Raw genomic sequence first — 261,827 nt, 5'->3', positions numbered from 1 at the left:
AGTACCATTAAATCAAAGCCAAGCCTGAAAACCTCCCTTCATCCTTGGTGTTATTTTTAAATCTCTACTGAAATGTAAGTTGACACGTTGATTGAAAATGCCCACTACTTTGGTTATCTTTGTGCATCAAAAAGGTCCAACTCAGCACATTCCCGAGGGGCTTGAATTGCGCTCAGAAGCCTCAGTCTAACCCCCCCCCCCTCCTTGTTACAGAAATGTACATTTCAGCCCTTCTCTCTACTCAGCCCTTATGCCAGCTGTCTGTTAGGCCTTTCTCCTTTCTCTTTGGCTGTTGGTAAATATATTAGCCAGACAGAGATTGCGTTGCCAATTAGTACTCCTTTGCATAATAGTTGTTGTGAAGGCATCTATTGTCTCATTTAAACTGACCGCAGTGTGTTTTGGTGGAGCCCACGAGGGTTGGCCTCTCCACAGCTCTAATTAGCATTCCTTTCAGATAAAACAATGATCACTTGAATACGGCTGAGCTGAGCTTGCAGGAAGTGATCTAAAGAGCTGATAGGAACCCGTGATTACCAAAGCCAGTAACTCCAATCCCCAACGCATAATGTTTTCATTCAACATGACCCCCCCATCACCTCATTTTGTCCCATCCACTAATCTTGTCTTAAGTTAGCTTCAAACTACCGCTTTGCCCCGTGGCTCCGGGCCTTATCATTTATTGATTATGTCTCTTAGATTAAAGGACCTCCTTTCATTTGCACAAGAATGCGCCCCACTCTTTGTGTCCATGTGGAAGCATTTGCTGGACAGATGGGTTATTTTCCCCCTCTCGATGAGGTCCCACCGGTCAGAAAGGGATTCGCAGGGACTTGGTAAGTAATGGTGCTGTTGATATCCAATTGTTGCAACCTGGCGATGAGTGTTTGACCATGAATGTTAAACAGGAAAGATTAAAAAATAAAAACAAATAAAAAAATAACAGCATGTAGAAAAACAACACCGCTAAACCTGAAAATCTCAACATTAATCACATGAGCCAGTTTGACAACAAGTCATCTTAATTCCTCCAGACAATTCAGGGCTGTCAAATGACTGCATAACACTACCTCAAACCCCCTCAAGCCTCCCAGACTTAATTCCATGTGCTGAGACGTCGAATTGCCTGAATGTGGGTTACACACAAATGACGGACATTTTGTCTTGGGGTAATTACTAATATGCCACTGTTGTTGCCCAGGCTGCCTGTATCTGGGTTTTGGTTTAAATGTTGGGTTTACTCTCCCTGGGCTGCGTGGTTTGCAACGGCTTAATCACAAAGCCACAAGCATCTCAGAAATTTTGATAGGAGCCAAACTGGGAAGGCTTCATATCTAACACTGTTCTTGCTGGTCCTACACATAGCTGCCGTTTCTGCAGAGTCAGCGGGGCAATTCAATTGAAAGAGTTTATGTTGACAAACTTCAAACATGCAAACAGATTAAAAAAAAAAAAAAATGAAGTTAAGGGTAGTTCTGGACTGTCAAATATTACAAGTAAATCTGCCAAGAAAGGGCTGGAGCTTTTGTGCGTAGGAACGGAAAGAAATCTTCAAAACTCAATATTAAATATTATCTCAACATCTCGAGAATGCCGACGCCTGCCACGTAATGCCGTTTTGCCGCTTTGTCACTGTTATTGGACAGTTTCTCTTGTTTTCATCGACAACAGCTGGGGCATCTGGAGACCGTTTCCAGACCGGTATTCAGGCTGGGAATAGAGGGACGCGCAAGAAACCAAAGCGCTGCGTAAAGATTGAAGAGAAATAAAACGAGAGGAGGTCTCCAAACGGACATCGAGGAAAAACCACAAGCTCCTGTGAGATAACACAGATCCCCCAGTCTGTGGACAAACACACGGGGCGGCATTGCACTTATCAGCCCCGGGACAGGCTCTTTCAGCGTCCCAAGAGGCCAGATGACATACAATAATTTCCGGCGCGCAGGTGTTTACGATCCTTTTCAAACAAGCTCGTTTACAAAAACAACAGCATTAAAAATAAATAAATAAATAAAAGGGAATCAAGAGTTACAAGCGACGAGGCAATTAACGCCCGTGCACCACGTAGGGCGCCTCGGCTCACTGCTAATGGTTCGGGGCCAAGTGCCGAGCCTGCGTTTTATTGAGCGCTCTGGTTGCGAGACGTCCAAAATGTTAGCGGGATCTTTTGAAACTTCGGCTCGTTGGAGACACGGAGGCGTTGTTGTCGGGCTGCCTGCGCGCGTGATTTACAGTCAAGCTGATAGACTTAAAACAAAAACAAAAAAAACTTGCTTCTGTTTGACTCCCGCCGTGCAATCAAATAAAGTTTCACTTTTTTTTTTTTTGTAACTTCGGAGGTTGTGCAGGAGCTGCGAGACGTTGCAGTCAGAGGCGGGTGCAAAGCTTGGGCCTCCGAGCTACAATTTTTTCCACAGAGGAGAATGGCTGACTCATCTGAAGAAACAATTAGCGGTTTATTTACGGTAAAGGTAAAGTCATTTCCTGTTGAAGTTAAGCCATATTAAGCTGCGTTTATATGAAAGGCGCAATAAAGTTTAAAATCCTTACTAATGTTATAAATCCAGTCGACTTAATTATATATTGCCATTATTATTTATTTATTTACTGATTTTATACACAGGAGATCATTCCTGCCCACGACAATCAGACTGTACAATAGCTCACCTCTGGCCAAATCTGTCCTTCATCGTTAACACTGTTGCACTGTTGTTTAATGTAATTCAATTTGATTTTATTTGTATATACGGTGCATTTTTAAATGTTTTGTACTTTTATTACCTCTTATTTTTATTTTGTAATTTTTGCTGCTTTTGCTGTATCTTCCATGCCGCTGTAACGAAAAAAAAAATGTCCCCGTATTGGGATCAATAAAGTATATATTTATCTGTCCATCTTATGACATTTCTTGCGTTTGCCTGTCAACAAGTGTCATGTCTTCCTCCCCTTTAAATACAATTTGTAGGAATGTTATGAGTGACAGGAAACATAGCACCAATATGTTTCACCTCTGTTTGGTTAGACTTACACACAAACACAACTTGGTTAGATTTAGGGAAAGATCAGGGTTTTCGGCAAAATAGAGAATATTCACAGTTGTGGTTATAATAATAAACATTGGGTTAGGTCTATGGAACCATGATGGTTAAAAGGAAATGTTGACTTTGAAAAGGGAAATGAAAAGTGATCGTTTGAAGCCATGGTGACAACAATAAACATGATTTTAGGGTTCCATGGATTTGTCATGACCGTCTGATTGAAATGGGAAAAGAAAGAGTCTCCCGTGTTAATGTCCAACGGTTTGTTGACCCATCCATCCACCCCTCCTCTGCACTTGACCTACTCTTCTTCTTTTGCACCTGTCATACTCACTGTAGCCAATAGAGGGAGCTGTCACAATTAAATCTAAGTATTGAACTGTAATGAGCTGCTTGCACGACAACCTAAGGGGTCATTGTCATATGGGAATATGGGAGGAAAGTATTTCGCCTTGTAAGTTTCTTTTATCGCACATGTTTTTCTCAGTTTAGTCCTTTTTTTTCTTTCTTTTTCTCTCAATTCAGTGCATCACTTTTCCTCTCATCTTCATCTCCTTCCTTCCCTTCTTCCCTCTGATCTGTAACAGGCAATGCAGGAACGCTAACCCCTGCTGTTCTGAGATCTGTGAGTACATTGTGAGGAATGTGTGTCCTTCCTGACATTACAACGCTCTTTATCAACTAACAAGTGGAGTAGGAGGGGAGCGGGCAGGAAGAGAGGAGGATGTTGAGATGTTAGGGAGTACTTTGGGAGTGAGGGGGGGAAAAAAAAAAAAAAGAGAGCTCTTTGTGGCCGCTTATCTGACAGGATATGAAGCGACTCAATGGCTTTGGCATTTGGCAAAATAGCTTCCTTCAATGGGCATTCACTAAGAGGCATCCCCTGACATGAGGCCACATATGTCTGAGCAGTTGACGGTGAGAGAGGGAGGGGAAAAAAGAAAAAGAGTATTTCAGGAAGAGAGAAGGCAGCCGGAGGGTGTTTTTAGAAGTTCCGTATTTTGTTAATTGCCCTTGATAAGATGCCGCAATTTGCCGGTAGTTGTGATGATTATCGACGGCAGCAATTTAACAGATGTTAGTGCACCGTTAGAGCTTTTAACAACATCAGTCTTTCCAGCGCTGCGTAACAGACCATTCCGACAAATGACCGAAACCAGGAACAGTTCGAGTGCGAGTAGAAGAGGCACATTTTTAGAGTTAAAGAACCAAACTTAACTCAACAAAAGGACACTCGAAGTTCTTCGCACACACACACACACACTCTACCGTTTGAGCATTATTTTTGTTAATGGGATCTAAGGGGACATCGTTTTCCTTATGTGGTGTAATTGAAGCTGCTGTATTAAAGGGTTGTGTTCCTCTCCTGCTGCTGAGACACCAAGTAATGCAAACCTCATCCCAGTTATTAACCCAGGAAGTCCCCACGGTGCACTGCACTCTAATGAGAGGCCGAAATTTATTTCATTTATTTATTTCCTTCAGATGTTGCCCCTTTGACCAATGTGAGGCTCATTTAGAAATACTCACTGGTCCATTTCTGTTCATGTGTCCAAACGCTCTCTCAGATGGTTCCTTTATCATGTGTTTTGATGTTTTTCTCTGATCAGCTGAATAAAAAGGAAAATTTTATTTCTTGAAGTTCCTCGGCCTATATTTCTATTCATTCATCCCTTGCTGGTTGATCTTATTTCTTCTTTTGGGAATGTAAATGAAGTATTTGAAATTGAAAGGAAAAGAGAAAAGAGAGATTTTAACCCGTCACCTGTCATGAGAAAGATACACAACATATTGTTCATTGGGATTACTCATATCATTCCCCCCCAAAAAAACACACACACACACACACACACACACACACACACACACACACACACACACACACACACACACACACACACACACACACACACACACACACACACACACACACCATCTCTTGGTGGTCGCTACACGATTTGTTTCACAAGCAGTTCTAATTCTGTCTGTTAGTTGCATTTTATTATCAATTAATGAAGCCACAAAGCGAACGCGCTTTTAATTAATTACATCTGTGGGTTCACCTTCTCAAAATCAGATGCACGCAGATATTTTTTTCATCTACCAGCATTTGTAGATAAATCTAATTGGCGTTGTCCACACCCCTCTCTCTGAACAATAGGCCTTTTTCCTCACAAAACAACAGCTCCTTGTCTTTAAACAAATTAACACTAATGCATCTTAATGGGGTTGAAATTACAACCCCATGTTGCCACAGGGCAATTTCTGACAGGGACTTGTTATTCTCGATCTAACCAAACATCTGGAGTTTCCCATAATGCACTTTTTATTGGTCCTCTGGCTCAATCTCCATTTTTTTCACCTGATTGGCTGTGTTTCTTACAGTGCACCCCCCGAGGAATGGCACCACTGTTGTGTATCCAAGGAAGAGATTAACTCTTCAGCACTCAAAACACTCAAAAACTGATTTTCTCACAGAGGGCAAAAAGCCGTCACAGTTGTATTGTTTCCTTTGCTTTGATGTCAGACTTGAGCCCTGACGGACGTATAATATCATTTACAGTCAAAATCAGGGGTGGTCTTTGCCGGTGTTAACAGCTCACCCTGCTTTTTGTCCCACTGATTCCAAAAGACCAGATTTTTCTCAGGCTGTTGAACATGAACCGAATGGTTTAATTGCAAGCAGACACAAAAGAGATGGATATTTGAATCATGCTGAGTAAAATATGCCTCCATCTGGATTTGATAAGCACATAAATGAATGCCATCTGATGCTTTACACTTCAAACAATTACATTAATTCCAGGGCACCTACTATACTTTGACTGTGGAGGGAAAAAAGGCACTAATCATAGAGCAGACACGTGGTTAGGAAATATGCAGTTTCGTGTTGTGAATACTTCATAGCTGTCGTGGCTGAAAAAAACACGAGAATAGAAAAATAAAGAAATAAAATTGGCCTCTTTATGAGTGAGAACGATTTGATTTTATCACATGGATACGCACTCTCATCCCCAAGAGAAACGGGATTGAAGGGTTTTCACCTTTTAATACCAAAACAGTTTTTAGCCAGTGTTTGGAAACAACAAAAACTTTTGCCAAAAGATCTCCTGCAATCCCCGACTCAATAACATTTACGCACCAATAGCTCTGATCACAAGAGTTCATGAAATATGTGTCAAAACAGGTTGCAGAGGAAGCATGAATCTATAATTATACAGATGGTATAATTATGAATCAAGCACATATACAATTCATGGTATAATTATGAATCTCGGCAGCTATAAGCCACTAATGGGAACTGGGAGTGTGGAGTTATTCAACATGCAGACAGCTAATTACTGTGTAGACCTCGTTAATTGGTTATGACCCTGTTTAAAAAAGGGAGCGTGATCAGGTTGGCAGATTTATGGAGCAGTAGCCCACGTTCACAACCCTGATGTTTTGAAGTGGCTTTTTTTTTTTTTTTTTTTTTTTTCTCTAAAGTATCTTTCACCTGTGTTTACCAGAATAGGTATGAGAAATGTGTGACGGAGGGATCGAGCAAAGAATATAGCTATCTCTGAGGACGTGTGGCGTTTTTTTATTTTTTTTAATTTTTTTATACAACAAATGAGAATGATTACATTTGCCGGTGTGTCTGATACTGAGACTTTTACACACGATTAGATGAAAAAAGCTGCCTTGCAGAAACATCCAAACGATTAGCTTTTGTGGTAGTAAAAAGAAGAAGAAGAAGAAGAAGAAGAAAAAAAAAAGAAGCTTTCGGATCACCAAAGCAGCTTGGTTTTGCATGGAAACAACTGCGGCTGCGTGTTTGGTTCTCATGGAAGCCACATGACAGGGAGGTCATGAGAAAGACAGCAGGCCCGGCGCTGTGTGCGATCTCACCACACTCATTCTCCACCACACTTTTGATGTTTCCCTCCTCAACTTTTATCATTGCCCGAGAGACCCCTACTCTCACTGTCAGGAAGGCAGACACACACAGACACTCACACACACACACACACACACACACACACACACACACACACACACACACACACACACACACACACACACACACACACACACACACACACACACACACACACACACACACACACCCCCCACCCTCCTCTGCTCCTTCTCCATCTATGCAGAAGCTTGGCTACTGCTACCCATTTCCAGCTTCACACAACTATTTTAACAAGCACAGAAATCATTTAGCGGACACTTTCCTGGATCATAAAACGCCAAATGATGGCTTTGGGATCCTGAGCTTTTATTGATCTGTGTTCTCCGATCAAATGTATACGTCCTGGGCCAAGCCTAGTCAGCTCTCTCGAAGGGAGGAAATGAGGGGGGTGGGGGTGGGGGGTGGGGGGTGCTCATGTGAGGCTGAAATGTGATATGGAGCCTGTGTCGCATTAGCCTTAACGGGGCGTGTGGCAGACGCACTGGCACCACCGAGGGAAGACGGGTGGAGGAGGAGGAGGAGGACTAGGAGGAAGATGAGGGAGGCAAATCGCCGGACGCCTTGACGCAGGATGAGTATGTGGAGCTTATGCAGCAGGAAGGAATGTCATCATCCCGGCTGGAAGGTTTTCTGACCCCCCCCCCCTCCCACACACACACACACACACACAAAACGAGACAACAGAGAGGGAGAACGACGCTTATCTCTGGATCTAAGTCACCTTTGTACCCACAGCACACACATCATCACACATCCCCTGTCAGCCTGTCATCCCGCAGGGTCACGGTCAAGCTGGCGCTCCCTCTCGCTGTGTGTCATGTTGTCTCTCTCCTGCTCTGTAATTTCCTTTTTCTTTTTTTCTTTTTTCCCCTCTCGTGTCTCCCGGAAAGAATGTGTCTCCTGTCGCTCCACCAGTCAGTGTCAGGGGGGGCAAAACAGACCATTTCGGTGTCTGACTCGGTTACGGAGTCACAGAGGTGCCAGAAGGATTCCAAGAATTCCAGCTTTTGCATCCGCAACCGTGACGCCACCTGAGGGAATGCCATAGGAGATCACACCAGACGCTTCCTGCACACCGCTCAGCGTTCACCCAGTCATGCCGTTTCATGTCCCAATGACGTTGAGATCAGGCTGGAAAGTAATTGCACGTGAACCTGAGTTGGAATACTGTGCAAAACATTCTTGCTGTGCTCGTGCACGACTGCAAATGGAAGGAAGAGTGAAGGAAGAGTGATGATGACAGAGAGGATGAAGGAGCAATAGAGGCAGCAACAAGGGAAGGAGAGACAGAGCCAGAGCGAGAAGAGTGGAGGGGTAATGACTAGGTCTGCTCAGGACAGAGGAGGCGACAGAGGGGGAAGCGTCTCCGATCGTCTCCTCGTGGCTCCTCTTTGGCGTCTGCGATCCTCGGACCCTTCACGCAATCTCCCTTATTACAAGGCTTCCCCTCTCCACACGGGCACCACTACAAAATGGAGCAATTACATTTAATTAGGCTGCAGAGGGTAGCAAGCCTGCCCCATCCCAAAACCTCAGAGAAGTGCAGACTTCAGGTAACACAACGGTCGGGGAGAACTTCAAAGAGATGCAAAATTACAGCGCCATTAGTGGAGCCACCGCAGAACTGCTGTGAAGCCAGGGAATCATTTGACCCAGAGAGGTAGATTCAAAGGAGTTAAACTGAAAAGCAGTGCAGTAGAGACAAAAACATCTCAACAGCAAAGATTAAGGGGGCAGACTGAGCTCTTCTCTAAACATTGTTTGTGTTGCATGGGAGACTTGAAAAATTAAGGAGTCTTTACAACGCCTATTAGTTATCCCATGCCCCTCTAGCCTCTCTGGAGGAATTCTCTTTTGGTCCCTGCGAAACCGTTTGTGGTTTTACTAAAATATAGACGAAGTTTGCTCCGAAACAAACAAACCAGGAGTAAGTGTCCACAAAGGTCAGTCAGGCTGTCCAGGATTATATCATATGCCAAGTAATCCCACTATATCTGCCTGCTGTTTGCAGTCTGTAGCTCACGGAGAGCATGATGACCGTAAACATTTTATTGATGCTGACTCACTTGGTCTCCAACCAGAGTGGAAAATTCTGATTTAAAATGCTGGTAGATCCGCTCCAGAGACAGAAGGACTCCTGTTTAAATGCACAACATCCACGCAGGTGAACCAACAAACATAAATGACTCAACCCGCATATTTCACATTTTTCTGGATGGTTGTAATGCAATTAAGGAGACCGAGTCAAGTGATAGGTCAGCGCTTTTTAAATTTTTTTTTTTATGTCTCACAGATTAAAGGATAAAACGTTGGTGTGTTATGTTCCTCCATAAATGAATGGAGGAACATTGGTTACCAAGGCGCCCAGACAACTTCTTGAAGCAATTATTAGTACAGCTTTAAACAGGAATCTCCTAATGAGGGCACATCTTTTAAAAGAAGGATATTCAACCCTGTAATAGAGTTAGACTTGTAGCATTTATGCAAAACAGTCACATCACCTAAGGACACTTAATGTGGCTGTTTCAATGAATCTGACCCATCTGTACACTATACCATTAGCACACAACAATTGGAGATTTCTCTTTACGTGGCTGCTCCAGTCTGACTCACTGCCACTGAAATGTTCTTTTGCACATGTTATGCGTGTCTTTTGTAGTTAACTGCGACTCCATAAAGAAATGGCGGGGTCTTTTTTTTTCCCCACCACAAATTAGTCTCATGCTGCGTCGTGATTTACTGTCTCCGTTATAGTAATCACAACCAGATCTGCTCTCACCGTAGACTTCGACCGACTGCTGGAAACTTTGACAGACAGCCAGTCGTACTGTTGTCGCCTGAGCCACCGGTGCTCTGAGTGTGCAAGAAACACAAGCCATATTTCAGTGACTGGGCTGATGGTTACCGCAGTTTTCAAATGTACCCAACCACTGGAATTAATATTTTGTTGCTTTTTTTCTCTCTTTTTTTTTTTTTCTTTCACATAGTCGACTATAGAATCCGTAATTATAGTAGCATTCCTTACAAAATACTGTACACGGTCATAAAATAAGTAAATGGATACTTTTACTGAAAGAAAAAAATGCTATCGGAAAACACCATGGTATGTAACAAGCGTATACGGACATTTAAATTACTGGGCCATGAGACTGAAGAGCACTTTGTACAACAAACTGAGCACCGGTGTAACAATGGACAGACATCACAGGAAAGTTGCCGCCTCACACCGCTTAAATCCAGTAAATTGCAGCAGATTTTCAACACCTGAGACAGATATACCCTTCAAACGTATATTCATACTGCACTGAGGACAATAACAGTGCCATAACATAGCCCCAAAATGGTCCGGCAGGAATCTACATCTAAACATGAAAAGTTGTTTTATGTGGGACGAGAAGGGAATGTTGATATATAGTGTAGCATGACTCAGCATCCGGCAAACTCTTCAAAAAGACATCGTGTCTCGCTCGAGCATCCTGAGATTGGTCTGCTGCGGCTGGATCTCGATGACAACACGATAAGACCAAAAGCATTCCAGCGTTCATCAGCTGCTATCTGAACGAGGCCTGCCTCCACTTTAGACAGCATGGCTCTCTTTAAAGACAACTTCAACTTAAATGCAGTGTCTGATGATCGGTGCAGCCAGTAGATACAGTGAGTGATATCAATCTTTCAGACTGCCCCCCCCAAAAAAAGAACCCACGGCTCTTTTGTGCAAGCAGCTTATTACGACCTGCAGATCCCTTTGAAAGTTCAGCGAAATATAGTGGCTGTATAAATAATGACAATCTGGTGTCGGATGGATGGTTTGATATTGCAGCAGATTTAGGTGCCAGGAGTCGTTTCCTGGTTCTTGGACTGGGTTTACTGTTGCCACGACGACAACAGTTGAATAATTTTGAGGAAGTAGCAACTTCCACGCACAGCACGGCTCAAGTAACCATTTTAACCCAAACCGTCACCTTTACCTCACCTCAACTAAGCGGTTTACCTGCCGAACCAGGGGGTCGTACGGGTCGGAAGACTCGTCGCAATCTTTGGATGAGAGAAAGTGACTCAAGAACAATCTGAATCACAAGTATTTGGAAACGTACACATTTTGGTTCATCGGGTTCTGTACTTCAGCAAATTCCAGTTTGAAATGATTTCAATAGATTGAAGTGTTGAATTTGAGTAGGTTTACTTAAATATAGATTTGGGTGACATGATGCAAAAATAAAGTCTTAGTTGTAGCGGCAGATGCTTTTTATCTATCAGGGTAGAAAGATACAAAGTGCAGCCTCAGGCCTTCACTGCCGCTGCTTTGTTGTCTGTTTTCCTTTGGTCTGGTCTTTAGCAAGCGAAATATGCAGCTGAATCGGAATGAGACACGGTGATTGACGGATATTTCATCTCTTCGCCCTGAGAAGCTCTTTGTATATGATCGTTGGGCCTCATTCACCAACCGTTCTTAAGAAGAAATGTCTTCTTAAACCCCACTTGCACAGTTTTAACGAAGATCCTGGAATTCAGCGGTGTTTTCTTATTTGAGATTTTTTTTCCCTTGGGTAAGAACAAAATCTACGCTCACTCAAGAGCACTCTTAAGCACCCCCGAGTGCTGAAATGTTTGTGTCAACTAAATGGTTAATACGTTTTCTTCAATTCAACAGTCGTATCATATTATACAATTTCATCTGCGGTGATATTTCTTTGTAATTCATTATTTTAAGAATTATTTTCTTTACAGTGTGATACTTAACATCTCAAGAAGGAAACACATCGCTAAATTTTTTTTTTTTTTTAAATCTAAGAGGTGTCTGTGTATTTTCTACCTTTTGTTTCTGGAATGGACAGAATTGGTTTTGTGCCGTTCTCCTGATTGAGCAATAACCGCGTGCATCTATTTTTGTTCAAAATTTGACATCCGGTACTTCGGCTACGTTCTTAAATATGACAACACTTTCTCTTGGAGTCCGCCGCTCCACCGGCATTATTTACGTTTCTCTCAACTTCTCCCTCGCTCCCTCTGTGTGCACACGGCACTGCAGTGGCATGCCCTTTTATGGGCATTGGCACGGTGTTTACTTATGGTAATTAGGAGCAACTGGCACACTCTTTCAACTTACGAGGACTGTGGGATTCATCAAGGGGAGAACACATGAGAACAAATCTGGGGTTTAAGAACACGTCGTGAATCTGACGTACTTAGAGCACTTAAGAACAAATTTAAGAACGATATCGGTGAATGAGACCCATTGTTCTCCTGAATGATGAAATGTCATCCAATTAGTTTTGACAAATTTGGCTGACTCCAAGCTCACTGAATGCTCCTGTATATTTCTGCCTTTATCCAAGTCTCTTAAGGAAAGGGAAAAAAAAAAAAAAAAAAAAAAATAAATCAATACATGCCATTGTGCCACTTGAAATGGCAGCAATACAAACCCAAGCCGAAGAGTGCTCTCACTATCTCTGACAGATGAGGTTGTTTTTCTTATCATGAGTTGTTCCTTTCTTTCCCACAGCTCCCTCCTCCCATCACTTCAATGGAGATCAATTTTTGTTCCATCAGCTTTATACAACTTTCTTCGACAACTCTACTGGGGCTTTTTTTTTTTTTTTTGTATGTTATGCTCCTCGGCATAGCAAATTGTTTGCCAATGTTTAGTTTTGCTTCGGGCCTCATTATTATCTCTTGACTCTCTCAAACTGAGAGCCAACTGCAGCTCAATATAAAGCTGCTTTTCCACCGCGTAGTGCGGCTCAACTCGACTTCTCTCTTTTGGTACCAGGTGCTTTCTGGATTTTCCTTTGCCACCTCGCGTAGTAGTGTAGCGGGTCATAACAATGGTGTGTGACACACCGTGATGTCATCTTGGATACACAATAGACACACTTGCCAGATCGACCAAACCCTATTACCAAACAGAGGAACATCTGCACCTCCTCGGCTGACTGTCGTGTGGTTTCGCGGGTGACCATGAATCACGTAGCCCAGCGAATAAAAAAAATACTGCGTTGACTATGTTTGCGCAGGTTGTGCATTGTCGTGGTATGATGACACCATGATGCAATGATGGCAATGAATATTTTAGTGATGATTCTCTCTTAACAATACGTTTTCTGCAGTGCTTACACGTCACCTTTTAGCATCGGCCCGGGTTGCTTCGATCCTCAGCGGAGGCGGTCCCATAAAAATACCAGGTATTATCAATAACTTTTGCCCGTTGGAAAACCATGAAATGTGAATTTAGTCAGCTCAAATGGCAATTCTCTGAGTCAAGTGTGATCTCTCTAACATGCTGCTGCCCAAGAAAAAAATAATGAGGTCCCAATAGCAATTACTTTTGAATTGCAATTTGGGTAGTTTGTGGTAAAAAGGCAATATCTCTCACACAGTTCTGCCCATATTGACATTTACCTACTCCAATCAAAGCTGAGACTTGGCCATTTATTGCAGTATCTATTATGCTGTTTTTAAATTGAATCTGCTGAAGCACAGAGCCTGAAGAACAAAATGTGAAAATGTAAAGAAAGAAAGAAAAAAAACAACGGTACAAATGTCCAAATACTTGCAGTTTGGCCTGTAGATAAAAAGGCAGAGAAGTGAAACAAAAGACCGGAGCAATATGTCGCCTCTGAATGGTTGACGGTACGGAAGATATGAGGCATGTGGTGCCCAGCTGCATTCAGTCTGAAGATATATTACTGCCATAAAGGTGTTTTTAAGCTGATCTATGCGGATAAAATCATAAATCGAAGTGTCAGGTCAAACATCTAAATCAGGGATCATCAAGATCAATGTGGTGGAGTCAGTTAGGAAAGAAAACTAAAAACGGGTGATCGAAGGTGAGTTGGAAAAAAAATTGCACACATCTCAAATTTAAAGAGAATATTTACTCCTTTGAGGGATTAGCTTTAAAATGTCAGGTACTGCTTTATGCCAAAACCCACAGCGACACATCCAAACAACGCTCTTGAAGGTCGGCAGACGTCTAGGGCTCAGACGGCACGCTTGCCCTCACACATCCATGGAAGCATGTCATTGGTCACATGTGCATGGCATTAACAAAGACACAAACAAGGCAGGGGTGTACCGCAACCCTGTGATTATTCTAATTTATGAAGATGTCAGAAAGCACTCCACGAAAATACGATCCGCTTTCCCTAAAAAGCTTAATGGATGAGCATTTCATCTCGCAGCCTTTCTGGGAGAATATTAAATTGCTCTGAATTATGGAGACCACAATGTTCTTTAACATGGTGGCAGAGTTTGAAAGGAAGCTTCAATTTGAGAGAAACTTAAGATTTTAAATATACATTTTTCAAACAACAAATCACAAAGGCCACAGAGGTCCTAAAACTTTAGAATTCCTCATCCCCGCTGAAGTGCCCGAACAATGACATCCTGCTCTGACAAAGAGGCCAGACTGCAGCTCTCCATCACAACTCCAATCAATGAAATCTAGACAGACACAAAATACACAGCGGGCAGCATCGCCAAAAGGCCGTACTGTATCATAAATCACCATAGAGACCACCGTGCTACCAAACCACACAGAGCTACTTTAAAAGGGGATCACTTATGCTCAAATCCCTGTAAATGATTAAGAGCTGAGGTCATGAGTGACATCTTACATGTCGACAGCCTCGCCTTAAACAGTTTCCCGGAGTTTCTAACGTAGCTTCGCTTTCACCGTCCAGAGTATGTCCTAGAGTTGTCCAACGTGGAAAACTGTCACCTCAGCCAGATTCGCAGATGTGCGCTTTGGTTTTGTATCAATATGCATCAGTTCAGGATCATATTAAATCCCGTGTCTCAACACCTTCAGGTAATTATGCCCAGAGAGGTAAAAAAACAAAAACAAACAAAAAAACTCGAGCCCCGGCAGGCCAAATTTGGCCGCCTCGCTCCATGGGAACCTGGACCAAACAGGTTGCATAACTCTCCCTCTCAAGAGGTCTCTGTCTATTTCTTTTTCACCCTTGTCCTCCTTTCAGTAAACACCTCTACTTTGACACGAGTGGCAATTTTCATCTCACTGATTGAAGAGTAAAGCTGCTGCTGGTCCGCCACACAGACTCCTGCCCTGCTCTGCCTTGCTCCCTCTCTCACTTTGTACTATCAGTCATTTAAAAGAACCTCCCCCATAATCTTAATCCTTCAAGTCTCAAGGCCCCTTCAGAACGGAGTCTGAGCCCTCTGTGTCTCCTCTGGCCTGTTTTTTGGTTGTTGTTTTTCTCGATTGCTCTTGAGATACTAAACAGCGTGACGTTAACTTGTTTTAGTCACAAAGCTGTTTTTCCAGCAGAGTGACTTTGTGCATGCATTTCCACACGCAAGCTAATAAATATATTAAGAACTCATAGGCAACAAACAAAAACTCACAACCTTTAATGAGTCCACTGCTTGCACTAACACAAAGAGTCACTTCATTGCGCCTCTCTTAATCTGCCAGTAGCCTGTCCCTTTAATAGCACTGCCTAATTGTAATGACTGTGTCTGTTTGTCTTGGGATGAATGAGGCTCTTGGATGGAAGGGAGGCAGCAGGCCTAGACCACATCAGCGAGGCTGGGCAGTGGTGATGACTAACAGCTCATCAGTATTGGAGACGGAGGGCACCTCATCAAAGACTAAATCAACTAAACTGCCCCCCCGCCCCCTCCCTCCTCTCCCCCAGATTAGAACCACGAGTGGCCAAAGCCTTGAAGCAATGATTTAGGATAATCTTAACCTCACCAAAGCCTTAACTAATATGAAGAGAAAACACAAAACTAACCGCAGATTGTGTCTAGACAGAGCTTTAATCTACTCTGATGACTTATTCTAAGAACTTGCAGATGAGCACATTGACATCACTGGTCTAGTTTAGGAGGGAATATTACACATGGGAGGCATAAGCTCCTTGATACTATACATTTAAAATATTAGACAACCTACCAAGTAAATAAACAAACAGAACACGGACAGAAAATGTAATATTAAGACATAAATTGTTGCAGAAAAGCGTGTCGACAAAATCAAGTCTTGAAAGGACGTCAGTTCCGCTGCGACCGACATGAATCCGCTTCGAGCTCCGCGAGCAGGTCATTTTAAAGACTTGTAGCTCCGGCAGCAAAAAGAGATTGCTTGTTGTTTTTAATCCAGACTCTGCATTGCCTATCAGAGGTGCGCCTCGGGACCCTGCGACATAGTTAATAGCAACAGAGACAACCGGGTCTCAAAGGTGATGAGTAAAATCAATTCTGAACTGAGCCGCAGCGACTTTCCACAAAGGTCAACTGGTAATTAATTCAACGCAACTGGTCGCATTTCAGTTCGTTTTGTCTTCCTTTGTTGTCTCAGTAAGTCGATGCGTTAGACAGACGGCGAAAAGTTAGTTAATGGGTTACATGAAGCGGTGTTGATCCAACTGGTAAATGCTGTAATAATATGCGATAATGTCCTACTATTACATTTTATAAAAAACTTAACCAGAACAAATTAATAAGACTCCCCATCTGATTAGCGGAATGTGATGCAAAAATTATTATTATTATTATTATTATTTTTTTTAAAGACCACACAAAAACCATAATAAGATGCTTACAAATATGAGTTCAAAACAGCTTCAAAGTTTGAGGGTTTGTAGTGATCTCAAGACACTAAAATCCCACAAAATTATATATCCAAAAATATGTAAATCTTTCATTAATGAGGCCTAAAATATGTGAGGAATTGCAGTTAAAAACGTGTCCATTTCAACCTGCTAATATCAAACTTTGCCTGGGGAGGAAAATATTACGACAATATTAGTCATTCCGTTGCCCCATTACTTTCAGCAGTGGGATGAGTTTACTTTAAATACTGTATTTGCTTAGATGGACAGGAGAGCAGCTACAAAATAATAATTAGCTCTAAGGATAACTCCCGACTGCAGCATTCATTATGGCATGTGATGATAACACTGTGTTTGATGAGAGGAGCAAAACAACATGCCTCCTTTGCATTTCCCTCACTGCTCAGTTGATGTTCCTGCATGATGAAAGCATCCCATAATCCCGCTGGAATGACAGTGGACAAAACATGGATAAGAGCGGGGAGGAAATTGCAGTACAAACAGCCTGATGAGTGCCAGAGACACGGCCCAATGAGTATGGTCTGATCTGTGTTTGCACAGGACCGAAGCATGCAGATTGAAACTCAAAAGCCTTTGTGCGAGTGTCTGTGTGTGTGTGTGTGTGTGTGTGTGTGTGTGTGTGTGTGTGTGTGTGTGTGTGTGTGTGTGTGTGTGTGTGTGTGTGTGTGTTTGCGTTTGCGTTGAGCAACAACCTGAGGTTGGTGTACCAACAGCGAACGAGGGCAACAGGTGATTCAGGGGAAGAAACTTCTGCAGAAATGGATTCCCATGGGATTTGTGGCCAACTCACACACACACACACACACACACCTCCCCCGCTTTCCCCCCCCCTCCCACCTCCTTCACCCTCTGCCTGTTTCCTCTCAGAGATCCCAGAGGTGTGATCACAATGACTTTAACTGAGATCAATTGTGGATTATTGACAGGCAGAATCTGACTCACAATAAACATCTCTTTTTTTCACATGAATTGAGCAAGGCACAAGGTTTTGGATGATAATCTTTTCTTCCTCTCAGAAAGCGTCTAATTGCATTGGCTGGTAAGCCCACACAGAATGGTATGCAGTTATGAATGGTGTGTTTACGCAGGTCGTTTTTAAGTGAAGTGTATGTTTGCTCTCATATTGCATATAATTTGCCCGGTAACACTCACATCTGCTATTAACTTACCACAGAGTTACTTCAGGCAAAAACAAAAGGTACTACATCTTTGTGTTATAATCTGGACGGCAATGCAACGAACAACAACAAGTAAAGACTGACGTTTTTTCTGCTCTAAAACTTCACATGTAGGTTTATAATTAAGAATTCGGCTCCTGTGGAGTGCAGACATCCCAAACATCATATTAAATTGCTCTTTTTCAAACTCTGCGTATAACCAGCCATCCAGTGGTCACAGATGCAGATATTAAAAAGACATTTACATCCAAAATCATTGTTAAAGTCGCTGTAATAAGGGGAAAGTGTCTATTCCCATGCTCGGCATTGTCCCTCCACACACAGTCATGGCTAAATCAGTGGCGCCACAGCCGCAGAAGCAGGTAGTAATAAGGCTCTGGATGGTGGCCCATAGATGTGTTAGCTGATGTGTTACTCAGAGGGCCCCTATGAAAAGACCCCAGGCGCCTATCCCAGTGCCTGTCTCCACAGCACTAAGCGACCATTAGGCTGGATTTAAAGGGCAAGACATTTAGGCTGCTGTCATCTTGTGTCAGTCCACCACAGGGACCGCGCCGTGGTTAAACGGGCTCGTAAATAAACACCACAGGCCTACAGGCAGGGAGCTGGGCTGTGGTGCTGCTGCTGCTGGTGGTGGGGGAGCTGACCGCAGGTTTGGACCGAGACTCTTTTCAACGCCCCTCTCCCCATCCGAGCCAGCAGCTCCACGGTTGCCAGACCTAACCTTCAGCTTCATAAGTCATCGACTAGACTGACAGCTCCCCACACAGTCGCTTTGTCCCGCTCTCGCTTTCTCTCCTCCCGTCTTTCTTTCTCCTCCTCTCCCACACACACTTTTGCATCTGTCTCGCGCTGTCCCCTGGCTCCGCTCGGAGGCAACGCCGCCACCGTGGTGGTGGCGACAGCAGTGATGGAAAAACTGAGGGCTTCTTTCTGAGCAGCCCTGGGGTCCCCCTCCCTCCCCCCCCACCTCTTCTCCCCAACCCCTCCCCATCCCCTCCCCCGTTGCTCACCCTCTGTCTCTCCCTTGTCTGTCTTCTCCTGGAGTGGAGACCACACAGATGTTCCAAACCACATCCAAGCAGTCTGGCTGTGATGAGCACATTTGCACACAGAGTGTAAGTTAACAATCTGCCAACAGCTAAAATGCGTCTGACTATGGCCTAGCACTAATCTTTGTCTAAGACAACGGCCACTGGAACTAAAATTGAAGCTGCTTACGTAACTCGGGTAGACTTGCTGGGAGAGACACACACACACACACACACACACACACACACACACACACACACACACACACACACACACACACACACACACACACACACACACACACACACACACACACACACACACACACACACACATAAAGGCAAATTATCACGTGAGGTACGGGATGAGCTGTTGCTTTGGAAACAGGGCGAACAACTTAATACCTCTGGGTTGCCTGTTGAAGACTCTCAACAGCAGTAATGTTTTGATCATCCAAAATAAGACCAAGTATAACACTGTTTGCTGAAAGGCTTGTTCCTGAAATCACTCAAGAAATAAATATACTGAGCAAGAAAGCCGTGGATTAAGAATGTATTACCGTCAGGAACTGCTTAAATGGTGTGATTCAGTCAAACTCCGACGAATAAAGAGGAATATAAGAGTTACTGAATGCCACGTCCTCTTTGAGTAATCAGCCATCTTTACCAGCCTTGCAGACATCAATGCAAGTATGTCTCAGCCCCTGTCATTTAAAACAGCTACTGTTTTAATGCACCAAAAACTAGTCAAACCCCTCAATTACTCTTCATGTGAATACTGTGTGTGTGTGTGTGTGTGTGTGTGTGTGTGTGTGTGCGTGCGTGCGTGCGTGTGTGTGTGTGTGTGTGTGTGAGTGTGTGAGTGTGTTTGTGTGTGCTGCGCATACTCATCTGAAGTCTGTGGTTTGGTATGGTTTGGCGGGTGTGGGAAAGTGTGGTTAGAGCTACACTCACACAAATAGCGGTTTTCTGTGTGAGCAGACAGTGAAATTCTCATTTTAAGACAACAACACAGTGTGTACCTCGAGGCTCGCCGATGGCCAAACCGCACAATGTTTAAATCATTTTGGCTTAATTGCTTTTTAACAAGGCTCCCTACTGCGTTGACATTATACATTAACACTGTGGGTGCTGAAAGCTCACAGTCTGACAGGTTTGCTCACGTACAACTGCTTCTGACTCACAATAACATAAGAGAGGCTTTTTGAGAAAAACTCCATTAAGCGCCGTTTATAAAATTAACAACAATGAGAGCAGAGAACGCTTCCAAGCAGCATTAAAATTCTATTTTTATGCCCCGAGATCTATCAAAATCCCATAAAAAAAACACAGTGGCTTCACATCCTGGAACAATGTTTCCACTGTGCCCAATAAACTGAGCTCTCACTTGCAGACTTGCACAGCTGGCAGATATAGGATGAGATATGATCTGACCTTGTATCCAGTGATATAGTGGTGCATGATACATGGTACAAACACAGGACTACCAGTCATAAACCCCTTCATTAGGAGAGCCAGACAGTGTGGAGCATGTATTTTACTACACACCCAACATTTCAGATAGAATATAACCTTTGGGCGGAATATTGTAGGACTGGGCTCTCTCTCTCTCTCTCTCTCTCTCTCTCTCTGTGTGTGTGTGTGTGTGTGTGTGTGTGTGTGTGTGTGTGTGTGTGTGTGTGTGTGTGTGTGTGTGTGTGCTTGTGCGTGCGTGCGTGCGTGACCTGTCTGTCAGTTAAACCTTACTTTGGGTTTTGAGTACATATCCAAAATAACAATGTGCAGCATAGAAATTATAAAGCACTCAAGATGTACAATATGTAGTTATGGAAACCTAAAAACATCTGAGATGACTTCTAAAATGGTATTAAGTCAGATGGCACACGCTTTGCACACACAACGGTCGACGAAGGTAGAGAAACGTCAAAACAAAACCTGCGGAGACATCCTAATATCCTCGAATTAGTTTGAAAGCAGGTCCCCAGATAGCTCTGACTGCGGTCATCGGGCGCCTATTTTGGAGACGCACAGTCTTAAATAGCTGCAGGAAATGAGGAGATGATGATGGACTTCTACTCTCTGCCTAAGCACCGCTCTCTGAAAATAGGAGCGACGTGTTGTTTTCTACATGCCAGACAGAAAGATGAAAATAATCCGATTAAAATAAAAGTTAACTAATGAGGCAGGCAGGAGCGCCAACAAGTCATTGATGTAAACATTATGGCCATATTTGTAATGGAGAAAAGGCATGAAGACTCGATCAATTAATGAGAAATATGGAATAGGCTGCCACAAAGACAAGGCAAAAACATTAGCAGCAAGAAAAGAGAACGTTTTGGTTCAGAAAGTGTCCAGAAATGTCGCTTATTCCAAATATTTGGCATTTCTATGTTCCTATTTTGGTCAAAAAGAATTATCAGCATCATCATTTACAGCACTTTGTGGAGAAGGAACCCACACAAGAAAAATAACCAGCCATGCTGCAGTGCCTCTAAAGTCCAAACATGTCAGCAGTCAATTATATTATCTTTAATATCTACTCCATCAGTACCACCTCTTTATGAACGATTGTCATCACTACATTTGCCTTCTCATCTCTCAGGCATAAGTCAAACCACAGCCATGAGTTTCAGGCGCCATCTTGTGGCCGTATGTGTTACTACATCCGTGTTCACGAGGCAGAAAAATGCATCATGAATTAATTAAATGCTTTCAGAGCACTCAGGGCAAGAAAAACTTCAAATGATGTTTTCTTTAGTTTTCCATGGTTTCACTTAGATTTTTTTTTTTTTGCTTGTATTTTGATACAAACAATAAAAATGAAATGCTACTGCTTACTACATAAATCTCTATATGACAAAATGTTCCGCTCTCAAATGCGTTGTAGGGAACAAAAGCAGCAAAAATGACAGCTGGGTAATGTAACAATGAATAATGGCACCACATTTACAAGTCATTGCAAAATTCAGCATCATCTCTGTTGTTTGCCTGTTTTATGATGTGAAAATCAAATGTCGCGCAGCTATTTTTCTGCGTGAATGACAGCAGGAAAACCCAGTGACTGGCAGATAATTAACATTTCATAACTGTGGCATTTAATAACATTCAATAACTTCACGAGCAGCAAAGGCAATGAAAATACTACTGAGCTCTTGGAAATGTTGCTGCTATCAACTCAAGCAGAGTAAAAACATATAAAATATGATTAAAAGCGTGAACAGGAATAACTTAGAAAGACTGATTACATGCAATTCTGCTGCAAATATTTGGTTCATTTGAAAATAGTTAATGAAGTTCTTGGTGGCCATGTGTCATTTCGTAGGCTGTCTCTGGGTGGGTTCAACAGTTTTGGATGCTACCATGGGGTCACGCAGGGATTCCCAAAGTTATTCTCAGCCGGCTTCTCCTGGTTTTTCTCCGATCAGGTCTGACTCCACTGCACTCCCGGGGAAATATAATTAGTAAGCAGTGATGTGCTGAAATGTGAAGAAGTCGGGTTAAGTGTAATCTTAACAGGTGGCTGAGCTGCAGGGCAAAACTGAAAATAAGTGAGAGCCAAATTGATCACCGGGAAAATGAGTGGCTTCTGGGTGCCCCGAAGAGAATTCACCGAATGTTTATGAATTGCTCTTAAGTGTGGTTAATCAAGTTATGGCCGATGGGGAAGCTTTGATAAATTTAGCATCGATCCGGAAAGGCCAGATCTCCAATGATACCGTCACTTGTCAGCAGGGGTAATGAACTATTGAGGGCTGCAACATCAGAACTCGATAAGTAGTTGGGCTGTGTCACCAACACAGAAAAGGGCACAAGAACAAAATCATAAACTATGTGACTTCATCTGGCACTGATAAAGCAAGAAGGACAAAACATGCTGCCGTCTCTGTTCTTCATTTTAAACATAGAGTAGGACAACTAATCAATCTTAATGTTGTGTACATCTTGTTTAAAGCATCCCTTCAAATGTAAAGACAGACCACCAGGAATCGTTGCCTCAGTTTTGCTCTTATGAGACATTTGTTGTCTGCGGTTGCTAAAGCGTAACATTAATGAAAGTCTTGAGTGGATATAGACGAAATCTGAATTTATTATTTTACAACAGTGAATGAATTTAGACCAGTGGGAGCAACTAAACATTTACAAGTTCAACAGTAATCACAGCATCCTGTGGTATAAACTACAAAACTCCAGAACCAGGAAAGTCACAGACATGCATCTTGTTAACGTTCTATAACAATCCTCAAAGCTAAAAAGAAAAAAAAAAAAAGCCCTTTGAATTTATAGTTTTGCTGTTTTTCAAAGAAATGACCCTGACACCAGATGGTGAATGTTTGGGACAAACACTACAGCACAGCACCCTCTAATGTGGCTCCGCTGTAATAACCAACCTGCAAACAGGCCCAATCTACCCTGCAGCACTAAACTATTCCCGTCCGCCCCTGTGCTGGCAGCAGGGAACACTTGATTTAGTTTAATGAGTAAAAAGCCAGAGTTCACTGAATAACAAAAATAATGACACGCTGGATGCTTCTCAGTGACGCTGCAATTTCACCAGTACCCATGCTGTGAGAAAAACAAAACACACGGCCTCTTATAAAATGTGTGGTAGCGCGGCTTCTTTTTCTTTCTTGTATCCACATCCTTCACTGATTTTTAACTGAAACACTTAAGTAGTGAAATGGATCACTTTATTTTGGAGGAAATGAAGACTACAAGTCCCCAGGTCTGAGCACGCAATAAGCAACGGTGACAGATAGGTATTACGAGGAGTTTCCTCTTGCCTCCGTTGGGGATTTGTGATAATCTCCTTTAGAATGAGTCATAGGTAGATTACCATATTGCCTGCTGTCGGCCAGGATATCCTATATAGGCTATGCTAATACGTGAAACTCAGGAGGCTCGCTGGTGGACTTGGAATGACTACAGTGCTTACATGTACCTGGGAAGCACATCCCTCAGCCACTATGAATGCATTAGCCACTGCTGCTATGCACACAGGAAATTAAATCTTCATGCTTATGTTATGGCTTCAGCCAACAAACATCTCTTTATACATTTATGACATGCGGTATTTACCCGTGGTATAAGCGCGGCTGCCGTATTTGCCTTTTCACACACTCAGGAGTAAAGATGTAAAGGCGTACAAGTAAGACAGTCATTTTAATACAGTTTCTATTCTGTGAAAAGACTGTGATTCTTTACGGGCACCCATGTTTCATTTTGGACATTTACAAATATATATAGCGTTTGCTAGATTTTCATGCCTTTTGAATCATCAGTTTCAAAATTAAAGCCTTATAATAACTGATGAACAGATTCTATTTTTTAACGCAGTTTGCTAAAGAAAATAAGATAAATATATCAGAAAATGATTCGCAACCCTGAGAGCGTCTTAATTCCTCTTGAGGATTACATTGCTGACCATAATAGCAGTAAGACACTTAACAATTAAAAAGAACATCAAAACATCAACGTAGCAACCGGGGCCTATAACAGCATAACTTGGGGATGGTTTAGCCATAAGTAAAAGCTTGATCAAAAAGGACCCTTTTAAATATAATCTTAAAATGCTTTTTGCAACAGAGGTATTATTAGGGCCTTGAAACATATGGGATTTGCACAGAAATCAGAATTTCCCGATTTTCAAGATATTTCAGAGTAAAATGAATATAATATGTGAAACACTCTGCTGTAACAGTTGCGTCGACTGGCTTTCAGAGCATGAAATCAAAATAAATAATACGAGTACACTAGTTCTCACTCGACTCAGTTTTATGTTCAGCAGCCGGAACAAAACCCGAAGAATAAATATGAGCCTTGACGTTGCAAATGTTTTGTTCAATTTTGAAAACTGACGAACCCCTGGCCTCAATGCTTCTGCATCTATAGTGTGACAAGAACTCCTTTTAAACTGTGACAAATTATGGTAAATGGAATTATGTGTTTACCTGATACCGTCCTCTTCCTCACCTCTTCGACAGCTCTTCTGGTGTCTCCGCTGTCTGTTGCACTCCTCCTCTGCTCTCTCCTGTCCTGGTCATAAAAAAAAAAGATGCAATCAGCATGCAGCAACAAAAATAAATGGAAAAACAAACCACATCTCTTTTTTTTTTTTGCTGCGATGTTTCGATCATAAATACTTCATTTATTTGAACATTTATTTGAACACACCAACTAATATCAGTTTAAACATAAACAAACCATCAATTCATTATTTTATCCCATACAAAGGGGATATGCCAAAATCAATAGTCATTATTTCATACAGGCTGTGAGTTTACACAACAATATGACAGTTACAGGCCACAATTGAATGCAGCTTAAACCTCTAAATATCAGCTTCTCTTTGGACCTTAAACATATATATGTCTTTGGGGGATGTTACACAAAACACTCAAATAATAGGTCATTTTTAATTTTTCTAAATACTGTAATTAAAAGTGACGCTGGCTGAGCAGACTCAGGTTTTTTTTTTTTTTTTTTTTTTCCTGTAGCATGATGGAGGAATTGGTTTTGTTCATAATTTGATTGATATCAATACCAATAGCAATAATAACAACAGGTGATAATAGGCTGCCTACCTTCCTGCTGGCACTTGAAGCATGTACTAACCTGTTGCCAGCTTGACTTTCTGCTTTCTATTGGGAGTGAACTATTGTATTCTGATCCGATCATCAATCAATCAGACTTTATTTTTGTAGCACTTTTCCATACAAACACAATCTAACACAAAGTGCTTTACACAATCCTCCCCTTCCCCCCCGCCCACACACACACACACACACACACACACACACACACACACACACACACACCCACACACACCCACCCTTTACATCCACGCTCAAAGCAGTAAATGTTAGTTTTATAAATGAAGGACTTAATAAAGATAGGAACAGAGGAAGTCAAGAATCCCTAGTGATAAATCACACTAATCCGCAACGAGGAAACACCAGACACAGGATCAAAGTTAAACATTAAATAAAATACCTAAGTAAAGTCCAAGGATATACTGTATACCACTTAATAAAACCAACTAAAATGTATAAACAGACAATTAGATAAATGCAATTCAGTTAAAGGCCAGACTAAAAAGATAGGTTTGAAGTTTGTTTAAAAAAAAAAACATGAACAGGTTTGCTGCCCATCTGTGAGCTGAACGTTGTCAAATCAGTTGCAGAGATGCATGTGCTTCACATATGTGCTTCAAGGGAAACAAATTATGGCTTGAAGGCTTATCAGCTAAATTCAAAGGGAAGTCATCCCACTTTCTTTCTATACTTAGTCCATATGCCACTTTAATATTAAAGTGAGTGCAGTCTAGCTATACAAGTGGTTCTCAAACCACGTAACATCTTACACTGGTGTGCTTTGGAACTAGTTTTGTATGTGGTGGTTTACATTCATATAATCATAAATAATTGAGTGCCATGGAAATATGCTTTCAGTGTGCTTTTTATGACAAACATGTTTGAGAACCACTGAGCTAGACAAGGTGGAAAGCTAAAGAGACCTATTGTTCACCGACCTTAGCTTGTAGATGAGGCGCCCTCTTCCTTTTCCTTCCACTTCCTGGCCTTTATCCTTTTTCTTTCTGAATAAGCTTCTTATATCCTTCTGAAGTCAGATTTTTTTTTTTTTTTTTTTTTTACCAACTCCAACGTCAAAGTCCAAGATGGCTGCTCAGTGCATCAACACTGGTGAAAGCCGTAGCGATACTGTTTATAGGTAGGTAGGTAGGTAGGTATTTACTTTATTAATCCCCGAGGGGAAATTTTTTAAATTCCATTTAATTATGAGCAAGTCTGTCTTATTTGTGAGTAACTAAAACATTCGTACACACAGTAGTGTCCAACTTCTGTCTCTGGACAGGTTGTTGCGGCGTTTGTATGCGCAGAAATACCGCGTAGTGTGTTACTATCAACTAGTATTCCAAACATTGGCTAAAAACGGCTAAGCGGGCTTTTCAGATTTGTTGCTCGGCGACGCCGCCAACGAGCATGACGTCATCCGCAGCTTCAGACTTCCGATGTAAGTTAAACGTAGCGCTCGCGCTCTCACAGAATGCGCATGCAGTGTAAAGTAGATCCTTGACTTAGATATAGAGGAGCCAAAACAATATTATTTTAAGGGCATTTACGCTGCATGATCAGAAGGACAGGTGCATAAATGATTTTTATTCTTTTTAATTGTGTATTAAATCCAACATACCTATTCACACCTATCTAACAATTCATTCATTTATTCATTCATTCATTTACTTTTGGGGCAATCTGGAACTATTCGTAAATCATTTATGGCTGTAGTCTTGGACACCCAGACCTAATGACACCATTACTCCAGAATATACAGCTGATTTTCTTACATCAAATGCAATGCAATGGGATGCGGAAATGCTTTATACAATGCCAGCAGGGAATCATCAGCCCACGGGGCTATTACATATCAGACTACTGACGCTTGTATTTGAAATATGAAAAATCTGAATCCCACTTCCTATTGAGCCTTTGCTCCTGTTTTACATTCACTCGGAATATTTGATTACAAGGTGATTTAATATTGATGTGTTCTTGTGAAGATGCTCCCACTTCTTCTTCCTGTCAAATTGAATGTTAACATATCAGGAGCTGTGTGGCTCTATCTGCTGCAGCGATACAACATCCCCAGCAAGCCAATGATTTTGTTCACTTGTTAAAGAGGCGTTAGGCATATCTGAACACGTGCATTAGCTCTCTGCACTGATTAAACTAAGGGCCGGAAACAAGGCCTCCAAAGGCCAATTAGAAAAAGTAAGCTGTCACAAGCTAGCATACAGACACAGCGTGACCCTGTACCTTTGTTTAGTGCAAACAACTCCTAACTTTGCAAAGTCCCTGGTGAATGAATAATCACCATCCATAAAACCTTTGGAGATTTATGAATCTCTGGGAAGTACAGTAGTATTCCTGTGTCATGATTTAAATCCCCAGGTCTATTACAGAATTACTGCTGCAGAAAATGACTTCACATAAACACAAACTGCAGCAGAACCTGTTTTGGGTGATGTATGGATACATCTAAATGAACCTAGGGGGCAAAGATTATATTATACAGGGAAATAACGACTCAGTTCATAAAACTGAATTTCTACATATCTTACTACGAAGCCCAGATCAATGCGACTTTTGATGTTAAATTGCATTTATCACGACCTTAGCTATTCTTGATAGGAAAACTAAAAATACAACTGCATATCTGCGTTCATGTGATGAAATCTTTTGAGTAAGGTCACAAGAACATTTTAAAATAAGCCTACAGCCATGTGAGTCACAGTGGAGATTTGAGCTGAGTGCTAACATCGGTTTAGCTTGTACAACCCAGTTCACCGTCTTTGTTCAGGTGAATGCGCTAAATTTCAGGGCAAACAATCATTTGTTTGCTGTTACCGAAGTCACAAGAATTCCTTTTCTGGTCATCATGATTGTTTGTACATAATTTTATCCAAATCCATCCAATAGTTGCCATCCACAAAGACATACTACCATCATGAATAAACATTTTATTGAAGAATGCATTGCAAAAATATCAGCCAAAATAGAGATTTTAAGAATTTTAAGATTAACAAATTTGCTTGTCTCTCTATTTTGGTCTTACTTGACTCAATTGTATCATACTGCTTTGAGATATATTTCAAATTCAGGCTGCAGGGCTCATCACTGTGCACTGGGTTGGATGGTCTTCACTTGCTATGTGCAGGCTGCCACACAATATATATCAGTATACAAGACTGTTCTCGGTAGATTACCCTTGTATATACAGTATGTTCTTAAATTGTTTCTGTTCTCACCGCCTTCCAATTTAATTAACTTTGTCAAACATTTTTTGGTATACATTTAACCTCTTGTGATGCGTGGACATTAGTAAGTTTGCACTACTTGTAATGCTTTGTTTTGTATTGTATGTATATAATCAATGTGCACTTGACAATTTTGTTATCTTCTAAGTCACGACTGAAAAGGAGATTTTATCTCAATTGGTTTTTTTTTAAGGTTAAACAATATAACATAAAAACTGCCGTGACCTCAACTCATCAGGACTAATATTTACAAATGTGCCTGCGTATCTCCCGTGATGGTTATAACCTAGAGCAAATAAACCATTTTAGAGGATCACACTGGGCATGGTCTTTGTTCCCCCCCCTCTCTCTCTCTATATATAAATATATATAAATAGAAGCCTCTCACTGTTTTGACAGTGAACACCAGTAAAACTTCAGGTCTGCTTAGAAATTTCTTGTAGGTGTGCAACATTTCATCACCTTCAGACTGTTTAGTTTCATAAATAATAATTGCAAATGACGAGTAAATCCCATTTGAGGAGACAGTGGATTGTAGGTTCTCTCAAGCATAACATTCATTGAAAGGGATATGTCCATTCTTAATGCTGTAATTTGATCTACTAAGTGAAATGATCAGGGTGAAGGGAAACAAAAGGCTTTGGACATAATCATGTGACAGACAGAAATGCTCATAAAAAAGCTTCCATTATTCATTGGGAGAATTTTAATCCAATTCATTACAAAAAGAGATTGATGACGTATGCATGTCCTTGTGTTTGAGAAGATGAGGGCACAGAGTGATTTCGTACCCTATTGCGATTGTTTTTTTTTCTGGTTAAGAATATAATTTAAGGCTATGCCAAATAGTACACACAACATACAGTAGGTTTTAAAGGACAGTTTGTAAAAATTAGCACATGATATTGTACCCACAAACAGCACGTTTATACAGTGCTGTTCTCCTGTCAGCAGTGGTAGTACCTTTAAATGTGCAAAGTGGCTTAAGATAGACAGTGAACACTGGAGGAGACACAAATGGCAATTAAAACAGGATGATTTTTATGCTTTTTTTTTTGGCAGGTCTTGCTTCCGTATTTTGTTTTCCTTTCCCATCAAGATAGTGCAGAGGTTTATTTTGATCCTTAAGGACACTGGGCTTGTTGTGGCCTATTTTCTGAGCATCTTTTCAAGCACTCTGGCATTCAGCTCCTGCTCCTCTCTGAACGTCACCCTATAAAAGAGCATTGTGAACTTGACTGGCATTCTCATGCTTTGATTGACTGCAGGACACTTTTTTTTTTAAATGTCATTCGGGATGTGTAATATGTTTCACTCTGAAAACCAAGAACCGAACGGAGAAGGTGATTACGATTTCCATTATCATTTCCATTTGGCCTTTTTGGTTATAAAAAAACATTTTTCTTTTTTGCAGTTTGTGTCGATAGGTAAGAAAGTAGGCTCAGCAGTGTCATTTTTTTTTTACACTTCTTGGCAGACTTCCCACAGCTTTTCAGAGACACAGGAGCTCTCCATATCCCTGTGTTTGTTGACCTGTCATCGCTCTGCCTTGAAGTGAAAGCCCCCTTCACAGAGAAGACCTCCTTCTGTCAGACCTCTCTCTGCCGATACTATATTGTTGTAGGATTACTGCAGAGGTCTACGACCCCATTCACAGCCCTATTACACAAGTCGAAGACTACAACCTCAAACATTCTTATCGTCTTCATAAAGACGGCAGTTGTGCAATTTAACATTTTCAAATTAATTAGCCACATTGCTAAAGCCCCCCTCACAGTGAGTACAGGACAAAGTTGCAGAAACAGTCGGTGTTTGTTTTGATTCTCACAACACAGCAAAAGAGGTTAGAGCTTTATTGTTGAATGTGATACATTTTTTTGGTATTCTTTCCATAAACATGATATGAACAGAGAGAACCTGCATCATGTAAAGGGATTGAAAATACCACATTCTGTAGGTACAAATGTCCATATAAAAACACTGTGATCATACTGTCTAATTTCACTGTGGAAATACAGCGATGACAGCCATGTGGATATAATGTCTGTAATGTCATGTGTTAGATTCCCCATCTCCATTAGATACAAAATAGACAAAAATAATTTCATATATTTTTCAGAAATTTTCAAAAACATTATCAAGTGATCACAACATAAAATAATCAATGACAATCCAGATTATTTGCAAGTAAAATGCTATTAGCAAAATAAGTTTCTTTTAACTTCGTCATAGACTATATCATCACAATTTTCTTCATGTTTCCACCATGATTTCTCTGTAAATATATCTAACAACATATTGAAATAAACGACAATCTCTGTGATCTGAGTAAAGCAAAGAAAAAAGAAACTGCGTAAAGAAAACTAAACAAAGAATTACTCAATAACAGGCCCATCTTCTGTGTTGAATTAAAAGATAAAATTACAGTCAAACACGGTTCACATAAAATTTCATATTTCTTTGAGGCACTCATCGCCTTTCAGCTCTATGTCCCCATCTCTAATAGCCCTGCTGCTGATAAACGCTTGGTACAAGTAAGCTTTAACATATGATTAAATAAAATTTTAATGCAAGTGCAATCACCTGTCATGGACAGTGATTGGAGCTTATCCAGCTGAGGCACACGTTTTATGATCATTTTCTAAACAAAAACATCATAATAAAGAGAGAAAAAGAACAAAAAGGAAACACATTTACTGCATGGCCAGTCAGAGTTTTGTCATTGGTATGTGCAGGCTGTTCCAGGGTCCCATCCACAGTTCGTCCTCATCTGATAGTGTGTGGTCACTGTGGGACTCCAGTGTCTCCCTACTGCTCTTGTGGCTGTCCACTGAAGTCTCTAGCTCCTCACTGACACATGGGCCACTGCTGTTTCTGTCAATCATGGTATTGGCAATATTGGTTTTGGACCCAAAACTTTTAAGATCTGTTATTGTAGACCCCACAGAGCCAGAAGAGGACCGAGGGTTGAGGTTGACGTCCATGTTTGAGGGAACACACGTACCTATTCCATTTTCTGTGTCGTTTCCTGAACCCTCAATGCTGATAACAGGAGGGGGTTCTTCATGAGTCACACCCAGCTTGTCTAGTTTTTTGAAATGCTTACCCAGCCGACACGGAGAGCCCATCTTTAGATTGTTTAGGTGGGGCGGGCGCCTAGTTCGGACAATGGTGCCATTCTGTGCGAGGTAGATGTTCCCGTTGATGTTGCTGTGGCTGTTGGGGAGTCTGTTCCTTTGGGTCTCTGTAGTGCTCTCCTCTCCAGTGGAGCTGGTCTCGTTCTCCCGATCTACTATCAGCTTAATCCGCTTCTTTCTTCCAGGCTGAGAAGGACATGGTGGAGAGATCAATATATCGTTTTTTTTTTTTTTTTTCAGAAGGTATAGTATACACGAGTCTCAGAAATGCAAACAAAACCCTGCAGACACCAGGCTTGTTCACCAGGTAGTAAGGTCATAGTATTCACAGTTCTCGCCAGAATTTCTGCCCTCGTTCAAGAAGAAAAAAAATTGGATTTCTGGTGGAATTCAAATTTGTGTATTTTTGATGACGATATGAAACAATAATTTCCTTCCTTAAACCTCATTAATGATACTAAACAAGACATACAACTATAAAAGGCTGCTAATGGGACTAGTTAAAAGGATTTTTTTTGTTCTACTAAAAATGTTCATATTGAAAGAAATGGGAAAAAATATATTAAGAAAATGAGAAAGAACCCTATTTCATGACTAAGTATATCCAGTTCTGGGCTCTATTTTATAGCCTGCAAAAAGTAGGCCAAACTACAACCTAATGTCTTTTGCTAGTTTCATACCAACGCAGTCGTCATTTTCCAGTGCAGCACCCATGCCAAAAATGGTCGTGTTGGTCTTAAAATGAGGTGTCTAATTTGAGACAGCAGAATGTGATTGCACCTTTGATCAACCAAAACCTGGTCTTTAGTCAACGGCACACTATATTAATGTTATTTTAAGGGCGCATTATGAAAATCTTAATTTGTGCCTACAAAGGTGGGTGCACAATGTGCTTAAAATCTGCTTATGACACACACAGCGACATGCAGCAGCTCACAAACATGCAAAGATTCAAATATAAAAAGATTACAATATGACAGATTATTACTGTTTACATCAATCTGTTCAATCTGCCCACAAGCAGATTTGTTTTCTCTACAGAGAAACAACAAGTTTTAATAGCATTCCATCAAGCTACAAGCACACCTGGCATTTTAAGGAAATGGGAGATAACACTGTTTATTTCATATTACAGCCAAACACACCTATACTATAATTACACCTTCATTGGCTCGGCTATAGCCCACGGAGACATTTATGTGGTGGTTATAGGCTTTATCAGCATTGTGCGAACTCATTTGGCAATTTCTTGAATGTAACAGGTATTCATGTATATGTTATAGTCCCACTCTATAGGTTTAAAAGACCAAATACGACCCCATTGAACCGTGTGCGTTATTTTGCACACAGATTATATACCGTTAAACAAAAAAAGCGGATTTGTCATGTCCTAAATGCACTTATGTTATGCTCTTTATAACATGCATTTAGAATATTAAAATACAGCCTTCTGTGCTAGAATGAAATTTATGGCGAGAAACCTTAGTTTTCTACGGAAAAGTTTCATATTGTTTAGGCCTCAAAAGTAATCATTTCGAGATCACATAAAAGATTGAGAAAAGAAGATAGTACTGCAATGTGCAAAATCTCAGTAGAAAAAGCCTAAAGAAAAAGGTATAAAACACACAGCAAACATCAGAGAGAACAATAGGTCAAAGATGTAAGAACAAAAGTCAGATTCAAATAGTTTGCAAGCAGGAAACCACCACGGATTCCTTGCGAAGGGGAAATGAGGAAGAAGTGGACGTCTGAAACACTCTGCAGAGGCAAGCAATATGTCTTCACTCCCATGCAAGGGTAATTGATTTTATTCACTCTTACTTCACAGTAGACAATATCTCTCTCTAGAAGGTAGTCGAGTTTCCTTTAGACTCTGAATCAGCATCTGACGTTTCTTCGGTTTCTTCAGAGCCATTTGACACGCTGCCGGTCGCTGATCCAGAGCCGCTGACTGAAGATTTGTCAGAGGAAATGGCGTCCTCATCGACCTCAGTGATAGGGGACAGTCCCCCGTATGTCTCTTCAGAGGTGTCACCCATGCTTCTGACCTCAGAGCTGTAAGGGGGACCGGTGTAGGGGGCAGAGGGCCCAGGGTCTCCAGACGCATCAATGGACCTCCCAGACCGTGCTTCATCGCTGACCTCGCTGGTGGACTCTTTACTCTCCTCTGCACTCTCAGATTCTTCCTCATCCTCTTCTTCACTCTCCTCTGTGATTGTGTCTTCAGATCCACGACTGGAGATGGACTGTTGGGAACGCCGGCTGCCACTGGCGGACCGGGAGCCAGCTGAGCTTTCCTCCTTGCTGCCTGAGGAACTCTTTTCTGTCATCTGACTGCCGGATGAGGCCCCTGAACCAGATGTTTTTTTCTGGCTGGACCCACGAGATGAAGAGCCTTCACTTCCTGATCCTGAGCCTGACTCTGCCTCACTGGCTGTTCCTGTCCCTGACTCGGTCTCACTGAGTTCTTCACTGGACTTCTCTGAGATGACTTCTGACGACTTGGTTCTTGAGTCAGATAAAGATGCATCAGTGCCAGCGCTACCACTGACACTCTCACTTGCACTCTCACTTCCTTTGCTACCACTGACACTCTCACTTGCACTCTCACTTCCTTTGCTACCACTGACACTCTCACTTGCACTTGCACTTCCTTTGCTCCTACTCCCACTCCCACTCCCACTTCCACTCCCACTCCCACTCCCACTTCCACTTCCACTTCCACTTCCACTTCCACTCCCACTTCCACTCCCCCCAGAAGCACTGCTGCCCTTGCTGGCCTCAGTAGCTGATGATTTCATTGAAGAGCGAGCTGAAGACCCACTTTCTCTAGTGCTACCTGAAGCCTCTTCCTCCTCTGACTCTTCATCAGAGTCTCGCTCTGTTCCTGAACTCTTTTCAGTGCTCGTCTCCTTCTCTGTTGCTGTGCCTGTTCCTGATTCTGTTTCTTTCTCAGATCTAGAATCTTCTTCAGAATCTTTCTCAGTTTCTGTCTCTTTCTCTGAAGCCGATGACTTCTCTGACTCAGATTCTTTCTGTGACTCTGATTCTCTTTCAGTCCCGGATTCTTTCTCACTGACAGATTCTTCTTCTTCAGATTTGGACTTGCTTTCTTCATCAGAATCCCCTGGCTCTTCATCAGGCTCTTCCTCTGAGTCTACAGTGCTTTCGTTAGCATCATCCCGGTCTAAATCGACTTTGAGATAATCTTTGTCAATGCTGCTCTTCTCTGAGGATTCCTCATCAGAGTCTTTCTCCTTACTGCTTCCACTTGCACCTGCCTCTGGCTCACTTTCTGTCACACTAATAGACACTTTAGACTTCTTGTCATCCTCACTGGCTGCTTGTGAGGCCTCCTCATCTCTCTCGCTGCCTGTGGCTGAGCCACGGCTCACACTACTCTGTGACTTCCTCCGGAGCAGCAACTTGTTACTTAAGTTGATTTTCTTCAAAACTTTGCTAAGCCGGCTGCGAGTATCAGACTTGCTATCTATTGGTCCTGTGAGTGCTGGTCCGTCAGTCAGACTCTCCTGGCTGTCAATACGGCGGGCTGACATCAGTTTGGCATAATCCTTGTCCTTCTTCCCGGCGCCAAACATCTTAAACATCTTGGCTTTTTTCCAAGGAGATGGGCCAGAAGGACCGGCACCCGATGGCCGTTCGCCTCCCTTGCTGGCCGCCAGGAGTTTGCTGAGTTTCATGACAGACTTCAGTTTCTTGGCAGCCTTAGAAGGCTCGCCCTCCTCTGCTGGCTCAGCTTGTTCGATTTCATCCTCTGGCGGCACGTCCCTGAATGCAACCCTCTTTGGTGGACCTCTACCCCGCATGCCACCGCGGCCTCTGCCTCTGCCTTCGCCCTAAGACAGTCATATTTTATTTAATAACCTTTGGTGATGATAAAGCCATAATGTTAGAATGTCACATAGGGATAACACTGCTGTTTTAATAGCACACTGGACATACAACCTATTAAGGCAATCGCTAATATTCTTGACATTATCACTGAACATATAAAATTTACATCCAAGGAAAGCTGATACCTCAGGGCCATGTGGACTGTAGTAATACCCATCATCCTCCATGATTACCTCTCCATATTCATCATACATGGGAGAGATCAGCCTCCGTCGACTGCCAAACTGAGGAAGGTCATACCTGAGGAACAGATTCAAACAAAATATATATATATATATATATATATAAAAAACATTGTTTAGAAATACTGTACACTACATTAACAATTGGATTATAGTTTCAATAATCCTTTAAGTGAATCAGATGGCGGTGATGAATTGATGATAACATGCTGCAAAATTAGGTCACAAACAAATGAATTAGCTTATAAAGAAAAACTGTGTATCATATTGGGCACAAATCCTATAATACAGGGAGGCTCAAAATGTCTCACTATGCATAGACCAGTGACCTTAATCATCTGCTATGGAGACAAGAATAATAGCAAAGTCAGTAGACTCCCAACTCCATGTGTAAATTAAAGGGTTTGTTAACCCATAAACATATCGCGTTTTAAAATGGTCATCTGCCGTATTGATTTTGGTGCGTATAGTATATTGTAACTTGTCCAATAGGTCATAAAAGGGCTTACTTTTTACTGTTTGTAATTATTCTCATTATTATTTCTAATTCCTTCTCCTAAATTTTCCCCTGTTTCATCTGGCTGGCTTTTTAGTTACTGCTTTTGGTACTTTTTTTTGTATATTCAGGAATATATTTGATTAGATAGGCAGTAACTGCTGTGGTGATTTGTTGCCCTTTTTAGAAATTACTTTTCAATTTAGGAACAATTTAATGGAGAGGGGAAAAAAAAAAACATGCAGTGGCTAAAAGAGCTTTTCCCCAAATAAATATATTGGAGGAGATTTGACCATGTTTGTCCAAATAGTCCAAAAAAATTAAAAGAATGGAAGCAAATACTGAGATAGGAACCTGTGTTGTAATAGGTAAGACCTAAAAGCCTATATAAACACTTGAATTAATACAGGTTGCATTAATCCTCTCAAATATGCTGATTTGCTGTTATTTTTTTGTTCCTGAATAAGTCCGGTTACACTTCATTGCCTTCGTCAGAGGAGTATTAAGTATCCAACAACACTACCTCCCAAACACTGTTTTGGCAGAATGCACACCGGCATCTTTCACCAACTGTCATCAAAATAAAACAACAACAACAAAAACAACTGTGAAACACTATTTCCGTGTTGATGGTCAAATATACAAAACGTTCCAGTGTAGATGAAAACAACTTGAGGATGACAAATATTCAATAATTATCCACCATTAGGTTATCTGTATTAGGAGGCTGGATTTAGCCTCACTTGGATAAGACGTGAATTACTGTTCTTACTCCACGAGTCTAGAATAGAGGTGCCTGAAGGAAAGAGGCCATTGGCAATTTGCGTCAGTGCCACCTTCTGAACATATGAGGTCCGCTATGAGGATCACACGGTCTGGTGATTGCTGGATTAAAAGCTTAACGGCTGGTAAAGTGTGCCCCTCATCGCAAACGGAAACAGATCAAAGGCGTCCGCTTGCAGTGACGGTACACTCTTTGGCAACAGCAGCTTTTTCCATGAAGTTTGTGACATATTCAAATAAAATTACAGCTCTTTGCAAATGAAGGCCAGTGTGATTCAGACACAGTAATCAGTTTGTAAAGGTGACTTGTAAGGTGGGCCGGTGAGTAACTACAGAGGCAATTATAGCACTTAATTTCACCAGTCAGTTTTTAACGTTTGTTCGATTTTCTTTCAGTGATTTAAGCTTGTAAAGTGTGAAAACCTTTCCCCGTTTTGATCAACTTGCGGTGTTAATTCCCCAGAGGGGTGCAAGTCACCTGCAACAGAGTGGGAGCGTTTAATGAATAACAATATCTCAGCAGCTGTTGCGGCTTCGAGTTCCATGTTTTACCTCTCTAGACCATATGGGCGTGTAACAGGCAAGCCAAAACACCCTCTGTCCATTCAGCTCTGGGAAAAACTTTCAGACTCTCAGGTGCCCGGCTCGAGGCAGAATAATTGATCTCATTTAGCGGGAGTAAAGAGGGTAAATTCCCGGATGATATGGAACGCAGAAGCGGCAGCATAAGTGATGCTCATCATTTTAGTCTGAACTTTTTTGAAGTGCTCTTCATCCCTCTCAGCACTGTGAGCTGGAAAGCAAGATCAAGATAAACAAGTCCTAATGATGTAATTTTTTTTTAAAAAAAAAAATTTCACTTTAAATGAACCGATGGAGATCAATTACATAGATCAGGGTGCGACTGGTGAGAGATGAGACAGTCAGTGAGCTGCATGCTCACCCTTGGTCATAATTATAGTAGTCCTGTGTGTAGTAGTCCTGGCCCGGGTCGATACCCGACTCCATGGAGAGTTCCTGCATTTCACAGAGGCAGACAGAGAAATTAGCCCTCCTTGGCGAGAGACAGCAAAAGAGCAGCAGCAGCAGCATGCGGGGTGACTACTGTATACAGCAGAACGACTACAATCCCTGTGAATTAAGAAAAGCAGGAGTGTTTCTACCTCAGGTCTCAGAAGAGATGGCCTCAGCAGTTGCTGTTGCTGCCAAAGATTAGTGCCGAAGAAGGATAAGGTAAGGGAAGGAAGGGATGGTCAGGAGAGACACACACATAAGGACGAGTTAAGATATAAAGCCAGAAAATGCTGGTCTCTTTAATGCTCACTGCGAGGTCTACTGTATGTTATCCACTATGGAGGAGCAAGGTGAAAAGACTGATGAAATAAGGATGGAAGTAAAGGAAGGAAGAAGAGGAAAGATGCTAACCAATCACTGGAGAAGGAAATGCAACAAAAATAAAACGTATTTCAGATATTGAAAGTGACAAAGAGATTTTGATGTCAAACACTGACAGAGTCACTTTGCTTTGTCCCTGATTGTTTTTTTTTTTCAACTGACGAGAAAAACTAATCCAAATGCTTATCTGCTTTTTGACAGAACATCGAAGAACACAACAGACTTTCGAATCAAACCTGAACTGTAATGTCAGTGTTAGAAGTTCTATCACCGGGATCTCATCTTAATCTCATTCAGTGTTTTCCATCAAGTGTATCTGAGATAAGAATAATGGGATATAACTGCCTCAAGCTGCCTTCAAAATGTCCCGGCACAACAATGAGATAAAAACACATCACAACAGGAATGCTTACCTGTCTGCCGTACCCTCGCCTCCTGTGTGTTGCAGAGAGGAGGAAATAAGACAAATAATGAATATGGATTGACAGAAACATTTCAAGTGCTTTTAGATAAGTGAAATTTAAAGTCTACGGGACAAATGTGTCTACATTCTGCTGACCAGTGAGGAAATACCAGCTTTACTTACTGTGCATTTTCATGTGTTAAATTACAGAGTTGCAGAAATTGTTCAGTTTTTAAAGACGGTGCCTAAGGCTGCAAAGTTATCACGCTGGAGTAGGCTGTTTTTTTTTTTTTTCCTCCCCATTATCTCATCCAGGCAGAGAGAGAAAAAAAAAAATACAATAAATGCAAATATGAAAAAGGCTGCTTAGATTGGAAAGCGAAAACTGTTTATACAGATGTATCTGGAGAATCTACGAGGAGATATAAAAAAAAGGACATTGTGATTAATGCAGAATTTCTGACACAAAGAAAGTTAATAAAATTGTCTTTGGTTATCACGTCATAATAATAACGTCATGAGTTTTATATATATATATATATATATATTGCTATATTGGAGTAAGTAAATCTTAGAAATTTCACTCTATTAAACACATAAAAAAAAAACCTCAGAGCTGCTCTTGCAGCGCCTTCAGTACAAGTCAATGAGGAACGGCGAGTAATGGAGCAGCTCGGCTGAAACCTCCAGGTTCACAAGCATACAACTGTAACCTGTCTGGGCCCATAAATAATGTTGACTTTCACACTCTCAGATATATGGCCAAGCAATGATGTGAGATTCCTCTGGAGAGTTGTAATCTGTTATTATGGCCAAGGACCAGGGGACAGCGCAGAGCCGTATGCCACACCTCCCAGGCAGAGTGGATGATGGGAGTGGGGCTCTGATGAATGACCTGTTGGCTTGGCTGCTGGCTACTGCTGCTTCATGCAACATCAAGAAAAAAATGGTCCAGTGGACAGTCGCCATAGAAAGTTTGCACAAGAGAAGACTTGGTGGAAGACGGGTGATGAAGAAATGCAGAAAAAGAGGTGAGAGAGGTGAGCTCAGAATTACAGCAAGACCTGAATACAGAGCAGCCAAGAGTATCATATCTACAACAGCAGGGTGATATTGCTCCTGTAAATAAGTTAGGTAATAAGGTAATATACGTTTTATCTGGTAAATGTAGGGTCTTTATGACTCTCAAAGTAAACTCATTACAGTGGGATTCTGTTCAAGACATAATAGTCAACAGTTTGGGGAATTCTTCTTATTGACATTAAAACAAGAAGATTAATACCACCCTCATTTCAGTGAGATCCGTACTTGTGTGTAGCTAAAGATAGCAGCTCAGCACGGCAAAGCACAAAGAAACAGGGAGACACAGTAGCTAACCCTGGCTCTGTCCGAAGGTAACACAACTGGTTACCAAAGCGCACTAATTAATAGCCTATGTTTTATCTCATTATTGTGAGTTGTGCACAAATTTCTGGGCTGGCGTATTTCTTGGTTGTAACCCTAATAGTAAACATTTCATTTCAGAGCCAATGGTGGGCGGTTTTGTTGGACAAAGTCAGGTGAAATACTTTCTTCTGTTTCTTTCTTTTATGCTCAGCTAACATTCTGCTGGCTTTAGTTTCCTATTTATTGTACGGGCCTGAGAGTGGTATCAATCCTCGGATCTAACTATCAGCAAGAAAGCTGCGCGTCACTAAATGTTGACCTACTCTTATAAAAAAAAACAAAAAAAAACTTGCATACTATAGTAGGCTATTTGATAAAGGAGCAATTGGATTTTTTTTGATTTTTTTTTTTTTAGGCAACCAAAGACCTCTATAATCACCATTTTGTGTGCACATGGATATTAATTATTTCCTAACTTTTTGTAGCCTCTGCCACGTGCTCGTTACTTTGTATTTCCTTTGACATACGATGCGGAGTTTTACTTTTTAACATGACGCTAACTTCAGCTTTAGTTTGTAAAAAAAAAAAAAAAAAAAAAATCCTGAATCCTGTAAATTGTCGTTAGAAAAGTTCCCCGGAAACAAACTTTTCTGCTTTCTTTGTATTAGTTGTTTTCCTGTTACTGCATACAATTTCATACATACAAAAGAGATTGATAAAACCAATTGTAAAAGTGTTATATAAAAAAAATAGCATCCATTAAGGATACTATTTGGGTTGAAAGAAACAGCATGTGAGTTGCTCGCGTCTTTACAAAAAAAGATTACCCCGTGCGGTGAACATGGAATATAGAATTAGCAGGCCTTCGATCTGCCCATCAGGAGAACATGTGATGAATTAAACATTCCATTGTTCTGAAAGTGAAATATGCTAAGACCACTTGCCTTAAGGCATGGAGGCTGAGACAAACGCATGAAGGGTGCGCGGGGGAAAGACAGAGGAGAGAGAAAGTGGGAAAACCTTAGCACAGAAAAAAAGCGAGAGGGGCGATAGGGGTTGCATTGCAATGAGGCTAAAGAAGGTAATATGATCTCCCGAGAAACTCGCGGAAAGATTAACCAGAAGAGGACAAGGATTGGAAAGTATTAGACCAAACCACAAGGAGAGAGGAATTTAGGACAGAGAAACACAGACAGGCAGAAGGTCAGAGGGACGGATAAGGAAAGGAGAAGGTAACAGAAGCTGACAGTCCCACAGGCAGCAACCCTGGTTAACGATTGATTGGTTCTCTAATTAGCCTTTTCCAGTGTGCAGACGAACATCACAGTGACTACTTTATCATGCCGAGAGGCTCTATGCAGATACGTGAAAAGAAGAGTCCCCCAGAGGTTGGCGGTCTTCATTCAACATGAGCCTGCCGGGAACCCAGCTGATGTTTTTTTTTTTTTTTTGTTAATGCTGTAGCGTTAACCTACAAGAGAAAACATAGATGCGCCTGTCGTTATTATATTCAAATGACAAATATTTCCTGTTGCCCGTCTTATTACTTCAAGTTTATATTTTATAAATACATTGTATTTTGATCATATGTTTTTTTCATTTCCTTGACTGTTTATTTCAGAATATGTATTTCTTGTTTATGTCTTCATAGTCCTGTTCTGTTGCTCAGTGGATGTTTTTTTTATGTCACTGCATACAACGTTTGTGCAGTTCATATCTCACTTTCATTCATCATTATATTTAGTTGAATACACCTGCAAATACATTTTTTTTAAAATGTGAAATTAAGAAATTGCAACAACTTTCTGACTATGTTTCATCAAAGAATATGCAATCACCCTTGCTAAAAATTCAGAATCCTTTTTCACAGATTTCCATACCTTTGGGAAATTAGGAAAAACAGTGATGGTCAGTTTATCTCATTTGAAAAAAGAACATATATACTATATAAACTATGTACTGTATAATGCGCGAAAAAAACTATATCATGTTTTTCTTTTACCTGATTTGGATTCTGCATGTATACAATGTCACTCCAAATTTGTCATGCTTTTATCGTGAAAAAATAAAAGAGCAAATTTGAAATTAATAATATGCAGCCAGCAAATGGTTGAGGAAACAGACCGCAGGGCTGTAGGATTTAAAAATATCATTGGATCAAAATAGCTTTTGCTGTGAAATGTTAATGTTCAGATTATGAACTGAAAGAACATGCATAAACACGATGATCTGACTAATCTGTGAACTCTGGGACACACTTTACACTATCATAGATCTCATAAGAGTTCTCTATAATTGCAAATAAAATGAGCCAGACTCGTACAGAATATTTAAGCCTTTTTTTTTTTTGTTCTAATGAAAGCCTGTAAGCATATTGTACAGTCAGTGCTGCAGACCTGAATACATTTATTGGCTGGTGGCTCTAAAATTTTGATTTCCACACAAAGCATCAAGTAAAAAAAGCATTTTTACCTTCAAAAAAACTCACTCAGTCCAAACATGTGACATGGCTAAAGCACATACAGTATAAAATACTCTCAAGTGTGCAAAAAACAAAAATGTAAAAACAACAGAAAAAACAGGCATGAAGATGTAGAAATGGAGATAATGAGAAAATGGAGACAAAAAAAAAGTCAGAACTCTGTGGACTGAGAAGAAACGTTTTCACTGGGCTCAGGTGAGTTTGGGCGGTTCGAGTTCAATTGGCTTGTCTGCTGAACCTCTGCTGCTTTGTTCACTTGGTTCTGTCCATTTTCAGCACAGTTCATACTTGTTGAGTTGATTTGGGCTGCAGAGCTGAAGTTGGGTTTTGGCGTGCTCTGCTCGTTGCTGGGTTCAGCGCTTTGCAGTTCGTCAGCAAACTCTGATTCCTCGGACACCTCCGGTTTCTTGTTCAACTTGGGCGCCTTGCAGTTTTTGTCTACTTGGCTGTACAGGTTGGCAACAGACCTCTCTATGTCGGCTAGATTCTGGATGTTTTTCAGGATCCCTTTGAGCTCCTTCCTCGTCCCAACGTCAGTTTGTGATGGGCTAAGAGGAGGTGGGTGTTTTCGTTTGGAGACAGGGCGAAGCGAGGACAAGGGCGGCAAAGAAGTGGGAACAAACTGGACGACTGGGCGTAAAGGATCGCCAGCGGGCGAGGGTGGGGGTTGGGGAGGAAGAGGCGGTGGAGGCAGGGGAGCAAGCTGTTTATTGTCAGGAGGAGGAGAGAAGTGAGGGGTATACTGAGGTTTATTAAGGTAGGAGGGTAAAGGAGGACAAGGAGGAGGTCTAGGGGGAGGAGAAGTGGGTGGGGAATGTGGACGTGGTTGCCGCGGAGGAGGAGGAGGTGCTGGATTTTCCGGTGGGTCTGGTATGATCTCCAGGGTGATCTGACAAGGCTGCCCCATCATGTAGCTGGAGATGCTGGAGCTGAACGTCCTGAGAACCGGCGAAGTTGGCCTCTGGCTAACCCGGGGCCACGACTCCTCTCCCTGAGTGATATTAATGCTGGGGGGCAAATCTCTGCGCACAGACATGGGGCTGTGGGGGTAATCCATGATTGAAAGCAGGGCTTCTGAGGTCAGCTCCAGGATATCCTCACTGTCTCCATCCCTCACAAGGATGGAAGAGAGGGAGTTTTGGGAGCCCCTGTTTTGCTTGAGGGTTTGTTCCTGGAGAGCCTGTTGCTCAAACTGCCTGGCCTGCTCACGGACTGACAACTTGGTCTCTGCGCGGCCATTCAGGCGAAGTGTGTCTGAACTCTCCGGCCGTTGCCCGCCTCTCATGGCTGCCTGGAGTATCTGCAGCTCCCAATCGGCTGGGTCCATAAGACCATGTCTCCTTGGCACCTCGTAGCCGTGCAGCCCCCCGTGGATGTGAGCAGGCACTGACCGGGCGCACCCTGACCCCGCTGAGTGGGAGGGAGAGAAGAACCTCAGTGCGTACGGATTTCCCCCCTCTGTGAAGCGATCAGGACTGCCGAGGGGACTGCTATCATCATAGACAGGGTTCTGCGTAGTGAGCGGGTTACGGTCAGAGCAGAAGGTCACGTTGCTCTCTGACTTGGGTAAGTTGAAGTGCAATGATCCGTTGCTGCGGGCTGCAATGGCACGACAGGCAAAGGTGCTAAGAATCCTCTGGTGGTCAGCCTCTTCAATGACAGACTTTTTAGCCCTGCCCCAGTGAAAGGTGGAGGTAAAGAAGAAAAGAGACTTGAAATGGGTGAAGATTGATGGTTTAGGGGTGAGCGAAGCAAAGAACAAAAGGGTGAGGTAAAAGCAACAGCGCTATAACACGTTAACTGATTGTGACCCTTAGTATTGTGACTGTAGTTTTACAGGTAAATTCAACAAATCAGTTGATTTATTGGTTTAAATGGACATACATATGGTGCAGTCTCTAATTGTTTTCACAGTACACACACAGATGTGTCTATTTTTTTTTAGGGAAACCAAAGGAAAAATACTTTTTAGAAACGTATTATCATGCCCACAGCTATATTGGGCTTTGTTTCAAAGTGTAATAAAAAGAACAAACATCAGCTCACATTGAGTGCATTAGTAAAATCAGTCACAACACTGAGAGGTGTGAAAATGAAGGCAACAGAACACAAAAGGAGATAATAGTCTAAAGAGAAGGGAGAGAGGAGACAGCTGGAGTGATATATTTTGACGTGCAGCACCTGCAGACTAAGGCAGCTTCCCTTTTTCTGACTGCACGGAATTGAAAGAGTCACACAACGTTTGAAAAACTAAAAAAAACTATCCTGTCCCTTCAAACTGCCACCACCAAGATCAACGAACAACACTGGCTCTTCCAGTTCAAATGTAGTTACACAAAGGGCTTTTGACGATAAAAGAAAAACTCTAGCATTTTAACGAAGGTTAATTACATACCACAACCACAACTACATATATAGCCTGTTTGTATGTTCAGCCAAAGCTATGAGGAAGAGGGGGAATAAGGGTGTCGCTCTTGTGCTATATTTACACAGAAATTGCTCACACGTAATTTGTCAGGATTACTTACTGCAGTCTGAATCCAGTGAGACAAGGGAAGAGAAATGATGGATAAGATAGAAACACAGACAGATGGTAAGAAGACTAAGAAAGAAATGTCAGAGGTGTTAATGAAAAATTAGGATGTGGATGAAGTGTAGACGCAAGCCAAGTTTCTGCATTCTGAGCTGAAGTACTGTCCTGATTCATTTTCTGTGTATTTGACAGCAAAATACACACACACACACACACACAATTTACCTTCCTGCATAGAAAACTTTGAACATTACACGTGGACTTTTATACTGTTTTCATGTGATTATTTATAGGACTAACTCCTCTTGTTGTGGTTGAAGGATTAAAAATGAAACCCAAATACACAATAATCAGTTACAATACGATGCCCATGAGAGCTTTTCTCATGCTATAGAGCCAAAAGCCTCTGCTTGTTGTTGACTGTTGGTCAACATCTGTTGTAAACACTGCAAAAGCTCTTTACAGCTTGCCATTACATTTCCTATTCCTTTTTCAAACATCAATTTTGATGTTAGTAGCTGTATGACTTAAACATGCTGTAAATCTAAATTGTTAGACCCTGCAGGGCGGCAGTTTTAATTCAACCTCGTTTAATCCTCAAGCATTAACATTTCATTGCACACTCAGGGCACTATTCAATATGAAGGGTGAAATTCGATTGAACTGATGGCAAAACACTTTGGACATATGGGCAGGCCTAGGAAGCTATTAATGTACTGCAGTTATTAATCAAACCAAGGTTTAAAGTAACTTATGACCATGATTAAGCACGGACCCGATTTTGTATTATTTTCAGTTTCCAGTAAACTATTTGGTATTTTATGAACTTAAGCACACTCTTACCTTGAGAGTAGGTCTTGCAAAAATGAATACGCAGTCAAATTAGAAATACATACATAAGCTAAAGACTAATCACCAGCTGTGCTGTTGAATACAGTGGGGTTTGCAGACATCAGAAGTGGATCACAGTTAGGAAGACAAAGAGCAGAGAGATCCATTGATGCAGCGACTAATATGCAGCAGGGAGATTTCTGAGGTCAACATGCAGAGCTGGCAGTTGGTATTTTTAGGGAGAGGATTGATAAGATTTTAAATCTTAAAGTGTTGGTGTACAAAGCAGGAAAATGCCCACTAGCATTAAAGCTGAAAGCATTTCCTCTGAGTTTTGATCTAAAACTCAAAGGTAAGAAACCTGTAGAGCCAGACGCGGAGATGTGGGATGTGTGAGGGTGACAGAAACTGAAGGGACAAGGTTGACTCACATGCTGCTGTCGCCCAGCTCTTCATAGAGATTAGCAGTGGGAGCACCCGCTGGAGCTGCTTTTCCTCCCGGTGGTAAAGCCATCTGAATCCGGGCAGTTTTGGCACACTCTGCCTGCCGCCTGTGAAAAGTGTTATTATTTACAGTCACTGTTATATGTGGTTTTACTCCACATGCAAGAAGACATGAAAGGAAAAAAGTAATGGGCAAGGAGAACCAACATTTAGTGTAGTTAAGAATAAACCAGACACATCACTTATACATGATGTCTCAAGCATGAATTAACCATGCATTTTCAGTCATTTATGCAAAAAAAGGAAAGCAAACATTAAAGTACGTGCAGATAATTGATGTGACAGATCAACTCTGGTTGAAGTGTTACGAGTCTTGTTGACTTTGGGTGGATTTTCCTTCTGAATTTCATCAGCTATTCCACATGAAGAGAAACTGTTCTGTCACGTCACACATTCACTCCGCAAACTATAAGATGAATCACTGTTGCTTCGTGTCATTGTGCTAGAGCCACATGGAAAGAGTGGCATTAACCATCACAAGCTCACAACATCCATCTTGAAATAACTAATGAATAATGAAGATGAAAGAAACTGCACTTCTTACACGCGCATCAAGCAATGAAAGAGCAATCACTTGTAAAACATGACGATTTACTTACTCTTTGAACCTGGTGATGGGTTTTGATGTAGAGAAAAGCAGATGAAACAAGAAGAGAGAGAGGGGAGACAAAAAACACGTTTAATCACATAATTTGGCATGACTCACACAATTTTGATGCTAGAAGGAAATTAATGTCTTTTTAAAGGAGCACACGTTAGGTGAAATATTGAGTCATTATTAGTTACATAAGACTTACTCAGATACAAGTGAATATACCTAACATACTGCATTCAAAACTAACCAAAAAAACATGTATGTTCTCTTCAATTTCTATCCATAGTGTGAAACCCTTAAGCCTCCAGCAGTGACTGCAGGGCTACATGCAAAAGTAGCATTTGCTTTTTTCTTAAGTGAATCTTGTATGCTTCATATCACCATAACTTATTCACAGCAAAATTCAATTATTCCACATGAATGAACAAATTGATGTTTTAAATATCACAGTCACTCCTAAATTTAGGCAACAGTGAATTATGTTGACAAATAGAAATGCGAAAATTATTTCCTAAATCGTTTAACTTTACCAAAGTAATGTCGGCAGCAACAAAGCGCCATCTGCTGCGACAGGCTGCGCGTTGTCGCCATCAACAGTTTTCTGCAGTGTGTTTGCTCTGTGCATTTGGATAAGAACTACCACTCTACCCATCTGCTGCGAATAAACATTCCCAAACATAACGGTGCAAGGAACACTCGCAGCATACCAACGATTAGAGGAGATAAGAACGCGTCTCCTGCCAAATAGGAGTTCAATTACCTCACCAGTGTGAATGACGCGTTAAACAAAAAAAGCATCATATTTTTGTGAACGGCGGTGTGTGCGTCAACAAGGGTGATAGAGCCAGAAAAACAGAAAGACCACTGTTATTATGTGTGTGTGACGGGCAGATAATCAGAGATGATTAAGGGGTGCGAAGACGCACTGTGACGGTCACAATTGGCTGTAGATGTTTGTCACAAATGAGTGTTAATTAATCTGCTTTCACAGAGCATGAGCAGGGAGATTAGCCCAGCAGAGTGCGCAGTCAGCATGTCTGATGAGCGAGAGAGAGAGAGAGAGAGAGAGATACAGAGGAGGAGGGAAAGAGACGCACACAAAACGACAGCAACCGAGCAAGCAGTGCTCTCGCTTTATCTTAAATACTTAACAATTTACATTTTTTAACAATGCTGTTTGTGGTTTTGCTGGCTCTGCTCTAATATGCCTCTGGGCACAGGATGTAAACAATGGCTTACCTTCCAATAATAAATATCTGATTTGTCTGTGCAGAGCAACCCTTTAGCTAAAACCATGAGTGTAATAATAATTTCCCAAGACAATGATCCGCTTAATAATAATAATGTATTTCCCTCTTAATTCCCTGACAACCAGTTAAGGATGATTAATCAATTGTAGAAGACGGCGATTATTACAAAGGACAGAATACTGACTGTTTGTAGGTGACCATGACGATGAGGATGGCAGGGATGCAGCAGAGGATGATAATGATGGCCAGGGCCAGGAGAGCTCCCTCTGTGTAGCCCACAGCCTGGGCTGCCTTCTTCACACTGGCCACAATGTCTGGCGAGCGGATCTCGAGGATGCGGCCGCCCTCACCCAGATGTGGCTGGAACTCCTTATTGATTTCTAGCACATTACCGTCAAGAAATCTGTGACAATGAGAACAGAAGAAAAAAAGAGTTTCCTAGCAGCCCAAAACCACTTAGTTTGCAATTTATCTTAATTTTGGCAAAATCTCGAATATCATATTTATCTTAATGGGGCTGTAATCAATATTTTTATAATAGCAATGTGTCAAATTACAATGTTAAAACAATGTGACGCTGCAGAGAATTAACACATTAAACTACAGCTCTCCTCCTCTTTAAGAAGCTTTATGGCTATGGTTCACAAGTCCACTGTTTTGGTTCACTTTCACTGATCTCACAGCATCATTTTGGCTACAGCAGGCAGGAAAAAGCTTTAAAAAACCCACTGTACAATACCTGCACAGCACCAGATAGCAGACAGACACAGTTAGACACTCGCTGGTGAACAAAGCGGATTATTTAGCAGCTAAAGACACAGACATTTAGCACAATAGTTGGTGGAGAACAAAAACAGAGCTAAAACAGAGCAAATATTGGAGTTGTAATTACCAGATGGCCAGAAACATGCCACCCATATAATGTGTTAATCCATAACAGCTGGATGTAATAAATAAGCAACTGGTTGATAACATAATGGCTTTACCAACTTGAGGTAATGATGCTGTATGTCAGCATGTATGTTTCTGCTGCCCTGAGGTGGCCAAAAATGTCAGTTATTGTAGGTTTGAGTAGCTTATTTGCTGAAAAAAATAAATATTTTAAGGTCAGTTGCACCTGCTAATTAAGATAATCACATTTAGGGCTGGATGATATGGACATCCTGTATCACAATGTATTTAACCAAATACCTCGAAATTTATATTGGACAATATTGTAAGGATGACTATTGGTGCTTTGACAAAATATTTACATTATGACATTTTTGATAAATAATCATCAGTAATTTGGATATAATGACCTAAGTGAGTAATGTCAAATAACAGAGCAGCTAGAACAGGTTGATAAGTTCAGAAAATTAAACCACTTTACTGTAATACAGACTTTAAAACCAGGAGAAGACGAAGCTAATATACAATATACAAAATCTAAGATAATAGCTAGTTTCATATCACAATATCAATATCATATCAATATATTGCCTAGCTGTAATCACATCACAAGTGATTAAACAGCAGCAGGGGATATATATCATACTGATCTGACAATGATGAAATATATTTTTAAACTTTGAGTGCAAATAAAAAAATAGATGAAAAACATTCTACCACATGGTCCTGATTCACACGTCTCCTGTTTCTAGTACTGAGCAATGGCATAATTTGCATGTACATGCATACAAATAATCCACCCACTGTTGTTCCAGCGTTATTTTGTAAATCTAACACTTGCTACAGAGTAGCTTTCAAACAATCTGCATCACTGCCATATCCAATTACTGTCAGTTTTGTTTTTCTATAGGTGAATAAATGACTGGAGATGAAGGTTATTAACTGGACTCCAGCGACCTATCCTCCCGAGAGCGCAAATAACGAGTGCTGCATTCAAGGTGAAACAAAGACACTCTGTAATGCAAGACTCCACTTTCACTGTTGTCCTTCTTTTATTCCTTCTGTGATCTGACAGCAGAGTCGCAGCTATATAACATACAATTACCCCACAACATTGTCAGACATGCACAGCATGCATAAAGGGCCTTTCTCCTCTAATCTAAAAGGTTTTGCCAACAGTATCTTTATCTAAGGGAGCGGACTCCTATTACAGCAGGGACATAACAAACCTTTTTAAAATTAGCTCGGCTCTCTCAAAAGCAGGCACAATGATTGCAATGAAGCTGTTTTTGTCATACAATTGCCACCCTACTTAATTCCCGACAAAGGATGTGGTGCTCCTCTGATGGTCAAGGACACAGTAGTAATAGTAATTATTTAACTCCGTACATAAACAAAGCACCTCTAAATGTCATTTGAGTGGAGGATTTCTATCTCACAATCTCACTCGGATGAAGGTGGTGTGGGGTTTAGGAGCGACACAGAGCAGAAATGACAGAAACAATTGATTAAGAGAAATAAAGACAGATGATGGTGTCAGGTTGCTAAATGTACGTTAAGCAGGAGCATATATTGGCAGAGAGTGAAGGGGACAACTCAGAAGAGGGTGTTTCCTATTGATTGAAACCTCTCATGCTCTGGTGGAGTCGCCGTTTTAAAATCGGTGTCTGATCGGTTTGACAGACGGAAAAAGAACCATGAGAATGGAGAGCGCAGGAGTGTTCTCGGGTGCCCGCCAAGGCCAAGGTCCTTTTTTCTTCTGATGGGATGACAGCGTCCTGTACGCACTTTTTCTGTGGTGTTTCGCCTCTCTTTGGTGTTTCAGGACACTGTCTCAGACAGACAGACTGACCCTGGGCACTCTTTAGCTCTATGTCCCGAAATAAAAGGAATAAAATGTATTGCTGGCATATCTCCCAGCTCTCAGTGCAGCCTTTGAGGCATTGGCATGATGGCCTGATGGACTGATTGAAATCCTCCCTGCCCCACTCTTACTTACGTCCCTCCATGACCTCACCCCCTTCCTTTTATCTCAGATATCTTCCCCTTTCCTATGAAAAATGACAGACACGTACAGTGCACCTGCAGGAAAATTAAAAACTTATAAAGAAAAAAAAAAAAAGAAGCAGCCATGGGTGGTGATACTGTAAAAGAGGAAGCCAAGAGGAGCCTGGATAAGTGATGAATTTGCTGATTCACTGTTTGAATGAAAGGTAAAGAGAGACTGCGTGAAAAACATGCAGCGCAGCAGGGACATCAGGACATCAATTTAAACCAGCCCGTGGACTGGTCTTCTTGTAATAAAATTCACCCACTCACTTGAAGAGCTCCTTTGGTGAAATGGCCCTGTTCGTGAGCGGGTCAATGGCATATACCATCAAGTCCGACTTGGAATAGTCCTCGAGCTCAAAGCCGTCGCCATGACGACGTGGGCCGATAGACTCCACAATGACCTTGGCACCTGGAATCTGGTCCTGGATGTGTTGCTCCATAATCCTGAGATGTACATAAAATCACAAGTCAAAGTTTAATGGAGGACACAATAAAGAACTTAAGACCCAACAGTAGTTGATGTTTAGACTTAAATAAGCCAAACTCCCAAGTTCAGATGGGTTCAAACCATTTCTGGCACCTTTACGCTCAAAGCAATATGACAGACATCAATCTTAAGTGCTCCACTCGGGCAATGATTGCCCCATTGGGCAGCAGTCTGCCGCTCCACATTGGGCTCTTGGCAAAGTGAGGCTCTGATAATCCTTTCGAGGTAGAAAGAAATCCACACCTCAAATCACAGCCAATAAAGGAAAGCCTTGCTGTCTGGCTTTGCCAAGGTGGATAAACAGATTGAGGACTCGGGTGAAATGTTCCCAAATCAACAATTTACGCTGTGCAAAATCGCACACCACTCAAATGACATCACCGCTTAACATAACTAATGCGTGTGTTTTTCAGCCTAAAGAGCTGTGTCACTTGTGTGAGAGAGAGACAGGGAGCTCTTGAAAAACATCTATTAACACCCATTTGCCTTTCAGATTGACTAATTAGGCTAAACGTTGCGTCCCAAGAGCGGCAAAAAGATGCTTCATGAATCTCTACCAATTAATTTAGACCAGGAGAACAGACTTCAGAGAATACATTCAACCGTCTCATTGGCTCATCCATGATCTCATTGGATGGATCAATGGTAACTGAACAACAAAGGGCAACAAGTTAAAGTTTGACATATTCAATCTTTATTAGTCCTGATTAATAATTGTTTGGCACAACTGCAGTATACAAATCATTATGGCCCTTTGAAAAATATTAACATGTAAATTAAAGTGCCACCTTGAACCAAGTGCACCTGATATCACAGTGAGCAAAGAACTGACCAGAAAAGATGCTATTATTGTTCTTGTTCCAATTCTACAGGAAACTGATTAACAAAGAGAATAAACTAGAGGGCAAAGAAATGAGCTAGAAAATATGCTGCATGGATGAAAGGAGGAGAGATTTGGTAACGGGCATCTGATGAAAGAAGTCATTAACTTAATTTATTTATACAGTATTACATCCTCTTTTTAGAGAGGAGCTTGCTTAATATAAAATTTACAGAAAAAAATAATTTCTACATTCATGCAAACACTGATATTATTTTCCTTGGTTCAACTTTCATATTTCTTGAAACATGATTTATGGCTTACCTAATGAGTTCCTCCTTTTTCTCTTCCACTAAAGTGGGTGGAACAGTGGACACAACAACTTGCATGTCCAATGCATTGACCACAGAAACCTGAGAGAGGGAATCCGATAGAGACAAGGACAGAAAAATAAAGACCAAAATATTAAAGGCACAGCAGAAAATAGATGTACATTTTGATTGAGGCAGTTATTCACGTCCTACTGTGAGTGTGGTGGACTCATTCAAATGTTTTTTGGTGGACCAAATTAGATCCTCTAATTGCCTTCATGTATTGGTGCCATGCGACAAACTTAACAGGACCTAATTCTGATGCCACAGTTAAGTGCATAGGCAACAGTCTCTGTGCTCTGAAGCCAAATCTCCCATGTGGCTCCTGTGAAATTAGGTTTCCCCTTGAAAATTAACGAGCACCACAGTTAAGCACTCGCTGCTCTCTCGTATCCAGGCAATGTCCCAGACCCTCCTTCTGTCTCGTTAGAGGCTTGTTAGTCAGACATATTTCACTGAAATGAAAAATAAGCCTGCCCACAGTCAGGAAAGATAAGCATTGGATCGGAGGCAGAGCTGAACCCAAACACAGAGGGTGTGCGGGGAAATTATTGGGAAAAAGAGAAATGCACAGACAGCGAGCGAAACACAGGCACATATTGAGACGAACATACAGGCACACATAATATTTACAGAGCTAATACTCATGGCTGAAAGAAAAGACTTTAATAGAATCATCAGCTAGTGGCAGAGGCCACATGTGGAGCGTGTTGAACCTACTGTGAATAATTTAATAGACTGAAGCCTAAACATTTAGTGCTGAGTAAACAAAACATATAATAATCATTGAGGCTCATAATGACCAAAAAAAAAAAAAAGGAAAAACAGAGACAAAAACAGAAACCAAATTTACTTACAAATACAGTTTGTGGCTCTTCTTCATGACAGAATATTTTAATATATTGACAGAATGGTTGCGAAAAGACATATTTCATGCCAACAGTTCTATATGTAGGCATGGATAAAACATCACTCTTCAACAGTATGTTCCACATTAGTCTTTTTTTGTTTCATACATTGTAATGCAGATGTTATTACAACCAATATTTACTGATAATGACAACAATATGTATTGATAACATTAAAATTGTACAAACAAACTATTGCAAATTATCATGCAGAATGCAGTTTAAAAATATTTAATAGGTCACAATTAACTCAAAACAGAAATCTGAATATTTTGTATTTTAACAAGTGAACATGTACACTGTTTCTGCTTGTTTTTAATTTGAAGAGGTCAGTATTTTCTCCCAGAGCTGCCGTTTCAATGAATACTGTCCTGTCAGAGGTTGAGGGTGGCCTCATCATTATTATTATTTTTTCTCCTTTTATGCAGCCCTGTTAGTGATGGCTGCTGCCCTCTGCAGGATCCTGGATTGAGAGGTTCTTGGAACTAAAGCAACCCAAGAACTTCCCCTTTACCATTCATTTGTTTGACATCGACTTTCTGTAATAATGCTGTATCTGACAAAATTTGTCTGTAATCTGAATCAGCCATACTTCATATTTAGCATACAGAGAGGAGGGCGGTATCCATATTATCTCCTAACTCCACCGGAGGACGAAAAACTGTCTTTCCCAAAATGTTAAAATTAAATGAAAATGTTTTGCCTTAAAAATCCCCAAATCCCAAGATGACTAAACTAATGTCAGTCGAGTAATTTTCTTGACAAAGCCCCTCCAGAGCCACGGAAGACATTATACAATAGTTTTCAGAGGCTGTGCAGCACTCAACAAGTCATCTGACCCATATAAGTGGTTTGTTCCTACCCTAAAAAAACGTACCACAGGAGTGTTTCATAAAATCCACGCTTCTGGTTAGGTTTAGGCACAAAAACTGCTTGGTTATGGAAAGAAATTGGTTTGGGTTAAACTGATCACTCAAACCCTGTTGTGCTTTAACTTTACTACAAAGTGATGAAACCTCTGCCGTCATTGCAACAGCAAACGTGGTTTTAAAAGACTGCCCTGAAACAGGAAGCAAAAACAGTCTCCAGTACCCGAGTCCACTCTTGTGACGACTAAACTAACTCTAAAATAGCAAACTAGCTGAAATGCCCTTTTAATAAAGTTCCCCTGTCTTCATGAATTGTAAACAGGTGACACTGAAAACCATTTACATTCAAAAGCACAGCTCTCTGCAGAGATACCCAACTGTCGAGACCACACACAGCATGCAATCAATATGCCTCTTATGCACCAGTGAAATACAAGTCAAGGACTAGCAGTGTATGTGCATCCTGTATATATTTATCTATCTCTACAAACACACATGCACATGATAAAAAGCATCAAACTGAAAACTCACCACCACTTCGGCACTGCTGCTGAGTCCTTTTCCATAGTCATCTGTGGCAATGACCTCAAACTTGAAGTAGGATCTGCGCATATTTCGAAACATCGTGGCCGACTTGATGATGCCCGTGTAGGTCTCGATGACAAAACTGTCCTGGCCCTCTGGTGTGGGTGGAATGATCAGGCGGTATGCCATGGCACTGTAATTCCCAGTGTCCTTATCATTGGCCTGTCACACACACACAGTACACAAAACCTAATTAGACAGGGAAACGACGACGCTCACAAGGACAAGAAAAAGAGAAAATACTTATCCAGACGTGTCTTTCAAAACATCTGAAACCATCATCCAGCAATCACTGCTTGAGCTCTTGACCATGATGTTACCTGTTTGGTTCCAAGCATATTGTTCTTCTGTCCACTTCCCAATCAGAGATATTAAGATTTTGATACCCGCAGTAACATCAGTAAAATGGGCTCGAAGAGCAATGCTCTTCCTTGTGTGACTCCATATACAAAAAAGTCCCCCATGGGTCATCAATCTTGCTTTTTTTTTTTTTTTTTAAACCACACAATGGTTCTGCAGCCTTGAGACAAATCAAAACGATTTAATTTCCTCATGACAAGAGACCAGAAGGGCTGTCTGATTATATAATTGGAGGTCAGCACTGTTTTGTGTTTTCTCTGAGGAGCAGAATTGTCTTTTCTGCATCTATTTTTGGTTCCCCTAATGTTATGTTACTTAATGATGGAGTCTACAAGATGAGACCTATTTCAGTCTTATGTTGAATTATAGCTGCCTATTGTCTACCCTGTAGTTTACTGTCAGTAGGAACCACTGGCACATTTGTTTTTAACAATTCATCGATCACAGATAACTAAAACGAGAGGTACAAAGTGGAGCTTTTAAGTGGTGTTCTCCTACTTGGGGAGACATTTGCTTATAGCTTTATTCCAAGCAGGTGCTTTGTAAAAAATAGCTGACAAGATGGAAAAGAGCCGCAGCTGGAGGCTCATAAGTTATCGCAACCTCAAGTGGTTTGTTTCAAGCTGCTGCACCTTTACCCATTGTTACACGCTGTAAAAGGCTAAAGAGGTGGCAAGGTTTTCTCACATAAAGATCTTTATTAGAATCATGTTTGTTTCTTAAAGCCTGCAGTGACTCAAGTTACGAACACAAACTCGACAAGTCATCATCTTTTAAGCTGATATGGAAAACTTATTAGCAAACAGCTGCTTAGTCACACTCCCAGCAGTTTACAGATCAATGTCATTATCCATATGTTGTAATGTTTCTGGCTCCCTGGCAAACATAAGCCCAATTTTTCCTGTCTCTGTTTTGGGTCTCCTGAGGGAAATATCTGTCTCTTTAGCTCTAAGTGCTAACTATGTTCACCAGCTTGTTGTGTCTCTGCCGTTTGGTGCTGGCCCGCTCGCGTACAGTGAGGTTTTTAGCTGAAAATAGCTGCCTGCTGCGCTCAAACAGAATTGTTGGAGAGTGGGGAGAGTGAACATAAAACAGTAAAGTTGTTGCCAGGCAGCTTAACAATGAGTTAAAACTCGCTATGAAGCTCCATAAAGCAAAGGGCAGCTGCAGAGTCAGGTGATAATTCTCTGTGGGTTCAGCACTATGAGCGACACTTAACATAAGACATTTGACTTTTTAATACATTGTTAGCATAAAAATGTTCATTATGCATATTCAAATTGGAAAATCCATAAAAATGTTTTCATGAACTTTAGATTTTTGGGTTATTTGGAGCCAGTGCTCATACCAGCTCTTCAACCAAATCCTCAAAAACAAGATAATTTATTAATATAATAGTTTGCAAGAAGCTTGTCAAAACACTTTATCTTGTAGTGGACAAAACCAAAAAATGTGTCCACCGACCTCTGAGGCAGAAGTTCTGATTGGCCACTGAGCTCATATGCTCGCAGGCATCAATTTTCAGAGTGCCTGTCTGTGGCGAGTGACACTGACAAATAGGAGCAATCTCTTTTTTTCTCCAGCTATTGGCACAGGAGGGGGTGTTGGGTGTGGGGGACAAGGTCCCAATGATAGGACTGCATAAATCAACAGAGTGAGATATCCTCAAAATTGACCAAATATAGGTGCCAGCATTTTATGTAGGGCAAACATTCAGAAGTGTTGTAGACACTGGGGTGAAAAACTGTCAATGAGCGAGACTTGTTTTTTTAAGCTGCCATAAGAACAGCAGGAGGACATTTTATGGTTTGTATTAAAAACCCTTCTAAACACCAAAGAATAAACTTTGAAAAATGCTTTGAGAGGTTTAAGTATCTTAAAAAAAAAAGCTACTCTGGTGTTTAAAACAAGGGGCCAGGCAGTCAGGGAAGGAGAAAAGTGACATTCACTTCACAGTCATTTGGCTACCTATCAATCAGGGGACAGTAATTAAGTGCCACACAAAGCAGCGTGTAATCATGTAATCATATTTTTCTTCAACACAGCACTCTTTTGCCCTCTTAATAAAATAATTTCCACTTATGTTTTACACACCAGAGGTAGTAGGTGTCGGCAAACCTTTGTGGTACTGTAAAGGTCATCTGCTTATAGAAAAACCTCTGCAAGCTACTGCTAGTGACAATATAATGTGTCTATCGCTATTTCTGGCAAAGAGTCAATATAATATAATAATAACAGCATGAAGTGAAAGTGTCAGAATCTTCCAAATGTTGATTTATAATGGGTATCTCAGAGAAAGAAGCGCTCAGGTTACTAATTGAGTTAGTCACAAATGCTTCACACCTTAGTTCAGTGTCCTCCGAGAAAATATACATGGCACTTAACCCATAATTCTACTCTTTTGTGTCTACGCCAAGTTAAACGACTGACAGAAAAGGGATTCCCGGTTGGTCAGGTGGTTTGAGCCTGTGAGCCCCCCCACGCTGTCCTTTCAGTGCTACATCTGAGCAAAATGGGCTATACATATTTAGATGACATGGGAATTTGACGTTGGTAAACAAGCCGTTATTTCCTTGAGTTCCTTATCTGACAGCTGCTGTAATTTCAATCCCTGTCTCAGGTTTCAGCTGGTACATATTTACTTTGTTGTTTCCTTTCCTGGAAACGTACTCCAACCCAACACCCAGGCATTACTTGCCCACCTCTAACCCTTAAACCAAGTTTTTACCCTAAAATTGAATAGGCCTTTTTCACAGCAGACATTTTGACTTATTGTAGGGAAAGCACAGGTGCATTAATGATGGCTACTGAGGGGAGGTCTTTCATCTGTGCATGTTGGCAAATGCACAAATTGAGACACTTAATGAAACTGAGCCATCATTCCCACACCTGTGCTTTCCATTATGTCTATTACACGTTTTGTTTTTGCCATCTAAGATCTCCTTTGGGCACAAAGTATGCCTGTTTTTGAGACAGCAGCAACAAATAAAAATATTTTATTGATTGAAATGTTGCTGGGGAATTGTCAATATAACATTCTGGGAGCAGAGCAATGTTTCTTGAATCCTTGAGAAAAGATTTCTCTATTTCAGCAGCTGTAAAAAAGGTTTCTTGGATGTGCACATAAGTACACACAAACACACATCTCACAAATCGGATTATAGATTGCTACTTATCAAACAACCAAGATATTTGTAGTTAAAAGAAGTAAGTACGAAGATATATTACAATGCCATCTGTGCCACCTGTAAATCTTACAATTTGCCTGTAAAAACAGCCAGGATAAGCAAGAACACAGATGTAACAGCACTAATATTGACTGCATCTCTTTTTTTGCAAGCTAGGCATTGCATGTGCTTGTTTTTGAGGCTTTCATACACAAACAGAAGCCTAATTGTGCGCAGACACCCACTCCTTTCACGCACACAGAAAATGGACATACAGTATATAACATAGCATGAAAAAAAGAAGCCGACTCTACAGGGCAGGCAGATAATCAGGCAGGATGGCCAGCCATGCTTCTGTGAACATACTGGGATTACCACCGCTCAGTTCACTCTGATCCCACCTGTTCGTGGACAAGGCAGACAGCAGGGAGAGCAAAACTGATGTTGAGATGTAGCGAGCGACAACGGAAGAGAGCAAACTGTGCTGCACAGAGCAGATCGGATGAATTCTCCCACCATGGCTGCAGGGTAAGTGTTGAAGAAGTGGGAGCACAATCAAGCGTTTCAGTTTCAGCCTTGTTTCAATGTATGCGGATACAAAAACCAGCAAAAACAAAGGAAAGAGCCGATGTTTTCTTACCACTATCTTTAGGACAGAACTGAAGATCTTGGTGTCTTCCGTCACGCCGCCTATGTAGAGCTTCCTAGTGAAGACGGGATGGTGGTCATTCTCATCCTGCACCTCAATGAACACCTTGGCTGTGTTAGCTGCAAAAAGCACATGGCACCAGAGGGTTAACCAAAATTACAGATCTCGTATGTACAGTATCTAGCATAGTAAATACGTAACCGACAAACATATGGCTTTTGACTGGCACTTTAATGTACCTATTCATGCATTTGATGAGCCTGGTTTGCTGGAGGCCCTCACAAATGTAGAACTGTGACATACAAGCTTAAAAACTTGATATCATCAACAGCCACTAGCTGTTGAATAAACACATCTCACTCTGTCATCTGAGCTGGTGATGATCAAATGTCGCACGGTTTGGCCTCAAAATTGTCCCATCAGAAGTCCACAACTTCAAAAGACAGCCTCAAATGATTTCCCGGAAAATTTGGAAAGTGATTCATTGCTGAAAACATCACGGTGTGTCAACAAAGCTTGCTCAAATAAGATTCCATTGGCTGGCCATCACCAGTTTTTAATATAGTAATAGTTGTATTTTTTTTCTCGTCTGAGAAAGGGTGCTTTGACCAATTTGAAATCAATTTTTTTTTAATTCTGAAATTCAGGAATCAGAGTCACCTAGTCTTTGAAATTTGATCCAACAATAGTTGCTACAGGAAAACCTTTTTTTTTTTCCTAGTTTTGTTTTGACCAAAAGTAAATAGTGACGTTTGGAAAAACCCCTCTTCATTTAGTAATAATTTTCAGCTGCATTGCAATAACTATTTGAAGTGGATTTGTAATTGCAGGCTGCAAAGATAAACATGTTTTCTTCCTCTGAACTCAATCCTATCAAATCAAACAGCGTGAGGAGCTATTTCGGTGAAGCTGACAACTTTGAGTAAATAATGAGGAGGTTAATTCTGTTTTGATTACAGCAAATATTCTGCAAAAAAAACTGAGTGAAGTCTGTTGATGACTTCTCTCTCATTGCCCCCACAAGTAGATCAGGAAAACAACTCAGCCAGTCTGCATTCTGCTTATCGACCAATCACAACACTCTCACTCTGAGTGGAATATGGCTCTGTTAAATCCTCATAAAACTGATGATGAAACCTCACCTTCGAAGCCATTATTTTTAAGTGAGGTCCACATTGAATCATTACTGTGGAGAAGTTTGCTTTCCCCTCAACTTGGTGCATGACAATGCCATCAATAAAAGGCTCTGAAAGTTTGACAGGCTTGCATTTTGCACATTATTGGGAATAATAATTTGAAGAGCATCCAGTAATCAAACTGCAATAGTTTCCCTGGAGTTAGGAGTTAGAGGAAACACCGTGAAAGGCAATGAGGCAGAATATGTGGCATTTAAACACTAAATCTGCTGGTTAACTCCTTTTTGTAAGGCTTCTGAAATAACCATTCCGTCCCTTTAAAAAGAACACACACAATACACTGAGTGTAAACATTCATCCCCTAATTTGTCACAGTTGCACCAATGCAATGTGCAGCATAAATATTTGCAGCCCCAAATCCTTCCAACGCTGCAGTTTAGGTAAAAAACATGCAGTGTCAAGGACCATTTTTCTTTTGCTGGGATACAAAAATATAAAGTCATGTGGCATTTGGAGCTAAGGATGCACCGGGGGAATGGGACAAACCAAACACAGCACATCAAATTACAGGCACAGAAGCTATAGTGTGAGGCACTGAGGGAGGACTCGAGGGGATGGGGAAGAGGTCTGCAGAGTGTCTCCCTCCTCGCTCTCTTTGAAGAAAGTGTCCACGTTCTATCCTCGGAGTATCACGACATAAAAACAGAAATACAGTCTCTCCCATTCTCCACTCTTGCTCTCACACATACTTCTCAGCATGCATGAAAGAATGAGGCCCATTAAGATGAGGGATGGTTTCTAATGCAGACTGGGTCTGAGTGTGTGCACTATCGTTTACAAATCATTTAATTAAATCTTGTCTTTTTCTGGACTATCATATGTGTGCACGTACATATTAATGTCTGTATGCATGCATGTGTGCATATTGATCATGTGCATACATATACAGTGTCTGACTGAGTGTCCTAAAAGGACTAAAATAATCTAGCAGACAAATCAGTCCAGTAATGCACTGATGATTAAAACTCAATAAAAATGCATTAATAAGAGGGAAGATGTTCTTCATCGTGGAGTCCTGATCTGCATTACAATAATACAAGTAAGAGAAGAAACAGTTTCTTTACACCCGGCCCACACAGGATCTGTGCCTATAGATGACAGGGAAGCTCTTTACTTTGAATGACCAAGAGTCCTCTACTTTATATTTAGCAAATAAATGGTGTGTGCTTTTGTGTGCCTGTCTACTTAGAATTACTGTCATCTGTATGTGTGCGTAAGTAGAGAAGATCATTGATTATTTATTGAACCCCATTTGTTGTTAGCACGTCATCCTTCATCATAAGGAGAACTTGTATGTCAGTAAACTGGCCATCAACAAGCCTAATGATACTCCAACGTGAGTGTGGCCATCAGAATGTGGCCTGAACAGATCAGAGCTCAATGCTTCCTGAGTATGTTTCCACCTGTACTTTTGCTGGCCACTTGTGGTCAGATCACGGCCAGTTCACATATGTCCGGATTGAAGTAGCCAAATGGAAACAGCCTTAAAGCGCTGTCCAAGATCACAGCATGCCTAAAACAAAGTGCTTTTAGAGTTGCTCACCCGTCACCGCAACCTGTGGAGGCAGATGGCCGCCAGCCTCTAAACCTGGTTCTGTCGGGGGTTTCTCATGCATGGCTAAAAAGACATTTTTTCCTTCCCACTGTCTTCCCACTCACTTGTGGGATTTGCTGGGTTTCTCTCCATAATACTATGTTAAGATCCCTGAGATTAGGTTGTGATTTGGTGCCCTATAAATAAATGTAATGGTCAATGACATGTGAAATCCCCTTCTCTCTCAAACTCAGTTCACCTACCTATGTCCCTGTCTTGTGTATAAAGCTATGAACGCCTTTGAGAAGAGACTCTCTGAAAGCAGGCAAAGTGATCCTGAAATACTCTTCTTCATGTGAGATCGATGAGGCAATGCGATGCAAAAGGAAAAAGCTGTGAAATCAGGTTTTTGTTCATGTTGTCAACCAGCACATCGTAGAGTCCAGTTTGTTTCAAGCATGCTGAGGCATTAAGAATGAGAACACACGGGAGTTCCATTAACCAAGAATTTGTCATGATTAATGCATTGTCACCCACCCTCGTTTTGGGGGCGGTCCGCCTAAATCAAAACAAATGGGCTATTTTTTCATCGTTAGACACTTGGGTCATATTGGGACTTAAAGTTTTTAACAATTCATGAAACTGTTGGACTGCCATGCTGCATTGAAGCTGGGATAAATAATATTATTTTAGTTATATTAATAATCACCATGACTGAAAGATCAGAGTCGAATATATCGATAGGTTGAATGGCATTTTAAACTGAATAACCAATCACATCCTGCAGCATCTACACAAATGGATCAGAGCAGTATAGAAAGCATAAAAGCATAGAAATAGAACTATACACATGATGGAAGAATGTTTTTTCTTGTTTTGATCCAAAATGGCAGCACTAAAAGTGTCGGTAGCACAAATGCATTTGAAAAACTGTACAATAATGGTGTAATAAACTGAACTTCTTTGGTACGCTGTATTGTTTGCTGCATTTAAAAGCACATCTGAAGCTATTGATGCATGCCTATGTCAGTCTAGCAAGAGAGCACGATTAATATTTCGTGACATTTTTCTTCAGTACATCCCTTGCAAGGCCGAATTGAGCATTTAATAATGCACACATACAAACGTGTAGTGCAAAATAGCTGTACTGCAGTAAATGTGAAAACATAAAGGACAAAAACAGGCTGTGATAGAATTTCTACAATTGTATTCAACAATAATCGGTCAGACTCAGGGTTTATGATTCAGTACGAATGCAATACCAGGAATCCTCTGAAACCTGAAAGCAACACAACAAAACATTCACCCACATATTGGCAGATATGTCTTACTTTTAGAAGGCACACGCAGGTTGGACATGACAACCAACATAGAGTCTGCCTGGACCCTGAGGACATAGCTGGTCACATTTTCATAATCCAGAGGTTGAGCTGTGAAGATGACGCCGGTCTTGTTGTTCACCTGGAAATGACCTGGAACAACACAAAAGTAGAGTGCATGAATATCTGGAAAAAAGACGAGGTTACAGAGTGAATGGAAACACTCGATAGTCCCCCTTGAGTTATTTTCTAATGGCGTAGTGTTACGATCAGAGCTACTGTGTACCACTTGGTTTTGTTTGCACTCATAGTACTTCACATGTCTTGCTGAATATTGTTTAAATGTCACGGCAGGTTTAACAATAGAATTAATTTGCACTCCTACCCTGGATCTCTTCTCTTCAAGGTCAATTGTTAACCAAGTGTAGAGATCAATAGACCTTTATTAAAATAGTATAGCACGATAACACAGAACCTGTAACAAGGTCAAGTTTAATTCTCAAGATACCGAAACAGCTTGAAGTCTTCACATTAACTAAAGAAAAAAAAAAAATCTATATAATACTCTGTGGTGACTGGCAGCGCTGGGGGAAAAGAGAGTCACTAGACAATAGGGAAATCTCACTATCAATACCAATAGAGCTGCTTAAATTATGAACTAAGCTTTTTTTTTTACACTTGAATCATTGTTGGATCACTGACAGGAAACATCAGAGAAAGACCTCCAGCTAATTGTATTATTCTTTCATTGGCATCCTTCAACTCTTTTCTTGAAGATATTACTGCCAGAGACCCGGGGATAAATGTCTTATTTTAGTGATTTCCGGACTGACTCTAGCTCCTGTTTTCCAGGGACACGCAAGCGGATCATTGCAGGAGCTCTTGACGTACACGTGGAGCAGGAGCGACTGACTGACAGCTTTCCTCTACACTCTGTCCAGCTTTTGGCTGAATAACTTGGGTCAACCTCATACCTGTCTGGTGTTCTCTCTCTCTCCGTGGTTGTAATTATGCTCTTCAGACTTTGCCAACAAGTGCGAAAAAACATCTACAGCTTGCAAGTAGGCCAAAACTGTCAGCTCCACTTCTACAGAAAGACAAGACTTCTAGACAAACAGTCCCTATGGCTAAAATGGGATTTTTGTTCAGTGTTTGAAAATCTGAATCTCATTTTCATGTTGGTAAAATTTTTGCAGCTGAAGAAGTTGACACACTGTTAGAAAAGCTTCTGTACTTAACAAAGATAAGAGAGCTTTGTTCTTCAAACACAAAGCCTTTATCATAATTTAAGAGAAAGTGTTTGGCAGGGAGTGTTTGGAAACAAAATATCTTGTATAATAATATATAAAAAAACAAAAAAAGGTTAATTGACTGCACGCTATATTATCTATAGCCCATACCGAGTTCATTTCCTGCAACGATGGAGTAGAAGATGGTTTGATTGATGGCAGCGGCTAGAATTGTGCCCACGGGAGTGCCGAATGGCGCCAGCTCACTTACTGGAGAAAACCTGGAAAGACATTCAACACAAATCATGAGCCAAACAGCATGACCTGACATAGTGGCCGATATTCCAGTATCACAGGAATACAAAGAGAGACAAATGATTTAAGACATTATGAGTAAAGTGCTATCAGACTACAGAGAAAGGCATTAATTACTGTGATTGTGTGATTGCTTTAAAACGATAACCTTTTGGAAATAATTCATATAATTGCTTTTGTCCACCGGTGAGTGTGAAGCCTCTGCCAGAATTTTCAAACAAACTATCTGCCAAATAATTTGTAAACCTGTTGGCAAGTGTACCGAAGAGAACTGGTGCTGTTTTAAAGTCAAAGTTTATCCTGGTTATTTAACTTTGTATGAAGTTAATGAATAAATACAACATATTCATGGTATTATTTTTGAAAGCATCTTCACTTTACTTTTAGTGCCTAAAATGTTTGCACTGCACTGTATATAGATTCCCCTCCCCCCCCACATTTCTATTTCATACTTATTTGCAATATTATTGTTCCTCCTGTCTTCTCTTATGAATTCACAGTTTGAATGACACATCTTTCTTTTTTGTCAAAGAACATAACTAACTGTTTTCTTTTTAAATCATCTTGGAAAAGAAAAGACAGAAAAATAATTTATAACATCTGAAACTGTTTAACAACAGTCACTCATTGTTCAAATTATTTTGTTTTGCTGTTACTGCTTTTGTGCGTTAACTTGAAATTCTATCAGTCTCCTGATAACAACACAACACATTATTTTTTTCCTCCCTGGTATATGAATAAGTAAATGATTTTTCTCTAAGGAAGCACAATGCAGTTTGGGAAAAAATATAACTTATACATAAATAATGCAGAACTGCTTGGAGGGTTGCCAAATCGCCCCACATATCCAATAATAACTTAGTAGTGAACATAAGAACACTCAGAAGACTGAATACGGGTTAAGTGCATGGGCAGCAGGGGCAGTGAAGAAGAGAGTGCAGCTATGAAGCAAAGCTCTCATTTTTTTGCTCAGTCTTTGCTTCAACTCTCAACTATGGTTGCAGACTTTGAGCAGTGTATCGACCCAGGGTTGTGACAGCAGTGACCACTAGAATGCCACTGAAGAGACAAGCGGAGAGTCAAGTGGAAGTTTCTCTGCTGTGTGGCTGGTCTGATTGAAGCATGTTTGAGCTGCTTAAACATAGAAAAGAAAGAAAAACTGGAAAAAAGCACAAACAAATAACAAACAAACAAAAATATTTCATGGTGAGTGTAACTTGTTATGTGAGCAGACTGAAATATGTTTTCCTTGGCAAGTTACAACTTGTAACAGCTAATATCTGCCCTTGACTATAGGGCACACACGTGTGCAATCACATCCAGAAGATACTGTATGATTGTCACCACTCTCCACAGAAATTACAAGCGGCCATAAACGGCAGGGAACCCATGTCTTGGTGCTGTGTCGGTGAGGGAAGATTTATGGTGATAATGTCAGCTCGCTGCGAAACCCTTTTGTGATGCTGTTACTGCCTTCTCGTTTGTTCTTCTCATCTCTGCGAATGAGGTGTGTGCATGCGTGGTGGTGTGCTTTCTATTGTGATTTTCAGTCAAAGTTGGTCTATTATTCACAGCAGTGCAAAGAAATGTGTGTCGGTGTTGTGGGAGTAATACTCACGCCGTAATCTGTGACTGTTGCAGTCTATTATACAGAGATGTCAAAGTTACAGGGGAGAGACTATCTTGGCAGTCTGAGTTATAAACATCGAGTGTTTAAGTCTGTTAATAGCATGCTGGTGAGGGCTTTCATTTCTCTCACCTTTGCTGACCTCTCAGCTTCTTCAACAACATAATAAAACTGTCCAAAGAACAAATAATTTAAGAGGAATAATCATTGTGTTGGCCAATGTTACACACACTAGGTTTTTGTTTTACACAGGAATTTGACATTGTCATTTAATCTGTGAGAAATTAACACACAGACACACAACCGGAGCAGTGGGCTACTGTAGCTGTACACAAGGAGGAGATTGGGGTTAGGCACCTTGCTCAAGGGTACTTCAGTCATGGTTGTCTTCCTTGTTGGCACGGGCCTGCGGTCCTCTGCTGCCCCATGCAATTTCTCTTTGGGGTTTACTTTTATTTTATAGAGCAACTTTCCTTTATAGGATAGCAATTGGGAGAGGTTCCACAAGGAAGATCGAAGCAATTTATCATGGTGAAGACAGAGAGCAAGAAGAAATTCAGTCACACAGAAACGGAGCAGTGTATCTGCTGAAAGGATACGCAGGTTTTGAGACAGTCAATGACACTGTCGTTGCTGCTCATTGGAGTAAAACAACACACCCAGAAACCTTTCAGACACTTTGCAGGTATAACAGCCACTATGGAATATGTGCTTACCTCTCTCAAAAGTTTTCTAGACGAACAAAGGTGCAAATAGCACATTCTTGAAGGACAAAGAGTAAAAAATGTCCGTCTATCCATCCGAGTGGCTACAGTTACTGTCTCTGGAGACAAACAATCTCCAAGGACATCTCAGATTGAGAATAAATCTGGAAAATGGGAGCCATTCTCTAGTACAGAGGATGATACAACATAACCATCTTCAGAGATAATAGTTTAGAATGTATGCTGCAACATAATGACTTACTTGCATGAGCTCACAAAGCCTTTTACAAAAACATGCAGTGCTGTTATTGACACATGAATAATTTGTTGTTTGGATAATACTATATGACTTCTGTTCAATTTCCCTCTGGGTGTACTACTGGGGTGTCATTGAATAATTGCTTCCTCTGCGGCATCCAGGAGCATGAAGCCACGCCATGATCCACAGTGATGGGAACCAATTTATTAATGTGGCCTTCGAATAAGTAGATTACCTGTTTGGCTCAGGAACAGGCTGACAAAAACATAGAGTCAAGCCCTTGAACAATGTGAGCACAATGAGGTGCAGCGCAGCCCAAAATGTGACTCTAAATCAGCCATGTACAGTAATTGTGCCATTCATTTGAATCGAGGCTACCAGGATGGTTGTTCTGAACGTACGTGCCTTCCCTTCTAATGCATTTTTCAGCAATCTATGTGTGTCGTGGAGATTATCAGGACAGAAATGAGGATGTCACTGGACAGATGAGACACTTTTCAGCAGCCACGACTGAGACTGATACAAGTCTCACACAGAAACTTTGTGTATTTTGCAGGTTACAGAGCACTTGCAACTGGCATATGTCTATTGATATCAGACTAAAGGTCAAAAGGTGAAGTGACTGTTGTACTGGCTGCTGCAGGGTCATTTCAATCAAGTTATTAGGGCCCGAGCACCGAAGGTGCGAAAACCCTATTGTTATTCAAGCAATTATTATTATTTTTCTCCTAAAAGATAAATTGACTATTTGGAGGCTTTATCAAATTCAAAAACTCATTAAAGTTTTTACACACATCTCTCCCGGCGAAAGATTTCGTATTCTAGTAGAGTCGCGAGTGGGCGTGGCCAAATGGCTCGCTAGCGCCCCCTAAAGAGATGCCCCGGCGGCCACATTTACCTACATGCACGAAATCCGGTGGACACATGTATCACACCTAGACGCACGAAAAAGTGACCTTGACCATTACGTCACCTCGACAGGAAGTCCGCCATTTTGAATTTAGTCGCCATTTTTGGCGATTCGCACGTTGTACTTTAATGAACTCCTCCTCGGGATTTTGTCGGGCCGACTTGAAATTGAGTCTGTGCCCTCTTAACATGTTTGGAATTAAAAGTTATCATAAGAATTTGTTTTCATCGATCGGTGTGCCCGTGGCATGTCGTCCAAAATATGACATAAAAGTCATACTATAGCATGTCATCCAAAATATGATATACAACTTTTTTTTCATAATTTGGATGAAATTTAAACATTTCATGATTTAAAAAAAAAAGTCATTAAAGAAGGGGAAATCGAACTCCCAAACCTTTTACTGAGGCAACAGTGCTAACCACTGCGCCACCAACGTTCCCGGGTGATGCTGCATTGTGACAAATCTTTAGCTCAGTGCAACCTTTTTTCTGGATGCCCCAAACAATCAGAAAGGGGATTCATCAGAGAAAATGACTTTACCCCAGTCCTCAGCAGTCCAATCCCTGTACCTTTTGCAGAATATCAGTCTGTCCCTCATGTTTTTCCTGGAGAGAAGTGGCTTCTTTGCAGCCCTTCTTGACACCAGGCCATCCTCCAAAAGTCTTCGCCTCACTGTGCATGCAGATGCACTCACACCTGCCTGCTGCCATTGATGAGCAAGCTCTGCACTGGTGGTGCCCCGATGCCGCAGCTGAATCAATTTTAGGAGACGGTCTTGGCGCTTGCTGGACTTTCTTGGGTGCCCTGAAGCCTTCATCACAACAATTGAACCTCTCTCTTTGAAGTTCTTGATGAGCCGATAAATGGTTGATTTAGGTGCAATCTTACTAGCAGCAATATCCTTGCCTGTGAAGCCCTTTTTGTGCAAAGCAATGATGACTGCATGTGTTTCCTTACAGGTAACCATGGTTAACAGAGGAAGAACAATGATTTCAAGCACCACCCTCCTTTTAAAGCTTCCAGTCTGTTATTCTAACTCAATCAGCATGACTGAGTGATCTTCCTCTTGTCCTCGTCGACACTCTCACCTGTGTTAACGTGAGAATCACTGACATGATGTCAGCTGATCCTTTTGTGGCAGGGCTGAAATGCAGTGGAAATGTTTTTTTGGGGATTAAGTTCATTTTCATGGCAAAGAGGGACTTTGTAATTCATCTGATCACTCTGCATAACATTCTGGAGTATATGCAAATTGCCATCATAAAAACTGAGGCAGCAGACTTTGTGTTCATCATTTTATGTGAAAGCCAGCAAGCATCAACCTCATATTTAGCATTCGTGAGGCCTAAAGCTGATTTTTCTACTAGACCTGTAAGAAAATAACAAATTTGGGTATTAGTGTGGAGTTGAACTGAAGTGGAGGCAAGCACCAATCACCTCAAGTGAGTTTTATGGCAGAGTAATCAAAGTAAGTGACACAATCACTTTCAAAATCCCCACCAGACCACACACAACTGCAGCCATTGAAATCCTAAATTTATCTGGCAAAAGGCAAAGGGCCTCCGGTAAGGATATTTTCATGTCATCATATCCTCTTTTACTTTTCATGTGTGATTTAGTTCCTCAGCGGTTCACCAAACTCATGGAAACTGCATCGGTGCCGTTTATTGGTACATTTCGTTCACCAAAAAACAAACAAACAATTGTCAGAAATCAAAACAAAACACAACACATAGTGCAAGCCACAATGCCCATCTCACTCAAACAGAATGTTTTTTTCCCTTTACATTCTATTTCACTTGTTTATTTAAGTCAATTTCTGTAATATTGAAATTTCAAATTTGTCCACATGCGGGCATTATAATTCTGAAGTCAAACAAGTGTTTTTCCCCGGTGGAGAAAGGTGGACTATCTGTGTGTGACAGGATTGTACCAGCCATACATTTCTGTTAAGCTTTGGTGGATGCAGCTTTGGCAAAACTCCGTTCTGGAGCAGGGCTGGATAACCTGTGCAGACCTATTCATAGGTTTTCCTCAGGTCTGCTGAATGTGACTGGGGTATGAAAGACTGCGTGGAGCTGCTGCACCGAGCTGCATGGTGTAATTGCCAGGGAAGAGGCAGAGCTGACATGTTATCACCTCCCTACAAAGTGGCTGTGCCTCAGGGTTGTAAGCTGGCGAGAAATGCCAACGGGGGTGTGAAGGTGTCTGAAGTGTGCAGATTAGTATAAAGGTGTACCTGCATGTAGACATACGAGTGTGACAGAAAGGTTAGTATATACAGTAGATCATGATGGGTAGATAGATGGAAGGACAGACTTAAGAAGAAACAAACTGAAATATTGAGTGTGGGCACATGAAAGGTCAGAGTGGAATGACTGACCAGCTACATGAGCAAAAAAACCCACTAATAATGTGATAATGAAAGTGGCGCGAGTTATCAGTTGACTGACACACTGACACTTTCAGGGACCAGAGAAGGTAAATAAATTGTATATTTAAGAGTCAAGGAGTAGGCAAAGTCAAAGAGTCAATTATGCATAATGAAATATCATGTACCGCTAAGCAGGGCCAAAGTCACTTTTTATTCCTTTCATATTCAGATGAGGAAAAATCCCACCCAGAGAGGGAGTGAGAGGGAGAGAGAGGGAGATAAAGAGAAGAGGAAGATGCTGACATGTCTACAGGCAGCAGCAGAGAGTCCCGGTGTCAACATGAGAGAGGGTGAATGACATGCCACTGAGAAGCGCGGGCGGCACACAGGTGTCAGCGAGCACTCTGCCCCAGGGCAATGGCAGAGTGATGCTTACGAGACAAGGCAGAGGCGTATAAACCTTGTTGTGCACCACAGGGGCCACTGTTACCGTGTTGCATATCTTGCTACCTCGCCTTCTCTCTCTCCTTTCATGCACTGCAACACGGAGAGAACAAGAGGCAATGGATGCGCCGAGAGATGCAAGGAGTGACCCCGCTGAGTCTCTGCTAAAGTCCGTGTTCTTCTGGTGGCTATGTAGATGCAGTGCTGCGTAAAGGTCCTGGACAACGAGTCCAGACATGAGTCATTTAAGTACAATGCCGAATGCCCGTAAATATACATTTTCAAAGGTGTTGCAGCACATTTCAGCCTGACTGTTCTGTTGGTGGTGGTATTATGCTGCACATTTTTGTTCAGCAATTGTGAATCAGTCTAATTTAATGACAGCTCAGGCGGCTAAATGTGCTTGAGAGTTTGTTAGTTAGCGGCTGTGTCACGCTGGTGTTAACTTGTTTGTTCTTGCCTGGAAGCAAATTCTGAGTGCAACAAACAGAGACTCCTAAGTTGAACTAAATTACACATAGGGGATGCGTTTCAGCTCTTCCTCGAACACAAGCTGACATAAAAGGAAAAACACTGCTGTGAATGCACCACTCATGTTTGTCATTAAAACCACAGTTCCAAGATATTCTGAAAGCCGAGGCAAAGTCAGCTCAGTGACAAAGCATGATTCCCACAAGAAATGGCCTTTTAAGTTGAATCTTATTGCAGGATGTTCGTTACATTAGCATCGTTTACATTTAAAAGGACTGTCAAAATACAAGTACTGCAGCATTGTAGTCACTGATGGCATCATAAATTCAGGTGTCCAAACCTGTATTGCACTCTAATGATCGAAGGCATCTGTAAATACTGTGACATGTTTTTTTTTTTTTAATATTCAGGGCTCAATGTGTTCGTTTTTTTAAACCTGGCAATCGTTTCGAGATAAAAAGGGCACTGCCATCCCTCATTTAAGGTAATGTTAGTTGGAGCTGCAGTGTGTTATTGACCAAAAGGCGAACTTTAAAGATTACAGGTTATGTTTGGCTAGAGCGAAGAGGGATGGTGGAGTGGAGAAAAGTAAACGAGAAACAGAGATAAAAAAAAAAGAGCTATTACGAGATCCTGAGACCACTCCAGATATGCCGAAGCTTTTGGAGCCAAGGAATTATAAAGCTGTGTCATTTAGCTCGAGTCTATTCTCTACCAGGGATAGACATTATTCTGTTCTACTGTCATTGTGAGGGGAAAAAAAGAAAACACAGCAAGAACACAGCATCCAGCTAGGCCACAATAGCACAGCAGCATAAAGGTTACTGCTGTAATGTTGGCTATCAGAAAGTCCACATTAAATAGCAAACAAAAAAACTGCGGTCTACCAATAAATAACAAAAACTGCTCTTCCAAATGCATTCCTCCATTCTGCAGTTATATATGGAAATCCCTATATATGATGCACGTGTCTGTTTTGAGCATGTACACTATCAGAATGCAATTTTGTATGTATTCGGCTATTTACAATCAGAAAAGACCTGTCTGCGGTGACGTCTGTGGATTATCCAGAGAAAGAAGGTTATTGTATCTGGAGAAACACAATAATGATGGCTTTCAAATGTATTGTTGCAGCAGAAGGTGGAGTCACTCAGAAATCACAAAAAGCCGAAGGGACCTGCACGGCCAGACAACACTAGAGATGTGTGAAAATATATTTTTTTTGTGCTTCAGGTGAACTCACCATTTAACTTCAACCCTTCAGAAGCAAAAACATGGCAGGCAGTGAACACAGCAGATACTATAGTGTACACAGTATGCATTTATGAAAAAGGAAGTCTGTATTTACATCAACAAGACAGTGGCAAAACAAAGTATAATCCTGTACTGACCAATTTCAGTAACCAAGATCACTTTTTCCTCTCCTGAATTATTGTTTGCCTTTTTGCATCATACCATTTACCATTGTGGTGACCGTCTGCTCAGTTTGGACTGGTTAAGCAAATATATATATATATATTTTTTAAATCACTGAATTAAAGCAACACAAAACAACTTCTGACTGCTGGAGGGCAGAATGTAGACTTCATTAAAACGTCACTCCACACCTCTGCAGGAATTCTTCAGGGAAATGTGGACTCTGTACGCATGTTTGCTGGATTTATTTAATGACAATTAACAATACAACAGTAAACGTAAATATTCACATCATGAGCCTAACCACATTTCCATTTATCTCATTAACAATGACTCTCTCAAATTGATATTGACAGAAAAACGATCTGCATAACTTGATCATTAAAGCAAAAGAAAGAACAGACCAATACTGCTCTTTTGAGAGAAAATCATTTTAAAGGTCACTGTCATGCTACAGATTGTATTCAGGACCAATCAGATGCCTCCCTGCTGGTACTGCATGATGGTTCAGAAGCTTAACATCTAAAGGGCCTCAAAACATATGCACAACTTCCATATTATGGCAATACCTTGTTTTATAACTGAATGTCATTTGGCAACATATTTCGGGATATTTCACAACTGTTGAGGCATCAAGGTGATGCAGTGGTCCTGTTAATAAGGGAGATAAAATATATAAATATATGAATACAAATTATTATTATGTTAATTTAAAGGTGGAATTTGTTGTTTTTCAATTGATGCATGAAGTGAAAATTTGTCCTTCCTGCTTCCCAGCATTGCACCACTTTTGCTAAATATGAAAACCCCACAGCTTCCAGACACAACATTATGATTAAAATAGTTCAATTCAAAATGATCACTATACATTTCTCTCATACCAATCGCGGCTGCCAAATACAAATGAACAATTTATTACCTTCAGCAAGTGCTCTCTCTGTTGTGAAGCAAATTCAACACTTGCAGATATTAGCGCACAATGTTTGTGAGCTGCTGACACATGCTAAGAGGATTGAGCAAGATAAATGCTCTGGTGCTAACAAACTGATGGAAAAAAAAGATTTGTCTCTTCCTCTTGATTGCATTTGTGGCTCCAGAAAGTCTTGTCAAGCAGGCTCTGAAAAGATTCTTCTGTTTTCTCTCTTATTTGCAAGTGATTCCTTTTTGTTTTACTTTCCGCATCTAATTGACGACTTCCTTATCTTGTGACCTACAACCAAGTCAGTATTGCCATACGAAAGCAGATACAAAGGGAATGGAAGTGACTGTCAACTGTTTGTCACACTGTATAAAAGCTGCCCTACGGAGGAGTGACGTAGAGCACTGCTGGACACCTCTCTTTGAGGGTGGCATGTATTTGCTCCTTCTTGCAAGAATAAATGTCCGATATGTTTGATTTTGAACGAAGCCTCGGTCATTTTTCCCAACACAAACATCTCAGAAATCCTCTCTGACATTGACCGTTGACATGATGTGATACTTAAGCAAGTGTTTGCATTAAATTTTCCTGTTTTGTAATGCAAGAGAAACAATTTTTTTTTACAGCCCCTCGTCTGATCATGTGCTACTCCACCGATCACTTATCTTGCCATGCCAGACTCAGAATTTCTTTTGTATTCACAGTATGCTCGGTTTTTTTTTGTTTGTTCTGTATTGCACAAGAAAGAAAGCAGGCTTCAATCAAAAAAAGTCTTCTGGAGGGCAAGATAGAAAACATTAGCAGTGCTCGAGAAGGAACATTTACTGTGCAGCAAGACACTGCGTGCCAGCTTAGCCATGTCAGCCCATAGGACATCACTTCACATATCATCCACTGGCTCATTTAGCACACAAGAGGTGACCTGGCCAGCGCGTGTCCGGATGCTGCCGGGCAAAAGTGTTGTTCACACGGAGCCAGCTACCGAGGCATGCAATGTGATATCACACGGCGCCATGTAGGTACTAATGCCATCCTGCATGTTTTACTGTCAAATTACTGCTCCTGTCCAAATTATCGGTTCTACCACACCAACACCTGGAGGCTGGTCCCACAGAAGGACTTTAGTGCCTCTCTAACTAGCAGAATGCAGCAGGAATGCAGCAGCAGAGACCTCTTTCTGAGTGATGTCAGTAAGAGTCCAATCACATACAGTATCTGTGGTGGATTGAAATACTTTTCTTTAACTATGTTCACCACATCTGTTCAGTCAAAGTGTATTTACACTGATCAGCAGGCTCCGACTGATGTAAAGCATGTATATTTGTTTTGTTTTCAGGGACATCCGCATTAGCAATTGCTTGATAAATTGGGAGCTTTCAGAGAAACTGTCCAATTGTAATCATGCATTGGATACTGATATGAATTGCTGCTTAAGTTGGAAACTCATAATAAGAGTAGCTGCATATGACATTAACATGGTGTCATCCTCTATATAGTTACGGATGCTTATCTGGAAAGTTGGTATGAGTCTTAATAGTCGAACATATTGCTTGCGTTCACTGGCTCTCAGCGCCGACCTTTATCTGATATTTGGGATGTGTGCAATGAATGTGACTTGGCATCTGTTAGACAGCCGAGTGATGTCTGCCTATTTAGCGGAGACAAGTGAAAGGTCAGTGCGCTGCTTGGTGTTTGAAGGTTTAAGGCTCAGGGCAACCGACTCAAACCAGCGGCTAAAAATCAATCATGCCCTTTAGAAGCATAGAGGAGCTTTCACACCTTACAGCTGTGATTCAGTGGAGGGAGGAAGGAAGGAAGGAAGGAATCAAGGAAGCATTCAAGGAAGGAAGGAAGGAAGGAAGGAAGGAAAGAAGGAAGCATAGCAGGGGAGATTTCTAGATGGCTATATAGAAATAGAGAAGGCGGAAGTCACTTTTTAAATGTAGGCTTGTAGCGAGGCTTGGTGCCAGTGAGTGGGAGACTACACTGTAGAGTTTACAGCTAACCCTTTGAATGTCTAGCAATGAGCATAGTTGAGTAGGCTGTGAGCACCTCTATCAAGTCTGGGAAAACAACAGCTTCAAGAAGGCTGCCAATAAAAGAGATGTATGCAGTGAAAGCATGTCATCTGTCTAAATATGTGAGGATTACAGCCTTGACTGAATCGATAAATACCTTTTAACTCTTGATGATAGGAACATTTGATGGAGGGCGAGGAGTTAAGTTACCTTACTTTTTGATTCCTTTAAAATGAACAGAATCTTTTTTTTTTTTTATTGTTATTATTTTTTTTATTAAAAGACATTATTGTTTAAGTTTGTGAGTAATTTATAATAGCTCCAGGGTGGGAGATATGTGGGTGGTATTTCAAGCTACAGGATATCCAGCTACTTCAGGTACTGTGTGGCCATTTGTGACTCAGACTGCTGTGAACATTAAATCAGCCACTGTGGCCAGTGGACAGCCACAGGAAATGTATGCAGGCAGCCTCTGTGGTCTATAAATATCAAGAAACTGCAGAAAAGAGACGTGCTCTATAATATCCCGCAGTTTGAGTTATTACCACTGACATTCACATTAAAAGTAACAATGTCTAATGGAGAAGCTATATCTCAAGGCTCAGAAAAGTAATATCTCTATTTCATACAAAAGGCACTCTTAAGAAATTGAGTGTATGCTGAAACCAAGAAAATGCTCATTTTAATGTGTGAGGCAACAAACAGGAAGCAATTTTAGTATACTGTCACTAATTGTGTAATTAGCGAGGAAGCAAGCATAAGTAGTGACACTGTGTTGTTGTCTGTCGTAATATTCAATGTTGACACTGTTTACTATGCTAACAGTATAACTAACAGCATCGCTGAATAATGGGCTGCAGTGCTCTCCTCAGGATTGCCAGACTGCATATTAACACGGCAGGTATGGCACAACATCTGTTGTCTGTGACTGCAGTGAACTGCTGTAAGAGGGAATAAATAATGTCATGACATTTTACTTTCAAACCACATTAGACACTATAAAAGTCAAGACTACTTGGCTACACAATAATTCAAACACTTCTACACTACTCTTACGATATAGTGTAGAAGGTATATAAAAATACACAATACCAAAATACACGTAAATATTTAAATATGGACAAGCACTTCCATTGACGTGTATTTAAAAGACATTTAAACTCGAACAATATACTGCATATTTGGGCTAAAAAGGGTTAATGTTCAGTAATACAGCACATAACTAATGGCCATTTTATTACAGTGAGCACACAGACAGGAGTTCACCCACTTACTGAGGAGAAAATGAAGGGATACTGACTGTAAAGTGCAGAGAGAAGCAAAGAGAAGACAAAGCGAGAGAGTAACTGACAGAGAGAAATATAAGCAGAGAGGAAAAACTCAGGGGGATGTGGTAGCTTGGCAGGGTGGTGGTGAGGGGAGGACGATGAGGAGGAGAGCAAAATGACACACTCAGAAGCGGTGAGGCAAAAGTCTCATGTGATTTGGAGTAGATTTAGAAGGGAAAGTGCTGAGGGGGAGATGGGCTGCACGGAAAACTGCTCAGATTGCATGTTTGTAACACTAGGCCGGAGAAGTAGCCTCAGTGTGAGAGGTGGGGATTCACATGGTGGGACTATGTTAGATAGCAACTTAGCCCCTCGTCTCCAAGCGCGCGCGCGCGCACACACACACACACACACACACACACACACACACACACACACACACACACACACACACACACACACACACACACACACACACACACACACACACACACACACACACACACACACACACACACACACACACGGGGAAATACAATTTTCCAAATTTTTCCTTCCTATGTGCCCGGAGCTAAAGATTTCCCCAAAGGGTCCTGTCCGTGAGATCCATGTAAAACAGGCAATCACTGGGGTTTCATGATAGAGCTAAAAACAATCTCTATCTCCCTGAAAACTTGACCAAAATTACTCTCCAAGCTCATGCACATTTTTTTTTTAAAGTAAAAAAAAAAAAGACCCCTGAACGAGCATGAAATAAATTCACCATTACCAGCTGGTATAATTTTTAGTTAATGTTCAGTAATACAGCACATAACTAATGGCCATTTTATTACAGTGAGCACACAGACAGGAGTTCACCCACTTACTGAGGAGAAAATGAAGGGATACTGACTGTAAAGTGCAGAGAGAAGCAAAGAGAAGACAAAGCGAGAGAGTAACTGACAGAGAGAAATATAAGCAGAGAGGAAAAACTCAGGGGGATGTGGTAGCTTGGCAGGGTGGTGGTGAGGGGAGGACGATGAGGAGGAGAGCAAAATGACACACTCAGAAGCGGTGAGGCAAAAGTCTCATGTGATTTGGAGTAGATTTAGAAGGGAAAGTGCTGAGGGGAGATGGGCTGCACGGAAAACTGCTCAGATTGCATGTTTGTAACACTAGGCCGGAGAAGTAGCCTCAGTGTGAGAGGTGGGGATTCACATGGTGGGACTATGTTAGATAGCAACTTAGCCCCTCGTCTCCAAGCGCGCGCGCGCACACACACACACACACACACACACACACACACACACACACACACACACACACACACACACACACACACACACACACACACACACACACACACACACACACACACACACACACGGGGAAATACAATTTTCCAAATTTTTCCTTCCTATGTGCCCGGAGCTAAAGATTTCCCCAAAGGGTCCTGTCCGTGAGATCCATGTAAAACAGGCAATCACTGGGGTTTCATGATAGAGCTAAAAACAATCTCTATCTCCCTGAAAACTTGACCAAAATTACTCTCCAAGCTCATGCACATTTTTTTTTTTAAAGTAAAAAAAAAAAAGACCCCTGAACGAGCATTAAATAAATTCACCATTACCAGCTGGTATAATTTTTCAAATTTAAATTGCAATTTTAGTTCACAGCTCTGTGCAGTGTCAACTACGCATGACAATGATGTTTGTTGAATTTAAAAAGTAGAATTTTGTTCATTATTGCATCAAATCAGTTGGTGGTAATTGTTTGGGCAAGGATCCATCAACAAATGACATCAGCTAAAAACGGATGAGAGCGGGGGAAGATATTGAAAAAAGAAAAAGTACTCTGGGTGACAGAGATGAAAGATTAACAAGGTGAAAGAAAAATCCATCCCAAAAAGCTATAGGCACAAGGGGCTTACAGAGCCAATCGCTCATCCCCTGCCTGAACATATATAGCTCCGATCAACAGAGTCGAGTGGAACAGACCAAAGTGGAGCTGCGCATACAACTCTGCATCAAAGCTGCAAAAAATGGTGGTAGAAAAAAATAACACACTAAAAACAGAAACAGCAGTGACAATGACAGAGTTTGTTGTGTTTCGATCAAAATAGACATGAAAAAGAGTGCAATAAATATTTATATGAAACTATTCTCAACAAATTGTGAGAGAAAACTGCAATATAAAGTAATTATGGAAACTGACTTTCAGCCAAACGGAACCACCAGCTTCTCAAGCTACATTAGTTTGCACATATACATCCAGTAGATAGCAGTTGGACGAAGTTTAATTTTTTCCTTGACCACCAGGATGAGAAAAATATCAGGATTTTTTTTCTTTTTAAATTGACCAACACGTATTACTACATAGATGAGGGCAGTTAGACACAATCACAAAGTGTACTTGTGAGCTAAGAGGCTTAAAGCTGGAAGATGGGTGATAATTCTTTGTAGGTTCAGCACAAAAAGCAATCCCATTAATACATTTATATACGATTAACTTTGGTACATAATATCGATGATATTATTTATTCCTGGGTTAAAAATAAGTTTGAAATGGTTAATGCAAACCATTATGAAGCCATATATGCGTTTCCAAGGACACAACAAGTGGTGTTTCGCTCAAAACCTCTGAAAAGCAAGTGGCAACACGCTTGCTACAGTAGCAACTACGGTATAAGCCATTTATTTTAGCCAACAATGACTGGGAGCCGCTCATTTCCCTCCGACAGATGGAGAGGACCCACCATAAAGCAGCAGAATAAATCATTAAGTCAACCAAAGCCCTGCAGAGTTGTTTTAATTGTGTGCTCTGGAGCTGTAGGCATAGCTTACCTGATTGCTGCTATAACTAACTGCCTTCACAGAGACAGGCGAGATGTTCTGTGGACGTTTAGGAAGTGATTTGTGCTCAGAAGGTTCCTCGGGGAGAGGACCATGTGGAGAGATAGAGAGGCGAGGAACGAGGAGACAGTTGATCGCGGAGCGAGCAGATTGGATACTCTCCACTGGAGAGAACCTTGTCCAGCAGGACAGGCTCGAGCACCTGGCTAATGCTTTCATGGCTCATAATTTACAGCAGGCCTGCCGCTGTGTATGGTTAGCATTGTCAATGTGACGCCCTCCAGAGGTCTGCGCCTGTGGTCCCGACCTTCTGCGTGTGTGTTTCAGACAGACAACTCATTCAAAGCCTTAATCAATGGCCTTTCAACTGTGATGCTGCTGCGCCCGTGTATCAATCATTGAACAAAGCTGAGCAACGGAAGAACGTGAGCACACAAACAAAGTGCTGGATTATACACCATCAGGAAATCATTTATTCGCCGCGCACTCTAATCCGTCTGAGGAAATACACACATAGACACACTCCAAAAAAAAAAAAGCAGGGAGATGGGCAGAAAGACAAACCTGTGCACAAAGAATGACACAACATCTCAAGTGATGTGTTGACAGGTTGGGCAGGACTTCCACTTCCTATCTTATACATAAAGGCATATCAAATTCTGCTACAGAAGACAGTCTGCCAAGACTCCCCGCTATGACTGACATAGAAGCTAGGAAATCAATCGACTTAAAACAAGCTTTACTGTAAGCTCCTAACGACTGCATTGTGCCAGGTTACTTTGCCATCAGACACAGTCTGCCGAGGATCTCGAAAACGCTGAAGACAAGGCACCTACTGCAGCACAACATAATAGGCAGCATCTGTAAATGTAACTTTTTCTACATCACAGAAGACTTCTCATTGCAGCTTCAATTTGCATGTTAATAAACCATGTTTTTTTTTTTTTCAATTATAAATGGGTTCTTGGCCTCCTCCCGAATTACAGTATCACCAGTAGAGACTCTCAGCTCTGGCCCAGTACAGCCCTATATTGCAAGAGCAGTATAGATTATGTTCCCTCATTCTGCATTTCTCTCTGCTGGTTTAACAGTCTGGACAGTAAATCGTGCCAAAGGAGACTCTTGATAAACTCAGAGGGAAGCCCTGTTTTTCCCTCAGAGAGAAACAAATGTGGTTTCGCAGCGGTGATGATATACACCATGTACCCTGAAGCGCTGATATATATTTATACATAAAACACATTGAGCCAGTCATGCGCAGAAAAGAGCGCATGACAAAGATGGAGACACAGAATCAGAACTGGAGTCTATTCACTGGGCGTTGACAGCGGGTACACAATAATGCACAGATGGCTATTGTTACCACAAAATAATAAATGCATGAGGAACAGTGACTTTACAGACATTCTCAGCAGTGGAAAGCAGAATAAAAAATTTACCAGGTGATTAAATATCAATCAACGTGTTAGAGGAACGCAATGAAAGATGCGACCACAGATGTGAACGTGTGTTCCACTCTCTGCAGCCTTTTCCACCTTCCCTCCCTGTCTGACACTCCAGTCTAAGCTGCTCTTTGGTGTGTGAAGTTACATGTGGAGGCAGCTGCATCAGCAGTGTGTCAAGGAGACTTACTTGTACTCCTCCTGGGTGAAGATAGGGATGCGGGATGGCTGGAGGACAGTGATCTCCACCAAAGTGCTGTTGGACTTCACTGGCTCCCCGTCATCGTAGGCTATCACAAACAACTACAGTGGGCGAGATAACACATGTAAACAACAAACGCATGCAAATGCAATCACAAAATTACTACTTGTAACTTTTTATCCATACTAACTACTCACTACACATTTAATTGAATTTTGGAGATAGCCAGCTATTTTTTTTTGTAGACATTTTCGGCACCCTAATAATGACACACTGGCAAAATAGGATCTGGCGAGCAGCCTGCAAAGCTTCCAGAGAGCGGGTATGAACGTATTGATCTACATTCATAGACTGTGAAGAATGGAGCTGGGGGGAAGCAACAGGAGAGGGGCAGCAGGGGGAGAGAAATAGGCAGAAAGAGAATAAACAGAAACATGTTTAAAGAAACAAGAGTGAAGAAAAAAGAGAGAGACTAGAGATAGACAACATCTGAGGTTAGCGACGGATTAATACCTAATATCCCACAGCACCTGCTGCGTTGTTCACAACCATAGATGTGCCTGTGCAAGGTCACCTTAAGTTGATAAAACATGCGAGTGCCCGGGAGGGCATTTGTTTAATCAATAAGAAAACTCAATATTACTGATCACAGAAACAAAAGACGCAACGATACGATCACTGAGATGAGTCTGGAAACACGGTGAGATTGCCCCAGAAAACTTTGATTTTAAAGAGTCAATATGTTCACATTTCTGACCCACTGACATTCACTGCAACTCCTTTCACAGTAAAACAAGAAAAGCAGAGCAGTTAATATCCAGGGATGTCACAAGAACCGATACTTTGATACCAAGTCAAAGTCAAACTTATTTATCTATGGTCCCAAAGATACTGGATATGCTGGCGGTACTGAGAATAATGGATGATAACAACGACATGTGTGATGGCAGCTGCAAAAGAAGGTGCAGCAACAGGTCTGCTGTGCCTTGTGGAAATAAAATACCAAAGTCACACAGGGAGACATTTGGTGTTTGAGTTGGATGATCAGAGACAAGATCAGACAAAGCCAGAATGCAAATAGTGTCACAGAGCCTTTGGAACAAAGGAGTCGCCGCCTCAAACTTATCCAAGTACCTCGATTTAAGTAGTTTCAGTTCTATATAAACAACATGTTGTCCTCATCTCTCGTGGCAATGCTCCTAACACAACACTCACATAGGCTAACTTCAGTTTGTTCAGGCTGACGTAGCCACACCTCATAACTGAGCTGAGTGCTGCTCATAGTCAGTAGGCGACAGTCAAACTGTTCAGTCTGCCAAAATGAAATATCGTGCAAGTGCAACGGATTTTATTTTCAATTAAAGAGTTAATTTAGAAATGCATTGACTTGATAGTTTTATTATTTTAGTATCCAATTTGGTATTGAGAATAGTGGAAATTCAAATCGCATGTCTGATATCATGACATCCCAAATAATCTCAACTATGAGATATAAACAGTGTTCATTTCATGTAAACAAATTTGGGGATTCTTGTATTTGACTTTTAGGATAATTAGAATTATTATCATTATCCCATTATCATCAATAATATTTATTAATGCTGTTATCGTGTTGACATCAATAACAACTAACATTTGCCTTGTATCAAAATCTTGTAATATGAAGGCCGACCAGATCAGGCAGAGTACAGAGGTTAAACTGTATCATTCATGATTTATGATCACTGACTCTTTACCTGCTCACTACTGTACCAATCAACTAATAATAATTATGCAAGTGTACAGTGCAGCCAATGTAACGTTGTATTTCTCACTATTACTCTGCTGCTAAATTTAAGTCGACGTTCTCAACTTTTCAGCTCCAGATGTGCTACATATTGTTGCTATAACTCAGACAGCTTAAATTCGTGCACAGATCTTTTCATGCTAAATGTAACAATTTACTAACTGAATAACAAACATCGACAAAGTGACACACTGACACCAGAAGCAGAAGTTAACTCACCAGTACTGTCAACATAATCACAGCCACTCACCTTAAAGGTGACGCTGGGCTCTTCATTGAGGTTGACCTTGGTGACGACTCTTCCAGTTACCTCTTCCACATCAAAGATGCTCCCACTGTACGGTGACCGGTCCAGGTCCACTCTGTAGCGGATAAAACTGGCTGGAGTGCCCTGCAGGAAGGAGAACATGGACCACCTCAATCCGATAACAATCTACTCATCTGGACACCACCTTTCACATATTCAAATGAAACCAAAGAAGATGGAGAGAGATTGTCTGAGAGTAATTACTGTAAAATACATTCAACACATGAGGCTAAAGCAATATTGGTTCCTGACGAATGTAATTTATATAATTGTTACATTTGAGTGTTTCAATAAGCAACAGAGTTGAAGTGGTTAATGTAAGAAAAGGTTGCTCTTCTTACCGTAAGCTGAATCCTAATGTCTCTTTCCATACTCGTATCCATTCTAACAACTCTTAACTTGTCATAGCCTCCATTAGTCTGCTCCTCATCAGACAGGCTAAAATAAACTCTCTATTATTCATTGATTCAGACCTGTCCCCTTCATTTGAAACAAAAACGTCTCCATTAAATTCATCCCTTTAGTCTCCAGAGTAACACAATTACATTCATTAGTGACAGCCTGGACTTGAACATGACCCTTTCATTAAGATTAATCGTGGTTCCTGATTACTAATCATCTCTATAGCTTATCTTATTTCAGTTTCATCCCTTTGGACCTTAAATTCAGTCTTATTCTTAATAAGCTTTTTGAAGCTTTGCTCCACTGCCTGAACTGCTTTGGCTCCCCGGGGACGTGGGTAAAAACTAGGGCTAAAGAGAGATAGAGAGAGGTAAATCCTGGAGTAGCAGTGGATCCCTCGGGAGGCTTATGAACACAAACGTGTCTCTAAGAGGTTACAAAACAATCTGACTGTATTCACTAAGGGGATTCTCACAAAAAAAAAAACAACAACAACAACAAAAAAAATTGAATCTCTAAAAGCTCTTTAAATTGTTTTCTAACATGTAATGGAAAAGATGTCAGATCAGGACCATTAATAAAAAAAAAGATTTCTCACAGAAGGATCTATTACAGTGACTTCTGTAGAAAGACCTTCGCAGCAATGGCAACAGATATGGTTATATAAGTGCATTTCTAAAGTAAGTAAAAGCAGCCAACCTTTAGCTTTTGTTCTTCCCGCTTATATCATCAGAATAACTTTAATCATGTACCTATCTTCACTCTTGAACATCTGGACCATACTGTACAAACAACATAAATATTTACTGGCAAATGTATCGTCTGCACCTTCTAATTTATTGAACGTACAGCACAATTTCACTGTGACAATATGTTCCCACACAGTGACATAGAAAGGATAAAAATGAGTCAAGTACTAGGTGTACTGCAGTTACAGACACATTTTACCTCGATTCTGTCCACAGACATTTTCAGCTGTACAACACGTTTTCTCTTTATGGCATTCTACTCACAGACGATGAATATTTTATGTGCACCTCTAGAGTGAACTCACTGTGTCATTACCACTGCGGACAAGCACCAAAAAGGTAGACATACAGTACCTCAAATGAAGTCATCAATAAAATTTCTACATTTCACGTTGCAAATTTTTTTTTTAAAGAAAGGTTACTTTCCAAACATATTCTTTGTTTTGTACTTTTTCTTCATACGAATCAAATTCTGTTCAATATAAAACTCCCCTTTCAGAAAATGAAAAAAGAATCTCCGAAGCACAGGGAAGCACTGAATGATGCCTTAGAGACACACAACGCAATAGCAAGGCTTGAGCTGAGACAGTAGCAAAGCCAACAAATCAATATGACGTATTTTGGTGGTGTTGTGAAATGATTAATGTTGGATTTGATTTGCAAGTGACTTTACTGAGGAAATGGGAATCACTAAAAGCAGGAGCAGTAAACTTCCTCTGCTGTGATGATCCAAACCTCACTAAAAAAAAGTCCTTCAATCTTGTGCTGAAGAATGAAGGTTCTTACTAGAACATTTGTCTCCATGGTGATCTCCTCTCGTATTCAGGTGATTAGTATTGACGTTATGGGGTTGAGTGGCACGCCAAAAATACACCCGTTTTTTTTTTTTTTTAAAGCCATTACTATCACTGCTCCCAAGGTACAGATGGACAGATAATATCCAAAATATATGAGCAGGAATTCAGGAGAAGCATGCATTGCTCACATACAGTACAGTGTGTTACATCATCACTGCAATTCTGCCTTTCGCTTTCTTCCTTTCTTGAGTGCAAGTATTTATGAGTTATAAGCTCTGTTCCACCAAACTGAGGTGTCTATGACAGCCACCCTGTCAATAAAAAGCTTTGAGCTGCCGTATCCAGGTCAATAAGAGACTGGGTTAGACGGCTCCTGTTAGGAGATCAAATCCCTCAGTCTGTCAAACCATTTTCCCGTGTCACTGTCATGATTTAAGCGGTGCCAGGGTAACATAATTATGATTTCTTATTTGTGCTTTAGCACTGCTGGATATTTTCTACTGTACAAAAAAAAAAAAAATCCTGTGTGAGATAATGAAAAAAAAGCCACAACTTTCACATTAACAAAAAGGATTTTAGAGTTGCAACAACAGTGAGGTGAAGGAGCAGTAGAAGCAGGAGCAGGAGGTATCTCCCTCTAAGTGAAAAAGTGAGATGTACAGCAGTCACTGTGACATTCTGGAGACGTTCAACCACCCACAGCTGGAAATGACAGGCAGCCATACCCCTCAGCGTGCATGTGCTGCAGAGGGGATGCAATCGTATCCGGCCCTATTGAGATCCCACCGGCGAGAGGGACACTCATGACAAACATTGAGTCCAGTCCTACAGGACTTTACAGAAATACACATTCAGAACTGGAAGCGATATTGTGGCACAGCAGGGAAATCATTATGCCCTTTTTTTCCTCGTGAATTTTACAAATATAAAAGGAAAAAAAATACTTAATGCTTCACGTGACTGCAGAAACCCTGTCGAGAAAAAAAAAAAACACAAAACCAAACCAAAAGGAAAGAAAGGTTCAAGACTGCTAACTCACTGAGTGCAATCAAACATCAAGGTGGGTGGGCCTGCTAATAAAATAAGTTAATTTGAGGTAAATGACATGGGTCCAGGGATTCTCAGAAACTGGACTAACTACATAATTTCTAACCTGAACAGGCTGTCACTTTCTCTCCAGTACCAGGACAATCTGCTTAGATATAGGGAGTTAGAGGACTGTGAGGAAACATGATGCTGTCTGAGGCAGCTGTAGATGACTCGCAGGTGATGAGGTGAAACAAGATCCCCTCACAGTGAGAACTAATGGAGAGGAATGAACGTACACACAGCACCGAAGCTCTAATGAGCATTGCAGTCTTGAAAACATCTTTAAAATGCAGTGCGTGAAATGCTGCGGTTGAAACTGGCTGATACTCTGACAGCAGCATGTCGGTAAAAATGATCAAGTAAGGCTTTTTCTCTCACCAATGTTGTACCCAGTGGATGTCTTAAAGAATACATGCATTTGAAGTGTGACACATCTATTTGTTCTGACTCACTGGTGGATCTTGGTCCTCAGCAAAAACAGTTGTGATGACTGTTCCTTTCTCTGCGTTGGGTGCCACCATGCCCTTATACAGGTCTTGTATGAAGATGGGGGAGAAATCATTCATGTCCTAAAATGAAAAACAGATAAACAATTATTGTACTGTTGATATTTGCATGTAACATTGCAGTTATATGACTTGTACGCGTCAGCACAAAATATTCAGTCACACTCCCATAAATGACAGCAGTGAAGAAGAGGCTGTGTAGATTACATTTGGTATTAAAAGGTTAAAATTAATGAATCAACACATTCTACTATGACTTTTGCTCATGCTGTCTGCATGCTGCACATGTAATATTGTAGCAGTTTAAATTTAGTAGTTTGTTTGACTTCAGTTAACATTTCCCAAATTTCTCCACCTTGTTAATTCATCAAGCCCGCGGCTGTGCACGAGTGCTTAAATAACCATGAGCTGAGTGTCTTCACACCTAAACATATTCATACACTGCAATTACACCTTCCCAGGGGAACATAATTCATCCATGTGTAAAATAATGAAGTATAAAAATAATATTGTGGCAGACTGAAAACCAAACATGTCATAATAATAACAATAATAATAATAATAATAATAATGTGTAAATTGAACTAATATGGTTTTCTTTATTTTGCTCACCTTTTTGTCAGTGTAGTGCTAACAAATCCGTATGTTTAATTAAATTGTGACAAAATTCTTTTGGTTTACTGATAAACATTCACGCTATAGTACCTGGTGATACGTAGATTAGCTTGTTGTCACGCGTCAGTGTTATGAATATGAAAGTTTTATATATAAGAGTTTGGATCAATAACAATGTGTTATCCTTTTAAGATATCTCAAGATATTGATATCTACATTTTAAGGACTATTATGGTACATATACATGAGAGTTTTCTGATCTACTTGAATGTACAGACTGACATTCTATAGAAACGTCGTGGGTGTATATTCAATATGACCAGATGTTTATATGTCTCATTCCTTGAACAAAGCAATAGCCATACAGACATGAAAACACATAAAAGCAACATCAAGAGTTGTTGACAAACTAGACAAGAAGGCTGACAGGTTACCATAAAGATAATATACTGTATGAAAAAGAAACGAGACTAATGAGATGAGGAGGTAGCGTTCACAACATTTCTCATCTTTTTCTCTACATGAAGCCCCCTTCAGGCGATGAAACTGCTCCCCGAACACATGTGAGAACTTCACAGCTTTTAATCACCTTCCAGTGAATAATACACAGCAGAGCTCCATCACAATGTGGCTCGGCAAAGAAACGAAATCTTGTTAACTGTGCAGCACTTGCTTTGCTGTGTGAGGATGGAAACTCAGTAAGCCATTCACATATCTCTCAGGGAATAGCTTAACTATAATATAACTGCTGGAGCCTGATCTTCCTTTCTCTTGAGTTTTCTCTTTACTTTTCATTGTTTTGGTTGAGCCATGGGCCACAGTATGGGTTCTATATACTCAGCGGTGGAGGGCAGCTTCCCTTTGATCTATACACAGGTTTAGTGTTTCCTAGCAGAAAATCTATGATCCAACTCTTACTTTGAACAACAAAGCCTGATCCTTGTGCTGCAAGTGCTGACGAGGAAGTTGTAAAGAAGACGCATGCACCGACACACTTGGGTTTGCTCAAAATATGCATCTGCCACATGTGCCACACATAACAGTACTTTATCTTTAGTCATTCGCGCACACACCGCTTTATGTTTCTGAAGGTAAAAATAAAAGAGAAAGTTTGGGATTCATTCAAAACAGAGAGACAAGCAGGACACTCAATCAATCAAGGTATACGATAAAAGAAACAATACCAAAATAGTGCAGGGGGGGAAATCAAACTCAAATTACTTCAAATAACCTTCTGGAGGTGATATACGAGGAAGGAAGTGAAAATCAGTGGAATCAACTCCATCTCTAGTCCCTTAGAAACCTTTGTGAATACATTATGCTCATTCTAAGTCATGTCTGCCATTGGTTTGATATCAGCTGCCGCCTCATGCTATCAAACACCGTGCCTAGGTGACAGCACAAAGAATGCAACAAAGCTCGTCTTTATCAGAGGACAAACTCACTCTACAGGTTGGCAGATCATGTGGCGACTATGTTTGAACAAGCTTAGGCCCTTCCTCCCGTTCCATGTAATATAGAGAGCTTAATTCTGAAGACTTTGAGACAGTCGCAAGGCGTGAACTGAATTCATACGCAGAGATAAATGTACACGCATTTTTGAAGAATCATAAAATACACAAGCATGAACATACACAAACACTCTTGCATACACACATGAATAGTATCACAACACGAGGCGTCTAATCCTTTCGTTGGGATTCAGCTGTTAATCTCTTGAAAAGGTTGGAAAAGGAACACAAGCTCAGGAAAAACCTGACATAATTGCTGTCACAAAGCTAATGAGTCATTCAGATCCGGAATAGCACTGTGTGCGACACAGAAACACCTATCCATCACTTCTCTTTTCCTGGTAATGATGTGAGGACAAGCAGGCTGGAAGGCCAAAATGTCTTTTACAAAGGAAATGCAATCAGCTTTTGCGGTGAATGGCATAAAACTGAATTCCATGTCACAACAGCAGCTCAGGTTCAATGCTGTAATATGTCTCCAATCCCCTTTTGAATTGGGGCTTATGCAAGCTATTACTACTGTAAAACTATGCTAATGACTCACTACATATTCACAGCCAGTGCTGCACCTCCAGAGGGACAATGAGGATAGATGAAACGAGAACTGAGAGGCTACGGTCGACTTGGCTATGTGGGGGCTCTTACCGTGATGCGGACCGTGACGGTAGCTTGCCCCGGGGGCATGACCCCATCTTGGTCGACAGCTTCCACCTGGAAAGTGTAAGAAGTCCCCATGCCCATAGCTGCCAGGTCCTCAAAGTCCAGAGCCTGCAGCACAGCTAACTCCCCAGTGACAGGGTTCAGAGAAAACAGCTGCCTGGCTGATTCCGTCTTGATCCGATATGTGACATTGGAGAAGAGGTCTGAGTCCACCGCCTGGGAGAAGGAAAAGTAAAGGCAGGTGGGGTTGGGTGGGGTGTGTATAAAGACAACAGATGACGTGTGGAAAAAGCTACAAATTCAATTTAAAAAAAACAAAAACCGGGACCCTACATTTGGACACTGCATAAGCTGGTGGGTATATAGGCTGTAGACAATGAATATTAATGTTTCTATTTTAATACTGCATTTTTATGCTGCAGGGGTTACTTACATCAATCATTAATCAGCCTCTGATTAAATTCAACCACTAAAGAACACTTAAGTTGCATTAAAGTTCCTCTTCTGGCATTGATTAAACCTCTAAAAACTCATCTCTGTTCATCAAAATTACATATTTAGAAACATTTTCCTTAAAGAAATCCCCTACTGACTAAAGTGGTTTGAGATGCAGCTACACCGTTGCCTTCGTATGCATTGATCCATGAGGGTTGTTTCCATTTGGCTATTTCAATCCAGACATCTGGCCTGGACGTGATCGGATCACAAGTGGCCAGCTTTAGGCCGAGTGTTTCCACCTTGCATCAACATGTGTCCTGGGTGACCACCTGTGATCAGATCTCACTTCCCCAGCCGTTTATGCAAATGGTCACATAGGCTATGTCACGAAAATATAAAAGCAAATCAGCAGAAGAACAGGAACCTGAACATCAGAACCCCAATGATTCGGGTCAGATGAATTCATTGTTCCAGCGCGTCTCCACCGCAGTGGATAAAAGCAGCTCTCACAGCTGTGGGTCTGATGCATGTCGTAAATCAAACCACAAAACAAACAGATGCATGAGAAGAGGAGTTCAAGCTACAGGTAGGATATTTAATGCGCTGTCTGTTACAAATATAGGGATATGATATATTTCACGTTTGTAATTGTCTGAACACTGGCGTTTGTAAGTATTCGCAGCCTGAAACGTTCGGCTCGTTAGATGAATTCGTTGTTATACATTATGTTATTATTATAATTATTGATCCACAGCATCTCCGCTGCGTCTCTCCCACAGCTGTGGGTCTGCGTGTTGGAAATTACGCGATATTAACTAAAAGAAAAATAGATAAACCCAGAGGAGGCTTTGGTGAGACAAGCATCGTGTGTGTTTTAATTCACTAATCAGCTGCTTCATAACGTAGCCTAAATTTGCAGTAAGTTTCTCCTGCTTTTAGTCGGCTACAGTTCAGCTGCACTCAGCAGAATCACACAGGAGATTGAATCTAAATAAAAGAAGAGCAGGCAGAGATCAGATCAGGTGAAAGACTGAATGGAGAAAAACAAATCCAAAACTAACAAACCTTCCTGTAACGTGACGGTAACACACCGGAGCGCCGGGTCAGATACCAACACTGGAATGTAGCGCTGCATTTATTTTTAACTGTTATTCAGAGGACGTCAGCCGAGTAGTCTTACAATGCCTCCTCCTTGCCTTTCCACTGCTAAACGAATGTGGCCACATGCGTGCCAGGTCACCTCCGAATGTGGCCTGAACAGATCAGAGCTCAATGCTCTCCGAGTGCGTTTCCACCTGTACGTTTGCTGGCCACTTGTGTGGTACAATCACAGCCAGGTCGCATATGTCCGAATTGATGTAGCCAAATGGAAACGGGGTGGAATGTGCTAGTCTCCACCTCTATATCCACCCATCCCTCTGCCAATCACCTGCACCTGGGTCTGGCAGCTCGATGGCACGAAAAGCCCCACCTCACCAGTAAATGGTGATTGCTTCTTTAGATATGTGACATTTCAAACCATTTTTTTTTATTTTTTAGATTTACATATAATTTACATGGGAAATATTTAAAATACATCTAATATATAATATAATTATAGAGTGTTGAGACGCAGAATGGATATTGTTGCGTTGTTGCAACCCCCTGCACACATGGCATTACTCTGATAAAAAACAAAAGGAGTTTCTACAGGCAAGAGGCTCAGTCTTATGTTATTTTAATGTGTCAGCATAACATGTTGCTAACATTTGCTAGGTAGCGCAAAACATAAAGTGCAAGTGAGGCTGTTTTATTAGGACCATGAAAGTCTGAGATATTTCAATACAAAAAAAAAAAAAAAAAAGTCAACCTCATGTTGGTGGTAGAGGGGATCACCGAAGTCAACAGAATAGACATTGTGCAGTATACCTGTCCAAAAATTGGAACTGAATAAGTCAAAACTTTGACCTGCTGGTAGCGCAAAATGGAAACTCAAAAGACCCAAAACTCTCTGTGGCAGTCAAGGAAGATTCAGTGGCTCACCAAAGTCAGTAGGTTTTTATCTTCTGGGCAAGAAAGGTGGATTGACTGAGCAACCGACGGCCAATGCAATCCTCATACCACTAGAATGACTAAATAGCTAAAATACATCCAGGTATGAGCAGCACGTTTTAATCTACGTATCTCAGCTACTTTCTTTTCTGTGTGAGATAGAACGACAGATGCTGGTATGCTCTTGCGGTGTCTTGCGTGCCACCCCCGTCCGTTTAGAGCCGAGGTGTGTTGTTGTCGAGCAGATTAATATTGTCACAGTGCCACTGTCACTCACACCCCTGACCCTCCCCTCCTGTTTTATCCGTCTCCGGGAGACGTCACTCACAGTATGCCAGCAATTACGCGCCTCTCTGCTCGTGTTTGCTCCGCATGCAAAGGGCTTCCCTACACTTCACTTACACAAATGCACTGACATTTGAGATGGTTAAGGCTTCACCAAAAGACACATTTCTATAATGTAAAAAAAAACAAAAAACAAAAACAAACTTAAAAAAATGTATTAGGAATTATATAAACGTTTGTCAGGAAAAGATGGGAGAGAAGAGAGAAAGAAGAAAAAAACAAAACGATACTGTATCGAAGCCTGGTTACGACTTGAGAAAAACAGCTGTAACTCTGCTGTGTAAAAATGCCCAGAGAGCTGTCATGGCAGGAGAAAATGTTTTGCTCTCTGCTGTGTATGAGGTTGTATATTTTGTCTGTCTGTGTAAATGTAAGCATTTGACATTTTTAACTATAAACTACCAGCTCTTGAAGTTAAACGATGCTAAAAGCCTGTTAGCGGAAGCACCTACATGATTTAAAGAGACAGGAGACGGGTAGAAATGGAGAAAAGGAGACAACAACTTTGGGAACAAACACAATAAACAAGTTCTTACACTTAGTTTCAGGACCAGAGTTCCCACGGGGCTGTTCTCAGGTACGTTCACCACATAGGATTGCTGGGAGAAGACTGGGCTGTTGTCATCGATATCCGTGACTAGGATCAAGAGGGTCAAAGTGGTCCGTCGCGGGTTCACTGCCCCATCTGAGGCCTCCACCACCAACTCATATTGGCTCTTCAACTCCCTGTCAAGTGGCACTCTCGTATAGATGCTTGCATTAGCGCTGATTGTAAACAAGTTGGGATGATTCACTATGCGGTATTGCACCTGTCCATTAGCTCCTGCATCTGGATCTGTGGCCTGGGGATAGAGAAAATGATCACAGGGCTCAGTTACGGGAAGATTAATGATCATCTTTGTGCAGTTGGTGTAGGAATACGCAGAATATTAACATCGGAGCAGCTCACCCTCGTAAATGAACTGCTTTTGTTTGTGTGAGTGATGTGATGTCTGACACTTACAGCTTTTGTTGTTTTCAAACAATCATGATTTAATGCTCCCAAAGAACTACTGTGGCCATGATTAATTTCACCAGCATATCTGCACATGTTTGAGTAGTCAACTAAACAGAGAGACAGTGTGAAATATAATTGATAATCAGACGGAAGCACAATAGTTGGCTAATATGTGAAAAGAAACATCAATAAAACGTCATCAATAATCCTCTTTTCATCGTTGAGGCTGCTCAAGTAGTATGACAACCTGTGGGAAAGACCATTTTGCATATACCAATAATAGAAGAGAGATAAATATTCACTAAGATACGGCAGATGAACAACCCAACACAGATATTTCGCTTTAGGTAAACAGCAGATGTTGTGAGTTTGATCCATTACATGATCCATTAGAGCTTGGCTTCATCTTAACAGCTTGCATATTTACAGAGGTTTCAAGTACAAAGCCACGTCAATCTACGGTGCAGCAGCTGAGCCAAAACAACTCCCAGACATTTGAGACTCATTTCTATGTTCTTTATGTTGATTCTGCCAAAAACTCATGAGCAATCATCTGGGGAAAAAAAACAGAACACAAAAGGAAATAATTGAAAGCTGAATTAAAAACTGTGAGAGCATGTCATTCTGTAAATAAAAATATTAAAATAAAAACAGAAAAAAATGAATTGTCAGAGAACGAAGAGCAAAAGAGAGGCACAGGTGATGCTGTGATTATTCAGCAGGGCTAAAATGAGTTTGTAGTGTTTTAATTCGTGTGTGGATATGATAAGTGAATTTTATAATGCCTGTGTATACATACACGTGTGTGCGTCTTCTAACAGTCTCCTGTGTGGTGGCAAGTCTGTATTGTAATTGAGAGGCAGAAGGAACAATGGGAGGAGAAAAAAAGAGCTGGACGTACATCAAGCTCCATTTCAACTGACTGATTGGAAAATATTTCTCACCCTCAGTGCAAGTAAAGACAAGGCAGCACAAAGGAGGGAAGAAAAAAAAAAAAAAGGAAACGGTGGAAAAGGAAGGAGGATACACATTTCTAAAAGCCGATTGTAATTTGTTTTACATGAAATGTTTGAAAAACATTCCAAACCAAGTCTAAAAAAAAAAAAATTAACTTGGCATTTTAAGGGTTTAGAAAACAACCAGATTATTTATTTATTATTTCATAATTTCTTTTGTCTCTTGTGTTGGGTTTTTTTCAGCAACAAGAAAGTAGCCCAAAAGCCACAAAATAAAAAACACCCACGTCCCAATCAATCAGTGTATTTTTTTTAGAGCAGCTGAAGTCAGACACACTGGCCGGGCAGAGAGGAACACATACTAACTTATGATAAAACATTAATTTGACCTTTTGAATAATTTCATCATTCATTGTAGCATCTGAAATTTGTATGATTTTTCAAGTCAATATGTGCATATGGATCACTACTTATCTGCAGTGATTACATGAAAACAGAAATGATCACTGCTCCTTGCCTTGTAAGAGATGTAATCTAATTAATTCACATCCAATGAAATCAAATATCAAATTAGCATATTTGTAGTCAGAAAACAGAAAAGACAACAGTGCTCTGCAGGAGACATGACAAACACGAGCAATCATGTTGTAAATTCAGGCCTTTGTCCACATGATATAGTCCTTTGATCGTGTACTGTAGCTTGTTATTTACTGTCTAAATCACTGTTCTGGTTTTCCTCGCACTGTTTGTTAGACTCTTTCACAGAGTTGTTCAGCCAGGAGCCAGGGGTTATTTAGTGATGTTAACTTGCACAGACGTCTGATTGTGAGGTGGTGGTTCGCGAGAAGGCCCGTGCGCCGATTGTCGGAGCAGCAGATGATCCCGTACGTGCAGGTCTTCGCCGCACAAAAAGCAGCTGAAATTGGTTGGAGCAGTTTAAAAAGTCAAGGCCCCGCACACCACTAATATATTATACTCCCACAAATGTGTCCACTATTTCTGCTTTTTTGCATTTTCAATAACAACATATTCATCTTTCTTTGGAAGATGAATGTGTAAACCCTAAACTTCAGTCTGAATCACTTATATTGATAATGATGTCTTGTTGTTGCCTGGTTTCAGCATTTTCAAACATAAATTTAAGCACTGATGTCTTCTTCTCCAAACCAAACAAAAGGAGTGTGTTCACCAGGTGAAATGCAGCATGACATAATTCTGCATATGTATATATACACCATTAAATACACGTTATCAGGGAATCTGCCTGGCAAAAATTAAATGGCATCATGTTCAACAGCCTGTCAATTAGCGACAATTTTACATGATGCTTTCTATGATGTGTCTGACACAAATGCTAATCGATTTGTCCTCCGGTCATCTGCACTCTCAGATCAAGGCTCCCTGCGATGAGCAAACAGAATGGATTTATGTGGTGTAGGATTTGTCAGTGACAGAATAAACACCTCTATTAGCACGGCCAGCAATGCTGTCACTTGTGATAACCCAGTAAATCGTCTCCAGTCGGTGTGAGTGTGTGTAAAATAAGAACAGGTGGGAACCAGTTCCAATTACTGCAACGATAATCCAAAATGCTTTAAGGCTAGCATTAAGCTACTTAATAGCATTATGCATTTGCACTGCAGTCGTCTTCACGTTGGCAACTGCTTGAAGCTTTGTGGTTTGCCGCATTATTACTCTCTCCCCGCAGGGGAATTTAAGGCAGTACATCTACTATAACACATCCGATTTAGATTTGAAATACTCGACACAAATAGTATCTTAATTCCAACAGTCTGCATCTCATTCATGCTCTCATCTGTCACTTGATTCTGTAGTAGCTGTAGGCCAATGTTTTGATAGGGATGACAACAAGACCAACTTTAAACAAGCCTGCACTTGCACAAAGCTCCGAGAAAAACCTCTACATCACAAGTTGTTATCCCGGCCCACGGAGAGAGACCTAACAGTTACTGAAGATTTGTCAGCCTATCACGACGGATGATGAAACACAGAGAAATACTCAAGTAAAGAACATTAAGTGACGATGTTCTGGCTGCCCAACTTTCTTATCTTCTCATTTTCTCTTTTCAGCTCTGGCACATGGACAAAGTTGTCAGTGTCAGGTGTGTAAAACAGTGTGCGAATGTGAAATATCAGTTAATTAGTTAAGAAGCCATTTAACATTTCTTCTGCCTTCTTTCTTGCAAACTCAGACTGTTGACTATGTAACATAATTAACATTCATCACAATATTTAGAAATCAAATGTATCCTCTCTTGCTTCTGCACTTTGCTGATGACTTAATGAGGCTGTAAGGAGTTAATGAAATGTTGAAAACAGGCATTTTATCAAATTCATTGTATGCACTAATTGGGAGTTGGAATCTCAATGTTACATGTTTTTCCCTTCCTGGCATTCAATTAAACCTCTAAAAACAAATCTCTGTTTATTAACATGACATATTTTGATGTTTTTTATTCCAAGAAAAAAAAAGAAATCCCCTGATGCCTTAAAATGACTTAGATGTAACTCGAAGCCAATTTCGCCACTTTCCTGCAGCCAGAGCTAGCAGGTCAAAGATATGGAAAGCTCCACCTCTAGGTAGACAGAACTGGTTCCTGAGGTGTGTGACGTATGAAATGCTGGGTGTCTAAATCTTTTTTTTTTTTTTTTTAGAAAACTAAATTTTTTAGTTCATCACTGCAACTCCAAAACACAAATCCTCAGCCACGGACGTGAATGCTTATTTCACCCATGATGTCTTCTAGCATATACAAAAAACACCACACAGACATGTTAACACTGCTATTATAAAATGTGTGCAGTCCATCTCGTTTGCACTTTGCCTTCAACTATAAAATACCAGCTTAAAGCATAATAACACTTCACAACAGAATACAAAAACACGTATGCTATGTGTTACGGGCAAAGTTTATTTAGAAGTCACATCCTGAAGGAAACGGGTGGCCTCAAATACTGTGCAATGAGCATGATATATTAAAATGATAAAAATGTGCTCCTCGCATGGAAAATGTCTCTTTGCCATGAAAGGATTAAGTCAAAGAGATAAACCAGAAAGAAGCAAAAGGATATCATAGAGTCAGGCTGCAGGTAGACATAAATAATAGGTAACAGAAGTTTAATGACAAACTGTGCTGAGTTTTCAAAATGTCAAGGTATTTAAAGTTTTCCAATTTTATTTGTATTTTTATTAATGAGGACATTTCCTTTTTTATTGCCTTTTCTCAAACAAAGTCAACTCAAAGCGCTTCACAAAAGGAATACAAATCTATTCAAATTTAACATGAGAATGAAAAGAAAAATAAATTAAGTAGAGTAAATTAAATTAAATTTCAACAGTCTGCATCTCTATTTAGTTATAAAACAGTGTAACAAGTAAATTAGTTAACATGAGGGAAACAATCCATGTCCTATTCATGGTATTTTTACCAAATCGAATCTATTAAAGGACCATCATATTCTCTTAATTGTGTTTACCCTACGTAATCCGTTTAAATAGTCTGCAGTTATTTACTGAAACACAGTGTTACATTGAATAAAAAGCCTCTGTACCTTCTTGATCATCTACAACAGGCTGTGGCCTCTCTGTGCTTGTGCATGGAGAGCAGGATTGTGTTGAGCTAAGTACTTTAATGTACTTTTCTTTTCAGGCGCAGCCTCAGCTCCTCCTGGCGTGGGACCAGCTGAGAAAATTGTCCAAAGCGGGACAGAGGGAGAGAGTCGGTGTGGTGGGCTGAGCCACAATCTAGCTGCTGGCTGCATTTCTAAGAAGCACTTGGAAGTGCGACAGAGGACGGTACATTTACCGCATGCAAACACCAAGCTTCCTTCATATGTCCTTTTGTCTTCTTTCACACTTCATGAACTCCTTACATTTAGGGGTAGCCCAATTTAACACCCCCTAAAAAATATATGCAATGGCATGCCTAATGTTAAAAGTTATGTATCCTGAAAGATGACAAATGTGAGAATTCCTATTTAGCCTTGGCAAAGACCCGAGGTTTTTGTTTGTGTGAGCAATTACAAAGACCTGACAAGGATCTGAAACGGCACAGAAATGTATACTCTCATCAAAATGTTCTTGATGATTCTCTAAAGTATTTGCTGTTTAAAGCTACAATTACTTTTATATAAATAAAGATGGAAATATTTTGGAGAAATCAACAACTACACAAAGATACAGGTTATGTTGAGAAATGATACATCTATTTAGTTAAGAATTGTTTATTTTTTTGAACATGTTCATTACACCTGGCAACGTACTGTCAATTACCAGTTACCATTTATTTTGCTATATTTTTCTGGTGCTGTGAACCTGCATCAAAGAGCAGAAAATACTCAGAAAAAATAATGTGTATATAAAATATCGTGTGATATTATAAGAGTGCTCCAAACACCCTGCAAATTGCCCTAAAATGTATTCTTGCTCACTATTTTGAAGCTAAACTCTGAACTGTATTGAGGTTTATATTGTGTTTCAAAACACTGAGTTGGGGGGAAATGTGGGGATTTAGGTGAGAGATTATATTCAAAATCAGGGAGTGAAGCCGTATGAAAAATATAAAAAAGGCAATAAAAAAAAAAATCAAGAACCAAGGATTGTACTGCCTCACTGTATGCCTGTGGTATGTGTGCACATTCATAGAGGGTGTCAGCTATCATTATTCCATGAATTACCCCGTGACAAGCATCAAGCCAATTAATCTACAACGGTAATTAGAAAAATCTGGCAGCTCCGTGGCGCTAAACCGAGGCAGCCATCAGGGAAGCAGCTTTGCCCAACAAGATTGACCACATTGAAAAATGACAGGTATTATTTAATGGGCAACAACAATGGAAATGGAGGTACAGTCAAGACTTAATGGTCGGTATAAAACAGGTGGACATGCAACAATGAAAAGAATAAATGGAATCTAGAGGGCAAAAAAGGAAGTTTAATAATGTCAGAAGAACAAAAAGATCACAGTTCCTATGAAACATTACACTTACCCTGACTTGTCCTACGAACAAATTGGCCTCTTCCTCTTGAACAGTAAAATTGGTGGGAATGGTGACATCAAACTTGGGGTCATTATCGTTGACATCAGTGACGACTATGTTCACCGTGGTTGTGGAAGTCTGAAGGAAAAAAAAAGAAAAAAGAGCACAATAAAACAACCCTTTCCACCCTTTCCTTTCATATTGAGTATAGAGCTTTCATGAGAAAGACCAAAAATACAGCTGAAAGATTATATAGAAACTTGGATCCTGTCTTTTGGGTAAATACTGAAATCAACTTTTAAATGAATAATTTATGGTGTGACTGTAAAAATGAGATTTATCATGCTCAAGTAAGAATTTCAAAAGGATTAAAATCAAATAAGGTTGACTATCAAAAATTTACAATGAATTACTTTTTGGAAGTACTTTTGACCTTGTGAATTCGAGGACAACCAAAGGCCATTTTAAGACAAAAACAAAAAATAGAACGAGAGTGCTGTGGAGAAACAACACAGGTTAGCAGCTATGGTTGGAAAAACAAGCTTTCATGATGTATAAAATGCAGGCTGGTTTTCTTTTACTGGTTGGCAAAAGACAAAAGTATAATAAGTCATTTGTTAGGAGACAATATTAATGAAAAAAAGGTTAAAAATAAGCAAGAACCAAATGCTAAACTGTTTTTTCAATCAGAATCTTCCTGGTCAGGAGAGTATTGGCATTTACAGTCTTAAGTAAATTTTCAAGAAGACAGCAACAATTCTAGTGTTGATATGCGATGAAAATATTCTCAACCATCCAGGAAATTCAAACACAAATACACTACTATGCCAAATTTTACTATATGGTTAAGCAAAGCAAGGACTTTAGAAGCCTTTGCCAGTTCAGCAGGGTTTCTTCCTGCTAAGCCGTTTGAAATGCTTTAATACGCTGCACCAAACCCTGCAAAAAGCCCTTTTAGACAATGTTAAAAGTCTTTCAATTGCTATCACTTAAAAAACAAATTGTCAACTTGTTAGTCATACTACTGTGATGCATCTTAGATGTTACAGACAGAGTAAATGGCTTAGATTTGGTGAAGCTTTCAAAATAAATTTATAAACATTGGAAAACCGATAACTCCCTAAGTGTACACTGTTTGTTGGTTTCTCATTAATACTTAGTACTGTATAAAACTACTGATATGCTGGCTGACACTGGTTCATGGTCGCTTTATTCAGATTTCCACGTGGTTATGATCGCAACAGTTTTTCCCTCCTGAGGTCAATAGGCAAAATAACTAATATGAATATTAATTCAATGAATACGCTTGCTTAAAATGTAAAGCCCTGTTTGCAAAGGGAAAGTCATAATGTTTTAACATTCACATCACAAGACGGTACACCTGTATATAATACTGATGTAAGAAGGAAGGGAGTGTATTCATCTTTTGTATTCTTGCAGGAAATTATGCTTGACAGTGGTTATTAGGAGAAAACTAAAGAAGGTTGAAAAGCATATCATATCTATCGTATCTTTCTTTGTCTTAGTATCAGCTTTTTCCTCTTAAAACAAAGGTTGACACATCAAGCATGCAGACTTCAGTTATTCAAGCAACTTATCACATCTGGCACTTTTTATTGCATTAAATAATTAACCACAATTTGCATGTTTATCTTTTTGATCTCCAAGTTCACTGGACAAATCAAATCCCCCGCAGCATTATTTTAGGTGTCCATGGATTTGTAAGGCTAGTGTGGACCACTGCACTGCTGTTAACCTTCAAACAATGACACAGTACACCCAGCTATAGCACTTCTATAAATCAACATTGAAAATGGCTGAATATGCACAATCTGTAATATCTCAGTGCCCTGGGACGATCCTGTATGCAAATAACGGTGTAAATGGCTTCCTTTGGGGGAGGAAAGATGGGTGGGTTATCGGTGGAGTTGGCCCTTCCAAGGAAAAACTACTCCCGAGAAGAAAGCTGTTTGAAGTTGCCCTGGCAGACATTGAGCACGCGTCGTGAAGAAAATGACCTACTTCGTGTCACCTTTATCTCACCGTCTGTTGGGAAATCCTTCCCCATTGTTGTTTCTTTGTTCTAAATTCTGAGACGCACGTAATCAGCCTTTACATGTGCATGTTGACATGGCAGGTAACCCATCCTGAAACACACCCATGCCTGTTACTTGAGGTGAAGGTAGAATGCAATAGGATGCAGCTCACTGTCAGCGTTGTGATGGGATCTCCTTATTTTTTCATTTCACAGAAGACCCGAAGCCAATTAGTGTCTACAGCTTTGCGTGGGTATTCTTATCAAAGCCAAAAATCCTACCTCCATGGACAGGAGTGTGATTAATGAGCTGCTATTATTTATTTAACATAAAAGAGATAGGAGCTCTGTGATGTGTCGTCTTCTGTCCTCACAGCCAGAAAGATGCAGAGGTGGCTGATGGTGTTCTGCTTTTAAGTGACAATCCTGACCAGAAGCTATATTGCAGGGACTGATATGATCAAGCTGTTAGGAGTCATGTACTCGCTCCTCCGAGGGAAAAATAACAATTTTATCCAGCATCCAAGGGTGAGTTTTGGGGATCTGAGTCTACTTCGCAGCTTTGATTGAAGCTTGCTCTGTTGAGAATACAAATTTTGAATTTGTCACACAAATGAGCACAATTTGTCTTAATGCACGAGTAGATCTGGGAGTTAATATCACGAAGAAAAAGTTTATGTATGCAGGCACGTGTCTGCAAATTTGACTGTACTCAAAGAGACGTAGCACCAGGGGGGGCAAGATGGCTTGCCTCGTTCCTTGTGTCAGGTTTCCATGGTGACCCAAGTTCTGTGCTAATTACACATCCAAATCCCCTGTGTGTCCCCCCTCCCCCCAACCCCCCCGTCCTTTTCTCTATCGCTCTCCATCTCCTTTTGGTCCCCTCCTCCTGTGCTTATTTCGATCCTTTTTCATTTTCCAGCCATCCTTGCAGAACTCTGTCGCACCGAATGAGCTCTGCACCTCCACACTCCCACAAACCTTTACCTGCTCTCCCCCATTCAGCTCACTTCCTGTTGTGACAGCATTTCTTCCTGGCTGTGACATTTAGCTCACACAAGTCAGCCCATAATTTACTCGGTGGACAAGATGTTTTCGCACACGCAGACACACACACACAATATGCAGGTAAAGGGTGTCGGTTTGCAGCCTGTCCATCAATATCCGGACAAAGAGCACCAGCTTGTGGCTACCTCATTCTGTGAGGTGAAGACCCATCTTACACGCTTTTTATTTATTTGCTCTTTTTTCTGTGACCCTGTCACTGTCCATCTCCTCTGCCGCCCTCACTCTAACTGTTACACTCTTTTCTTCCTGTGCACTCCCACAGTTCTGGGGCTCTCAGTGGGAAACACTAACACAGGCTTCTTCTGTGGCTCCACTTGTCCAACACGCTATATCTGCCCAACAGCTGAGAAGGAGCAGTGGATCTGAGTGTTTATGAGTGCGCAGGTGAGAGGGAGGGAGATGGGGGGGGGGGGGGGGCAATCAACATGACTCTTGTGACAGCTCATCAGCTAATGTTCATTACCTATCACACACGGCATCTTAAAAATGAAACCGCATTTCACCTCTGACTGGAACAGAGATAGCTGCAAAAACTGAGCCAACTGAGGTGAAGTCTAATTAAATTAAGTCGGTTTATATGATTATCAGCTCTCGGTGGGACACAGAGCAGCCAGCGTTCTCTTTTGGTTATAGTGTCGACTCTTTCTCAAGGCTAAGTTACAAAGCAGCTGTGAATGCAAACACTCAAAAGTATACTACTCAGATATTCGTGATAAAACTGAACAAGCAGTGACTTTTTTTTAAAGGGACTCAACTGATTCTACACTTGAATAGCAGTTTACTAGTCATGGTTAGTGCATCTGAGACTCTGAAAAGAACTGTATAATGTCAAGTATACGACAGTAACATGCTGATGATATGATGTCATGATGATGTCTTCATTGTAAATTCAGCGTGGGCTTGGAACTAAATTTATAACAGAAAGCCTCTGTTGAAATCTGGAAGTGTGAAGACTGAGAAATGTAGGGACTTGCTAAACAAAGGTGGGAAAGATGGGGGTCTAATTAAAATATGCTCTTGGTTGTATGATGGGAAATGCAGGATTCAAGTGAGAGGTTGAGAGGTGAAGCATCTTCAAGACCTTCATTAAAGTCCAGTTGCTTTTGGATAACACTTAGAAATACCCTGACCTGGATGACAGAGAATCTTCACAGGAAGCTTGATGATATTAGAAACTTAAAGTTGGGCTATTTTGGCTTCTGTTGCTTCAGTTTTGGACATTGTCTATCTCGCTATTTTTGATTTATTTATTTTTTTCTCAAGTCACTGAATTTTATGGCAGTAATTTTTTAAAAGGCTCATCTTTGCGCAAAGAGTGTGCTCATTATCATTGTCATTCTATCTTAACAAAATAAATATTATCCCAGTCATGCTGGGTACAATGCTACATTCCTGTAGCCAATAAAAAAAAGAACACACAACTATTAAAAAATACTGATTGCTCAAACTGGCTGTACGTAAAATACACCAACAAAATATACTATTGTCAGATGTAAAACAGCAGACGTAAACGCTATTTGAAATGCAGACAGCGAAGCTAGAAGTTGTATCATTCAAGCACCATATGAGTGACAGGGAATCTTAGTGAGTCTAATGCTGTGCAAAACACTTCGCAAGCTCAGTTCATTTGTCAGTGGAAAACATTAACATTAATGCAATGGTTATTGCCAGCTCCCTTTGTAATTGTAAAGACAAACATTTGGTGAGTGACAATCGCTCTAGTTTGAATAAAGGGAAGTTATAAATAGACTGACAGACTCTAAAAGTTTTTTTCAGATGAACACAACTGGTAATAAAAAAACTAACTCTTGAACAATAGAATTCACAGCAGTTATTTTTACTATGGCTTTCATTAATCAGTGAGGAACTCCCAATAAGGAACTTAACAGGTTACCAAAGTCTTAAATATAATTTCTAAATACGGTGTATGGAGAAATATGAACAGCCAGGACTTAATATTCTGGTCTCCCATCGATTTGGCATAAAAATAAATGGTGCTCCTCACTTCTAATGCCACCACAGATTTTCTGAATCCGTGACAAAATCACAGGGCATTAAACTCTGTGAGCTCAAACACCCTGTTAGACTTTCCAAGTTAATGAGGCGCCTGGGTTCAGCGAGCCAAATTTCCAAGCTAATAAGCTAATTTAAGATGATATTATTTGAGCTTAATGTGCTCTAAATGTTTGAAGATCATCAACCCTGAAGAATCCGGCCAATGGTTTAAGAAAAAGTGGTTGTGCCTCACCCCTCCAGGGTTGCCGTCAGACGCTGTGGCAATCAGACGGTACTGATCAGTGGTCTCTCTGTCCAGAGGCTTGCTCAGAAGTAGAAGGCCAATCCTGTAGAGAGGAGTCAGACAAGACAGTGGCATTACTGTTATAAAGAAGGACACAACAAACAGCTTGTAAGGAGCATTCATTTAAAGAAATGTATTCATAAACACTTCATCGCTCATGAGAGAGAGTTTATTTACTTCCAGATTTGACAGATTTATAAAATGTGGCCGCTAATCAAAGAGGATGAGTTTAGGGTGAAGAACAGGTGGGAGTTTAAATGCTCCCACTCTGTCTTCCTCTCCATTTAGCCAGTCTCTTGCTCCCAAAGCGCATGGACGACAGACAGAAAGATTCATGTTTTCCTTCAAATGACTGCAGCAGACACAGCGGCCCTCCTGCTCGTTCACAAGGTATAATTTGGCTCTCCGGCATTCCAAACACAAAGCATGGATGCATTCCCATGTAGAAAGGCAAATTATCTTTGTTTGCACACAGGCACACGAGACAAGCGAGAGCAAGTGCATCCACACACAAACAAACACACAGCATGCACAAAACAATTTCCCTGCCGCACTCCGGAGAGGCTCTGCCAGGACCACAAACGGAAGGAAAGACGAATGCATCTGAATGCACTGCTAGATTAATGCCCAAAATCGCAATTCCCTGCTGTCACCCCGTTCCTTCACATTTCTAATTTAAAGCTCCTGTGGCCAAACAGTTCAAGCAGAATCTGATCACCACTTTCCTCCTGCCTCTGCAACCCACAACAGTCAAACTATTCAGACTCTTTTTAAAATCTTACGGACAAATTACTGAAACTTTATTCAACGTCGTCTATTTCTCTAAGCACTTGTCTCAAGTTACAGTGAACACACTGGTTCGAAGCCACCACACCTGATGATCAGTGCTTAAAGAGGGCAAACACAGCTTTTTAAAACCTCCATTAAAGTGAGGCACACCATCCATCACTGGCTGCTGTGCTGTTGTTTAGTTCTACATAAGCAGGAGAGTAGAAAATAGCCCTCTCTGTACTCAGTGAAGCGGAAGTTACAGGAAGCTTTGATGTGAATATGATAATGATGATATACGTTGATAACTGTCATAATTATAGGGATAATGATGATGATCTTGATGGTGATAATGACAAAGATTAGAATGATTAATGCCGCTTAGCTGGCCTGGGGACTGTTTTTCCCCACTACAGCTGGAATGTTGAACTCCACTTGAGCGGCTGGGTCTGAGAGGTTCACTGATCATGTGTGATAGCGTCCCGCCTCCTTTCCCCAGCCACCGCAAATGAAAAGATGTTGTCAGACGGATGGACACTGTTAACAGCATCGTCTACCCTGCCAGCGGTGCGGGTTACAGGCTATTCATGCCAGTCACTCGTCACAGTTGATCTTTCATTCTGCTCCGCTCAGGTCTCTATATGGTCAATTGGCCTTGAGGCCCAGGGCGGGGTGAGTTCCAGGTGGCATGGATGTTTCACCTGAAGTCAAAACTGTCTCTGTGAGGTAAATAACTGAGCTGCAATTTCAATCTCACTAAATCTCAATTTTCACTAAAAGCAGACTTTTGTTACAGATTTAAAGTTCTTTAGACTTGGAAACAGAATTACCAACTCATTTAAGACACGGTAAACTTAATTGATTTCACAAAGCGAAATTAAAGATACATTTACGGCCTGGAAATGTTTGATAGCTCTTAGTGTATTTATTTATTCAAACTGACTGACCAATTGATCACTGTTTGGTTTCACTGCCCTGTAAAAGTGCAACTTTCTCTGACCTTCCTTCAATTTCTGTTTTAATTTCACTTTGAAGTAGAGCTGCAACGATTAGTTGATTAATGACAGAAAATGAATTCTTTTTTTAAATGAAAAAACACTAAAGTTCTCTGATTTCAGCTTCCTAAATGTGAATATTTTTTGGTTCCTTTAGTCCTTCATCATAATAACATGAATGTCTTTTAGTTGTGGACTGTTGGCCAGTAGAAAACAAGATATTTTAGGTTGCCCGTCGGGCTTTGGCAAAAATTGATTGAAGGTTGACAACTAATTGAATAACGGAGAAAATAATCGTTATTTATTAGTTGCAGCCCTACTTTTAAACAAGACGGTTGGCTGCCAACTGGAACACACGGCAAGGATAAACATTGGCATGGTTTCCACATTTTGAGAAGAAACAAAAAATAAAAAGCTTGGTTACCAGCATGATACTGTAATCAAACAAACGTTAGAATAACAGAAAGATCTGAAGACTGAAAATCTATAATAAACGTTATACACCTTCAAAAAGGTTAATGTTTGTAAATTTCAAATGGTAGCCTATCGGATTTGAGGCTAATCCGATACTGATACTTAAGATATTCTACATCTTATTGAAGAGTGTTACTCATTTCTTTAAAACGATTCCAAGATTCTTGACCAAACAGTTTGTACCGAGTTGACGTTTCATAGTTGAAATTAACTCAACATTTGTTTCTGGTGGACACGTGTAAGAAGAGACATAATGTTGAGTGAATATGAAGTACGTCCACCTCCTTCAGGGGAACCTGCCCTATTTATAAGGGGTTCTAGCCTGGAGAGCTCATTATTCATAGTAGCTGCAATGAATCAGCCCCATATGTCGCCACATGCAGAAATGCAAAAACCTCTTCATCAAATCACATCGGAGATCTGAGGGTTGAAAAACGAGACTGTGAAGTAGGGCTCTGTGTACTGCACACTCATCAAGTGTACCAGCTAATCATTTTTTTATTCATCATGTGCTATATCAGCACCTGCTTGAAGTTATTATATTGATAGGCTGCTGAGAGCTTGTGATGTGATTGTAATATTTCTGCCACACAGAGAATATCCAAAAGGAGAATGTATCTATTCATTTTAGCAAGATTTCGGTTATATTTGGTTTAGGAGATTACAGCGGCAATGGCAACAGTTGCGGGGATTTTAATTATAACACTACATTTTTGCTCACCATTACCACTATGAAACCATAAAGTAAAAATCCCTTCATAAAAAGAAATGATTTTAACACTGTGGATACGATTAAGACAAACAAAAAGCAGACATACACTGATGCAACACAGCTTTGTCAGTTCATAGCTGGGAGACTGAGGGTGGAGACAAAATAGGCTTTAATCAATTCGTGAGAAACGTGTCTGGCAGGGTCCTGCGTTCTCTTCTCTCCATATTTGCTTACTTATTTAATGGATGGAAAAAAAAGCCCTGACTACATCAATATTTCATGCCTTTCTTTTGCTCCATGCTTGCGGTTGAGTGAAGTGGCTTTTTCGAATGCTGATGTTGATTATGAGATTTAAGGATGCGATATTTGTGTGCCTTTTTCCTCCCCAGTAATATTAGCAGTGTAATGCTCTGTTTCATATCAGACTGTGAAGAGGACCGAACTGAGAAAGCAGAGGGAAAGATCTCCAGTCACCAAATAAAGTTGCATTTTGTGTGATCAGTTATTCTGAAGTCAGCTCTGCCTATCTGCTCCAGTTATCTCTGACCTCGCTGGTAAAGAAGACGTGTCTCTTAGTGCTTTATTTCAAATTACTAGGGCAGTATTCTAGTAATACTGTATGATGAAAGGAATTTGTCCTTTCCATCTTATACCACTGAGGAAAATACAGTATTGCAAATTGTAACCAATCACAAAAAAAAAGGAGCTTTGATCTAAGATATATTTACAGATGTCGAAACAAAGCTAATAATTGACAAGGCAGCATCTATTCCAAACCATTACAACTGCACATCTCTTTTCCTATCGTTCCTTTTTCCTTCCACCACTCACTCAGGTAGTCTACAGTTCATCACCAGAGAGAGCTAATGATGATAGACCCGGCCTGGTTTGTTCGAAGTGCCTCCTCCATGGTCATCATAGTAAAAGACAGAACAGCATTGTCAACATGTTATTACTGTTTGTTTAGCCTTTGTTTCATGACTGTCTCTCAAGTGCAAAGAAAAAGGTTATCTGAGATTAAGTGTTACGTAGCCCCTTTGATTGTTATTATTACCTCATAAATTCAATAAAGCTTTTGATAAACCCACTACTGTGAACAAGAACATTGTCTTGTTTGGTCAAAAACCTCAATAAACTGCCAAACTCATGTCTTCGTTTTTAGAGTTATCCCTATGACAGATTTCCAGGGGCCTGTTTTGTTAGTTGGACCATAGCCACTTATCCTGTTCAGCATGCATTGTGAGAAAGTTGGCGTAAGTGACATACCAACAAAAATAATCAGACATTTTTTTTAGATGCTACAGTTCACCAATAACCTGCGCAAGTTTGAGAGGAACCAAGAGAACCTGAAGAAAAATTGTGCACAACCTCATCTGGACTTACGTTTCAGTGAGGTTGAAGGTATTCTGAGAATCCCCACTCACGATGCGATATGTGATCGGATCATTTTCTCTGTCTGTCGCCTGGAGGAATAAAAAAAAAAAAAAAAAAAATCGAAGAGTATAAAAGTCAGACAATGTCATTAAAGCTGAAGGGTATAAGATTAGGAAGTTGTATCTCAACTGTCCTGATCTATATACATTATACAATATATCCCCACAAAGCACAACTGTAGCATTACACCAAATACATTATGTGAGGGTGTGTATTTGTGACTCACCTGCAGATTGAGCAGAATAGCTCCTATCCTCATGGCTTCGCTGACTTCCACGCTGTAGGTGAGCAGAGGGAAGCGTGGGGGGCTCTGGTTGTTGGGTGGCAAAACTTCAATGTAGACTGTAGTGATGGAGCTCCTGGCAGAAAGAAAAGCACCAGCCCACTGACAGCATCAGTTTCAGTTTGACAACCTGTTGAGCCGCACAACTGTACCTGCCTACAGCACAGAGAAAAATGTTCATAATATATCTCACATCGAAGTGGACTTGTGTGGAGTTTTGAGTTTTAAAGAAAGTTTTCTTTCCTGGTTCAGAATGGTATCACGAATGTTTCTTTGTGTACTCAAGTGTCAAACAGAAAAAGCCTCTTCTTCAACATTTGTTCACGAGTGCTTCAAATCAAGACTTTTGTTCTCAGTCGTTCAGAGCAACACGCATGAAAAAGGAACTAACTGCGTTGATTAATTAATAGTATGTTGTGTGACACATCTTTTGTGGAACTGTTGTAAAGGTACCTGCAGCCTGCTGCAGCTTGCTTTATTCCTGGGCTATTGAAATATTTCAATGTCTTTGTTTTACTTGAAATAAAAAAGGAAAAAATAGCCCACCCGCAGCTACAATGTACACTTGTCTAAAATGATTGGCTTTTAAACTGAAAAGAAGAGAAATTGCTTTGTATCACAAGATAAAGAGAAGAGTATGTATGAGAAATGTCAAACATTCACTCACAGCAACTGATCAGAACTGCTACTTTTCAATGACTCAGCCCAGAAATGATGCTTTGGGTCATTAACAAGCTAAATTGTGAATTAGTATGAGCACATCTTAAATCAAATAAGACTTGTAAAACATCATGTGCTGGGGTGCTCCAACCCCCTGCCACTTGAGAAGACATGCATAAATTAAACTGACTGCACACAAATACATAAATAAAAAACCCTGCTCTTTATGAAATAGTAATTAACTTAACATCACATTGATCCCAATAAAACAACACCACCCACATTCCACTCATGCAGAACTCCATTAATGTTCACAGAAATCATACACAAGAGTTTTAGAAGGGTGCAAGGCCACCATACCTTCTCTGGGTCTCTGGTGCATTGTCAAAGGCCCTGACAGTCAGTGCGTAAGATTGTCCAACAGTTAAAATGACACCCGGCGCCACAGTGATGCGTCCAGTGCGATTACTGATGATGAAATGTCCTTGGTCACCAGCCAGTATCTCATAGGTCACCAAACCGTTCAGTCCCTCATCAGCATCTGCGGCTGTTAACTGAGAGAATAGAGGGAGGTATGAAACAGATACACATTAAACACATGGTGTGTCTGCGTTTTCTTTTGTACTTTGTAGTTACAAGGAGGTTGTAACTGTCTGACTTCAGACAGTTGCTAAACATATCCATATACATATCCATTTGGTGCATTATTATTATCTGCTCTGAAAGATGGGATACCAACGTGGTTGGCATTTAGCTAAAGGTATACATGTCACTAAGGCTGCAATAAGACTACACTCAAAGTGATTTCAGTGTGGTGACCTTAATGATCAATAAAGCTGTAGTAGGAATTAGTTGCAGGTTGCCTTTGGAAAGACAGCTGTCATATATAGTTCTTTTGGGAAGTAAGATTAAAAAAGCATAATATATAAATATATAATTTCTTTCATACTTTCTTCTCAAATGAATTAAGCAACCACCATTTCCTTCGCGCTAATTATTTAGGGCATCCTGCTGCTTGTAATTATGAGCCCTCTTGGTGTAGTTGGCTTCATATCTTTAAGGCCTTGCAACTTTAATCCAAGCTACCCCGACCTCCTTTTTTATGCTCCTGTCGTTGGAGTAAAAGCTGCAGCATCAAATAAGCAGTAGCAACCTCAGGGGGCTTGTGGCTCATAAACGGCTTATAAAAATCGGTTAAGCGGTCATACCAGACACTCTGTGACCCCTGGCCTCATTTTGGGGAGGGTGAAACGGCTGTTTTTTAAAACCGATTAAACTTGACCTTTTCAGTGTCTGCCATTTTTTTTTTGAGAGGCAGTGCCGAGAGGACAGATGAACTGAAAGACAAAAAGATCACGCTGTGACTACCAAATGAGAGACAATGAAATGATGGACCTCCCCCCACATTTATAACACACTGGGGTTAGGGATTTACATTTCCAAGACAGTCTGCATGTAAATGTACCTGCACGTATCATTCCTCCTTTGTTTGTGCATAGAGGTTTGATTTAGTTGGTGTTAGCATGTGTGTGCGTGCATAGCACAACACAAAAAAATAAATAATGACCTTTAAAGCCAGTGCAGTCATAGAATCAACATTATATCATTCCTATTAATCCATAAAAATAATCACAACTGACTAAAATGTTAAAAAAAAATTAAATCCTGTTTTTAAGCGAAATCCTTTTACTGCAAAGGGAAGGATTTGATAAATGGGCATCACTGAGGCCTTGCAGTATGAATTACTCAGGCTTGTGCACTGAAGATGGAGATAAAAACAGCTTCTCTGACTTGTCTGTCATGGCTGCAGATCAGATGAAGGGAACAGTGCCTGTCAACACAATGCACTGGATTGTTGTGGTTATTTACTTTGAGCGTGAAAAAAACGTGTATGAGAGAGATTCTGTTTGATGGGGACAAAGACGGAGGCGTCGAGCTGAGTGCCAGAGCTGGAGACCAGAGGAGGGAGAGAGGTGAGACAATGATTGTTGGATTGATTACCTGTAGTATCGTCTCTCCTGGCTGCATGTCTGTGAAGACGTCAACGCTGTAAGAGAGCTTAGCGAATGTGGGCGTGTTGTCATTGGCATCAATGACCAGGATGTTGACAGTTACTGGGATACTCTGCTGTACGCCATCTGATGCCACCATCTGTACGCACAAGAAAAAGAAAACATATTGTAACTTGCTCAAATAAATCACAGACAACAGATTTCTTTCATTGAAGCATGAGCTTTTTGAATTTTTTTTGGCTTTGATAAGTGAATGTCAAACATCAACATGTTTTTATCAGCCCAGTAGCATCACTTGCAATTTGAATTTGTGTATTCTCATTGTTCCTTCCTTTAACATTTAAAAAGCCTTTGGAGATGAGACGACAGGGCTCGTATCAAGCTTGCCTAAAGGACAGTTTGCAAGCTGATCAAACTATATGTTTATTTGTCCCTGGCAGCTGTGATCTCCAGTACTTGGCAAGGGAGAAGGAAAGTGAGTAGAACAACAAATGAAGTGCAGGACAGAGGCGATCTAAACAACAGCTGTAGCAGCAACAAGAAATACATGTTTCTGTAAGGGGAAATTGCTTTTCTCCCAACAAAAAAAGTGCATTCTGCGCTGAAATGGAAATGACAAGTCTTGCTGGTTATACCATGCAGTCAGGAGGGAGCCTTTAGTAGCAGCTAAACATTCACAGTGAAAGTGTTGAACAGAAACACATGATTACATATATGACAGCCCTTTTTTCTTCTGTCAATCTGCACTTCTGTTCTCCTGCCAGTCCCAGGAGAGAGATGCCAGAATGTTGTGGGGAGCCAGAGGGGAAAGCAGATTTGGATTTCCTGATTCATCCTCACTGTATGTATAGGCCAACTGTACTTATAGACAGTTATACGTGTTGACTAATGTAAACAACATAATGCCTGCCTGCTTGCTCATCCCTCTCTCTCTCTCTCTCTCTCTCACACACACACACACACACACACACACACACACACACACACACACACACACACACACACACACAGTGAGAATACAAACAAAGCATGAACATAATAATCTTTGAGGGCTGGTTTTTATCTAAATTGGATCTGTGTACTCTCTCCTTCCAGTCTGGGGTACTTAGAGTAATTATTAAATTAATTTGATGCTAGCATTTGCGCAATGACAAGATTTCTCTCAATAACACTCTTTGAAATGAAATATTCTGCACAAAAGCAACAACAGCACAGCCTTCAAAGTCTCTGCAGTTATCTAGTAAATATTATGTTAGCAATCTTTTAGCAGGAACTCAGAAAGCCATGCATTCATTTAAAATGTCTGATAATATCACCAATTAGGATTATTTCTCCAAGACACCATGTTTCCTCATGTATATCACTTTATCTTGCTTCAGCTCCAGAAGTGAAGAAAAACATCTGACTGACACATTGACCTAATTGTAGGCTAGATTTGAACATAATGGTATGTTATGAAACAGCAGTGCAGATTTTGTACTTAAAAAGAATAGGATGCCATTAGTAACTCTATCCTGCTAATTTCATTTATGTAGGCTATGTGTCCCACATTAAAAGCAAGGTCACTCACGGCCTCATAGACCATCACTGTACTTACACATGTGAAACAGTATCACTGGACTCCCACACATGGTTACTCAATAAGGCATGAGTGAAACACAAGCTGTTACAAAGCCTGAGTGGACAGGTAGATAGATTCATATAGAAGCACTATTCTGGTCCTGCCAGATGTACAGTATATAGGATGGGTGAAAAATTCTACTGAAAACATCCTTTATGGACAACCTGTTTATGTTTTATATTCATGTAGCATGCACAGTGTAAGATTGATGGGTTAAGTATGAGAGGTGGATCAAATTGATTCAAGTATATAAGAGCTAGGATCATATTTTGTCAATTGGTGTTGCTAAAATATCAAGGTAAATGTTATTTACAACAATAACCATCACATTTTCCTGAAACACCAGTTTTAGTAATAAAATATGTTGGGGCCCGGTCAGACTCAGCCCGAAGAAACAACATGGGGCAGCCACCCTGTGGACCCACCACCCGCAGGGACAAGCATGGGGGTCTGGTGCGTTGCAGACCGGCTGCATAGACTTGCTGTAGGGACGTGGAACGTCACGTGGCTAGCGGATAAAGACCCGGAGCTGGTGTGGGAGGTGGCGTGGTACCAACTAGATATAGTTGGGCTCACCTCCACGCACATCACTGACTCTGGTCAGGACTTCGTCCTTTTCTGGAGTTCGCCAGAGTGAGAGGCACCGGGCGGGAGTGAGGATACTCACAAGCCCCTGGCTGAGCACTGCCGTGTTGGAGTTCTCCCCAGCGAACGAGGGGGTTGCCTCCATGCGCCGGCGGGTTGCAGGTGGGAAGGCTCAGAATTTGTAGTTGTATCAGCTGATCTGCAGCTGTATGTCTTGGACACTCGAGTGAAGAGAGGGGCAGAGCTGTTAACTGATCACCACCTTGTGGCGAGTTGGATCAGATGGCGGGGGAGTCGGCTGCAAAGACCTGGCAAACCCAAACGCGTAGTGAGGGTGAACTGGGAACGTCTGGCGCAGACCCCGGTCTGGGAGGTCTTCCAACTCTCGCCTTCAGAAGAACTTCTCGCACATCCCGAGGGAGGTTGGGGACATGGAAACCGAGTGGACCATGTTCAAAGCCTCTATTGTGGACGCAGCCGCTAGGAGTTGCGGTCGGAAGGTCATCGGTGCCTGTCGTGGCGGCAACCCGAGAACCCGGGGGTGGACACCGGGCGTGAGGGAAGCTGTCAAGCTGAAAAAGGAGGCCTATCAGGTCTGGTTGGCTCAGGGGTCTTAAAATCATTTTGCGATGGCACCCACAACATAAGAGTGATAGTTCATACCACAGCTACTTTATTTAGCTCTTACAAGCCACTCGTATCTCCTGCTTTCCTCCACACCATTTCTGTTAGTGTACTATAGCCAGTCACGGCCAAAGCAGATGAAGCCGGGATCACTGGTTGCGACACTATAAAGGCTTCTCTTTGTGTCTAAACAAAATCGACCTTCTAATGAAGTGCAGCGTGCTGTGCTGTGTTCATGGTGTCCTGCAATAATCAGGGTCACAACAGCACTAGAGGTTTAAGTGCTGTCAACACCATCAGAATCTCACAGCAGTATATCGTAAAAGCAGTATACAAGCATCTCGGTAATAGAGACTGTACATTCTAATGTAAGGTGAAAATAATCAATACAAAGCAGCAAATAGGTTCTCTTTTACAAAAACGCAACCATCTCAAAACCCCTAATCTGAAAAGCATTTAATGAGACCTGCCATCTCCAGGAGAGACATTCACAAACAACTAAAAACACTCATTCAGGCAACAAGCTTTTATTCTGGATGGAAATATTGATGAAGAGGATGCTTCAGAGCATATCAGAGATATAGCAGGCACATTGCTACTGATGATCCAGGAAGCAAATTTGTCTTTTCTATCTGATACTGAATGAAGCCGCCATTCTAAACAGCTGTAAGGGCCATTCAAATCTAAAAATGAAATGGTGAACATTGATTCACCTCCCAGCGTCTAAGCTCATCATATCCAAAATCACAATGAAACTGTACTGGATAAACAGAACTGTGCACACAGAGCACTAAAGGGTAAAATATGTACACACACACAAGAAGCACATCATGTTTTCATTAACTAATGATGCCCATAACACTTCAACCAACCCAACCAAACCCAACTCTAGATTACAAGCTACAGTGAACCAAGTCATCCTTGTTCAGAAACTCCTGCAGTCCTCAGGGAACCATTCCCACAGAACTCACTGTGGACTCAATGCCGGTTCGCTGATACTCTCTAATCCAAAAGGGATCCCAGAGGATAGGAGGAGCTACTGTATTTCCAAAGAGGCTGCCATCTCTCTGAGCAGCAGAAAAACAAGTTACTTTAGTGAAACAGGCTGCTGATGTCAATGTAAAGGCAATGAAAACACCAAATGTACAGTAAAAAAAATTAAGATTAATAAAACATTACAAAGTTAAAGCACAACCCACATCAGAATCCTACTGGTATATTAAGCTAGCAGCATAGTTCAGTGAGAAGAATTCCTAAATAATATATATATATATTTTTTTTCAAATAACCAGTTCATCATTTCGAGATACATTCTCTTTTGCTTATTTGCTGAGATCAGGGTGATATCAGGCCATGATTTCTAGTGTCAGATTATTTCTTTTTTATATGTACCAGATGGGTATATTGCAGTGTCACATTCCAAGGCAGATCAGTTAGTTTTATAATTATGGCAATCACGATTTTTAATTGACATCTTAAAAGCTTCGGTTGTTTGAGTATGATTGTCTGAGTGTTGGAATAATCTATAAATTAAATTGCATTTTTACAACAGATTTTAAATCCAATTTCCTGTCTTTATGAGGAGACGTGAGCTGAAGTCTGTGGTGGCTGGCAGGGCCACAAGCAAATAGATGAAACACATCCAACGTAAGAAACACCTTCATTAATTTGACTAAATTTAACTGAAAGAAATATATTGCAAATACAGAAAAAACAAGCAAAATCATCTCCATACAACCAGAGAATTAAGTTATAATTCAATAACAGATTCTGAAGGACACTAATTGTCGAGATCACAGATAATTGGTTACAGGTTACAAGACTGGGGTCCTACAATCAGAATGTTCAGGCTAAAATAATAGTTATTCCCTTTTGAAAAATGTTTCGTAACAAAGCATTCAAAAAGTTGTAATGTCACACGGACAAGTTCAGAAAGTTCTGTGCCACTTGCAGCGTTTCCACATTGGAACTTTCTGTATTCTCAGCGTGCTTTTTCATGCTGCATTTGCGCTGTCCAATCGGTCAATGGGTTTCTTGATTATTATTTTTTTGTCATCTACTCAAGTGTTGCCATCTTGCCTGGGTTTCTTAAATTACAGTAGCTCTATAAAGTATATACAAATAATTTAACATGAAATAAAAGTTAACTGATCATACAAAACAATAATACCGGTTGATCTTTGAATGGAAATGTGTAAATCAAGTGAACAAACTAGTTTACTTTACTGCTGTTTGCCAACTGGTAAAGGTCATATTGTTCTGGAAGTGTCAGGTCAGCTTTATGTCTCAAAGTGCCTCTTGGTATAGCTCTAACCTGTGACTTCTATTAATATACACTAAATGGGGGATGTAGGTCACAGGTCTACAGTGCTGTCTTGCAGATAGCTACACCGAGTTGGAGGCCTACCGTGAAAGTATAGGTCATCTGCTTCTCTCGGTCCACAGGTTTGAGGAGCCTCAGGTAGCGGATTATCCCAGTTGGGGTGAGGCCGAAGATCGTGGTGTAGTCATCCAGGGTAATCTTCACCCCGGGGTCTTTTGTCTTCCAGCAGAAAGATATACAAAAAGAAACGTGTTACCATGGCGACACAAGTGTTTCATCAGTTTTTCCAAGGCCGCAGCTGTGGGAAGACCTATCAAACAGTACATTTTGATCTGCCAAAAAGTTGAGAGAGTAAACTGCTGCCAGGTCTCCCATATGTCTTCAGTCAACAGCGGAGGGAGCTGAGAATGGAACCATAAACCAACGTCTTTCTGAACATGATTGGATCAAGGAAACAAAGGAAGATAAGAAAAGACTTCTGCTAAAAGAGCATACACCTATTACCACTCCTTATTGTAAAATGGGGAAAAAAAAAAAAAAAAAAATTAAGCGGTAGTTAAACAATACGGATTTTACAAATTTTGTTCAAGGTGTAAAGTTATGAAAAAAAAAACTTTAACATAAAAAGAGCCATTTAACAAAGATGTGTCATCACTGCCGTGTTAACAAATAAACCTGAAGTCCATTATGGTCCATTGATGCAAGTCAGCTTCGATTCACGTCCATCAATGAGTCCTCTTAAGAGAGTTAGGTAAACATCAGGACCGGGTGGCTTATTGATTTTGTTATCTCTGTTTCCACTTCACTTTGATTTGTTAATCTTCTCCAAAGACTCAGTGGAGGTATATTTTGAAAGATGAACTAAAGGTAGTGATTATTTCTGTTGCGTGTCTGTGTTTTCCCCCATTTGAATATAACTCCATCAGCGCAGTTGGTGTATGAAATTAAAAGCTGCGTCCACTGTGGTGGGTGAACGCACACAAACATACACAATTACACAGTTTGTTAACTGTGCCAAACAAATATGTCAACACACCCACTTCATCCAACTATACACATACACACAAGAGTTAACTCATAAAATAACAATATTCTTGACAGAAGTTGGTATTCAAAGAGAATAATTGCATCCGTTTTGGTTTCAGGAAATGCAGAAACAGCAATCTGCATATAAAGAAGTAGAACACTTCAAAACAAGCAAAACACTTCAAACACACACTCCTATTAGGATACAACATATTATTCTATGCACACACCCATCATTACCGGAGACCTGCTTAGTATTTGATTCATTGCTTATGAAATTTGAAAGTAACAAAAAACATGTAAATTGTTTTTTAACAGAGTTACAAAGTTGATAAATTTCAGTTAAGGATGTCTCCAGCAGTGATGAGCACTCTGTTTTTACTTTCTATAGAATGATCATGCATTAACAGCAGGGATGTCCTGTGTCAATTTACAAAAAAAAGGATGAAGCCGATCAAGTTTTCTTTTTTTAATGGATCATTACTGGCAATACAAATTCTATTCACTTCTGATCCTTTGTTTATAGTAACTTATTTCACTCTAGGTATGGCAGCTGTCAAAGCCACCTGATTTCAACATTTACAAAAACACTGGACTAAGCTAGCAGGCAACAAAACAGCAGACATCAGTTTAAATTCCAGATATGAATACTGACATTGAGCCACAGCGGGCAAAGGGAGTACTTTTCAGGTACACCAGACAAACAAAATAAAACAAATGCATTTAACCTTCAGCATTTTGTTCCAAGTGGAGCGCGAGAGCAGGTCGTACTCCAAAGACATTATATAAAAAACTGTAGGACGCTACATCAATATATTGTAAGAAACCAATTAAAGCTGTGATGCAGGTTTAATGCAAAGCTATTAAGCTGTCAAATCCCAAAACTCAATTTGCTTTACCCATATCAATAGAGGCCTACTTTACGTTATTAAGTGAGCACGGTACAGCTGCATTATGCAGCAAAACATAAATACTGGTCTAACTCAGGATCAGAAGATACTCCAAATTTAAATGACTCGCATTGGAGATAAAGAGTAAACAAAATCTGGATCAGGACATCCCTTTATTAAAATGTGTGTGTCTGTGTGTATCACTGCATCTAAAAGCAGCCCCCTTTACCTACAGGTGTATCACCGGGAGCCAGCTATAACAAGGGAAAAAATACAGCCTGATGAACATGTACACAACACAAACACGTATATAAATGTGGACCTTTAATCAATATCTAATCAATGCACTACAAGCGCTTTGTGTTTGTATGCACACACACACACACACGTGGATGGACATGTGTAAAGTGTAGGCAACAGGGCATTTAGGCTGATAAAGGCTCTCTCTCTCTCTCTCTCTCTCTGTACCTCCTCAACATCATTATCCAAAGCGATGATTCCCAGCGGGGCGGTGAGGTTGTTGCTGGCTGAGATTGTTGTACCGACTGGGGAGGACTCACTCACGTAGCCCTGATAGGTGGCAAACTGGAAATATGGCGCCTGATTGTTCTCATCCAGGATCTCAATGATGAGGTCAGCGTAGGCAGGGAGGGGATGACCATTGTCCTGTTCAGCCTGGAAATAAATAACAAGACTGAAAAGTCACAGTGTGAGAAATATCAACAAGACTACTGTGCTGGGAACTTGTGCTGCCCCAACTCTTATGAAAACAAAGGGACAGAAAGGTATAATTTCTCTGAGTGTCATTTCAATTACAAAAAAAGCTGTATTGACTAAATTTAATCAGGGTCCATTTAGGATTAGGACTTAGTAATTACCAGGACACTTAACGAAAATACCACCGTTTGCAGTGGAGAGAGAGTAATTAGTGGCTCTCCTCCTCCGCCAAATGAGTGAGTAGTGATAAAAGAGGCTCATTGGGAATATTACTAGCCGAGTCAATGTCAAAATTAACCACTTAGAAATTAAGGAAGTGTACTCGGACTGCCTTCAGGTCTGTCTCTACTGTGAAAAGTCAACTTAAGTGAACTGTGCGTCTGTTCAGCCTCTGTTCTGCTTGAAACCTCAGGAATGAACCATGGCACAATCTGATATAATCAAATCTCCAATGACCCCACTGGCACATCTCTTCAGCATGTTAATATTGTTCTCCATAAACAGACATGCAGTATAAAGGCATTGAACAGAGCTCGTTGAAAAACTATTATTTAAATAGCTGAATCAGGTCACAGTCAGTTCATGAGAAAACCAGCATTATTCTTAAAAAAAAAAATTCCATTTCTTCCTCACAAAATCAATGTTTGTTTTAATCTTGAACTAACCAAAATACTAGAGCATGCCATGTATCTGGACACAACAAATGTTACAATACGACTTGCAGATAAATCCTCAGAGTTGTAAACTCTTCCAAAAATGCACGAGTCTGTTTGTGTCACGCACGGTGAAACTAAACTGGATCAGTCTGTAACAATCACTACAATGCAAACATTACTTCCTCTTCATTTTCCAGCACAGTTGGTGGATAACACATCGGCTTCAGTAACACAGTATATTACCTCAAATCATAGCATGTGCTCTCTCTGCTGCTCAAACTGTACAAAAACCTAAAGGAGACGCACTTAAAAGCTGAGCTGCATCTGACACTACCACAGCCCAGTCAAACCAGACCAAATGACGGTGGTCTGGTCAGGCTGTCACTACAATCATTCCCCTCCTGAATGTGTTCATGTGAATGTGTCACTATTGCCTCCCACACGGGGATGCCTCAGAAACATTAAGGTTTTGAAAATACAGATGGAGAGGGGGAATGAGGTGACATCAGTTTAAGCCTTGACCTGGAACTAATTCTGCACATTAACTCGATTTCACTGGGCTTGTGTTTCAGAGTGCCGGTTGTAACGGAAGAATATCCTTATACGGCCAAATGCTGAAGCGAAGACTTGAAGTTTATGGTCTGGTGTGTATACCCTTGTGTGTAAAGCTGACGTTCACTGGTTATTATTTCAGGCACAATGTTATGCCAGACTATCTTTCGTGAACATCTTCTATCTTTTTCCCTTATCTCAGTGATAATAAAGAACACCCACAAGATGCTGACCCGGAGATCCAATCTGTTCGCAGAAACACCTGAGGGAAAAGTGCTGTCATTGACGGACATAATGTGCGTGTGTGTGTGTGTGTAGATGTTCTCTCTGTTTGCCGACATCCATGCAGGCGCGCGCACACACACACACACACACACACACACACACACACACACACACACACACACACACACACACACACACACACACACACACACACACACACACACACACACACACACACACACACACACACACACACACACACTTTTATCTGAGAGAGAAGACAGGGTGTAGGATTACAGTGTTCCCTGGTGATTTAGCTCTTTAGCGGTGTCCCCATTTCAGAGAGGCAGTACTAAATGACCTGTTCTCCACTGCTACAACACCGAGGCCTGGAGGAGATTCGCTGCAACCAAAAGTCACTGTTTATCACTCAATCTTGATTCACCCTTCCTGATTCCATCATACCTAAAGTGTCATACTGCATCTCTTCTTTCTATTTTCTGTCTTTCATAGCTATTTCTCTCCATCCACATCTTCCTTTGTAACTTGTCTTCATTTAATCCTCGTCATCTTGGTGGTGTGACTCCATCAGGGTCGGTGATTACTTTTAAAGAACAACAGATGTGTTATCTGAAATATGCTTCAGAGTTTGCAGCTCATTTCACCATTAGCTTACCTGAAGCCTTAGCTATGTGGACCACATACTGTGGTGTATCAGTGCACTCTCAAGATACCAAAGTCTAATTCTCACTTTCTTGCTCCCCTGAGTCCTGGAGCAACAGTTCCTCCTCCTCTTCATGACTCTGGTAGATAAGGCCCCTATCATCCTTCACGCACATCTCTCTATCCATCTTGGTCTATTCCAGCTTTCTTTCCTCCAGCTATGCACAGTCCTCCCAAAGACATGCAGAATACTTCTCATATGATCAACATCCCCTTCCTCTTGTGGAAATCAGGTCTTGCTCTCATCTCTTTGCTCCCCAGCTATACCAGTAAATAGTGGGTTACATGGTGCTCAGAGGTGTCTAGAGGTTAGTGATGTGTAGATGGAAAGTTCATCTTCACTGCTGCTCTGCAGCAGCAGCACCAAAGCAATCCCCGACTCTCCCTCTAAATTAGGATGCATGAGAGTGCAGCAGCCTCTCCTCCTGCTAAGTCCATAAATCATAACATCTTTTTCACCCCCATCTCCTAAGCAGCTGAATATAAGGTTAACGGCCTTTAGGACTGAGGTTATCTTGGTAGAACAGGTAAGAGTGCATGCTAAAGTTATCAAGATATGAGTTCAACTTGACGTGGCACAAGCACATTAAAAATATAGTCGATATGTTGAATAAAACAGCTTTGTTTGCAGAGTGCAGAGGAAGCAGAGCAATTCATAATTTACCGTGGGCTGAGCATGGAAAAGATTGTCACATTCAGTAAATGTTTCTGCATGTTTTGTTTTTTAAATGCCATGTTTCAAACAAGCACACTACAAAAACCTGTGTAATGGTGAACAGCTTTTTTAGAGGGTTTAGGTTCAATCAAAACTCCCATAAAACTCTTGGCGGTGATGTCCTCTAACCTTTAACTAAACTAGCGCTGATTCTGACAATGCAAAAAATAAGGGCAGCAAAAGTAGAGTAATTTTATTGTTTACCTTGATGATGAGTGTGAACCTTTGATACAAGTCCCTGCTGATTGGCTGCAGCACACGCAGCTCTGCAGTGGTTCTGTTCAGGGAGAAATATGCTGGATATGTGACTGGTTGACCTACAATAAGGAATAAAAACGCTTACGTTACCATCAAGAACTGCAGTGAACATTTAGAAGACAACTCATGGTATAACAACGGCAGTAAAGAGCATTAAATATGTAAAATCAATGAAGATACGTGATGGACCTACCAAGCAGGAAGTAGTAGAGAATTCCAGGTCTATTCGATGGGGGCTGTATGTTTCTGTCCATGTCCACAGCCCGGATTGAAGGGGTTACATTCAGTGGGTTCAGTTTGCTCTGCAGTCAGTCAACAATACAGCAAGACAATGGGATGCAAATCCATTAATTTTCTGTCATGTAGTTGGGATATTGCCTACAAAAATAACTTGACTGCATTATTATGCAGAGACAGGAATTTTGAGTGTCTTGTGAAATGGAAAATTCACCCTAAAAAAGATATCATCTGCCCCAGAAAACATTTTGTGTGCTATATATTAATATTTTGGCTGCGGTATAATCGTATGTGATGTGTTGTACAATCCTCTCAACTCTGCTCCTCCACATAAAAACAGTATTCTCTAGAGAATGTGCTCTGGACTCTGCGCCTGGCCCATTAAACTGTTTACTGCTTTCAAGGGGGATGAGAGGAGCTGTTGTGATTGGCTGTCGCCCCAGCTCCACCTGCTGATACTGTATTCCAACAATATTATGTTAAAATGTAAGGGGCAATAAAGTAATTGTGCCTTGCTGTGCTCGGATTACACTTAAATAGAACACTGCAGCCACGTGTTTCTTCCCTACATCTGTTTTAGTAGCCACACTTCTCCCACTTTTAGAAAAACCAGAGGATAGAGATCTAACTTACTGTGGTATATAAAAAATAAATAAGAAATTCCAACACGGCGTATCAGGACTTGTAAATCATTATACATTTCTAATGTCCATTTAATTTTGATGTTGGCAATTGCCTTAACAGTAATAATACACAGGCCAATTATTAGGTTACTTAATAATTAATTCGGAGGTTTTTGATATATTTCGCATCAGCATACTTCTAAATGTGCCCAATAGTGTTGTGCATCTGTATGTGGTGCTGTAGGCTACTTTTCCTGCACAGGCATACTCAGACATCATCAACACTAATTATCCCACCTTTACCTCTGCACTTTTGCACCAACATATGGTAAAGTGGGAATATGTCTAGCACATCACATTTAAGTAAAACTGTCTTCATGCAAATGCCTCCATATGGCCGATACAGTATGCGCGAGTAGAGGCTCAGGGGCCTGATATGAACTTCCTTAGCAAAGACAGGCACATGGCTAATAGCTCTCTGGCAGAAGAATCCCCCCCCCCCCGAGGGGGTATATTTATATCCCACAGCTCTGGAGTAATCCTTACACCCCTCCCCAACCAGCCCTCTCGCTTTTACAATGTCTGGAGGTGTGCTTAATCAAATCCCCCTAGCTCTGCACAATGATGATTAGCTATAATACCCTCCTCCAGCAGTCATTATACAGGGGGACTCCAGAGCCCACATCATATCCCCCCAGGGCAAAAAATAAATACAGATCAACTTATTAATGCCTGTCTAGCCATTGTGATTAATTATAATACACTCATCAATTATGAGAAGACAAATCTCCCCATGGATAGACATGTTAGCATAATGGTTACGCTGCAGAATTGAGACACATCAAGAGACCAGCAAAGTCTGACAGAAAAATGCAAAAGCTAACGTAGGTCATTCTTAACAAAACTGTTATGAGATTACATTGTACACTGTTTAAGGTGAGTAACAGGAAGAGAGTAAGGGGTAAATGTTATGAAACAGAATTAATAAATGAGCAATATTTTTGAGATATTATAGGAGACTTTCTATTGACAATAGTGTAAGCATGTATTGTATAAAGGGTAAACTTCACTGTAACGTATTTGTATGAGGCTTGTATATGGTTCGATGAAATCATGCTGTGCGGAACAAGAAGAAAAAAGAAAAAGAAAAAACAGGGAAAAATGCCAATATTTTTCTAACTGATGAAAAAGCTACCTTTTGTGTAGCTGGTGCTCCCGGGTCCTGCACACTTATCAGTCTTCCAACTTTCATCATATATTATACATTAACAGGGACAAACTCCCTGGAAAGTGGAACGTCTGGACAAACAATTGTGACTTACGATGCCCGTTCAACTACAGCTAAAGACACACATATACAGACAGAACAAATACATACGGTACATGTATATAGATTTTCGTTACTCCATCATCCTCTGTAGGCCTCTGTCAACGACTTGATTTCTCAAGCAATCTATATACTGCACTGTAAATCCCACTGTGGCTTTATAAGAGGCCTTCGTGTCTTTCAGAGCCTGTTCACACCTGTCATTATGTTTCCTGGGGGATCAGATCACAAGTGGACAGTTCTATTAAGTACAGCAGTTTACATCCGGCATTTCATGCGTCTTTCAATTTGAAACACTTCATTCTAATAATCATTTCATGCATGAAAATACACAGTGCATATAAAATAGATTTCTAAATCAAATAGCTAAAATGTATAAAGCTATATATAAAGTTATATATACTTTTTATTAATTGTTCTTTCCACCTCAGATTCTTTATCTCGTATTCTCGGTTTTCATGCTGTCTTCCTTTCTCTTTTTTTTGGCTTCTATGAATTCCAGTGGTGTTCAGCTGTCATCCCAGGTCAGCTCAGAGCTCTAATTGCTGGTATAACGGACCAGAAAATGCCCCCAGAATTGCCATGCTGAGATAAAACGGCAAAGCGCGCGCTGCCTCCAGGTGAGGAGGCAGAGAAAAGGTGTACACGGACAATTAGGATACTAAAATGTGTGGCGATGGCATTTAACAAGAATTTTTACATGTGGCACAAATCTCAATCATAAAATCACAATGCCTATGCACAAAATGACAGACAAACACACAACCTGCGTGCAAATATGCACATGCTACTAACAGGAGGAAACGTGTTAAAATGACCTCGTGTTAGAGCAGCGTGTTCTAGCTTGCCTGTCTGCCTGGTTCTTACCGGTTCAGTAAATTCAGGGATGGCAACGCGGTAGGTGAGGGGGTAGCAGTCGTGAGTGTTGTTCACCAGAACACAAGGCAGGAACATGGGACCCAGATCGTCTCCATCCAGAACATCCACAGTCAAAGTCGTAGTAGCTGTTCGTCGGTTAGGGAGGTATGGAGCGCGGTCCTGGAAGACGAACATATGCTTTTAATTAATTTGAACCTTGAAACTCCCACACAATGTGGTGCTTTGCGCACTGGGGCAACACACTGCTCAGGCTAAAATCAATAAAACATGTTAAAGCCATAACAGATCTGTGCTGTTGTTCTTCAGCATACATTTGTCTATAAATAGAACATTACTGAAATATTTTCAGTATTTTTCTTTTTTTATTAAAAGGCTAACAGGGGAAATTTAGAATATGCTCTTTCCATAAAAGACCATAATCTCTGCTAAATGACAAATTTGTTATTTAAATGCAATTAGGAAAACTTTCAATTATATAATTTATCCAGAAAAACGCTGTCAGACCATTTTGATAAAAACAAGTTTAAAAATAAAATAAAATCTGAATATCAATTTATAATTGTATTCAAAACAATTCTACACTTATCTGCCTAATGTTTTGTACAGAAGACTCTCATATCCTTGGCAGGCAGCTTGTCAAGTAGTACTCAGGTAAAGATGCTTTGATGTAAGAGATGTTAAGATGTAAACGATGTGTCCAACATCAAACCACTTCAAATCAGACTGAACTGCACTGCTCCTTTTGCATTACACTAAACCTTTTTCTTCCTCAGAAAAAGAAATTCTTCGCGATAAAACAGAAACAGCACAGCAGTCATCCTTAAAGATTGCCCGTTGTGGTACTGTTGCTTGGCAGAGTGGTACCCTGAGAAGTGAGCAGTAGAGCACTTCAGAGATTTACATTCTCAGTGTAATTGAACTTTTGACACAAGAAGCGCAGAGTTCTAGTAAATATCACGTCTTCTTCCTCTCTGCTCAGATGTCCTTTTGCAAGAGGATGTGAAACCTTCCTGGAGGACCTCTTGCCAGTGTAACCGAGGTTTCAAACAGAGCAATAAATACCCATATGTAGTGAATTACACAGCCATAAATAACAATAATTAAATAAATAATTCATGGTAAAAATCTGTGCTTGAAGTGGGCCTGTACTCACTGGTTCCTAATTTCACCTGCCGGTTTCTCTCTGTCAGTAGCTATAATCCAAGTAATTAATCTTACAATAATGTTGGTCTGGCACCAAAAGGACAAAGACTGTATGAATCAAGTCCCACAGAGCTGTAAAAGTCAATGTCTTCCTAACCAGTCCTAAATGCAGGCTGGGAGCAGGAAGCTAATGATAGCACCACTGCTAGCAGTGAAGAGCCTGCGAGTATTGAGTATTGTATAGAGTATTGTTAGCATCAGCAAAAACACCTGTGGCCACAGTTCAGTTTTACTCCAGAAATGTAAGCATACTGTAAGTATGGGAATATCGTATTCATTATTAATAGCAACAAGTGGCGTATGCTTGCTGAATTAATGCTACCATCAAATATTCAATTAGATAATTCAACCTAATGGTCTACAGTCTCTCCGAAAGTTGGCTGAATGCTGCAACTTTATTTTCTGTATGGCCTGTCTGTCGTAAACAAACTTAAAACCGTAAGTTATTTTAAGCCTAAAATAACTTATTGTGAGTAAGAAGAGGGAAAATGAAAGTTGGTTTAAGTGTAACTTAACTGCTTTCCACCTACTGGTAGTATTTTGTATCTGTATTCTGGGCTTTTGTTGTCGTTAGTCAACTCACGGTTTGTTAATTCAAAGGTTAAAGCCTCTGGTCTATTTCACTTGGCTCCGTCATTCCTCCGGACCTAGAAGTGTTACAGTAGCTTGATAGGTGCCTGTGATGCAGAGACACAAGTGCCACACCAGCCTAAAAAGTCCAGTCTTTTGCTCTCTCATGCAGGAAATAGAGAGAACAGGAGATGGGTTGACAGCTAAATGATTATTTGTCCTGCAGTACTTTATCTTCTCCATTTCACAGTATAGTGTTGCATTTAACCACTGCTTGTTAGGGTATTCAGTTATGTAATCTGGGGTTGGAAAAAGATAATAATAATACGAGTCATGACATTTTCTGCTTCAATTTAAAAAGGTTCCATTTAAGGAGACTTTCAGCTTTCACAAAGTAAGACTTTGAAGCATCCAAAACAGACCATACAGGAATGGTGAAACATTTGATCCCAGCCGGGGTGTTTCTCCAATTGACATAAAATTCTTGGCTGGTAACTCCGCAGTTGGTCAAAGACATTTGCCACCTAATGGCTACGGGTTAGGGCTGAAGATAGAGCATAAAAATGTGTTCCTTCCAATTCAGTACAACTTTTAATGGCACTATTAGGATTACTTGTTCTTACTTTTCACTGTCGTGTTTTCCAGTGAGAGAGTGAAGGAAAATGCACTCCCTCAAGTAAAATCCATATTTAAATCAATCCTAATATGCAAATATGCTCTGGTACATACAGATTGTAAACAGTTATCTTTGAACTTGTCAAAGACTGCTTCAGTCAAAAGTAAGTTGTAATGAAAGCCTGAGGGGTTCAACCCTCTAAATTTTGCGGTCTGTGAGCAATCTCTGAATTAGCATTACTTAATTATAGGTAAAACAACTTGTAACTGACAGCTAATTGAGAGCACCTCAAATTACTTGTTACTTATTAATATGTCATAATTAAAAAGCATCCCTCGTGTGACTGGTAAACCTGAAAATTAAAAGGGTGGTTTATTAATGATGACAACAATTTGGAAAGAAAAACCTTGCCTTAAAAATGCACTCAGATATAGAAATTAAGCAATTCAAAGACTTGGACTCATCAGAGCAGCAAACTGTTGAGTTCTTCTTCAAAACAAAAACAAAAAATATAACTGTAAAAAAACAACAACAACAAAAAAAAAACATGTACAAATCAAGCCGATTTATAACCAGCTGATATTGCACACTTGCTGGTTTTACACTTCTTTCTTCAAAAGCGGTTGTGCCTGTGCAGATTAGTTACATTACATTTCATTTAGCTGACGCTTTTATCCAAAGCGACTTACAATAAGTGCATTTCAACCATGAGGGTACAAAACCCAGAACAACAGGAATCAAGAAAATACAATTTCTTTAAGAAAGCCAAACTACAAAGTGCTATCAGTAAGTGCCATTTTAAGCGCTACTAAAGTTCTACTATTCAAGGTAAAGTCGGAAGAGGTGTGTTTTTAGTTTGCGGCGGAAGATGTACAGAGTTTCCGCTGTCCCGATGTCGTTGGGGAGCTCATTCCACCATTTAGGAGCCAGGACAGCAACCAGTCGTGATTTTGTAGAGTGTTTAGCTCGCAGTGAGGGAGCAACAAGCCGATTGGTAGAAGCAGAGCGGAGGGAGCGGGCTGGGATGTAGGGTTTGACCACAGTTCACTTACATTGGCTTGGACCAACACCAGGTAGCGGGTTCTCTCCTCATAGTTTAGCCTCTCTGCCAGAATAATGTCTCCTGAAAGGGTGTTTCCGACAGCTACTGTCCTGTTAGAATCCTGAAAGGGAAAAGACGGAAAGAAAGGGGGAACAATAAGTCATGATTGCTGAATAAATTGTGTAGAGGGTGTTTAATATTGTGTGATTTGTCCTTATACCGGGTCATTGGGGTTGTAAAGGATGCTGTATTCTATGTGTCCATTGGGCCCGTCATCAATGTCTGTAGCGCCATTATATCCTGAGAAGCCAGTGAAAATAATCGTTCCAACTGGTGTAAGCTAGAGAAAAATTTGAGAAAGAAAAAGAAAAGTGAACAGCTCAAACAGCCCCTGTGAGTACATCAACTTACAGCAGTGTATTGCTGTTGCCACTCCTCCCCATTAATATACAGACAGAATGAAAAAAAAAAAATCAAAAGGGGAAAGTTGCAGTCAGCAGCAGTCTGAAGGCTTACGTGCAGCACTGTCAAAATAACAGCAAGTAAGTATGAGAACCACTGCTGTTCCCCTGAGCCCTCAGCAGAGTCCACAGGACCAGGCAGTGGGCAGGAGATCTTGTTCAGGGGAGTTGACAGCAAAGTAGAATGACTCACTGCACAGTTAGGGCAGCTGCATGTGGCTATGATAACACACTGTGACAGGAATTCTGAACATACAATGCACAGAAAGTGTGTACAATACATTGGGTTAAATTAGTGCAGGTGTTGCCGGGGTGTTCTGAAGGAAAAAAGGTGTTACTGTCTTGTGCTCTCTAGATTTATATGGCTGAATGAAAAGCAAGCTTCTACAAAATTCCCTAATGTCTCATGACCTGCCAGCCGGCATGAATACACACTGCTAGATCTACTAGTCAGCCACAATGTGGGGAAAAAGATTGTGTTGCCACATTACACAGAGCTGTTGTAAAAGACAAAGATGCTGAGACTGCAATCATTACTTGCATATTGAAACATAATAATTTGAAGTTTAGTAGAAATGAACTAGTAACTACATCTTGAAGGCAGTCAGGACGATAAGTTCCTAAACAACATGAATCAGCCACTAGATTTGAGTTTCAGGTCCATTTAGAAAGTCAATCTGCACCAGTGGGCTTAGACATAAAGCAGCTATGTAATTAGACAATTAAAATCTTTGGCAGTCTCACTGACTGAAAAGGAATTTTGTGGCAAACAGCAATGCATGCCACTATGTCATCCTTTGTGAATCCCACCCAGGGACACTGAGATGAATGAGCTGAAATAAGCACACACGCTGGGCTGGACCAATTTTCACTAGGATTGGCTAATTTTTCAACCAAGAAAACCTAATGCAATCAGTATACTTTGATGCTACAATAGCATTCAAACTATTCACACAGTGTCTTTAAGTTTCAAATCATACAGAACCAACAAGAGAACTTGCTGCCTTACCTCATTCACTGCAACATAGTAGCGCGGCTGCTGAAAGCGAGGCGTGTTGTCATTCTTGTCCCTCACAACAATCCGTACCTCGTGAAAGATGACAGTACCAACCAGCTCATTGGTGCACTGGACCTCAACCACAATGGTGGTGATGGATTTGGGGGGCTGGAAGACAGAAATTTAGGTGTTGGGAGTTGAAGTTGTTGTATATTTCTAATTCCCTTCTTTCTGACATATAGCTGCCTGCGGTAATGATAAGCTGTTGCTAACAGTATCAGTATTTTCATTATATTTGTAATTTCTGATAAACATTATGCATAATTCATCAGATATTATAAATTGATACCTCAACTGTTCCACTACTCAATCCTCTTGTTGATGATGATGCCAACATAGTACTAGTGTAAACAAATCGTGGCTGCTGTTAATTTATATTTTAGGCTGTCTTGTGCAGCCTGATTTTTCTTTTTGAATATTAGATTCAAGATAATATGTAAAAAAAAAAAAAAAAAAAAAAAAAAAAAAAAAAAAAAAAGTTTGATCAAAAGAGCTATGTGCCATGTGCTAAGCTCTGTTCAAATGTATTGGACAGCAGCAGCTTGTCCTATCGCCACCACTGCTTGTGAGACATCATCTGAATTTAGCAACAAGGGTGAAGTTGCCCTGCGGCAGCTTCTTTCCCTCCCTCTCCTTTTCCTTCGCGGAGGTTTGCCTCTCGTGCTCCTCCACTTTTGTCATTTCTCCTGGCCATATTTCGGAGACATTCCCATTAATAGCTTCACGTCCACCTCCCCTTCCCTTGATCCATCTAATCTAACAACATATTTTAAAACAGCTTCTTTGCCACAGCAGCAACACCCTATTCTAATCCCCCCAAATCTCACATCATATACTGTACAATTTAGACTGATCTGTATGCACTGCAGGTTCAAGTGGACGTATTATGCACATGCAGAGACAACCATGTTAATTTATTCACGATGTTTAGCACTAGGGGTGAATTATTGTGCTACACTGACACAAGTTTTTGTTGCCTTTGATAGTTATAAAATAAAAAAATACATTTCTCTCCATCTCTCCTGTACTCACATCTCTGTCCAGAACGCGCCCGGTGCTGTTGAGGTAGAGTCTCTGCTGTGCTGGTTCCAGTATCACCCAGTAGTCATAGTTGTCCAGTAATGTCAGTGAGATGGTTCTGCCGGGGTCTTGGGAACGGCCTTTTATCTGCATGCTATCCACCAAAACCGTACCTGTGGGGGCAGAGCAGTTCCTGTTTTAATGAATGGCCATGATGTTGACAGACAGTCATCCTTCAGTGTTTTATTCTTATGTTAATTGGTGAGCTTGTTGGCAGAAAAGAAGTGAATCGTAAATTAAATGGCTTTTCATAAGACCTATGCTACCTATTGACTATGAAAACATAACATAGAAAAGCAAAGGAACTGGAATATGAGGTTAAATAACTTCATTCAGTTGAAATTAGATCATTGTCATGAACAGTAGCAGTTAATGGGATTTTTCATTCTGTGTAACATGCTTAACCTTTTTAATCCTTTATGTAAAACTTTCAGGAGAAACTTAAACATGTTTTTTTTTTTTTTTAAACTTACGCCTACAGTAATCATGAGAAGACTGGAAATAATGTCTCAGACCTGTATACACTACTCCACATCTTTCTGAGGCAGATTTCTACAACTGATAATTATCATCCTAGGGTGCATCAACACCTCGTTTACGTTACCCAGCTATTAATCAGTGATTAATTAAACTCTTGCCACGGCAGACCTCTGTGACAAGCCAGTTACATCGGAAGTTTGTTCGACTCTCGTGGCTAAATCAGTGGCTAAAATAGGAACTAACAGCTAATGCAAATTCGAACTGCTCCCAGTTACTCAAGCTGTGTGGTGTTTTACTTCAAACTACATGTACTCATAAACCATGCCTGAAAATACCAAATTCAGAAGGATAACATTGAATGACGAGGAAAAAAAAAAAAGGTAAACAAAACTTATATTCCACTTACGGCGTGGCCAGAGTTATTCTGTGAATCAGTTTTGTTAGGATAGTGCTCACATGTATAACACATTTTGACCACATGTTGCCACATATGATAAGATGGGAAAATGTCAAAAAGTTGGGTTTCTCACTGTCCAAAATCAAAATGTTTTAAAACCACATGCTATCAAATAAGCAAAAAAATGAGCCAATGCGCTATTTTTAAAAGCTTTAAATGAAAATTAGTTAATGTTATAACTTATTCTGATTTTAACCGTATTCACATGGTTTATATTAATATCTCTGCATGATTCTAGTATTATCAAGTTTCCCGTTTCTTTACTGAGGTACCACATTTTGTGAGTGATTTTATTTTTGACAATTATTTCCTTCATTTGACTGTTTTCTGGTGCGCATTTAGACCTGCATTAAAATTGGTGACACCGTTTAGATTTATTGACTTACAGCCTAATAGCTCTGCATAGCTATAATATAATGGATAGTAACATTAAGTAGTTCTATCATTTCCATAGAATGCCTCTGCAGTACATGGTGTCGCAGGATTTAGAGAGACACTTCAGCAAAATTGGTAACAAACAAAATGCCTACCGACAGAAGCACGTTAGATGTTTGGTTGACCTTCTGAATGCATAGACACAAAAAGACACTCTGCTTGCAATGTTCACTGCTGTTCCTGTCATAAAATCAACAGAGACTGGCGGCTGCTTTAATGCATTTTGTGTCTCAGTGGGTCACTTGCTTGCTACGCTGTGTGGACAGAGATGAAATGGAGCATAGAGGGATTATTTTGACAGCTGTCATTTACATGTTTGGATTAGCATATGATTTATTTATTTAAGATATCATGCACGATAGGCTGTGAAAATAATCTGTTAAGACACAGTGTTAATCTAAATTTGACTGTTTATGCTTGTTAGTGCTGTTGGATGACTTGCCTCAGTAAAAGAAAAATGCTTTGTTTCAATTTGTATACGAATATGTAATTGGCTAATCACATTTGTAAATCACATGACAGACGTTTTACATTGAAGTGCATTTTACAACTGCACTACAAGCTATTCATTTACAGGCATAAGTAGCTCATTTCATGACCACTATGAATACTGTTCATTTCATAAAAAGGAAGAGAAGCATGTAAAGCTTACAGCATGTGAGCAAAACAACAGCTGGCAAACATACAATTTTAAGTATTCAGGTGGCTTTATTTTGATTTACTGCCTTTTTCCCATCTTAAGCCATCCCTTTTATTTTCCACATGTCTCGCATGTAATTAACACGATGCATAAAGTCATTGAGGTGCAATAAAAGCCCAAAAGCAAATTTTAAGTTTCAAGCTAGTTAACGTGACCATAAATAGATGTTTAAACTAAAAACACTTGACGTGTCTTCCTAATCTACTAGCTGTAAATTTAGGAGGATGGCGGTGCGTTAATGTGCTTTGTAATTGCTGTCCCAAACACCTTGTACTTTATCATTTCATAAAGCAGGTTTTGTCATTTAGCCATTAGTCACTCAGGCTTTCACATACTCAAGACAGAGCACAAATGGAGGTGTAATGGAGGCTTTTGCATTATAATTATAATACCCACTGCTGCATTTTTAAGCTCTTATTAATGACTGTGCTCCTTCTCCTGGTTTGCAGCAGTCAAGGTTTGATGCATTTGTGTGTTGCGATCACAAAGACCAATAATTATCTGTCTCACTTGGGCTAAACTGAAAAAAAATGGTTCCTTGAAAAATTTAATTTGAAAGTCAAAATAGCCCTGTGTTGCTGGTTCATTAATCTAAACCACAGCTTTTCATAAATATATCTGCCTCAGTAACTTGAGTGGTGAACTACATCTTCTTGAAACTCGCAGGTTGTAAATTATGCAGCTGATAACATTACAAGGGAGGACACAGAGAGTCTCCTCTTTTCTCAAGTTAATTGAACTTCAGCTTTTCTGTTGTGACAGGCAATACTCCCACTGCTCTGGGCACTTCCTCTCTTAATATCAGGCACACAGAAAAGTTGTTGTCCTCATCAGTCAAGACGACGGCAGAGAGTCAGACCTATTCAGACAAGTGCTACTCGGAGGTCCACATACTTTTTACTGTATACTTCATTTGTCAATAAATAAAATTACTCTGTTTAGTAGCCTGTGACTCAGTCAGAGGCGACTCTGATCTGGGCTTCACAGTGGACTAACCCCACAGAGACAACGCAGAGGGCTCACTTTTATCCCAAATATCAATAATGCTGGCATCCAAAGATGATGGCAGCAGATAAGTGACAAGGCCCATTTCAGATAGGATTCCAGACTTAGCATGAAAAAAGGTTAGATGCATCTAAAGGTTCGTTGGTATTAGCACTGAGTCTTGTCCAAAAAACAACAACTTTGAGCTTGATCCACAATCTGAATTTTTCTAGGTTCATGGTACCACAAAGAAACACACCAAATGCAATAAGTTCGCGTGGGAGAGTAAAAACAATTAACTCACAACTACAAATCAAAACAGCAACAGAGCAAATATTGCTAAAGGCAGGAATCAGTCGATTAAACAACTTATTTTTTCAAAAGTGGCCTACATAATTTTATCTCAAACAAACCAAATATGGAATACTTTTTTTTCCTTGAATGGGAGTATAAAGTTCACATAGAAATGTTGGTATGTGTTTGAAAGATGGGGGCCAAAATCGCTGCAGTTATCTTGTGCACATAGCTCTTTTCATGCCGCATATAAATGATCAACAATTTGAGTTATTCCTCATAGAAGAAATCTCTCCTTAATAGTCGTTTAAAGGTTCTCTTTTTATGCAGCAGTTAAAACTGTTAAAAATCACTGCACTTGTTCCCACTGACTTTAACAGAAATCGTTTTTATGGGTAAACGTTCAACAGCAGATCAGCTGGCTTTAATCGATGAGAACTCCATGTTCTAGTTTTGTGGCTTTTCACAATCCAAAAACTGCCCTGCTTAAGGCAATAAATGAATGACCTTATAGTTTCAACCAATGTGAGAACATCTTTCCATGTCTGTGCAGCGTTTTAAACATTTGCTATATTGCTTCGCAGACTTAGTGAGCAATAGGTGCAAAAATATTGAAGTCCTCATAACTAGTTAGGTCAGCTAACCACCTGATTTCTAACCCCTGCAGGCCTGTACCCCAGTTTTTTACTTAATGCACAACAAATCCAGTTGAACAAAGTCAATATGAATAAATTGACAACTAGTCTGTGTAAACTTAACTCTTTTAATTTAGGAAATTTTATAAGATTTTGCATTCATTCCTAAAACAAATCTGGTGATTGAGTTGTGTATTTGCAATGTCCCATCTCGATTACTGTAGTTCACATTTGTATGAAAATCATAAAAAAAATAGTTGCTGGCAATATAATGAGAATATTAGTTCTGTCCTGGCATCACTTCAATGGTTGATTATTAAATTTAGAAGTGATGTTAGGCTCTAACTGATAACTCTAAAAGCACAGAGGTGATTCCTCATCTTAATGGCTGAGGTCCTGCGAAGCACCTTTTTTGGATCTTATGAAGTCTAGATAACAAAATGATGTTTGGTTTTTGCAATTCAGGTGCCACAATTTGAGAACGAGATAACTGATGATCTGATCAGGGCAAAATTGACTATTAATGACCAATCTTCCAGTCTGGTAACATTTATATTAACAACTTTACTATTTACAGCCATTTGTTAGCACAACATTTGAAAGAGCGGCCATGTCCAGGACTTTGAAGAGCTTCTTAAAGCTGCCCATGGTGCTGAAGAGTACGATGAATAATGATTATGGCATGGTATGTAGTATAAATACTGGACCTACAAAGCTTAAGAACATGACACAATGGTACATTATTTAAAAGTAACAGAACTTTTTATATTCATCACACACCAGAATAAAAGAAGGAAAAACTATTTGATAATATATGATAATACATGGAAAATATGAAATCAAGGCAGTTAAGGTTACCTTGAGAGCAGCAGTGTGTGGGTTATATTTCTGCCTCTCATATCCTCTGCTTTGTTCAACACCTTTTAATGTGTTTTTAGTGTGTATTCTTGTTGTTAGCCACAGGCAAGAAGTATACCATGTAGGGCACATTCTCCAATAAATATAAAATTCAAGTATGTAATGGAATATATAATGAAGATCTAGTAGTCTACACCTAGTAGTCTTCACCAAAGGACAGAATTATGTATTCATAACTGTGGGGCCTCTGCAGCACATCATCGTAGACTGAGCAATGCTGCCTGGCATGACTCAGAGGAGGAAGAGGTGAATGAGCCTCACCTGAGATACTTTAAAAATGAAAATGTCTGTGTATTCACAGTAAGTGGTGGTCAAGCAGCAATTATGGAAATGATACAATTGAAATGTCATGTAGGAAGACTAGATGGTATTTGTCTCAAACCTTCATTGAAGTGTTTAACTTTCTTTAAAACTCACACACCGACTACCCACCACTCAAGCAAAGACTCTCATAAATACATACAGTACAAACATGAGCAGAGCACCAGCTGTGAAGACTGACTGTGCAGAATACATTGCCAAAATTAAAATAGCGTATGTGTATTACAGCCCCCACCAAATCAGAAGGGATGTGATATTACTGCCATCTCAGCACTCCAAAAGCTTAATAACCGCTAATTACTTTTGATATAATTTGACATGAAAAACATCTGTCAAGGTCTGCATTTTTTTCTGGTGAATAAACTGGAGTCAAAGTAACAAATGAAAAAAAAAAAAGCAGCAGCTGTTTGCGTCAGTAAACAAAAGTGTTGTGAGGAATAATCTCTTCCACTGGAGGAGAATCAACTTTTTTTTTTTTTTTTTTTTACTTCCTTTTCATACTGGGTTGAATGTTCATAGTAAGTGTGCACACACTGAGTTTACATGTACATGCCTACAATACATAGTAGACAGACTTGGGTCTGACTTTACAGCAAGACTAAAGCTAGCGCTCATTTGAAAAGGCTGCAAGAGAAAGCTCTGGGGGAGAAAAAAAAAAAGCTTAACTTTTACCACGATTCAATAACCAGGACACAGCATTTTGACATATTGAACACTGCTGGTACATTGTGAACAATTGGTATGATGAAAGTAAAAGAAAAAGCTGCTGTGATAACTTTTCCAATACCCGAATAGATACACCCCACCAACAAAGCCCACTGCAATGTTTTACCACAGGGTTGTTTGGTCTGAATGCTCATTAACAGTTAACAGCCCTGCGAGCAGCTCACAACATGCTCACAGTGACACCGTTAGGAAGTTGATGTTAAGTAGATATAATGTTAAGATGTTCGGCATCTTAGTGTACCAAGTTAGCATGCTAACGTTTGAAAATCTGCCCTAAACACAGCGATAGTTGAGGATTGGTACGTGAAAGAATGTGGCAATAGTTTTTTTTTTGTTTTTTTTTATGATTTTAGTAATAAACTGCAGTTTGAGGTTGAATGAAAAGTTAGGCAAGTAATTACAGTCAATCCTAAAGGAGATATCAACATGTATATACCCAATATGCATCAACCATTCAAAATTACATCGAGTACAAAGACAGCAAACATTAAAACACATATCTTTGGTCTTTTGTGTGCACACATGCAACACGTGTACAGGCTAGAGCATGTTGAGGAAAGATGTTTTGTACAGGCTATTCCACTCCATATGGGATAAAATAAATAAATAAATTAAAAAAACCGTGGGTTTTGATCCCTGGTTTTATCATACACTATTGAGAGGATCAGACTCCATCTGTGTTCCAAAGTTAGGCAGATGCTCTGCTACCATCAAAACTTCAATTTATTCCGAGGATAACCAGATGACCTGCATCAAGTGAGTGCAGAGTATAGGCCAGTGTATTTGATTGAATGATAGGAGATGATATGATGCAGCCAAACCATTCAGGGCATTATGTTTTCTATCTGTAACATTTCATGTGATCTGGGAGGCATAACTCCTGATTACAGTAATTGGGGCTAGATTCTTGTCCAGTCAAAAAAACAAAATGCGTTCTCACACACACACACACACACACACACACACACACACACACACACACACACACACACACACACACACACACACACACACACACACACACACACACAAAAGCACTCTAATTTCATTGACTGCATCTAGCAGTGGGAACTCTACTGTCTGCCAACTTCCATAATGTTGCACATCTAAAGTATGATCTGTGCACAGGTTCCAAAGCAGCGCCTCATGCCTCTGCACGATCCAGGCTGGTTTGAAAATTATAAAAATAAAAATAAAAAAAGAAGTAAAAAGCTGGAAAAAAGAAACCTTTTGGGCCAGTTGCCAAATGTGGCAACAGCTACCGATTCCCACAGATTTCTGTCTGTTTTGTAATTGTTAAGGCATGTTGGTTGTAGTGAAACAAGTACTCCCAGGGTCCAAAGATTTGTTGGCATCACCTGGTAGAAATGAAGATGACAGAAAGTCATCATAAATAAGCCTGTAAAATCAAATTGATGGCATACTATGTTGTAAGTATATAGTACAGGCATACATTGTCAGTTGATTTTAATTGTGCTGGAGCAGAAGAAAAATCTAATAATTTAAAATTCTTCACACATCTGTGAATGAATGAAAAAAATATTTCAAAACCTAATTTGCTTCTTGACAAAAATGAGAATGCTGGAATGTGCTGAAACTTTCATAAAATAAAAGAGTGAGGCAGCAGATATCACAGTGTTATCAAATTATATTAACGAGCTAGCAAATGTGACATTAATATTTAATTTTGAGTCTCACCCATATCTGCCACATAGTTGGGATAATTTTGTTTCTTTTGGTGCAATATCACCATTTGAGATAAATGGGCCCAGCAAATGCATTTTGACAGTTTAGCTTTAATAAATTAATGACAATGTAAAGAGGTTTAGTTTCAGTCTAAGCAGCCTTTTATGCAGTCCTGAGTGAATGAATGAAATACACAGTTTAGTAAACATTGACATAGACTATACAACTAATCATAAGTGGATCAGGGAGGCCTATTTCTTTAAACAATCTGTTCTCTTTTAATCAACGTAAGTCTGTTATGATATACACTTTGAGTAAACAGTTACTGTGAAATGGTGATGTATTATGTATATAAGAATCAAGTGCTGTATTAGACTTTTCCAGGGAGCATATGGCTTGTGTGGTGAAAGAGAAGATGGACAACACAGATTTAATGGATGGTAGAGAAAAATACAGTAGGCCATCAGCAGTGTGCTGATAATAAGGTGTAGATAGAAAGGTTGTTGTTGCTTTATCTACTAAACAATACAAAAAAGTACAGACTGAAGAATATAGATATTTTTGATTTAACCTTTAATTCCAAGATACATAGATTTTATCACAATGAAGTCAATAATGTACCATTTACAAGGTTATCTATAGAAGCATCTATAACCGTGTTCCCGGTCACCATAATGACAATTGCCATCCAATTTGTTTGCTCTACATTGGAGGTAGTGGATTGTAAGCAGCAGGCTACGTGACATGAGCACGCACTGTTATAATTCAAAAATCACTACACCGTGAGGGGAATGGACAAACACAAACCTTGGTTTGGGTAATTTGGTGGTTGGAACAATTCATGCTGCCAAAAACGTGACGATATCGAATTACTCGATAGAAATCTTTACATATTTCTTCACAGAATGTTGTCTTTTACTCTCCCAAAAGCTTTTAGAATGGTTGCAGAGCAAAAGGACATGTCCAAGCACTAAGTCAGTGACAACACATACAATATGTCAGATGATTCTACATCACCCACGTGGTGTAGAATCCATGGTTACTTTCAGTGTGTCCAAGACCTTCATCTGCTCCCCTACAGCCTTTTAGGTCAAAACCTTTAAATGAGAAACCTTTTTCCAGGAACGAAAGGGCATTCATTGCCATGAAGTTGTATGTGAGATGTAGTGCTTTTCACAAGAGAATGGACAAGCTCAATCTATGACTGAAGTCCTATCGATGTTTAAATGCCAGACAGCTTTGGATTTGTCGACAGTGCCATGGTGATCCATCAATTACATGAGGACATTTTGAGCTCGTAAATAACACGTCTTTAATAATTCAGTTCAACAGGGTGCTGCTCCGCTTTGAATGCACAATTTAAAAATCAAGAGTGAAGCAGGATACAAATAACTTTGTCGAGATTAGATTTTTAAATTCAAAGTGTGTATCAAAGTAACTGAATGATATGTGGACAAACACTTAGTCATATATTCTTAACCATCCTCTAGCATGCTTGATTAGTATCTCTACATCTGAAATAGAGGATCTTTACAGCTGGAGCGGCTCAATTGAGAATGCAATTGATATGGCTGTTATCAGACTATTGAGTAGATGTCGAACAATGATATATCAATAATTTTTTTCCTGGGAAAAATATCAATGTCTTTGTTGAACACATTTAAAAGATTCAGTTGGAATTATACCGAGTTGTCCTGTATGGACAAACATAGCTACAATTAAACATTTTACAGTAACAACTACTTGCCAATAAATACTGTGATGATAACGGCTTTTTCAAAAGTCAAACTGGGTGTATAATAAATGACAGAAAGCATTTGTGCATCCCTACAATGTTAGTTTGAACATATCCTGAGTCGAGCTGCCATCACTTTTAAGCAATTCCCTCTGCAACTTTATATTGGCTTGAAATGAAACAATCTCATCTCTCCTGTTTCTAAGTTTTGGGAGAGAGTGATGAATATTCACCAATATGTCCAAACTGTTACAGGACACAAGAAAGGATCTTTAGTTTTTAATGATGACAAAATTTAACCCCGGCAGTGCTTTGTGATCATTTTAAATTCCTTCTGAAAAAATTTCACAAACAAAGAACCTAACATATTTCTGTTGGAATTAAAACTTAGTTGTCCAATGTGAACAATAATCATATTCAAATCTAACCATGAGTTTGTCTCAACATCGCAGTGACCGAATACTCTGCAGCTTCATCACAGCCTCTGTTAGTCTGACAGCCAATCTTAAAAATACAAGCAAACTGAAAATAAAACTGCCTTCATCAACAAGTAACAAATGTATTATCAGCTTCCTGCAATAAAATAAATGTAATTCATAGACATTATGTTTGAGAAACGGGGATTCCTTAATTGGAGTAATGATTTGAGAAAAAACTGGTTCACAGGTAGAATTTGGATGTCTTGGCCATTAGCAGAGTTTTGTGTGAAGTAGAAACTGTCCTCGCGCACAACACTATCCTCTCCCTGCAACATATGTTCAGATATAAAAAATGTTTTTTTTAAAACACTCTCTTTCACTATCACGAATACAAAAAAGAGAAAAATATTCCAGCCTTCACTCAAAACGATTGCAGAGGGTACAATGGTGATGGGGAGAGACATATTGTTACCAAACACAGTTTTGATGCCACCTAGGTTACTAAAGTGCATGTAATTTACTGCCTTAACAACAAATTAGTTTATTGTGTGCATGTAATCATAGTCATTTAATATAAAGGAAGAACCCACTCAAAATCGGAGGGAATCACTGTATCTGACAGCCAACTGTTCTCTCATATATTTCATCCCATTCTGCCTCATTTATAAGTTACCAAGGACACCTGCTGAGAGATCAGGGAAGCAAGGAAAAGTCGCTTAGCCTTGGCATATACAGTGTGTGTTGTGGATAACAATAACAACCGTACCAATGTCCCAGCAGCACCCTACCTTGTCACTGTGATTTGGACACACATTAGTTTTAATATAAAAATAGTGGCAATTATACAATTTTCTTTTATTTGCAACTTCTATTTTTAAAAGAATTTTGCAAACTTGATTTCCAACTATGTGTATGTTAAATAACAATATTAAGAGTCTACAGCTGAGTTAGAGTCTCTGTAAAGCTGCCCTCAGGCTCAGCAGTGCTCTGCGCTAAATTCTAACACTGGCAAAGTAGAGCTGAGGCTGTCGTAATTTTTGCAGGTATTTGATCATAAATCAAACTATTGGACAAATTCTTGACCTGATAATGGCACTACAAGAAACATAAAAGAACAGTATAAAAAAAAAATGAAAGAAAGATTCATTCACCACAACTGGACATGAATGTCTGTACTAAATGTCATGATCCATTTAATGTAATTGTTTATACAGTTTATAACTACACATTTTCCTTTATTCATGTACAGGTCTATGAATATGCAAGTAGTCCCCATCTCTATCTTCAACCACCTCCATATCATTGAGCTGCTGGTTCAAGCTGCAACTTGATGATATGGAAAGCCTCACCCTGCCAGTTGATGGGATTGGTTATTCCGGTATGTGATGTTTGAAACCCTGGTTGTGTGAATCTGTGTCATGTCTTCTAGTGTATAAAAATGCCACATACACATGTTATCAAGGTTAAAAACTGGACTTTCTCTGTTTTTTTTTTTTTTTTTTTTTTTTTTTTTTTTTTTTAATGTTTCAATAAATAAGTGAACATTTTGACCTGTTGGCACTATATCAAACGTTTGGGGATCCTCAGGTTTCATGACCCTGGGACTACAAATGCCTGAACAAAATGTAATGGCAATCCAGCCAATGGTTGGTGGGATATTTCAGTTGAAACCAAGTGGGTGACCCGCTAAGTCATCTCTATAGCAAAGACTCAGACTGTGTTCCAAATGACATACTTCCCTTAGTACACTCACATATGAGTAATCTTACATGTTAGCACTTTTACTTGTGTAGTATTTTAATTTCAAATGTCTCAAACTGCACACTGCCGCCCTGCACTCACTGGAAATAACCGTAGCATGTGAATGCGTCACCTGCCGGCATATCTTCCAGCTTTAATTATCTTACCATGAGAAGAACGTGTTTTTGTGCCCTCTGTTTAATGCACACAACATACACACTGATGGCTTTTGTCCAGGAGCAGTATGGTGGTACTTAGTGAAAAATAAACACTCTTGTGCAGTGTTGTAAAAAAGCTATATCTTCCTTGGTGGCTGCAGTTTGTAAATACATTGGTTGTTTCTCCCTTTCCTCTACGTGGCCAAATATGCAACTTGTCCAGCATTTCAGACAAAAAATTTGGACCATTTTAAACTGGCTACTTATGGTGTACATTATATTTCCATACTTGACAGTCTGAACACACTTATTCAGTAAAAATGGTGAGTGTTAGTACGTAGGTAAGCGGCATCAGACTCACAGCAAAGTGGGAGGTTGTAGCTCAAGAAGTAGAGCTGGGAGTTGTGTAAACTCGGGCTCAGTGGATTAATCATTTGGCAACTGAACAAACCCTAAATTGCTCTGTGTGTATGTATATATATGTGTGTGTGTGTGTGTGTGTGTGTGTGTGTGTGTGTGTGTGTGTGTGTGTGTGTGTGTGTGTGTGTGTGTGTGTGTGTGTGAGTGTGAGTGTGTAAATAGGTGAATCAATGGCAAATTGTAAAGTCACCACTTTACAACCATGACCAACACAAAAGTAGGACTGTGGTCAGTCACTCGATACAGCCACTTTCTGTTTGTTGAACAACATGCTTTACTCTGCTTGTCAGTTTCTGTTGTGTTAAAATGAACTCGAAACATGAAATACAAATGACCAATCATTTTAATGTCTGTTGAACCTACTGTGAGGATTAAACTAATGCATGATCTCATTATAATTTATTAATTAAAAATGAATTGATGAATGATCTGTATCTAATCATCAGAGGAATGTAAATTACCATCTGAAAAACACAAATAAATCCAATAATAAAGACGGCTTTATATGCCTCCTTAAGAGCAGGTTTGACTTGGTTTCAAAAGAAAATAGGATGCTAGTACACACTGACACACAGACAAATGTTCCCCTGCAATTTAAAATGCTGTTCCTTCAATATGTACGAGAAGCAATCCACCAAAACTTCTTTCAAATTGTAGTATTATGTAAAATAAATTAACTACATTCTTGCTGCTTTTTGTTGGCAATGAGTTGTGTACCACTCCAAAGACTCATGGTGGTTTTGATTAACCTTAATTGCATTGCAGTATTAACAGTTATGAGTTAGAAAATGCCAGCCTCATTAAAACTGCCTCAAACATCATTATGGTGTTCACAAACTTGGCATCTCTGTTTTAGTAAAACAGTCCAAGCAACTCTCTACTGATGATGCGATCAACATAATGCTGGCTCTGCAGCCTTGGGGGAGAAAAAAACAATCCACTGTCAAGTGAATTATAGAATAAAAGGTGTAAACAGTTTTCAGGGTTTTGTCTTTTGTCAAACAGGTTTTATTGTGGTGTTGCTCATGCAGAAGGCAACTTTTTTTTTTGCAGTTTCCCATCTCATCTGCACCACAGTACAGTGTGGAAACGTAGCAACTATCAGTCTGCTCTATAGTCTCTTCACATACATAGGGGGAGAAGCTGCAGTGAAAGAACACTGGGATTCCCTTAGAGAGACGTGAATGAAATTTTTTTTTTTATGATGACACTATTAATCTAGGGTGACAATCCCACCATATTCTGGGGGAAAACCAGCTGAATAATGTAGTGAGGGTTGTGTGCTCCCACCAGGGCCAGCACTCACAAAAAAGCCATTTCTCACTATGACTTTTAAAATAAAATAGTTGGGGTAAACTTAGTACAGACAGCTTACTTGTTGTGATTTTCTCTGATCATGCATAAAGTAAACACATTCAGTTAAATTAAGCAATTTGACTCAGAGATTATTTGCATTTGCAAAGACTGAGCATTTTTCATTGATATTTAAAACCCCAAAGAATCCAAGTAGGTTCATGCAAATAATGATACAGTGCAGCTTAACACATGAAAGGCCTATTTCTTTGTCGTAATGAGGATAAGCACGTGATTTACAACAGGAACAGAAGTAATTATGCTGACCGTTTATCTCCACAATATACTGTAATTGCTGTTTTTATTTGCACATCAAGCACTAATATGTTCTCCACTTCTAAAAAAAACAAAACAATAGCCTTTACAGGAATAGTAGGGGCAAGTACAGGCTGTTGCGGGCCACTTTAAATCTGGTAAATAAAGACCTTCAGTGTCTGGAAAGCAGAAGAGTTGATCATAAATTGTGTTATATAAAGATAATGGCTCATTAGGCGAATACATTATAAAAAAAAAATAAAAAAAAGGTTCTGTACTCAGGCAGTCACAATGTATTGTATGTGGTGAGCAACTGAGCCTCACTCGGTGTCCCGCCCTCCTGTTTTGCTCTCTAATCCACAATGAGCAGGTGTTGTGCACTAATCCCGGCCTTTCAGCTATGCTCTAATTATATATTGATGACTTGGCAATAATCACAACTGGACGGGACCGTGTTTGTTTGTGTCTGAATATGTAACACAGAAACAGGAGGAGAGAGAATGCGTTTGAACAATAATTAGACATCTGCCGAAAATTATATATATAAAAAAAGTGAAGGTCATGAACAAAAGCAACATGTCCCAGGTTAAGTATCATTCACTGACACAGCCTCTGTAACTACACTTAAACAGAAATAAGCACGGGCACATACACATGCTAAAAATGTATGTGCACACAAGACAGCAGTGCTCGTTTTGTTTGAGTAACAGATTCACAGCTTCACGAAATCAAATTGCCCACTTGGGTAACTCCGCCCCACTTGTCCAGATGTTTCCACTCCTGTTAAATTGCAATTATTAAGCACAACAGTGATGTCCAAAGTCCTGATCAGCAAAATTAGAGCTAACCTTGGGAGAATATCATAACAAATGTTCAATATGGTCTTAAAAATTTAAGCCGTTTGAAATCGACCCTCCTGCCAGACCACAGTCAATCTGATGTTCATGTTTGATGACACACTAACAAAAACTGTCATGATAGTGCTCAATATTTGTGATTTTGAGATTCTGAAAAGCCCATCCTAAAACAGCCAGCACATAGACATACAGCAACCCTCACCCTCTAGTACACTGCTACCTGCACCCCGCACTGTTTTTTCAAAGCAGCTACAGTATTGTACGTACAGTTAGTTAACTCTGTAACAGTGCAATGCGAAGCAGTGTCCCTCTCTTCACCAAAAGATCAGTATATATATATTCATATATATATATATATATATAGTATATATACATTATATATGTGTATATATATATACATATATATATACACTGATCTTTTGGTGAAGAGAGGGACACTGCTTCACTGCTGGCTGTTTATATATATATATATATATATATTTTTTTACCACACTTGGTAAAAGAGTTACAAATTATACCCTTGCCATTTGTACAGAGCGACACTGAAAGCCCTATACATCACTTTGCTCCCCTGCTGACAACTACTATTGTTTGAATCCAGTAGCATTCAGGGATATAGGTGTTTGAAGATTCATCATAGTGAGGCATACTGCTACATGCTTGGGGGGTTTCTAACTGGACTATTAGCTTAATGTTGGACTATATCTTTAGAGAAAATGTTAACTGCCTTTCAGGTACAATTAACTGAATAAAAATGTTTCGGGTACTGTAGGTCTAAGGTAATTCAATGTTAATTCAAGAATTTGACCCTTAATCTGAAGTACGCATTTAATTTCCAGTGCAAGCTCCTGCTAGATGTCACGTAAGGAAATGTAAAAAAGGAATAAATAGATATAAAGAAAAGGAAAGCCTTAAAACTGACTACATATTCTAAATGTCAATGTAAATGAATGAAGCAACAGGGAGCATGATTTAACTAATGACAAGCTTGGTGGAGATTGAGGGACTGGATTGACTTAAAGGAGAGAAGGTAATGAGTCCTTGGTGGCTGAGAAAAAAAACTCACATAGGCATCTCATTAATTGTTTAAACCTCAAACATTTATCCCTTTCTAGAGATGCCTACCAGCCCTATGAATCCTGCAGACATAGGACCTGGTATTTTGCTCAGGAGGAAAGCCAGCACCACTCAGAGATCGTCATCCAGGATGAGACAAGAGACCTTTAAACAGACATGGTATTCAACATTGGCACTGTATTTTCTCAGCTCTGTCAAATCTTTTAATGCCATGTCAGGGCTGCTCTGTGACGAGTTGTACTCGGTGTAAAAACAGAAGCAACTAAAAGTTGAAAACCGACCTGAGAAAAGAGCTGAACCACCACACAAGTTTTAGGTGGCTCACTTTGTTCGTCTTTATACAGACACTGCTGCAGTCATCGCTTCATTTTCTGTCTGGTGAGCTTTGTGTGGAGCGGTGCGAGTTCAGAGACAAGCGTGAAGAGGCAGAGTCAGACAAAGGGCATTGTTTCCTCCCAAGTGTGTACTTTTCATCACATGAATGATTGGTTTGAGTACTTGTAACAACAAAAGGGCACAAAGTGTTGGAGTGCTCTTGAAAGTAACACTCTCAATTTTAATCAATATTGTATTGAAAAAAAAAAAAAAGTGCAGGTTTTTTTTGTGAATCCTCTCTACGTATAAGAAAACAAATTTAAGCCCATGCAAAAAGTAATGAAACTGAGCATAGTTATAATTAAATAGACAAGTCCTGAAATGTGGATATGCATGCAAGATAATACTGTGCCTCGGTCTGCACTTGGGTAATATTAACAGCATATGATGCGAATGTGAAATTTGCATCATCGACCCCTCTTTTAGGTGGTGTTAAGCAATGGAGAATTAGTTCTACATTAAGAGAACTAATGAGAGAACTATATACACGTTTCTTCATTTGCATTTTGAGAATAAGGTCAAACATTTAGTGTTAGTGCCAGGCATACAACATTTTAACTTTATTCTTGAAATTTCAACATTATTCTTGAAAGGTAAAATTTAAAAAAAAGTCTTCTTATTTCTTTAATTTTTTTCCTTCATGGCCCTAAATCTCCGCTGTAGTTTTAAGACTGGTGATGACTGTAGTCCTAATGGGAGGCTTATAATAAATCAATCAAAGTGCTTGTCATAACAATTACTGTAAGCCTGGTTATATCGCTGGCTATAAGTACAAGCTGGACCTCTGCCCAGTACTTGCAATGGACTTGCAGGCAAGTAATTAAAAATGGTCAGTTATATGAATCAAATTATTTGGGCTGTTTTGATCTAAACCAGGTCCACCTATACTTCACCTACTGTACTAAAGAAAAGTAGCAGTAACCAAAGGAACCCCTTTCAAAGCTTGCAGCGTTGCATACCTTTACCAACAGAGATTAGGTTTGATTTCCCATCAAACCACTTGTTGTTTAGCATTCAGGCCATCCATTGGATAATGTTTCAAATCAAACATACATTTAAGTGACACAATTACCTGCATCATCTGTCTATGGAGGATTTTTTTTTTACATTGATTGCCTCATTGAAGGGGGTGTCAGCCTTCATCAAAATGCAATGATTTATCAGCATTTAGAGTTAATTTACCTTGGCAGCACACCACAAAAGAATACTAAATTGACTTCCCTTTAATAAAGTCCTTCAGTAACACTCATTTTGATGTCCTGTAAGCTGTTGTTCAAAATGCAGAGGATGGAGAGTATCCTCACACGCTTCAGGCAACAGTTGATATAAATCATGAATTTGCAGAGACAAGATAAAAGCTAGGAGACAACACTCTCATTCATGGACACCCTGATTCCCAACTGTTTTCATAGGAAGCCTTCTGTCAATGGAAAAATACACCCCCTCTCAACCACTGCCTATTTTCTCTCCTCACATATGCAGCTGCCCCTATATAGATAGAAATCTCTTCAATCTGATTAAATGCTTTTGGATTTAGCTCAAAGGCTGAAAATGCAAAGGAGCCTATAGAAGACGAGCTTTGGGAGGACTTTTCAAGAGCGTAAGACTTTATGTGTTGTGTCTGGAACCTGTCAGCAGGTCTGCAGAAGCAGCAGCTTAGATAAATTAAACATGTTACGCTTCATTTGAGCAACGGGGTTGCTATCCCCTCATGACTTTCCTCTTCCTAAAGTGAAAACCTCAGAGTAAAACATAGCAAAATGGAAAAAAAGGGCAAGAAATTTAGCTTATTTCACGATGCCTATGACAGAGTCTATTGTGTGCCCCGAGTCAAATATAATTCCACGCAGACAATCTATGAATGAACAACTGTTGACACAGTAAAGTGCCTTAAAAGTTGAAAATGTTATCATGTTTCTGAACAACACACTTTATCCACAGGGAACCTTAGTTTCATGGCTCTTCTGCTTCAGATTAGATTTGCTCTTCTGTGAAGCTAAGGGAGAGGATTATATATTTATTTGTTTGTCTATCTTTTCTGACCCTGACCAAACAAAGCCAGACAGACGGGTGATTATGTTGTTTTCCTTCCCATTCACAGACATGAACAGATATAAAGGCAAATACTCAAAGAAGATGGGATCTTATTATGTGCCATTTGTATGGTTTCTGTGTGACAGAAAAAGAGAGATGAAACACATTTAGAAGGATAATTGCTTTGGTCAATAACGGCGGCTTGCCTGTTTTACATTCCATTATGGAATGGACGGGCACTGGCCCGTTTCATCACGGAGAGATAAATAAAAGGATGGTGGAGCCAGAAGAGACCCATATCCCAGGTAAATGAGAGCTTTATGAAGAAGATTAGTGCAAATCCCTCACAGAGAGCATCGGCACATGTGGGCCGAGAGAGGCTTTCGGATAGAGGTTTGGCCACCTCCATCTCACAAATTCCCCCAGCAATCGATCAAAGCCCTAAATCACAGCTGCACAAACAGAGAGGAAGGAGTAGGTGAGACTATGACAGCCTGAATTGTAGGCCATTGCGCTGATGAATGGGCAGTCATATCTGATGCAGAGCCGCCCATTCATAGTATCTCGATACAAATATGCACATAAGGCGTGTGCATATGTGCACATACATTTTCTCACTAACATACAGAGCCACCCACGAAACAGAGCACATACAGTATTGCAAGGAAGCAGGGTATCTGTGAAATATTGTTGTGATTGTATAAATAAGCTCTGAATACCATCTGTAGTGAGAGCTGCTCATTAAACTCTATTAACCTGCAGTACTAATATCTGCAGGGACAGTGAGACAAACACACACCTGCTCCATTTAGGGAAAAAAAAAACATTTCTCATTCCCTCAATGGATGTATAGCTCCTTCCCAAGCAGCAGTCAGCACTCCCTATCACATATACACGCATATTTGCACGTAAAGACATACTTGTCAACAAAACGCATTATCGCAAAGAGCCCTGAAGGTGAGCGAGGAAAAGAGAGGGAAACTCGAGACAGCTGAGAAGTGGGTGCAGGTGATGAAGAGGGCAGAGGAAAGATGAAAAAGGAGGCACAGAATAGTTTTCTCCTGACCCACTCGAGTGCTGCGTGTCTGATCAATGCTTCAGTGATTTCTGTACTGCTGTAGCACAGGTAAATACAACCTGCGCTGGGAGCAGACAACTCATTAACGGAGCCCCACATCAAGTCTGCATGCCAAACACCATCTGCATTCACTGAGAGACACACGTACCGTCTTTACCCTGGGAGAGCAGTACAAATATACAAGCCAAGAACAACCACAATGTATTTATCTTTAATTCAAAACGCAATCAAAATAACAAACCATCGTGTTTGACTAAACATCTCCTCTACCCGCCTGCATCAAGCTGAGCTTTACTCTACACTACAACGCTCAACAGTCCCGAATGGCCAAGTATTAATATGTATTATGTTACCAAAGTAACAGTCACTGTAGTACAAAAATAATCCCTACAGTGTAATCCACCCCACTTGAGCACAGCAGCATTTACCATTCTGGAATACAGCGTAAAGTAGGAGTAAAAATAAGAGAGGAACATAGAGTTGGTGGGCGACTGTTCGGTACATACCGTTGGGGCTCTCCTCGTCAATAGTCACTATGGTTGCAGGGGGGCCAGGCCGGGACAGTTTACATGCTGCAAACACAAGAAAAACACTTGGATTAATATAAAAGACACTCTATTACTGTATGTTGTGTATATTACTTTGAAATAATATGGTAGCTGATGATTGCGTGTTAGGTAGAATAAAATCAAAGAATAATAATAAGTACAATAAATAAAAGTAGAGTTATAAGTAAGGCCAAAAACTGTTGTTAAACAGAAGTTTTGGAAAGTAACTAAGTACATTTATTTAAACTCTTTTAATTACAATTCACTGACTAGTTTTAATTCATGCCAGATTTTTTTCCTGGTTAATTATTTAACATTTTAAACAAAGCATACCATAAACTTACTTGGAACTAATATTAGTACTGCCACTAACTGTCTGTTGGGGGACATAAATGAGGTTTTAGCAGTTAACCAAAGAGCCAAGATAATATGATCAAAATTACAATTTCAGGCCAAAAGAGGAGAAATTATCCAGTAGTTTCTCAAGAAAATATAAACACTTCGGTTGGAAACTGCTGGAGCAAATTAACTTATTTTAATTTATAAAGTAGGTAAAAGTATCTTCACCTTGACCAGCTTCACTTGCTTTTAGTTTTTCAACTGCGCTGAGTACTTTGAATATTCTATTTAAGTAAAAGTACAGAAATATGAATGAAGGACTGACGTCCACATATTGCCAACAGCAATGTTACAACAACATAATTTTTTTTTTTTTTTTAAAAAGCAGCTGGCATACAATCACTGACAGTTTAAATATTTAATTGGTGTGAAGACGAAAAAACGAAAAATGTTGTCTTTCTGTAATGCCGATACGTCTTTTTAAAGCAGGCGGCATTAATAACTGCTCCCACAGAAACATCAACAGGAATGGACTGCACAATACAGACAGCGGACAAACAGGGTGGTGAAAGCATGTGGCATCATCATAAGCAGAGCACTGACGGGAGCGACTTCACAGATGGAGGTCACAGCAGCGAGATGGTACGAGCACATGGGACACAGGTAATGGCAGCTTGACAGACAGCACCAGATGGGGCAGCAGGAGAGGTGGAGAGGAGGAGACGGGAGAAAGGGAAGTGTCTCGTCTAGAGGAATAGGCGCTGCCTTCGAGGCAACGTGCTGCGCAGCTGATGTGAGGAAAGTTCAGGATTAAATGTCTTTCAACAGGCGAGAGAGGGAGGGGGGGGGGGGTGTGAGATAGAAGGACATGGTGCAAGAGAGAATATCGGGATGTAATAGCACAAAAGGAAAACGGATAACAGATCCTTGCCCTCTTACCCTCATACTGCCAGTCTGAAGGAAGTCAGAGGTTAGTGTAGCCAGAGGGAAGCAGAGCAGAAGCATGGAAGGAAAAACAAAAAAAGAAGAAGCATGCAACAGTTAAGGAAGAGCTCTGAAGTTAGGAAGGAAGAGAAAAATATCATTATATAAAAGCAGAAATATTAGAAATGGGGGTGGGAGGGTGAAGAGGCAGTTTTAAAGAGGACTTCTTTAGAGAAACCTTAGATGTTAATGAACCACACAGTTTTTACATGTTACTGCCAGTAGATGCTGGCTGACATCATTCCACAAGAGAAGCAGTGAGGTGCAGTGTAAATAAGAGTCAAGTCAAATGTCCATATATTTAGTGGTAATATGTGACCTGGAAAGAGAAGAAAGAGCAGGAAAAGTCACAAAGAAGTTATTCAAAATATCATTCTCTCTCTTTAAAGACCGCTCTGCCTCCATCTTGCCAGATATTGAATCGCAAGCAGCTTGCTGGCAGGCGGTGTCATCTTACATGACATGTAATTAGAGATGGACATTGACACCCATCAACAGTCAGCACTCTCGTGTTTCACACCCGCCTTCTGTTGCCTGACTTTGTTTGTGCAACTATGCACCTGTTACCAGGTGCAAAACAGTGGATAGTTTTCTTATTAAATATGCATCTCCACGAGCCATCACTAATGTGGTGGTTTAAAAGTGCAAATTAATCAGATAAAAAGCTTTGGATGGGATCTGCCTGCATCTTTTAATCATGGCCGTTTCCACAGAGTAGATACACACAATAATTAGCAATTGAATGGCAATGAAAACCTGAGGCTACTGTTGGGAATATGTCAGGCAAATCATTAATTGCATTTTCACTCTCTTCTTCCCCCTCATAGAAATGAGTGTCATGATATGGAAATGTTTTTTATTCAGAGTTTATGTAGAGCTGAGATTTACATCCATGCAAGGCATTTCGTCTTCGCTCCTAACATGTCAGTGGGACGATCCATTCTCAGGACAAGACAATATGATGAAAGGCATACGCAACGTACCCAAACTTAAAATCCTTGAGGAATAATCGTACAGACATACTTATGTTGCACTGCTAATTCCAAAGGTGTACTCACTGTTCATTTCTGTGATTTTATGGCAATTAGAAAAGCTGTACCTGTCTGCCGGAGAAATCGGGTTTCCTTTAATAGCGACAAAATGAACAGAGCAAGTGGGTCACACCTCGCAATCTGAGACACAAACAACAAGCAACATCAAAATATGTATGCAAATCTGCTCAGAGAATATACTCTGTGTGAAGTAGAAGAGTGTGCCCCCGTGTGTGTGTGTGTGTGTGTGTGTGTGTGTGTGTGTGTGTGTGTGTGTGTGTGTGTGTGTGTGTGTGTGTGTGTGTGTGTGTGTGTGTGTGTGTGTAATAAAAGGGTCTTGCACTCATTTTGAGAATCTTTAAGCGATCACAGACATTCTGTTTTGTTAGTTTTGCATATGTGTGTTCAGGCAGAATTGTGTGTGTGCGTGTGCATGCGCAGCTTTAAGTGGTAGTTGCGGCACTAGGAGAGGAAGATGTGAAGAGTTTACTTTGAAGACAAAAGGCAGAACCCAGCAGAGATAAAGAATAGCACCTCCATTTTGCAGTGATAACAGTCCTATATTGCGATCAAAGAACAAACATGTTGCACTCAATTTCATGTGAACATGAACACGTACACAGAAAAACTCAAAGCCTGCTCACAGTCGTGTTCACTACTAAATTGAAACGATCTCAACTTCTTGCCACTTTTACACCTTTTAGCAGTGGGTGATATTTTCTATTGACGTTCTATGTCAAGCTTTCCTCCCATTTAAGAAGTCCTCCGGTATAATGAGAGAATATCAGAAATGTTTTGTGGCCTTGTCACTTCCCCATGCCGTTCTATATTTTTACAAGAATGTGTCAAATTGTCCCATCACATCTCCTGTTCACCCCCGCCTACAGCACTCAAAATAATGATGCAAAGTAAAGTGCGCAGGCCCTAACACATACAAATATGTAGTAAACAAACACTATTTCAACATTTATCTACAAATCTGACAGAGCCTGACCCGTCCTAAAAAGCTACCCTTTTTTATCGTGGATGCATAGAGATGTCAAAGAGAGGATGGTAAATACATAGATAGTTTGGTGTGGCAGGATGTATATTTAAAACTGCAGAGAAAAGCCAAACTTTTTATAGAGTACGATGGATATTGTATACAGTGACTACATTATGTTGAGTATACTTGTCTGACATGTCGGTCTATAAGGGGAAAATGGGGATAAGGGACAAAGTGTCTCGCGAAGATGTTTAATGCAATCGATAAAAACGGTATGCAGGAGCACGGGGCCCTCTGTTACTGAGGTCTGAGGTCAGTTAACAGTCTTGGACTTGAGAGTGTTTTCAACAGTAACCAGATTTTAAGAATAGAGAGCATTTAGTATCCCTCCTATCAACCTTATTTTCAGATACAATATTGTGGTTGGATTAAAAAAAAAAAAAAAAGGCTGGTGACTGTTTGAGGCGTTGTGCAGGTATATATATAATATATATAAAGTACCTAAAGATTATTTTATTGGAAAGAACTGTAATGTTCTATGCAAGCCAATGCCATTAGAAAAGAGGAAGCCATTAGAGTAACATCATGTACCAGTTGAATCATCTGTCAGAGAATCTCCCGCCCTCAGTCGAGTGAAATTCCTCCTTCGTCAAGCAGTGTTTTTCTTTCTTTTCTTTTTTTTTTTTTAAGTTAGGGTGATTTTACACAAAGGAAATTGAAACTCTCGCTTCCTTCTGGTGTGAAGTGGAAGTTTCACTCTCCGTGTTCAATGTCTTAGTGTTTGGTTTCTTGAACTTTTGTTTGAGGGGTCTGAAGTCAGTAGAATTTTGTACGACTAAATGTGCATACTGAATATTGATTTCTAGCTTCCACACTTCCCATCAGATTTGTTGGATTCTGTCACTGGTTGAGTGCTTCTATGACAGATGAAAGATTCGCTATTGTATATTTCTGCAGACTTTGTTGGATTTATGACAACAGGGTAGCTGTTGGTTCTACCAGTGCGATGGACTGAATCCAAACTCGTATTGACTACAAGAGGAAAACTGACATGTTCTCAGCTAACATTGCATGAATCTTTATGATGTTTGAATTTGTCTAATTTAGATTAAATTTTGTGTACATTCACCAAATTGTAAAGGATACAAAAGTAAGGCCAAAAGAACTGCAATTTTTTTTTGCAATAGTTGGGTAGATTACACTGATGTTCATTGGCATTACTTTGGGAGCACAACTCAAAAGCCAACAGGGCTTTTGAGTCGTGGTCCCAAAGTAATGCGCCAACTTGTTTTGACCAAATTCACATTGTATTAACACTGTAGATGATTGTTGGTTTGTAGGCATGTTGCAGCAAACTGGTTTCAAATGTGAGGCCTAAGGGCTGAGGTCATGTACCCAACTCATTACTAAAGCTTTTACGACTGCAGCGGGTTTTTCTTCTCAGACATGAACATTTAAACGTTATTAGGTGGTGGTATAGTCAGATTTTAAAGAAGTGAATAATGTAACGAGCAGCATTCAATTACTAATAGATAAACAGGGCACTGTACACTTCAGACGCCCAATCCACAAACAATCCAAAACCTCAAATTATAACCATGGGGGAATTTTGCTGTCACGTAAAGAGATCTCACTAATCAACCTGACAATGTTGACTTGAAGCCATAAAACTTCAATTATGAAATGATTACTGTTTGACTCGCAAAGGAGTCGGGTGGAAAAAAGTTTTGCTGGCAGGCTTCAATCAATTTGTTTGTGATTGAAGAAAAAAGAACAACACTTTTTCTTGCTAAACCATGCCATTTGACAAAAGGGCAGAGACCTGTTTAGAATTCATTAGACAATGAAAACACATGAACAAAATGCTTCTTGTTATAACGTTTTCCCAGTTAAATAGGATCTGCATAACTCGAGGGCACTTTCAGTGGCTTATCTTATCTCGTAATAAACAATATTTAATAATATCAATGATAATAATCAGTGATAAACGTCTCCAGTATGTACTCCTATGCACCTAAAATAAAATAAAAGCTTTCATATGCATCACCAATGTATCACATGTATATTAGTTCTTTCATGAAAATATTTGAATAAGAGAGTCCTCAGACAACCTCCTAAGCAATTCAAGTTATTACAAAGCTGCCCATCAACTGCTATATTACTGAGGGAACAAGACAGTAATGAGATGAATTCTGCTCACTGACATTTAGTTTCAAAAGGCTTTTTTTTTTTTACCTGCCACTCGATTCGATGGCCTGTGCCTTCACCTGCAAAAGCACCTTTTTAGCAACCAATAAATCAAACTGCTGCTTTCTCGGGCAATGGAGATTTAAAAAAAAAAAAAAAAATTACTTTAAAGGACAAGTAACCTAAACAAGCAAGGTGGTTCAGAGGGCTGCACTGTTTCAATCAATCTGCCAGACCTTTACAATACACCTACAAAGACTCAGAAGCATCTTATTTAGATAACTAAGATATATGAAATTATTGCCCGCTCTAGATGTGGGCAGTCATACAAAACAAACTGTCAAAGAAAAGCGAGGGATCAAAAAAAAAGAGGGAAAGAGGTAGGACGATTATTGAGAAAGGGCAAAAGCAATGAACAGGAAAGTGGGAACTCAATTCTCATCCTTTAGATGGATGGGAAACTGCCAACTCAACACAAGGTTCCTCTTATCATAAAATGTTTCATACTGTATGTCCATACACAATCATAAATGCTTCTGCCCTTTTAAATAAATATCAGGCCCTATGCAGTGATAAGGAAATGTCTGACAGAGCCTGTGGAAAGTTATTCTGGCAAGGTCAGGGAAATCTTGATTAGATATTTTCTCTTCTTTCAGTCCCAGCACCAATGGTCCACCTGAGGGAAAAATCTCTGAAATGTCTGCTGACCTCTGATTTGACCAGCGCCCATTAAAAAAAACCTCGAGGTTAGAGGTTAGAGTTATGATTAATCGCAGAGGTGGCAAACAGCCCAGGGTAGGGATGAGCGGACACAGAGCAAACATGGACACTTTTAATTTCCCAGCTAGATTGATGGAGAATATTTTGCATGGATTCATGTCCAGTGGGGCAATGTGGCATTCTGGGACAGGTCCAGTAGGGGCTGACAAAAGGACAGTGAGAGGGACAAAGGGCAGCTATCCAGTGGCACCAGCTGCCAGGTAATGGCTGCTTTTGGGCAACAGCAGGCCAAAACAGAACAGCAGTCTGTGATGTAGTAAGCAGGACTAAGGCCAGTTGTCCACAGGGACCAGTTGTCAGAACTGGGCATTACCATTCACATTATACAATAATAAGTAACATAAATATAAGAGCTATATTTAAATGATCTAAGGGGAACTGTCTAAGTTGTATTTAGTTCAAAGGTGCATGCTTCAAAGGAGTTGCACTTAATCTCTTAATTAATAGAGAAAAATAAAACCAATGTGTCATCTACTATTTCCTTTAAAAGCCAGGTTTACTTTCACCTGGGCAAACAGATATTATAATGGCAGATTTACCAAGCAGTAAAAAAAAGAATGCTTCTCTGCAGAGCAAACAAATCGTGTGCAGACTGATGTACACAATAATAATCTTGGGCGCAAGTACAGTTGCTATTTAACGAGTGAGCTGGAGGGAGGGGGCCTAAATGTTAAATATTGTGTTATGGCTGACTTGGTTCAAATTATGTGCCGTTTTCTTTGAAGGTTAGGATAATTAAGTGATGACAGATTGGAATAAAAGAGCTAAAACTATAATAAAGCATCAATCATGCACATCTGTTAAAATCAGCAAAAGCCTCAAGTTTCTATCTCCACTTTATGCCCAGTATTTAGGTAGCAGAAGTAGGTATGCAGTTCATATTGGACAAGCACTTGATCGGTGCAAAAAGCACGATGTTTAAAAATTGCAGTTGATTTCACTGCTACATTCGTAGGTTTGTCTACTAAAGCTCTTAGCACTGCTCTGTTGCATTTTCATACACCTACTGTACATTCTAGTTCACCGTCATCAGTTATACTTCTCTTATACTCCACTTATATTTCATGCCGTTTTATTACTTCTAACTTCTACCTTGTGTTATTTATAACAGTATTCAGGGAGTGCTGTTGCATCTCAAACACGTTATCAGTAAAGCAACAATTGATTATCCAGCTACTGAATGTTTCCATGAATGCCATCCAGCCTTAGTGGGTATCATGTTCATCTGTCGGATGGAAGAATTAACAGATTAAATCAAAAAGAGAATACATGAACCATCACCAAAACATACAGAACGGATAAGAAAATCAATATAATGCAACATTTAAGTAATTGTCTTCTCAGATTCGATGCCGACAGTTTAGATCCACATTGCTTGCACTTCCCTGAAAAAGCTTTTTTTTCTTTTAATCTAATTTAAAATACGATTCTGATACATGGATCTAAGATTTTTTTTTTTTTCCCTTGATGCCCAAGAGATTTTTTGCAGCCAATAGACTTCCCTAAGGTAACAGATCTGATGCAGTTGCAACACAATTATGATCACAGCAGATAACTCGTACTCAGCTACTTCCGACCCAGCACAGTGCAAAACAACAGTTGGAAATCTGTGAGTCAGTTCGGCTTTGTGGATAACCAAACTTGCAGCACAACGTCCTCCTTACATGAAGACACCAAGATGTTCACTATTCCCTTACATGCAAGAATAAAACAGCTCAATCAATGCGACGACACGCTGTGCTTTGTGCTTCTTCTCGTGCCGTTTCCATGTGCAATCACTGTTTCTTACTCTCTCCACATCGCTTTCTTTCCTTACAAATCATTAGAAGTGTTTCTCTCTCTGTCGTGCTCCTTGCGGTAATTGTGTGCGTGTTCATTTTTTAAGGGTAATGTGCGTATGGCACAAAAATTGAAAGAAAATGAGGCAGACAGTGAAAAAAGAAACAGTGGGGGCAAGTGGGGCAGCAGGAGTGATTGTAAAAGTAAAGAAGAAGGTCAGAGACAGAAATGAATTCCTGCAGCATCATGTAAATTATTAGTGGCTGATCATGGAAGAGAGAAGGGGATTACTTTACTGATATGTAATCCCTTGCAGACACTCTCTCTACTACTCTTCTTCAGACTCCCCCCACACTACTGCCCATCTTTGTTTCTGGGAGGTTAACCACACAGACAGCAGGGCGAAGGTTGCAATCACGCTCCCTGTTAATAGTTCAGCACACATATGCTAACGTACTGAGCTCCAAGATGGGCCTGTTGGTACAGACCCCAGGCAGCACGGGGCCCAGTCTTACCAAGAGAGCCCCCCCCCCCTCCCTCCCTCCCTTCCTCCCTCCTGCTACCCACTGCCTGATTACGGCCTACTGGCGAGCAGATTAAAACCCTTTCCCCCTGTCACTCCACTGCTCCCCCACTCCACAGGCTTCTGCTGCAGCCAGACACAGTCTGCACATCTGGCCCCTAATCAGACAATCCCAAAAATAGACAAACAATTGTGGGTCAGAATGGATGTGCAGATGGGAAGAGAAGGAAAGAGAGGGAGCAGGCAGAGATGGAAATAGTGTCAGCGAGGAAGGTAGGCTGATGTCACATGGCAGAAGTGTCCACAGGCATATTTACTAATCCACACCTCACCACACGCACAAGCACAAACACACACACAAATAACGATTGAGCGTGTATGCATTTGTGTGACATCTGGACTTAGTGACAGAGGGATTTGGAGGTATGGACAGTGTACACCTGTCCACTGGGGTTTGGACTGAAGTTTGACCTTTCATTACCATTTGTTCAACGACTGCATGTTAGTGCACTCACACAGGGATAGATGGACAAAGATAAGGTACACTCCAGTGTTTAAATTCATACAGTCAGAGCTGATTCTCTGCAGGGGGAGACCATGGGGCGTAGAGTACAGCAGAGATAGTAAAATGCAAGGTAAGGAGGAGACCATGAAAAGATGGAACATGTAAGAGAGTATTGTTGATGAAAAATGTGTCAAAGAAAGCAATGAGGAGACAGAATACAGATGGAATGGAAAAGATAGGGATGATAGAGACAGAAAACAGTTTCAGCTCTACTTGAAACAAATATGCTATTCTTATCTTGACAGATGCAGACCATTTTTAAGTTATTTTTTATGGGAATGAGCTATTAGTCAATTACAGGAAAGTGACAGACTGTAGCAGTCACAAATAAGCTTCTGTCTTTAATATAAATTATACTTTTAAGAGGTCCCTGCCTGAATCAATTTATTTGAGGAGAGACAATAACACCAAACCATTTGGAGCTTTTATTTCAATTAAATCCATTAATTGATTAGTGTTGAAATCACAAGGTTTGTCAAAGCCAGCCCTCTGTTCTCACACCGTGTCTCCATCCACATTAATTAGAAGTAAGAGAATCATAATAGTTCTTTTCTAATTAGTTAAAGACTTGAAAGGCACTGTGATGTCAACTGAAAATGTGAAATCTCTCCAGAGCGCGGTGCCATCTAAAAACGTCTGGTTGCTATTTTCATTTGATAGACAGAGAACAAACAAGTTGACAGGGTCAAAAGTCAAGGACGCCTTGAGGTGGGCAGAGCAGGGAGATTTATGAGTGAGAAGATGAGGGATGTGGTGTTGGTGAGGTGAAAATCTCTGCTCAAATCAAGATCATCCCTGGGTGACAGTGAATGGCAAAGGGAGGCAACAGCACCCATATTCGCCATTACCCTTCAAAACCACAACTCAAATATACTCAGTCTCACCTGCTGCTCCAACTGCACTGTGGATCATTTTCTGGCAGACGCTGATCCAATCAGCGCACATTTGCCTCAATTATTTCTGCCAGCAACCCTTCAAATTACAGACTGCAGCCATAAATATAATCACAATTTCTTTCCTACTGATAACGGTTGTTTTATGGCTAAAACAGGAGACGATGTAATATTTCAACAAAAATGCAAGGACTTGCACGAGCCAGGCCAGTATGTGATCACACTGTACAGTATGTACTAGATGTGTAACAGTACTTTTGGATTTGATACGAGACCAGTCAAAGTAATCTATTTATGCCAACATTCTCGCACTCTTGCTGCATCCAGAATGTTTTTTTTTCAGTGCATCAGCTGTCTATGCTACAGCATGCCAGCAGTGGTTAGTTTTAAAAGCTGGGTAGACACTGAAAATGTAATTAAGCCTGTATATGTTAACTCACTTCCTGCACGGTCAGAAGCTGCAACTTCGCTGCTCATGCTGTACGGGTCAATCGACCGGCCACCATGTAGAGCTCATACTGAACGTAAGCACCTCGTACCTGGTTTGTTTTGTCCAGTGATAATTTCAATAAAGTTTATTCAAACAAGATGGCTGTGACTTTAATGTTTGCAGAAAGAGAGTTTCTGCAATTCTAAAGCTAAAATCTAAAAATGACTGAAAGGACTCACGAATTGGAATTCCCCCCAATCTCTGTAAAAAAAAAAAGTTGACAGGACGTATTGAAACCAGGATTGACATAACCCCTTTTTCGCCAAGGCAAATAAATATAATTTCTCTGAGACAGGGCTCAATTTAATCACTGGGAAATGTGTGCAAGGCCTGCTCTGATTGATCTAAAATTCAGAAATACAATATACTCGATAGCCTAAAACTTTTTGGTTGGAACCTTTGGTACGTGACATATCAAACCTTGGCTGCCTGAATTAGTATTTTTTTTAGACTGTCAAGGTGGAAATGCTCAGCCACGGTGTTGACTTAATGATGACATGCCATCTAGCATATAAAAAATACCACATGGACGTTATCAAGATTAAAAACTTTTCACCGTAGAGGGTCTATAATTCAGTACCAAGAAATTTCACTATAATTGTCATTTTGTGTGGATTTTAAACACTATAATGTATAGATATTGTGAGGAAAGGGCAGGAAATGAATGCAGTTTCCTGAAGCAGATATTATTATTTTTTTTTTATCTCAAGGTCAGTGGACTTAAAGGATCATTGCTCCTTCATTTCAAGCAATACCAATAGACATGTTTGTAAATGAACACCTAAAAGGAAAAATATATATTTGTGCCCCAAAGCCTTAACAAGTCATACAATTAAATGGAAATCATCCACACCTATATTACATGAGGAAGTTATTGAGTTTCAAAGCTGTTATGTTGTGGGTCAATGGCTGCCTCACTACACATAACAGCACCGATCTATTAAAGCAGTCAGCAGTGAGACTTCAAACAAAAAAGGTAACCACAAAGTTCTCCTCTAAAGATTCAGTCAGTCTCAAGTACTCTACTATAAACCCATGAAGCAAATGTCTCAAAAATAAAATCTTAATTCAAATTGCATAAGCAGAGGTAATACTCTTATCCAAAACACTTTTACATTAATAAAGTTGTCAGGGGAAGCAGGAAGGAGATGAAAAGAAGGAAGGAAATGGGATTGGGATGAAGGGAAATCTGCTTCTGCAAAGTACAGCATCTTAAAATGGACCTGAATTGCAACGTTTCTACACAGGTGGGGATTGAAGCACGTCTGTGTTTGTGTGTGTGCGTGCAACTTCCCCTCAGCACTATGTTTAAAGACATGCCAAACTTACACAGTTGGAATTCAATTTTAACTGGCATCTGCTACAAACTCAGTGAGGTGAGACTATAAATACGAAGATTCCCACTGTAATGTGGGAACTTAAGACATTAAACTACAAGGAGAATCCTCTTCGTCTGATCAGTAAACTGTGTCGGAACAAAGTTGGATTTACATCACCTTTTTAAATGAAGAATTTTGAAAAACATTATGTACATTTGAATGGAATGATTGTATGAATACTATAAATGAATACTCACTCATGAGCTCACCTGAACATTTCAGTGGTCCTCCACAAGTATTGTTAAACTCTAATTAAAATGCTATGACTACACACAGGCATACATTTATTATTTCTATTTTCACATTACTTGCAATAACACAAATGTAGCTAAATGACTGTCAGAACAGAAATCTACAATGAATTTTCATATAAATGACTTTGCAGGCAGGATTCACATTACACAGTCATGAAGGCATGGAAACTCGTATTTTGCAACCTTTGAGCTAGAAAATAAGAATTTCGGTTTTGGGCAATTTAGCAAAACAACTCCATTTGGCACATACTACATCAGTAACACTGGTGAGATGCTGTTGAACAAAAGCTTTACCAACATGCTGGTCTTTTGACAGTGAAAAGAAACATTGCCTTTTCCGCATTACACGGAGTGTGGCTACAGTTAAGTGAAAAGGTGGAGGCCCGAGGGGATCGTCTCAGTGCTGGCTGCTCATACCTTCTGTGTCTTGGCCCCAGCTGTGGGTTAGCAAAGAGAGGATTGCCATTCCAGTCCCCAGCCATCTGACGAGCCACCACCCCCGTCGCATCTTCTGTCAAGCCTTATTGCCTGCCCACCTGGACCAAAAAAAAAAAAAAAAAAAAAAAACAGAGGATTTTTCATTCATGTCTCAGCAAGCCCTCCGGGCCTCACGCATACACAGCTGTGACCAACACACAAGCTCAGACACACATGTACATCTACCTACAGCATTTCATTAGGTCTCCCAATCCAATTTTTCTTAAATATTGTAATCCACTGCATTTAATCTGCATGTGTGCGAATACTTCACGCCTCCTGAAATGCTTGGAATTTCTAAAAATGAAGCAATATTTTGATTCACTATAAATGCAGAATTAAATAGAATTACAGCCTCCATTTAATTTGCATCTTACAGGCCGGGAATTATATTAAAAACCTACAGTTACCAAGTGTAAAATTACTTTGAAGATTAATTTTAGGTGAAACCTTTCCTGACTTTTCCTTGGAGAATTCAGACCAAGTATCACTCACTTTTCTCTTACATAACCAACAATGCATGAATGTTTGGAGAGCGTGATCCGCCTTACGTGGTGCACCCAGGCCAACACTGTGCGTTACCGTTTAGAGAATCTTTACAGCCATGACTGACATGCATCAACACAACAGGTTAGTCATGTGGAGGCAAATATGTGGCTAATCGACTAATTAGCTTGACTGGGTCATGCATAGGGACTACAATGAGAGCCATGTACTTAATTTAGGGGGAATATGCCGAATACCAAACAAGTTTTAATATGCTTAAAAGCACCTGTCTAAGGGCGGGGTGAATACTTTACAAAGACAAGAAGAAGAAAATCTCGGGTGGAATGTTTAACTTCAGTTGTAGCATTGTATCACCAGAAACGCAAACTGCGGCACAGACAGTGTATCAGCGCCATACACTATATTGGCACCTGGACCAAACTGACACACGGGATTTACAGTAAATACACCTATTCAGGCTCTAGTGGAAATTACAAGCAGAGCAGCGCATGCAGATTATATGTTGAGACCTGTCGTGCAACTCGCAGCTTCCACTCCGTGGGAGAGGAAGGCAAAGTGTCAGTACGAGGAATAGAAGGGTTCTATCTGTCTGAGCTATTTGATGTCACACCGTCCTCACAAGGCTTATTCTCAGAGCAGGCGATAAGCTGTGAAATCATCTTTCATAGCATATGCTAAAGGGACAAGGGTGGGGGACTCCCAAGCATCAACACTCTCATATCAAAGCTTGTTTGACAAAAACCAAATCTGTAACTCGCACTATCAGCACCTCTTCATTTGTAACGGTGATTTCTCTCTCTTTTTCTGTTCACTTTTGTCTTGCGCATGTATTTACTTACTTCTGAATCTGTGCTGACACCCAAATATATTTTGTACAACTTCACCCCAACATACCGAAACAGACATTGTGCATGAGCACTCTATGGGCAACAGGAGACAACTGTGTTCTCGTCTCTTACAGTGCAACAACAAGAGTGATTTCACACTGGTTTCCTATTCACTCACTGCCTTCTCATCTCTCTGGCTCCCAGTAGTGTTTCCTTTTGAAGCGGATTATATTTCCCAGATTCGTACAGCTATCGCTTTCTTAAGAGGACCAAGTAAGATTGCTTTGATCCCTTTCACATGAGAAAACTCCAGACCTGCACAAGCAGCCACCCTGAAGAGAGAAATAATTTCTTTCCACAGCTTCCTTCAAATCTACTCTGGGTTGACATGGGAACGCTGTATCTCATTTACATAGACTAACAACAATTCTCCTTCAAACTTAATGAACAGGGAAACTGGAGAGATTGCGGACCAAGTGGTGAAAGGAAAAATGGCCCAAAGCTCAGTTTTTGTAGCAGTCCTTTCATAGTTGCCCATGACTCATATCATGAACACAAATCCATACTTTCAGCAACAACACAAAGCTTTGAGGAGACTCTAAGTTAAATTCCACTCCGCTGTACTTTAATACATAGGACGTCACAGTAATTCAATTGACACTCAAAAATAAGTTAAAACTGGGAAGGAGTGCGTCATTGGGGATAAATTCCATGATAACATTTCAGCATCTTGTGATTCAAGGATCTGAGAGAAGACTAGACCTCTGCAGTTCATCTTGACTCTGTATTCAGGTTTGTAAAATTCATCCTGTGAAACGTTATGCCAATTACAAGTTATTTTAGAGTTAGGGCATTTCTGTTAGCCGTTTATGTGTGCATGTCATTTCTGATATCAAGGCTGATTCAGTGGTGGAAATTCCAGAAGAAAAAGTTGCTAGCCGACCATTGAAAAGAACAAAGAGACATTGAACCCTTTGTCTGCCTCCATAGGAGGATAAAAAATATTTATGGGCCTCAAGGCGCACAGAGGGGTGAAGCCATCTCACTGTGAAAATTAAAAGGTTAAGATCCAAGTAGGGGGCCGGGACCAAGTGTCACTGGATGAGAACTCCCGCACCAACTCAGCCGCCAAGTCCGCCAGCCCTTGGAGGAGGCTGTCGGGAGTGCGTTGCTTAGATAGAGGGAGTGGGGGGACACAAGGTCTGGTCTGGAGCGAGGCCCAGTGAAAGATCCTCAGCAATCTGAACACAAAGAAGAGTGCAGCTGCTCAGGGCTGGCGGGCAGGCACCTATTGTGTTGCATACGCCTATGAAGCATGTGCATTTGCCCGAGTTTGTATAATGAAGGGACTTTGAACAGAGAGGGCAGAGCTGTGGGAGGATGGCTGTACTTCCACCTGCATTTTTTTGTTGTTGTTGCATTTTTCAGAAAACTGCCCCCATTCACTTCAAGTCATTTTGCCCATTAAAAATGCTACATGTCTATGCAGTATCTCTGACATCGTATCTGTTTGGTGACAAACAAAAAAAAAGCTTGAGCTTAAGGGAGAGGACAAGAGAGAGGAGATGGTGTTTAAAATAGTGTGGGGAGAGGTGAATGAAGCAATCGCAGTTATGGATTACAAAGAGAGTGAAGCAGCAGTGCTCTACCCCCTAACTGCAGGGGCTTTGCGCTCACTGAAAGGCAAAAAAAAAAAAGCGTGTCGATGTCTTTCGTCCTCTGTCTGTGCTCCTTTCAATCACCTCTCATCTGGCATCGAGTTCTTTTTCCACCTCTTCCTGTTCGTGTGCGTTCAACACAATATTTAATACTTTTCCACTTCAAGAAAGTAGAGAGGAGTAAAGATAACCACTTAAATATTGAGATTCAGTCACATTAAATACCAAACTGAATTTTGGATGGCTTTGGTCATCAGTGTCAAAAATGTCACAACTCATTTGCTAATTTTGTATCCATCATGTATTGCCTGAAGCAGACAGTATTACTCAATTTCCAATTACTTAATATACCATCCTGAAGCATTTTTTTATGTTCTTTATTATAGGTCAGTCTTTGGAACGGATATGAAAGAGGTGAGAAAATCTCTCAGAAGTGAAAATTCTGGTCTTTCAATTATTAATAAGTCAGTGAACCAGTGAAGATGTTTAGTTCAGGTGTTGTTGAGTTGTTCCACTATTTGTGTCACCACACAGAGGAAATTATATAAACAGCAGAGCATTGTGACCAGCAGGGATTCATCCCCATATCCGTTTCCCTGCTCACAGCAGTACTTTTATTCTCTGGTGCAAAAAGACTGCCTTTGACTCACCATGAATGAAGTAAGAGATCAAATAATTAAGTTAGACCTAGTTTTGCAGAATATAAATATTATAACTGAATAACTTCTATTTAACTTGCACGAAGCAAGTTAACTTTCTCAAGCAAATACTAAAAGACTAAAAAAAAGAGTCTAACTGGTCCTCTACATGTTTGTGTATTATACTCAAGCCACCCTCTTGAAGGTCTCAAAGTCAACTGCATTTTCACTCAGTCTTGTCTTGATCAAAGACCGCTAAAGACCACAATTGTGGGGCAAATAACTAAATTGCCTGTGAATTGATCTATTTGTTAACATTAATACTGTAATTGGATGTAAAACGTACTGCTTCAAATGTAACCAATAACTTGAAATTTCTGGTATTGTTAATGGTTGTCCAAGCTCCAAGAAAGTGAATGCAGTAGACAGCTAAAGAGTGTGTGGCAGTCTGGAAGGTGAAGCCGGCCTGATCCTCTTTAATACGATTTGGCTGACTAAACCACAAAGACTATCTGGAAAACGGCATCCAAAAGAAAAGCCACAGCAGTGTGTAAATTCTACAATGCAAAGCTTACTGAAAAGGGTGGAAACAAGCCAAACTTTTGTCCTAAAGAAAGGTGCTAAGTGGAAGACACAAGGACACAAGCAAAGCTAACGAGCTAATGCTAGCAATCAGCCTCCATATTCCTATCAAAACTCTACAGCAATCTATTCTAACCTCACTCAAAGAGATTTAGCTACCCATGTATACAAGCTGCTGTATGTTTTAGGGTGCTTCCGTTGCTTGCCACCGAGCTCGGTATGCAAACCCATCCATATATATGGGAACAAAAGAGGTGAATGAAAAGGGATTTCTTTTTTCTGTGGGTGTTTTTAAGATAATGTGGACCTTTCAGATCAATGTGAGGAGCACCTATGGTACGCATGTACTACATTTGAACCCAAGTGTGCAGTGTGGGACTTGCACTGGTCTGGTCTTGTTCATGACTCAGTGTCACAATGCCTCGTTTAGTCTCAACCTTAAATCTTGGGCTTGTCTCGGTCTCGATACACTCTGGTCTTGGCCATGACTTGGTCTTGACAACAACACTAAAATCAGCAGCAAAATGTTCCTTTCATGTGATACAGCAGTGCTGCAATGTTGAACTGCTTTTCCTGCTTTACATCCAAATACACCCCGAGTTGCACAAAAATCACTGAACTTGCCAGACGGAGAATGTGCGTCTGTAATGTGACCATTCAAGCATTGAATTAATGACACCTCAATGTTGTTTTCCAGCTGTTACGTGTTGACGTTGCTCCTCCGTGACAGTAGATGATTTTTGAGTGGGTCAGTCTAAGACTACTGTCTGTTAAATATGTAACAGCACAGTCAACCACTGTAGCAGAACAAAATAGGCCTGAGGCAAAAAAAAGCCAAGTTTCACAGACATAATCTGACTGATCTACCACTCCAGCAGTCTCTTATCTTGACTGTATTTTATTACACTCTACAATCACTATGCCATGTGTTTGAAATCCTTTTCACTACATTAACCATAATAGTTCCAGATGGATATGAATCATGATGCAAAGAACCGAGTTTCACCGTTACATTTTACATCAAACTAAACTTTTCATGTGTAATGAAATACTTTTTTTTTTTTTTTTGAATACTGAAAATGACACACATAATTTCCACTCACAGAATCGTACAAACAAATACATGAAATGTCCTTAAATGAACAAGCACGCAAGGGTGACCCAGTAGCTTAATGGTTCAGGCACTGAACACAATTGCTACTTTACCAACCAGAGGACTAGTGACATATTACAACCACACTGTTTCAGTTATTCAGTCTAACCTCCTTCATATCAGTGCGGTGGAAAAATAGGAGTCATATCTGTCTATCTTTCTGCTCAACAGATGTATACAAAACTCACGTTACAAAATATTACTGAACCAAACTTCACTGCAGTAGTTGCTGCTGTTTGATTTGTTGTCCAAATCAATAAGTCTACGCTTCAAAACACAAAGTCTTGCAGTGTTCCTCCTAAGATGTATTAAAGTGAAATTGGTACTTCCATGATTAAAGTGTTTTCAGACACTGTTGCAAAGAGTTCAAGTGAGTTTGAAATTCCAAGTAATTCAGAGTGCCTCATATCCTACCTGGTGAAATCCACCATTCCTCACAAGATTTGCCATCCTCATCAATCTCAATCAATCAGCTCCCTCCCCTTGGTGCAGGTAATAAAACTTGCGAACTCATCAGTGTAACAAAAACACCAAATTGCATCTTAAGCAGCTCCCCCTTATCTCCATTTGCAGTACAGAGCAATGTCATCCAATTCACCAAGTGACCAGATGAAAAACAATGTACTGTAAATTATGCAAACATCAAAGTCATAAACCCAGGGGCTTCATAAATTAGATTTCATCAGACATGATTTTACTGAATAGTGCCGGAGTCTGTAAATAAACTATAGCACAAGAAGTATTTGTTTAATCACAATGTTTACAACATCCCACTTAGAATGATAATAGCAGCAGACTGTCTTGTCATATTTAAATATAATACAATCATTGGAGACATGCCTGGTCCTTTGACAGGTACATGGAGAGCAATAATGTTTTAATGTATATAGCCAATAATGGTCAATACATAAAATGTTTTAATGATTCTAAAACTAAAGCAGAACAACAGCAAAGAGCAAAGAAAGAATGCAAAATGAACAAGATAAATGAGTAGAGACAGGTTAAAAAAAAAAAAAAAGGTTGATTATTTCGTTAGATTAAAGGTTTGATTGGCCGTATGCAGCGGCACTGCATTCTTTCCATACAGCAAGAAACATTGTCTGAGTGTAGCTTCAGATAGCTCAGTCAAATTTTATGGAAAAAAAAAACCTTATCAACCCTACCTCGCATTCCCAGGAGACTCAACTTCAACTAACCTCACCCAGTGTCCACTTGTGCAACATTTTTTACATATTTTATACATTCAGACTCTCTCCTGTTCAGACTAACTGGCAGAGAGCCACCAATATATTATGCATAATTCCATATGTCCAAGAAAGAAGCATTTCCTTTTCCTACAGATCTACTTTCTGTAAAATAAGTGCATACGTCATCTGTTGTTGTGATGATGTGACTTTCCCAATCAACACACGACTGGATATCTCCTTAGAAAGCTTTGACGTTGGAAAATGCATAACTGATGCAGAAGAGGGTCATTTTAGTTGCAAATCATCAATATCATTTAAAAAAAAAAATTACCTTCTATTCTATTTCTGGGCACTGCATTTGTGACTGAATTTATCATTTACTCACAAATATATAAATAATTAAACACCAATTAATATATTTAATAAAATGTGTCAAATATTCATGTAAATTACACACTCCATCACTTTTTAATGGAACCATACTGCATTCTGTGACACCATTACAATTATCTTCTCAAAATAAATCAGTTTCACTACAGTATACCTGCTAATTGTTTTCTCCAGTAATCAACGTTTTGATCTATAAAATGCCAGAAAATTGTGTCGCATGCATCCGAGTTCTCCACAGTCAAATGAGAAGCCTTTTGAGAAACACAAAACAAAAATATATTCAGCTCTCAGTTACATAAAACAAAACAAATCCTCAAATTAGAGGAGCCAGAACTTCAGTACAATGTATGGAATTTTTGCTGAAAAATGACAAAACAATTCATCTGCTATCAGGTGCAGAATAGTTGCAGATTATCTCTCTGTTTAACAATTATTTCACGGTTTTTTTCCCCATCTCTATAGAACACAAAATTTAAATTTAAAAAAAGGATTTGGGGTCCAGTGGACGACCCACTGAGCTACAATCACCATCATCAGAGCACCAAACACCAAACGGTGAGTAAACCTGAACTGGAAACGAGCCACAAAGTGCATCACTTATTACAGGAAATGACCAAATAGCCTCAACGGGTAACATCACGGGTATGTATGTGATGTCTCACCTGACACTGCAAGTTGATCTAAAGTTGGCCGCAGCCACAAAATCCAGCATGTAATATAGCTGTCACAGTAATGCAACACCAACAGCTCAATTCGAGAGTGCAACTCAAAACGAGAAGATGTAAATGTATCTGATACCACTTTCAGCAAGGTCACTCAGAGACACACGTGCATGTGAAAAAAAATCCACAAAAACCAAACAACAGAAATGATAATTATAGCAAATTTGAGATTTGTGTGATTAGGTGTGCGAGACCAGTGCAGTGCTATTTATTACTCACTGCGAGATGTAATCAGTGGCAGCAAAGGAGCACCGATGCTCTAATGACAGGAGTGATTAGCCGTGGCTAACAGACTGGCCTGCACATAGCTCACTCCCAGCTACAGATAGCATTCAAACACCAAACGGAGAGAGATCAGGCCAAACATCCAGGCAAGCAGCCGGTGCTGAAGCCTTATCTCTCTCTCTCTCTCCTCCTCCTCTGTGTTTATCTGCACAACCCACACCAGTTCATAGATATAGAGACAATTCATTAACTGATTATAGTAGGGTATTTGATCACTGAGACAAGGAGACTTTTGAGAGGACACTGTAACTCACGCTCTGAACCGTTGGGCCAAACACTCCCCCCCCACACAAATTTAAGTGCATCAGGCAGTTTACTATGAGAGCGAATGGCTTTAAATCAACTTGACATCAGTAAACTGCACAAATTTACGAATCCAGTTGTTTAGTCATGTTTGAAGCAAAGAAAACCGAAGGCATGAAGAAGAGAAAAAAAGATTCACTTCCCTTTGAATGGAGCTCACCATCTAGAAAACAGCTTTTTAATTTGCTCCTAAAGTCACAGCGAAATAACAAATGGCTTTTACTCCTCATTACTTTTTCCATTTTCCATGCCATCATGCCACCTATTTAAATGCCACAAATCAAATACATGTTCCATCCAAATCTCAGTTTTACTTACCACGGTGCATCCCTAATAGTTTATTTTATGTCATAAAAGTAAGGCCCAAACTGCTTATTAATAATGTATTTGAGCAAAATCTGCTTTAGTTACACCAATCATGCACATATCAGAGCTGTTTTAAGCTTTTGAAGGATTACTTGCTACATTATAACCATCTCTTATCTTTCATTACAGTATGAGAAATTAGGATGTCCTCAAAATGCTGTTTACTGACAATTTAAATTTTAAACTTATTGCCTCATGAGGGCAAAGAGATAGAAAAACAGAATAAGAGCTAAGCGACATAGCAACATAATCACTTAGTATTGCAATTATGGCTGTCATTACTAAAATGATGCATCCATCTTTGTGAAAATGATTGTATTAGTGGACTACAGAACCCATCACTGTTCTATAATAAGCAATTAAAGTATTGTTTGCTCCATTATATATGTTAAACAGAGGTTGTCAAAATAAGGGTTTTCTACATGAAATCAGACGAAGTAGTTTATACATTTCAGCAATGAAAAAAAAAGCTGCTGCTGTTTAGAGAGTATGCACCAAAGTCCGGGAGTGTGATAATAGTTTGGTCTGGACTTACAGATACCAAACAGGTAAATTCCAAAATTAATCAGTATTCACATCATCAATATCGATTGCATTTGCATTGTAGGTTTTCGTATCCGGCCGCAGTAAACACCGATTGCATTGCGCTAAAACTTAAATTTGGTTCAGTCACCAACTCTGCAGGTGCTTCCCCCTGCAGGATGATGCAACTGCTGTTATGACATGAGCGATTCCTGTGTGAGTGTTCATCGTATGTGCGTGGCTGCGGGAGAGAGTAGCCCTCAGTGCGAGCAGTGATCTCAGTGTGCCCTTGACACACAAATGAAAAGCTGCTAATGCAGTTATTGTTCATTCGGTTTCCCTAATTATGTAACTTTGTTCCCTCCCACCTGTGACAGGGAGTGTGTTCTATCAGTCTCCCTGTGAAGAAACGTGCTGAGCTTGACGGGTGCTAATGCTAAACACGGACTAAAAGGCTGGGATGTTTAGCCTGGGTATTTTGGCTGCAGAGAATGACCCTAATGGAAAATGTACAAACACCATTATGTGCTTTTGCGGTGTTGGAAGCAGCAAATGAAAGATTTAATGTGGGCCTCAAGTGCTCTCATGATTATTGTGATGGGCTGGGGTGGTCTGAATATGATAAACCCAACGCACCTGTTTATGCAATGTACTTTCACAGATAAAAATATAACTTGTTCCAAGTACAAGTAGCAAGAGGAAAGAGGAAACAGTGCTCCGATGTTTGTCAGGACTGGAATAATAGCAGTGGCGACTCTCTTATTAAATATGTAAAGATGAGATGATGATGAACCGTATTAAAAAATATGAGAAATCTGATGGTTAGCCACACAGACAAATCATATAACCACTGCAGTCTAGAAACTGTTCCTTTTTGCAATATTTAAAACTCATAGTCTGACTAGTTTGCACTAAACATGTCTAAATCTTGTTTGGCAAACTATTTCATTATTTTTTTTTAAATAGCACTACTACCAGAGCCCTGCTTACTGAGTGACAAATTACATTAAACTTCCTATTGTTGATTCCCAATTAAAAAACTCCCTCTAGTGCGCTGATGGAAAGCTTTTAATTTTAAGAAGTGGATTAGACACACACCTCATCTTAGGAATGAAAATAACATCCAAACAGAAATTCGGTTAGAAGCTGCAAAATTGAATTTGGAGATAGAGGTGTGAATCTTCCCTGGCCTCATGTAATTAAACTCTATGATGATTCACCTGTCAATGATTCGACTGTACAATGCAACAAGATGCAATTTAAAAGGGGGAGAGTGTGACTGAGGTTTTCATAGCGGCAGCTTACAGATTTCCCCTAAATGCTTCACATGTAGACTATCTGTAGATGCTACAATTCACAGATGTCCCAGTAGACTATAACTTGGCAGCTGTGGACAGAGAAGTCTCTAGTCCCCATGCAGCTCAAACAGGTTTGTGAGAAATTCTATATGGTTTATGACAAAAAAGGTTTTCTTGATTAAGATTTACACGCGTTCAAACCAAGTGATTCTATCTACCTGGGACAGTGTTAATCTACTCGGCGAAGCAGAGTCCATGTATGGCAAATGCTGGGCTCAAATTTGATGTGTTTATGTGCTTTCAATGTGTATATGCATTGTGATGCATTTTAGAATCAAGAAATATCTACACCTGTACTTGGAGAGAATTTTTAAAACAGTGCTTTCGCCCTAGTGATGAAAACAGTCACGTGTGTATCGAGTCAATTTTGCTTAAGACAAAGCTTTAGGTTAAAGGAGGACACTGTCCCAGGATTGCACCAATTGTTCACGCAGACAGTACTACAACAGCTTGGGTCAAATATGTAGTGTAGTATTCACTACTATACCTGACTCATTGTGACAACATTAACTCTGATGAGATACAGCCAAAGAAATGACCAGGTCACACTGTTTTATTGATTAAAGCTATAGGGTCAAGGATGCAATCACACATTATTGTACATTTTGATACAAGCTATCACACACTATAGAGTAGGAAAACACACGATAAGCAGTAATGGGCTGCTGGCATTTAAACTACTCTATTATTTCATGTCAGGGGAGACTGATGGCTGCAGGACATGAGGGAGCAGTTCAAGAGGAAGCAAGACAAAGTCAGCCTCACATTGATATGTGAAAGATTCCTCATCATAATCACTTCCTTCCCGTTTCCCATTGGATGACCCGTAAGAGCAAGTTCAAAAGTAAACGAATATGCAGGGCAGTAAGTAAGTATTCAGCTGTGTCTAATGTCAACAGAGCCCGGTGGTCCACTAAACCTCTCATTTTCTAATTCAGGGCGGGAGAGGCACAGATCTCAGAGGTTCTAATCCCTCTGCTTTAGTCATCTCATGACCACGCTCTAAATCTCTAAACCCTCGCTGAGCTCAGTCCATGAGGGTACCACAACCACTCTGCAACTGCTTAGCATCAACAATGTCCTATCCATGTCACAAGGCGCACTGCTCTGCACAATAGGAACCACTTACCCACATGGTCTTAAGCACACGTGGCTGATACCAGACAAAAGAATGATTCTGACGTTTTCTAAATCTTTCACGTCAGTGGGTGACTTTCACCCGTGCTTATCACAGCATGGTTGTGATTGTCACCGGGTTTGTCTCAAAGCTTTGACAAGTAATGGAATGGCTAATCCTTACACAGAAAAATGTAAACCTAAAGGCAATGTTTGAATTAGGTCATATGTATTTAACAAGATCAATAATATGGTCAAATAAATATAAAGAGATATTTCAGTAAATTGGACACTGGATTTTGCTTCGGAAACCTTGCATGATGAAATTAGTTTAAGGAAGAGTTCAGAGGATTTGAACAATACAGATTGCTACTGCATGCCTGTGATGCATGCCTGTAATGCGGACTTCAATAAACTGATGAAAATACTGCATCTTATTTTTCTATTGGTCTTCCAAGGTCAGTTCAAAAATCTACATTTGGCAGCTGCATATTCCATATGATCTCAGAGATTTAACATCTCAACTCGTATTATTACTATTGTAAAGAAGTTTCATATAGACATTGAACTTTAGCAAGATGTGCAAAATAATGCATACATTTTAACTTTTAAAAGCAGACTTTAGTGCCACCACACAATGCAATCTGCTCACCTTTGTAACTTCCTGTGACTACTTCAAATGCGTCAAAGGATTCTGTCTTGGCTGGTATAAAAGAAAAACCCTAAACATGGATAGAAATCTATGACACAAAGCAAGGAACAAGGAAAATCCGCTGCTTGGAGTGACCCAGTCAAAGCCCAGACCTGAACCCAGTAAATGACCCAAAGACACCTGTTCACACCAAACAAACAAAAAACAACCTGGGGTTATTGTAGCTTATCTTCTTTTCGTGCTAGACCTTTCTGAGCTCAGCTTTTAGGAGATCGGCGACATGACAAAATGGTGGCGGTGGACTTGGAGCCGATTCACTCTTTGTGGCTGTTTCTCAAACTGAAGCCAAACTCGTTTAATATTAGACAGCTAGCCACATAGAACATTTTTAATATGCTGTACCACTCTTAGCAAGCTGTGATCACAAGATTGTTTGCCTCGGATGCTTTTCCCATGATAGTTTTCTTTCTTTTCTCTTTTGGTGGCCTAATTTTACTTTTTCATTGCTTCAAAGTTCATCTTGACATATATTTTTGTTTATTTTGTTGCTTAAAACAAGCTAATGAAAATAATTATGCAATGAAAGGGAATGTAAATCATTCCAGGGGTGCATAAATATACTTATTAACATGGTGTCAATTATAATGTTACGCTCTAGACCTTCATGGTGAGAAAAATGGCAGAGAAACTTTTGGAAAGTCCTCCACTGCAGCGCACCACAGGGTTTAAAGCATGGCTCAAGGGAATTTCTGCAGCGCTGACAGGAACCACAGATGTAATGCCAGCCACCCTCTAGTCAACAACTCACAGCTGGAACACACCCAGTCTGACTAAAGTCACAATAAACAAATAAATAATGCAAATGCCCTGAATTCCAACTTTCAAAAAGGGTTTCTATTGTTCAACTTGTCATAGACTGAAATCCAAATGAAACAAAAGATAAAAACGAATACAATGCTAATTATAATTATAATAATAATAATAATAATAATAATTGGTGACAGGCCAAGAGACTGGTACTCCACTGGCAACTAAAAGCATTAAAAGCAAAGGGCTCTTAACAGATGTTGACTAAGTATTTACAATATACAGAGAATGATATCTCACCCTTCATTGACTTTCCTGCTTGACTTCTGTGTGACAGCTGCATCTCCTCTAAGCTTATGAATCGTGACTTATTTTTCCAGCACATCTTGTGTTCATTTCTAGTTTTATTTAGGAGAAGAAAAGTGGATTTGTAGCCTGGATACTACCTCTATTTAAGTTATCACTATGTAATTGCAAAGGTAAGATGAGGGAACAGAACTAACACCTGCGACTCACGGGCTAAATATGGAAATATAATATTTGTGTATCAATGTTTAATTCATTTTCTGGGACATAAGTGGAATGGCAAGAACAAACTTGAGACAAACCCAAAATTGACCGTAACGATGACAGCTGTAGCAGAGATGAAAGTGAAAAACAGTGATGAGAGGGTAGAGCTACCGACAACAAACTGAAAGGAGAAAAATAAAATTTCACCACCCAATAATTGCATGATTGTATTAAAACAGATGTTGGCAAATTACATGGCCAGCCCTTGATTCAGAAATCAGATTGTCTGTCAATCTCCTGCAGCCACACCAGTGTCTTTGGCTCATTTCCATGCACCATGTTATACTTGTTTACTACTAATAGTTTCCATTCGCACACTCCATTTCCATCCCGCTACGGGTGGTGGAGATGAAATAAGTAGTTTACCGCCTCTGATATCTGACACTGAGCTGCTGATCTGATAATGGTGGTCTTGCTGTGCTATACCTGCTCTTCCCCACATGGAAACAGAGAGGTTGACAGCAAATCATAACACAGGCTTACAACCCACAGCATCTCCTGTTAATCTGTGAAATAACATCACTGGAAACGGAAACACCTGGAGGAAGGTGAAAAGGAAGAAAAAAAAAAACAATCCACAATAGCTCCTGTTTCCGCTTCCTCTCACTGTGCACTTGGGCCCAAATCATTTCAGGCATCACTACCCACGAGTCTCTTATCAAATAATATTGAAATGGTTGCCCTGAGGTGTCCATTGTGCATATGCATATAGTCATATTTGCTGAATGATAAGTAAGTTATGATAGTAGCGCGCTGTGGGGAAAATATTCTTTATCCTATGATGAAATCCCATTTTAATAACTAAGTGCCTCTTCAATTTGTGAAAGCTTTAATATTTAGATTGTGATGTTTTAAAGTTTCCAGGTAATATTTAGACAAACTTAAATCTCTTCTAACAAACATTTTTATATAAACAATTAATCTAATGACTGTCCGTCTTGGAAAGGGAATGTTCATACTGATCAACTCACTGAGAATCATTACACAACTCTGCAGTACCACTCAGCTTTAAATGTGCTCATATCATCTTATTGCTCATCATTTTACTTTTGAAAAGGAATTTTCCTTTAATATTTGATTCCTCTAGGCAAAGAAAGAAGGCACATGGGCAAATACTATAAAATGCAAAGGCTTTTAAGACTATGGAAGGAGAAAGTCTGGTGTTCCAAGATTAACCAGGTTTCAAAGATGAGAACGACAATGAGAATTTCTTTGCCACACAACCTTTCAGTTTTGGCTCACTCATGCTCTCATTGATGTTGCTTAAAGATGCATCACGTAGCTAATGTTGGTTTATAAAGATGTGTGTAGCAAGATGTGTAAATAGGAAAATGTTTCGTAGCACATTTTCCATAACTTTATAAGGTGATATGTCAGTGTTGCAGCTTATGAGCCCCACAAGCTACTAGATTTAAATGACTTCCTTTCGATAAACCTCTGTCTTCACTAAAAACAAACGCGATTCAATGATAATATTTGAAATAAACTCCATTTAAAAAGGATGAATTTTGTCTGCGTAGCCTCATATTGAGCTTTCACTCTATGCCAACAACGTCAATTGATGTCCAAAAACTCTTCAAAACTCATCAGTGTATCATACAGTCCTTGATAACTCCTAACACATACTTTAAGTCAATCCCAAATACAGTATGAGGTCTAAATACCCTCTTGTGCACCAAATCTATAGCAGATATAGGCCCCAACAAGTTTTAACTCCTTACGTGAACTGTTTTAAAGATTTACTTCTTCAGTAGGAACCATGGGGCTCAGAATTGAGTACCACAGACAGATCACATAGTCGGACAAAGACATTGTTGGAAATGGTCTTCATTATGATCTGCCAAAACCCCTATGATATTGTCAGCGTCTTCCTTTAACTAAAGGTGGCTTGTGTTGCACATTTTAGCATAAGACATCATGATAAGCCTAAAATGAGAGCCATTTTCTACCTTCATTTCTCAAGGGCTGTAAAATTAGTGCAGTCTTATTTGTTACCGCACCAGAATGCATTTTGTGTGAGGCGCTGATGCAACAGACAAGATTGGATCATTAGTCAGTCATGGGAGTGTTGCAGCCCTTCTTAATTACCATTTTATCACACACGCGCGCACACACACACACATCTGCCTGGTGTGAGTAATAAAGAGGTGAAGACTAAATTAATTCAAACTGCTCACCCGAAGTGATCTGAGGATGAGGTGCCTTCAGCTGTGTTACTGTGGACTGCTGAGCATTACTGTGTGATTCTGTATTGATAGATAATGCTGAGACAAAGCAACGTGGGAAGCCATCCAGTTCTTTATAATGCTACATTTAGTTGAAGCCGATTAGTTGTGGGATGATTAGTTTGAGTTTGACTGCCACCTGTATGCACCACACCCTCCAGCTTTCCTCATCCTTCGGTATGAACAAGACACCATTACTTCAAAGGATAATTCACCACTGCCTAATCTATCCCCTCTGGTTCACTTCAGTTACCAGAGTATTTTATAACCTCTTTCGTTCACTCTCTTAATACTTAAAGAGAAGCTGCCCTAAGCTGCCTGTCCTCCATCATAACAATAAAGAAGGTATATACCTTTTAACAGTCCTGAAGCTCAGACCAGAGGTACAGACCTCATTTCTAACAGCAACCACCAAAACTGAACTGAAGAAGTAACTTTACCTGCATTTCCCCCTTTTGCCTCCAAACACTAGCCTATAGAGAACCTCGAAAAGGATATTACACACCTATTTCACGTTCCCCGACGCATGCCTTGGTGGGAATTCTGAAAATAACTCAAAACCTGACAAACCTAAATGTTACAGAAACCAAGTCAAAATGTTAATACTTTTTATAGCTCTAACAGATGTTCTTCAGTCATGCATAGTTTTAAAGATGATGGGACAGTGTTCTTTGACAGAAAATTCATCAACACCTATTTTGGTAATCATCTCACATTCCATCACAATAATGATATATTCAATGTAAGAGTAGAAAATGAATTCAAGAAACTGTTTATGGATAAAAAATAAAAAAAATACACAATTAAAATGTCTCCTATTTGACAGTTCAGTGAATTAAAAGCAACGCGTACTATAGATCTCAGACGTCACAGAAAATATGAAACCACTTCACTACACTCTGGTTGGTTGAGTATCCGAAACAGCATCCAGGGGCCCGAATCTTTCTTTCTGGTGTATGAGTGCACACTATTTAACCTCTCTTACATAGCCCATGGCTATATACAGTGCATAATGTGACTCCCTATAGGGCCTACCCACTCACAGCATTCACAGGTGCTTCATTGGAACAACATGCACGACTATGTGGGGGTGCTCTTCTAAGACACCTAACAAACTTAATTTTTTTTTCAAACCTCTGCTGCCTCTTCAGATCCTGTCACATTCTTATGTAAAAGGACAGAAATACTTTTGACAGTTATGTGACAGATGCCAATATGTGGAGCAAAACAAGAGCGCACAGAAGTTCACATATGGAGAAGAGACTATTTGAAATTGAATGTCTACCATTCAGGTGCAGGTGTCTAAATATTGATCTGCTTAGCAATGCCTGGTAATTAAGGAGACTGAAGCATTTAAACAAACACTAGGCTACTAAAATAAAAACTCTCCACACATTACACCCTTACTTTTGATTATTTATCTATAAAGATATCTACAGCTAAAAGGATCAGTTTGGACGCATTGCTCAAGAGTAACATTAAAGCAGTCTGACAGAAATTAACTCAAGGTCCACTTGTTGCTATTTTATATTGAGTCAGTAAAAAGCAATGGATGGCACTCAAGTTAAGATGTTTCCTCCAAGGAAACATTTTTACTGAAGTAACAAATATAATATCAATGAGCTCCATTACATTGAGTGTCACAATAAATTCCCTTGAAGTGCAGCCGTCATTCATTTGAACCATTATGCCTGCGCTTTTGCTGCTATACGATATCAGAAATGTGTGCCAAAGAAAAGGTGTACTCAATAGTTCCATATTGCACGATTTTAGTTTTCACACAAAATGTCTTCAAAAATGATGCAAGTACGAGGCCATAATCATTCACGTTCTATTCAGCTTGGCTGAACAGGCAGGGGATGTTTTGTTAATAGGAAAATTAAGTCTAAAAGTAGCTGGACGAGAGAAGTCAACTCATGTTGAGTTATATCGTTGCAGGCTTCCAGTGCCTTTTGTGGTACGCTGAAAATTTGCTTTCAAAAGGGAAGACGTTCTGTAATCATTTGCGTCACTAAGGTTTCTAAACACTTCAATTGTAGACGTCAGGGCCAAATCAATCTCGTTACATCTCCATAGAAGTACTCGTGTGAGCCAGTGAATAGACTGCGTGAGAGAGTGAATGAAGTTTTGAGAGAGTACGCATTTTCTCCTGCAGCGCGTCAGGCTACTACTCACACACCGCGGGGGAAGTTATTGCCTGACGAAATGCTCTTATTGACATGCATATGAGGCGATACAAAAGTCAGCTAATAAGAAATGCAGCTGTCGAATTGAAACACTCGTCGAGGCTTCCTTAATAGGATAAATTAACGACTATTTCGGAAATCAGTCATTGAAATATTATTTAGGACTGCGGCAGCGTGGTCTGTCGGACCAAACATTTTACAGTTAACCGCAGGCATTAATGGCATATCATAATCCAAGTGAGAGCCGGTGCCTCGAGTGTCTGAAAACTTCACCCTCCATATATTAGCGGCACAGATCCGGGCAGAGTTGAGGTGGACGACTGCGACTTGCCAATATTGGGCTTTACTCATTTCACAGCAGGGAATCAACACGATACGGTTGCAAGCGTCCCGAACCGATTCCGCGGTCACACACACACACACACACAACATTACGCAGTGTGAGCAGTGGGCTATACGCGTGCGTATCGCAACGCCCATGTGATAATTAAGGCGCCTAAAACATAACGACACCCGTCCACAAACGTAAAAGAAATCATCTTACCATGCTTTAGTTTCAGAAGTACTCTACAATCCTTTTAGTCCGAGCAAAGGAGCCACAAATAGCGGCTGGCAGTGCAGCTGCAGTCTCCTCACACGGGCACATCAGCACTCGGCTACCCCGGTGTCTTTAGCCCGACACAGCAAGAGACAGCAACACTCCACCGGAGGGCTGGAGCCTAATGCGAGATAACTGCATGGAGCAGCCCGGCTTAAGTCTCTCTCGCTTTCTCTCGCTCTCTCTCCCTCTCTCTCTCTCTCTCTCTGGTCATGACGTGAGAAGCAGGTAATCTGATTACACCGGTCATGAAAGGTGAGAGCGGCTAAAGCTCTGTTGCCCCTCCTCCCACCATATCTGCTTGATATGCACCTGGCCAACTCAGATCTCTTCTCCCAGAGCAAGATAGATTATATGCAACAGGATTTCCTGCAATGTGTCTCTGCGAGAAAAAAAAAAAAAAAAAAAAAGAAGAAAGGATAAAAGTCACCAAACCCACTCATTAAGGTCTAACTAATCCATAACATATTACATTGTGTGGACTCCTGTGCCACTCTGTCAGTTAACCTGTAGTTTCTGAAGGTCAACAGTACTGTCATCTGTCGATCGTTTTAGAGTTAAATCCATTCTGTCCGCACCAATTGGAGTGGAGCTGAGAAATAATACCACGGCAGTCAGATAGCTATGATTCAGCTGTCACTTTGCAACAATCACTGGACTTTTCTTCCCCACAGTTTAACCAAGAAGGAAAAGCCTTCCATCAATACTCTAATTAGCCGCTGTGCTGAATAAATCCCTACTACAGGTTGCAGCGAAATCCAACAAAATTGCTTTGGCATGTGAGACATAGCTAATGTCAACAGCAGTAAATTACCAGACAATACCTCTGAAAATAAAAAAATGACCTTTCTCAAACAGCAGATGCAATTTGTTTAGATCTGAACAGCTTGCTAGTATCTATTAAGGCATTTAATAAACACACACACACACACACACACACACACACACACACACACACACACACACACACACACACACACACACACACACACACACACACACACACACACACACACACACACACACACACACACACACACACACACAGAGGGGACACGTAATAAACTTAAATGACATTCAAGAAAGGAGCTTCACAGCCATGTAATCCCCAAAAATTCAACTGGCAATCTTTAGTTCACGGATGATCACAATCAGTAATGATGAAATGTAACCCCACATAAATAAGTGAATATAAGGGGGTATTTCTGCATCGACTTCAGACTGGTGTGGCTAAAAAATGGAAAAGAATGCACACCAAATCTAAACCATAAATTTCAGGTTCAATTTATGAACAGATAGAAAGCACTGTAACAATTATTTTATATAACTAAATCAATAACTCAGTTTAAAACATGACCAGCATTGTTGAATAAATTGTATTTGATAGCTGCATACCATCCTACAAAAAAGGTTTAGAAACACTGCTCTTTATATATGTATAATTCTTTAAATATAATTCAGATGCTCAGGAGATGCTTATTTTCGACTCATTGGGAATACTAAAAATCCCACCATACAGGCTAATTTACTCTCCATTTCAGCTTCATACTGCATCTTCATTGAATTAATGTGCTTATAGTTTTCTTCACCATGTATAATTAAGGACTATAGGCTCATTAAGGTTTATTATATCAGGTTGTTTTAAAGACAGGTAGCTTTATAACATGTACCTTTCCAAGAGAAGGCAGCTCTTTTATTTAATTATTGTTGGGTCATTTGTAATTTCAAAGACAGGCAGCACATTTTTAAATGATACATTAGGCCCATTATTAGGACGCAAGACAGGACAAGATAATTGCATGTTTACTCTATTGTTGTGCTTTCAAATGACAAACTATAATTTATATTAAAAAAAAACAACCTCTTACTGGCATGTATAGGGCCTGGATGAGCATAAGGAGCTAATCCGGGTTAAGTCAGCACTACCTCCACTTGGCCAAGCTTGTTTTGGTTATGGGGAAAGCTCTGAACAAAAGCTCTCTAATAATCAGTCCCTGCCACGGGGCCAATTCCCCCTCTCATCTTGCCTCTGTTGCTCCAGAGAAAACGAGGGTTCAGGGTTCAGGCAGGAGTGAAGACACTCCACAGAGAGAGGTGATTAAGGGATATTCTGCTGTTTGGAAAAATTCAAGTCTTAGCACCCCTATGAAGCCATTTTAGTAAGAAATAACCAAACCAACATCATATATATAAGTCTGCGCATGTATGTGGGTTCTGTGTATTATACTACACACTATATATGAATGTATGTGTCTTTGCAAGCAACTTGTCTTATTGGGTTTCATAACTATCAATTACAAGGCCTTTCACTCTTCATTATTCTATTATTCATAATATCACTCTTCAAATATCTGCAGTGTGTGTGCCCATGCATGCTTATAATGTTATAAATAAAAAGGGGTATGGAAACAATGGTTTTTTTTTCATTAGATGGGATCAGTTTCTGTGGTTTGAGCCGGACAAGTAATACATAATTCAGCTAAATATTGCAAAGCTTTTGCTATTTAAAACAAATCACTCCAAAATACTTTTAACCAGGAGCAGTTAAGTTTGACTTTGAGGTGTCGTGTATTCTTCTGAGACTGCTCGGAGTTGTGTCTATGGCTCCTTGCTGTGCGAACAGGGGAGCCAGAGGGTCCCTTTATGAATGGTGTACACTGCTTGTTTGTATTCAGCTGAGGTTTCAATCACTATGCAGGCAATCCCTCTTTAGGGAAATCCCTATTACTGATGCATTAATACAGCACCTTCAGCCATTTCTTTAAAGCTCAAGAAATTGATTTTGCCTAACAGATGTAAACTACCATAAGTGACAGACAGCAACGATTCAATTATTGTCAATGAATGCCTTCTTTTCTTCTTTTTTTTTTTTTTTACATTTGGGGGGGTGCAGAAAATGCCTATCATCCTTTTTTGGGTGGAAGGTGCGTTATTTATTGAATTACAACAACCCATTTAAAATGATTTGGAGTCACTGAATGTTTGAATACGAGTTATTTTCAAAGAGCAACTGGATGTTTATAGATTTGGATATGTGGTTTTGGGTAAGTGGTTGCACACCACATATCAATTTAGTCCACCAATATGAAATTAAAAAAGACATCTAGTCCATATCAAATATGGAAAGTGCAAATAAACTGTTGTTTCGTTCCTTATTTGTGTTCCAGTGAAATGGAGGTGTGTGCACTTCTTTGGAGCTCATTAAATCAATAGCACAATAAATCATTCAGTGGCTCAGAAAAAGTGGTCAGAAGCAAACGAACACTATTCGTTGGATGCGTTCTTGTTGCAATTTCTTTGATATTGCTTTCCCTATTTAAGGTGGACTCCTTAAAGCATATTGTGAAACCTTGTTGAAAACTAATCAAAGCAGCAGCCATGATGCTACAAGCCTTGTCAGTAAAAAAAAATCAAGAGCTAGAAGATACTGACAGTACAAAAATGCAAGCTCCATTTTGAATATTGTTTCTCACTCGGGACAAATGGAGCAATTCTTCTTGTTGAAGCCCCATTTCCCTGGACTCTGTATGTACTCAACTGCTCAGTCCCCAAATCCTCTGTCTGTGAGCTCTCTGTAGGCGATCCCATGAGAGTGTGCGCACGTGGGTGGAAGTGCAAGTACACCCAAATACACAGATGAATAAAGATCTGAAGCTGCAAAACAGATGAGAGGCTCAAATGTTACCCCTGTAACTGAACAGCAATAAACACACAGTGTATCAGTTATTCTGTGATTTGAGGGTCAAAACACAACTACCGAAAAATAAACTTTCCTCTCCTCTAGGGACGAGTGAGTACAGCATTATCTGTATCGGTATCTGTTAAACCAACTAAATGATCTGTAACCGTATCCGTACTCGGATGGGGCGGGCCTTATACCGGAAGTGGGACTAGCCAGAAGTTGTTCATTTAAGCCTGATCATTAACCTTGTTTTATTATTTTATTAAATAAACTGAAGGTGGGAAGCTGGGTGATTTATGCAGACAGTTCACATTGAAATATGTATTCTGCCTTCAGCCACTATATTCTCGCTGAAAGCGGTTGGCTGAGTGAAGATATCTTAACGAGAAAGGCGCGAGCCGATGGAACAAAAGGAAACAACCGGCAGAAGAAGAAAGCAATGAGTCACGAGCTGTAACTTGCGACTTGTCCGGTAAGGGCAAAGTCCTCCATGTAATTCAGCTGAAGATATTTCAGCCGATGCCAGAAGTGAACCAGAAGAGTCGTGAGTTGTTTCTGATCGCTGTGGAGACTGAACAAGCTGACAGAGCGTCTCTCAGCAGAGCATCACTCTTTTAGAAGCCCACATCAGCACGGATACCGACAAACATTACTCGGATGATACTCGTACTCGTCAAAAGTACATTATCCGTACCGGATACTCATTTCACCCCAGTACTCGTCTCATTCCTACTCTCCTCTCTCTTGTTGTACCTGCACTGCACCAAGTACCACACGTTAAAATATGAGAGGACAGCTTACAGTCAGACGTGCTGATGTGTGACACCATGTGTGAAAAAAAAAATCCTTGGTACGATTGGGATGACTTGCTTTCCGAGCACAGGATGGTGCAATGGCAAATTCTGTCTCTTCTTCTCCCAGTACATTTTCTGGAGCAATGTGAACTGGACTTCATAATGCAGTTCCCAAAAGAGCACCAACCGGCATTTACTTAGCTGCCACTCACGCGACTTCACAGACAGAAAATATGGAAAGATTTTCTTCAGCTAAAACTTTAGAACTGTCTTCTGGACAAGGTCCCTAATTAACGCCAAAGAAATATCAGAGCTCAAACCAACTTTTCCACAAAACTTAATACATAAATAAATGAATGGTTTGTATGAGGTTTTTAGCTAAACATGGGTACACTGATGAGTACAGCAGTCAGCCTACCACACAGTGAAGTTATTAGTGCTGTCCATGGTGCTGAAAAAAAAAGCCTTCTCTGTAGCACAAAAGCTCTCCAGCTGTTGCTCTTTCTACCATTAGTCTTCATTAGCACATGAATTATTGCTTTAATAGTTTATTGCTATGAATAAAATTGATTTATCTCCGAGAAGTAAAATATATATTTTTTTCCATGGAATGCAGTTGATGAGTCAGTATTTGGAGTTGTGAAGCTGTTGAAAGAATGATGGGTTGTCAGTTCAGACGGCCAAAAGGTGGGTTCAGAGAGTTTCCAGGGTTGAGTAAGCCAGCCTTTTAAGGGAACAAAGACAGACAGGCCCGCGCACAAAACACACATGATTCTGCTCAGGGCACCCTTTTTTCTGTCTTCAACTTTGGTTTGTTCTGGCTGCACGCTTTACACTAGCCCCCACCCAACCCACAAGAAAAATTGAAATTGGCTGAGCGCAAATGCCGAAGGGTGTCTGAGTCGAATAAGTGTCAAGGGACGTTCATAGTTTGGCACTGACAGCTTGTGTGATATTGAGAGGTCAGTGCAACTGAGACAGCGGGTAAGCAACAAGAGGGGGGGAACCAGAGGCGGGGAAGGGAGGTCAGAGACAGCAACAAGACAGGGTGTGTGTTTTCGTGTGTGTCGGTGTGTGCGGGGAGAGGGAGGGGGGGGGGGGGGGGGGTTATAAATGTACTTCTCATTCCCAGAGACAATAACAGCAGGAAAACATAAATACAATCAACTCTGTCCTTCTGTCAGTCCAAATAAACTTTCAGATGAGTGAGAATGAATTGAAAAGAAAGCTGCCACGACCACTACAAAACCATTGTTGATAATCTGAAATAAAGGATGAGGTTAAGGCCAAAGCAACACAACTGACTCACTAGTGTAGAGTACACAGAATATCCATGAGCTGTAGTCTGCACAGGCCGTGGATTTAAAAAGAACTAACTTGTTTGCTCAAAATACCATATCATGGTATTTTCCTGCTCCTCACAGAGGTGGTAAATATGCAATCAAAGAATGCGAATTCCAATCCAAGAGCAAGTCTAACAATGTCCTATTCAACTGAGCTCAAAGTGCAGAATTATGCAAAATATCTAACTGCTCCAAGATTTGAGCCACTGTGCAAGCATTTATAGTGCAGACCTTGAGTTGATATATATTTTATTGCTGTCGGAGTTTTCTGCATGAGAAATCATCCTTGGTGTGAAAAGGCTTTTAGTGGGGTAAACTGTATGGACATGCAAAAAAACATCAGGTCAATCATCACTAAAAAACAAAAGCAATTTGAGAAAAAAAAATACTTTTCACGTATATCCTTGCATGGGAACTCATTTTATTGGACACTTGGGAGCCATGGAAACAAGCTGTGACCAATACTGACATGTCATATCACTCTTTCATATGCAACAATTACAGACAATATTAATATTCATTCAGAGTCTGCTTTTAGCTCTGTCTTGGTCGCCACCTACACCTGAGGGAAACATCTGGCTCTTTAGCTGCTAAATGCTCCACTGTATGTCCACCAACTAGTACCGAACTAGACGGGTAGCGCACAGTGGTTTTATCAGAGCTTTAACGTTAACAACAGCTGCCTGTCGTAAAATAGGTGACGCAGTGAACTTGGTGAGTGAATCAAAGCATAAAGCTAAAACCATGAGCAGAAAAGAGTTGAAACAACTATTGGAATGGCAGAGTTGGGGGAAAATGTATATATCTTTTCCACATAGGAACACCATACACCAGTAATAAGCAAACTGGTTGCAACTGAAATGAAAACGACATGGTTATTTCTGTAATACTTGTAAAAAAAAATTTAAATTTTAGTGCCCTGCAGCTGTGTGACAGGAGACACTCATGAGACATGTCTGACATGGGCATAGAAGCTAAAGGGGTTAGATAATTGGATCACACTGGGACAAAAGCACGAGCATCAAATCTGTTACAAGGCATCCCAGAGGCAAAAAAAAAACCAAGACTGAGGGCTGTGATGAAAATGTTCCCTCTAAATGTTTTTTTTCCCCTCTCTTGCCTTTTCTTCTCCTCTTCAGAGTGGACCACAGTAACCTTGGGAAGTGAGCTCTTTTGACAGCTCCCACAGGTTATTACTTTTACGACCAGAGGCAACCAGACCTCCAGAGAGTCCATTAGCACCTGGAAAAGCAGTTGACCTCTTCAACTGGCAAGCAGTTTTAAACTGGACTTCATCAAATCAAATGCTTATTACTTATCAAAACCTGACAAACAAGTTTTTTTGTTTAATTAGGTGAGCCATTTCTGTGGACACTAATTGGTGTCAGAGCTTGTTTACAGAGATGGAATTGTATTTTTTTTTTTTTTTTTAATCACTCAGTGCAAATCAATACAATGTGACGATGCACTGTTTTGATTAAAGGAGTATACAAGATTAAGGCCTGGCTAGTGTTTAAAAAGAAAACTAAAACATGAATAATAAAATTAATTTTGTATAAATTCTCAGTTAGGTTTTAATCATATATATATATATATATATATATCAATCATTAAAATTACTTTTATAATATTCAGTTTTGTGTGGAAGGATGACTGACACATGAAAACAGACAGACTTTTAGTTTTTTACATTGTGTGAGACTTTACTCTTCACTCTCTTGCACCATTTATTGTCCATCTCTCCTCCCATCTACCAAATTCTGAGTCTTGTTCTGTCTTTATCTCTCTCTTTTGGATCGCCATTCCTTGTGTCTGGAACTACAGATAAGACACAGGAAATTACGTACGTAGATGCCATTAGCAGATAAGGTCTAGATGGGGCTGAGATAAAAAAAAACTTTCAAGCAGATACAAAGAGGAAGAGAGAGGCAACAAAAGCTATAAACCTTCTCCGCAGTGAAACATGCCCTCGGCCTTTGTGCCTAGTAGGCAGATGTCTGATTACACCTTAGTGTGTTTGTACAGTATGAGAAAAATGATTGGCGAACAGCCTCTCTCGAATCAAAAGAGACCTCCAGATTAATTGAATTTAGTTAATTGTGCTCTCTAGGCTTTAGCACACACCCTTTTTATAAAATAATTCTGTCATTTCAACCTGCGAACACCCCGGGTGGCGTGTAAGCGTATGGATATAAATGCATGTGCATGAGGAATAATATGCAGTTTCTGACATTTATAAATGCCTTTCACACAAGCAATCAGACAGCAGTGACGTGACAAAGACTAGAATTAAAGGTGGTGGAGTGAGTCCAATTTCAAGAGCTCCACAACATGCAGAATACTCTGGCGACAGAACGGGACTGGAGACAGACAGCTGTCAGACAAACGACATGTGAAGTGCCGTAGAGTTCGGCCCTAATCAAAGCTTTGGGCTCACCAGCAACGACTCCATGTTATTACTTGTCAGATTTTGTGTGTCCTGAATATGCCCTTTCACTATAGGCACGCTTGTTGACAAGTAGATAGGCAAGAGCTGGCTTTTTCAGCATCACTTAAAAATATATTTTTAAAATATCGAACTCTTTTGTGCACAGGTATGAAACTTGTTTGATTAAGACAACAGAAAATATGACTAAACCAACCAATGTCACTTTTGTGAGGTTATTTCATCTCAACAAAATGTAAATGTTTAAATAACTATTATGAAGGCGAACGGTGGAGGGATGGGTGGAGACTATTTGCATAATCATAAACGCGCATGTACTGAATGAAGGTGAAGGTATACGGTCACATGTAAGCCACTTTAAGGCATTCAGGAATTGTTTTTTAGAAATACCTCTGATTATGTAATTTTAATAAACAAAGAGGAGGTCAATGCCAAGAGAGGGACTTTAAGTCCACAAATTGCTGCAAGGAAAATTCAACAAGTGATTTTTTTTTTCTATTCACGGCACGTGTTAATCAGCCTTTCCCACTTTCTGAGATTCTCACTTTGTCATGCTCTGTCACCACCTTCATAATGCTTTAAAACTACAGTAAGATGCAGTTCTACTTCACAGTCACAAGAAGTACTAAATAAAACAGAATTGAAATACCAAGCACAAAGCACAGAAACTTTCTGAATATACAAGATGTACTGGGTGACCCCCACTGCTAAATGACAAACACAAAGACATTATTCCAGGGAATTACATCCTGCTTTGCGCTCTGCACCCACACTCCACTTGTGTCACATGTTCCCTGAACCTGTTAAAACTGACTTCCAGGTGAACTGCAAGCCAATTTAGTATAGGTTTGAAGATGCCAAGGAAAAACACACACACACACACACACACACACACACACACACACACGAGAAAAAAAGCCAAGATAACACAGCGTTTCTCAATTGCTTGTTTGTGTTCCGCCGATCGGAAACATTCAAATGAAATTGGAAATGAGTGAAACAACAATCATAAACTTGCTGCAATTTTTAACATCCCATTAAGGGATGCAAGGAAATGGTTTGCTGATTATTGTTTTGTCAGACAGATGTATTCAGGGCTTGAGGAGAGAGATTATATTAGTATTACAGTGAAGATGTAGAAGGGCATCAAATTGGATTGTCTCGAAGCCACACTTTCCTCTTTCTCCTCCATTCTGATAGGAATCTCATGAAGAGGCAGGGACTGCTTTAAAAGACAACATTACCGAATGTGATTAATCATGACATGAAAAGGATAAAGCCAGAATCTTTGGCTCAGCTGTGACCTTAAAACAAATAGAACCCTTTATGGTTCAGGTGTGATTTAGTCCTTTAATTAAGACTATTGAGCTGGAGCCGTTAACGCTACCTCAGCTGTGACTTAACTCAAGGTTGCCTTGTATGTCCAGTCGCAGATCCTGATCCCCCATCTTAGCACTATGTGAGCCTGATTACAGCGCCTCTACTTGACAGAACATGCTACTTGGAGTATGACCATCTGAACCCCATCAGCTCCACTCGCCTTTACGCTCCATCCACTTGCTCAGTCTATATTCCTTATGCTGTGGTACATGCCCCACTTCCTGCACCACTGCCTCTGTATTTATCCCATCTCTTCTCTTCTCTCTTCTCCTTGTTCTTCAGTTCACACACAAACTCTGAACCTGTCACTCAGTAAGTGGATTGCAAATCTGTGTGCGTAGTTGCTGTGTTTGTGTCTGTGTGCAAGTTACCTTCAGAAGTGGCGGACCAAAAGCTAAATTCAACACCAGATTTTGTCCTATTTACACTACAAAGCAATGGCAGAAACTGAGAGGAGGAGACTGTCAAAAACAGAAAGGTAGCTATACAGAGAGAAATTCATATTATCAACATGTGACTCCTAATTTGCACTAGTACAAAATTTCAGTATTTGTATCTTTGAAAGACTTTTCCAGATGAAAATGAGGAAATTTGCAGCAACTACATTAGTATAAGGATTTAAATTACACAATACAAGCTAAAACTCCTTATAACATGGTGTGAAAAGTCATTTTATTAAAAATGTATCAATAATTACATAAATATCAATTAGACTATCGCACCCTCCAGCAGACAGGGTCCTGATCTGGTGGTCCTTCATCCACACCTTCACTGACCTGGCTGTGTGGCATGGAGCATTGTCCTGGTGGAAAAAACACTCCTCCGAGTTGGGGAACATTGTCAGAGCAGAAGGAAGCAAGTTTTCTTCCAGGACAACTTTGTACTTGGCTTGATTCATGCGTCCTTCACAAAGATAAATCTGCCCGATTTCAGCCTTGCTGAAGCACCCCCAGATCATCACCGATCCTCCACCAAATGTCATAGTAGGTGTGAGACACTGGCTTATAGGCCTTTCCAGGTCTCCGTCTAACCATTAGACGACCAGGTGTTGGGCAAAGCTGAAAATTGGTGGACTGATCAGAGAAGATGATCTTACTCCTGTCCTCTATGGTCCAATCCTTATGGTCTTTTGCAAACCTCAGCCTGGCTCTTCTTTGCTTCTCGTAGATGAAGGTCTTTTTTCTAGCTTTGCACGACATCAGCCCTGCCCCTAGGAGATTGTTTCTAACTGTCCTCGCCGTGCACTTCACCCCAGCTGCTGTTTGACATTCTTTTTGGAGGTCACTTGATGTCATCCTACAGTTGCTGATTGACATTCGAATGAGTTGGCGGTCACCCCCATGAGTGGAGAGTTGTTTTCGTCCTCTGCCGGTCTGTAGCTTTGTTGTCCCTTATGTCTGCTGCTTGACCTTGTTGTTATGAACCGCCGTCTTTGAAATTTTAAGGATGGAAGCAACCACTGTACTCACTGTATCCCTCTGCCAGTAAACCCAGAATTGAACCCTTCTTTTCCTCACTCAAAACTTTTCTTTTTAACTCTTGGCATGGTCAATATTCACTTTTTTTTTTTTTTAATTCCAATTACTTTTGAGGTACTACTAGCACTGTTTCTGCCATCCAGCTGGTCCTATTGCAAGAGGATAGTGATGACCACAGCACTGTTTTGTATACTTTTCTCCATTAAATAAGATTTGGTTCAGGTGATCACCTAATCAGTACCTCATTAAGTAGAATCAGGTGTGCCTGTATTGGAATTCAACAGACACTGGAATGGAATGGCTACCATACACATAGAGATGCTGATTTAAGAACAATTTTGAGTGGTCTCTTAATTTTTTTCAGAGCTGTAGATGTGCTTTACTTAGCTGCTGTAATTATGCAGATCACCCCTTTATCAATTGATTTCTGGCGCTGCTTCTTTTAATAGTGAGCATGGGTAACACTAATTATGAGTTGTGTGTCACTCACCTGGTTAATAATGGATGTGTACAGGGGTGTGGTGCTATTTAATAAAGAACCAGAGCACACCTGAACATCACTTGAACTGCACAGGTGCGAGCGGTTAAGTTGTGGCTCATTGTTAAGGTTGTGTAACCATTGCCGTGGTGATAGTCATTGATGTATGTTTCCATTGCTTTAATTTAACAAAGTCTACCGTATAATCATGCTGTTTTTAAATAGTTATTCTGCATTACTTATCCTAAGTGCGATTGTCTGATTTACGTCACAACAGGTTCCAGCAAATGTTTCAAAATAAAAGTCTTGTTAAAAAATTAAGTCTTTCTGTCCACTGAAATTAAATATATGGCTTTTAATTTGAAAGGTACATTAAGTGCTGAGTTATCATTAACGCATTATGCAGTAACTTTAAAGGGGTAAACGGTAGCAGATCAAAAGGAGCCTTCTGGTAAATGTCTTGAATCAATATGACAACTCTGACCATCCAAATTGTGTTATTTGGCTCTCTTGCATGACACACTTCAGTGATTATTGGATCTTCAAGCACTTAAAAATGTTAAAGAATTTCATCCATATTAGGAGACCTGTGAACATTTATTTCCACACATGGATAAAAAAGTAGCACAGTGTCGTTCCAAGTGTCTTAGAAGCCCCAACAAAGCAAAATGTGAAGAGTCATTTATCATTAGGCCAATTACATACATCAGTGCAGCTCTATTTAGCAATATTTTTTCCCAAAAGTAAAATAATTTCCTGCAAAGAAAAATCGTTGCTGGTACTGTGAATCCTACTGGACATTACATGTAGTTTGAGCTCAGTTTTGGCACCTTGGCTGTGCGGTTTATGGCACATAATATTCATAATATGGTATTTTTTGCAGTGAGTTTCTTCTAGTTGGCTTTCCGTTCTAGTATTAAAGGTACAGGTCGACCTTGGTAATCCCTACAATTCTTACTGTAAAGACAAGATAATCTGGGCTGGGGACACTGACTATCTAGGGAAGGGTCAACACTGACCGAGTACCCTTTAAATATTTACCAGGTGCACACTGGACAAGCAGTTTTATGATGGCAAGAGATTTGCTTGAGACAGAGAGCATCAGCAAATGTCAGGGCGAATCATCTTAGGGACATAAATAAAACATAGAAAAGCAATGCTTTCAAAACCTGTGTGGTCCATCCTGTCTGATTCAGTATGTCTTTAGGATGTCCCACTCTAGTCCAGCCGAGCAAAATCACAGCAAAATCGACTGGCTAAGTAGAACATAAAAAGGACACTAATGAACACATGCATGCACGTAACAGAAACAGAATCTTTTACAGATTACAAAACCAAAAGATAACCAAAAGACAAAAATCTTAACGAGAAATACCTAATCGGAGTTCCAGTCATCAAACCACATCTCGCCCTTTTGTTAAATTCACACACCTGTAAAGAAAAAAGAAGGGTTGTGTAAGACAATGAACAACATCTAAATAGAAACACATGCAGAAATATACCATAGGTCAGTTAACAGCATTATCTGCTCACCTACTTGTGAGCATGAGTGTATTCACAATCTCTTTCTCAAATAATCACCCCTCATCCTCCCACATTTTCTGTCTGTCTCTGTTATAGTGTTCAGTGATGCATACAGGAACTAGCCTACAAACACTTGAGGTTGTCATGTGGAAAGATGGAGAGCAGTCTTGTAGGGTTATGTACTGTGGTGGATCCTGAGTTTATACCTGATTGAAATCTAATTTTCTGGACCAAAGCTGAACCCATTTCGACACAGAACAGTGGATACTGTGAGAAACGGTGGGTGTAAAAATGTAAAGGTCCTCGCTACATGTTTAAATTGCATTATAGCATTATGTCTCATGAGATCTGACTTTGTGAAATGTTCTGTTTTAAATGACTGAGCCCTGCACCTTCATTACTGTTGCAATATACAGCTACACAAGCAAGCACCTGAGTATGTTTATCACTATGTTAGAGCACATAAAGGTGTGACGTGCATACAGACACAAAGAGTTGCATCTTTCTGTTTTCTATGCTGTTTGCACTGTTTAGTTTGGAGCTTTAATTGTCTGAACAGTTGTTTTGTATTGTGTACCCTATCTGAATACTGATTTTTCAAGGTACAATATGGGTGCACCCTTAAAAACTTACAGGAGTACTCCAATAATAGCACATACAAATGTATAGAGGATATTTTCAAAAACCAATTAGCTTACACTTTTTAAAAAGAGAATTAGTTATATAGTTAGCCTAAGTCTTAAAATTATTGTCCTTAGATTGAACATCAAACATATCAAAAGTATCCAAAAATTTCACACAAACACATCCAGTGACACTGAACATATGCTACATATGCAAAGTAAGTAATTAAAATAGAAAAGTCCAAACGGCACTCTACTACAAAATATTTGTAGATTACCATGTTGACTGCCAGCTGTCCATTAAGCAAACAGAACAAAAATGAACTCAACTGTACACGGAGTCAATGAAATTCAACATTGACTACATATTCTGATAACTTTGTGGTATCCAGATTTATGCTCTAGTATGCTCTCATACAGGTCTGATGAAACAGATTATTATTATTATTATTATTATTTTATTCTAATGGGAGCAAACACTAATTAAAGCATATTTTTCTTGCATCAAGTCCAGTTGGAGTTGCTGATCTTTTAACATACTGTTCACACTTTGCCTTTTGTGTAGACACAATGTTAAACAACAACATTTCTGACCAACAAGTCAGGCGTGACTGATGTCATCACGAATCATGGGGAGGCTCAACATTTCCTGGACAATATCTGTGCTGGATAAGGTAAACATATATCATCTCATCTGACAGTAAACTGGCAAACGATAATGTTCTGTTGTTGTTGTTGTTGTTTGCTAGAGAAACGCATTTCATCATATTTAAATGGTTGTCATACTGATTGACATCACTGGAGATGTTTTCACAGAAACATTATCTAATAATCTGATCAATTCCAAAATGAACGCATATATGGAGTTGATCAGTGACCTGTGCACCAACCTCCAAAACTCTCAGTAGAGGATTTTCAGTTAGGCATGGCAGTAATGAAGGTGTGCTTATAATGGCAGGAAATGACCTGCAGAGAGCTTTCAGTTTTAAAGTAGTTCTAGCATCATAGAGAAACCTTAACATGTGTTCTCCTCATCAAAGTAATCAAACAAGTTAAATAGCCTTCAGGTGAAACTGCAGAGCCCCACTGAGAATGAATCAATCAACAGGCTAAAATGCACCTGCTTCTTAAAGTGGGTGAACCGTTTCAGATAGGCAAAGAAAAAGAATATGTAATACATACACTATTTCTCCACATATGAACTAAATGAAAATGCGTGAAAATAAATAGGAAATGTCACATTGTAAATACAATTTCCTTTGTGGAGTCAGTCATATCACATGGAAGGCATTTACATGCATTGGGTGGTTGATGGAGGGTTTATTATAGAGTGTCTTCTGAGACATACTGACTTAAATGCATAAAGGGCCACATGAAATGTATGCAGTGTTGGCATTAGTTTTTGAAAGAACGAGACGAAATGAATAAATTGGAGAGCAGAGAGGCCATATCAGATTTCAGAGTGAAGTGTATATGGCATAATGTAACCGTGAGATAAAGCTTCAGGGAAACATGTGGGAGTGGATAAACACATCTCTCAGATGCCTCAGCAGACGATGGTGTATGCCCCAGTCACGGATTGCTTCCCAGAGCACTGCTTCATTTCCCGTCTCGTCCTTTAGTAATGAATAGCATTCATCAATGCATGGATACGTCTCTGTGGCCGTAAGCAGTGAAAAACGACAGGAGGGGGAAGACAAAGACAATGGTGGGATGAGTCATTGTCTTGCTCCTCGACGCTGACATGCTGGACTAATGAAATGCTTTAATTCAATCGCTGCGGTCAATACGTTCTTGACATCCAAATCTTCTGGTGTCCATGATTACACCTTGATAGTCTCTTTCGCGGGCTGTCAAGAAATGGACAGTTGTCAAGGTTCAACAATCAGAGCGGCGGAGGCAGACAAGCATGCTCTCTGGAAATGATTCACAATGATCATCAGCCATGCTGTGCTGACGGCTTGGAGGATCAAGGCTCCACAAAGCCATTGTCACTGTCACTACAAGCAGACTATACTTCTGGTGCTGCCTCGTCCCCTCCCGCCCCCGTGGTCCCGAAGACGAGTTTCTGCTGCGCTGCACTGTGCCATGCAGTTTCAGCCCGGATTTTCCTATGAGCTTAACAGGGAGTGTAGCCCTCTCATTGTTTAGCACTTCAAAGGAAACAAGAGAAAGAGAGCGAGGGCGAGAGAGAAAAGGAGGTGATAGACAGTGTAAGAAAGGGAACATTAAAAAGGAGAAGGGAGAGGGGAAGCAGCAAAGAAACAGAGAGTAGGAGGGAAAATATGAGAGAAATTAGAAGAAAGGTGATGGACAGAGGGTGAATGCAAGGAGTTGCTTCACAGCAGTTGAATTTGCCGCAGGCTACATCCAGTCGGTCCGTTAAAAAAAGAAGAAGCAAGGATTCAAGAAAGAACCAAGGCAAATTTATTGTTTTTATTCTGCAGCTCACTACACTGGTATGATTTTTTGGGGCATTTTTGCCTTTATTTTATAGTGACAGTGAGAGGGAGGGAGATGAGAAGAGGGATGACATGCAGTGAAGGGACTCACTGCTCAGAGCACGTGCACACACGGTATGCACCCTAACCACTCGGCTGATATGCTTAGGCCAAGTGTCAAATTAAATCTAACAATAATATTTTGCCAAATAACAAGGACATATGGAAATCCTATTAGGTATTTTGTTTTGGACTTCTGGCACATAAGCTGGTATATTGAATTATACAAAATTTCTGTGGAAGCCAAATGGTGCTTTTCTGTACCTTCACAATGACTTGCAGTAGAGAACTGCCTCTGACATTTAGCAATCTTGTCCAAGGGCCAGCCAGTCCTAATGTCTAAATGACAAAATGTTTGTCAATGTTTTCCAAAAACAAAATATCAAACTGACAAACTTTAAGTCATGGTTATTTCAGGCACATAAGAAACATATGGCTAAAGTTAGGGGGAGATTGAATATAAAGAAGTGCTACAGGAAAGTTTGATATTTTTGACAGATGTGCTTATTTCAGTTTTTTTAAGAGTGTCAGATGACAAGATCGATACCACTTTAATCAGTCTGGAACCAGGAGACAGTAAGCTTGTAACATATTGAGTGAAGGCAGAGGAAAACACCTCAATATTGTGGAGTATCTGCTGGTCACTTGATCTCACTAGAAAATACTCAAAGAATGTACTACCATGAAACAGTTCAGCACATTACTCCCTAAAGAACTAAACCTTGATTTCCCACTTCAGGTTTTGTGTGGATAAAACTAAAAATATTTGACTGTAATTGATGAGCATTAGGGATGCCAGCATAGTTAGACATAATTATTTGTTTTCCCTATGGACAGAGCCAAGCTGGCTGTTTGCCCTATTGTCCACTCTATATACTTAGGTAAGCTAACATAAGGGTGGTACGTGCTTATTTACTCAAATGTCAATTCCATTAGACACTATATGGTTAAGATTAGGTAGCATTTCATGAATTAACTTACAGAATGATTAATGTCATGTCAGCAAGACAATAAATCCAACATTACCAGCCCACAACCAAAATGCTTAAGTAGCTTTTCTGGAGATGACAGTCAGGCTAACATAGAACTAACTTCATGCATTTGGGGTTGTGTGCAAGTTGAACTTCAGTTATGAGGATAAAAACAGCCATGTTTAAGTGAAAAAAGGACAAAACGTCATGCAAAGTATCTGCTTGTGAAGATAATGAATTATGAGATGCAGGAATTCCAGCCCAACCCCATTTCTCCACCACACGCTTAATTACCTGTCTCGTAGTCTGGCAGTTATGATAATGAGAGAGCATTAGTTAATCCGTGTAATATTGAGAAATAACAGCACATCTGCATAAAATGAGGAACGAGGACCTTCACGTTCAAATTCATCTTGAAGTTTTCCTGGATTACATTTTTAAGGAAAATTGGGCCATTAAGACCACAGATTCATCTAATCTCTTATGTAACGTTCAAGCTATTTTTTTTTTCTTCAGCAAATTAAAGTCTTATTTTCAAAAGCTAAAATTAAAGAAATTGGTCTTCTAACAAAATCAAGTCTTGTAAACAGGACACAGAACGTTGAACCCCCTTTAGATTTTCAGCTACACAGAGAGAGCTTATGATTACTATTGCTTATCTTTGCTGTGCCTCCTTCTGTGTGTCTTGCAGCTTTGGCCATGTTAAAACAGAGGCACCACCTCAAACAGCTTTGAGTTAAATCTCTATACAATGGCAGAATGTTCAAGATATACATATTAACAGTTGCATTACTCTTTCTACATCGGTCCTCCTTTAAGGAGCTTATCTGCAGACTCGAGAGGGAGAGAAAAGGAAGCAGGACGATTAAACAGTCGATGTGTATTGAAGGATCTTTAAGGACTGTAATGAGAGGATGTCTGTGTGTATTTTATTTTTGATCAGGAAGAGGTTCTCTAAAGGTATGGTTAAACGTTCATCTGTACTATAGCCTGACTCACTGGATGTAAAATGTTGTTATAAACGACTATTTCCGGCGACATTCTCCTTCTTTTCTACTTTCTGTATGATACCGTTTTCAAAATCCCGTTGCAGAGAGAAACAACAGCCACAACCTCCACGCAAACTACTTACAGGCTGAAAATGGCTCGTTTTGACAAATGTTTGAAATATGCAATAGAGCAGGCCCGCTGTTCTTTTTTAGTCTTTTGCTATTTTAATGCCAGGGATCGCCTCCCCATGTGCAAATGTTCCACCAAAACAAGTTCTCACCCCGTCACGATTTCGCTACGGCACCCTCACTGTTTGAATAAGTACAAGCAAGCCGGAGCGCTTTTCCCCCCTATAGCAGAGAGATACAGTATATGGGTGCAGGCAGATCATTCTCCAGTGCTAGTACAGCAAGTGTGAGACTATGTCTTCTTCAGCACTTCTTTAAACCATTATTGTAATTACAGCACTGTTCTGCTTGGGGTCTTAGAACCCTGCATGAGGTAAACATAAGTCATAAGCTCCAACAAGCTCCAGCCTGGTGTGCTAATTCTCAGCATGCAGTAGGTTAGTGATTTTCTAAATGTAATGGTGAAAGCAATGCATGAATTAAATATTTACAGTCATTGTTTTCATTATTATAGAAATGCTGTACTGATAGCAGTCTTGAGTTAGGCTGAATGTGACAATTTTAACAATGCACCCAATCCAGCCGCGCATATTGCTCCACCTGAGCACTTAAAACCCCATAAAAGCCAATGGCAACAGCGTGTGAAACTGGTGACTTTGGCATTAGCATTCCCTTTCATCAGGGGATTTCCCTTTTCATGAGATGAAGACCAAAACACTCCATTTGTGACTCAAACCCAAGCATCAAATATCCCTAACATGAATACAATTAGAGTTTGGTTGTTGGGCATTGTTAGGGTGCAGACTGACAGAGAGGTCTGCCTGTGAGGCACTGCTGAGGGTCTAGAGAACGTTTTACATTTGCAGTGCTGAATTAAACAAAATTTAAAAAAAAAATTCTGGTGAAGACTCTGCTAGTTGAACATATAGCTAGACAATTAGGGATTTACTATGTCAGGGTGATGATAGTAAAATATAATAAGATACAGTTAAGTGTACCGTATATAATAATACAGTCTGGATCAGTTGTTTTTGACATCCCACGGAGTTTAGTTTCATAGTTCTATAGTGACCAGATACAAGACTGGGTGATACTGCTCATCTACTGTAGCTAGGCACTGGGAATAACGATATTAACAACATTTGCTCACTGATAATAACTAAATAGTACCAAAAAAAGCAAAGCAAGGATAGAAAAGGTGGGATTTGTAAAGTACAATACGAAACTGCAAGTGAACTTAGTGCTGAAAAAAAAATGAAAAAAAAGGATCCATATCAAATTATAGGAAAAGCTTCCTCCATTCCAAAGTCTTTTTTGTGTATGTTTATTATACCTAATGAAAATGGTCATGTTTTTTTTTTTTTTTTTTTTACGTGTTTCTGATACAAAACAGTGTAACTAGGTGTAAGTTCAATAATGTCTGACTTCCTCACACATTTATGGGGCAGGTTTAGCCAGAAAGCATTTTGTGACAGTTCTCTTTCATTAGTACGATAAATCATATGTCACCTGGTTTTCTTTCACCCGAAAGCAAAACTCTGACAGTCAGTGAGATCATAAAGTCTATGAGTCTTTATCATAGTGAAAGATGTTTTAAAATAACCTCACACCTGTACACAAATGCAGTCACTCTGTAAGTAACGTGACACCTGACTTTATTAGATAATTCATCAGTGCCTTCAGTGGGTGCTAAAAGAAGCTCCCCTTTATGATTTCATTCAGCATGTGACACTCCCTGGACCTGTGGTGGGAGCCATTGAGCTGAGATATTCCTTATTATTAACACGTGTCATGGCTGATGTGCCTTAATGGACAATAAAAGCCATTGAGACACTCTCTAGTGAGAAAACAGCAGCGCTCAAACTGCCATTTTGGGGAAAAAGAAAAAGTGTGGACAGACTCAGTAAATGACATGCAAGACAGAGAGGTAGAAAGAGACACATCTTTCCATTTAGTCCTGGAAATTATAGCAGATGCCATTAAACTCCATAGACAAAGTAGAAAGATTAATGCAATTGATTGAGTTTTATCTTATCTTGCTCAGCACAGCAATGATCAATGATGGCTGTTTTCCAGAGTGCAGAGAACACATTTTAAACTGAAGGTCTGAAGCACTTTCTGCACTTTTCAAGATTATATCAAGCCATTCAGTGAGTGTCCACAAAGGGTCAAGGAAACAACTGCATTGGTATTCATTGTTTTTCCACAGAGAAGCCTGGCTCTTTTAGTTGAAGTGGTACTCTTTCCCTGTATCCAGCACACAGATGAGGTTTGTGGCACGTGTGTGGAAACACAGAGATACGAGGGCAAGTTATAAACCAAGAATGATTGAAAGATTACCGAGTGATATGTGGTCCCAGCTTGGTCCTTTGTGGTGTTTAGTTGAACTTTTCTGGACTTTCCCCTCAGGCACACCTTGTCTGTTCTGACTTGTCACAGAGGCTGGACACATTTAGGGCTATGTCTCCCTCCCTGCCATAAAGCAACACCATGTACTTACTCGGATACTATAATTTAGGGATGCTGTTGCTGGTTATGTTTTTTTCTTACTTTCCTGTAGTTGTACCCCATCACCTTTTGCTCCGTAGTCCAAAAAAGGAATGGCCTATGGCGTCCTCTTCTTTTTAGCCATGTAATCCAACTTGAAATATCTTAACTACCAGGGTGGATCAAAAAGTTTCACGACTGTTCCTTTTGTGTGTGAATGGAACACAGCGCTGTGATGTACACAAAGCAGGGGAAAGCTATAACCTTCATGCATACAGTAAGCATAAGTTTTCTTGCTTGATCAACACCAGCCTCTGAGTTACACACACAACTTGACAAACAGAAAGAACATCACAGTTTCACTCTGGGGGACAAATTCACAGTGCACAACCCTGCGAATGTAAAAAAAAAACAGCCAGTTGTACTACTGACCTGATGCGTCTTTTACGGTCTCAGACAGTGACTTTCTGCCACTGTTGAAACATGAATGCCACTCAAAACCCCTCTCCCGATTTACTGCTTCATTGCCATAGATTTTCTGAACCATGTCAAGGGTCTACGTTTGACACAAAATCTGACGTGCCCCCTCTGCTAATGTCCCCTAAGAAATCGACAATGGACTAGACCAGTAATCTTAAAAATGTGTGCAACTCAGGTGCGGATGTTTATTTAAGCAATACAGCTTGGGTTACTCTTCCTCCTGCTCCGTGTGCATCACTCTGCCTCTCCACTCCATTCACGCTCAGCAGGAGCAGTCTTGGAACTTTTTGATCCACCCATGTATTGGATAGATTGACACGGAATGGTTCCCAAAGGAAGCCCCTGATTATTCATCTAACACTACCAGCAGGTTAAAGCTTTGACTTAAATACTGAAATATCTTGACTCGTAGACACTAATGGAGCACAGACTGCAGTTGTCTCCAGGAGCACCTGCTGTTTTGGTTCATGTCAGTGTAGCCGTGTAACATGCAAAAGTGCTGGCTAAATATAGCTAAAGAGGAATATTAACCAAAGTCTCAGGGCCAAGATTTCACAATAATGACTATGAGCATCGCCTTACATTGGGTATTATTCAATTATTGGACTGCACAGAGTATCCCTTTAATGAACAGATGAATGGTCATTTGAATTGCATGTGGGTTGATTTGAAATGCATAATAAGCAACTTTGAATAAGATTATCACTTCCTGGACAGTGATCACATCGGTAGTAATTACCGTTGACCCTAGGGAATTAAAGCGTAATACACCAAAGACAAAAGAAAAAGCCCTGAAAGGAGGCTGTATGCTGGTGTCCCCATTTTTTGACTTCACAGTGTGGGTTCATGCCAAAACAAGACCTCAGCCTGACCGGCTACTAAATAAAACAGATCCAGCCATTAAATGTTCGTGTGCTGCTGTGTCCTATTCTGGTGAACTCAAGAATAAAACCTGTGCTTGATGTGTTTGAGCAGTGCATGTGTAACATTTAACAGACACGAGTTTGATGTAAAATGTCTGGGGTCAAGATTTTTCAACAAAACCCAGTAAAGAGTAAGGAATGCTGGCCATTGATTGTAGCGGTGGCCTTTTCAAATTGGTGGCCCCGATTGTTCTCTGTTCCCCCCCAAATAAAAATCAATTACTGGAAAACTAAAAACATAAATAGACCGAAGCACTGCGTTCTATTGTATGAACTTAAGGTCACAAAGGAAAATATCTATAAGCCAGGGTGACATGTCCAATTTAGCTGTATTATCTATCATACTGAACATAAGGTAAAAAACAAACGCAGGCAGAGAATGACTGTCGGATACAAATAATTTGTATTGTAAATTTGTAATGGAGTCAACTGTCAATATATTCTGTGAAGGACTACAGCAACCCTGAAAAAGGCTGACACATGCAGACAAAGTGAATGAATGAAAGTGTTGTATTTTTTGCTAAAAAAAACACACAAAAAAAACAGACTCGCATGATCTATGATTTACTTTTTAATTTCAGGGGTTTGTCATGCTCTATTTCATAATGTAAAAAAAATATATATATATTTTTTTTAAATTTTTTTTTAGAAATAATCAATTAAAACCTGACATCAGCACAACCCGTACATTTCAGAGCTAATTTACGTATGCCTAGGTGTGTATGGTTACTCCACAATTCTGCTGAGTGCCAATAAAAACTCTGGCCTCTTTTACACATTCAGAAATCCATTAATGAAGCCTCCAGCAGTGAGGAGGCCTCTGTATCATCAGCCTTACATCTGCAAAATGGTAAATGCCATCCCTCAGAAGAGTGAGAACATAACAGTGTTTTATCTAATTTGGGGCCCTTTGATCTGAAAAAAAAACCCCAGTTTGAAGACAAAGAAGCAAGTTCTTTACTATGGAAGTCAAAGATTTAAAAAAAAAAAAATTCTGAAGCTTATTGAAATAAATATTTGTGAGTCTTCCTGCAACTCTACTTGCAGGAAGAAAAAAAGAACAGCCTCAAACTACACCTTGTTATAAATAACTTATTAAAAACATTTCCTACTGGCAGAGCTTTCAATTTTACTATGGTCGCCTTGTGGATAACGGGTGACGTCCAGGTGTTCCCTTATGCAGAAAATTAGCAACTTTCAAGTGTGAGAAGTGATGTTAGCAGCACGTAGTCACAGCCACTGTAAAGTGGATGCCAACAGTGGGGAATACGTTTCTGTAAAACAGTTTTCCAAATGTTGTGCACCATGTTCGCTCCAGACAGTAAAAGGCTACCAAACAGACACGCACACCATGAGGGTGCAGGTCCACTGCCTGGCTGTCAATAATCTGTTAAATGATCATATTAGGCTGAGATACAAAATACTGTATTGAAATAAATTTGAAATATATTCTCAGTTGTGGTTGTTCCACCACATTCAAAATCGTTACTGCTTTTGCTGTTTGCGTCGTTAACAGGCAGCTCGCTTAATGCATACAGCTATAAAAGTTATATTTCTCTGTAATCTATCATAATGTTTAATCTTTGTCAGTTTAGGAAGTTAAACAACTTTTTTGATGCTCCCCTCCAAAAAATATATATTCAAATAATTAAATTAATATCATGATTATGTGACAACCAGTAGAAAATTGGCTAAACTAACAACTATTAGTTGAATAGGAGAATCTTAAGTCTCGGCAAGCCCTACTAAATACACACATATATTACACTGGCTTAAAACTGTGCAATCCTTTCTGCAGTATGCAGTTTCTACCAGCCTGTGTGGTCCTTGTATGACTGTGTTAAAGTCTGTATCCAATCACTTGAGGTTTTGGCTGAGTGCTGGCAGGTTGACAGGCTGTGAGCACGTGGAGTGCACTGCTTCCAGAATCTCTTTTTTCCTCCACCACATCCATCAACATGGACCCTGTCCAGCAGTTTTATTCTAAATATATACAGCAGCACCAGCAATCATCACAAACAAGAGGTCTCGTTTCTAATAATCTGTTTCAGAAGCATTCACTCGCAGGTTCAAGCAGGTTCAGTAATGAAATTGCTGAAAGACAGTAAATTACAGCTCTCTTTGGCTGAATGTAGAGTAAGAAGAATGAGGGCATCAAAGTTCAGCTCTAACAGGAGTGAAATTCTCAACTTCATGGAGGGCAACATTGTCAAGCAGTGATGAGTGAGAGGGAGAGTAATTGGTCGTGAAATTGTCATCGCACCTGCAAGACATCCTAACACTGCTCGGAAAAGTGATAACCTTCACAACAGGACGCAAGGTTACCCAGCCATTTGCTCCCTGGCCTGCCGGCTGAATAAATGCAGTCAGACTTGTGGAAATATTTGTAAGAAGCCCCTGTTGTGGGTGTTATAAGAGTGGTGATTGTGCTTGCCAACTGACTTTCAGATGCAAATGGCAGTTTTGGTGTATAAATAGCCCTCCGGCGTCTGGTTTTATCAGAGTTGTCAAGAGAATTCATAAGGGAGGTACATGGGGCGAAGGATTAGACAAGAGCAGGGCAAATTCTGGCAACAGGTTTGATTTGGTGTCCTCGCTAATGGCTGTCCTCCTCAAGAGTAGAAAGTAAGAACAGGCTATTTTTAGTTTGGTAGTATACATTTACAATAGAGTAAATTATATATGCGAACCCAGTCATAAACGTCATCATCTAATGGTCAACACAAAGTGAAGATGTGACTAAGTGATTTCACTATGACACAGCATTCATTTACTCCTTTACTTTAAAAGATATATTTTCCTATTCAATGTAGTTGAATGCTATGAGGAAATCAATGCTGCACAAATCAAAACAATTTAAAGCCATGGGACAGATGTCTTACTGCCTTCTGTTCCAATAACCATTTTGTTATTCGACCAAAGAGATATGAATTTTACAAAGTGGAATGCTGTGACCCAAATACTTTGACATTTTCGCAGAACAAATCCCTCTAAAATAATCGGTGATTCCCTAACGCGCATTGTATCCGAGTATATAAATCCTCTCCTGAAAGATTGCAGTCCTGAGATCCAGTGTGAAAAACTCTTCCCAGTTTACAGTTTGATAAAATTAATCCAAAGTATGTAAAACATACCCTGTTTTCCCCCCCCCCCCCTTTTTCAGTCTGCAGTCATCTCAGGATTACATCTGAAAAACATAAGATGCAGTCTAAGGGTAATTCTGATGGAAACAGAGCTGATGTTTAACTAAATCCATTCTTACTGTAATATGCATTTAAGTCAGTGCCAAGTCTTAGGAGATATCAGCGAGTCTGTCCAGTTATTCTGCTGAATCGCAATAGTGGGGGAACATGTTTTTAGTTTTAAATGCATTTTCTCCATGATATAATCTACAGTGTCAGCTCTCTGAAAAATGTTTCCTGAAAAAGTGTGCATATCATGTGTTGCAAACTTTCATCAAAGCAAGCGAATTTGGTTACTGTGCGGTACCTGTTTAATGCAAATGCGATTATGTTTTTCTTTTTTATCGTGTTTTTACCTTTTGTGAAATGACTGTAACCAACTGATCTGGCAAGCTGCATTTTCAATCCCTGTGGCAAGAAAACGTGTTTATCCTCACATATGGAGAAATAAAATCACTTATTTCACTGAACCAAAAAGTCATTTTCTCTATTGAATGTCCTACCACTCACTGGTGAGGTAATGGGCCTTGACCATGTGCATTTACACGCTGCTGTCAACCAAGAGTGTCATATCCCACATGCAGCAAAAACACCAAATTCGTCATCTTGCCGAGTGTGAAACAAGATACAGAGGGCACACGAAAAGACTCCCCACACAAAAGGTGAAGGATTTCTGCCATGCAGAGCATAGTGCAGAAAAAAATAGGACCTTTTTTTTGTGCAATTTAATTGAGGCTCTCACATTAACTTCAAAGTGACAGAAGTAATTCCCACTCTTTGCTGGTGTTCATTTTCCCAAGATTTTTAGACCTTTTCCTCTTCATTAAATACCCATGCCTCCTCATTCCCTTGAGCCTGTCATGTTCAAACAGTGCTCTCAGCTCTTTTCTAGACTGGATTAAGGAAATATTTGACATAAAATGTCAAAATAAGGAAAAAGACATGTGGACTCGGGATCATAGTGGTTAAAGTTGGGAGAGAAAATTATAATGAGGTACAGTAATTTTTCATTCTTCTTTTGTTTTAACTAAGGCCTACACTGCACTGTGCTGCTTCAAAGTTGAAACAGCTTGTACCAAGAAGAAACCTTGAAGCTTGCCTTGGAAAGGCAATTATAGGTACTAGGCTAATGTTCACCTCAGGGTGAAATTGCCTCATGTTTTCAGATATTTTGTGCCTTATTTTCATTGTGCTTTTAAAAGGTGAAGATTACATTTCTGCTACATGATAAGGGTAGTCATGGCCCTGAAAGTTAAGTTTAATAATAATAATTGCTCTTTCGCGAATCGCCACCTTAACGTGGTGGAGGGGTTTGAGTGGCTCAGTGACCCTGGTAGGGTCTCCCAAGGCAAACTGGTCTCAGGTGAGAGCCCAGACTAAGAGCGGTTCACAAAATCCAGATGAATAGCGGATCAGGGAAACCGGGGCACCCTCCCGTAGCCAGACCGAGGAGGTGAGCTCGCCGGTGAGCGTCTGGTGGCCAGGCCTTCGCCCATGGGGCCCGGTCGGGCTCAGCTCGAAGAAAGAACATGGAGCAGCCACCCTGTGGACCCACCACCCGCAGGGACAAGCATCGGGGTCGAAATAAACAATTGGTGGCACGAATTCTCCATTTATGTGACATTAAACTATAGCAGAAGATGGGCGTGCAACAAAACAATATCCTCAAGAGTGCCAGTGACACCTCGCATTGTGGAAAGTCATGTGGAAATAGTGATGGAAATATAACATTTTTGTTATTTTCATGTGGCTATTTTTATACAGGTAAATGGAAACGAATTGAAAGATTATGCAGAATGATTGTAGTTGGCTCAAATAATTGCGATCAGGCAATTGTGTAATGATTGGGACAGACATATATAAAATCAATTCTGATTACTTGTTGCTCAACTACAAAAACAGAAATGCAAGATGATAGATATACTGTACATGCAATAACAATACTGGATTGCAGCATGGTTAAGGTGCGAGCGGAGGTCCATGTTATTGCTACTCTATGGTTTAGCCAGCAATAAATCTCAACATGTGTGTACCAACATGCCACAAAGTAGCAAAAACCCTAAAAGAAAATCTATGTATGCACAAAAAAATTACAGATGACCACCAACTGTCAGAAAACTGAAACCTGTCGACCAACATCCTCATATCATTGCAATGCAACAGTCCGATACAGCAGAACAAGTGTTTTTCTTTCCCTCTGACCCATTATTTGTCAATTTGTTAACAGAGAACTCACTCAATTCCTCCACACATACGTTTTCCTCTCCTGAGAATAACTATCGAATTATAGGCTTCTTTTCAGCAGCTGTCTGTATGTAAGTTAGCCTTTTCAAACTGAAAGGCCTGTAGTGAAATCTCATTATTCAGAGCAATGACACATACTCTGGTATTTCAGTCTACAAGCTCTCCAACAAGCAACCACTGTTACAGAGAGGAGGTTAATTAGTTGAAGGTGCCTTTAATTGACTGGCTGGATCACTCGTGACTCTCACTACCCTATTAACACTCCAGACACAGTAACAGGAGTTCACGAATCCAAGTGCAGTGTTGAAAAAAGCTCAACCTTATTCTTTTATTCAGTTATTTCACCTTAAAACTTCCCACACACAGTCCCTAATCTTCAGTGCCTCGAGTGCTATTTTGAAAAAGAAAATCTGTGCTATTTAGATCTTAATAGAAGCATCAAGCACAACAGAAAACTGAAGCATGGCAGATGGTTTGTGTAGCCGTCAATAAATTGGATGCGACTCACAACAGGTGTGCAAAAAGTAAAGCACAAAGTGTTGCACTTCTTCTTTTCAAACAGTAACGATTTGCCTTACATTTGAAGGTCAACAATGAGCCAATAGTTCAGTTCTTCCCAGGTCTCTTCCTTATTTTGTTTCTTTCGGGAAACTTGCATGACTCTCAAATTTTAATATGACGAACCATCTAAGACACACAATCGACACACTACATACAATGCAAACCCAAATGTCATTGTAACCTGGCAACCCACAACCTGATTTGAACAGCATGTGTAAAACTGCTCTCCTTGCAGGCAGGCAGTTGCCTGTGGTTTTTTAACTAGAAGGAGGCTGAGTGCTGCGTGAGAGAAAAAAATAAGATATTGTGTCACTTCTAACTTTCTCTCTGAGTGATCATTTTACATGTAAATGTGGCTGAAATCACAGCCCAGCTGTTGCCTTTAAATTATGTGTATGATGCTTTTTCTAGAACTGTGGATACAAAATCTGAATTTTAGCAGAGCAGCAGCTTGGAAGTGACTGCTGGTTAACATGTCATACTTGTCCACCTGTCTGACAACAGAAACAGATACCTACGTAAATGAAAAATATCTTTATTGGGTATTCAGCTGCATTAAAATACAATATATGTGAGCGAGAGTAGAAGAGCAACCAGATGTAAAGGGCTGACACCATCTGACACTTGACAGAATGCAAATTGGATGAGATGACACACAAACATGCGTATAAGTGCATGCCATCATGTAGCAACATTTAGCAGGTTTTCAAGTTCCCCCCTACCTCAAAAATAAAAACTAAAACAAAAAAAACCTTATTGTTGGTGAGGCATCTCGAAAAAGCCTCTTGCATGTGTCAGTGCCAAGAAAGTGGAGGACTGGCAACTTGATTGTAGGACCGATCCTTCTCAAACTACATAAATTTGAACCATTTATACATTGACAAAATACACGGGGAGGGGCAATAAACATTCAACATTTCTAATGTTTCCATTATGGATCTGTCTGATGGACAATGAGAATTAAAAAAAAAAAAAATGTTTTAATTCAATTTAAATCAGTGATATTCTTGTTGTAGACTAGAACGATCATTTATTTTCTGCAGTCTGACAATCATCAGTGAAGTGAACTCAATGTATTCAGTCTCCCTGACTGATAAAAGTAATCAATGACTACACAATATTTATTTAATCTGTTAAGGTTTCATGGTGCAAAATCAGATTGATGAAATTAACATCTCTAAACATAAAGTCTTTAAGACATCATTGTTGTTGACCCATCATCTAAATCAATCAGCTGTTAGATAAAGGGAAAGCCACGCATTTCCCATCATGCCTTCAGGTGTGAGTCGGTGGAGAGCAACTGTGGCACCTGAGTCCAAAAACTGCAGCCGCCTTGATCTCTTGATCTTGAGTGCATGACATCAGAGCAAGGCGGGGTCAAGTCAAGACTGAACTCAAAATGCCAGCAGGACACTTGTGCTGTAGGGTTTGCTCATCGTAGGGCGACTAATGGAGTATGTGTGGTAAAAAATTAGGCGCTACATTTATTTCGATCAAGTCAAGCGCTACTATATTTGACCTGATTAGCAGCAGATGTCAAAACAATGACATCCCCTACTCATGATGAGTAGGTTTAGTTTTTCAGGCCACATCAGTCACAAGAAAGCTTTGATTCATATTCAATTCAAGACTCACTAGAAAAGTGAGGGCCTTGTTGAAAAAGTGGCAAAGAACAAAGGATATGGAGAGGATATGTTCATTAAAAATACAGTATTCCTTAGAAAATGTGACAGGAAAATCATAAAAGAGGCAAAATAAACCTTGTAAAGGAAAATTGCTCTTGAACAAGAAGCCTATATTGCAAGAAACTCATGAGGCAACAGTGAGTGGGCCTCCAATAGACTCATCTGAAATGAGGGGGCTTTATTCATTGTTAAGTAAATGTATGTACCTGCAGCTAAAAGCAACCGCAGCCTTCAGACTCATGCTGCATCTATTTTATGCATTAAATCATCAGTCTTATACATTCAGAATTATTTGCTCTCGTTCGACTTCACAATGGAAACAGATTTAGGCAACTGTGATAAATTTGTTTCTTCTATCTATCAAACCACCATGGAGCACTCGGGTGGACAAAAGGACAAAAAAAGAGTGAAGCTACAACTTACATGGTTAAAAAGAAGATACACAATTTATCATAATATAGTCTACAGTGGGTCACATTTTGGTTGATTTTGAGGACCTACAATCAAAGAGATAAAAATCCTGTGATGTTTTTAAAATGCAAAATGAAGTTGAAAAAAGAAAGGAAATATGGTGCTAAGAGGTCTTTCTCTGCATGCAGCTAACAGCAGGATATTGTTTTCATGCAGAGGAGACCGACCCCCTCCAGCTAGAGGATTTTTTTTTTTAGACCATCCTCTCAAGAAAAGAATGACAGGACAAGTCATTTGTTCAAACAGCATAACAAATATTTACATTTGGGGCCAAAGCAGTAAAAAGTAAGTTTTCTTTTTACCAAGAAAGGTCTGAGTATTATGTTTTGGCAAAGTATATGTACTACAGCTCCTGTATGAATATTCGTTCTTCATTTTAAGTTAAATGTTACAGACACTAAAACGCACCAACACTTCCTCATACCAAAACAACAGAGTAGGTCAATTTTCCAACAACTTCCAAAACAACATACAAGTTTTTATAGTGCCCTCTATAGGACCAACAGGTCCTGACATAAGTGAACTATCAGCAGCAGGTATACCTGACCTTATTCGTCATGGTAACAATAATAAATATATAGTTAATGTTGTGAAATGCTCACAGTTCTTGAGTAGCATGAGTTGCATTTCGTACATGGTGCAAGTTAAACACTTCACATAAGTTATGGGTGAAAGTCCCTATGGATGAAAGTTTGATCCATCCATCCATTCCCGACCTCGTCCCTATAAATAATAAGACAAAAATCAACGGACTGAAAACTTGTTTGACATCTGAGACACTCAGAGACAGATCTCAATGAATACTGAAAACTGAACGCATCAGCCTCATTTTGCTGTAAACTGTTTGTGAAGCACAAGAGAGAGATGTCAAAACATCTGAGCATTACAAAGTCAAATGTGACTGCTATTAAAATAAATACTAATATATACAGATTAAATAACTCCAGCCAGGATGGAGCCCAATTTTAACTGCTAATTTAAGTTTGCAGCGAGTTTTACTGCAGTGATGGAAACTTGCTTTTCAAAGTTTTTACTTTTTATGTACAGCTCGGGTTTCAGTTCAATTTCAGTATGCAACACAGCTGTCACTGACCCTGCATGATTCACCTGTCTTGGGATTTTGGTTGAAATAATCATAATGATTCCTGACATGACTGAATTTGGTGAATTTTCACCCAAACTCCAGGCACTGGCTCAATACGAGTTCATCCTCAGTCTTTACAAGCTTAAAGGCTGAGAGGGTGTTCCTATAGCATGTGATGATACACAATTTATTTCACTATTCCAGGATCACATGAATCCCATCAATCACTATTCAATCCAAACTTCCTACAGTCAAATATATATATAAATATTCTTTGCTTTGACTCTTCAATTTAGTGTAAATGGGCCTTCAAAAGAAAACCACTCACTGACTGGCAAAAAGAAGAAATTCTGACCCAATCATCTTGGTTGTCGGAAACCTTGTTTGACTTCCCACTGCTGAGTGCAAGTTGAGATCCTGTTCTTGATATAAAAAGGCTCCTAATGGCACAGCTCCAATGTACATTTCAGACATGATTTCAATTTATGAATAAAGCAGATGTCTCCAGTCATGAGAGGCACCAATCTTTCACTGACTTGCCTTCAGATTTTCAGACTTGCACCAGCAAAATGTACACTTAAATGAAATCAAAATCTCTTTGCTTTGCCTTAAGTACTTGGCGTGTCTTAGCATTGCTGTTAGTTGTTTGTAAACTTTGTTACGTCTAAAGTGCTAATGGCGAAGCAGAGGGTGGGTATTGTAAGTGTTGTCGTAAGCTATTCAGCAGAATAAATGTTCTTTAAAACTGCTTTGACCTTAACTGCATGTTTTGTATGCATATCAAGTCTTTGTTAATCGCCCTGTCTGGGGCAAAGTTATCAACAGTCAAATTAAAAGGCAGGACCAAGATCAGATATAACTACCATTTATATCTCGGATACAAATACAAACAGGCTCAGTAAACAACAAGAAGGCTCCCCTCCTATGCCGAACAGCGGTAGAAAGGAAATAGTAGAATGACTGAAAATACAAATTTATCATGCAAGATGTTGCTGAATGCAAACAAAACACCATCTTTTTTTTTTTTTCAAGATGCTCTGAAATGCCACAATGCTAAATTAGTTTAGATTTGCTTCTGAATCAGAAGCCCATTTCCTCTTTTGACATAATTGTAGATTAAGTCTTCTGAATTCAGTTTACATTTTACATTACTTTATTTAAAAAGTTATAAACATAAATTAAAATTGCACACTGCACGTCGGGGCCACATATTCCCGCTTGCAGTTGAATTTTTTTTCTCGATCTCGTCCTTATTCTTAAAAAAAAAATTGGCGGCTTTAACATCTTCAAAAACCGATGAAAGTTGGTGCCTGACGCATGTGCAAAGTTTTATGAGGTTTGGAGCATCGTTTGACCTTAAACATCAACTTCCTGTGTCACGGCAAAACATTAAACTTAGCCGCATCGCCCTGGATATACTATATACCAGAGGTCTTCAACAGGGGGTCCGCGACCGCTAGGTACTGCAGGGGGTCGAGAAATGTTTGGTTGATGAGACAATTTTTCATATTTTTTTCCACCCAATTTTTTTCCCACAAATTAAAATGTCTTTAAATACACATTAACATGAATCGAACATATTGTAGTGGATGGATAAATGGAGGCAGAAGATGTTATCTTTCAGTCAGAAAAAAATAGTTATTTTTTTGAACGACATGCTGAAGCATGCCCTTTGGGTCACTTTTTGGACGCCACGCCACGGGCACACCGATCGACGAAAACGTATTATTTTGATAACTTTTAATTTCAAACATGTTAAGAGTGCAGATACTCAATTTCAAGTCGGTCTGACAAAATCTGTAGGAGGAGTTCGTTAAAGTATAACGTGTGAATCGCCGAAAATGGTGACTAAATTAAAAATGGCAGATTTCCTGTTGAGTTGATGTAATGGTGCGTAATGGGTTCTTCTTTGTCCCACCCGGTCGTGAGGTTTCAAGCATCCTTTGACCTTAAACATCAACTTCCTGTGTCACGGTGAAACATCAAACTTTGTTGCATCGCCACGGTGACACCCTTTGACAAAGTCGCACAAACTTCTCAATATTTCATCAACCAGAATTTAGGTTGAAGTGATCAAGCAGCTTGATGTAGCATGTGAAAGTATGAAAAGTGTAATTTCCAGTTGCCAGCAGCTGGCGCTATGACTATGAGCAAATATTACTATGCAGGTGTCTTCAGGGCCGGACTGTTATCATACATGTAATGTCTAGAGACGGTCAGTCAGTGTACATAAGATTTACAGCAATTTGTAGTTTCATGGCTAGACGCTCCAAATGGCTGCCACGCCACGGGCACATGCATTGACGAAAACAAATTAATTTAACAACTTTTAATCACAAACATTTAAAGAGTGCACAGAAAAAATGTCAAGTTGGTCCGGACAAATCCCTAGTTCGTTAAAGTACAGCATGTGCGAATCGCCGAAAATGGCGACTAAATTAAAAATGCCGGACTTCCTGTTGAGTTGACGTAATGGTGCATCGTAACTTTTTGGTACGTCTAGGTGTGATACACATGTCCACCAAATGTCATGCATGTAGGTAAATGTAGCCGCTGGGGCATCTCTTTAGCCATTTGGCCACGCCAACTCGCGCCTCCACTAGAATATGACATTTTTCGCCGGTAGAGATGTGTGTACCAACTTTCAGGAGTTTTTGAATATGATTAAGCCACCAAAATTGCAGTTCTTTGACGAGAAAAATAAAGAACGAGAATAATAATTCCTTGGATAACAATAGTGACACGTCCATAATGTCACACATTGGTTTATGAAGGGCTGTTTTGAAGCCTCGCTGCCGGCATTTCGGCCGTTGCCATCTTGGTTTTTTGGAGCTAGAATTGACCATAATTGGATGAGCTGGGGAGCAGCGAAGGGTGGATCTGACTGAGAACCCAAGGACACTATGCCCCCCCCCCCCATCTATGCCAGAATTCACCTCATGACACCAGAACATCTTGTGAAAGAATTTATTGACTTGAAGGCACTTCTGCATTGGCTTAACTTTTCCAACCCAGAAACTATGTCCATTTGAACGTACAGTTGATGACTGACCCATAAATAAATTTGATTGGCTGTCAATTAACCAGTAGGAACCAGAACTATAGTTCATTGTAAATCAAGGAGTTGAGCCAATGTAGAGAGGTTAATCAAGTCAACACAAGTCCAAAATAATTACTCCTCAATAGCACTACTTAGAACTTTAAGGCTACAAGTGTTTGTTTATTTATTTTAAATTGTAATAAAACAATTTTAGGGGATCTATGGGTTAAAGTATAATCAGTGAAGTGTCGCCTAAAATCGCACAACCTGTGATTGCCTTGAAGCTCCATAGCATTGTGTGCATCTTACTATTTTTAGGCCCTAAATAGATATTCAAGGAGGTGTGTGTGTGTGTGTGTGTGTGTGTGTGTGTGTGTGTGTGTGTGTGTGTGTGTGTGTGTGTGTGTGTGTGTGTGTGTGTGTGTGTGTGTGTGTGTGTGTGTGTGTGTGTGTGTGTGTGTGTGTGTGTGTTCAAGAGAGACAGCAAGAAGAGCCTGAGAATTTTGAAATGCTTTATTGGTGAGGTAGGGGGGTGGATCTGCTTCATCCCTCTGAGACTAAAATCCTTAGCAGGTTGCCTTGGGTCTTGGTGTCTTTTTTTTTCTCCATGATATTACCAACACTGTAACCTAGATGTTTGAAACTGTTGTAAATTCTGAATTGATACATTTCAGCTTGAGCATCATTATGCTGACACTTAAATTGAATTGTTGCTTCTCCTGGTGAGCTTCTTTGAGTGCATAGCTCCAACACCAGCACCAGGCTTGTCAGGTTTTGAATTCATAGACTGCATCCTTGGGTTTACAAGTATCTCATATATAATTAATATATATATTGCAAGTTAATAGTAACTTAAAGCTGAATATTTTGACATTGCCTATTGTAAATATCAAATAATTGCATGTAGTGTAAAAGGGCTTTGTTAAAGTGACAAACACAGATTATAATCAATTGAGTCGTCAGCTCTGCAGATCATGTTAACATCATTACTGAAACTGAAGGTCCTGGTTTTCATTAGCGCATGAATTGTACAGTTAAACAAGCCCTCCAGCTGATACCACAAAATAAGTTGGTGGTCGTCATGGCAACAGTAAATGCAATTTTAAAAAACTTTCTTAATCCTGGGTTGGAAATAGGAAGCAAACAGTGGTTTCCTCCATCCAAGTCTGCTGCAATATTTATCCATCAACCCTAACCGGTCTACTCCTAATAACTGTTATAGATGTCATCTGAACGGCGTCACTTCTCTGGCCCACATTCAAAAAAAGGATCCTTATTGACTTTCCAGTACCATTACTTGGCACATTACATACCACTACTACATGATGGAGTGTTAAGAGGACGTGACCATTTATAGATAAGTCAAAGGTTATTTGATGACAAGAAACCCGAGACACCAGATAGTCCTTGTTGATACAATCGCTTGACGTCGCCCTACTTTAAGATGTCACTGCAGGTCGTAATAAGCTACTTGCAAAAAAAATAAAATAAAAATGGGATAATATATTTTGGAGAAGAAAGTGTCATTCAGTTTTGGATTCACTCTCTAAACTGCTCGAAACCCAGCACCAAAAAGCAAAGACAAAATTAGCAACTGGCTGGTTAGTGTAGTGAAGCATTGAGCAGCCGAAGAGCCAAATATCTTCCTCCTCAGGAGGAAAGTAAAAATTGGACTTATATTTGCCATTTGGGTTGCCAGAAACACAACTATATGCCTGCTAACACGGTAGCCATAACTACTCTATACAGTGATAACATTATGTTCATTTGGTGTTAACAGCTCATTGCCCCCAAGTTTCTAAAAGTCAATAACTGCAGTTTTAAAGATAAACCAAATAGAACATTTTTAACAAGTCTATGAAAAATGATGATGTCCATTTCATAGTTATACCTCCAACATGATAAAATGTGTTTTGCTGTAGTTTTAAACTATACTGGTAAGTATGAAATTCTTTAATTCACATTTTTTTTGTAGCAAGCAATAGAGCAAATATATCACAGAAAGATTGTCTGAAAAGTGGTTGCTGTAAAGTTTGCAAAATATCATCTCATTAAATTGTAGGTCAGAGAGGGTCCATGCAATCATCTGGCAAGGTAAGCTTACAGAGCATGTATTATAAACTGCCACACCAGCCAAAAGATAAATACTCGTACTATGGTGTGAAATTATAACATGGCAACAGTGTTACCTGTCCACACCTACATGTGCAACTAATGTTCAGTCGAGCCATTATCATAGTATGGTAATTGACTTCTTTCCTCTGTATTTGCTTTTTGTACAGACGTATTTATTTGGAGCTGGGGCAAATATTGATTTATGCTAATAGAATTTCACTCAGCAAGCATATGGACACTTGCAAACATCCTTACAAATTACAAAACCAATCTGCATGTCTTCTCTGAAATGGTATCCCCTCAAAACTGAAGTGGACAGTGGCTCCTGGAGCAAAAGTTAAAAATGAAGAATTTCATATGAAGGCAGCTGCAAAAAGGAGATAATGCTTGATGATAATTAACAGGCTAACTTGAGTAATACTGATGCACCGGTTGGATTTTGCTTATTAAACGGACAGTGATAGAAAGGCAAGTAACAAACAAGATATTTCAGCCTCTACCCAGTCACTGACTCAACTAGCAAAGGCCAAGATATCAACAGCAGGATGACTGTCAATTTTAGCTTCAGCAGATGATGTAATATTTAAGACAGCACTGCAGCTTCACACTGGGAAGAAACACCATTATGCAGCTTCTTTACTACTCAGACACAACCAGAGCTGTGCATTTGCAAGAATCTGGTGATACAATGTTATGATCAAATAAATTTAAATTTTTTTAAAATCTAAAATGGTCATCGTATAAGAAACACACCGCCATATGCAAATAACCCGAATTTTAAAAAGTGTTCTTTTTAATGCAATCAGAACAGTAGGATCTGCATTAGCATTTATCACAGTCTCTGTAACATCCAACATCATGGCACTACTTATAGTATAACCTGAGCAAAGGAACTTCACATGTAAACTATGAATTAAAAATGAATACTGTATTTTTGAGAACCGACACAGATTCACAAAACATAATATTGCAATAGTCAAGTGTATTGATAGAACTGATGAGCGACTCATCTTAAGGAAAGGTTCAATTTAGCTTACACTCATTCATACTGGGGAGCAAATCAGCACAACTCTTGTTCCTCTCTTGACTGTTAAACTTCTTAAAGACACTGAGGCAATAATCTTTATAGGAATGAACTTCATATTTAACGGATATTTTCTCAGAGACCAGTGATTCAAAAGCTCAGCATTCCTAAACATACCTATCTAACACTTAAAGCTTCGCTCTCTCATCAAGACTCTGTTTCCAAGCAGTCGTCACTGTAGTCGACATTCAGAGATTTAACAGGAGGGTGAAAGCGCAAGAGCTGAATAACAAATTGCCCCTCAGCATTCTGTTAGATTATACTGGAGATAATCTGATTGTGCTCCCTCCTCCAATGAGGTCTGTCTGTTTACCGAATCTAAGAAAAAAGGAGATTCAAGGCATTCATAAAGAAATTATTTCATAAACCTGCTACCAAGTACAAACAGTTGTTATCTGAGAGAAAGGGAACAGCATGAACAGAACTAGTCTTTGTGTTTGATAGTGACAAGAAAAGAGAGATAAGTAGAAGGAAACAAATATGACACGGAAAAGAAGAGAGTGTGTGCAGTGCATACATATGCATGGTTTTTCATATTCATATCAAACTCCCTTTCCATTAATTTTTTTACTATTGTTGTTGCCACATGGAGATAACTTATATGCAATAATCTTCTCCCTTCGTGCTTCAGTGGAGACCCGGGCACAGTTTTCTACTACAGCTACTGGTCACGATGGTTATTCAAGCTCTACTATGACCTAATACAGCTACAAGCTTTTGGCGATACATTTACAAGACTTCAAGACTGAGCTGATGAAATTCACCTCATGGGTCCTTCCAAAATGAAAGAAAAATGTATTCACTGACTCTTGACTGTTTTATTGTCATTGTTCTATAATCAATTTACCAGGAGACAAAACTGGACAAAACTCTCTATGAAAAACTCTATAGTTTTTGGCCATGGAATCTCACAACACATAGCCAAAAATGTGCATCAATATCTTACATTGAGAGCAATTAGTTAAAACCTATTTAACACTGTACAGGATAGGAGAGGATGGAGAGAAACTCTGAACTATCTTCTTACTTATTCCAGTGTAATCTTTAAAATAACAGTACGCTTTTTATAGTTCCATTTTAGGGTTCATTAAGTAAATAAACGGGCAGTGATTTTTACAGCAAGTAGCAGTACATTAAGGTGTAAAGTAAGGTTCAATAGCTAAAAGGTGTGAAAAAACATATTCTGAGCTGGGAGAGAAATCTTCCTACTGCAGCCACTTGTAAACTTTTGCACTTCAGTGTGTCAACTTCCATGGCACTCTTCAAAAGTTACCCTTATTTGTTCATATTTTCAGATAAATGTCTTCGTTATGCCCCCTGCGGTTGTTCCTTTCTGCTTATTTCCTTTCCCTTTTTCCCCCAAAAAAGAAGCGACTACAGCCTTGATAATTTCTACCTAACACAGAGCACAAGCAGCCATTAGCGCTTGCTACTGTTTTTTTTTGGAGCAGGGATCCTCTCGGTTACTTCTTTATTTCCCAAAGCAATGGAGGACCTGTCTCTCTCACCGGGCCTGGACAGAATACTGCAGAGCACTGCAATTTCACGCACCCACGACAGATAAATCTTTCTGCTTGGCTGGCCATGAATCGTTTACAGACTACGTGGCCACACAGTGTGGCACTGTTGCACCTGATGCTAGAGAGGCTGCACCCTTTGAAACTTCGAGATGCAACTGTCTATGTTAAAAACTCCAAGAGCAAGTCAGGTATTATTTTGATAAATATGCATTGAATTACAATTCTATTTAAAGTACAGGTGGCTCTAAGAAGGTAAAATAGAGAATTGAAATACCACAGACACTCGTGATAAGGCAATGGAATACAAACTAAATCAATAAAATATCAAATTAGAGGCTATATATTTTTTATCTTTTGGATTTACTTGAGTAGCTGTCACGGTATGCAAACACATACAGACTATCTGCCTTTACAGTGAGGACATCTCTTTAACCTTCAATACATTGACCTTTACTTTCTTTTCAAGATGGTTTTCAATCGCCTTACATACACCTCAATCATCAGACGCGATCCCACTGAGTGAGCCATGACAATGGGCTGCCTATGGAGTAGGACACAGGCAGAATATCAATGGAGTCTCTCTGGCCTGAGCTGCGCTACTCTTCATCTCTCATTTCCCAAATGTGCGCCTCTGGAAAGAACAGGCCCAACCCTAGACTGATGAAGACATCCTGCAGCAATGCTTTTTAAATATTCCCTGCACACTTCTAGGGCACTACCCAAACCTGTGGCTGTTGAAATCTGTCCACATAAAATAACACAACATGGAGGAGAAGAGATTTCTCAACCCATCCTTCACAAAACAGGATAAAAGAGTCACAAGGCTGTTCTTGATGCTTACTGTGAGCAGGCACTATGCACATAGTACAGAATAAAGTATCAATATATTTCATATCACTGACCCAATCCTGTCATGAATACAAGACAATCCACAGTAAGCAACAATGACACAGATAAAGTGAAATTAAAACATATGTCAGCCTCTAGCAATAACAGGGGGCTCTGAAAACATAACATAACCCATACAGTGGTCGCACTACACTGACCTGAGCAGTCTTCCTCAGAATACTTGTTGCAGAGGGGGGGGGGAGGGGTTCACATTCAGGCTTTTCTATAGCAAACATATGACAATGGCTTTAGTGCTCATACAGACGTATAGACGGATAGACTGCCGTTAAAGGCATGTACAATGCTGTGAGCTTTCTGTACACTCAGCTGTTGGGTCAGAAGAGACTGCACGTGCACTAGAAATGGGAAATTCTGTCAGTGTGATGCAGAGACAGTCTAATGTACAAGCCAGCATTATTTCATTGTTCATTTTCTTTGCAGAATAAATGCCATGTTCTTCAATGTGTTTTCATTTTTGTTGAACCCAAAACTAAAGATGCCTCTTTTGGCTCTTGGCAAATAATTGATGCACGATCCAAATCACGTGTTCCTTAAATAGTGGCACTCCAAAGAAGAAACCACAACATTAATGATATAGGTCAAAACATTTCATAATAATGTTGCCAAACATGCGTTCACGCAGAATAAAAACACGAATCCTTCAACTATTGATCGTTTCTAAAGGGGTTCACATTCTGCAAATTGCTTTAGCCCTCGTGCGTATGGAGCGTTGGATCGACAGAGCGTTTGAGTAACCTGGCGTGTTAAGCTTGTAAAATATGGTGCTTGGACCTTGTATAATGTGCAGTGTGAATAATAACCCCCTGCACTTAACACTTTGCAGGTCGTTTTCGATGATGTTATTTAAAAATAAAGGCGATGGCACCTGCGCGTAACAGGATCAAACAGAGGATATCAAACATAAATTGTTGTGCGCCCAGGGAGAATTTCTCGGCGCAACTTCACACAATTAATCCAAACAGCGGAAAACTCAGCACTGATAAATTATTTCCTTACCTCACAGGCGCACCCGCTGTATTCCAAGTGCACCAAAGGTCATTCCAGAGGACAAGATATAGGAGTGATGAGAAGTAGGTTAGACTGCACAATACCTAATCCTGTTCTTAGTGTCCTTCAATTGTCTTCAACCCCTTAATCTTCAAAACGAGGGGGGTCGGAGCCTTGCGGGGTGCTCGGAGACTCCGTTTATAATCTCACCATTTACAATGCGTGTGGCTCACTTTCTCTTGCTTAGATGTCAGACAAAGTTGCCAAGGTTTATCTCACAAACGCAGGAGATCCTGCGCAAAAAAAAAAAAAATGTACATCCCTCGATGCAAAAGTACGAGAGGCCGGCGCGGTCTTCAGAGATGCAGTTTGCATACCATTCCTGACAGGTGGCAAGTCCAACTACCCGCTGAAGTGATTCACACATCATCTGGGGGATGTGGAGACGGTCGAAGCCATAAAAGCGGTTCCCCGGGAAGATTAACCCATGGGTTGTGCTGCTTTTTTACCCACTTCCTCTTTTCTTGCGCTCTGGCGCCACCCAAAGTTGTGCTGGAGCTTTTTATCCACAGTCAGTGCTGTCTTCGAGTTCATGTAGCCCCCTTCAAACTAAATTAGGCCATGCACCTTAATTTGACAACATGGAGATTATAAAACACACTTCCAGTTTTATTCTATATCATTTGGTGCAGAATTTGGTATTTAATTTGATTCTCATAATAATATTCAGTTCAGGGCATCTAATGAATTAAATATCAGTGACATGAAACCAATCCAAATCGTTCTGCAGCCTCCACTGAACACACTCATTACAGCCAATGTTGACAATTTATATGAAAAACACCCCAGCGTGTGGGTCTTTACCATGTCAGAGTGGTGCTTGTATCATTTTCCTGATGGTAATTCTAAACCTGCAAGACTGCCACACAGTTCTTCACAATGTTTCCACTTTCAGCCACCACCTGACTGCCACACCCACTTGCACTTGATCCAAATGACCCAATCAGCTCCTGAGCAAAAAGGCTTTCCCTCGTTTTTTTTAAAGTCTGGTCCTATTGTTAACCTCTGTCTTCTCTTTTATTTGAATCTTTCATGTTTGAAATGGTCACTTGTTTTTCAACCCAGTTTTAAATAACCAACACATTAATTTAGTTTTTCACTTAATCTGCCTGACCCAATATCCTGCATTTAACCTTAAAAGTAGAGACCTCAGGCTGTGGAACATTTGATCACCTTGATAGTTCATTGCTTTTCCCTTTTTCTTGTGAATTGCATATTGTGTTACAACACTGCTGTGCAAGTCTGCTAGAAAATAATGCATTACCTGTATTTGGCGGTCTCATAAAGCCCAGTTGTAAAACATGGTCAAATGCAATGGATTTTCATTTTCTTTATATCGGATATTGGTTTAAGAGTTATTTTTTTATGCTGCTCTACACCTCAAAGATCCCAAAGAGATGTTAGATTTCTGTTTTTTTTTTCCAGTTCTTCATTGTTATTTCTATTTGTCACCTCCATTAAAATGTGAAGTATATTTTGTTGAAAAGGGAGGGGTTTCCACTTTAAAATCATCTTGTGGTTTAATAAAGTTAGAAGATGAAAATCAAAGAAAAGAAAAATATTGTTTTTTACTCATAAGGTAGTGGTGTTATGACCCAAAACAATGAGATATTAAAGCCAGTGTTAACAAAACATGAGTCCAATACCAATACCAGCAACACTGAGCCTTTCCAATGTGTCAATTTGTTTAGACCAATTACACATTTCCAGGTAGTCTGTTTTCAAAAATATACTGTATGTCTGCATGCTGTTGCTTCTTATTGGCAAATTGGAGAGAATGAGGTGTCAGATTCTACTCCTGTAGCACAAATAGCAACTGTTTTGTGACAATATTGAATTAATGTTTGATTAAGAAGGAAATGTGTTTTTATGTTCCATATTTGTAAGTGTTGACAATCTGCTTAGTATCTATATCCATCAGAGAGGATTGGGAAGATCAGCTGCGAATTGTTCCTGCACTTTACCATTAATCTCACTAAGCAGAGTGAAAACAGTTTCAGTATCAAGTGCATTAGTCGGAAATGCTGAATCTGCATGCGAGACTGTATAGTAAAAAAATGCCTATATGTAAAGTCTGCCCTGAGTTTATGCCACACTGATCCCATGTAAGCTCTGATCTGCAAATTCCTAACTTCCAGCCTGCTTTTATACAAATGCATCAGCATTTTTTTAATGGTTTCTTCTCTCAACTTTGGATTTTCCTGCTGAGAAAGAGAAGATCGGCTCTTACCCTAAGTACAAAATCAAGAATAATATATGAATGAGCACAGTTGGGGTCATAGGTCACCTGCAAAAGGGAAAAAGGCTCTAGTATCGGAGAAAGGAAAACATGAGTAATTTTGAATTAAAAGTATCAAAATTGAAAGGGGGGCAAGGGCCCATTGTTTTCCTACAACTCCCGGACCAAAACGTCTGTATACAGTGCATGTTAACAGCTGTTAAAAAAAAAAAACAACCCAGTAAATTAACTACCAGGAGAGATAAAAGGAGAAGCTAACAATTATAATGAAATAAGACAGGCAAGCAGCTGTGGCCTAGAGGTCAAGAAGCAGGTCTTGGGAATGAAGTGTCACTGGTTTGATTCTTTTGGACAGGCAAGGAAAAAACAGCTTCCCATGCTTCGGATGTATGTACGTTCTCTGTCTTGGCTGGGTTAAATGCAGCAGTCAAATTCCTGTGTGTAGAAACTGGCAAATAGACTCAAAATGAGCACCAAGATGCTTAAATAGACCACAAAGATGCATAAAACATCACAAAGACATTCAAAATGACCACAACGAGATGCAAAACAACCACAAAGAGATTGAAAAATGGCTACAAAGAGAAACTGACTACAAAGAGAATCAAAATTACCTCAAAGACACGCAAATCGACTACAAAGAGATACAACACAGGTATTTGTTGGATTTGATATGTAAGAGAGGCAGAGGGCACGGTTATGTGTCCAGGGGCCCACTGTTTTACAATTCAACCGTAGCTGGACATTATGTCTCCCTCGTTAACCTGCCATCCCCCCTCTCCATCCCCTAGTAGCAGAGAGAGTGCAGCTGCAGAAGGGTTGTTTAGTTGAATGTGTTAGTCAAGTCTGCCTCACTCATTGATCCTTTATCTGATTGAGGTTTCTACAAAATAAAAATTCATGGCCGTGACCATGGCTCTGAAATATCAGTAGACTAACTATGCTGTGTATTGATAAGTCGCATTGTGTTAATAAATGCTCCTTGTGGGCCAATCCACAAGTTGAAATTAACACATCAAACACTAATTTTATTCACAACGATGCCCCAGTCTGCTCCCGATTCAGAAGCTTCTAAACACCCCTGAAAAGCAGATCATTCATTTTGAATGCCATTTTAAGGTTATGTTCTTTGTCATATTTTCCTCTCATTTTTCATTCATGCTATTCTGATTTTGTGCTACACTCATGATGTGAGACTGATCTAATTATTATGCAACCCTTGAGCATTGACTCTGTTAATAATTGTGTGATCTACACCAATAACAATGTAAGAATGGAAGGGCAAAGGTCAAATGGCTTCTTGACATTTAACCTTGAGACATTTAAAGTTCAGAGCGCTGCTTAATGCTGTGTTCTTGCAGCTCAGTAGCAGACAAACCTAGATGTTTCTCTTTAGTGTAGTTGTTTGTGCTGTGGAAATAAAGATGACAGGTTACTTTTTTCCTGGCAAGTTACCCTGGCTGCCATGCATGTATAATTTGAATATCAGGGACATTTGCAAACATTGCTGTCATGAGCATACAGTCACATACATTCAACTAATAAATACACTGTAAATATTAGTTGAAAATATCTCTTTATTTTAAATTATGTAATATGACATAATACAACTGTGTAATTCATAATAAAATGACTTTGTGGAATAAAATGACTTTGTTTTATTTAAATGCAAAACTCAAATGCAATCAGTCAAAGAAAACATAAACAAACAAATTGTACCAAAAGTGCAAGATGAAAATGAGAATCTGTTGTCTGTAACCAAATTACCTGTATTTTCTGTAAGTAAATAAAACAAGAAGAGTTATGAGCTCAAAAGGAAGTACAGAGAAAAATATAAATGGACAACAAAATCAAGGAAAAACCATAATGTAAAAAAAAAAAAAAAAGCAAAATTGAAATTGTCTTTAAAAAGGTGGGTCGGCTCCCATTGTGCTACCACAACAGCTTCAATGCTCCCTGGTGTTGATTCGACAAGTTTGTGGAACTCTACTGGAAGCATGGAGTACCGTTCTTCCAAATAAATATTGGTGTTTTGATGATGGTGGTGGAGAGTGATGTCTAACACATCCAATAAGTGTTTAATTGGTTTGAAATAATGATTCTGAAGACCATAACATGATTTACGTTATTTTCATGCCCATCAAACCCCTCAGTGCTTATTCATGCTCTGCATGATGCAGTGGAAAACCACTCCCATCAGGATAGAAATGTTTCATCATAGGATGAAGGTGATCACTCAGGAAACCTCTGTATTGATTCCCAGTGGTCTGTCCCTTCAAGGGGACAAATGGACCCAAACCATGCCAGCAAAATGCACCTGACTGCATAACAGAGCCACTGGATCCCCTCACTGTCAAGCATTCCGTTTTTTTCCTTGAAAGATGCTGCAAAGCAAATCCCAAGATTTGCTTCTCAGTACATTATATACGTGTGAAATGAGTTGCTGAAAGCATGTGCAAAGTTTGAAAACTTTGTCGCACTGAAATGTGGAGTTAGACCGTTAAACAGTTTCTCATCCGTCTTCGGCTCAGGTTTTTTTTTTAGGCGGGGCTAAAATCTAGCCTGTCTGCGTCACTGGGCTACCGCACAGACGGTTTATATAACCTTCTGCGTGGCTCCTCCTCTCGCACGGTGAAACGGTATAAAAGCCCGGAGCTCATTTGCATAAGAGGTCATCCCACTGGACTTCAGTTGCTACTCCTTGCCGTAGTCAGATTGTTATCGTACATCAGCGAGCAAGCCACAGGACGTCTCCCTCCACCCGCCAGTGCGTCTTTCCTGGATGCAAGAACCTCCAAAGCAGCGCTGCATCGCTATTTCAATGTCCTACTGATGCGGAAAGGAAAAAGAGGTGGTTTGATTTCGTGAGTTCTGTGTGCTTGTTATAATTATACTAGATCACTTTTCCAGAGGTAACTCTGCTGCATTTAGTCCGCTGTGCAAATCCCTAACGTGATTTTACTCGGTGTAGAATAACGGTATTTTCGTGAAATGGGAGCTAATGTGCTAATCAGCTTCTATTGAGCTCGTAGCCGAGCAGAGTTCAGAGGAAAGTGCTCCGATAACCGCGGATTGTTTTATGGGTGTCCATCTAGCTCCGATGAGGAACTATAATATATGTAACTCTGTATTTTACATGTCGGGGTGATGGTAAACATGGACCAGAGGAGATCTTGTCCTCCCGATTAATGAGGGTTGTTGTTTTTGTACTCCGGTGTAACGTTACAATCACCGACCCTCTCGGTTACGTGTACCGGTACCGGTACCGGATAAACGAGCCCGACTGCATGTGCAGGAGGCTGCAGAGAGCAGCTGGAGGTGGAGGGACATCAGTGAAAGAGAAAGACTTTCGGCTCGACCAGAGCAGGTTCAAAGTTTGAATTGACGTGATGGAGTGAATTGACGTGATGGAATGCAGCGTTGTGCATGTTGCAGTCGTTACAGAACTAAGGCAACTCCTCCGCTGTTATTATCTCCACTATCGTAATGCAGGTGCGTTAGAAGTAGTTGGAGAGCTCGCCGTCTGCTGTCTCTGGTGTCCAGTTCGACTCCTGTGTTACAGATCAGGGGGACAAGCTGGATTTGATTGCATCTGTATGTTTCACTCATTGGACAAATACATTCTAATTCTATTGTGTTTTCACAAAGCAGGCTGCTCCGTCCACCAGAGAGACAGAGGACCAGTGTGACATCATGCATAAAGTCACCCGAGAGGTTGGATGTCAGACGGACCGCTTAGTGGGGAAAAGAACTGCAGCCACAGGACTGTCATACAGGACACTGAACACCTTCCAGGGAGTGGGCGGAGCTTCAGCGCCTTCAGGTGACACGCCCCCCCACAGTCTCAGAGCAGAGAAGACTGATGATTTTCTCATGATTTCAAAGCCTAATTTAACATACACGTCTGTCTTTTTTTTTTCCATTAAAATTTGGATGGGTAGTTGACAACCCATACTTCTGTGGTGTGATGAACTTAAAACAATTTTTTAGTTTTACTTTACAGCATCTTTAATTTGTCACCTGTCTGTTCATGCACAGTTCTTCCTGGCCTTGGTGTCTTGAACACACGTGCTGTGTAAAGTGTTGCCGATCTGCAAGCCATTGGGTGACAGGAGATTCTCACTCAAAATAGCACGAGGAGGAAGCTGAGGAACTCTTTAGCAATGGCTCCGTGTAACAGTGCGATTAAAAGTGTCGAATTACAGACATGCTTCATGTTGTACTACAGCTGAAAGATTTGTGAACTTCAGGTGAGAATGTTATTAGGGATTAAAAGCTGTATTTGAAGCTGAGACTGGCATTAAAACAGCTTATGCCTCTCTACACAAACTAAATGACTAAGCTCAACACCAGTATTGAACATAATTAATCACTGTGTGGAAGCTGGAGAAACCTTATTATGCAACACAGGCTACTTCTCATGAAAATGGTCCTTGAGGTGTCCTTTATTGATTTTCAGGTAGGTTGGAATCATTTGTCTATAAACACTGAGCTTAATCATAATAACTCAACCTGCCTGGTTCAATCAGGAGTTTGGCCGTGACTGCGGGGAGATGTTTAATCTAATTAAAATCCATTTGTGGTTGTCTGACAGATCCATTAGCCAACAGATTTAAAGGATATAGTATTGTTGTTAAAGCACAAACAATAACAGATATTTCAGGGAGAATTAGTGCTAAATGGCTCAGCACGCAGCACTTGGCCAAACCACAAATCTTCAAGTAAGCTCCCGATGAATAAAACATGTGGATTATATCAAAGCAATGTTGAGGTTTTTGTCTGAAAGAAGTTGCTGTCCTTCCTTGTTATGCAGATAAAGATGTCAGATCTGAATCTTCTTTACCATGCAGTCGCATTTCTTGACAGCTTGAATGATTCATATAACTCCGCTGTAGCTGTACAGCCATATGACTGAATCCAGAGCGAACACGGCTCTGATTTACATAAGGATTTTATTCTCGCTCTCATTTTTCTAACAATTATAGTTTTCCCATGAACTGTACACCTTATCTTCTGTGCCGTGCTGTTTCTATCCTTGTTTAAGTCGAGTATACATACATTTTTTTCCTCATTATTCTTAAACAAATTCTAATGGCTCCAGATTTTAATTAAACTGAAGGCCACCATAATTAAGTCATTAATTAATCTTCACAACAGTAACCATTTTTCATGTGTCATCACATCATCTATTTATTGATGTCAGAAAAGCTGTTGTCATGAATTCACATATAAAAATATGAAAAGTTACGCCAAGGTAAAACAAAAATGTTAATTATACACAAGTGCTTGCTTTTATTAAAATTCTAAATCCATATTACATGTTTTTGACCTCCTGCTGTCATTTTAACTCAAGGAAAGAGGACAGAGTTTGACTTGAAGAACAATCATCCCTTTAATCTGCTTTTAAAAAAATTAGAGGGATGTTTAATGGACTGCCTGTAAGTTTTCATAATTGATTACCATCTTGGATGCTGTGAACATGACACAGATACTCAGATACTGCAGCACAGAACAAAGTATATAAGTGTATATATATTTAGTTTATATGCCCAAAGTGAGCACACACTGTGCCATGCATATGATAAAAATATGCAGTGTGCCTTGCCAATTTCATTTTCTGCCATTACATTTTTTTTTTTTTTTAACTGTCAAATATAATTAATGGTGGTGACTTCACTGATTCTGTTGTCAGATGTTGAACTAGTTCACCTCCCAGGCAGCCCTGTGCTTGGTATGCATGAAGCAGCACAAATGTAACGATGGATTTTGGCATGAGGATCAAACCAAACAAGAGCCTCGCCAATGACAGGTGGTTCCCAATCACTGTGTGTTAGTGGCAAGAGGTAGGACTTTGTAAGTTACTGTGGTTTAGCGGTTGCATCCAAATCAGCACTATCCCAGATATAACACTGAAAGTTCCCAACAATGCAACATTTATGAAGAGCAGTGGGCTTCACTCACTTGAGGATAAAGGATGAGAATCAAGGTAGCTTATCCCGGTAATCATGAAATACTCCAATGTTCTGTAAAAAGGCAATGGAACGCGCACCTAATTTATGGCTGAACTGATTCCTAGAATTCATTGTTGATTAATTTGAGTCCTAAGTGGTAAACAAAATCACGATGAGAAGGACCAGTAGTTGCAGTGAAAAGAGAGCTTGTCTTTGATACCAGTGCTCACGTTAGTCATCTCGTAAAAATTGTGAATTATGCGCCGCATGACATATGATGTGTCAAATACATGGAATCCATAATTAAGCACTTTTCAATAATAAATGAAATCCAAATTAGAATGACACCCGCAAAGTGCATGAACCCAGCAAATGTTGGTTTGTAAATGCCATTTATTGCATAATTTTCCCACATTTAGTATTCAATTAAAAAGTTACAACTTCTCACATTAAATGTACATGATGTATACGCATCCATGTATATGTAGTGTACATTGTAATACACTACTATCGTTTTGTGAATAAATTTGACACTGGCAATAAAAAATGACATGACACGAAACTTTAAACTTTTTGAAGACGCATGTAAATGTAAAACTGGAAATGTGCTAATGCCACACATATATCTTCTCAGTAACTGTACAAACGACAGACCTACCACAAACTGCAGAATAAACTTTAGAACTACATCAACGCATCCACACAAACAACTACTTTCCATTACTCATGGCAGCAATCCTCTATGACATGATTATTTGTGAAATCTCTATAGAGACAGAAAAACACATGCCTGTGATTCAATAGCTGGGGGAGGGGACAGGCTGGAGGAGCTGCTGGAGGAGCCAAAGGAATTCAATTCTTCACATTGTGGCACAATAAAACCTCTGGATACTGACACTGTTATGCTGAGCTCAGCCAGGCCATAGATTTGGCACTGGCAAAGGATGTACACGTTGGCTGTGAGTACAGTAAAAAAATACTACATGTAATACTTGGTAATCAGCTCCTTTTTGCTGAGTTTAGTCTACACTGTAATGTTTAGTCATTTAATATGGATACAATTATTCGGAAGTTTTCTAAAAGGAAGGATGGAGAGACTTTTTAAAATGACATGGTAGTTGGTTAAAAGAATGGTTCATCTTTCTTTTATAGAATCAGATGTGGATTAATAACACGTCTCATGTCTGTACAGTTAATGTGAAGCTACCACCTGCAGCCAATTAGTGTACCTTAGCTTAGCACACAGAATATCAACAGGGTAAAACAGCTAGCCTGGCCTGTTTGTTTAATATGCACAGAAAGTGATGTCTGAAAAAAAAAAAAAAAACCATTATTGTTTTACAAGGGGTCACAGGCACCAGAACTATTTCTTGGCTGGGAACAGTCAGTTCCTGTACATGCTGCTGTAACGCCAAAATTTTCCCTTGCGGGAAGTATCTATCTATCTATCTATCTATCTATCTATCTATCTATCTATCTATCTATCTATCTATCTATCTATCTATCTATCTATCTATCTATCTATCTATCTATCTATCTATCTATCTATCTATCTATCTATCTATCTATCTATCTATCTATCTATCTATCTATCTAAATGAATTCATTTCAAACTATTCAAAACAGTTGCTGTTAGATCAGCCGTCATATTAACAGTCATATCCTTTCATTTGGCTGTCGTTAGCTGTTGGCTTTCTGATGCAAGCACCAAAAAAAAGTATCCTTCTGACATTTTTTGACAGTAAGTGTAAGTCCAGTAAGATGTAAGGTGTAAAACCAGAGTTGTTCCAAGTTGTTTTTTTCAATACTAACCTCAGAGTGGATTGATATTTGTCCGATTTACACTGACTTGGCTTAAAATACATTCTGAAAGAAAGGAAAAGCTGTTATGGCCCTGGTTGAAAAATAATCTGTCTTTTTAATTTGTGGTCAAAGAAGTCCGAGACAATCAATACTTGTTTCATAAAGAAACACATTATGCAGCACTTGAATCGCTACTTGAGGCAGGAAGTCGACCTCAGAGCTCAGTATGCATGTGTAAGACAGTGTGTGTAATTATAATTTTCAACCACAGTCTTTTGTTTCAGTTTTTCAGTAAATGTAAATAGAGATACATGATATTATCTGACCCAATGAGGTCAGGCAACCCTGGCTGAAAACATGTTATTATCCCTTCAAATTTCACTCAAATCAAATCTTGAATTCTTTTAACCTCAATTGCTATTCTACTCCTGTGATCGCTTTTGCACGTTTCTGTTCCCACCGAGTTCTGAAGTCATTAACCTGGTGGCTGGGGTACTGAAGCTCCAGCAGACCCCACAAAAACACTGTACATTGTGAGTGAGTGCTGGGGGCCTTGTTATCTCCAGAGAGATTTGATTTATATCCTGTCTCAGTCTGTTGTTTGGCATCTTCTCACTCCCTGCTACCTTCTGTCCCCCAGAGCATCAGCTTGCCAGCCCTTCCCATCAAAACACATTATTTCCATGCCAACGCTCTCACACAGCCACACACTTTTAATTAAAACTAGATCATTCACAACAGCAGAGATGTTGTGAAACATTTTGCAGCTTTTATAAGAATATAGCATGTCAAAGTAATTGTCTTCTGTAGAAAACTAGTAAATGGTCACCATGAGCTATTTTAGGGTGGAAAGTGAAAAGGAAAAAATGTTGTCAAAGTCATATCTCTCTGGGTGGCAGAGGCACACTGATCTGTTTTTAATGTGTCTAACAAATTGTGATCAAGGCCTGAGGCGACTTAATGCACAGCAGGAACAATAGTTCATCATAGCTTTAAAAAAAATTAAATTGACAAAGTACACTGGTGTAATGTCTCAGCCAGAGCCACGAGCAGAAATGTCAGCATCCATTTTTAGGAGCTAAAGGGGCCATAGCAAGACAATATCATCCACAGGTGTTGTCAAAGTACCCGCTATCAAATCAAATTTATGTTAAAAAATAGAAAGAAATAAAAAACAATCTTCAGGGCACTCTGAGACAGACAGACAGATATATGGATAGACCTCATCAGAGCTTTGGTCCAGTGATGAGAAGAAATCACCTCAGTGACTCCGGGCTGCTACTCAAATCAATACCTTTTAAAAGGTTTAGACAAGACACATGGAGGCGCCCAAAATCTGTCAGACACTGCAGTTGGTGTTGCTACAATATGGCTGTTTCACTAGTTAAAAGGTGAACTTTGAATGAATTTCAATGAACTCAAATGGGAACTCACTAATACAGATTGTTTTAAGCCATAACCTGGCATGTGCACCCAATCATCCAGAAAGACATGACAGCATTTTCAATCCAAAATAATGGGCAGAAATAGCCAACAGCAAAGCAGCTGTGAGGTGACGGATAAGAAAAGTTATCTTCAAAGTGCAAATATACTGTAAAAAAAAGATCATGTTAGCATACTTTTGGCTGAGAACTAAACTCTTGAAGAGAGTTGTTGGCAATGGCACAGAGAAAAAAAAAGTTAAGATAATAAATTAGTTTGCTTCTTCCTCGAGGCTGTTAACAACACACGGGTGGTGGTAGTTATGGTGGCAATGTGGTGGAGTTCCCTGCAGGGCTCATAGCACCATCACTCTTTTCTGATCCACGATGAAACTGTTTACCCATTAATTTTCTCTTCATTTAATTGGCAGATGGAGAAGCCTCCTCCTCCTTCTGAACTAGCCTGCAGGTTTATTAGTCCCTCCACGGTGGGCCAGCTTCTCTAGCAGCTCATTCATTTCACTTTGCTGTCAATTGAAGTTGTGAACTTGATGTCTTTGCCCTTTGTCCCCCATTTCAATCCCTTACTGATGATTGAATGAAGAGGTAATTACAGAGAAAAGAAGGACATGAGGTAATGTTATGAATCAGAAAAAAGGTGGTCATTTACAGAAATTGTGAAAGTCTGAACATAAAATCCACAAAAAACAACCTCATGGCGGCGCTAGAGGAAACAAAATGTATTAACAAATTGCCTTTAAATCATGTGGTTAGAAATTGTCACCTCACAGCGAAAAGGTTCCGGGTTTGATTCCGGTGTTCTGGTGTTCCGGTGTTCTTCCTGTGCCTGCATGGGTTCTCTCTGGGTACTCTGGCTTCTTCCCACCATCCAAAAACATGCACCTCAGGTTAATTGGTGATTCTACAAATTGCCCTCAGGTGTGAATGAGAGCGTAAATGGTCTTTGTTTCCGTCTGTCTGATAGACTGGTGACCTGTCCAGGGTGTATCCTGCCTTCGCCCAAAGTGAGCTGGAATAGGCTCCAGCCCCCCCCCCCCCCCCCCCCCGTGACCCTGTTCAGGATAAAGCGGGTATAGATAATGGATGGGTGGATAGTCTGACAGACCCAAAAATACAACTCAAAGACAAACAGGTAAAGTACAATTCTACCAGTGATACAATCCCCAAAAGTTCATACCAGGGAGGCAAGCAAAAAAAAACAACAACAAATCAGACGGGCAAGCAGAGATCAGAGTCCAAAGGCAGGCCAGAAGTCTGCCTCAATATTATATGGAGTTAGTGATAAGAGTAGAAACAGTTGAGGAGATTAGAAAGGTCAGATGGACAGAACAACATGAAAAAAAAAGGGCAGCAGAGTTTGTTAAATTGAGAAAAGGCTGACATGAATGAATGGATGAGAACTGTGACAATTGCCATGCCTTGAGTAAATTGCTCCACATGTGAATAAGCATACAGTAATCTGTGGAAGCTGTTCTTTCCATATGTGTATGTATCTGCTATCAAGGGTTTCCAAGTGCTTTCAATATTACCTGGCTCATAAGGCTTTGCAACACTGCATACTACATGCTTTTTGAGCACTGATTAAATTTCTGCTTCTGCTATCTTTTGCTTATGGTTAACTTCCTGACTCTTTTCACTGATTAACACTGCTTATGGCTCTTTACAGTATAAAATAGACAAATAAAAACTCTCTTAAGAACCTACTTCAGCTTCTCAAAGGGCCTGCTTTCTGGTTATTACATGGCTGCTGTGTGCCTATGTGTGTCCCTGTTGCCCACACAGCACAAAATAATAAACAACATTGTAGAAGGTCATGTTTGGAAGTGTGGAAGCACAACGGGAGTAGAGGGAGGAAGAGAGATTGAGTGTGCCATGGAAAAGCCATCGACTGTCTCCCTTCACCTCTACCACCACCCCTCCCATTTTTCAGCTCAGTGCACTCTTTAGCAGAATTATTGATGGTGCTTGTGAGGTACAGAGGACTGGGATGAAGATGTCTCAATCCCTGGGCTGCGAAACAAGAGATATGGCACGGGATGGGGCGGCAGAAAGAACAACACATGCAATATTTATTGCTGTGTTCAATATGAGGAAAGAGAGCATGAAAAATGGAAGCAGAACAACATAGATCTAATCTGATACTGCGGTTTCTGTATTAGTGATCGTGGATGGAGTAAATGTGGCAGTAACACAGTATGAAAATATTACAAGAAAATATTATGGCGTTGTCATGCATAAAAAAAATGTATCTAAAGTTGGCCCCACACAAATGGATAATTGGGCTGATTTTGAGTCTGATTCATCCCGTCTGACAATCCCGAGGGAGTTGCAGATTCAAGACTAGTCTGAGCCGGTTATTTTCCAAATGACCCTGCAGTGCCAGGGGTTCACAGACATAATTTAAATGAAACTTAGACGTAAATCAAACAGGGAAAATATCTTCCCTCATGTTTCATCTTCAATCCTTTGTGGGTGGCCATGTGCTTTTCCTGTTCCTTTATTTTCTTGGTCACTTCAGCTTTCCCACACTGTGAAATCACTCATTCATAATCAAAAACAGACAAGCACCTCAATAAAAAAAAAGTCATACCAACACTGGGCAACACAATTTGAACCTTTTCCATTTATTTATCCGACAAACTAAAAAAAGTGGACCTTATTGTAGCTGATTTTTACACTGAATTAATTTTTTTTCAGGCATGACTGAGTTATTCATGAATAAGGCTGTTGTTGCATTTACAATATGTACAGTCACGCCAACATAGAGGCGTTCCAGCTTTTTTTAAATAAATATTCTGAAACCAAAAATAATAAGAAAAAAGAGTGATAGAAATATTGTGAAAACATTTTTGGATTCAAAGGTAAGTAACGTGTTGCTATTTTTTGCAAATACAAAATGAATCCAGAAGTTAAAAGTGTGAAAGTGTCAATTTTTAAAAAAATTTTTTTTTACTAAAAACAATAGGTGTAATGTGGGAGTTTCATGCAATAAAAGCTGCAGGTTACTTTCCCCCCACATGGTAGACATTAGAATATTTTTTTGTGGTTAATGTAGAAAATGTTATTCTCATAATGGTCATGGTACATTACAGTATGTACATAAGAAATCCTGGCATTGCAGATGTTTGACAATGGGTGTTAGGTGTGATTGATACACAGGGAATGTTTTTTTATTAGGGGGATTGGAGGTGGGATGATGTCTTCAGTTTCATCATGCTTACAGTACCTTCCCTTCAGGCCTTATCTGTTTCTTCTCTCTACTCCCAGGATGTACGTCATCATGATACACAATGTTTTTGCACCACGCTGTATGTGCATGTTTCTGTCTTTGTCTTTGGCCTTTTGTTGTTGCACTTTACCTTTCTTACACAAAGACAACCAAGGTTAAATGTTTTTCTTTTCTTTTTTTTTCTGAAGCCTTTGACAGCTGGTTTTGATTAGAGGAAGAGATTTCAAATGTCTGGTAGTGTCTTCCTTCCTTTTGTCTCTTTGTTTTCTCAGCGGAATTAACATTCCACACCTTGAGCTCTTTTTCAATCACGAGCACAGAGAGATGACTCTCATGTTGACAGGTAATGCAACGCACTGCCCCAAGATTCATCAATAAACTCATAAACACCTTCCCCCCTTGTGGTTATTCATAGCATGGGCAAATGGGAAGCATGACTCAAGGTAGACAGACAAGTGTATGGCCACTGTTCCTTTTGATAAATGCCACAGTCATAGAGAACGTCCCCATGATACCGTGTTTATTCGGAATGAGATCATCATCAGAAGGTGATTTTTCATATGGTCTCGTCATAAAAATGCTGGTTGATTAAAATGAGGCTGTTATTCAAACCCTTGTTGTATTGGTGGGATACAGCTCTATCAACTTCTTTTGAGCTCAAGTTGCTTATATTATACATACTCTACCTACTCAGTGAAATTAATGATTTTGAACCCTGCACAAAGTGGTTTCATCAATAGATGCGCACCGTGATTTTATTTCTGTAATAACACATAGTGTATTCATGCCCCTTTAGCATCACTTTGATGTTGTTGCCCATTATTCACAATTATAGCAGTTTATTGCCTTTCTCCCCCTCTTTTTAGTGTCACTGGTAAGTGCAGCAGAAAGTGCCTCCCGGATGTCATTCAGCTTATTTTCTTTTAAATGTAGTTACTGTGCCCTCTAGAGGTGCATTAAAAACATCACAAAAATAAACCGTTGAGCAGCTACTGATGTTATTAATAGTTTCGTTCCTGTTGATTCCACTACAAATAGGAGAGGGGTTGATTTATAGTTGAGTTTTGACACCACATCATCTCAAAACAACATCACCACAAACTGTGTATTTCAGAAAAAAACACTGTGCTGAATCAAGAGTTCTGACACAAACAGATAATAAACATCAGTCTTTACAATAAAAGCAGATTATGCAGCTCAGATACTGTGTAGAATTATTGCATACAGATGTTGATTGTTATTGTGTCCACACAGAAGTTGCTTATACAGGCAAATAAGGAGAAAATTATTGTTGTATCCAATCAATAGAGAAATAAAATAAAAAGTAGAAAGACAATCTTGATTGACTTTGTCCGAATCTTCCAAAAAACTCAAATCTGCATCCTTTCATTCCTTCATCCAGCGCCTAGTGTTTCATCCTGTTTCTCTGTCGGCTCTTGAGAGATTCCACCGACGCATACAGCTGGGTCACCATAATGATTAGAGCTGACATCACAGATATGAAGACTTCCTTTTATGCTACAAACTGACTACAGTTTGTGGCACTACATGCCACTGATAAGGAGTGAGTGAATTATTTTACTGCTAACTTTAAGTGACAGAAGAGTTAGAGCAGTGCCCGACTTCTTTATGACTGAAAAATAGATAATATATATTGTATTATGTAGTACATGTAATATATACCAATGTTTATTATGGCTCTATTTCTGACAACTGCTTCCTGATGCAGCTTTTTACATATATTTTAATAACATTTGATAAATTAATGAGACTGTACTGCATTTTTTTTTTTTTTAAAGCTCCTATCCTTCTGTTGTTATTCGGCCTTTTCTTTTCACTACAACCACAATACATGCAATTACAAAAAGAGGAACCTTTAATGTCCAGAAATATATCCACTGATGTCTGACTGAGGTCAGCTGTTGTCATGGACCCACTCATAGTTAAATGTAGAAGTGGTCAGTCATACTCTGCCTAGCTATAGAGTCTGATGTACACAATGGGTCAAGAGGCTTTTGAAAATGCGAAACGTCAATACTAATTATGGACATTTAAGGTTAGACATCTTACAGAACAGTCAAAAAGGATAAAATCATCACCCAAAAGAAAATAATAATCATTTAAAAAAAAAAAGATCCCTAAATGTGATAAAGAAAACAAAAGTCCAAAAGAAAAAGGAATTTCATTTAGATTTGTAAGTGGCTAAAACTGGAGCACACTTACGTCACTTAAGTCGACTGCTCCTGTCTTTCCCTGTCTTTCTTTTCCAGCTCAGCCTCCTCAGTTTAAACTACCAAACAAACTTAAATGGACAAGTTTGACCAGAACCGCAGTAAAATGTGTTGTTAAAGTTCATTAGAACAGCTGAGTTACCTTTTTAAATTTAAGACTGTAAAGTGTAGAGACATTTACCAAGCAGTAGCTGTAACTAATAATATCTCAGAAAAGAGGAAGTTGGCTGACCACTCATCATTCACGCCCAACAGCTCAACTTCCTGTTTGCCTCTACGTGTTTCTGGTAATGACAAAAGGAGAGAGGACGTGGGTGAAGTGGATGATAATTCTTTTTGACAGTTATAAAAAAGTGATACGTTGCAGCCAACAGCAGCAGAAAGCAGAGTAATGGAGCCACAAGAGATCAGAGAGGGATACCTGGTGAAAAAGGTAAGAATGACTACATGAAAATACTACCCACTTCCTGGAATTGCATTTGTAGAGATTAATCTTCTCCAAATGTATACAACTTATTAGAAGAACCAAACTAATATCATAACTGGAAACGTTATTGGTACTGTGACAAAAATTTGAGACATTCTGACTTCAGACATATAGGGTAAAAAAAACTACCACAACCTAACAACAATGCGAATCCGAATAATTTGCAAAATGTATCATAAAAGATACATAAAATAAATAGACTAACATATAAAAAACAATGTCATGACAAAACAATGAACAGTACAAATAGGATAGCAGAAAGTAATATTGTTCCACATTAAACCAGCACTGAAAGGAACAGATGTGTGTTTCACTCCAAAGATGCCACATATTACATAACTACTCACTTCAGTTTTACAGTTGCAACAGAAACTCAAGTTTCTACTTTTATACAGACACGAATACATGAAGTGTGTTGAATGTTGTAGGTTTGTTCTACAAAGAGATTTTCACTTCAAGAGTAAAACCTAAAAAATGTATGACCTGAGACAAACAGTTCATTTGAAATATGCCATGAATATAATATAAAATCCAGCAAAAAACACGTAGGAAAACAAACTCCAAGCACAAAATTGACAAACCAGTATCATCATGTAAATTGGAATTTATTTAAAAAGTGTGAAATGTGATCGTTTCACACATAAGCCATACACCCACCCACACACACACACACACCTTTTTTTTTTTTCAGATTGAGCAAAGTCTGACTTTTGGCTTTCACTTTGCCTGACATGTCAGCACAATTATAAACTGTTTGTGTGCTTTTTTATTGGGTTTAAATTGGTTGTGCATATAAGCTCATTACACTGTGCATACTTGTTCTTCTTTTATTTCATTTTAATTGTGAAGCACTTAAACTCTGTGTATGGCAGTAAGTAAATTAGTATTGCTTGTTTTTTGTGTCATGATGATTGATACATTATGGCTAAAGTATTTTATTTTATGAACAATCTCATGACAGTATGGTTTGCTATAAATAGCCACAGCTGTGCATAATGGTCTTGCCTAAAAAGGGCTAAGACGACATCAATCACACAGCACCATCCTGCCTGCACATGTATTCAAAATGAAACTATGTGGCTATGACGATTTTTATTTTTTGGGTTGTCCGTCTGTCCGTATGTACATATGTTCAATTGGTCCCAAGGATAAATTGATTACATTTTGGAGGGATCAAAGGTCAAGGTAACCTCACATCTGTGTCATTATTTAGAGCACTAGATGTCTGTAACGACTTGAGGGAGTTTCTTCTCATGTGGCACAAATATTCACTGTGTTAGGATTGTCCACTTGTTCACTATATAGTCAATTAGGTTAGGTTAGGTAGTTACTTTATTAATCCCCGAGGGGAAATTTTTTTCACTACAGCAGCATACAGAAGCAAAAAAAGTTGATATGATCCATTCACAGCTTTGGATTCAAGGATGAACTGAGGACATTTTGGTTGTCCAAGCTCTAAGTTACTGTGAACTCACACTGTGGTCATACTCAGACATTCATACACTAATTATGCCAAACATTTTAAACAAATATCGATAAAATAATGAAATTATGACATTTTATATTCAAAAGGGTAATCAAAAACAGCTTTCTATTGGCCAATTCTGTGAACACATATAGGACAACAAGGATTCCTAAAAAATACTTTTAATGTGATTTTGTAAACAATAAGAAAAATGATGACTGTTGGAGGAGAAATCAGGTTTATTGGCTCAACTTCAGCTTTCGGACAGATGGCCTTTACATAATCGTCAATCGCTCTTTGATGTGAGGCAGAATTCATAGATGAATCAGCCGTTAAAAGCTGTCCAGTCCCTGAAGCAGCAGAATAATTTTCAGAGCATGTTTGTTCTCCAGAGAAGTTGTCTTTGGTCTTAGCTGAACATGACAACTGTTACTGTGGCCAAGCAACACTGTTTGATTCATCTGTCCACAGAACATTAAGGGTCAATGCATCCATCTATTATTTATACCTGCTCCATCCTGAACAGGGTCACAGGGGAGCTGGAGCTCACTCCAGTTGACTTTGGCCGAAGGCAGGGTATACCACAGGGCTAACACAAGGCGACAGATAACTCTTCACGCTTAAAATGCCACCTGCTAATTTAGAATCACCAATTAACCTAACAAGCATGTCTTCGATCTGCAAGAAGAAGCCTGAGAAAACCCATATGTCTCATTTCATTGTTGTGTCATTGGTTTGAAGTATATCACTTTTGTCTGTGTCAGACAGACATGTTTGTTTGTTCAAATATGTTGAAAAAGTCAACAATTTCCATGCAATGTAAAAATATGTCCACATGATTGTACAGTGCAGGGTCTAAATGACATGAATGATGACTGCAGCTGTTCAGAAGACAAAGATTGATATTCTAACACAATATTTCAGACATTTTTTAAAAATTCAATTAATCCACTGCATGGCTCAATTTCTTGAGCACTGCACAATTCTGCACACAGCTTTCTGAATGTTTGTAGGTATGGGTTTCACAGCAGATATATTTTGGGAAGACATTATGTGCTTTCCAAAGAGCATGCCTTTCTGAAAAAAGTGGTTAAGCTCCAACTTCTGTTCCCTAAAGGAGCGAAGGGAGCAGAGGCACTGCAAGCTCAACAGAGCATAGCATTTTTTTCAAAACCAAACCAAGTGAAATTATAAACGTGAAGCCAAATTATTCCAGGAAAAAGGCTTACCACAATAATTTTTCCGCCTCACAAGTATTACCAGAACTCTAGTCTAATTTCTGCATTTTCATGCAGTCTGTTTGTTAATCTTTCACATTATGTCACCAAAATCAGGAACTAAACAAATATTTATAGAGTATTTCATTTGAACAAAAAAAAACCCCAATTTCTTACAGTATGTACACAAAAAGTTAACTTAATATTGTCTTGTGTGTTTGAATGACCGCTAACCTTTAATCCAACCAACTGTTGAAAGTAAGTGTGGTAGATGGTGTTACTAGCTGTGGTTAGGTGAAAGATAACAAGATTAGTAAACTAACAGACAAATAAATGTTATGATAGATATGAATCAAAATGTTCAGTTAATGTACATCTCCAACCAGTTATTTTGCAGTTTTGCTCATGGCTGCCTGTTGACACCTGTCTTATTGATCCTCAGGGTACAGTGCTAAACTCCTGGAGGGCAGTGTGGGTGGTGTTGTCAGAAGATGGGTTGGAATTCTATAAAAAGAAAACAGACAGTTCACCGAAGGGAATGATCCCACTAAAGGGAGCCTCACTCATCAGCCCCTGTCAGGATTTTGGCAAGAGGACGGTAAGAAAATGTCAAGTATACCCGTCAACTATCAGAGCGCCTGCTGAAGGAGTAGACCTGTGGTCATGACAATTTTCATAGTGTGTTTTGAACTACAATTCTTGTTTAATGATTAATATGCTGCATTTAAAGATTTGATTATTTTTAAGACAGCTACTGAAGTCAATTTTATCTAACTGACTGACCAAATATGCATGATTTAGCTGGTTTTCAAGATTACCACAGAGAAGAAGCAGGATCACTTCTTCCAAGCCTCACATGTGGAGGAGAGAGAGTGTTGGGTCAAGGACATCAAGAGAGCCATTACCTGCCTTCAGGGGGGGAAAAAGTTTGCCAGGAAGTCAACGAGACGCTCCATTCGCCTGCCCAACACAATCAACCTAAAGTATGTTCTGTAAAATCTTGTTTTTGAACATTAGTTCAAAAAGACAGACAGATAGACAGTTAGATATCGACTCTTAGGTTAGCCCTGGCCCCTGGAGTTAAAGCCTTTCAACAGTCAACTGTTGACTGATCATCACTGAACACCAATATGCACTAAAATTCTATCACCGCTGATACAATATTTAGAAATTACGCTTGACTTTAACATTGTCGCATTTAGACAACCCCATTGGTTGCTGATTGGTCCGGCCTTCAGAGTGGCTCATCAGATGTTATTGTGAAGCGGGTTTCCAGACTTTAATCACAGCAAAGAAAACTGAACCTGTGAGCAGTAGGAGCCAGGCTAGACTTTTTCAGACGAGGCAGATAAGCAAACAATTGGAATCCTTTTTTGTTTTTTTGTTTTTTACTTTAGCTCTTTGGCTATTTTGAATGCTAAAAAAAAAGGATAAAAAGTTCCAATCTTTGTTTTCCACTGTTCAGTCATACACTAGGACTCCATGCACATGGGGTCAGCACTCAATAAATCTGAAGCTTTACAGTAACTATTTAGGAGTTTAGTTCACTACCAAGTGTGTGTGCTTAAAGACAATCTGCTTACATTGTGTTTTGTCAGTGAGATCTACGTACTGATGAAAGACCAGGATGATGGAGTGAAAGAGTTAAAACTGGAGCAGGAGAATCGAGTCTTCAACCACTGCTTCACTGGTTCGTCTGTCTTGGTTTTATTGATGTTTCAGGTGTGGAAAAAGATTTTTTTCTTCTTTTTGTACCTTTCTATGTTTTCACTAGTTTTCTCTACTTCCTTCTTTTCGGACAGGTGCGACAGTGGTAGAGTGGCTGATTTTGAAGGAGAAAGCGAGAAATACACCTGAGGCCTTGATGTTAGCAACAGGGCTCCTGAATGAAGGTTTTCTTCAGCCTGCTGGTGACATGTCAAAAGATGGAGCAGAGAGTGGAGGGCAAACAGCCTTCTTAGATGACATACAAGCTCTTTACTACTTTGTAAGTTCAGCTGAGTCTGAAAGTTACTATTTGATGAAAATGTTAATTTATTGTAAATGGAAATATGCATGTGTCAAAATATATTTAAAATTGTTTATATGTATAACATTTTTGTAAATGACTGTGCTTACAGGCAGACAGTGGGTTCTTCTGTGAAGGCTACTCCAGTGATGAAGATGTCCTTGTGAAGGAAGAACTCAGAGGAAACATCATAAAACAGGGCTGTTTACTGAAACAGGTGAAGCAGAAAGAGTTCAGAACTTAAGAAGCCATTGCTCAATGTTGCCTGACCACAGAACATAACTCCCATGTTGATAAAAATAACATAGCAGTGTTGTTAATTTCACTGAAAGGAAGTCGACTTCACAGTTGCTTGACACCACTGTTTTTGCCAAGTGATGTCATTAAGTTATGAAAGTTATTTCATCACAGGGACACAGGAGAAAAAACTGGAAGGTGAGAAAGTTCATACTGAGAGACGACCCTGCTTACATGCATTATTATGATCCTGCAAAGGTAAATATACTGACTTGTACCTGCTCAAAATAAATCAAAAGACTGAAACAGAATAAATACTACCTAATTAACATTCCCTCTACTCCCATACTGTATGTTCTCTTGTTCCTGTTTTGTTCCGTGTGTTTAGGGTGACGACGCTCTTGGCTCAGTCCATCTCCGTGGAGCTGTGGTCACAGCTGTGGAGTATGTGCCTGATGGTGGGTGAGACTGTTGCCCATCCCCCCTCCCTTCAGTGACAAACTGTGATCAGGAAATATAACTGGTGTTTACTGTCAGTCATTTCTCTTCATGTCATCCCCTTTTAACTCATTTTTCCTTATCTGTTCACGGTTTCAGCCAAAAAATACGACATTGATGGCAACCTCTTTGAGATCATCACCTCAGATGAGACTCACTACTTCCTCCAAGCTGCAACAGCCGAAGAGAGAAAGGAGTGGATCAAAGGAATACAGGCAGTGTCAAAAAGCGGAAAATAACAGGAGTGGTGGTAGCAGGGGGAACATCTGCCAGCGACAACAGTTATAACTGAATTATATTGATCATATTTGTGTGCCATTTTCTTTCAAATTTTTACATATATAACAAAGTAAAAGGTGGAAAAAAAATCTGAAGAATAACCAGTTAATACTGAGGTAATTACCATGGCAAAGGTAACGGTGACAAAACCATGTTAACATCAATGAAAACATCTTGGTAGTTGTTTATTATCTATGTCATGTATAAAAAAATATATATATAACGTGCTGGTGTGTAGAACAATTCGGTGGCTTGGTCTTACAAAAAGTGACAAACTGAAACAATGCCTGGCGACAGAAACTAAAAATGCAACAAGACAAAGAAGGGCGGTTACATAAAAAAGAAAAACGTTTTCTTTACACTGTGGTTTTTCTGATTTCCTCTTTGTTCACTCGTCTTTGAAAAGTTTGAGATAGTCACAACTATCAGACAAACACACTTCCTGAGTGTGAACCAACTCTGAATCACACGGTCTTTGCAGTTTCACAGCATCACTTTGTAGCTTTCAGGCCAGCTGCATCTGCTTGACAAGTTATCTGTGACAGAAATGACTAGATTAAGTGACAGTATGACTATATTCAAAACTTCTGTTGTTGTTGTGACAACTGAATTGATAATTAAATGACAACCTCCAGTTTATCACAATTTGGGCCTAATTTTCATAGTTTTGTCCATCACGTGTGTGTGAGCTGTGGTAATGTTACCAAGTGATTTGTTGAGGGCTTGGACTGTGAAAATAAAAAATACAAAAGGCTAAGAAATACAAACACTCAGACTATGAGGTTTTCCACAAATTCCCAGGTTAGTCAAAACATTTTTAAATCGACAACAATGCCCAGCAGCAATGGTAACCATTTCCAACTTAGAGAACCCAAGGTACCTTTACCTTTAAATCACAAGTTTACAGAAAAACTGTGATCAGAGTTAAACTATTAATGCTACATGAAATCTGTTACAAACAAGTTTTAAACTGACCAATTTCTTGTTGCCACCGTGACTGGTTTACGTTGTGTTCCTACCTTGTACACTTATGGTTTTGAATGGTAGCCCCATTAAATTGATCATTATGTCTTCATTGAAATATTAATAAACAGCATGTTTTAACAAAACTAAATATCATTTCTGCCCATCACTTGGATTTAATTTGGTTGCTTTATTCTCAAAAGTTACAAAGACATAACTAAGGTATCCTGTGAAATGCTAATACGGCAACAAAGCTGTGCCGTAAACACCGGGAGTGTGTTGAATCATGCTCAACACTCAACGAATGAACACCAGAATATTACCCCACCAGAGAGTAACACTGAACACAAGCTGGAGTCTAACTTAGAACATTGACTCCCAAAATCAAACTCTTTGTTTAACTCCAGCATATTTCACTCCAGAAATTTGCTGTCTAGACACTGAAGGCAGGCTTGAGAGGGCAAAAAGTAAACTCAACTTGCAAAGAGAACAAGCAAAACACAGAGGGTAAGGCTGAGTCCGAGTTTAAACTCATGGCAATGGCAAAACACAAGCAAGCAAACCACGAGCGAGCTCCAGGGAAGACTCCAAACTTCAGGCAAGGGTCCAAAGCTGGCAAGAAACTGTGTAGTAGAACAGGACGGTAGGTAACGTAAGGCTTCAGCACAGGAAGCCGACAGTGTGATCTGTTACTGAGGAGAGTCAGACACTTTATGTGCTCGTGCAATCAGGCAAGTGGCTGCAGGTGGACTGATTGGAGAGCGGGTGAGGTGGGCAGGAGACCGGGCAAAGAGAGTGAGACTTGCGCCCCCCCCCCCCCACTGTGGTTGTAGAGAGTAAAACAGAAAATGAAGGTGAGAATCTTGACACCATATGACTTTCATATGAATTAGTCAAAGATATTGTTTTTTATGCGATCTATCGTCTCATTTTCAAAAGAGATTTGTGACACATGTACACCACACTCACTTTTGGTACCACTAGACGATGGGGCTTAGATAACTTTGTTATTTGAGATGTTACGGGCACTGAATCAAAAAGCACTGTTGCTTCTTGCATTTGTGTGTTTTATCATTTTAACACAGGAGGGCACTATAGCGCAACCTAAGACTTTTGCTGCGAGTCATAGCAAAGTGGGATCTTGCTTACAATGATCAATGATCAATTTACTATACATGAAAAACATGGTGAAATGTAGATTAGACTAATCACACCGCTTTGAAATGTAAACACCCTGTGGTCCATGACCTACATTTAGTCTCTGAGCTTGATGTATGTAGTGTATGTTCTCCTTAATGAAAAATGAGAACAGGTGTAATTTGTGTTTCTATAAATAATATTTTAGGATGGTAACTTGATCAGTAAAACCCAATCACATTTCTTCTGTTAAGTTGCATAAAGCAAAAGCAGGTTAACATCACAAAAATATATATTTCATGAAATTTATGATTATAAGTACATTGAAATGACCCAATTTACAATCAAACATATAATTAATCTAAAAAGTGTAGAAAGTTAGGAAGTTAAAATGTAATATCAGTGTGGTCCTGGTCGCTCTGTGTTCGTGTACAAAGACATAAGGGTGCTGTGCAGACAAAAATGACTCATCACACTTTCCACAGAAATCCAACGTGCTAGATGCTTTGAAGAGCCGTGAATGAATCAGGAAAAGTATGAACCAAAACAAAAATGTTAGCTTACAGAGAGGGAGAGTACACCAAAGTGATCAGAAAACACAAATAGTTCAAAAGGGGCATCATTAGAAATGTCCCACTGTCAATGTCTTCTAATAAGCAAGTATTGAAGGTGGTGGCAGAATAAAGCAAAGATCCAGTCTTCATCTAAATCACTGATCCTGGAGGAGGACAAAAACAAACCATCTCACATGAGATGGAGAAGAACGTGAGCTCTTGTTCTAATGCACAACCAAAGCTCAACAACTAATACATTGATAAATAATAAATTACAGATTTTTAAAAGAATTTGACTGTATTAATTTTTTATTGAAATTTATTTTTATAATTTGATGCGCTTGATTGAAATGTCCAATTTTTTTTTTTAGCATTGATTAAAAACGAGCATTTCACATTGATATAAAGTTTGTGGTGTAAAGACTGTATCAAATGTATGTGTAGGTTGGTATTTTTACAAATTGATTTAATGGATTTTAGAAGCTCCCTCTCCGATAACAAACAAAGTGTGAAAAAGCAGAGGTAAAAAGAGCAGAATCTATAAAACTTCCCCCAGTGTAAAATGGGAAAAAGAAAATCAACAAAACCATAGGAACAAAAGAAAACACTCATTCCTCAAATCATGGTACTATGGATATATTTAAAAGATATCTTTCTCTTTTGCCATTGTGCTGGAATTTCAGGGGGGGACAATTATGAAATGTAATGTTGTAATATGTGGGGGAAAATAAGCTTTTCCAAAATGTGGACAAAACGCCTTCTTCATTGCAGCAGCAACATTAAGTAGCTAACTCTGTGTTGCCTCCAACTGTCACCCCTTTTAAATTTCAGTGTAATAGATCACACAACACAGCTGTTTCTTACATTTCTGGTGTCAGTCAGTACATCTAAAATAATGATTTGTCTCCCTGCAACATAGACCTATCTTTTCATTTCGCGAGTGGCATTTACTGCCGAGCCTAACTCAATAAGACCACAACGTTATACTCATATGGGTGCTTGACAGCAGAGGCAGAAAGATATGTCAATGACAGCACTTCTAGTGTGTGATCGGTACTACAGTATCAAAATACCAGATAAATGATCACACAGTTGACAGGCATCATACGGACTTTTACCCCACTGAGACTGAGCACAGATAACGGTCATGCTTTTCAAAACCTTCCTGACATAAAACATCCAGTCTTCCAAGAAGACAGTGGCACTGCACCGTTTATATGTTTTCCAACCGGCTTGAAACTAAATAGGAGGAAGGGGACCACTTTTCAGTTGTTTAGTGAAAAATGTAAAATTAAAACTCTTATTTGATCGGAGCCCTGTCTGGCACAGCATTTTTAAGTTTATCTGCATTCACTTTAACCCTGCATCAGAAACATCAGGCAGCTTCTGACTCATCAGTTGTGAGAGTTTCACCAAACTGATATTTAGAGCCCTGTTTGAGTGTGGAACAAATTTTACTTCATCTGTGACTGTCGACTCCCAAGAGGACTCTTATGATTCTGCGCTCAAATAACATGTTTTATTTGAGATTGGATCTGTACCCTGCTGTTAGATCTCAGTTCAGCTTCTGTCCAGGTTGAGTACTTCAAAGCTCCTCCAACTAAAGGCCCATCTTCGATCAAATGTTCAACAGACACAGACAATGTCTGCAAGATTGGACCTGTTACTTATTGTTAAGCATTTAAAATGAGTACGTGCTTTCTTTGTTCTAACTTCAAAAGGTTTTGCCGTCGGACTCCCCGGGTGCCACATTACGTAATGCAGATGACATGTTTTTGTTCTTCACAGACAGATATATTCAGGGAACTTCACAAGTGACAAAAATGGTGATATACTTAAAAAAAATTGATATACATTTAATACATTTCATTTGTTCCATATCATCAATTCCAGGTCATTGTACCTTGGCTAACACGACTTCATATTACAGTATATTATGCTTTGTGACAAACATGTGAGAAACTCTACTGAATAATTGAACAGCATCTCATCTTTGATGAAACAAAGAGTCAACATTTGAAGCTGAGCTGCAGTTCAAAAGTTGAATCGAACTGATATTAAGCCCAGCTGTCAGCAGGAGCTTCCATAGGAATTTGGAACAAAAGGTTGTCTAATCAATTTATAGGTCTAATTGCTTGGAGGTCCTTATGGAGATTGGGTTACTGAAAGGTTTGATCAGCATAAGAACGACGTAAATGGGATGCTATGACTTTCAAATCAAAAGATATCTACTTAGTTAAACACCTGTGGGAGATTTCGAACAAGCTATAGGAAGCAGCATCAAAACACCAGCTGAGGGAATTATTCTTTGTTGGAGTTCAGCACACAGACATGCAACATCGTAATTTCCTGTTGGCTTTAATGACAACTATTCACACTGATAACTCATCTAACCACACACGAATCACACCAAGTAAATCAACCAGGATTACTCTATTTAATTTTGGGTTTGAAAGGATCAACCGATGTTGTGCAACTTGACATTTAACAAGCTTGTGTGGTTTGCAGCTAACTCTGAGAGGTTAGAATGAGAGTCAGCACCAAGGAATTCAATTATCTTGGGAACATTTGAAGAGCATGGTTGGTAGGGTTGTTTGGACTATCTTTTTTAACCTCCTGACTTGATAACAAATAGAACGATTTTAATGGATTTTGTGTTAAACTTAACAGGCACATTGCCACAATTACAACATATGAAACTTGGTGACTACAGCGGCTTTGGAATTTCCATCATACCACCAACAACTGTGTCTATTGCTGTGTTTTGACACAGCGTTAAGTATTTGCTGAAATTTCCTGACATGAAACATGACTAAAACTGCACTCATAATAATTGAATTACAGAAATATTACTACACAGCAAATTTCTGCAGTGAAGTATCCTGGAGTTAAACAAAGAGTTTGATTTTGGGAGTCTATTTTCTAAGTATAAATAGTTCATATTCAAACAACTCAAGGTTAAAGCAAATTGTCCTATTCGTGGGAGTTGAGTTTGGACTCCCAAAGAGTTCAGGTTCAACTCCTGAAAAGTGTTCAAATTCAACTCCTAGAAAAGAGTTACTTTCACTCTGCTTGAGAGTGTATTCGATGATCTCATGTACAAGCAAAAAACTACTTGTTGAAGGTTGGAGGGAAATTTTCTGTTGGTGAAAGGATCTCATTATTGCAGGATAATTGTCAGAAATATACTACACATAAGACCAAAGCAGTCATTGTTCTGAGTAGTACAGTCTCCTTCAGTAATGTTCTATGAGTTGACATGTTTTATTGGACAAGATGTCAGAAGAGGCTTGAAATAACTCACACAGTTTATCATTCTGAAGGTCATGGTGTGAGGGTTTTTCATTTTGGACCATTGAGTTTTCAGAGGAATTTCCACACATGAAAAATGTAGGAAATTTCAGCAGGGTGAAAGGACTCTTCACCAAAATCACCAGCACCTAGTTCCACCCCCAAGGCTCCATCCGGGTCACCCTCCTTTTCACTCACACTCCCCCACCTCCATTACGTCACACTCCACACTCTGTCTCCCCTACCTGATAGAGGCAATAATTGATATCTTCTGGGTCCAGGCTACAAGGCTAATGACACCAATGATTCTCTCCAGGAAAAGTGGGACAACAAGGCAAGGAACACTTAAAAGGCTTAAAAACAGCTTTTCACCAGTGTGGAAAACCCTGAAAACCCTGACAGACTACAAGACACCATCCCCCCCACACTGTGGAAAATCCCCAACTGGCTGATGACCTGAATGTGTTTTACTGTGGGTTTGATAAGCCACTTTCACACCACTCACTCACTTTCACACCTCTCACCCACCCGGACATCAAATAACCTCCTACTCCCCCAACGGGAAACGGGTAGGTGGCATCTCTGCAGATCCATCTCACCCTGCACACCCTCTGTTTCAGCTCTTCCCCTCTGGGAGGCGCTACAGAGCACTGTGCGCCAAGACCACCAGAAAACAAGAACAGTTTTTGTCCGCAGGCCGTCACTCTGCTAAACACATAACATCTTCAACATCACTGGATGTTTTGCACTACACCCAACCGCATTAGCACCATTTGCACTAGGTGCAATTGCACATTGTTTAGATGTATACTGTACTGTATATGTATATATTTGTTTCTTAGCTGTATATATATGTCTATTTATGTTTTATATGTCTATTTATGTCCATCTGTCTTCGTTTTTTGCACGCTGAGAGAAGCTACAACCGCAGCCACATTCTTTGTATGTGTAAACATACCTGGCCAATAAAGCTGATTCTGATTCTAATGACTTTCATGTCTACTTTTTAAGATGAGACAAACCATCATACTACCCTCTTGTGGACTGGTGGGTGTATTACACCTTGTGCTGTGATACTGGTGCTAGTGACCATGCACTTGTGCAAATTGCCTATTAGACAAGGATTGGCTTTCATATTAATTGTGACATCGCAAATTATAATTTTATATATAAATGGAACTTCAATACCGTATACAACAGGACAGACAATCCTATTTTGAAACATTTAAAAAACATATGGTTTGAAGTTCACAAAAGTCTTGGACTAAATATGAGACTGTCCCCAAAAACGCCTCTAAGACAAAATGAACTTATACCCATGACTCTAAATAACAATATTCTGGAGACTTGGCATCACAGAGGAATCCAGCATCTGGAAGATTGCTACAAAAAAGGACTTCTCATGTCTTTTGATCAATTGAAGAGGAAGTATGACTTGTCCAGTAGAACTTTCTTTTGTTATCTCCAGTTAAGATCTTTCTTGAGAACCAACCTGGGCCCTGCAATGACTCTACCTGTGTTAACTAAGGTGGAAAAATTGCTTCATGAGGGAAATGTATACAAATTTATTTATAAAATGTACTCCATATTGCTGAATGAGGGCCCAAAGCCAGGATTGCATAAATCCAGGGTGAGATGGGAATCGGACTTGAATATAACAATTGATGAACAACTCTGGCCAGACTTATGTCAGAACAGTTTGTCAGCAATGGTTAATGGTCGGTACAGACTTGTTCATTATAATGTTCTCCATCAGCTATGCCTCACCCCATAGAAGCTACATAAATCCAAACCTGAATTGTCAGAAATGTGTTTCAGATGTGGTATAGAGGTTGGCTCCTTCCTACACTGTACCAAGCTTTGTACAAAGGTGAGGCCCTTTTGGCATGACTTTTGTAATACCTTGACTAAGATCCTAGGGGTTACCTTTCCATTAGATCCTGAGCTATGTTTACTGGGAAATTCCACAACTCTCAACAGATATTTGACGAAGTCCCAAATTAAACTTGCATAAATTGCTTTGTGTGTGGCCAGGAAATGTATAGCAATGAAATGGAAATCTGATTCCCCTACTCTCATCGACAAATGGTCTGTGGAAATGAGCAGTTGTAGTCCTCTTGAAAAGATTACATATGGTCTCAAAAAAAGATATTATGTTTTGAAAATCTGGCAGCCTTATTTTGAGCATATGGCTACAACACTTACAGTACCATAGCACTGTAACTATTTGGCGCTTTCAGCTACAATATACACTGTTTCATTGCAGTATCTCTTTGTGCTGTGTCACTCTACGCACCAAAGGCAGTTGTCATAAAATAATCTAAATGGAAAAAAGAAATCAGTCCCCCCATATAGACTAGATAGGAATATATTCATTAAGATACATCTTTTGACTGTAACATTGTATATGTAAACTATTTTAATAATCTGTTAAATGTTTGTGACTAGTATTTCTCTAAGTTTAGTTATATAATACTAAACTGAAATGCATCATTTTGTATATTGTCATTTGACAGATATTTATACCTCTAATAGCAATTATCCAGTGCACCTTCTTACCAAAGCACAGACAACGCTGTAACAAAAGAAAAAAGAAAAAAAGAAACAAGGAAAAGATGTTATTTTCTGTTTTTCCCTTTTGTCCCAGGGGTGAAGGAGAAGCTATTTCCACAGCCAGCAAACCAGAACACTTAATTTTCCATTACTCTGAGGGCTCCTCCAAGACTCTGAAGAGGCTCATTGAATTTGGACCGTCCAGGACACAGTAAATGACGAGTGCAACCCAGTGTTAAGAAACAAGATTTACCAGGACACAAGAGGGTAACACAACAGGAAAATGATATTGTTCATAATAAAACTAATAATGATTCAATGCACAATGTGTTTTTAAATATACTCAGGAGTATTAACACACCACATTTGTTTTCGTTTCCAATTTTCATGAGTTGGAGTAAAATATCCAAGACACATTTTATTTACACAAAAAGTGTATTACTCTCAAATTTTGTTGGCAATTAAAAAACAAAAATCTGTGTTAGTTTGCACTTATTCTTTGCCAAGATAATCCATCCACCTAACAGGTGTGGAATATTAAGATGCTGAATAAGCAGCATGATTATTGCACCGGTGTGCCTTGGACTAGTTGCAATAAAATCAACTCTAAAATGTGCAGTTGTATCATGCAACACAACATCACCGGTGTCACAAGTTTTGAAAGTTTGTGCATTTGGCAATACTAACTGCAGAAATGACCACCACAACTGTTGCCTGTAAATGTTCATTTTTGACCATAAGGTTTCTCCACCGTCATTTATGATATTTTGGCAATAAATGCGTCCGTTTTCACAACAGTTGATTTTCACAAATGAAGAATTTCTGCAAAAACTGCCACAAAACATCTCGATGAAACTCATCTGAGTGCTTGTTGTCCACACTGGAGTCTTGGCCTCCCTGCAGTTTATCGTCATAAGGGACTTGAATGGGCAATTACTCATCTTGAATGGTATCTGGCACTTTGGGGTTCTTGTAATGGATGAATCTTGCTTTACACTGGACCAGGCAGATGGAAATGTAAGCGAGCCATTATAAAAAGAGCAGTTTTGTTTGGAGGAGCGGTTATGGTATGGAAAGTAATGAGCTGTGGGCAATGAACACAGGTGCATTTGATTGATGGCAGTTTGAATGCACATTGGTGATATTGGTGACACGATTCTGATGCCCATTATTGCCTCATGTAGCAGCACGATAATGTACATCCATGTTGCAAGACTCTGAACCTGAAAACACCCCAGTTCTTGGCTGAATGGCAAATGGACTTGTATTCTTATCACCTTAGCAGTCTCAGAGCGCTTTACACTGTTTTCCGTTCACCCATTCACACACTAATTGAGCTGCCATGCAAGGTGCTCACCATCAGGAGCAGTACATTCAAATACCAATTTGGGGTTCAGTGTCTTGCCCAAGGACAGGAGAAACTGGGGATCAAATCGAACCTTCGATTAGTGGGCAACCCGCTCCACCATCTGAGCCACAGCCGGCCATGACTTGAATACTCGACTGATTTGTTACCCATTGAGCATGTTAAGATTATCTAGATCAGCGTAGAAGACCGTGTTTTCCAATTCCTGCCAATATCCAGCAACTTTACACAGCCAATGAAAAGTAGTGGACCAGCATTCCACAGGCCAAATCAACAACCTGATCAACTCTATGCAAAGAAGATGTGGCAAGCAAGTAAATGGTGGTCACAACAGATACTGACGGGTTCTCTATGGAGAGTGGCAGAAGACAGTTTGATCTATATCATCAACAGCAGTAGCAAAGTCAATATGTAGTTTTCTTGGCTGTGTAAAATGTCATCTTCTTCCCAAGGATAGGGTAGCACTCTGGTTTTTGTTTCCTTAATGCCATAAATTTGGTCTGTTGAGGCTTGATATCTCTCTAAACATCAGTAATCCATCTATCAGCACAGTGTCTCCTTGTTTAACAATGAGCCTTCAGACCCATGCAGTAATTGGAAGGTGTGCTTGACAAAGATTTATGGTATATTAGCTGTTGAGATTGTTATTGATGGATGGTCTTGGCAGGTTATTGCGAAATTACGACAAGTTGTGTTTTGTTTACTCATCCTCCTCTTCTGTAATGCTCCAGAGTGGCTAAAATTTGGACCTTGACAGGCTGTCATCGCTGTGCTGGGCCAAAGGGAGAGCCACATTAACAACTGATGACACAGTGAAATTGATGGGTTCCTGTTTGAGTTTGTGCCTGGTGGGGCTGAAGTCAGAACCAATATATTGATCCGTAGGATGTGACACTGTCTTAAAGATTATAATGACACACTGAGGAATTTCTGAGGCTCAGATACAGACAAAGACTTGAGGTGAGGTTCTGAAAGGCAAAGTCTTTCCTGGAAAAAAAAAAAAAAAAAGGTAGCCAATAACTGGGAATCAATACAAAACCAAAAGCAAATCCAGGCATGATGGAAGCAAAAAACCAAAAGCCAGAGAAGAAAGCTAGGTCAATAAACAATTTTGACTATCATTAGGAATAAACGCAATGAGAAAAGTAAAGACAATCTGGCAAGGGAACAGGGAAACCAGGGGAGTAGTTAGATGGGGTTGGCTGATGACCAGGGACAGGTGAGCTATGGGATGCAGGTGTACATGATAAAGGGAGCGGGAGACATACAAGGGCAGGAACTGACAAAACATGTGAGTACTACAAGGTTAAACAAGGAACACAACATGATTAATGACTGATGGGATCTTACACATACCGTACCCCACATTGATTGATGTTCAGTAACGTTCTTATATTTTTCACATGAAAAAGCTGCATGCACACTTTATGGGTTGAGGATAGATTGATGGGAAAAACTGACAAAATTATTTATTTAAAATTAAATCTTTAGCACAATAAAGTGGGCAAAAAGTACAGAGACATGAATATGTCTGTGAACATTCTCAGCCATCCAAGTAATACTTAATCGAAGTTTTATTGGAGGGCAAGTGGAGACATACGTTCTAAAGAGACTGTGCACGTTGTAGCCTTACAAAACAGTGAAGGGTCCATTTTCTGACAAGAAAGAAACATTATAATTGCAGTTGCCTTACATCACTTAATTGATATTCTTAGCCGAGACAGAACATATTATTAATTTGAAGGTATGCAAACCTTGCTGAGCAGGTAGCTGACTGAGTTTCAGCCAATATTTAAAATTTTTTTTTTACATGTAATATTTAAAAGTGCAAAAAAATCTGTCAAAGTTACAACCAATGTTATGAACAATGACCGGAGGATTGTCCTTTATCATAAAAACATGTATCTACCTTTCACATCACACAATTCTATTCAGCGACACCTGCAGCCCTGTATAATAAAGGACAGTCGGCAAATGGAAAGGTCCTCATTTAAGCTCTTAAAGGAACAATATTGATTAAATTGTTCTCTGGTGAGCACAAACTAAGCCTGAAATCAGAATCATTATTCATGACCAGCCAATGATTTGCTGTCACTGGGTGTCTTCTGCCTGCATGGCTGTGGGCCATGTAAGGATAGGGTAGAGCACAAACATTGCATTAAACTGCTATCTAAGAGAAGTGGGGTTAATGGCCTTGGTTTGACATCGAATAGCCATTTGTCTGCTGAAGAAACTGGCTCCTGGCAAGGCTTTCCCACATGTTGATCTCTCAAGGATGCCTTGCCTCTATTTTCAAAGGATTATTTCATTGTGAAATGAGTGGAGCCAAATCTAAGTACACTGAGTATATCCCTTCAGTTAGAAATAGGTTAACATATTAAGTGAGATTCAAGCTGAGCACAAAAACAGGTAGAGTGAATGTTAGAACTTTTGGATAATGTCAGATTTGGTTCTCTGGATAGAGTCACCCTGCTGAATTTTCTCCTTTTGGCACATACAACTTGAACCAACTGGGCAGACTGGTCAAGAGAATGATACATCGCTGCTCCCACCGATGAACATCACACACACAAGGGTCAGAATGTAAACAGTCCAGTTGACGAGTAAAATTATCTTCCTTTAACATGAAGTTAAATATCACCACCATCATTTTCATTAATTTGCATAATGTGTTTACTACTTTAGTCCCTGCAAGACATTTTCAAATACATTTACTCTATTTCTTTACATGTACATGTACAGCATGCAACCTTTGAGACAAACTCTAAAAACAGTAAAAAAAAAACAACCTCTGGGACTTAGCTGAGACTCTAACATCCATAATTTAATATTGCCCTTCATACAGTATGCCCTGCCACTGGATCTTTTGACTATTGATAAAAAAAAAACCAATCACACTTATGAAATAAGTTTAATGTTTATATGAACTTGAGTATGTAATCTTATATTGGTGCACTTTAGTCAAAAAAAAATCTCTATTGGTATTATTTGAACCTCACCGGTTTACAGAAACCACCTCTGTCTTTACATTGAGCTTTGATGTATATCAAGTGGTCTTTCGTTCAATTAAAAGGACTGTGCAAAACCAGTGGCCTTTTTATAATTAATATTCTGTAGTCTGTACATATTTGTATTAGTTTCATGTCAATGGGACTTGGTAATGGTAAAATGTCTTTCTTTAATTTTAATGTCAATAGAAATGTCTGAGGAGTAAAAGAAAACATGGGGCTTCTGAGCAAGGTGTGAAATACATGTTGAGGCATAATGCTGGTGTGCAAACACTTGAACCTCATCAAACAAAAAACCCATTGGGGACAGACAAGGTGTCTGTTGGAGGAAATATTAATGTGTTCAGAAATATTTATTTGTCCAACCTAATGTAAGGTTTGCTGGGGAAGGGAGGCACAGTGAAAACAAAAACCCAACCTTGCACTGTCTGAGCCTTTACCCACAGGGCCGACAGCACATAGACTAATGGGGGCAATAAGCAAGGACCCTGATAATGGCAAGGTAAACAGAGTTCCTAGCAATACACAACAGTCTGTATGACAATTAGCATAAGAGGCAACAATCTTCGTAAGCCGTCAACA

General features: G+C 39.8%; 3 protein-coding genes across 3 annotated transcripts; 1 reads left to right on the top strand and 2 right to left on the bottom strand.

Annotated features, from left to right (window-relative positions):
• Nucleotides 1-31,924: 31,924 nt before the first annotated feature.
• On the bottom strand, nt 31,925-225,621 carry LOC138617639 (protocadherin-15-like). The gene is made up of 41 exons (XM_069692788.1): nt 225,237-225,621; nt 197,094-197,149; nt 165,406-165,524; nt 154,078-154,092; nt 152,758-152,823; nt 133,067-133,227; nt 131,987-132,142; nt 130,737-130,856; nt 130,527-130,637; nt 127,074-127,244; nt 124,213-124,321; nt 123,966-124,078; nt 120,642-120,848; nt 118,342-118,476; nt 113,094-113,243; nt 111,453-111,646; nt 110,376-110,508; nt 110,099-110,178; nt 105,716-105,809; nt 100,374-100,502; nt 93,947-94,252; nt 90,582-90,812; nt 87,757-87,873; nt 84,211-84,351; nt 82,163-82,275; nt 65,143-65,252; nt 63,755-63,895; nt 59,685-59,812; nt 55,464-55,679; nt 53,109-53,197; nt 51,745-51,921; nt 48,719-48,937; nt 47,289-47,297; nt 46,617-46,736; nt 38,964-38,985; nt 38,319-38,357; nt 38,099-38,172; nt 35,820-35,934; nt 34,547-35,636; nt 33,601-34,432; nt 31,925-31,965 (listed from the first exon to the last, which is right to left on the bottom strand). Exons 3-40 carry the CDS (start codon nt 165,494-165,496, stop codon nt 33,624-33,626), a joined length of 6,501 nt encoding a protein of 2,166 aa, XP_069548889.1. The 5' UTR covers nt 165,497-165,524; nt 197,094-197,149; nt 225,237-225,621; the 3' UTR covers nt 31,925-31,965; nt 33,601-33,623.
• On the bottom strand, nt 42,418-45,741 carry LOC138617523 (protocadherin-15-like). The gene is made up of 2 exons (XM_069692599.1): nt 45,718-45,741; nt 42,418-44,607 (listed from the first exon to the last, which is right to left on the bottom strand). The coding sequence occupies exons 1-2, from the start codon at nt 45,739-45,741 to the stop codon at nt 42,973-42,975; spliced, it is 1,659 nt and encodes a 552-aa protein (XP_069548700.1). The 3' UTR covers nt 42,418-42,972.
• A 16,865-nt stretch (nt 225,622-242,486) lies between the features above and the next one.
• On the top strand, nt 242,487-248,432 carry plek (pleckstrin). The gene is made up of 9 exons (XM_069692773.1): nt 242,487-242,615; nt 245,794-245,949; nt 246,153-246,334; nt 246,950-247,041; nt 247,154-247,338; nt 247,472-247,576; nt 247,771-247,854; nt 247,985-248,054; nt 248,194-248,432. The coding sequence occupies exons 1-9, from the start codon at nt 242,574-242,576 to the stop codon at nt 248,331-248,333; spliced, it is 1,056 nt and encodes a 351-aa protein (XP_069548874.1). The 5' UTR covers nt 242,487-242,573; the 3' UTR covers nt 248,334-248,432.
• Nucleotides 248,433-261,827: the final 13,395 nt, after the last annotated feature.

Source organism: Brachyistius frenatus, unplaced genomic scaffold, assembly GCF_029030835.1.
Source record: "Brachyistius frenatus isolate BFR_SWC_R1_liver_20210118 unplaced genomic scaffold, ASM2903083v1 Contig_13, whole genome shotgun sequence".
NCBI lineage: Eukaryota > Metazoa > Chordata > Actinopteri > Embiotocidae > Brachyistius > Brachyistius frenatus.
This window is presented reverse-complemented; position numbering and strand designations above follow the sequence as displayed.

What these genes read in the sequence shown, in the direction of transcription:
- LOC138617523 (XM_069692599.1), bottom strand. Translation starts at nt 45,741, where the DNA reads ATGAGAAAAGCTCTCATGGGCATC. An exon ending in GAAAAGCTCTCATGGGCATC is followed by an intron (nt 44,608 to 45,717) that starts GTATTGTAACTG and finishes AACGTGTTATAG; the next exon opens with CGCTGTTGCTTTTACCTCAC.
- LOC138617639 (XM_069692788.1), bottom strand. Translation starts at nt 165,496, where the DNA reads ATGCGACGGGGGTGGTGGCTCGTCAGATGGCTGGGGACTGGAATGGCA. An exon ending in GCAGCAGTGCCGAAGTGGTG is followed by an intron (nt 53,198 to 55,463) that starts GTGAGTTTTCAG and finishes TCCCTCTCTCAG; the next exon opens with GTTTCTGTGGTCAATGCATT. An exon ending in ACAGTCCACATGGCCCTGAG is followed by an intron (nt 35,637 to 35,819) that starts GTATCAGCTTTC and finishes TGACTGTCTTAG; the next exon opens with GGCGAAGGCAGAGGCAGAGG.
- plek (XM_069692773.1), top strand. Translation starts at nt 242,574, where the DNA reads ATGGAGCCACAAGAGATCAGAGAGGGATACCTGGTGAAAAAG. An exon ending in AGGATTTTGGCAAGAGGACG is followed by an intron (nt 245,950 to 246,152) that starts GTAAGAAAATGT and finishes TGCATGATTTAG; the next exon opens with CTGGTTTTCAAGATTACCAC. An exon ending in CCCAACACAATCAACCTAAA is followed by an intron (nt 246,335 to 246,949) that starts GTATGTTCTGTA and finishes GTGTTTTGTCAG; the next exon opens with TGAGATCTACGTACTGATGA.